The sequence below is a fragment of the Saccopteryx bilineata genome, chromosome 1 (genome assembly GCF_036850765.1).
Source record: "Saccopteryx bilineata isolate mSacBil1 chromosome 1, mSacBil1_pri_phased_curated, whole genome shotgun sequence".
Classification (NCBI taxonomy): domain Eukaryota; kingdom Metazoa; phylum Chordata; class Mammalia; order Chiroptera; family Emballonuridae; genus Saccopteryx; species Saccopteryx bilineata.
The window spans coordinates 298958195-299246552 of record NC_089490.1 but is presented as its reverse complement, the minus strand read 5'-3'; the positions used below and the strand labels follow the sequence as shown (position 1 = coordinate 299246552).

At 39.2% G+C, this 288358-nt stretch overlaps 1 protein-coding gene and 1 non-coding gene across 2 annotated transcripts; one reads left to right on the top strand and one right to left on the bottom strand.

Annotated features, from left to right (window-relative positions):
• Positions 1–96242: 96242 nt before the first annotated feature.
• Positions 96243–263973, bottom strand: SPEF2 (sperm flagellar 2). The gene is given in 38 exon segments (XM_066244327.1): positions 96243–96329; positions 99676–99678; positions 102706–102825; positions 102985–103169; positions 103172–103208; positions 109108–109287; positions 114949–115041; positions 120884–121066; positions 122093–122199; positions 133525–133742; positions 138490–138628; positions 140698–140826; positions 143004–143151; positions 149153–149333; positions 152725–152876; positions 156598–156735; positions 158529–158667; positions 158751–158878; positions 163054–163202; positions 166355–166444; positions 169800–169964; positions 172774–172931; positions 173963–174071; positions 186852–187108; positions 189454–189557; positions 191437–191498; positions 192844–192919; positions 194797–194951; positions 196845–197064; positions 223995–224163; positions 227433–227620; positions 232681–232869; positions 238170–238356; positions 243132–243196; positions 245074–245214; positions 250230–250482; positions 256612–256714; positions 263909–263973. Coding segments are annotated over 38 exon segments (5265 nt in total). The 5' UTR covers positions 263967–263973.
• Positions 200091–200166, top strand: TRNAP-GGG (transfer RNA proline (anticodon GGG)). Its single transcript has one exon. It is a non-coding gene; the product is annotated as a tRNA-Pro (tRNA).
• Positions 263974–288358: the final 24385 nt, after the last annotated feature.

The following is a 288358-nucleotide window of genomic DNA, read 5'->3' as shown; positions in this document are numbered from 1 at the left end:
CCAGGCGATATTTAGAGTGTTGTTTATTCCATCTGGGGACAAAGAGGAAAGGAACGGTTTAGGGATAGGGGAAAGAACAGGAGAGAGCAGGCAGGGCTGCCAGGAAACAGGAGACTGGTGAGAGAAGATGTGGGTGGGGAGAGTGAGGCTGTCTCAATCGGTGTGATCCATGGTGTGCACAGGGGGCTTTGAGTTAGGGCTTGAATCACCATGGGAACAGCATCCTGGAGCATAATTTTTTTTTTTTTGTATTTTTCTGAAGTTGGAAATGGGGAGGCAGACAGACTCCCGCATGCGCCCGACCAGGATCCACCTGGCATGCCCACCAGGGGGTGATGCTCTGCCCATCTGGGGCATTGCTCTGTTGCAACCAGAGCCATTCTAGCACCTGAGTCAGAGGCCATAGAGCCATCCTCAGCACCTGGGCCAACTTTGTTCCAATGGAGCCTTGGCTGTGGGAGGGGAAGAGAGAGACAGAGAGGAAGGAGAGGGGGAGGGGTGGAGAAGCAGATGGGCGCTTCTCCTGTGTGCCCTGGCTAGGATCGAACCCAGGACTCCTGCATGCCAGGCTGATGCTCTACTACTGAGCCAACCGGTCAGGGCCCTGGAGCATAATTGAAGTGTACAACCGGGGATAGTGTCATGGGTGGGCAGGTGGTCCTGAAGAGGTCTGGTGAGACTTCTGTCTGCTTGTTTATGAGGTCCATCTCAATAAGGGGTGTCTCCCACTACCTATAGGCTGATTTCCCCCCAGAGCTTTCAGAAGATAGAGCAGGGCAAAAGGAATTCCATATACATTGCAGTATTCATTGAAGAATGTCTGTAGGAGATGATTCTGCACCAATATAAATGGCAGTTAACCACAGAGCAAGGGTTAATTGGAGACAAGAGATCTTGGAATATATTAGCCATAACAGGAGACTGGCCTGGGTTACTTGAATCAAGTACACAGGATTCAAGTAACCCAGGCCAGTCTCCCTTGCTCTGCAGTTAACTGCAATCCTTTGTGATTGATAAGCTCTGGAACTCTGACTTTTCTTGTGTCCTTGTTCTGTGGTAAGGTACCAAAGAATTGCAAAAACTAATATTAACATTTTAGGAGGAAGAGTCAGGTTTCTTGCCCCCTCCTTTCTGTGGAGAATGAAAGGAGAAGAATGTGGGAGTTTCTTGGCTTACAAGGACATACCATGTACTGAGATAAGAAACCTCCTTTTTACTAAGAAGCTTAAAAAGCATTTTATAATTTAGGCCAAGCATACAGAGAGATTTTTGTAAATATGATTTTTATACTTGTGTGTGATTTACACCAGCTTGGGATGGCCGATAGCATTGTACTGTAAATGCAAAAGGTTTTTGTACTAGGTTTTGAATAAAAAGAGGAAGGAGACTTGGACATCCTCCCATCCCCATACCTGTGAGGAAGAAGGTAAACAGCTAGCCAGGTGCAGGAGAGGGAGGAAAGATCTAAGTGGTGCTTTCCTCTCTCCCTTTCTTTCTCTTTAATGGGTGATTTACAAACACTTATCCTCTGACATCATGTAAGCCCCCTCCCATCCTGAAAACGTGTGATTGATGTATATACCTCTAGACAAAGGGATGGCAGATAGACACTAAAAGATTGAGGGATATCTTTTGATATGTAAAATGACATCCTTTGCTATTGTGTTACCTTATAAGTTTTAATATGTAGGAATATTTTTTATAAATCCTATAGACAGATTTATAAGCTTGTTTGACTATTGTATCTTGCTCTTCTCTCCTTCCTTTTCCTGCCAGCCTGGATATGATCAAGTGTATATAACCAGCCTCAGAGCTATATTCGACACTGCACAATTTGGGTCAGCTATACTCTGTGTTTGTCATATGCAGCCGGCTTAATTAATAAAACTCCTCAAAAAATTCATTTGGACTTGGTGTCTCTACATAAACCTGGCAGAACACTACTTTACAACAGTTCTTGAAAAGAAACAGTAGATGTGCAGAGTTGGAGATGAAACAGATGGGAAAAAAGGCTTGTGTAACTTTCTGGTTTTATCTGCTGAGCTATGGCTTTTGGAACTCAATAAATATGCAGTGGTGCTATTTCTCAGGGCTGATTCTGCCTAGGAGTTTAGCCCTCTGCCCAGTTATTTGAATCTGATATGTCTTTTGCCTCGTGAGGCCAAACCATAAAGAAATTCATAGCAAATGTCAACATGAGGAGTGTGGAGGGGGGAACAATGTTTACAGACTTTTACAAGCCATATGTTTATGGAGAAGGAATCGTTAAATAACTTGTTTGCAATCCTGGAGCCTGTGGCAGAATCCGGGATGACCACAGCCATCCCACTCCCCAGCAGACCGTTGCCCGGCTGTGACAGGTGTTTCACAGCAGCCCTGATAGGGAGTGGGGTGTGTGGAAGGAACTGGGACAACTTCTCTTATGTAGACCCTCAGGCTGCAACTCAGGAGAGTGTCAGTTCCTTGCCAGCCCTTCGTTCCCCCACAGATTCCAGAGAGGGCCTCCTTCGTGTTGCCTCCCTTCTGGAGTTCTCCCACAGGAAGGGGGAGCAGGGATCCTAGAGCTTCTCACACTTAGTCGTTCCATTGAGTTGTGCATTCCTCTCCTCTAGGTGCAGGAGCCTGCTGTGTATGGCAAGGCAGGTGAACCCTTTAGTTCCTGATGTTCCCCGCCAGGGAAATAAGTATTACTCATACAGTAGAAGATATTCATGAACAGTCTTCCATTTGCTTTTTTTAAATTTAGTTTTTATTACATTTAATTTATTGTGTTTACATGGATTCAAGTGTCCCACCAAATATAATTCACTGCCACCCCGTTGTCCCCCTTTATATTCCCTTTACCCTCCTCACCCTGAGCACCCTCCCCCCTTCCCTCTAGGATTTGCTGAACTGCTGCTATCTATATCTCTGTGTTATGTATATATAGTTTCACTAATCCCTTAACCTTCTCTGATCCCATCCCCTTATCCTCCTTCCCTCTGACAGCTGTCCCTCTGGTCCCTGTGACCCCACCTCTGCCTCTATTCCATTCCTCAGTGTATTTTGTTCATTAGATTCCACATATATGTGAGATCATATGATATTTTTCTTTCTCTGCCTGGCTTATTTCACTTAGCATAATAATCTCCAGGTACATCCATGTTGTTGCAAAAGGTTAGATTACCTTCTTATTCACAGCCGCATAGTATTCCATTGTGTATATGTACCACTGCTTTTTAATCCACTCGTCCACTGATAGACATTTGGACTGTTTCCAGATCTTGGCTATTGTGAACAATGCTGTAATAAACATGGGGATGCATATCTTCTTTTGAGTCAGTGATTTGGTATTCTTAGGATATATTCCTAAAAGTGGGATAGCTGGGTCAAAAGGCAGTTCCATTTTTAATTTTTTGAGGAAACCCCATACAGTTCTCCACAGTGGCTGCACAAGTCTGCATTCCCACCAGCAGTGCAGGAGGGTTTCCTTTTCTCCACACTCTCGCCAGCACTTACTGTGTGTTGTTTTGTTAATAAGTGTCATTCTGCAGTCCATCCTTCTTTGCTACTGCTAATCTTTGTCCTCTCTCCTTTTTTGTTTTTGTTTTCACAGCTTAATCTTTTTATTGTGATCTTGTTGGAGCTTTTACTTGTGATTTTGTTTTGTTTTGTTCCTTGTATCTGGTTGGATAACCCTCTTTAGTATTTCTTGAAGTGGGGGTGTTCTAGTGATAAATTCCCTCATCTTCTCTATATTTGTGAATGATTTTATTTCCCCTTCGTATTTGAAGGATAACTGTGATGAATACAGTATTCTTGGCTGGAAGTTTCTCTCTTTCAATACTTTAAATATTGGGGTCCACTCTCTTCTGGCTTGTAGAGTTTTTGCTGAGAAATCTGATGATAGCCTAATGGGCCTTCCTTTATATGTTGTATTCTTCTTTTCCCTGGCTGCCTTGAGGCTTTTTTCTTTGTCATTGATTTGCAATAATTTCATTACATGTGCTTTGGAATAGGTCTGTTTGGGTTAAAGTAACTTGGTGTTCTGTTTACTTCTTGGATTCGAGGCTCTAATTCCATAGGCTTGGGAACTTCTCATAGATTTGTTGTTTGAATATGTTTTCTATTCCTTTTTCTCTCTCTTCTCCTTCTGACATACCCATTATTCTTATATTGCTCTTTCTGATGGAATCAGATAATTCTTATAGGGCTTTTTAATTTTTTTTAAATTTGTGAGTCTCTCTCCTTTTCTCTCTGTAGTATCTCTAGTTTCCTGTCTACTATGTCACTAATTCTCTTCTCTATCTGGCCTGTTTTGTAGCTAAGCTTGTAACCTCATTTTCTAGTTCATTTATTGAGTTTTTTTATTTGTTTGGTTCCTATTTATTATACTTCTTTGTATTGAGTTTTTCATGTGTGTTTGGTTCCTTTTTATAGTACTTCCTTGGAAAAGTACTTTATTTGTTCATTTTTTGAGCTCACTAAATTGCCTTTTAGCACTTTCTTATATTTCATTGAGTATGTTTAGAACTTCAATTTTGAATTCTTTGTCATTTAACTCCAATATTTCCAAGTAATTGAATTTTTTTCTAGAGATTTTTCATCATCTATCTGAGTTACAGCTCTTGTCTTTTGTATCCATGATATTTGATTTATTTTTCCTTAATGACATTTGAGAGTGGTATTGTTAATAACACTAATAAGAGATAATTAAAAAAATAAAATAAAAATGGAAAAAATACAGCGAAAAAATGAAAATTCTATAATGATAAGTGGAACAAAAACATATGGAGAACAAGGAGCAGGAACTGAGGCAAAATAAAAAATGAGAGAAAAAATGAAATAAAAAACAAGCAAAATGCCACAAAGAAATGTATTAGTCCAAAATATAATAATTTGATGATTAATGATATTTGAATGAGAGCAAAAGAAAAAAAAAATGAAAAGAAAAAAGAGAAAGGAGAAGTATCAGAAAGAGAGAAAACAGAAAAAAAAGAAAAAAAACCCAATACAACAGAAGAAAAGTAAAGTTTTCAGAGATAAACCCTCATAAAAACAGGAATGAAAAATGTAACAACTATGGATAATGAAGTTCAAAAGGAAAAAAGAAAAAGAATAGAAGAAAAATAACAAAATATGTTTAAAAAATATAATTTTTTCCTGGTTTTGAGAGGTAAATTTTTTCTTTTTTTCAACAGGTGGTGCTGTACTACAAGTTTTGCCTCTGTGGGGCTCTTGGGCAGAGGTCTGCTGGTGTGTTGCTGTGGTAATGAGGGAGGCTGGGCCTCAGTCCTGTTGGTAGGTGGAACTTGTTAGGGCTTTGCAATTTTATTGCTCTAGCAATGGCAGTCTTAGTTCTACAGGTGCCTCTCTCCAGGTCCCTCACACTGGAGCTAGCAGCCGGTAGATTTAGCTGTGGGGTCCACTTCAGCCACTGTTTGCACAGCAAGAGGAGCTATGCGCAGCCAGTTCGTTCCTCCTCTACTGCTCAAAGTACAGTTCTGGGCAAGGCAGTGGCAATGAGATTATCAGTGAGAGCAAGCAGGCAGGGTGCAGATCGCAGATCAAGTGCCTTTCTGCTACACACAGGCAAAATTCTGTGGGCTGCAGGCAGATCTAGCATGCCTCAGCACCTGCGGGTCTGATCTCTATGAGTTTCTCGCATGTGCTCTGTTTGGTAGCCCGGGGTAGGCTAGTGTGTGTCCAGCTCCCACAACTCCAGCAATGCACACAGACGCTGGCACTGGCCCATGGATATGCCAGGCATAGGCAGTCTTAGGCAAAAAACTTTGGCCCATGTGTGCACCCAGTGCTGGTGATCGTTGAGCCAGCAATGCCCAAAGACACTCGCAGCAGCCCACGCAGGTGCCCAGTGCTTATAGTCATGGGCTAAGCTCTCTGGCCTGTGGGTGTGCCCAGCACTGATGATGCTAGGTGGAGCTGCTTGCACAGTGCGAGTGATTGTGGAGCCGGGAATGCACAAAGAGGCTTGCACCGGCCCACAGGGGCACCCTGTGCTGATAATTTCAGGTGGAGCCCACCACCCTTGTGCGTGCCCAGCTTCCACGAGAGAAGCTTCTCTTCTCAGGCAGAGCGGTGTGTTCTTTCTTTTGTTTGAGCACCTACCCTAACTCAGCTCCTTTTCCTCTATCTCAGTCTCGCCACTTCACCTGGCTCCAAACAAAAGTACCCCTTCCTCCGATCAGTAAGGAAAGTAAAATACCCTGTCCTCTGTCTTATTTCCTTCTGAGTGGATTATATCTTCAGCCACCTTTTCACCCAGTCATGCCTTTGTCTGGTGTGTGTATATTTCAGGTGCTCCTGAGATTTTTTTTCTCTGTGTTTAGTTGTTGAATTTGTTGAAATTTCAAGGGGAGAGATCAGGATTTTTACTCATATCACCATTTCTCTGATGTCCTTGATAGGTTTTAAATGCAAACCTGGATTGAAGTTTAGTGTTTATTTAACAAAGATGACTATGGCTTTGGGTAGTTAGAATTGGTTCTGAAGATAAAATGTTGCTTGACGGCTCTATCTTATTGAGTTAAGAGTAGTTGAGGGGAGGAGGATCTCATGATTAATGTCACCAATACAAGTAGAAACATAGTGGTGATGTTCATGCCTAGTATAAGGAATGAATTGTGTTGAATATACTAAAGTGGCTGGGCTGGTCAGGGCAATGTGGAGCATTGGAGCTCAATGTCTACAAAGAGATTAGTTTATGTAATACCCAGAGGCGCTTGGAATTTTTGTCCTTGAACATAGACAAAGGAGGTCCTTAGTAGGGGAATTAATAAGTTTAATTAATGCGACAGAAGTATTATTTGAATGAGATTCAAAAGAACAGAGTAGATTGAGGAAGGCCTTACCCTAGTTGTGATGTGTTAAAACTTTGTACAGTCCTAATGAGTTAGCAATTATATCACCTTACACAAAATAGCTAATCAGGAAATCTTTGATGAATGAGTTGATTGCTGAATGAATGAATTGAGAGCCCATGATGATTCTTTACCTGTAATCAGTTAAACATAGATTTTTGGAACTGAGGTGTATATAAATATTTAAATATTCAGTATTATGACATTATTCTGTAAAAATCACTAAGATGTGAAAATATAAATTTTATGTCTGATGAATCGTTTTTTAGAACGTATGAAGATCTGTGAATATTTGAATCAATCTTTCTTTCTGTTCTGAACAGCATGTTAAAAGCTGTTAATTTATGTAAAATATAATTACAGTTATTACTTAATTAGAGCTTTTGAAGCATATAGGGTAGATTATATTTCAACAGCCTAAAATTTTTTTAAAAAGAGATTTCCTTTTGGGAAATTTGGATAAATTATTTGGATATCAATTTACAAATTTATTTTAAATCCAAATATATCACAAATGTATTATTTCTATTAACTTTTTAAAAAATATGCTAACAAGGCAGAACTCTACATTTTAACATTATAAAACTTACATTTGAAATTTTTTTTCATTGATTTCAGAGAAAGAGTAAAGGGTGAGAGAGATTAAAACATTGGTTTGTGGTTTCACTCATTTATGCATTCACTAGTTGACTCTTGTATGTGCTCTGACATAAATTGAACCTGCAACCTTGGCATGTGGAAATGATGCTCTACCGAAAGAACTACCTGACCAGGGCAAAACTTTACATTTTAAAAATTTACATTTTTTGGTCATTATTAGGTATATGTACATTTTATAAGGTAGGATTTTAATCACGCACAGTATTATTTATGCTCAATGCTTATAGATTTCTTAGGTCATCATAACTAATTTTCACATAATAATGAACATTATATTAGACACAATACATGTGTTAAAATAATTTTTTTAATTATTAAATTTTTAAATTCATTTTTAGAAAGGAGAGAGAGAAAGAAGGGGAAAGGAGTAGGAAGCATCCACTCCCATATGTGTCTTGACTGGGAAAGCCCAGGGTTTTGGAACAATCAACTTAGTATTTCAGGTTGACGTTTTATCTACTGTGCCACCAAAGGTCAGGCATAGAACTATTAAAAACTTTTAGAGTTATCAATATTTCTTATCAATACTTATTCAATATGACATCCCAAAACCTATGGGACAGAGTGAAAGCAGTCCTAAGAGGGAAGTTAATAGCATTAGAGGCATACCTCAAGAGGCAAGAAAAACCTCAAATAAACAATTTAACCCTACACTTTAAAGAAGTAGGGGAAGTACACCAAACAAAACCCAGAGAAAGTAGAAGGAAGAAAATAATAAAAATCACAGTGGAAATAAATGACATAGAGACTAAAAAAAAAGAATATAGAATATTAATGAAATCAAGAGCTGGTTCTTTGAAAAGGTAAACAAGACTGACAAACCTTTTACCAGATTCATTAAGAAAAAAGGAGAGGAACCAAAGAAATAAAATTAGAAATGAAAGAGAAGTAACAACTAACATCACAAATTCAAATGATTATTGAAAATACTAAGAAGAACTACATGCCAACAAATTGACAACCTGGGTGAAATGGATATATTCCTAGAAGCTTACAATCTTCTAAAACTGAATCTGGAAGAATCAGAAAACCTGAACAGACTGATTACAACCAATGAAATTGAAGCAGTAATTTGAAAATTCTCATCAAACAAAAGTCCTGGACCATATGGCTTTACAGGCAAATTTTAGTAAACATTCAAAGAAGAAGTAACACCTGTTTTCAATCTATTCCAAAAAATTCAAGAGGAGGAAAGACTTCCAACCTCATTTTAAGAGGCCAGCATTATTTTTATTTTAAAACCAAAGACACTACACAGAAAGAAAACTACAGACCAATATTTCTGATGAACATAGATGCTAAAATTCTCAAGTTAGCAAACTAGATCTAGCAGTACTTTAGCAAGATCATACACAATGATTAAGTGGGATTTATTCTGGGGATGCAAGGCTGGTATAATACAAATCAATAAATACAGTATATCACATAAACAAAGTGAAGGGTAAATATCACATGATCATCTCAATAGATGCAGAAAAAGCATTCCAGTATCCATTTATGATAAAAAACTCTCAACAAAGTAAGAATAGAAGGAACATACCTCAACATAATAAAGGCCATATATGACAAACTGACAGCTAACATAATACTCAATGGACAAAAGCCAAAACCAATTCCCTTAAGATCAGGAACAAGGAAGGGGTGACCCCTTTCACCATCCTAATTCAACATAGTACAGGCAACCCTAACCACAGCAATCAGACAAGAAGTCTAAATAAAAGCCATCCACATTGGCAAAGAAGAAGTAAAAATGTCATCATTTGCTGACGACATGATAGAGTACATAGAAAACCCTAAAGACTGCACCAAAAAAACTATTAGACCTAATAAATGAATTCAGCAAAGGAGTGGTATACAAATTTAATATTGAAAAACTAGTAGTATTTTTATATATCAATAATGAAGTATCAGAGAGAGAAATTAAGATAATATCCCCAGTTAGTTATTAAAAAAATACTAAGAATAAATTTAATCAAGGCGGTAGAGGTCTTATACTTGGAAAATTATAGGATATTGAAAAAAGAAATTGAAGATACAAACAAGTGAAAAAGTACTGCATTAATGGATTGGAATAATTAACATCATTTAAATGTCTATACTATCCAAAACTATAGATTCAACACAATTTGTTGGGGACTGCAAGCTAATGGTCTTGGTGGTTTTGACTTTTGGGGGACAGAAGTGTGGAGGACTGGCAGCAAGCTGACAGTCTGCCCAACCCCCACCTCTCTTGCTTGGTTAAGTTGCTAAAGGCTAAGCTTTTCTCCACACTTCCATGTTAGCTGTAATGCTCGATTGTTTCCACTCATCCTATCCCCCATGTTCCTTGGAGAGACTGGAGGCTGTTTTCTTTTTATTCTTTGTTTTGTGAAGTTAAGATGTTATATATGGTGGGGATTTTCTACACTTGGGAGACTTCTTGGGTTGCCTTGGAAATGTGATCAGAGATATCACTGATTTGCAAATGACTCCCTCTTCCCTATAATAAAGCAGAGTTGGGGATAGAGACACTCTCTCGGTCTTGCAGTCAGCTTGCAGAGGCCTCCCGATCCCATCTTATTTCTCTTTAATTTTATTTTCTTCATTCTGTATCGTTTTCCCTCAGTCCAGGAATTACTAGCTGTGCTGATTCACGGCAACAATTTCTATTAAAATGCCAGTGACATATGTCACATATCTAGAACAAATATTCCAAAAATTTATATGGAACCAAAAAGAGAACCCAAATAGTCTCAACAATCTTGAGAAGAAAGAGCAAAATGGGAAGTATCATACTACCTGATATCAAGCTATACTACAAGGTCATTGTAATCAAAATAACCTGTTACTGGCATAAGAACAGGCATATAGATCAATGGAACAGAACAGAGAACCCAGAAACAAACCCATGTCTTTACAGTCAGTTAATATTTGACAAAAAGGGCAAGAGTATACAATGGAGTAAATATAATCTCTTTAATAAATGATGTTGGGAAAATTGGACAGATGTACACCCCCCAAAAAGAAACTAAGCCACCAATTTACACCATACACAAGAATACACTTAAAATGGAAAAACAATTTACATGTAAATCATGAAACCATAAAAATTCTAGAAAACAGAGGCAGTAGAATTTCAGACATCTCGCATAGCAATATATATCTATATCTATATCTATATCTATATCTATATCTATATCTATATATATATATATCTCTGCAGGCAAGTGAAACAAATAATAAACAAATGGAACTATATCAAACTAAAAAGCTTTTGCACAGCAAAAGAAACTATAAAATGGAAAGTTGACCCACTGTATGGGAGAACATATTTGCTGATACACTTGACAAGGAGTTAATAACCAAAATCTGTAAAGAACTTCTAAAACTCAACACTAGGAAGACAAACATTCCAATTAAGAAATGGGCAAAGGACATGAATAGACACTTTTCCAAAGGTGACATGCAGATGGCCAATAAGCATATGAAAAAATGTTCAGTGTCACTAGTTATCGGGTAGATGCAAATGAAAACCACAATGAGATATCACCTCACACCAGTCAGAATGGTTATCAACAAACATCAAAGGCTGGTTAGGATGTGGTGAAAAGGGAACCCTTGTGCAATGCTGGTGGGAATGTAGACTCAAGCAGCCACTGTGGAAAACAGTATGGAGTTTCCTCAAAAAATTAAAAATAGGTCTGCCTTTTGACTCAGCTATCCCACTTCTAGAAATATATCCTAAGAATCCAGAAACACTAATTCAAAAGAAGATATGTACCTCAAGTTTATTGCAGCATTATTTACAATAACCAAGATCTGGAAACAGCCCAAGTATTTATGAGTAGGTGAGTGGATAAAAAAATCTGTGTTATATTTACATAATGTAATGTAGCCATATAAAAGGAAATCTTACCTTTTGCAACAGTATAGATGGGCCTGGAGATTATTAAGCTAAATGAAATAAGCCAGGTAGAAAAAGACAAATACCGTAAGATCTCACTTACATGTTGAATCTAATGAACACAGTAAACTGATGAACAAAATGAAAACAGAGGCATGGACGCAGGGAACAATGAACAGAAGAAAGGGGCAAGCGGACTGGATAATAGAAGGTGAAGGGATTAGCCGAAAAACATGTATAAATAACACATAGGTACAAAGGATGGCAATAGCCAAAGGGGCAGGGGTGGTTGAGGTAGGGGAAAGAGGACAAAGGGGGGAGAAAGAGACTGTATGGGGCAGAGGGTGTAGGATGAAGTTTGTAGATGTTGTTATATTGAGTTGTACATGTAAAACCTATACGATTTGGTGAACCGTGTCATCCCAATAAATTAAAAAATATTTCATTCATTCATTGAATGCCTGCTGAGTATATAAAAAAACCAAGTACTGTCCTAGGTGATGGTTACATATAAAATTTGTACCTATTAGGAACACAGTTTAGGAAAGAAGTGACTATATTTTCACATTAGTAAAAATATAGTATGATTAATACTACAGAAGATAATTGAAAAATATCATTAGTGATTAATTTTTCTTGGGATTGTGGTAGTGAAGAGTTGGAGAAGATATTCCCCTAAGATATGATATTTGAATTTTACTTTGACAAATGAGTAAGAATTTATCAGGTTGTAAAAACAATAATAGGCAGAAAGCATATAATGAGTAAAGACACAGAGGTATAAAAATTTGAGTAAGTGATTTAAACATACAGCATGGGCAGATGAATTTATGTGGTCGTTTTCAATTTACAGTGGTACCTTGAGATACGAGTTTAATTCATTCTGTAACCTAGCTAATAAGTCAGTCAACTCATATAATCAAACAAATTTCTCCCATTTAAAATAACTGAAATAGCCTGACCTGTGGTGGCGCAGTGGATAAAGTGTCAACCTGGAAACGCTGAGGTTGCTGGTTCAAAACCCTGGGCTTGCCTGGTCAAGGCACGTATGGGAGTTGATGCTTTCTGCTCCTCCCCCCTTCTCTCTCTCTCTCTCTCTCTCTCTCTCTCTCTCCTCCCTCTCTATAATAAATAAATAAAATCTTTAAAAAAAAATAAAATAACTGAAATAGATTTAATCTATTCCAGCCCTGTGAAACATCCCCAAACCATCCTAAATTATGAAAAAAGACATGTTTTTAATTAAGAAACACACATGTATACTTTACCAATGCATAACAAAATATATGAAATAAAAGAAAAAAGCGTTATTTAGTACTGTATTCTTACCTTGGAGACAAAGTTCTTGTAACCTCTTGCCATGCCAAGTCAATAATGCATAAACATATCACGATGTTGTAGTGATCTTTCCAAAACTCTCAAAGGGTTGAATTTGTATTCTCAGTCACCTCAAAGCAGCGGCAGAACAAGTGTTTTGTGTAAAACTTTTTAAAGTTGGAAATGACCTGCTGATTCATAGGTTGCAAGATTGAAGTCATGTTGAGTGGGAGGTAGAGGACTTTCACGAATTTGAACTAGAGAATGTCATATTCAAGACCAGGTAGGTGGGCTGGAGCATTTGCAAGGATTAGTAATGCTTTCATTGGGAGTTTATTTTCTTGAAGATATTTCTTCATTGTAGGACCAAAGATAAGATTTACCCATTCAATAAAAAACTGCTGCATAACCCATGCCCCAGCATTGGCATGCCACATAACCTGCAGTTTTTCTTTAAGAATCTTGTGGGTCTTAAAGGCTCAAGAATTTTTGGAATGATACACTAGCAGTGGCTTTACTTTACAGTCATCACTAGCATTTGCACACAATGCAAGGGTCAGACGGTCCTTCATGAGTTTATGGCCTGGCAGCTTCTTCTCCTCTGCAGTGATGAAAGTTCTCCTGGGCACTTTTTTCCAAAACAATCCTGTTTTGTCACAGTTGAACACTTGTTGGGGATGTAGCCTTCCTTTGTGGTAAGCTGATAAGTGCAGCAAAACGTGCAATGTACTCCTCAGCTGCCTTAATGTCCGCACTTGCAGCTTCACCATGCTTCACCACTGAGTGGATGCCAGATCTCTTCTTGAAATTTTCAAACCAGCCATGACTTGCCTTAAACGTATCTTCTGCTGCCTCTTTTGAGGTTGATGGTTCTTTCTTCTTCAAGTTGCCGTAAATAATATGTGCCTTTTCGCATATTACAGTCCCATCACTGTATCTCCTGCCAGCTCTTTCTTTTTCACCCACACCAACAGAAGCTTCTCCATTTCTTTATGGATATTTATCCTTAATTGGGACAGAATTGTAGTTCCTTTCACTGGATTTGTGCTTTTGATGTCATCCTTTTGTTTAAGGGTGATACAAATTGTAGATGTATTGCGGTCATACAGCCTTTCAAGTTCAATCACTCGTACACCACACTCATGTTTTTCTATTATTTTTTGCTTTACTTCTATCAACATCATTCTCTTCTTCTCACCACTGTTCTTTACACTCACTTTTTTACACTCACCATCATAGCACACAAAAAAAGTTAGTAAAAAATGCAAAAATGATGCAAGAACAAGAACAGCACATGAAATTTGACAGGTAACACGTGAGAAAGAACAAGATGCTGGTGTTTTGTTGCCGATACTGGACCCGTGTGCCAGTGTGCCAACTAGCAGCAGCTTCCCGAATCACGACTCATATCTCGGAAGTTAGCTCGGCTCTCAAACAAAAATACAGACCAAGTCGCAGCTTGTATCTTAAAAATTAGTATGTTGGTCTGCTCGTATCTCAAGGTACCACTGTATATCATATGCAGTAATATGCACTAAAAATGATCAATAAAGGAATTGATATCCCTATGAAACTTTTATGGAAGCACCAATAGAAGCAGTGGGAACCTGACGGCCTAAAGAAACACTAATTTTGTACTTACTATCTATCAGGCAGTTTTAAGTATTTTACACAGTACTATGAGGTGTAGGTACTATTATTATTGTTGCTTAGTGATGGTGCGAGTCATAGAAGCCAAGGTCACATAGTAAATAAGTGGCAGAATTTGGAGTTTAAGCCTGATGGCTACCTCCAGGTCCAAGTTCTCATCTATTATACTAAGTTAATAATAGAGAAACTGTATATTTAAAGTAAATGTAATCAGAACATTGAGAAATATATCAGAATATCACAAAGAATTTAGTAAGAAAATTAGTAATAGGCCTGACCTGTAGTGGCGCAGTGGATAAAGCGTCGACTTGGAAATGCTGAGGTTGCTGGTTCGAAACCCTGGGCTTGCCTGGTTAAGGCACATATGGGAGTTGATGCTTCCAGCTCCTCTCCCCTTCTCTCTCTCTGTCTCTCCTCTCTCTCCCTCTCTGTCTCTCTCCTCTCTAAAAATGAATAAATAAAATAAAATAAAATAAAAAATTAAAAAAAAAGAAAATTAGTAATAGTATATAGAAATTTATGGATTTTTTTTGTATTTTTCTGAAATGAGAATTAGAGAGGCAGAGAGACAGACTCCTGCATGTGACTGACCAGGATCCACGCAGCAAGCCCACTAGGGGGCAATGCTCTGCCCATCTGGGGCATTACTCTAGTGTAATCAGAGTCATTCTAACACCTGAGGTGGAGTACATGGAACCATCCTCAGTTCCTGGGCCAACTTTGCTCCAATGGAGCCTTGGCTGTGTGGAAGGGGAAGAGAGAGAGAGAAAGGAAAGAGGGAGTGGTGGAGAAGCAGATGGGTGCTTCTCCTGTGTGCCCTGGCCAGGAATCAAACCGAGGACTTCCACAGCTGGGCTGATGCGCTACCACTGAGCCAACTGGCCAAGGCTTGAAATTTATGAATTTTTAAAGTAGATTTTTATTGTTTTTATAAAAAAGGAGTTGAACACTGTTTAACCTAAAGATACCTTTTGTCTTTGACTCACTGCAGAAGTTTCTCCCAACTTTACCCTTATTTTATTACAGTCAACTTTGAAGATAACATATGAGGTAAGAAGATTTAAAACTTGTACCAGTAGTTTTGCAAGTGCAGTAATCTCTATATGCCTTCCAAACTCTGTAAACAACTGTCTATTACAGTTGTCTATTGCATCTAAATGGAAAACTTCCCATTCCATTTAGATGAGGTATAATATACTTAAATAATGGCATGAGATGGTATTTACAAAAGTACATTTAAATTTTTCTTCCAAATTTTACTTCATATTTTTGGTTGCTTTATCATAATAAAAGATACATAGTATGCCTTTTACCATTTTAACTATATATGCCTTATTGTGCAACAGAATCTTCCCCAGACACTCCCAGTATACTCTTCTACAGGGTTGTATGAACCATAAAGGCAGGAGCTATATTTTTGTTGTTGTTTTGCTTTTTTGTTCTTATCATATACCCAGAATATAGGAAGAACACAGTAGATATTTCAATTAATAAAGAGTGAATGAATATATCAGAAGAACTGTTCCTTGAATGTTTTAACTTAAAGTGCAATCTTCTCCAGGATCCTTTCATTTAGGAGGTAATTTGATTGCATTTTCATGGAATTTTTCAGTTTTATTTAATGTTTGGTGAATTTTATGCTAGGAAATAGCATAGTGCATTATGTTCAAAACTATTATTACATATATGGATATATGTATATACACATACATAATCATATGTTATCTTAAAAATTGTTAAATCTTCATTTTGTTACTTATTTTCTTTTTGATTAGTTGTGAGAGTGTTTTTAAAAATTTATTCCAAATAATCCTTGTCATGCTTGTCTTTTTATTCACTAAATTTGATGCCTTATTTATTTTTTTCTTCTCAGTGTTTTCCTTAGATTTGTATTTGTTTTTTTTCTTGATTTCTGATGTTGATAATGCTTAATTGGTTTATATTTACTTGCATTAATATTGAAATTAGCTTAACTCTGTGACTTTGTTGTTAAGTATAGCTTTGGCCTTATCTCATAAATTGACATAGTAATGATTTGTTTTTGTTATATTTTAGTCTGTATTTGTGTATGATTTTCTCTGTAATTGTATATGATTTATCTATTTTGCATAATCTTTAGAATTGTGTCTTTAAAACTGTAAGTAATTGTTCAGTTTCCTATTAATGTTATGTTTTTTTAATAGTACTCTGAAAATTAAGCCTATTTATGATTTTTTGTTAATGTTTTATAAACAAAACATTTTTATTTTAAAAGTGTAAATTTGGATATATACTTAAAAAGTCAATTCTATTTTTCTTTTACTTTTAAATAATATTTTTTATTTAAGAATAAATAACGTGTCTGACCAGGCAGTGGCACTATGCTATAATTTATGTTCTGTTTATTTACTCTTACTCTAAACAAAATAAAACTTGCTTTGAGAACAATGGGTATAGAAAAAAATAAGAAAATAAGATTTTTATATAATGATTCTAAAACATTTTCTGTGATGGCTGTTTGTATTTTTATGTTGAAAGGCATATTAATGTTTTTGAATGCCCTGCTGACTTACTTAATAAATAAATGACAGACATATACATTACTAGCATATTATTTACTGAACATTAGAACTAGAGAATTGGCAAGTCCTGGTGAAGTCCCTTGTTATAGTTACTTAGCCACTGTTGATAGTAGGACATAGGTGCGAAATGATTTTACCTGTTCCTCACCCTATAGGTGCCCTAGTTTGCAGGAGACAGCCTAAATCACCTGTGCCCCAAGCCCAAGGCATACGGTAACACTGCCATCAATCCTTTTGATTATCTCTGAATTTTCTAAAATTTTTAATGAAATAGAACTAAACTAGTAGTGTTAGTATCTCTTTGGCCCCTTGAGTGTGGCTCTTCCACAAACTACCACATGCAGATGCTACCTCAACAAGTAATGTACCTACCTATATAGTTTAAGTTTAAAAAATTTGGCTCTCGAAAGAAATTTCAATTGTTGTACTATTGATATTTGGCTCTGTTGACTAATGAGTTTGCCAACCACTGCAGATCAACTGGACTTAACAGATATCTCAGAACCTTTTATCCCAAAGCAGCAGAATATACATTCTTTTCAAGTTCTCATGATACATTTTTTTAGTATAGACCACATGTTAGGACACAAAATGAGTCTCAGTAGATTTAAGAAGATTGAAATCATATCAAGCATCTTTTCTGATCATAATGGCATGAAACTAGAAATCAACTACAAAAAACTGAAAAACATTGAAACACTTGGAGGGTAAATAGCATGTTATTAAATAATGAATGGGTTAACAATAAGATCAAGGAAGAAATAAAAAAAATCCTTGAAACAAATGAAAATGAACATACAACAACTCAAAATCTATGAGACACCACAAAAGCAGTCCTGAGAAGGAAGTTCATAGCACTACAGGCATACCTTAAGAACAAGAAGCTCAAATAAACAACTTAACCCTGCAATTAAAAGAACTAGAAAAAGAAGAACAAGTAAAGTCCAGAGGAAGTAGAAGGAAGGAAATAATAAAGATCATAGTGGAAATAAATGACATAGAAGCTAAAAAAAATATATAGAAGATCAACAAAACCAAGAGCTGGTTCTTTGAAAGGGTGAATAAGATTGATGAACCTTCAACCAGACTCACCAAGAAAAAAAGAGAGAAAACTCAAATAAATAAAATTAGAAATGAAAGTGGAGAAGTAACAACTGACCCTGCAGAAATACAAAGGATTTTAAGAAACTACTATGAAGATCTGTATGCCAAAAAACTGGACAATGTAGGTGAAATGGATAAATTCCTTGAAACATATAATCTTCCAAAAATCAATCTGAAAAAATCAGAAAATCCAGAAAATCTAAACAGACCAATTACAACAAATGAAATTTAAACAGTTATCAAAAAACTCCCAAAAAACAAAAGTCCTGGGCCAGATGGCTTCACAGGCGAATTTTACCAACTATTCAAAGAACTAACACCTATTCTTCTCAAACTATTTCAAAAAATTTAAGGAGCAAAGACTTCCAAACTCCTTTTATGAAGCAAGCATAACCTTCATTCCAAAACCAGGTAAAGACACTACAAAGAAAGAAAACTATAGGCCAATATTCCTGATAAACCTAGATGCCAAAATTCTCAACAAAATATTAGCAAACTGAATTCAGCAATACATGAAAAAAAAATCATACATCATGATCAAGTGGGATTTCTTCTGGGGAGGCAAGGCTGGTACAGTATTTGCAAATCAATCAATATGATTCATCACATAAAAGGATGGATAAAAATCACATGATAATATCAATAGATGCAGAAAAAGCATTTGATAAAATCCAGCACCCATTTATGATCAAAACTCTCAGCAAAGTGGGAATACAGGGAACATACCCCAACATAATAAAGGCCATCTATAATAAACCCACAACCAACATCATACTCAATGGGAAAATATTAAAAGCAATCCTCTTAAGATCAGAAACAAGGCAGGGATTCCCCCTTTCACCATTCTTATTCAACATCATTCTGGTAGTCCTAGCGAAAACAGTCAGACAAGAAGGAGAAATAAAAGGCACCCAAGTAGGAAAACAAGAAGTAAAACTATCATTATTTGCTGATGACATGATACTGTACATAGAAAACCCTAAGTCTCAGTCAAAAAACTACTAGACCTAATAAACGAATTCGGTAAGATGGCAGGATATAAAATTAATATTCAGAAATTAGTGGCATTTTTATACACCAACAATAAACTGTCTAAAAAAGAAATTAAGAAAACAGTCCCCTTCACTATTGCAACAACAACAAAATACCTCAGAGTAAATTTAACCAAAGAGGTTAAAACCTTGTACTCAGAAAATAAGACATTGATAAAAGAAATCAAGGAAGATACAAAGAAGTGGAAACATATACTGATATACTGTGTTCATGGGTAGGAAGAATAAACATCATTAAAATGTCTATATTACCCAAAGCAATCTATAAATTCAATGCAATTCCTATTAAAATACCAATGGCATACTTCAAAGACATACAACAAATATTTTAAAAATTTATATGGAACTTGAAAAGAACACAACCTCAGCAATCTTGAAAATGAAGAATAATGTGGATGGTATCACAGTTCCTGATATCAAGTTATACCACAAGGCCATTGTACTCAAAACAACTTGGTAGTGGCATAAGAACAGGCATATAGATCAATGGAACAGAACAGAGAACCCAGAAATAAACCCACACCTTTATGGACAACTGATATTTGATAAAGGAGATAAGAGCATACAATGGAATAAAGACAACTTCTTTAACAAATGGTGTTGGGAAAACTGGTCAGGTACATGCAAAAAAATGAAACTACAGTAGATCACCAACTTATACCATACACAAAAATAAACTCAAAATGGATAAAAGACTTATATGTAAGTCATGAAACCATAAACATCTTGAAAGAAAATATAGGCAGTAAACTCTCTGCTATTTCTCGTAACAATATTTTTGCTGATTTACCTTCATGGGCTAGTGAAATAAAGGACAGGATGAACAAATAGGACTATATCAAACTAAAAAGCTTTTGCACAGCAAAAGACACCATGAACAAAATAAAAAGCCCACACAATGGGAGGACATATTCACCAATACATCTAAGAAGGGTTTAATAAGCAATATTTATAAAGAACTTATAAATCTCAACACCAGGAAGGTCAACAATCAAATTAAAAAATGGGCAAAAGCACTGAACAGACACTTCTCCAAAGAGGACATACAGATGGCCAATAGGCATATGAAAAAATGTCCAACATCAGTAATCATTAGAGAAAATTCAAATTAAAACCACAATGAGATACCACCTCACACCTGTCAGAATGATGCTCATTAACAAATCAACATACAATAAATGCTGGCAAGGGTATGGAGAAAAGGGAGCCCTTCTGCACTGCTGGTGGGAATGCAGACTGCTGCAGCCACTGTGGAGAACTGTATGGGGTTTCCTCAAAAAATTAAAAGTGGAACTATCTTTTGACCCAGCTATCCCACTTTTAGGAATATATCCACAGAATACCAAATCACTGATTCAAAAGAAGATGTGCACCCCCATGATTATTGCAGCATTGTTTACAATAGCCATGATCTGGAAACAGCCCAGTGTCCATCAGTTGATCAGTGGATTAAAAAGCAGTGGTATATATACACAATGGAATACTATGCAGTCATGAAAAAGAAGGAATTCTTACCTTCTGCGATGGCATGGATGGACCTGGAGATTACTATGCTAAGTAAATAAGCCAGTCAGAGAAGAACAGATATCACATGATCTCACTTATATGTGGAATCTAATGAACGAAGTGCACTGAGGAACGAAATAGAGGCAGGGGAGAGATCACAGGGACCAGAGGGACAGCTGTTAGAGGGAAGGGGGGATGAGGGGATGGGATCAGAGAAGGTAAAGGTATTTGTGAAATTATATATACATAATACAGAGATATAGATAGCAAGTCGGCAAATTCTAGAGGGAAGGGGGGAGGGTGAGGGGATAAGGATAAGGGGGGGTTGGGGGGACATGGGGTGGGTTGTGAGGGAGTTGTATTCAGTGGGACACTTGAATTTATGTAAACACAATAAATTAAAATTAATAAAAATAGATTGGAGTTACTTTTAGATTCTGGATTTGTTGTCTTTCTTAAGGGTTCATAAATATGTTTACACAATGATGTCATATTTTACCATCAGGACTCTGATTGTGTATTGAACTCAATATGCTGTTTATGGTGCAGTTGAAAATGAAGCAGTTTTTGGTTCAAGGAAGATATTCTGTAACCTAAGAGTGGAAGACCTTTCTGAGCCGAAAATAGACACAATTTAAAAATGAAAGTCTAAACTTAAATTTAACTTTAAAAAACATGCACATGGGTGAAGCTAGGTCAGGACACTTGAAACTAATTTTAGCAATGGACCCTGATACAACTAAAAACTAAATCTAGCACTGGACCCCATACAACGAAAAAGGAAATCTAATGTGTAAAAGCCTTAACCATTGCCTGGGCAAGAATGTAGTCTACTTTAAAGTAGAAAAGAATCTTTGCCTAACTTTTTACCAAACTTATTGGAAATCTCATCATTTCAGTTTCGAGAACCTAACCACAGCGGTCGATGTGAATATCACTGTGAAACAAACTTGAGCAGTCACAAACCCTGAGGGGAAAGAGCCACTCACGAGTTAACTCGTGCTAACACTTGCATTACCGATTTCATGTTTTGAAACTCTTGGTAATATAGGTTTATTGTATTTGGGACTTCTCAATGTGTTCAAAATTTACTGTAATTACAATAGATGTAATAAGAACAAGATACAAAAAGTTTCTACATGAGCAGTTAGGGAATGGATATCTGCCGGTTCAAATGAGTGCAGCTCAGAACCTAACACGTCTTCTGGTGCTTCTAAAAGGGTTCCTTATATTGATTCACCCTTTAGGCTTTCAGGGCAACTGAAAGACCACTTTTTAGAAAACAGAGTCACTGGCATAAAAGGAAATTCAATTAGAACGTGCAAAGTGTATGTTCCAAAAAAAAAGGTACAGTAAAACCAGATATATTTGAAAACATATTGCATACCATTACACGTAGCTGATTGCTATATAGTTTACCACAAAAAATATAGTATGTATAAAATATATATAGCACATATGGACAAAGTTTCATTTAAATTCATTATGTATAAATAAAGTATACTGAAGTTGATTTACATTGTTTCACTTTCATACTCAAGAAAAATTAGCCAGTGACATGAGAAAACTTCTGCATAAGATTGCCGGTCAACAGTGTGATAAAGTATTGCCAAGCGCTACTTTTCCCAAAAGGCAGGCCACCATGTAACACTAGCACGTATTCCTATAATATAGTAATTTAGGATTCTTGTGCATTCTGTGTAAAGAATGCAATGAAACAGTTTGACCTATATTGTGACTTATAAACCTCTGCATACTGTGGGTATTGAGAAAGTGCTAGTACGTACAGAATGCTTTGAAGAAATTTTAAGCTTTCTCTCTTTATTAATGGCTGACATGACATTGATGATCTCTTTCTTATGGTACTAACATGGATGCATGTCTCACCTGCAAAGTGCCCTGCAGAAAGCTGAACATACACCAATGAGGAAAGATGTGTATGTGCTGAACGTGTAAAATGGCACTCGAATCAAGAACAGAATGGTTTGGTATATGCAGGGAACTGGACCTTTGGATTTACACATATAAAACGTGAAAGAAAAAAATGTGATGAATATTTACAATGCATCTATTGCTAATCATTCTAAGCATCATTAAAAGCAGATGTATGTACAGCATAAAAGTTATGAGTGACATTGGGTTTTAGGCAAAATATATTTGATTTTCCACCCAGTTAATATGTGCTACAATCCAAGTGTCCTGCATGGTATTCTGAGACTTCTGAATGTGAATGACAGAGCATGAGCTATGAGTTCACGTTAATATTAGTATATCTTCCAGAAGATAGTATATTTACAGTTTGACATTAGAGGTAGAATTAGAAACAGTTTAGAAAAACGTCGTATTTCAGTGTTAAAATACATCTGGTATCCTCATTAAGATAGGTAGATAGGTATTCTAATTTAGTTGTAGTCATCTGGAATTTGGTCCAGGTAAACATGACAGGTCACATATTGGTTGTTTGACAATGGTCGTTTGATTCTGCAGATACTTTCTTCGAAGTTCTGTGTGAAATGTAGGATAAATCTTTAGTTTTAACTTATGACACAAGAGTAACGTTTCCTGTAGATGTTCAGTTAAGTTAGACTTGCTGTTACTGTTCACTATAAGATTGGAGTTACTTTTAGATTCTGGGTTAACTTGTCTTTCTTAAGGGTTCATAAATTTGTTTACACAATGATTTCATATTTTAGCATCAGGAATATGATTGTGTATTGATCTCAATATGGTGTTTAAGGTTCAGTTCAAACATGAAGCAGTTTTTAGTTCAAGGAAGACGTTCTGTAACCTAAGCATGGAAGACCTTCCTGAGCTGCAAATAGACACAATTTAAAAATGAAAGCCTGAAGTTAACTTTAAAACAAACCCAAATATACACCTGAGCGAAATTAGCTCAGAAAAGTTGAAATTAATTTTTTTTTGTTATTTTTCTGAAGCTGGAAACGGGGAGAGACAGTCAGACAGACTCCCATATGCGCCCGACCGGGATCCACCCGGCAAGCCCACCAGGGGCGACGCTCTACCCACCAGGGGGCGATGCTCTGCCCCTCCGGGGCGTCGCTCTGTTGCGACCAGAGCCACTCTAGCGCCTGGGGCAGAGGCCAAGGAGCCATCCCCAGTGCCCGGGCCATCTTTGCTCCAATGGAGCCTTGGCTGCGGGAGGGGAAGAGAGAGACAGAGAGGAAGGAGGGGGGGGGGGTGGAGAAGCAAATGGGTGCTTCTCCTGTGTGCCCTGGCTGGGAATCGAACCCGGGTCCCCCGCACGCCAGGCCGACGTTCTACTGCTGAGCCAACCGGCCAGGGCCAAGTTGAAATTAATTTTAGCAATGGACCCTGATACACTGAAAATCTAAGAGTAGCATTGGACCCCGATACAATGAAAAAGTAAATCTAACGTGTAAAAGCCTTAACCCTTGCTGGGCAAGAATGTAGTCCACTTTAAAGTAGAAACGGATCTTTGAACAAGTTTTTATCAAATTTACAGAACAGTAATTGGAAATCTCACCATTTCAGTTTCAAGAACCTAACCACAGCAGTCGATGTGAATATCACTGTGAAACAAAACTGAGCAGTAACAACCTCTAAGGGGAAATAGACGCTCACGAGTTAACTCGTGTTTTCAGGCCCAAATGTTGTTGACTGCTCAAGAGTCAATTCCTATTTTTAGGTCCAAATTTTGTTGACCACTCATAAGGTAACTTGTGTTTTCAGGCCCAAACGTTGTTGATCACCCATGAGTTTACTCATGTTTTCAGGCCCAAACATTGTTGACCATTCATGAATATACTCGTGTTTCCGCTTGCATTACCTATTTCACATTTTGAAATTCTTGGTAATATAGGTTTATTGTATTTGGGACTCCTCAAGACCTTAAAAATTTATTGTAATTATAATAGTCAAAATAAGATACAAAAAATTTACACAAAAAGTAGCTAGGGAATGGATATCTGCCAGTTCAAATGAGTGCAGCTCAGAACCTGACACTTCTGGTGCTTCTAAAAGAGCTCCTTACAGTGATTCACCTTTTAGGCATTCAAGGCAACTAAAAGACCACTTTTTAGAGAACAGAGTCACTGGTATAAAAGGAAATTCAACTAGAACATGCAAAGTGTGTGTTTCAAAAGGAAAGCACAGCAAAACTAGATATATTTTCAAAACATGTTGTGTACCATTACACGGAGGTGATTGCTATACAGTATATACCACACCAAAAAAAATTACTGCAAAATATAGTATGTATAAAATGTAATGTGTAGCAGATATGTACTAAGGTTCTTATCAGATTTAGGGTTGCTATTAAGATTAGTTGTTAGGGTTGTATTTAGGGTTCTTGTTAAGTTTAGGGCTGTTGTAAGCATAAGATATATGCTTACAAGATAAATACAACCCTAATTAGGGTTGTATTTAGGGTTAGAATTGTTAATGTTAAGGTATGGGTTATTCGGATTGTTGTTAGTCTTCGAGTTTGTTTTGTTTTTTAACAGAGACAGAGAGAGAGAGTCAGAGAGAGTGATAGATAGGGACAGACAGACAGGAACAGAGAGAGATGAGAAGCATCAATCATTAGTTTTTCATTGCGACCCCTTAGATGTTCATTGATTGCTTTCTCATATGTGCCTTGGCCATGGGCCTTCAGCAGAGTGAGTAACCCCTTGCCCAAGCCAGTGACTTTGGGTCCAAGCTGGTGAGCTTTGCTCAAACCAGATGAGTCCGCACTCAAGCTGGTGACCTCAGGGTCTCGAACCTGGTTCCTCTGCATCCTAGTCTGGCACTCTATCCGCTGTGCCACCACCTGGTCAGGCTCAAGTTATTATTAGCATTAGTTTTAGGGTTGTTGTGAGGGTTAAGGTTGTTAGGGTTAGGGTTTTAGTTAGCATTAGTTTAAGTCTTGTAAGGGTTAGGGTTAGAGTTTGGGTTGTAATTAATGTTGGGGTTGTTAGCATTAAAATTAGATTTTTTTGATAGGGTTGTTTGGGTTTTTGTTAGGGTTAGTGTGTTTCTTAGGGTTGGGGTTGTTAGCGTTAGGGTTGTTAGGGTTAGGGTTGTTGCTAGTCTTAGTGTTGATAGCGTTAGTGTTAGGGTTGTTGGTAGGTTTAGAATTGTTATGAATAGAGTTAGATTTGTTGTTAGGGTTCTTGTTAGTGTTAGTATTGTTGATGGATTAGTGTAAGGGTTGTCATGAAGGTTAGGGTTGTTTTTAGGGTTAGGGTTCTTGTTAGGGTTGTTAGGGTTCAGGTTGTTTTCGGGTTAGATTTCTTGTTAGTGTTAGGGTTAGGATTGTTGTTAGTGTTAGGGTTATGGTTCTTGTTAGGTTTAGTACTGTTGTTAAAATTAGTGTTAGGATTCTTTTTAGGGATCTTGTTAGGTTTAGGTTTGTTAGTATTAGCGTTAGGGCTTTTGTTAAGGTTGTTAGCACTAGGGTTATGGTTGTTAGGATTGTTGATTGGCTTAGGGTTCTTGTATGTATAGGGTTGTTTTTAGGATTAGTGGTGTGTTGTTGCTAGGGTTCTTGTTAGGGTTAAGTTTGTTGTTAAGTTAGGTTTGTGGTTGTGGTTAGAGTTAGGGTTGTTGTTAGGGTTACCATTAAGGTTAGGGTTGTTTTTAAGATTAGGTTTGTGTGTGTGTGTGTGTGTGTCCCATGCCACTTCTTCTTTAGCTCTTATCACTATTTCAAATTATCTTTTTTATTTGAATCCTTTTTTAAAAATATAACCATAATTTTTTTTTTTAAATCCAGTTGCTTTTTATTTTTTAATAAATGTACGGGGTGACATTGGTTAACAAAATTATATAGGTTTCAAGTGTAAAATTTTATATCATATGTGCACTGCATTGTGTGTTTTCCACCCAAAGTCAATTTAGTTGCATTTTAAAAATTAAAAAAAATTGATCATAAATATGTTATTCCATATATACTTATATATTCCCAAGTTAAATATGTTGATATAATTATAACAATATTAAAATAGAAGAGCCATTAAGTTCTTTGATTACTAATCAGAAAAATAATTTCTTAAGTCAATCTTGAATTTCCTTACTCTTCCACACTACTTTATTTTGTCATGAGTTGCTCAATTCTCACACAATAGGTAGATAGCTTTGAAAGAGTAAATTTCAGGGAAAACTTTAGAATGCTTTGTTTTATATATATTATTTTACCTTTTATCTCAACACAGAAGCAATATGTGTGTTGAATTTCTATAAAACTGTGACTGAAAGTTATATAATATAATTTGTGTTTCCCCTCTGTCTTTATTAATCCTCAAATTAGAAGAGGTAATCAAACCTCTATAGATTTGGTCATTTTACACATCTTTTTTTTCCTTTTTAAGCCTTTAAGAGATCAGGCCATTTTTTTAATAAATAAATTTTTATTTTAATGGGGTGACATCAATAAATCAGGGTACATATATTCAAAGAAAACATTTCCAGGTTATCTTGTCATTTAGTTCTGTTGCATACCCATCACCCAAAGAGAGATCGTCCTCCGTCACCCTCTATCCAGTTTTCTTTGTACCCCTCCCCCTCCCCTTCCCCCTCTCCCCCCTTCCCTCCCCCACCCCCCGTAACCACCACACTCTTGTCCATGTCTCTTAGTCTCGCTTTTATGTCCCAACAATGTATGGACTCCTGCAGTTCTTGTTTTTTTCTGATTCGCTTATTTCACTCCGAATAATGTTATCAAGGTTCTACCATTCTGCTGTAAGTGATCCGATGTCATCGTTTCTTCTAGCTGAATAGTATACCATGGTGTATATGTGCCCCACCTTCTTTATCCAGTCTTCTATTTTTTTTAAAGTGATTAAAAACCTTTAAGCAAACTCTTGGCCAATACAGCAAGAATCCATAAAAGAGTAGTGTCCTAAACATGTTCACCAAGTCCAAATTGGCCCCATCACCATGCCAAATCCCTGAAAAATGCAACCCAACCACAGTTCAGTCTGTTAGGAGCTGTCACAGGGAGCAGGAAAAGTCCACACAGGAAAAGTCCGCATGGCACTGGAATTGTTGTCACCATTCTATACTTTGCAGCTCATGTCCAAGTCCCAATGTCTGCTGCTTCTAGCTGGTGATGATTCAGGTAGACTGGAAAAGCCATTTGTAGCATGCGTGGATATGGAGCTTCTGTTCTCCTCTTCCTGGAGAGTTGAGACCAGGTTGCTTTTCCCTGGAGCTCTGTGACTATGGCATGGTAAAGAGAACCTTGGGCTACACTAAGCTGGGTGGCAAAGGTAAATTCATAATACAAGTTGGCAAAAGGGGGAAAGAGAGCTTTAAATTAGGAGTACGTCCCAGCCTGAAATATGAGTGGGATGTTGAGAAAGGAGGGATAAAGGAAACACTATATATTAAGCAAAGCAGCAGAAAATAGGACTATCAACACCCACAACAGAGATCTTTGAGGGAAGAATAAAAAACCTGACTATTCAGGCAAGACATAGTTAAGTGGCCCTTGTGCAAATGAGATCAGTTTACCTGCTCCTTGGAAGAAATACCCTAGGCTCATCCACAGTGTCATAGATGGGGCCGATGGCCCTGTGCACCTTCAGCCTTCAGTGGCAAACCCCAGCTTTCTGGGCAAGGTTAGGTCATAGGTGGCTGGAGCAGGGCTGGAAGAGACTGAACCCTCCCTTAGAGGAGCGAGGGAGAAGCCTACCTTCCAGTGTCCCTATTTCCTCACAGCAGAGGCATGTAAGCCTGGCAGGCTTTAGCTCAATGACCTTCCTTTCCACTATTGAAGCAGGACCCAGATGGCATCCTATGAGACCCCTTTGGGGCGTTGGAGCCTTTAAGGGTGTATCCTAAAAGCTGGTAGTTCCCCTGATCTCTATTGGGCTTTTTCTGCCTCAAGGTATCTTAAAAGCCATGCTCAGAAGATCTCACTGAGAGGTTTGAGGATCCCCATCTGCCTATATAAATCTTTTCCATATATCTGGAGCTATTTGGAAAAAGACAAAACAGTGTTATTAGCTGGATCAAATAAAGAAGGTAGTAGTTTGCAGGCAAAAAAGATTTGGTGTCTCCTGTTCATCAGCCTTCAAAAGAAATGTAAATTTTTTTTTTTAAGTAAAAAGCATGATATGGTAGACCCGTAGGAGTCATTGGCCTGGTGTGCAGGATTCCTGGGTTCGATTCCTGGCCAGAGCACACAGGAGAAGTGCCCATCTACTTCTCCACCCCTCCCCCTTTCCCTCCTCTCCATCTCTCACTTCCCCTCCCGCAGCCAAGGCTCCACTGGAGCAAAGCCACCCCGGGCACTAAGGATGGCCCCATGGCCTCCGCCCCAGTCGCTAGAATGGCTCTGGTTGTAACAGAGCAACACCCCAGATGGGCAGAGCATTCCCCCCTGGTAAGCATGCCAGGTGGATCCTGGTCAGGCGCATGTGGGAGTCTGTCTGACTTCCTCCCCATATCCATCCTCAGAAAAATACCAAAAAAAAAAAAAAAAAAAAAAAAAAAAAAAAAAAAAAGGGCATTCCCTTGTGTTAAAGCTCCAGGGAGCATGGAGTGAGCTTGAGTATGTCCTATGAAACATGGAGCTCTATGTTGACATATAAGTCTTTGAAGAAGGAGGAACTGCTGAAATAGTTCATCAGCATTTCTCCCTAAGACAGCAGTCTTTATAGTGGAAACACCATAAGTAAATATTTGCTGTCTGTCTATAGATTAAAGGGGGAATATGGCAAATGCTGAAAAGCCATGCTCTTTGTGCCCCTCCCCTCCCCAACCCCCTCCCTCTCCTTCCCCCACTCTGTACCCCCAACACTGTTGTCCATGTCTCTGAGTCTTTATGTCCCACCTATGTATGGAATCATATATTTCTTAGTTTTTTCTGATTTACTTCTTTTGCTCAGTATAATGTTATCAAGGCCCATCCATGTTGTTGTAAAAGATCCTATGTCATCATTTCTTATGGCTGAGTAGTATTCCATAGTATATATATACACCAAAGCTTTTTAATCCACTCGTTCTCTGATGGACACTTGGGCTGTTTCCAGATCTTTGCTATTGTGAACAATGCTGCCATAAACATGGGGGTGCATTTCTTCTTTTCAAACAGTGCTATGGTGTTTTTGGGGTATATTCCTAACAGTGGTATAGCTGGGTCAAAAGGCAGTTCGATTTTTAATTTCTTGAGGAATCTTCATACTGTTTTCTACAGAGGCTGCACCAGTCTGCATTCCCACCAGCAGTGCAGGAGGGTTCCCTTTTCTCCACATCCTTGCCAGCACTTATTCTGTGTTGTTTTATTGATGAGCGCCATTCTGACTGGTGTGAGGTGATATCTCATTGTGGTTTTAATTTGCATTTCTCTAATCATTAGTGATGTTGAACATTTTTTCATATGCCTATTGGCCATCTGTGTGTCCTCTTTAGAGAAGTGTCTATTCATTTCTTTTGCCCATTTTTGGATTGGATTGTTTGTCTTCCTGGTATTAAGTTTTACAAGTTCTTTATAAATTTTGGTTATTAACCCCTTATCAGATGCAATGTCAAATATATTCTCCCATTGTGTAGTTTGTCTTTTTATTCTGTTCTTATTGTCTTTAGCTGTGCAGAAGCTTTTTAGTTTGATAAAGTCCCATTTGTTTATCCTGTCTTTTATTTCACTTGCCTGTGGAGACAAATCAGCAAATATATTGCTGTGAGAGATGTCAGAGAGCTTACTGCCTATGTTTTCTTCTAAGATGCTTATGGTTTCATGGCTTACATTTAAGTCTTTTATCCGTTTTGAGTTTATTTTTGTGAGTGGTGTAAGTTGGTGGTCTAGTTTCATTTTTTGCAGGTAGCTGTCCAATTTTCCCAACACCATTTGTTGAAGAGGCTGTCTTTACTCCATTGTATTTCCTTACCTCCTTTGTCAAATATCAGTTGTCCATAGAACTGTGGGTTTATTTCTGGGTTCTCTGTTCTGTTCCATTGATCTATGTGCCTGTTCTTATGCCAGTACCAGGCTGTTTTGAGTACAATGGCCTTATAATATAACTTGATATCCGGAAGTGTGATACCTCCTGCTTTATTCTTCCTTTTCAAGATTGCTGAGGCTATTCGTGTTCTCGTTTGGTTCCATATAAAATTTTGGAATATGTGTTCTATATCTTTGAAGTAAGTCATCGTATTTTAATCGATATTGCATTGAATTTATAAATTGCTTTGGGTAATATAGACATTTTAATGATGTTTACTCTTCCTAACCATGAGCACGGTATATGCCTCCACTTATTCGTATCTTCCCTGATTTCTTTTATCAATGTTTTATAATTTTCCAAGTACAAGTCTTTAATCTCCTTGGTTACATTTATTCCTAGGTACTTTATTTTTTTGGTTGCAATGGTAAAGGGGATTGCTTCCTTGATTTCTCTTTCTGACAGTTCATTATTAGTGTATAAAAATGCCTCTGATTTCTGAGTATTGATTTTATATCCTGCCACCTTGCCGAATTCATTTATCAGGTCTAGTAGTTTTTTGACTGAGACTTTAGGGTTTTCTATATACAATATCATATCATCTGCAAATAATGATAGTTTTACTTCTTCTTTTCCAATTCGGATGCCTTTTATGTATTTTTCTTGTGTGATTGCTGTGGCTAGGACTTCCAGAACTATGTTGAATAAGAGTGGTGAAAGGGGGCACCCCTGCCTTGTTCCTGATTTTAAGGTGATTGCTTTTAATTTTTGCCCATTGAGTATGATGTTGGCTGTGGGTTTTTCATAGATGGCTTTTATCATGTTGAGGTATGTTCCCTGTATTCCCACTTTGCTGAGAGTTTTGATCATGAATGGGTGCTGGACTTTATCAAATGCTTTTTCTGCATCTATTGAAATTATCATGTGGTTTTTCTCCTTTCTTTTGTTTATGTGATGAATCACATTGATTGATTTGCGAATATTGTACCAGCCTTGCCTCCCAAGAATAAATCCCACTTGATCGTGGTGTATGACTTTTTTCATATATTGCTGGATCCGGTTTGCTAATATTTTGTTGAGGATTTTTGCATATAAGTTCATCAGGGATATTGGCCTATAATTTTCTTTTTTTGTGTTGTCTTTGCCTGGTTTTGGAATCAGAATTATGCTCGCCTCATAAAAGGAGTTTGGAAGTCTTCCTTGCTCTTGGATTTTCTGAAATAGCTTGAGAAGGATAGGAGTTAGTTCTTCTTTGAATATTTGGTAGAATTCACTTGTGAAGCCGTCAGGCCCAGGACTTTTCTTTTTTGGGAGGTTTTTGATAGCTGTTTCAATCTCATTTGTTGTAATTGGTCTGTTTAGGTTTTCTGATTCTTCCAGATTGATTTTTGGAAGATTATATGATTCAAGGAATTTGTCCATTTCATCTAGTTTGTCTGGTTTTTTGGCGTACAGTTCTTCATAGTATTTTCTTACAATATTTTGTATTTCTGTTGTGTCAGTTGTTATTTCTCCACTCTCGTTTCTAATTTTATTTATTTGAGTCCTCTCTTTTTTCTTCTTGGTGAGTCTCGTTAAAGGTTCATCGATCTTGTTTACCTTTTCAAAGAACCAGCTCCTGGTTTCATTGATCCTCTGTATTGTTTCTTTAGCCTCTGTGTCATTTATTTCTGCTCTGATCTTTATTATTTTCTTCCTTCTACTAGCTCTGGGCTTTATTTGCTGTTCTTCTTCTAGTTCTTTTAGATGCAGGGTTAAGTTGTTTATTTGAGCTATTTCTAGCTTCTTGAGGTATGCCTGTAATGCTATAAACTTCCCTCTCAGGACTGCTTTTGCTGTGTCCCATAAATTTTGAGTTGATGTATGCTCATTATTGTTTGTTTCTAGGAATTTTAAAATTTCTTCTTTGATCTCAATGTTAACCCATTCGTTATTTAATAATGTGCTATTTAGTTTCCAAGTGTTTAAATGTTTTTCAATTTTTCTATTGTGGTTGATTTCTAGTTTAATGCCATTGTGATCATAGAAAGTGCTCGATATGATTTCAATCTTCTTAAATTTGTTGAGACTGCTTTTGTGCCCTAACATGTGGTCTATTCTAGAGAATGTACCATGAGCACTTGAAAAGAATGTATATTCTGCTGTTTTAGGGTGAAAGGTTCTGAAGATATCTATTAAATTGAGTTGATCTAATATGTCCTTTAAGTCTGCTGTTTCTTTGTTGATTTTCTTTCTTGAAGATCTATCTAATGATGTTAATGGGGTATTGAAATCCCCTACTATTATAGTATTGCTGTTGACCTTGCCCTTTAAGTCCATCAAAGTCTGCTTTATATATTTAGGTGCTCCTATATTAGGTGCGTAGATATTTATAATGGTTATATCCTCCTTTTGGATTTCTCCCTTTATCATTATGTAGTGACCTTATTTATCTCTAACTATGGTCTTGGTTTTAAAGTCCATTTTGTCTGATATAAGTATTGCTACCCCAGCTTTTTTTAAAATTTACATTTGCGTGAAATATTTTTTTCCATTTTTTTATCTTCAGTCTGTGTGCATCTTTTGTTTTAAAGTGTGTCTCTTGTAGACAGCATATGTATGGGTCCTGTTTTCTTATCCACGCAGCTACCCTATGTCTCTTGATCAGATTATTTAATCCATTAACATTTAAGGTTATTACTGATATGTAATTGTTTATTGCCATTTTTTTTCTTTGAAACTGTATTCCTCTTTTGCTATATTCTTTTTTTCCTTTGATCTGTTTACAACAGGTCCCTTAGCATTTCTTGCAGCCTTGGTTTGGTTGCAGTGAATTCCTTGAGTTTTTTTTTGTCTGTAAAGCTTTTTATTTCTCTTTCAATTTTAAATGATAGCCTTGCTGGATAAAGTAATCTTGGTTGTAGGTTCTTGTTCTGCATTACTTTGAATATTTCTTGCCATTCCCTTCTGGCCTCAAGTGTTTCTGTTGAGAAGTCAGAAGTCATCTTTATGGGGGCTCCTCTGTAGGTGATAGTCTTTTTTTCTCTAACAGCTTTTAATATTTTTTCTTTATCATTTAGCTTTGGTATTTTAATTATGATGTGTCTTGGTGTTGGTTTCTTTGGGTTTCTCCTTAATGGAGTTCTCTGTGCTTCCTGAACATGTGTAATGTTTTCCTGCCTTAATTGGGGGAAGTTTTCCGCTATAATATGTTTGAACAAAGTCTCTATCCCTTGTTCTTTCTCTTCTTCTTCAGGAACCCCTATGATGCAGATGTTATTTCTCTTCATGTTGTCACAGAGCTCTCTTAGAGTTTCCTCAGACTTTTTGAGTCTCTTTTCTTTTTTCTGCTCTGCTTCCGTGCCTTTATTTATTGTGTCCTCTAACTCACTGATTCGATTCTTTGCTTCATCCATCCTGCTTTTAATTCCTTCCATTGTATTCTTTATTTCAGATATTGTATTTGTCATTTCTGACTGATTCTTTTTTATTATTTCAATGTCCTTCTTTATATTTGTTATCTCTTTATTTAGGTTTTCATAATGGCCATCTATGGTTGTTCTGATATCTTTGAGCATCCTAACAATCGTTATTTTAAACTCTGCATCTTGTAATTTGGTTATATCTGATTCACTTAGGTCCTTTTCTGGGGATTTCTCTTGGTTTATTTGTGTTGTATTTCTCTGCCTCCGCATTTTCTCTTCACAGGAGTGGCTGTGATCACGTGCTCGGGTGCACAAGCGTTGGTGGCCTTGGCATTTGCCCCGCCCCTGTGTGTGACATTATGCTCGGTCCTGAGGGCACTGGCAAGCACCTTTGCTCAGCTGCGGGTCTCCGCCTGTTTCGGGGCTTTTGCCCGCCCTTGCAGGAGGAGCCCACTCGAGGAATGGCTGCTAGCCTTGGCTTTACCGCGGGGCAGGACTGTGTTCTCAAGCTCAGCTCAGTAGCGGAACTCCGCCTTTTCTGGGCTTTTGGCTCCACCCTCATGGGAGGAGCCGGCTACCAAGTCAGACCGCAAGCCTGGGTTGCACGGACGGGGCAAGGCTGTGCCCCTCTGCCCTTGCTCTGGGGCTGGTCTCCACCCTTTCCGGGGTTTCTGCCCTTTTCCCGCAGGCTGGATTACAGGCTGCTGGCAGCTGAGCTTGACCGCTTTTGCTCGCCCCCTTCTCCCCACCCGGGCAAGATTGAGTTCACACCTGAGCCGAGTGGTGGCCAGCTGGTTTCTGCCCCTGCCAGCAGAACTGTGCTTTTGTCTCCCGCTGCCGCCCCCACCCTCCGGCACGCCCTCAGCCACGTGGGTGGGGGCGTTGCTGCTTGGACCCTAAGACTCACTACTGTAGACCCAAAAGCTTTCTCCTTCTTTGTGATTCTGCTCTGAATGCCGTGGGGGAGCTTGTTTGGCTGCTCTCCTGCTTCCCTTTGCTGGTATTTCTGTTTCCTGGGGAAATATTCACTTCAGCTTTGGGGAGTGACTCGTCCCAGGATTTAGGGTGGTTATCTCCCAAATTGCTTCTTTCTGTGCCTCCTAGATTAGACTCTCTTCCTGTTACTCTGGTCCTCTCCTCTCTCCCCCCATCCCCAGGAGCCCTGGGTGGGTGGTTATGAGAGAGATGTTCTGTGCAGTCCCTTTAAGAAGGATCTGGGGTCTGAGAAATCAGACTCTCAAAATCAGTATCCCGACTTGTTTCCACCTAAATACTGTCCTTACGCCTCTTCTGGGCTCTGGGGCTGCAGGCTGGGGCTTTGTTCCTGGGGCTCAGGACCCTTCCACCTCTGCTAAACTCACTTTCTGCCACGCGAGTTTCTCCCTGCTGCCGTTCGCTCCGGGGAGCTGGGCAGCCCTCTCCACGTTTCCCTGTTTCCGCTTTTCCTACCAGTCTCTGTGTGGCTTCTTCAGCGTTTCTTGGTTGAAGAGTCCTCTTAGTTTAGTCCAAAGTTGGTTTTTCCAGATGATAGTTCATAAAATTAATTTGTAATCCACTTTGGTTCTGGGAGGTAGATGTTGGTACGTCTGCCTACTCCAGCGCCATCTTGTCTCTTATAACCATAAATTTTAATGGGGTGACATTGATAAATCAGAGTACATATGTTCAGAGAAAACATCTCTAGGTTACTTTGACATTTGATTATGCTGCATTCCCATCACCCAAAGTCCAATTGTCTTCCATCACCTTCTAACTGGTTTTCTTTGTGCCGCTCCCTCTCCTCCCCCCACCCAGTAATCCCCACACTCTTGTCCATGTCTCTGAGTCTCATTTTTATGTCCCACCTATGTATGGAATCATATAGTTCTTAGTTTTTTATGATTTACTTATTTTGCTCAGTATGTTATCAAGGTCTATCCATGTTGTTCTAAATGATCTGATGTCATCATTTCTTATGGCTGAGTAGTATTCCATAGTATATATGTACCAAAGCTTTTTAATCCACTTGTCCACTGACGGACACTTGGGCTGTTTCCAGATCTTCGCTATTGTGAACAATGCTGTCATAAACATGGGGGTGCATTTCTTCTTTTCAAACAGTGCTATGGTGTTCTTGGGGTATATTCCTAAAAGTGGTATAACTGGATCAAAAGGCAGTTCGATTTTTAATTTCTTGAGGAATCTCCATACTGGTTTCCACAGAGGCTGCACCAGTCTGCATTCCCACCAGCAGTGCAGAGGGTTCCCTTTTCTGAACATTCTTACCAGCACTTATTCTTTGTTATTTTGTTGATGAGCACCATTCTAACAGGTGTGAGGTGATATCTTATTGTGGTTTTAATTTGCATTTCTCTAATGATTAGTGATGTTGAGCATTTTTTCATATGCCTATTGGCCATCTGTGTGTCCTCTTTGGAGAAGTGTCTATTCATTTCTTTCACCCATTTTTTTTTGAATTTTTCTGAAGCTGGAAACGAGGAGACAGACAGACTCCCACATGCGCCCGACCGGGATCCACCTGGCATGCCCACCAGGTGGCAATGCTCTGCCCATCTGGGGCATCGCTCTGTCCATTCTAGCGCCAGAAGCAGAGGCCATGGAGCCATCCTCAGCGCCCGGGCCAACTTTGCTCCAATGGAGCCTTGGCTGTGGGGGAGGGGGAGAGGAAGGAGAGAGGGAGGCGTGGAGAAGCAGATGGGCGTTTCTCCTGTGTGCCCGGGAATCAAACCCGGGACTCCTGCACCCCAGGCCGATGCTCTACCACTGAGCCAACCGGCCAGAGCCTCTTTCAGCCATTTTTTGATTGAATTGTCTTCCTGGTATTAAGTTTTACAAGTTCTTTATAAATTTTGGTTATTAACCCCTTATCGGACGTATTGTCAAATATATTCTCCCATTGTGTAGTTTGTCTTTTTATTCTGTTCTTATTGTCTTTAGCTGTGCAGAAGCTTTTTACTTTGATATAGTCCCATTTGTTTATCCTGTCTTTTACTTCACTTGCCCGTGGAGATAAATCAGCAAATACATTGCTGCAAGAGATGTCAGAGAGCTTACTGCCTATGTTTTCTTCTAAGATGCTTATGGTTTTATGGCTTACATTTAACTCTTTTATCCGTTTTAAATTTATTTTTGTGAATGGTGTAAGTTGGTGGTCTAGTTTCTTTTTTTTGCAGGTAGCTGCCAATTTTTCAACACCATTTGTTGAAGAGGCTGTCTTTACTCCAATGTATGCTCTTACCTCCTTTGTCAAATATCAGTTGTCCATAAAAGTGTGGGTTTATTTCTGGCTTCTCTGTTCTGTTTCATTGATCTATATGCCTGTTCTTATGCCAGTACCAGGCTGTTTTGTGTACAATGGCCTTGTAGTATAACTTGATATTTGGAAGTGTGATACCTCACACTCTATTCTTCCTTTTCAAGATTGCTGAGGCTATTCGTGTTCTCTTTTGGTTCCTATAAAATTTTGGAATATGTTTTTTATATCTTTGAAGTAAGTTATTGGTATTTTAATCGATATTGCTTTGAATTTATAAATTGCTTTGGGTAATATAGACATTTTAATGATGTTTATTCTTCCTAACCATGAGCATGGTATATGCTTCCACTTGTTTGTATCTTCCCTGATTTCTTTTATCAATGTTTTATAATTTTCCAAGTACAAGTCTTTAATCTCCCTCGTTAAATTTATTCCTAGGTACTTTATTTTTTTGGTTGCAATGGTAAAGGGGATTGCTTCCTTAATTTCTCTTTTGGACAGTTCATTGTTAGTGTATAAAAATGCCTCTGATTTCTGAGTATTAATTTTATATCCTGTCACCTTGCTGAGTTCATTTATCAGGTCTAGTAGTTTTTTGACTGAAACTTTAGGGTTTTCTATATACAATATCATATCATCTGCAAATAATGATATTTTTACTTCTTCTTTTCCAATTTGGATGCGTTTTATTTCTTTTTCTTGTCTGATTGCTGTGGCTAAGACTACCAGAACTATGTTGAATAAGAGTGGTGAAAGGGGGCACCCCTGCCTTGTTGCTGATCTTAAGGGGATTGCTTTTAATTTTTGCCCATTGAGTATGATGTTGGCTGTGGGTTTGTCATAGATGGCCTTTATCATGTTGAGGTATGTTCCCTGTGTTCCCACTTTACTGAGAGTTTTGATCATGAATGGGTGCTGGATTTTATCAAATGCTTTTTCTGCATCTATTGAAATTATCATGTGGTTTTTCTCCTTTCTTTTGTTTATGTGATGAACCACATTGATTTGCAAATATTGTACCAGCCTTGCCTCCCAAGAATAAATCCCACTTGATTATGGTGTATGATTTTTTTCATATATTGCTGGATCTGGTTTGCTAATATTTTGTTGAGGATTTTAGCATCTAAATTTATCAGGGATATTGGCCTATAATTTTCTTTTTTTGTGTTGTCTTTGCCTGGATTTGGAATCAGAATTATACTCGCCTCATAAAAGGAGCTTGGATGTCTTCCTCTTGAATTTTTTGAAATAGCTTGAGAAGGATAGGAGTTAGTTCTTCTTTGAATATTTGATAGAACTTACTTGTGAAGCCATCAAGCCCCAGACTTTTCTTTTTTGGGAGTTTTTTGATAACTGTTTCAATCTCATTTGTTGTAATCAGTCTGCTTAGGTTTTCTCATTTTTCCAGATTGATTTTTGGAAGGTTATATGTTTCAAGGAATTTGTCCATTTCATCTAGGTTGTCTAGTTTTTTGACATACAGTTCTTCATAGTATTTTCTTACAATATTTTGTATTTCTGTTGTGTCAGTTGTTATTTCTCCACTCTCATTTCTAATTTTATTTATTTGAGTCCTCTCTCTTTTTCTTGGTGAGTCTGGTTAAAAGTTCATTGATCTTGTTTACCTTTTCAGAGAACAAGCTCCTGGTTTCATTGATCCTCTGTATTGTTTCTTTAGCCTCTATGTTGTTTATTTCTGCTCTGATCTTTATTATTTCCTTCCTTCTACTAGCTCTGGGATTTACTTGCTGTTCTTTTTCTAGTTCTTTTAGATGCAGGCTCAAGTTGTTTATTTGAGCTTTTTCTAGCTTCTTTTTTTTAATAAATAAATTTTTATTAAATTTAATGGAGTGACATCGATAAATCAGTGTACATATATTCAAAGAAAACATGTCCAGGTTATCTTGTCATTCAATTCTGTTGCATACCTGTCACCCAAAATCAGATTGTCCTCCGTCACTTTCTATCTAGTTTTCTTTGTGCCCCTCCCCCTTTCCTTCTCCCTTTTTCCCTTCCCCCACCCCTTGTAACCACCACACTCTTGTCCATGTCTATTAGTCTCATTTTTATGTCCCACCAATTTATGGAATCCTGCAGTTCTTGTTTTTTTTTTATTTACTTATTTCACTCCATATAATGTTATCAAGATCCCACCATTTTGTTGTAAGTGATCCGATGCCATGATTTCTTATTGACGAAGAGTATACCATGATGTATATGTGCCACATCTTCTTTATACAGTCTTTTATTTTTTTACGGTGATTAAAGCCTTTAAGCAAACTCTTGGCCAATACAGCAAGAATCCATAAAAGAGTAGTGTTCTTAACATGTTCACCAAGTCCAAGTTGGCCCCAAAACCATGCCAAATCCCTGAAAAATGCAACCCAACCCCAGTTTAGTCTGTTAGGAGCTGTCACAGGGAGCAGGAGTCCAGGAAAAGTCCACATCCAGGAAAAGTTTGCATGGCACTGGAATTGTTGTCACAATTCTATACTTTGCAACTCATGTCCAAGTACCAGTGACTTCTGCTTCTATCTGGTAATGATTCAGGTATACTGGAAAAGCCATCTGCAGCATGCGTGGAGATGGAGCTTCTGTTCTCCTCTGCCTGGAGAGATGAGACCAGGTTGCTTTTTCCTGGAGCTCTGTGACTGTGGCTTGGTAAAGAGAACCTTGGGCTACACTAAGCTGGGTGGCAAAGGTAGATTCATAATAGAAGTTGGCAAAAGGAGGAAAGAGAGCTCTAAATTAGGAGTAGGTCCCAGCCTGAAATATGAGTGGAGCATTGAGGTAGGAGGAATAAAGGAAACACTATATATTAAGCAAAGCAGCAGAAAATAGGACTATCAACACCCACAACAGAGATCTTTGAGGGAAGAATAAAAAACCTGACTATTCAGGCAAGACATAGTTAAGTGGCCCTTGTGCAAATGAGATCAGTTTACCTGCTTCTTGGAAAAATACCCTAGGCTTGTCCACAGTGTTGTAGATGGGTCCGACGGCCCTGTGCACCTTCAGCCTTCAGTGGCAAACCCCAGCTTTCTGGGCAAGGTTAGGTCATAGGTGGCTGGAGCAGGGCTAGAAGAGACTGAACCCTCCCTTAGAGGAGCGAAGGGAAGCCTACCTTATAGTGTCCCTGTTTCCTCACAGCAAAGGCATGTAAGTCTGGCAGGCTTTAGCTCAATGACCTTCCTTCCTACTATTGAAGCAGTACCCAAATGGCATCTTATGAGACCGCTTTGGGGTGTTAGAGCCTTTAAGGGCATGTCCTAAATGCTGGTAGTTCCCCTGATCTCTATTGGGCTTTTTCTGCCTCTTGGTATCTTAAAAGCCATGCTCAGAAGATCTTGCTGAGGGATTTGAGGATCCCCATTCGCCTATATAATCTTTTCCATATATCTGGAGTTATTTGGAAAAAGACAAAACAGTGTTATTAGCTGGATCAAATAAAGAAGGTAGTAGTTTGCAGGAAGAAAAGATTTGGCGTCTCCTCTTCATACGCATTCAAAAGAAATTTAACATTTTTTTAAGTAAAAAGCAGGATATGGTCAGACCGTAAGAGTTTCAGGATATGACTCCTCCCTTTTAAATTTTTTTAAATTGACCTTAAAATATTTGCTGGGTACACTTTAATATACTTTGACTTAAAGATTGTAAGAAAAACACATAATTTGAAAGGTTTGACAAAATGCAGTAAATGCTTTTGCTCCACATGCATTGTCAGTTTAACCAGTTTAGGAAATCCAATAATAGAACAATGCATACAGACATTGAGCTATAACATGCTTAGTAGCCTCTCCTGTTCTAACAGGTTACTATAAATCCATAATATGTATCCACTGTAACGTGGACATAGGACTGTTTGCCAAATGAAGGTATATGAGTAACATCCATTTGCCAAAGTTGTCTTGGTAGGGGTCCTTGAGGGTTAACTCCAAATGAAGGGGCAGATTGTAGTATGGGACCCCTTGGACAGGATTTCCCAATCTGCTGTGCTTCCTCCCGAGAAAGTTGAAACTGTTTACACAGGGCTGCAGCGTTTTGGTGATGAATAGTATGAGACTGAATTGCTCAATCTGTCATGGTTGCTCCAAATAATTTTCCTTTGGGTAGCTTGATCAACAAGGGCATTCATAGGCCCTGGCTGGTTGGCTCAGTGGTAGAGCATCGGCCTGGCATGCAGGAGTCCCAGGTTCAATTCCTGGCCAGTGCACACAGGAGAAGTGCCCATCTGCTTCTCTACCCCTCCTCCCCTCCTTCCTCTCTGTCTCTCTCTCCTCCCCTCCCGCAGCCAAGGCTCTATTGGAGCAAAGTTGGCCCAGGCACTGAGGATGGCTCTGTGGCCTCTGCCTCAGGTGCCAGAATGGCTCTGGTTGCAACAGAGCAACAACCCAGATGGGCAGAACATCCCCCCAGGTAGGCGCATGTGGGAGTCCGTCTGACTGCGTCCTTGTTTCCAACCCCAGAAAAATACAAAAAAAAAAAAAGGAAAAAAAAAAAAAGGGCATTCCCTTGTGCTAAAGCTCCAGGGAGCATGGAGTGAGCTCGAGTATATCCTATGAAACATGGAGCTCTATGTTGACATATAAGTCTTTGAAGAAGGAGGAACTGCTGAAATAGTTCTTCAGCATTTCTCCCTAAGACAGCAGTCTTTATAGTGGAAACACCATAAGTACATATTTGCTGTCTGTATATAGTTTAAAGGAAGAATATGGCAAGTGCTGAAAAGCCATGATAATGGCATATAATTCTAGACTTTGAGCTGATTTTAAGTTGAGAGTTTCAGTATAAAGTTGTCCATTGATTTGCAAGAGAGATTTGCCATTTAGTGGAAGTTTCCCAGAGCCATTGTTGTTGATCCTTTAAAAAAAGGAACAATAATAATTTTGAGGCTCAAAACCTATAAGCTGTAAGGGTTGCCTATGCCCCTTGATAATCCAGGAGGCAACAAGATCAAAATATGGATGTGTATTCCATGGGCGATTAGATGGTTCAATGTGCCCAAGCTGTAGCTGCTCTTGTACCAATTGAGCAGCTGCCCTAAGTTTCTCCTGAGAGAGGGGCCATTGGTTTACCCATACAGGATTATCTGATTTCCAAGTAATTGGGACTGCACAATGCATTATTGAGGTATCAGGAGCTACCAAGGCCCCTATGCTAAATTTTGATATCCCAATCCACACCTTCTGGTATTGGGTGCCACTTCTATGGGGGTGAGAATTCCTCGCTGTTCTTTCCCTAGTCCTTTGGTGGGCAAAATTCCCCGATCTTTTTTTAGCTTCTTGAGGTATGCCTGTAATGCTATGAACTTCCCTATCAGGACTGCTTTTGCTGTGTCCCATAAATTTTGAGTTGACGTATACTTGTTATCCTTTGTTTCTAGAAATTTTTTAACTTCTTCTTCGATCTCATTGTTAACCCATTCGTTACTTAATAACATGCTATTTAGCTTCCAAGTGTTTGAGTATTTTTCAGTTTTTCTGTTGTGGTTGATTTCTAGTTTCATACCATTGTGATCAGAGAAAGTGCTTGATATGATTTCAATCTTCTTAAATTTGTTGAGACTACTTTTGTGTCCTAACATGTGGTCTAAAAAGAATGTATATTCTGCTGCTTTAGGGTGAAAGGTTCTGAAGATATCTATTAAATCAAGTTGTTCTAGTATGTCCTTTAAGTCTGCTGTTTCTTTGTTGATTTTCTTTCTTGAGGATCTATCTAGTGATGTTAGTGGGGTATTGAAATCCCCTACTACTATAGTATTGCTGTTGATTTCGCTCCTTAAATCCATCAAAGTCTGCTTTATATATTTAGGTGCTCGTATATTAGATGTGTAGATATTTATAACATTTATATATCTTCCTGTTGGATTGCTCCCTTTATCATTATGTAGTGACCTTCTTTATCTCTTACTGTAGTCTTTGTTTTAAAGTCCATTTTGTCTGATATAAGTATTGCTACCCCAGCTTTTTTTTCATTTGCATTTGTGTGAAATATTTTTTTCCATCCTTTTATCTTCAGTCTATTTGCATCTTTTGTTTTAAGGTGTGTCTCTTGTAGAAAGCATATATATGGGTCCTGTTTTCTTATCCACCCAGCTACCCTCTGTCTTTTGATCGGATCATTTAATCCATTTACATTTAAGGTTATTATTGATATATAATTGTTTATTGCCATTTTATTCTGTAAAACTGTATTCCTCTTTTGCTGTATTCTTTTTCTCCTTTGATCTGTTTACAACAGGCCCCTTAGCATTTCTTGCAGCGTTGGTTTGGTTGTAATGAATTCCTTGAGTTTTTTTTTTTTTCGTCTGGAATGCTTTTTATTTCTCCTTCAATTTTAAACTATAGCCTTGCTGGATAAAGTAGTCTTGGTTGTAGGCTCTTGTTCTGCATTACTTTGAATATTTCTTGCCATTCCCTTCTGGCCCCAAGTGTTTCTTTTGAGAAGTCGGAAGTCATCCTTATGGGGGCTCCTTTGTAGGTGATAGTCTTTTTTTCTCTAGCAGCTTTTAATATTTTCTCTTTATTACTTAGCTTTGGTATTTTAATTATGATGTGTCTTGGTGTAGATTTCTTTGGGTTTCTCTTTAGTGGAGTTCTCTGTGCTTCTTGAACTTGTGAGATGTTTTCCTGCCTTAATTTAGGGAAGTTTTCAGCTATGATATGTTTGAACAAAGTCTCTATCCCTTGTTCTTTCTCTTCTTCTTCAGGAACCCCTATGATGTGAATGTTGTCACATCATGTCTCTTCATGTTGTCACAGAGCTCTCTTAGAGTTTCCTCAGACTTTTTGAGTCTCTTTTCTTTTTTCTGCTCTGCTTCCATGCTTTCAGTTATCTTGTCCTCTAACTCGGTGATTTGATTCTCAGTTTCATCCATCCTGCTTTTAATTCCTTCCATTGTGTTCTTCATTTCTGATACTGTTTTGTCATTTCTGACTGATTCTTTTTTATTATTTCAATGTCCTTTTTTATATTTGCTATTTCTTTATTTAGGTGTTCGTAATGACCATCTATTGTTGTTCTAAGATCTTTGAGCATCCTAACAATCGTTATTTTAAACTCTGCATCTGGTAATTTGGTTATATCTGACTCATTCAGGCCCTTTTCTGGGGATTTCTCTTAATTTATTTGTGTTGCATTTCTCTGCCTTTTCATTTTGTCTGTGTAAAAGAATGTTTTGGCCACTGGATTCCAATGGGTGTGGACTCTGTGTTCCCTAGATGTGGTCTGTCTGCAAGCCCACCACCCCCTCTGTTGTTGCTGCCTAGGGCGTTCGGGTATGGGTGTTGCTGGTGCCTGCCCACTGGGGCTGTTGCTGTGGTTTCCCAAGATTAGGATTTTTATTAGCATTAGGATTAGAGTTGTTGTTAGGATTATAGTTGTATTTGAGGGTTATTGTTAGGGTTAGGGTTGTTGTTAGGTGTTTTTTTGTTTGTTTGTTTGTGTTCTAGTTAAGAAAAAGGTTGTTTCTAGTTTTAGGGTTGTTAACGTTAGAGTTAGGGTTGATGTTAGGGCTGTTGTACATTTTGAATTGTTATTATTAGGGTTAGATTAATTAGGGTTCTTGTTAGGGTTAGAATTATTGTTAGGGTTCTTGTTAGAGACAGGGTTGTTGTGCAGGTTAGGGTTAGTGTTATTGTTAGGGTTGTTGTTAGTGTTAAGGTTCTTGTTAGATTTATGGTTGTTATTAAGATTAGCGTTAGGATTGCTTTTAGGGTTCATTTTAAGATTAGGATTGTTAGGATTAGTGTTAGGGTTGTTTTGAGTGTTAGGGTTAGGGCTGTTGTTAGGGTTAGGGTTGTTGTAAGTATAAGGATTAGGGTTGTTTTTAGGGTTAGAATTGTTAATGTTAAAGTAGGGGTTGTTAGTATTTGGGTTGTTAGCATTAGTTTTAGGGCTGTTGTGAGGGTTAAGGTTGTTGTTAGGGTTAGGTTTGTTCTTAGGGTTAGGGTTCTTGTTAGCATTAGTTTAAGTCTTGTAGTAAGGGTTAGGATTAGGGTAAGGGTTGTAGTTAATATTGTGGTTGTTGTTAGTATTAAGGTTAGTGTTGTTAGGATTGTTATACTTTTTGTTAGGGTCAGGGTAGTTGTTTTGATTAGTGTTAGGGTTGTTTTTAGGGCTAATTTTGTTAGCGCTAAAATTAGGTTACCTGTTAGTGTTAGTGTTATTTTTAGGTTTAATGTTGTTGATAGGATTGTTGTTAGCGTTAGGGTTGTTTTTAGAGTTAGGGTTAGTGTTTGGGATATATTTCTTGTAGGTTTAGCGCTGTTGTTAAAATTAGTGTTAGGGTTACTGTTAGTGTTACCGTTAGAGTTACAGTTGTTAGCATTAGGGTTAGAGTTATTATGGTTGTTCTTAGGGTTATAGTTGTATTTAAGTTTAAGGTCACTGTTAGGATTAGGGTTGTTTTTAAAAGCTTTTCTTGGTTAGGGTTCTTGTTAGGGAAAGGTTTGTTGTTAAGATTAGTGTTAGGGTTTTTGTTAGGGTTAAGGTTGTTTTTTGTGGTATGGTTAGGCTTCTTGTTAGTGTTAGGGTTATGGTGGATTTTAGGTTTAGGGTTGTTGTTAGCATTATAGTTGTTAGTGTTAGTGTAGTTAGGGTTAGGTTTGTTTTTCGGATTTTTTTGTTTTTTTTTTGTTAGGGTTAGGGTTGTTATGTTTGGTGTTAGGGTAGTTTTGAGGGTTAGGTTTACGGTTAGGGATAGGGTTATTAGTGTAAGGATTAGTATTGTTGTTATGGTTGTTATGTTGTTAGCTTAGGATTGTTGTTATGATTAGTGTTAGATTTATTTTTAGGGTTCTTGTTAGGGTTAAGGTTGTTGTAGGATTAGTGATAGAGGTTTTAGCATTAAGGTTAAAGTTGAAGGCTGTTTTTAGCATTAGGGTTATGGTTGTTGGTATTAAGTTTGTTAGGCTTTTTTTAGGGTTAGGGTTTTTGTTAGTGTAAGGGTTTTGGTTGTTAGGGTTTCAGAGGATTGTTAGCATTAGGGTTAATGTTTTTTGGGTTAGAGTTATGTGTGTTGTTAGGTTTAGGGTTTGTGTTAGGGTTCTTATTAGGATTAGGGTTTTTTGGATTAGTGTTAGGGTTCTTGTTAGGATTAGGGTTAGTGTATTTTTTAGGTTTGGGGTTGTTGTTAGCAATAGGGGTAGGGTTGTTGTTTAAGTTAGGGTTTGGGTTATGGTTCTTGTAGGTTAAATGCTGTTTTTACAATAAGTGTTAGGGTTCTGTTTGGTAATTTTTTTAGGGTTAGGTTTATTACCAGTACTAGTGTTAGGATTATTGTTAGGGCTACTGTTAGGATTAGGGTTGTTGTTAGGATTTGGATTGTTAAAGTTAGGGTTGTTGTTGTTGTTAGCATAAGGGTTAGTGCTGTTTTTAGTGTTGTTGTTGTTAGGTTTAGAATTGTTATGATTAGTGTCAGATTTGTTGTTAGGGTTCTTGTTAGGGTTAGGATTGTTGTTAGATTCAGTGTTAAGGTATTTAGCTTTAAGGTTAGAGTTGTTAGGATTAAAGTTGTTGTTAGCCTTAGAGTAATGGGTTTTTTTTGTTATGGTTGTTGTTAGTGTTAGGTTTGATGTTAGGCTTTTTTTAGGGTTAGGGTTCTTGTTAGAGTTAGGGTTGTTAGTATAACGTTTTGGGTTGTAGTTAGGGTTTCAGTTCTCAGGTTTAGGGTTTTTATTAGTGTTCAGTTTAGGGTTGTTTGGGTTAGGGTTATGTTTCTTGTTAGGTTTAGGGTTGTTGCTAGGGCTCATTATAAGGTTAGGGTTGTTTGGATTAGTGTTAGGGTTTTTGTTAGGGTTAGGCAGGGGTCTTAAACTCGCGGCCCACGGGCCGCATGCGGCCCGCTGAACAATTTTGTGCGGCCTGCAGAATAATCCACAAAGTTCAAAATATTTTGGATAAAATTAAGTAAGCCTAGGGGATTAGTCTGCAGGCCACACAAAATTGTTCGGCAGGCCGCATGCGGCCCGTGGGCCGCGAGTTTGAGACCCCTGGGTTAGGGTTATGTTACTGTTGATGTTAAGTCTGGTGTTATAATTAGGGTAAGGATTGTTGTTAAGTTTAGGGTTGCTAGGGTTGTTAGAGATGGTGTTAGGGTTGTTGATAAAGTTGTTTGCTTTAGCATGTTGTTACAATTAGTGTTAGAGTTTTTCTTAGGTTCTTTTTAGGGTTAGAATTCTTGTTAGGATTAGTGTTTGGATTATTGTTAAGATTATGGTTGTTGTTATGGCTAATGTTAAGGTTGTTCTCAGGTTTAAGGTTGTTTTTCACACTAGGATTAGGTTTGTTGTTAGGGTTAGGATTATAGTTCTTGTTAGGATTAGGGTTATGTTTTTTGTTTTGATTAGTGTTGTTTAGGGATAGGGTTGTTAGATTTTTTTTTTTTTTGGTTTGGGATTTTTGTTAGGGATAGGGTGGTTCTTAGGTTTAGTGTTAGTTTTGTTGTTAGGGTTAATGTTTACATTAGCGCTAGGGTTAGTGTTGTTAGGGTTAGAGTTATGGTTTTTTATTTTTAAATTTTTTTTTGTATTTTTTCTGAAGCTGGAAATGGGGATAGACAGTCAGACAGACTCCCGCATGCACCTGACCGGGATCCACCCGGCACACCCACCAGAGGGCGACGCTCTGCCTACCAGGGGGCGATGCTCTGCCCCTCTGGGGCGTCGCTCTGTGGCGACCAGAGCCACTCTAGCACCTGGGGCAGAGGCCAAGGAGCCATCCCCAGAGCCCGGGCCATCTTTGCTCCAATGGAGCCTCACTGTGGGAGGGGAAGAGAGAGACAGAGAGGAAGGAGAGGGGGAGGGGTGGAGAAGCAGATGGGCGCCTCTCCTGTGTGCCCTGGTCTGGAATCGAACCCGGGACTTCTGCACGCCAGGCCGATGCTCTACCACTGAGCCAACCAGCCAGGGCGAGTTATGGTTGTTTTTAAGATTAGGGATGTTGATAGGTTGTTGTTAGTGTTAGAGTTGTTGTCAGTGTCAGGGTTGTTGTAAGGTTTTTGTGGTTTAGATATTTTATTAGAGTTGGGTTGTTAGCTCTGGTTTTAGGGTGGTTGTGAGGGATAGGGTTAGGGTTAGGGTTAGGATTAGGGTTGTAAGCATTAGGGTAGTGGTTGTTGTTAGGGTTGTTAGTGTGGTTTTTTAAAGTTAGGGTTGTTAGGTTTAATGTTAGGCTTGTTTTAGGGTTAAGGTTGTTGTTAGCACTAGGGTTTAGGCTTATTGTCAGGTTTAGGGTTATGGTTGTTTTAGGGTTATTTTGTTGATTGGGTTTTTGTTAGCATTAGTGTTATTGTTAGGGTTTGGGTTGTTAGGATTAGGGTTCTTATTAGAGTGTTTTTTGTTTGTTTTTTATTAGAGTTAGGGTTGTTATGTTTGTTTTTATGGTTGTTAGGTTTAGAATTGTTAAGATTAGTGTTTGATTTTTTGTTAGGGTTCTTGTTAGGTTGAGGATTTTTTAAAGATTCTTGTTAGGTTTTTGGTTGTTTTGATTCGTGTTAGGGTCTTTGTGTTAGGGTTAGCTTTACTGTGTTTCTTAGGTTTGGGGTTGTTAGCATTAAGTTTGGTTGTTGTTAGAGTTATTGTTAGGGTTAGGATTGTTATTTGGGTTAAGATTATAGTTATGGTTCTAGTAGGGTTAGTGCTATTGTTAAAATTAGTGTTAGGGTTTTTTGTAGGGATCTTGTTAGGATTAGGGCTGTTGTTAGTTTTAGGGTTAGGGTTTTTGTTAATTTTGTTCTTAGGATTATAATTGTTAGGATAAGTGTCATTTTTAAGGTTAGAGTTGTTAGGTTTTTTTTTGTGTTAGGGTTCTTCTTAGAGATAGGGTTGTTGTTTAAGTTAGTGTTAGAGTTGTGAGTGTTAGGGTTAGGGTTTGCATTGTTTTTAGGGTTAGGGTTGTTGTTAGGTTTAGGGAGGTTGTTACCATTATGGTTTTCATTAGGTTTGTTGTTAGAATTTTGGGGGGGTTTATGGTTCCTGTTAGAGATAGGGTTAGGGTGGTTGTAAGGGTTAAGGTTAGCATTAAAGTTGTTGTTAGTGTTAGGGTTGTTGGTAGGGTTAGGATTTTTTTAGGTTTAGGGTTAATATGATTTATATTAGAGTTGTTAGGGTTAAGGTGGTTGTTAGCTCTAGGGTTAGGGTTGTTTTTATGGTTAAGATTATAGTTGTTAGGATTAAGGTTATGTTTTTTTTAGGGTCAGGGTTGCTGTTTAGGGTTAGGGTTGTTCGGGTTTTTTTGTTTTGTTTTGGGTCTCTTTTTAAGGTTAGGGTTGTTGTTAGGATTAGTGTTAGGGTTGTTTTTAGGGTTAAGGTTATTAGAGCTTGGGTTAGGTTTATTATTAGGGTAATGGTTATGGTTGTTTTAGGGTTAGAATTGTGATAGGGTTGTTAGTTTTGGGTTTGTTGTTATGGTTAAAATTGTTAGGGTTAAGATTGGTGTAAGGTATTTTTTGGTTAATATTTATTTTTAGTGTTAGGGTTGTTAAATTTAGTGTTAAGGTGGTTGTGAAGATTAGGGTTTGGTTGTTTTAATGGTGAAAGTTGTTTGTAGTTTAAGTGTTAGGATTATTAGTTTTGTTTTCAGTGGTAGGGCTGTATTTAGAATTAGTATTAGGGTTGTTGTGAGGGATAGAATTATTGTTATGGTTCTTCTTATGGTTAAATTTGTTGTTAGCCTTAGTGTTAAGGTTGTTGTTAGGGTTAGGGTTTTTCTTAGGTCTAGAGATGTTGTTATGCATAATATTAGGTTTGCTGTTAGGGTTAAGGTTGTTGTTAGCCCTGGAGTTAGGGTTGTTGTAAGGATTAGGATTTTGGTTGTTTTTAGGGGTTTTGGTATAGATAGGGTTGTTGTTAGGATTACTGTTAAGTTTGATTTGAGGGTTAGGGTTAGTGTTTGGGTTGTTGTTAGGATTAGTGCTAGGGTTGTTGTGAGGTTTAGGGTTGCTTTTAGGATTCTTGTTAGGGTTAGAGTTGCTGTTAGAATTAGTGTTAGGTTATTGTTAGTGTTAGGGTTGTTAGGATTAGTTTTAAGGTTGTTGTGAGGGTTAAGTTTGTTGTTAGGGTTAGGGTTGTAAGGATTAATATTACTGTTGTTATGGTTCTTGTTATAGTTAGGGGTGTTGTTAGGATTAGTGTTAAGCTTGTTGCTAGGGTTAAGTTTGTTATCACTGGGGTTAGACTTATTGTCAGGGTTAAAGTTATGGTTGTTTTTAGGGTTATGTTTGTTGATAGGGTTGTTGTTAGCATTAGGGTTGTTGATAGGATTAGTGTTCTTATTAGGATTAGGGTTCTTAAAGTGTTTTTGGTTTAAGTTTGCTATTAGAGTCAGGGTTGTTATGTTTGTTATGATTGTTGTTAGGTTTAGAATTATTAAGATTAGTGTTAGATTTGTTGTTAGGTTTCTTGATAGGTTGAGGATAGTTTTAGGGTTCTTATTAGGTTTTTGGTTGTTTCGATTATTGTTAGGGTCTTTATTAGAGTTTGGGTTAGGTTTACTGGGTTTCTTAGGTTTGGGGTTGTTGTTAGAGTTATTGTTAGGGTTAGAGTTGTTGTTTGGGTTAAGGTTACTGTTATGGTTATTGTAGTTCCAGTGCCGTTGTTAAAATTAGTGTTAGGGTTCTTTGTAGGGATCTTGTTAGGGTTAGGGTTATTGTTAGCATTAGGGTTAGGGATTTTGTTAATGTTCTTCTTAGGATTATACTTGTTAGGGTAAGAGTTATTTTTAAGGTTAGGGTTGTTGTTAGGAGTTTTTTGTGTTAGGGTTCTTCTTAGGGATAGGGTTGTTTAAATTAGTGTTAGGGTTGTGAGCATTAGGTTTAGGGGTAGCATTGTTTTTAGAGTTAGGCATGTTGTTAGGACTGTTGTTAGGTTTAAGAATGTTAGCATTATGGTTGTTGTTAGTATTAGGTTAAGGGTTGTTTCAGTTAAGGTTAAAGTTGTGGTTCTTGTAGGTATAGCATTATAGTTAAAATTAGTGTTAGGGTTCTTTTTGGAATATTGTTAGGGTTAATGTTGTTAGTATTTGTGTTAGGGTTGTTGTGAGAGTTAGAGTTAGGGTTATGGTTATAAGAATGTTTGGGTTTTTTTAAGGGTTCTTCATAGGGTTAGGGTTGTTAGGATTAATCTTATTGTTGTGAGGTTAGGGATATTTTTAGGGTTAGGGTTCTTGTTAGGTTTTAGGATGTTAGGATTAGTGTTAGGGTTGTTGTGAGTGTTAGGATTCTGGTTGGGGCTGTTAGGCTTATCGTTGTTGTAATCATTAGTGTAGGGGTTGTTGTTAGGGCTGTTGTTAGTGTTAGGTTTGTTAGGATCAGTGTTAGGTTTAGTTGAGAGGGTTATAGTTGTCTTTAGGGTTGTTTTTGTGGTTAGGGTGTTTGATAGGGTTAGAGGTGATGTTAGCATTTTTGTTAGCGTTGTTAAATTTAGGGTTATTATTAATCTTGGTGTTAATGTTAAGGGTAGGGTTGTTGTCAGAGTTTTTAGGATTTTGGTAGTTCTTAGTGTTAGGATTGTTGTTAGTGTTAAGTTTAATATTGTTGTTAGGGTTAGCGTTCGGGTTATGATTCTTGTTAGGTTTAGTTTAGTTGTTAAAATGAGTGTTATTTTTTTTTTAGGGATCCTGTTAGGTTTAGGATTGTTTTTAGAAATAGTGTTGTGTTTTTGTTAGGTTTAGGTTGTTGTTAGCACTAGTGTAAGTGTTGTTAAGGTTGTTGATAAGGTTAGGGATCTTGTTAGGTATAGTAGTTTTTTTTTAGGATTAGTGTTTGTGTTGTTAGGGTTCTTGTTAGGGTTAGGGTTGTTTGGATTAGGGTTATGGTTGTGGGTAGGGTTAGGGTTCTTGTTAGGGTAAGGCTGGTTTTTAGAAGTTTTTTCCTTTTTTTAAGAAGTTTGTTGTTAGGATTATGGTTAGAGTCATTGTGAAGGTTAAGGTGAGCTTTAAGTGTTAGTTTTAGGGTTGTTAGAGTTGTTGTTAGGGTTAGGTTTTGTCTAAGGTTTAGGGTTATCATTAATGTTAGTTTTGTTGTTAGATGTAAGTTTTTGTTAGCACTAGGGTTAGGGTTGTTAGGGTTAGGATTATAGTTGTTAGGGTTAGGGTTATCTTTCTGTTAATGTCAGGGTTGTGGTTTAGGGTTAGGGTGTTTGGATTTTTTTATAGTTCGAGTCTTTTGTTAGGGTTAGGGATGTTGTTAGGATTAATGTTGTTGTTTTTATGGTTCTTGTTAGGGTTAGGGTTGTTGTTAGGATTAGTTTTAGGGCTATTATGATGGTTTGGGTTAGAGTTTGGTTTGTTAGGCTTTAGGTGGTTGTTAGGTTGGGATTAGTGTCATGGTTGTTGTTATGGTTCTTATTTAGGTTAGAGTTTGTATTAAGATTAGTGTTGTGATTGTTGTTAGGGTTAAGGTTGTTAGTGCTAGGGTTTAAATTATTTTTAGTGTTATGGTTATGGTTCTTTATAGGGTTAGAGTTGTTGATAGCATTGTTAGTGTTAGGATTGTTAGTGTTAGGGTTGTTTTAGGTTTTTTTTTAGGTCTTTGTAGGTTTAGGTTTGTAGTTAGGGTTAGGGTTGTTGTTAGGGTAGTTGTGAGGGTTAGTGTTACGATTAGGGTTGTTGTTAGGATTAGGATTGTTGTAGTGTAATGGTTAGTGTTGTTAGGGTTTTTGTAATGCTTTTTAGAATTGTTTGTATGAGTAGTGTTAGATTTGTGTTAGGGTTCTTGTTAGGATTAGAGTTGTTAGGATTAGTGTTAGGGTTGTGGTGAGGGTTAATATTGGGATTGTTGTTAGTGTAAGGGCTACAGTTAGGGTTATTGTTAGCGTTAATGTGTTTGTTAGGTTTAGGGTTGTTAGGAATAGTGTTAGGGTGGTTTTTAGAGTTTATGTTAGGGTTATGTTTGTTGTTAGGATTAGTGTGAGTGTTAGGGTTGGTTTTAGGTCTGTTGTTTAGGTTAGGGTATTGTAAGTGTTAGCGTAGGGTTTGTTGTTAGGTTTGTTGTCAGTGTTAAGGTTGTCGTTAGGTATAGTGTTAGGGTTGTTGTGAGAATTAGGGCTGTTTTTAGTAAGGTAAACTTTTTTTACAATGAAAAGGAGCACTAAAATAAATTGAAGGAAACAATATCATAAATAAAATAAACATTTTATTCATTGCAACAATAATACACTATAATATGATAAATGCATAATAAAAACATTTATAATACTTTATATTGTAATTATGCTTGCATGCCTATTAATTTTTAATAATAATTGTAAGAAAAAAGTAGTCATTTAGATACAAATACACCACATCACATGCAATGGATTGACTCTACATTGATCAAATGTGGATATTTACAGATTAGTCTTCCAGTATCAAAAAGGAGGACATGTAGGAGGACGCTTTTTAAGGGAAGACAGAACTTACAAAGGACTGTCTTCCCTAAAGGATGATGATTGGTTACTTTATCATTAGATGAATAACCTGACCTGGATTTAGACCATAAAGCTCCACTTTCTGGATTCACAGGGGCTCTCTTTTGGAAACAAAAGCTACTGGACCATGATTTTAAGGTCCCGAAGACACCAATGCTGCATGGACAGTGAGTCATGAGCTTCTGTTTGATTTTTTATAATTGGGTATAATCAGTCCTCTGGGCATGTTAAAATGGCTAAATTAACAAAGATAAACAACACCCCCCAGATTATAAAGCAGAATCTTTGAAAGCTAGGCGAATTAGTTTGTCTCTTTATTACAGTTATATGACAATCTCGGAAAATGAGAAAGGAGGTGGGGCATTTGTACCAGTCTCTGGGAAACCCTCCTCAGGGTTTGGGCAGATCCAGTGAGAAAGATGGATGAAGTACCCTGTTTATAATGTCACAGTCTAGACTATACATACACTCAAGGGATATTTCAGAACAAGAAGCCAGCTGAATGGGATATAATTTTTCTTTCCCTCTGCTGAGGCCTTTTCTTCCCTCCCTTTCTCCCTCCTTCCCTTCCTCTCTCTTTATTTTTTTCATATTTCCTTCATTCCTTCCTTCCATCCTTCCTTCCATCCTTCCTTCCTTCCTTCTTCCTTCTTCTCTCTCTCTTTCTTTCTTCTTTCTTTTGTTCTTTATTTCAAATAAAGAGCAACAATTTGGTGCATCAGATAATAATTTGTATCCTTGTTTCTAATCTCGTTTTGAAATTTTGGTTAGAAAATTGGAAGCCCCATCCACAAAACTTGGTATGTTTGTGTATTGAACAGAATACTACTTCAAGAAAGCTATAGTTACAAATTTTCATGAACTAAATTAGTGTTCAAGGAGAAGTCACAAATTATATCTATCACCAACACAGATCTCATGAATTGCTCAAAGATTGTCATTCTACAGGTGAGTAATTGGGTCATGTTTCTTTAAATTCTCTTGTTTATCATTTAAGTGGACTATCATTTTGATTGTATCTCTTTCCTTTAGTTGTGAAGATGTAAAGAACAAAGCCTTGTCACAATATTTTGGTACAGCATGTGCTAGTTTGCTCAGGGGATTTCCTCTGGTGTGCTTGCTCTCTTTGGGTGGGGCAGAAGATGCCAAAGGACCTCAGAGAGAAGCCTACATACATTACGAGGAACTCAAAGAAATGAGAAGGCTCACTTGTTCTCCTAGAGATGATGGGGAACAGTGGTGTCTTCTTTACTTTCTTCACCCAGGTCTTGTTAGCCCTCGGGAAACTTAGAAAAGCTGAGGAAGGACAGGCTCGCTCCACCTGTCCTTTACATGAAAGATATTTACTACATAGCTTTGTCATTATTGTCCATGAGGGACGTGGAGAGATGAGAAAGGCAGACTAGGAAGGGCACTCACTCAGGATGCCTGATTCTCCAGAGGTGAACCCAGGATTCGTGCACTGGACTGTGGGCAAAGCAAGTCCTTTGATGTGTTTAAAGTTTACTTGAAACACGACTCTTCTCTCCCCTTCTTTCTTCCTTCTTCCATACTGTGTCTTCCCTCAGCTCCATGAGCTGCTATGATGTGCTGAATCATTAAACAGGAAAGGTATCTGACTGCTTCTCCTGTCCGAGCAGAGCACAGGGACCCAGAAAGAATCCCGGGATCAACCACTCATGTCTCTCTCTCCGATTTTAATGATCGTTCACGTCACTTGTTAAATGCACAAAGCACATCAAGATTTTATTTTTATACTGTAATAAGTGATGTGCCCTTTGTATGTAACCAGTAGAGGCCTAAAGAGCTCAGATAAAGGACCCTGCAGCTAGATTGAAGATTCCAGAATGTTCCAGTTGGGACTCTTAAGAGTGTGTGCTCTTAATTTGATTGTTCGTTGACTTGGTGAAAGTCCACCCCAGGAAGTCCCATATTATTCTCTTTTTTCCAATCAGTTAAAAATGAAAATATCTCTGGACAAATTCATCTGAGCATCTGAAGTTACTACTAATCTTCACCATCTGGACTCTTCTTTTAGAAACTTTATTTCTATCTTTGACAGAAATTATAAAGTTAGTGAGACAGGTACTGATGCATTATCTCTTTCAACACCTTTGGGAAACAGACTAGTTTCAAGAACTAAAGTATTTGTCTGGGTCAGTTTTTAGATGAAGCTTATAAAAGAAGCCCTAAACATCTAGTAATTTGTCTTAAGTGAGAAATATTTAAAAGTCACTCACCTTGAGATTGAATATTGAAGGACAATAAAGTGAAACAACACTACATACTAGTAATAATAAACAGTATCTTTCTATAAGAACATCTTGTGCAAAATTTGATGTTTGAATAATACTCAAAAAGTTCCAAAACACATTCTGTGAAATCTGTATTAGTTGTCCTTCCTCCTATGGTCACTTACCTTCTTTAATTAACAGTTAAATTTTATCCATAACATAGAAAATAATCCTGGTTCCTGTCCTCTGTTGGAGAAAAGGAATCTAGGCCAGTTCAGGAGAATGACTGAGGACCCCCCCAAGAGCTATGGGAAAAATACACCCAAGGATGTCAAGTGGGTAAGGCTGGCTGCAAGGGAGCCTACCCTTGGTCTAGTCCTAAAACAGTTTTCTGTAGCAATTTATCAGTGTTGCTGAGTCAGTCCCTGGGGCTGTCAGGGGGAGTCCCAGCATGGTGAAGTTTCATTTCCAGGAGCATGATATTTTCCTTGTTGTGGCTCTTTTTTCATTTCCCTTTCCTCCTTACCTCACATCTTCTGCCCCATGCCTTGCTGTCATTTGTGTTCTTTTCTGGGCAGAGTTTGAAATGTCATAGCTGTTTTGCCTCTACAAGACTTTAGTCTTGGTCTTCAGATGTAACAAAAATGGAATCTTTACGTGCCAACTCTTCCTTCTCTGCTGAAGACATCTCTGCCAGAAATGGAGGATTTTAATGTCACAACATGCCCAAATATTTTAAAAAGATTTTACACATTTTTTTAGAAAGAAGAGAGAGAGAAGGGAGAGAAGCAGGAAGCATCAACGCCTATATATGCCTTGACTGGGCAAGCCCAGGGTTTCGAACCAGTGACCTCAGTGTTCCAGGTTGATGCTTTATCCACTGTGCCACCACAGGTCAAGCACACATGCCCAAATATTAATAAAAATATAAACAAGAGTGTCCATGCCTGAGGAAAGTGACATGCACTTTCTGGCAATTGCTGAGATCCCAGTGGAGCCACGGAGCATGTGTGGGTCTGTCTGTAACTCACAGCCTCTCCCAAAGGAGAGGCTTCCCAGTAGGCAGTTCATAGTAGGGTCCTGCTCATAACCCTAACTTAAGGCATAGCCTCCCACAGAGAAGAATCTGGATTGAGTGACACTATCCTGTGTTGGCCTAGCGCCCTGCACAGACTTCCCTGCCTTAGGACAAGCACCTATCCTCTCACAAACCACTTTCTCAGAGACTGCAGGGCTGATTACTATACTTGCATTTAAACCCGGATAAGTGGGGAAATTAGTAAGAGCTCTCATATACTCTATATCATATGCTTCCCTTGCTCTCTTAGAACCCAGCATCTCTGTGTAAATCGAGTCTCCAAGAACAGCATTAGTATCTCATAATTTCCCAACCTAAATATGCAAAGGCAACATTAAAAGTGACGCTGTGTGATAGTGCTCAGGTAACCGTCACAGAGAAGCAATACGTGTTCCTAAAATAGAAGAAGTAGGGGGTCTGTTTGTTGCCAGACCACATGACTCTGGGCTAAGTAAGACACTTGCAGAAACTCATCAAGAAAATGGGAAAATAGTACTTATTTTTGCTTACCTACATGTAAACCATTTATTTATCTCAAAAGACTTTGGATTTTACTATAGGATTTTTCATTGTTTTAAGTATTAGTTGGGTTATGCTGCTGAAACAAGGAGATCCAGAAATATAATGGCTCTAACAAAGGTGTAAATTTACTGCTTTCTCATAGAAGATGGTTCATGGCATAGGCAGTTCCAAGAGTTCATTCAATTAGGAATGAAGCTTAGTCTTTTATTTCATAGGACATTGTTCTTGTCTACACATTTCAAGTTAGCTTGTCAGCACATTGCAGTCCTTGGGAAGTAGATATAAACAATGAGGATAAATCAGTATGCTTTTTAAGGACATGATCTGAAGGTTGCATATATAACTTCTGCTGTTTGCTATTAGCCAGAAAGTAGTCATGATGACTACTTTAGTTGCAAGGGAGAAAGAAAAATGTAGTCTGAAAGGAATAACTATGGACTCAAATAAAACTGGAGGTTCTATTAGTAAAAGGTAGAAGAGGCAGAATCTATTTTGGGGAGAAAAAGTAGCCTCTGCAAGAGTTGTATACTCAGTTGTTATGCAAATGTATGTCCATGAAGAACATAGCAAGCAGTGGTTATCTCCACCTGTAGGAGGAGAAGGTAGACATTTGATCTTGGGATTAAAAGATGTGAAATGACCTATCAGGTGAGTGGACCTAGATCTGGGCAGGGTGAGCTTGCACTTGGCCACCAGGAAAGACTTTTAATATCAGGGTCACTTTCTATAACCTCAGATCTGTGATCCCAAAAGGCTTTAAAGAGAATTCAAACTCTAAAGCCAGGATTCTAATCAAAGTACTCTATGAATCTCCTGAAACTCTAAGCAATGTACAGGGCTAAAAAGGTCTCTTTTGTTTATTAGACTCTCAAAAAGAATTGTGACCCAAAATACAAATTCCAATATATTGACCTGGGGGGACACCATGCTAAAGCAATTGAGTTGTCATCATGGGGACCGTGGACTATGAAAACCCAGGCAGCTGTGCCTGAGACTCTTGGCTTGCATTTCTGTGTCCTGAGCTGCTGCCGATCTTAGCCAGTTCTGCGACCTCAGTCTTGGCAGTCTTGGTATGTTCAACAGTGCAACTCGAGCATTGAGTATTTGTGCTGGTCTCTATCTTCCTGACTCAGGAGCAGATGAGAGAAGCTGTCCTTTCTTACTCTATCTCCAGTGACTGGAGGGAGGTGGGCCTTCCACCTGGGGTGGGGTGGGATTTATCATCACCTTCTTTCTGAGCACTGCCTGTGCCTTTTCCAAAGCAGCTCCCTTCCTTTCTACAACAGCATAGTCTAATCCCTATCTATGTCCAAAATGTGCTTTCTAATCTAACTCTTTTTCCACTGCTTGAAGCAGAAAGAACGGGATTTCTGCTAAATGAAGAATAACGAGGCCCTGGCCGGTTGGCTCAGTGGTAGAGCGTCAGCCTGGCGTGCAGGAGTCCTGGGTTCGATTCCTGGCCAGGGCACACAGGAGAAGTGCCCATCTGCTTCTCCACTCCTCCCCCTCTCCTTCCTCTCTGTCTCTCTCTTTCCCTCCCACAGCCAAGGCTCCATTGGAGTAAAAGTTGGCCTGGGCGCTGAGGATGTCTCTGTGGCCTCTGCTTCAGGCACTAGAATGGCTCTGGATGCAACAGAGCAGCGCCCCAGATGGGCAGAGCATCGCCTCCTGGTGGGCATGCCTGGTGAATCCCGGTCAGGTGCATGCGGGAGTCTGTCTGACTACCTCCCCGTTTCCAGCTTCGGAAAAATACAAAAACAAAACAAAACAAAAACAAAAAGGAATAATGAAGGCGGCCGGGTGGGCAGGGAACGTCAGACTGTACCAGTGCGCATCTTGTGCTTGTTTATTCACTGAGAGGACTTTGGGTTTTCCCGGTTCATTTCGGGAAGCTGGATTTTTGTCTGTACTGATCATTTCACCATGTCCCCACAAAGAAAATCTTATTTTAAGTAAAATCTCAGGTCACTCTGGGTAATGTTTTGTGCCCGAGTTTGCAGAGGGCTCTTCCTGAAGCTTTTAGAGGCCACCAGAGAATGCACAAAGAAAGAGGAGGAGGCTGAGCCAGGGTGCTGTGGGTCTCCTCTAGAGTGGTGATGTTCGGAAATACCAATCACAGTCCCTCCCTGCTCCTGCCTATGTGTCTCACTTCCCCTTTTGCTTTTCTCATTCCTTTCTTCTCATAGAAGAGCCAGGCATTCTGAACTCTTGACTCAGGCTAGAAAGACGCCAAATGGAAACACTGAAAAAATGTGTCTCTTCCAACTGTGAAGTGCAAAAGTCTGAGCCTTAGAGCCAATGAAGAGAAGAATGGCATGAACAGCATCACAAGATAAAGGCTTCTTACCTACTCTGTCCCCTAAAATATCACAATGTCCACCCTCAGCCCAGAAAAGGATTCCTATCAGGGGAGGAGAGAATGGAGAGAAGGGATGGGAACAGAGGGCATGTTCCCAAGGCCAAGAGGTAGAAACTGGGAGATGGAGCCCACAGCTGCAAACCGTCCGACACCCCTAGGATCTCCCATCGAGATGAACCAGAGCCTCATCTCTCCACCTTGAGGACCCTACACACCAACATGGCCCAGAGCTCAGCCAGCCATGCTTCTCAGGGGCCCCATGAGGATTTTACTTCAATACAGCCCTCAATCTCCCCTCTGACTGCCCAACAGGGACAATGTGCTAGTATACTCTGACTTTTCCCTCAAAGAAATTTTGGGTAATTGCTGAATCTAGAGAAGAAAAGTACAGCCTTGGACATTTAGATGGGATTGGAAAGGAGAAGAAAATCCCTCATGAACTTCAAGTGCCCATGAGTGGATAAAAAGCTGTAGTACATTTATACAATGGAATATTACTCAGCCATAAAAAAGAAGAAAATCTTACCTTTTGTGACAGCATAAATGGAAATGATGATTATGGTAAGTGAAATAAGTCATTCAGAGAAATACAAATACCATATGATCTCACTGGTATGTGGAATTTAATGAGCACAATAAAATGATGAACAGAATAGAACACAGATACATGGAATAGACGGACAGCTGTCTGGAGGCGGGTAAGGGGACTGGATAAAAAAAGGTGAAGAAATTAGCCAAAAACATATAGAGGTAACACACAGACACAGACAACATGGTGGCAACAACCAAAGGGAAAGGAGGTTGGGGCTAAGGGGAAGTGGGCAAGGGGGTGGGGAATGGGGAATGGAAAGAGACTTTCTTGGGGCAGAGGATGTACAATGCAGTGGGCAGTTGGTTGATATTCAGTGGTACCCTTGGAACCTGTATGGTTTTGTGAAGCAATATCATCCCAATAAATTCAATTAATAAATAAAATAAAATTATGAAGCAAATATCAATATAATCAATGTTAAAAATAATCCTTGGGCTTGAGTCAGGTGTGAGGAAGTAATTTGGGCTGAGTGGCCATCGTTCCTAAACTTCATTAGGAAATCTAAATAAAGAAAGTCTGTCTCTTCATATTAATCAATGGTGTCTGTTTCCTTTAAACACACTGGCTGATGGGTAAGGCACACTGACCACCAGGGCACAGTGCTCTGACCAGTGGAATTGTTTATTTGCCAAAGATAAATTGTATTGGTCTGCAAACTTGTTTTTTGCCATGTATGCTTGTTATTGTAATTACCCAAGTTAGCTAAATACTACATAAATTGATGAACTATCTATACAAGATAAAATATATTATTTCTATGAAGATTTCTGTGTGAATTATTTGAAAAAAAAGTTGATTTATTGCATTGAAATATGGCAATCAAATTAGGTGTGTGACAATTGTTAATGATTGGTAAGAAAGAAATTGTATGCATCTAAAGACATTTTTCACTCAATTTGACCACTATCATTAGTTTATTGGTTCATTTAATTACTTATTTTCTTTCAAAGCTGTTTTCTTGTTTTAAATTAAATTCATTGGATTACAAGTTTCAAGTGTACAACTCAATAAAACATCATTTGCACATCACATCATGTGCCCATCACCCCAACCAATGTCTCTTTCCATCTTATTTTCCCCTCTTTTCCCCACTTCCACCTTGCCCCTCTCCCCTTTTCCTCTGGCTATCACCACGCTGTTTTCTATGTCTATGTGTTTTTGTTTTTGTGTGTGTGTGTGTTCTTAATCCTTTAACCTTCTTTTGTTCAGTCTCCCAACCCCCCTCCCTTCTGAGTGTTGTCAGTCTGTTCCACATACTCATTCATCCCTCTATTTTGTTTATCAGCTTATTTTGTCCATGAGATTCTACATATAAGTGAGATAATATGATATTTGATTTTCTCTGTCTGATTTATTTCACTTAGCATAATAATCTCCAAGTCCATCATGCTGTCGCAAACAGTAAAATTTCTTTTCTTTTTCTTTCCTTCTCTTTTCTTTCTTTTTCCCTTCCCTTCCCTTCCCTTCCCTTCCCTTCCCTTCCCTTCCCTTCCCTTCCCTTCCCTTCCCTTTCCTTTCCTTCTTCCTTCCTGTCGGGAGCCGGAGCCGATCAACAACTACTGGCTGACAAGGTCACAGCAGAAGAAGATCCACAACTGCTGGCTGACAAGGTCACAGCAGAAGAAGATCAAAAACTGCTGATTGACAAAGTCACAGCAGAGAAGACCAATGGCTGCTGGTTGACAAAGTCACCGCAGTGAAGACCAATGGCTGCTGGTTGACAAAGTCACCACAGAGAAAAGGCACAATGATACTTCCCCCTTTGACCTTTTGAATTAATCTGGCCTTATATCCCCCCTTTTCTGGGTGTGTGCTATCATTTATGGCACAAGGATAATAGTACCGTGCTTTCCCTGTAGATTCGTAGTAATTTCTTTGGAAATGAGACAGAGGGTGTGAGTTCCACAGAAAAGCCTGTAAGCCCCTTTGCCTGGGCTCATAGACATAAGAGGCTGGCTATGATATCCCTCGAAAAGGGTTAAGTTTGTAGGAGAATTTCTTCTTATTAATCATGTTAGAAAAAATAGATTGTGACTTATGAATAGGTAGGAAACAGTAACTATACACAGAAGCACCTTTCAGCCTTTACTTAATTCATCACTTTACCTCCCTAGCCTTTTCATGTGGTAGAGCAGAGAAACTTTCCTTTCTTCTTGCATACCTGACCTGCAGGTGGTGGAACACTCTGAGAAGAATAAAGTTAGAACTTAACTAGTGTATGAATATAGTAAATAAATAAAATTTGACTAGACAATGGAATCTTAGGTAAGGTAGAGTTATTAATTAGTACTGACCTTTTAGAAGTTTGTACCAATATTGTTATTGCTATTCAAGTTATTGTATAACTGTACTTTGAATGACTTACCACCTGATTTATAGCTTATAGAAATGAATTAACTGTTACCTAGAAATACGTAACCATAGTGAAACAAAAACAATGATTAATCAATGTATTCTGAATACCATGTGATTGTAACTTAGTGTGTGTGTATAAAAGTAAAGTTAGACCAGCCATTGGCAGAGATGCCTGGCAGTAAATGCTAATGAGAGAATCAAGAGAAAAAAAAGAATTCGGCTCTCTCACTCGATTCGTGCGACGCCGTATCTTCCTGTGGGACTCCTGGATTCCCCCCAGGGCTAGACCCCGGCACCTTCCTTCCTTCCTTCCTTCCTTCCTTCCTTCCTTCCTTCCTTCCTTCCTTCCTTCCTTCCTTCCTTCCTCCCTCCCTCCCTCCCTCCCTCCCTCCCTCCCTCCCTCCCTCCCTTTCTTTCTTTCTTTCTTTCTTTCTTTCTTTCTTTCTTTCTTTCTTTCTTTCTTTCTTTCTTTCTTTCTTTCTTTCTTCTTCCTCTCTTTCTTTTATGGCAGAGTAGTGCATTGTGTAAATGTATCACACTTTATTGTCTACTCATCTACTGACAGACACTTGGGCTGTTTCCCGATCTTGGCTATTGTAAATAGCACTGCCATGACCATAAGGGAGCATATAGTCTTTCAAATTAGTTTTTCAGATTTCTTAGGATATATTTCTAGCAGGGGGGATTTGCCAGGTCAAAAGGTAGTTCTATTTTTTAATTTTTGAGGAAACTCCAAACTTTTCTTCAGTGGCTGCACCAGTCTGCATTCTCTTCAACAGTGCACGATGTTCCCTTTTCTCCACATCCTCATCAGCACTTGTTGTTTGTTGATGTATTATTGATAATCATTCTAATAGGTTTGAGGTGATATCTCACTGTGGTTTTCATTTGCATCTCTCTGATGATTTGTGATATTGATCATCTTTCGCATATGTCTATTGGCCACCTGTAAGTCTTCTTTGGAGAAGTGTCTGTTCAGGTCCTCTGCCCATTTTTCAATTGGATTGTTTGTCTTCCTGGTGTTGAGTTGTATAAGTTCTTTTACTATTTTGGAAATTAACCCCTTATTAGATTCTTCATTGGCAAATATGTTGTCCTGTTCAGTGGGTTCCTTTTTTATTTTGTTGATGGTTTCTTTTGCTGTGCATAACTTTTTAGTTTGATGTAATCCATTTGTTTATTTTTTCCCTTGCTCAAGGAGATATGACAGAAAAATATTGCTATGAAAGATGTCTGAGATTTTATTGTCTATGTTTTCTTCTAGGATTTTCATGGTTTTGTGAGCTACATTTAAGTCTTTTATCCATTTTGAGTTTATTATTATGTATGGCATAAGTTGGTGATCCAGTTTCATTTTTTTTTGCATGTATTTGTCCAATTTTCCCAACACTATTAATTGAAAAGACTGTCTTTACTATATTGTATGCTTTTACTTCCTTCATCAAATATTAATTGAACATAAGGACATGGGGTTATTTCTGGGCTTTCTGTCCTGTTCCATTGATCTATATGCCTGTTTTCATGCTAGTACCAGGCTGTTTTGAGTACAATGGTAATATAATATGATATCAGGTAGTGTGATACCTCCAACTTTGTTCTTCTTTCTCAAGGTTACTGAGGCTATTGGGAGTCTTTTTTGTTTCCATATATATTTTTGGAATATTTTTTATAGATCTTTGAAATATGCCATTGGTATTTTAATAAGAATTTTATTGAATCTATAGATTGTTTTGGGTAATATGGATATTTTAATGATGTTAATTCTTCCAATTCATGAACATAGTGTATGCTTCCACTTATTTGTATTTTTACTTAATTTCTTCAGTACACTATAACTTTCTGAATATAGCCTTTTACCTCATTGGTTAAATTTATTCTGGGGTACCTTATTTATTTATTTTTTGTTGTAATAGTAAATGAGATTGCTTTTTAAATTTCTCTTTCTGGCCTGACCAGGTGGTGGCGCAGTGGATAGAGCGTTAGATTGGGATGCAGAAGACCCAGGTTCAAGACCCCGAGGTTGCCAGTTTGAGCGCGGGCTCATATGGCTTGAGCAAAAAGCTCGCCAGCTTGGACCCAAGGTTGCTGGCTCGAGCAAGGGGTTACTCGGTCTGCTGAAGGCCCGCAGTCAAAGGCACATATGAGAAAGCAATCAATGAACAACTAAGGTGTCGCAATGCACAATGAAAAACTAATGATTGATGCTTCTCATCTCTCCGTTCCTGTCTGTCTGTCCCTGTCTATCCCTCACTCTGACTCTCTGTCTCTGTAAAAAAAACAAAAACAAAAACAAAATTTCTCTTTCTAATAGTTCATTATTGGTGTGTAAGAATGCCACTGAATTCTGAATATTAACCCTGTATCTTGCTACTTTGCCAAATTCATTTATTAGATCTAGTCACTTTTTGGTGGAGTCTTTAAGGTTTTCTATGTACAATATCATGTCTTCTGTGGATAATGACAGTTTTACTTCTTACTTTCTAATTTAGATGTCTTTTATTTCTTCTTCCTATATGATTGCTGTGGCAAGGACTTTCAGTACTATGTTGAATAAGAGGCGTGAAAGTGGACATCCCTGTTTTGCTCTTGATCTCAGGGGAAATGCTTTAGTTTTGGCTCATTGAGTATAGTGTTGGCTGTGGGTTTGTCATATATGGCCTTTCTTAAGTTGAGGGATGATCACTCTATTCCCACTTTGCTGAGAGTTTTTATCATAAATAGATGCTGGATTTTATCAAATGGCTTTTCTGCATCTATTGATAAGATCATGTGATTTTTATCCTTCATTTTATTTATATGACGTATAATGTTTATTGGTTTGAGAATATTGTACCAACCTTGCATCCCTGGAATAAATCCCACTTGATCATGCTGTATAATCTTTTTAATGTATTGCCAAATCCTGTTTTTTAACATTTTGTTGAGAATTTTAGCATCTATGTTCATCAGGGATATTGGCCTATAATTTTCTTTCTTGTAGTGTCTTTATTTGCTATTGGAATTAGGATAATGCTGGCCTTGTAAAATAAACTTGGGAGTTTTCCTTCCTCTTAAATTGTTTTGGAATAGTTTGAGAAGGATAAGTATTAGTTTTTCTTTGAGTGTTTGGTAGAATTTGCCTGTGAAGCTATCTGGCCCAGGATTTTAATTTGCTGAGAGTTTTTGATAACTGTTTCATCCAGGTTTTGTCTAATTTGTTGGCATATAGTTGCTCATACTATTTTCTTACAATTCTTTGTATTTCTGTGGTGTCAGTTATTACTTCTCTTTCATTTCTGATTTTATTTAATTGGGTCTTCTTTTTTTCTTGATGAATCTGGTTAGAAGTTCATCAATCTTCATTATCTTTTCAAAGAGCCAGTTCTTTATTTCATTGATCTTTTTTATTTTTTAGTCTCTATGTCATTTATTTCCTCTCTGATCTTTATTATTTCCTTCCTTCTACTTACTCTGGGCTTTGTTTGTTGTTCTTTCTCTAGTTCTTTTAGGTGCAGGGTTAGATTGTTTATTTGAGATTTTTCTTTTTTCTTGAGGTAAGCCTGCAATGTTGTGAACTTCCTTCTGAGGGCTGTTTTCACTGTGTCTCATAGATTTTGGGTTGCTGTGTGTTCATTTTCATTTGTATCCAGGTAACTTTTTATTTCTTCTTTGATCTCATTGGTAACCCATTCACTGTTTAATTATATGCTATTTAACCTTTATGTGTTTGAATGCTTTTCAGTTTTTTTCATTCTAGTTGATGCCTAGTTTCATACCATTGTGTTCAGAGAAGATGCTTGATAATGATTTTAATCTTCTTATATTTATTAAGACTTATTTTGTGTACTAATCTGTGGCCTATCTTTGAGAATGTTCCATGTGCACTTAAGAAGAATGTATATTCTGCTGCTTTGGGATGAAATGTTCTGTAAATATCAATTAAATCTATTTAATCCAATGTGCCAGTTAAGGTTGTTGTTACCTTGTTGATTTTTTTGTCTGGGAAGATCTGTCCATTGATGTCAATGGTGTTAAAATCCATTACTATGACTGTACTCCCTTAATGTTCACCAAGATATTGTTTCTATTATATATTTGGGTGCTCTTATGTTTGGTGCATATATGTTTTCAAAGGTTATATCCTTTTGTTGGATCAACCCCTTTAGTATTATGTAGTGACCTTCTTTGTCTCTTGTTACGGCCTTTGTTTTGAAGTATATTTTGTCTGATATAAGTATTGTTACCCTAGAATTTTTTGTTGTTGTTTTATTTGCATGGAATATTTTTTTTCATCCCTCCACTTTCAATCTGTGTGTATCTTTTTTTGTGAGGTGGGTCTCTTGCAGACAACATATATATGGGTCATGTTTTCTTATCTATTCAGCTACACTATATCTTTTGATTAGAACATTTAACTCATTTACATTTAAGATTATTCCTGATCCTGATAGGTACTTATTTATTGCCATTTTATTTTTATACCTATGGTCCTCTCTTTATTTCTTCTTTTTTTTTTTTTTCGTATTTTTCTGAAGCTAGAAATGGGGAGAGACAGACAGACTCCCGCATGCGCCCGACCGGGATCCACCCGGGATCCACCTGGCACGCCCACCAGGGGGCGACGCTCTGCCCCTCCGGGGCGTCGCTCTGTTGCAACCAGAGCCACTCTAGCGCCTGGGGCAGAGGCCAAGGAGCCATCCCCAGCGCCCGGGCCATCTTTGCTCCAGTGGAGCCTCGGCTGCGGGAGGGGAAGAGAGAGACAGAGAGGAAGGAGAGGGGGAGGGGTGGAGAAGCAAATGGGCGCTTCTCCTGTGTGCCCTGGCCGGGAATCGAACCCGGGACTTCTGCACACCAGGCCGACGCTCTACCACTGAGCCAACCGGCCAGGGCCTTCTTCTTTTTCTTAAAGAAGGTCCTTTAACATTTCTTGCAATACTGGTTTGGTGGTAATAAACTCTTTAAGCTTTTTATTTTTGTCTGGGAAGCTCTTTATTTCTCCTTCAATTTTAAATAATAATCTTGCTGGATAAAACAGTGTTGGTTGTAGGTCTTGGCTTTTTATCACTTTGAATATTTTATGCCAGTTCCTCTGGCCTTAAGTGTTTTAGTTGAGAAATCAACTGACAACCTTATGGAATTTCCCTTGTATGTCACTGTCTCTTCCTTGCTGCTTAAAGAATCTTTGTCTTTAATCTTTGCCACTTAATGATGATGTGTCTTGGTGTGGGCCTCTTGAACAGTTGCATTTAGTTACAATCAAGAGACTTAATGATTAATGCAAGTAAAAAGCTTTGTTTCAGAAGCTAGGGACATGAATGGGCCTACGTGACTTTATGAGACTGCAAGCAATCTACCTTTGTGACCCAAGTCCAGGAGACCACAAACAAAATAGCATCTAAGCCCTGGTGCTCCATAGGCAAAATGTCCGCTGACAAGGGTGCAGATAAAGAATTACTGGTCAGCACATGAAGAAATGCTGGAAAACTCTCTGGACTGCAAGTTTTATCTAATTAACTTCTCCCTAAATTGCAAAACCCCTTACATACCCTTTTCTTCCTCTTATGAAAAAGGTTGGCTTGAAATAAGATAGGAAGACAATTTTTTTGGATACAGAACCCCTGTCTTCTCAGACTTCCGGCCATCTGAATAAAGCGCACATAAAGATTCCATCCTTGTTGCTGCTTATTTGGCTGAGTAGTGACAGGCAGCATGAACACCGATATTTCCCATTTCAATTAGAGTTTTTCCAGTTCAATTCCTCATAAATGCTCACTGAATAAAGACGCCTTGACAGTTGTTTCGTGCAGTGGTTTAGGCTCACTTTTTTTTTGCTTAGGTTAGTAAACATCAGGAATTGCTAGTCATGGGTTTTCAGAAGAACCTTTCATATGTGGAGACTGTTACTAATATATATATGTAAATCTCAAATCCTTTATGTTTTATTGTTGCAACAACTTCCAACCCTTTAGCTAGCCGAAGGGTTCTTTGAAGTCTGTCCATCTGTCCCAGTTTTTCTGCCCCTGCTTAGTTAGAATCACAGAATGGGATTTGGGTGTCAGCCAATGTCCGTCTGCCTCGACTCTCTTGAAATCCCTGACGTATTTGCTAAAACTTGGAAGATGCTTCTGCACCTTCCACGAGGACAAATGCATGCGTTGATGTCATTTCAATAAAACTAATAAGAAACAGACAATTTCCCAGACTTCTTATGGGTATGGTGGTTGCTTATTTAAATTTTAAATAAGTTGACTTCAAGTTTAGAAAGAAGATTGAATTAATTTACCAACCAGACTCAATATGCCCTCTTCTTCTGATTTCAATTCCCAAATGAAAACAGGCCACATTCTTTTTTTTTTTTTTTATCTTGGTTTATTTTTTTATTTTTTTTATTTTATTAAATTTAATGCAGTGACATTGATAAATCAGGGTACATATGTTGAGAGAAAATATCTCTAGATTATTTTGACATTTGATTGTGCTGCATACCCCTCCCCCAAAGTCAAATTGTCCTCCGTCATCTTCTATCTGGTTTTCTTTGTGCCCCTCCCCTCCCCTAACCCCTCTCTTCTTCTTCACCCCCTCCCCCCTCCCCCAACCTCCCACCCCTGTTGCCATCACATTCTTGTTCATGTCTCTGAGTCTCATTTTTATGTCCCTTCTATGTATGGATTCATCTTAGTTTTTTTTTTTTCTGATTTACCTATTTCACTCCGTATAATGTTGTCAAGGTCCATCCATGTTATTGTAAATGATCCGATGTCATCATTTCTTATGGCTGAGTAGTATTCCATAGTATATATGTACCAAAGCTTTTTAATCCACTCGTCCTCTGCCGGACACTTGGGCTGTTTCCAGATCTTCGCTATTGTGAACAATGCTGCCACAAACATGCGGGTGCATTTCTCCTTTTCGAGCCGTTCTATGGTGTCCTTGGGGTATATTCCTAAAAGTGGGATAGCTGGGTCAAAAGGCAGTTCGATTTTCAGATTTTTGAGGAATCTCCATACTGTTTTCCACAGTGGCTGCACCAGTCTGCATTCCCACCAGCAGTGCAGGAGGGTTCCCTTTTCTCCACATCCTCGCCAGCACTTATTCTGTGTTGTTTTGTTGATAAGCGCCATTCTGACTGGTGTGAGGTGATATCTCATTGTGGTTTTAATTTGCATTTCTCTAATGATTAGTGATGTTGAGCATTTTTTTCATATGCCTATTGGCCATCTGTATGTCCTCTTTGGAGAAGTGTCTATTCATCTCTTTTGCCCATTTTTGGATTGGGTTGTTTGTCTTCCTGGTGTTGAGTTTTACAAGTTCTTTATAAATTTTGGTTATTAACCCCTTATCAGACGTATTGTCAAATATATTCTCCCATTGTGTAGTTTGTCTTTTTATTCTGTTCTTGTTGTCTTTAGCTGTGCAAAAGCTTTTTAGTTTGATATAGTCCCATTTGTTTATCCTGTCTTTTATTTCACTTCCCCATGGAGATAAATCAGCAAATATATTGCTCTGAGAGATGTCGGAGAGCTTACTGCCTATGTTTTCTTCTAAGATGCTTATGGTTTCACGGCCTATATTTAAGTCTTTTATCCACTTTGAGTTTATTTTTGTGAGTGGTGTAAGCTGGTGATCTAGTTTCATTTTTTTGCAGGTAGCTGTCCAATTTTCCCAACACCATTTGTTAAAGAGGCTGTCTTTACTCCATTGTATTTCCTTACCTCCTTTGTCAAATATCAGTTGTCCATAGAACTGTGGGTTTATTTCTGGGTTCTCTGTTCTGTTCCATTGATCTATATGCCTGTTCTTATGCCAGTACCAGGCTGTTTTGAGTACAACGGCCTTGTAGTATAACTTGATATCAGGAAGTGTAATACCTCCCACTTTATTCTTCTTTTTTAAGATTGCTGAGGCTATTCGTGTCCTCTTTTGGTTCCATATAAATTTTTGGAATATGTGTTCTATATCTTTGAAGTATGTCATTGGTATTTTAATTGGTATTGCATTGAATTTATAGATTGCTTTGGGTAATATAGACATTTTAATGATGTTTATTCTTCCTAACCATGAGCACGGTATATGTTTCCACTTGTTTGTATCTTCCTTGATTTCTTTTATCAATGCTTTGTAATTTTCCGAGTACAAGTCTTTAGTATCCTTGGTTAAGTTTACTCCTAGGTACTTTATTTTTTTGGTTGTAATTGTGAAGGGGATTGTTTCCTTAATTTCTCTTTCTGACTGTTCATTGTTGGTGTATAAAAATGCTTCTGATTTCTGAGTATTGATTTTATATCCTGCCACTTTGCTGAATTTATTTATCAGGTCCAGTATTTTTTGACTGAGACTTTAGGGTTTTCTATATACAATATCATATCATCTGCAAATAATGATAGTTTTACTTCTTCTTTTCCAACTGGAATGCCTTTTATTTCTTCTTCTTGTCTGATTGCTGTGGCTAGGACTTCCAGGACTATGTTAAATAAGAGTGGTGAAAGGGGGCACCCCTGCCTTGTTCCTGATCTTAAGGGTATTGCTTTTAATTTTTGCCCATTGAGTATGATGTTGGCTGTGGGTTTCTCATAGATGGCTTTTATCATGTTGAGGTATGTTCCCTGTATTCCCACTTTGCTGAGAGTTTTGATCATGAATGGGTGCTGGATTTTATCAAATGCTTTTTCTGCATCTGTTGAAATTATCATATGGTTTTTCTCCTTCTTTTTGTTTATGTGATGAATCACATTGATTGATTTACGAATATTGTACCAGCCTTGCCTCCCCAGAATAAATCCCACTTGATCATGGTGTATGATTTTTTCCATATATTGCTGGATCCGGTTTGCTAATATTTTGTTGAGGATTTTAGCATCTATATTCATCAGAGATATTGGCCTATAATTTTCTTTCTTTGTGTTGTCTTTGCCTGGTTTTGGAATAAGAATTATGCTCACCTCATAAAAGGAGCTTGGAAGTCTTCCTTCCTCTTGAATTTTTTGAAATAGTTTGAGAAGGATAGGAGTTAGTTCTTCTTTGAATATTTGGTAGAATTCCGTTGTGAAGCCATCGGGCCCCGGACTTTTCTTTGTTGGGAGTTTTTTGATAACTGTTTCGATCTCATTTGGTGTAATCAGTCTGTTTAGGTTTTCTGATTCTTCCAGATTGATTTTTGGAAGATTGTATGTTTCAAGGAATTTGTCCATTTCATCTAGGTTGTCTAGTTTTTTGGCATACAGTTCTTCATAGTATTTTCTTACAATATTTTGTATTTCTGTTGTGTCAGTTGTTATTTCTCCACTCTCATTTCTAATTTTATTTATTTGAGTCCTCTCTCTCTTTTTCTTGGTGAGTCTACTTAAAGGTTCATCAATCTTGTTTACCTTTTCAAAGAACCAGCTCCTAGTTTCATTGATCCTCTGTATTGTTTCTTTAGCCTCTATGTCATTTATTTCTGCTCTGATCTTTATTATTTCCTTCCTTCTACTACATTTGGGCTTTACTTGCTGTTCTTTTTCTAATTCTTTTAGATGCAGGGTTAAGTTGTTTATTTGAGCTTTTTCTAGCTTCTGAAAGTGTGCCTGTAGTGCTATGAATTTCCCTCTCAGCACTGCTTTCGCTGTGTCCCATAAATTTTGAGTTGTTGTATGCTCATTGTCATTCGTTTCTAGGAATTTTTTTATTTCTTCTTTGATCTCATTCTTAATCCATTCATTATTTAGCACCCTGCTATTTAGTTTCCATGTGTTTGAGAATTTTTGAGCTTTTCTGCTGTGATTCATTTCTAGTTTCATGCCGTTGTGATCGGAGAAGGTGCTTGATATGATTTCAGTCTTCTTAAATTTGTTGAGAGCACTTTTGTGCCCTAACATGTGGTCTATCCTAGAGAATGTACCATGAGCGCTTGAAAAGAATGTATATTCTGCTGCTTTAGGGTGAAAGGATCTCAAGATATCTATTAAATCGAGTTGATCTATTGTTTCCAATAAGTCTGCTGTTTCTTTGTTAATTTTCTTTCTTGAGGATCTATCTAGTGATGTTAGTGGGGTATTGAAATCCCCTACTATTATAGTATTGCTGTTGATATCGCCCTTTAAATCCATCAAAGTCTGTTTTATATATTTGGGTGCTCCTTTATTAGGTGCATAGATATTTATAATAGTTATATCTTCCTGTTGGATTACTCCCTTTATCATTATGTAGTGGCCTTCTTTATCTCTTACTATATCCTTTGTTTTAAAGTCCAATTTGTCTGATATAAGTATTGCTACCCCAGCTTTTTTTTCATTTCCGTTTGCATGAAATGTTTTTTTCCATCCTTTTACCTTCAATCTATGTGTGTCTTTTGTTCTAAGGTGTGTCTCTTGTAGACAGCATATGTATGGGTCCTGTTTTCTTATCCACACAGCTACCCTATGTCTTTTGATTGGATCATTTAATCCATTTACATTTAAGGTTATTATTGATATGTAGTTGTTTATTGCCATTTTCTTCTTTAAAGGTGTATTCCTTTTTTTGCTATATTCTTTTCCAACTTTGATCTGTTTACAACAGGCCCCTTAACATTTCTTGCAGCATTGGTTTGGTTGTAATGAATTCCTTGAGTTGTTTTTTGTCTGGGAAGCTTTTTATTTCTCCTTCGATTTTAAACGATAGCCTTGCTGGATAAAGTAGTCTTGGTTGTAGGTTCTTGTTCTGCATTACTTTGAATATTTCTTGCCATTCCCTTCTGGCCTCAAGTGTTTCTGTTGAGAAGTCGGATGTCATCCTTATGGGGGCTCCTTTGTAGGTGATAACTTTTTTTTCTCTTGCAGCTTTTAATATTTTCTCTTTATCGCTTAGCTTTGGTATTTTAATTATGATGTGTCTTGGTGTAGGTTTCTTTGGGTTTCTCTTTAATGGAGTTCTCTGTACTTCTTGGACTTGTAAGAATTTCTCTTGCATTAATTTAGGGAAGTTTTCAGTTATGATATGATTGAACAAAGTCTCTATCCCTTGTTCTTTTTCTTCTTCTTCAGGAACCCCTATGATGCGGATGTTATTTCTCTTCATGTTGTCACAGAGCTCTCTAAGTGTTTCCTCTGACTTTTTGAGTCTCTTTTCTCTTTTCTTCTCTGCTTTCATGCCTTCATTCCAGTTGTCCTCCAACTCGCTGATTCGATCCTCTGCTGTATCCATCCTGTTTTTAATTCCTTCCATTGTGGTCTTCATTTCTGATATTGTATTTGTCATCTCTGACTGATTCTTTTTTAATATTTCAATATCCTTTTTTATACTTGCTATTTCTTTATTTAGGTTTTCAAACTGCCCCTCCATTGTTGTTCTAAGATCCCTAAGCATCCTTACAATCATTATTTTGAACTCCGCATCTGGAAGTTTGATTATTTCCATATCACTCAGCTCATCTCTCAAGGGTGTCTCTTGTGGTTTCATTTGGGTTGCACTCCTTTGTCTTCTCATAATGGTGTTTTATTTGTAGAGTTGATTGAGTCTAGGCTTGGTGTTTTCTGCCTCCTGTTTTCAGTTGTGTTATTTCTAGGTCTTCTTGGATTGGTATCAGCTATTATTTGTAATCCACTTTCGGATTTGGGCAGCTTTGAAGTCTTGAATTGTTTGTTTTCTTAACAGGTGATAGATAGTCTTGTTAACTGATCTCAGCAGGGGGCTTCCTTGAAACTGTAACCAGGAATGCAGGTTTATTGTGGCTTCCTCTTTGCTCCTTGGTTTTTGAGAGCTGTTCTTGCAGTTCAGTGTTGGTTTTTCATGCTGATTTTTTCCTAAATTGATTTGTATTCCAGTTTGGTGTTGAGAGCTGGGCGTCTGTGTGTCCGCCTACTCCGCTGCCATCTTCAAAAGCCCAGGCCACATTCTTTTTTTTTTTTTTCATGTTTTTATTTATTCATTTTTAGAGAGGAGAGAGAGAGACCGAGAGAGAGGAGAGAAAGACAGAGAGAGAGAAGGGGGGAGGAGCCGGAAACATCAACTCCCATATGTGCCTTGACCAGGCAAGCCCAGGGTTTCGAACCAGCGACCTCAGCATTTCCAGGTCGATGCTTTATCCACTGCGCCACCACAGGTCAGGCCCAGGCCACATTCTTAAGCATGTTTTTCTGCCCGATCCTTTTCCCTCTTCAGTCTCTTCCTTCGTTTTATTGCAAATGAGACACAATTGGCTCAGTTCTGGTTGGCTGTCACTCCTCTCATCTTTGTTATCCTGCTGTGAGTGACGATGTCAAAGAAGCGATATCTCAACCATTGCAGACAGCATCTTGATGTTTCCTGATGACTTACCAGCTTGCTTGCTGAACAACAAAAATAAAGGTGTTCAGGTAGGAAACTCAAGAGATTAGGTTTTCCTGTTTACATAGTTTAGACAATAGTTCTATCTTGACACATTGGCTTTTATTTTTATGATGCACCAGAAGTTGATTTTGTCTTAGCCACTTTGAAGTAGGAGTGTGCTCCGAGGCTGACTTCAAACAAGTAGGATTACATCTTGTTTCCAGGCAATAGAAGCACAGTAAAAATAATCGTGAGCCAAGTTTGAGTGGAAATTAAAAAGATTCTGCACCTTCCTCTTCTGCTTGGTGTCTGAAGTTCAGTTTATTCTAAAGTCCTTTCTTTCTATAAACCTGCTACTTTTTCAGCAGTTAGCCAACATGTGGTCTAAGTCAGCACATCGTGCCAGAACCGTGTTATCAATTTTTGCTTACAGGTGCAAATTGTTCTTGAACAAATTGTGGGAACAAAGATCTTTGTTTAATTTGACACTCTACTTGTGGTTTAAAGGTGTTAAAAACATTTTTCCCAATAGAGAACACCCAAAAATATATGTAATTAGCACTTAGGCAATTATTTAATAAAAATGAATAGAGGGATTTAATTTTTTTTGTCTGGGTAATTATGGAAACTGCAGATACTAGACCCTCTAGAAGCTTAATCTTGTGTCATTTTGAGGTGTATTTTCATGTGTCTTAAATAGAGAGTATTTTATGTACAGAAGTGTTCAGGATCAAAAATGTGATATTCAGGTAATATCTTGTGTGATATGCCCTGGCCTCACCTGCAAAAACAGCTTTTTAATTCAAAGATTCATTCAGATATGAGTCGTCATTCTAATAAGATGAATTAAACTGGTCACTTAAGAGGAGGTGAGAGTTGACTAAAGGAGCAGTTTGGTTCTTCATAATAGTTCTTAATAAATCAACAAGAACATTCAAAGAGAAGAAACGGGAATATAGAAAAAGATGTCTCCATCTGAAGAGAATAGGACTTCGTAGTAGCATTTTCTGCCTGATTGAAGAAGTAATTCCATAATGATTTTAATTCATGTTCCCTCTCAATAAGTGTTTCAGAGGAGCCTTATATAATTGGAAATAGGTCAGCCAGTGTTGGTAAATGATTTGCAATTGTGCGACACACTCTTTCCAAAGTAGGTCAGGTCCTGCTGAGCATGCTTCTTCTCGAGTAAGTGGGAGTTGAGTGTTCACAATAAAAATCTATGTAACATGGCCTTGGCCAATTAGCTCAGCAGTAGAGTTGGCTTGGCATGTGGATGTCCTGGGTTCAACTCCTGATCAGGGCACACAGGAGAAGCAACCATCTGCTTCTCCACCCTTCTCCCTCTTCCTTCTCTCTCTCTCTATCTCTCTCTTCCTCTCCTGAAGTAATGGCTTGGTTGGAGCAAGTTGGTACTGAATGCTAAGGATGGCTCCATGGCCTTGCCTTAGGTATTAAAATAGATTGGTTGTTGAGCAATGGAACAATGGCCCCAGATGGGCAGAGCATCACCCCATAGGAGGCTTGCCAGGTGGATTCAGTTGGAGTACATGTGGGAGTCTGTCTCTCTGCCTCCCTGATTCTCACTTAAGAAAATAAAATCTATATACGATTTGAAAATAAAAGAAAAAAAGGTAGGTTTTCAGTGCCCTCCTTGTAAAGTGATAAAATATGAATTGCAATTCATTCAGTGGAATTGGGTAGAATGACAACCACAATATAAGTAAAAATCACCATTAAAGCAAAATATCATCACCGTGGCACCAAATACGTACTTCAGAATTCTGGTAAATTAGGCAACTTAGAAGAATGCTTAAATAGGTACTATCATTAATAAAACACTTCCTAGATCAACATGTACTAATACAAATAAAGAAACAAAAAATCCTGAGAGGATATGAATAAGAAAAGAACTTTTTTACAAGTCCTTACAAGTGCTTTAGAATGCCACCATTTATGTATGAATTTGACATTGTTCTTATTTAATGCAATTCACCAAATCAAGATGACATTAATTATAAGGTTCATTCCAGTTTCAGAGATGCTAACTTGTGTTGGAAAAAAAGTCCATAATATGAAATATGGCCTTTGAACAGGATGTATTTTTTTCACTGTAGTTCCTATAAAAGCGTATCTTTAATATTTGTAAGTAATAGCAGTATACTGCTTAGAGAATACGATATTGCTTATTCTTGTCCTAAACTCAGAAAGGATTTCCTATTAAATCATACAAGTTGTATGTATTATGCTATAAAGTTATGAGAGAGGCACTCAAATAGCAACACACATGACTATGTGCACTGTCTTATATCTCATAATGGTGTCCCTCCTAATCCATGGATCACCCTACACCTCTGCAATGTTGTTGGGCTGCATTTCCAGGAACCAACAGCAAGCCCTGAATTTTTAGTTGACATTACCTTAAGGTGCTGAGGAGGAGGCAAAATGAGACATTATCTCTCTCGTGCCTTCATCCCGAGAGGCTGATGCCTTGTGGAGAAAGGGTGGGCCTGAACACTTATTGCCCAGTGGCCGTTCAGTATTTGTCTGGAAGGGGAAGTTATGACAGATTGGAGGCCTAGTTGCCTTGGTGATGTCCTCCACCATCTTATTCATGCAGAGTTGGGGACAGCTCGTCTACTTGTCAGAGGGCATTTGGCTCCCACAGATGGAGGTGAGATGAATGCAGCATTGTTTGCCCAGGAAAACTAAGTGTTTCACCTGGTTGGCATCTGAAGCCCTTAGAACAGCAGCTTTGGCAGACTTGCCTTAACAAACCATAAGTAAACAGTATACTGCCTCCAACACTATGGTGGGGAACGTTCATAAAAGTGACAAGAAAATGAGGCAAGGAAGGCTGTCTTTGTCCAATTTCATAGCTAGAACTTGCTTTCTGGAAGAAAACTGCTCAGAAAAGAAAAAGCAGGTAACAGATGTTTTAAATATCTGGATGTCTAGCTGTCTCATACTTTTCTAGTTCCCCCCCCAAAAAAAAATAAATATTTTATTTTATTTAGACATAACTGAATGTTTCATATTATGTATTTGTTTAGGTCTAATAGCTTTGCCATTGAAGTCAAACTAAACTCTGTATTTTAAAAGGAGAAAGAGCTAGAAATCTATATTCTGCTCCATTACTGAAATAGTTAAAGCATTGCCTTGGACTATAGAACCAGGACTGTGGCTTGGAAACAATCTTCGATATTATCTGAAAATCTTTTTTAAAAATGCAAGTGCGGCTGTATTTTTTCTAGCTGTTCTGCTGTATATGTATTTTAAGTGTCTGTCTGTCCTCAGATGTGGGTAAGTGGTGAGGAGGAAAAAATAATGTTTCTTAACTCTGTGGATAAAAAGACTTCAAATTAGGTGCGTCTCACATACTTTGATAATCTGCCCCACATTCTGCACCATGATGTGGGATAAATACTGCTAATTTGATGTTTATTTCTTTGGAGGAAAACAAGCTTTGAAGGGACCACTGTTAAAGATAGGTGGCAATTTCTGAACTATATAAAGAGAAATTGATCTGACTTCTCAATGAAGACCTCAGGGGGCTTTAATCACAGTTATGGTGCCTACCCTTACCAGCAATTGATTTGGGGAATCCCAAATCCTGTCCTCCCTGGCTATTATTGAGAAATCAATTTTCACTCTCATATTTTTCCCTGCTGACAGCAACCAAACTAGGAGGTACCATGTAGGCACCAATGAGCTAAGCATGGATTCTCACACATTCATACCCAAGTTATCGTAAGGAAGTTAAGAGAGGAAGACCATGCACAAACCTACTTACACACATCCATTCAATTTTATGTGAATATGATGCAATCATGCATGCTGTTTTAACACAGTTTTTCTCTCATTTTCGTATTTGTTGCCCTTTTAACCCACAACCACCTCCCCAAATCTTGCTTTACTCACTCAACAATACGTTGTGGAAATGTCCCTAAATCAACTAGTTACCTCTGCAGTCTCTCTCTCCCTTTCTCTTTCTCTCTCTCTGTATCTTCCTTCCTTTTTCATCTTTTTAAAAAACTTTCTCTTTTTTTAAATGACTATGTAGTGTCCCATGACCTGCACATGTCACAAGTATAATAACTCAATCCTTTCCTATAAGTGGGGTTTTATTTTCTACCTGTTTCTACTGATCTTCAAGAAAGGGATTGCTGGCTTGAAGCCTTCAAATGGTTTTAACTTTAACAAATGTAAGATTGCTTTCCAAAAAACATGTATTAATTCACATTTCTCCCAAGATGTATTTGAGTAAATGTAATATTCTAAATGCTTGTTATTCAGTGTGTGGTCTATGAACCAGCAGCCTAGGCGTTATCTGGGAACGTCCTGGAAACGCAGGACCTTAGCTGGACTCGGGCCGCAAGATTACTAAATCAGCATCTGCATTTTAATAAGATCCCTGGGTGATTTACCCCCACTCTACTATCTGAAAATCAGTGTTTTGCATCATTTACAATCTGTGTTGAATGAGGCGGGGGTATATTTGTCAAATATCTTCCCTGGAAAGAGAATTAGGAAATTAGTAATAGCAGTTGACTAAGGTGGAAAGAAGGTAAGATTGAGATAGAAATTTGCTATTTACCATATATTTGTGGAACCTTTGTACATGGATGTGCATATATTATTTGTTTAAAAAATAAAAGAGCAACTTCTTGCAAGTAGAATGATTACTTCCCATCCTCACATCTCCAGGCAGACGGCAGCCATGTGGCTCCAAGTACTTGTCGTGGCAGTGTACTGAGGGTGGGGGAGCCTGGTGGGACAGAACAGGATATGAAAATGTGATGATGTCAATGGGGGTTAGCTGGCAAGGGAATATTTGACAGGGCAAATGTCAAATGACAGTGTGAGTCAGTGTCACAGGGCCCCTTCCAACTTTTTCTGCAACATCCTCATAGTGTGAAAAGTGGTCACTATCCCAACGTTAAATGTGCAATAACATACTCTTTCACAACACTAGAAAGTTGCATTGGAAATGTCACCACTGATTGAACTTCTTGAAATACAAGAGTTCTCAGGCTTCTTGTGACTCAGAGAGCTGGTGAGCAGGTTTAGAATGTCAGTTTCAGTGGCTGTGGTAGATCTGCCAACAGCAGGACTGGGGAGGTCTGAAGGAGCAGTCGGCAGCTCTGACGTTAGAAACAGCCTCCCCACCATGCTGTTGGTTTTTGTCCTCCCAGGACAAGAATCCCCCTCCACCTCAATGAGCCATTGTATATGCAACTTCTTCTTAGGGACCATTCTATGTAGGTTACATTGAAAATAGATGGAAATTCTAAGCAGACTCTGAAACTCAAAACATATGAATCTTTTAAATCTAGTTTATTCAGGTGTTGTCACTTTGTGGGTCTAAATGGCTTTCTATTAAGAGCAATAATTCAAACTTCTCTGGCTCTTGAACCCACTCACACCCTCAAGACCACCAGTCTCCTGAAAAATGTTGCCCAAGTATTTGGGGGAATCTGGGAGGTGGGATGGTCCTTTTATGTGTTCACAAGCCAGTGAGGCTGGCCACCAAGGAGTCTGCCATTTCTTACCTGTCACCGGCTTTCCCTGCTTCCTTTGAGCATCACCATTCCTGCCAGATTTTTTTTTCTCGTGCTGAGTATCTTTTTTTTCTCCTAGTGGTCATCTGTCTCCAGTGGGGCCTGGGGCACTGCATCCTGGTGTGTGAGTGGGATTAGGGTATCGGAGTTGCATGGTGTTCTTCTGGGTGGGAGGGAAAAACTGTCTTCTTTTGGTGTCAATTTCTTTTAGGGGAACCCCGCCACAGGGCTTAGGTGAAACAACTCTATTAGCACTTACTTGCCATCCCGAGGCCACAGGCATGCAAGGGTTTGACCAGAAGACATATCCTGGTAACAGAACAATGCTGTGGCCATGATGTGGTTGCTCTAGCTACTTCTATGCTCAAGGTGCATTTTATCTCAGGATTTTATCTTCTGCTTATGGGCTTCTGTGTCCCAGATAAAGTCCACCCTATACCCACAGCAGAGACTCCCGGTTCATGAGAAATAGTGGTTTATTTCAGACTTCTCCAGGCTCTCATGCCTACATAAGAGGGTTCCATGGCTAACCAGGTACCATGTACTCAACTCTGGAGGAACTTGGGGGCAGGACCGGCCAGTGGTGCATCCTTGGCTCCACAGCAAGGCCAGTTCTACGGGGTTTCAGCCACTTCTTCCCTCTCCAGTGTGGAATGGAGATCAGTTTTGTCCTCCGTGGGAAAGAGCGACCCTCATGGCCTCCTGGGGAGCTTGAGAGAGAGGGGCTTGTTCTCCTTTCTCGGGTTCCCAGGTGCTGTGAGCATGTCTGGGTGCCAAGTGGGTGCCAGGACGGGCGGGGAGCCAGAGGGTGGGAGGAGACCCAGGAAAATACTTTTACCTAAAGCGTCCTGAGAATCAGGAAAGAGGTTTTCAAAGACCCGTTTTATTTTCCTAAAGAGGAAGGGGGTGTGACAGTGACAGTGAAGGGGACCGGGTGATGGGGTGGGCATGGGAAATACTTCTTCTGACCATGCTCTTCTGTCTCTGGGAGTTTCTGTGAGAGAAAGAGAATGTCTTAAGAAGCAGGCCTGCAGCCACTTTGAAAGTAGATCCACCAGCTGTGGTTTCAGAATAACAGTTTGATCACAGTCGTATGTGAGTTTTTAGTAAACTCACCACCTGGGTGGCTTTGCCTTGTTCCTAGTCATAGGGGGAGGGGTGGCTACAGGAAACTGTGCTGGCTTTTCCATTTCAATTTGGCCTTGCAGATACAATTGAAAGCTAGATACAAGTGTACTGCTACTCCACCTCTTTATGCAAAGAAATGTGTGGGCAAAGGCATCAATAGGTTGTGCAATGTGTTGTGTGCTCGCTCTTGGACCGGCCCTAGTTTACCACTTGCGGCTTCCATTAAGGCTCAGCCTCGCCCTGTGCATATGCGCATCTTTCTCTTCTGTCCTTCTGTGTCCAGCATGGCTGGAAGATGCAGGGGATGAGAAAATGGGCTGCAGAGAGGGTTGTCCCTCTGATCTTGCTCCTGCTTGCACCCCTAACCCCCTGGGCAGTCAAAGGTCTGGCAGCCTCGGAACTGCCGAGCAACAGCTAGAACCCTGGGTGCTGGCTACCTTCCTTTTTAAGATTGTTCTACGGCAGGGGTCCCCTAACTATGGCCCACGGGTTGCATGCGGCCCCCTGAGGCCATTTATCTGGCCCCCACCGCACTTCCGGAAGGGGCACCTCTTTCATTGGTGGTCAGCGGATGCATCCTGTGCTCCTGGAGTACTGTATGTGGTGGTGCTGCAAAGTGTGGCATTGCTCACATACAGTACTACTTCTGGTGATGTGGGATGCACACATCATGGCTCCAGAAGTGCGTCATATCATCTGTTACAGCTAGCAGTGACAAATATGGAACCGGACATTGACCATATCATTAGCCAAAGGCAGGCCCATAGTTCCCATTGAAATACTGGTCAGTTTGTTGATTTAAACTTACTTGTTCTTTATTTTAAATATTGTATTTGTTCCCATTTTGTTTTTTTACTTTAAAATAAGATATGTGCAGTGTGCATAGGGATTTGTTCATAGTTTTTTTTATAGTCTGGCCCTCCAACAGCCTGAGGGACAGTGAACTGGCCCCTGTGTAAAAAGTTTGGGGACCCTTGTTCTACAGTTTCAGCCACCGGTTTGAGTGTCCAGATATGCTGGGAGGGCCCACGTCAGGCTGCTGTACACTGGTGGGAGGCTCGTGCGCTGCAGAAATGCAACCGGCTGAGAGGAGGCTGGGGCTGAGCTCTGTGGGTGGCCTGACCAGTCTGGATGCAGGGACATCTCCCAGTGGGTGGTTTGTGCAGAGTCACAGGAAGGTGCTGTATGAGCTCGTGCTGGCCCTGGGCTCATGGCTGTAACTGTGAAGCCCTGGCTTTGGCAGCCTATTCTTGCTGCCATGACCGGCCCTTTTGCCTTGTTTGTGGAGTGATCCCCTTTCAAAAACCGGATAGTAAAAAAGTGGGCCACACACAAGGCATATGAATATGATCATTTGACTGCCACAAAGTTGGCCCACAGAGGATTTAAAAGTATTTGAATTAGTTGTCAGTCTGTGGTAGGCAGTTAGACAAATGTGAGCAGAGCAAGGGCTATAGACCATGCAGAGAAGGCCACCAGGGCAGAAAGTCCCAGGTGCATAGCTATGGACAAAGCTGAGAAAACAAGGACCTTGCCCCCAGGGGAACCTTTTTTCCACTAGCCTATTGCTGGTCATGCAGTTTACACCATTAATGGAGGACTGAACCAGAGGGCCAGAGCATAGCTTTTACAGTTAATCCCTTGGGATAACATCTAGGCTCAGTTGCATTTCAGCTCCAGGCCCAGAAAAGCAGCAGAACCAGACAAGTGACTCCACAGTTCATCTCAGGACCAGCTGCATTGTCTAATGACCCCCTATAAGACTTTCTAATGCTAAGGTACATGCTCAGCAGCAAAATGATTACTTCCATATGAAACTAATCTAATAGAAATAAAATAGTTTAAACCAACAGTGGAGAATGAATGACAGAGGGAACCCAAGAGTTAAAATTTTAGCTTCAGTAATAGTAACTTTAAGTTATAATCAATAGCTTACATTCAGGGGCTCTCAATAGGTGTGGGCCTCTTCTAAAGCCCTAGGAGTAGGAAGTAGCCTAAATGTTTGAATTTGTAATTTTATATTCTTTCCCTTGAAACAAACTGTATAAAAGAGCTAGACCCAGAGATATTAAGATGGCAGTGAAGTAGGCAGATGCACAGACTCCCAGTTCACACCACCAAACTGGATTACAAATTAATTTAGGAACAATCAGCATGAAAAACAAATTTTGGATGAAAAGAACAGGTCTCAAAAACTAAGGAGCAAATAAGAAGCCACACTGAGCCTGGTAGGGAGTGCTGAGGTGTGATGGGTCTTCCCTGCTTCCAGGAATGCAGGGGTGAGACTGAGAGCCCAGAAGGGCTCTCATTACAAGGAGAAGAGCAGATAATATCGCTCACAGCCACTTGCCTGGGAACCTGGGAACGAGAGGAGCTGAGAGGGCTGGCTTGTCTTTCAAAAGGACAGTGGAGAGAAAGAGACAGATGGTGAGGGGCAGAGTAATGCATGGGATGACCTGAGAAGCTGACTCATCCAGTGCAGAGGCAGCCATAGCTGGGGGAGGGGTTTAACCCTCAACAAAGCACAAGCCTAAAGTGGTTCTGGGTGACCCACCTCCAGAAAGCTCTCCAGCTCCAATCAGAAAAACAAGACACAGCTGAAAACAGGAAGTGGGGAGGAGGGGCAGTAACTCAGGTCTCCATGGAGATCTGAGATACACCTCCCCATACTGAAACAAAGAAAGCACTCCTCCCCAGAGAAGCTGGCAGATCAGGCCTTCAGAGTCTCAGGTTACACCATCTGTATTCCTGGATACAGCTCCAAATAATCCCCCTGCTGAGATCAGTAAACAAGACTACCACTGAGTTAAAAAAACTGAGATGAAAACAAACAAATTAAGACTTCAAAGAGGCTCTACTAGATAAGGAGATCACAACTGGAATAAGCCTACAAGTCATAGAGAATAATGGGTAGGCAGAGAAGCATAACTCATATGCTTCAACAAGATAAATCCTCTGATAAAGTCTTGGACAAATTGGAAGTAATCAAATGACCAGATGAAGAGTATAAAATAATAATTTTTAGGATGCTTAAAGATCTCAAAGCTACAATGGATAGACTTAATGAACACTTCAGTAAAGAAATTGAAAGCATCAAAAAGGACATGGAAATCTTAAAGAAGAATCAGAAAGAAATGACAAACACAGTATCAGAAATGAAGACTACACTGGAAGGAATTAAAAGCAGGCTGGATGAAGCAGAGGATCAAATCAGTGACTTAGAGGACAAGATAAGTGAAAGCACAGAAGTGGAGCAGCAAAAAGAAAAGAGACTGAAAAAATCTGAGGAAACTCTAAGAGAGCTCTGTGACAACCTAAAGAGAAACAACACTCGCATCATAGGGGTTCCTGAAGAAGAAAAGAAAGAACAAGGGTTAGAGACCTTGTTCAATGAAATCATAGCTGAAAACTTCCCTAAATTGATGCAGGAAAAAGTCACACAAGTTCAAGAAGCACAGAGAATTCCATTAAAGAGAACCCCCCCAAATCTACACCAAGACACATCATAATTAAAATACCAAAGCTAAGAGATAAAGAGAAAATATTAAAAGCTGCTAGAGGAAAAAAAAGGCTATCACCTACAAAGAAGTCCCCATAAGGATGACATCTGACTTCTCAATAGAAACACTTGAGACCAGAAGGGAATGGCAAGACATATTCAAAGTAATGCAGAACAAGAGCCTACAACCAAGACTTCTTTATCCAGCAAGGCTATTATTTAAAATTGAAGGAGAAATAAAAAGCTTCCCAGACCAAAAAAAAAACAAAAAAAACAAACAACAAAAAACAACTCAAGGAATTCATTACAACCAAACCAATGCTGCAAGAAATGTTAAGGGGCCTGTTGTAAACAGAACAAAGGGGGTAAAGAATATAGTAAAAGAGGAATATAACTTTTTTTTTCCCGCCTGAAGCTGGAAATGGGGAGAGACAGTCAGACAGACTCCCACATGCACCCGACCGGGATCCACCCGGCACGCCCACCGGGGGCGACGCTCTGCCCACCAGGGGCGATGCTCTGCCCCTCCAGGGGGTCGCTCTGTCGTGACCAGAGCCACTCTAGCGCCTGGGGCAGAGGCCAAGGAGCCATCCCCAGCGCCTGGGCCATCCTTGCTCCAATGGAGCCTCGCTGCAGGAGGGGAAGAGAGAGACAGAGAGGAAGGAGAGGGGGAGGGGTGGAGAAGCAGATGGGCGCTTCTCCTGTGTGCATGCCCTGGCCGGGAATCGAACCCAGGACTTCTGCACGCCAGGCCGACGCTCTACCACTGAGCCAACCGGCCAGGGCCAAGAGGAATATAACTTTAAAGAATAAAATGGCAATAAACAACTACATATCAATAATAACCTTAAATGTAAATGGATTAAATGCTCCAATCAAAAAGCATAGGATAGCTGAATGGATAAGAAAACAGGACCCATGCATACACTGTCTATGGGAGATGCACCTCAAAACAAAAGATACATATAGACTAAAGGTAAAAGGATGGAAAAAATATTTCATGCAAATGTAAATGAAAAAAAAGCTGAGGTAGTAATACTTATATCTGACAAAATAGACTTTAAAACAAAGACTATAAGTAAGGGATAAAGAAAGTCACTACATAATGATAAAGGGAGCAATCTAACAGGAAGAGATAACCATTATAAATATATATGCACCTAATATAGGAGCACCTAAATACAGTGTGTCCATAAAGTCATGGTGCACTTTTGACCAGTCACAGGAGAGCAACAAAAGATGATAGAAATGTGAAATCTGCACTAAATAAAAGGAAAACCCTCCCAGTTTCTGTAGGATGATGTGGCAGCATGTGCACTTGCACATTTGATGACATAACGCCGTGTATACAGCGGAGCAGCCCATGGCCATGCCAGTCGAGATGTGGATGGTACAGAGGAAAGTTCAGTGTGTTCTGTGGCTCGCTAAATTCGAATCTGTGACCAAAGTGCAACGTGAATATTGGCGTGTTTATAATGAAGTGCCACCACATAAGAATAACATTAATCAGTGGGATAAACAGTTGAAGGAAACTGGCAGTTTGGTGGAGAAACCCGTTCTGGTAGGCCATCAGTCAGTAAGGAGTCTGTAGAGGCTATACGAGATAGCTACCTAAGGAGCCCTAAAAAAATCTGTGCATGAGCCCACATCAAACTGCCATTCACAAAAATAAACTCAAAATGAATAAAAGACTTAAATGTAAGTCATGAAACCATAAGCATCTTAGAAGAAAACATAGGCAGTAAGCTCATCGACATCTCTTGCAGCAATATATTTGCTGATTTATCTCCACGAGCAAGTGAAATAAAAGACAGGATAAACAAATGGGACTCTATCAAACTAAAAAGCTTTTGTACAGCTAAAGACAGTATGAACAGAATAAAAAGACAAACCACACAATGGGAGAATATATTTGACAATACATCTGATAAGAGGCTAATAACCAAAATTTATAAAGAACTTGAAAAACTCAAAACCAGGAAGACAAACAGTCCAATCCAAAAATGGGCAAAAAAAACAGACACTTCTCCAAAGAGGACATACAGAAGGCCAATAGGCAGATGAAAAAATATTCAGCATCACTAATCATTAGAGAAATGCAAATTAAAACCACAGTGAGATACCACCTCACACCTGTCAAAATGGTGCTTATTAACAAAACAACACACAATAGGTGCTGGCGAGGATGTGGAGAAAGGGGAATCCTCCTGCATTGTTGGTGGGAATGCAGACTAGTGCAGCCACTGTGGAAAACAGTATGGAGATTCCTCAAAAAATTAAAAATCAAACTGCCTTTTGACTCAGCCATCCCACTTTTCAGAATATATCCCAAGAACACCATATCACCGATTGTAAAAAAGAAATGCACCCCCATGTTTATGGCAGCATTGTTCACAATAGCGAAGATCTGGAAACAGCCCAAGTGTCCATCAGTGGACAAGTGTATTAAAAATCAGTGGTACTTATACACAATGGAATACTATAAGGCCATGAAAAAGAAGGAAATATACCTTTTGCAACAACATAGATGAACCTGGAAACTATTATGTTAAGTGAAATAAGCCAGGCAGAGAAAGAAAAATATCATATGACCTCACTCATTTGAGGAACCCAAGGAACAATGAGAACTGAGGAACAAAATTCAGACAGAGGAGGGGTCAAAGGGACCAGAGGAAAAGAGGACAGATGGAAAGGGGATGATAGGATGTGATAAACCTGTAGGGAAGGGGGGAGGGAGCTGTAGAGAGAGGGGCAAGGGAGATGTTGAGGGGAATACGGGGGAGGGGGATGCAATCGGGGCAACACTAGAATCTATGTAAACACATTTAAATAAATAAAAAGTGCTAGACCCCCCTCACACACAAAAAGTTATAATCAATAGGCTTAATGATTAAGGTAAGTAAAAATCTTTGTTCCAGATGGTGGAACACATGGATGGGCCTGCATGACTTCACAAGGGCTGCAAACAACTACTTTTGTGCCTCAGGCTCAGGAGATCTGCAAGCAACCAAGATGGTATCTAAGCCCCGATGCCCCAAGAACCAAGGTCTGCTGACAAAGACAGAGATACAGAATTACTGGTTGGCAGATCAAGAAACACAAGAAATATTTCTGGACTGCAACTTTTATCTAACTAACTTTTCCCTAAATCCCAAACCTCTTACCTACCCCCCTTTCCCCCTTATATAAAAGGCTGGCTTGAGATGTTAAGGTGGTTTTTTGGGGAAAGGGGTCTATGATCCTCATCTTCTCAGATTGCTAACCATCTGAATAAAGCGCCCATAAAAATTCAATATTTGTCTCTACTTATTTGCCTGAGTGACTACACGCAGCATTTACACTGATATTTCCAGTTTCAAATATTTTCAATTTGGCTTTGGCCAAAATTGGCCAGTGGCTTAGTGGATATGTTGGCGTGGCATATGCATGTCCTGGGTTCGATCTCTGGTCAGTGCACACAGAAGAAGCGACCATCCACTTCACTCCCCCTCCCTTCCCTCCTTCTCTCCCTCTTCCCTTCCCACAACCAGTGGCTCTATTGGTTTGAGCATGGTCCCAGGTGCTGCGGATAGCTTGCTTGATTCGAGCATCAACCCGAAGTAGGGGGTTGCCGGGTGGATCTCACTTGAGGCTCATGTGAGAGTCTGTCTCTCTATCTCCCCTCCTATCACTTAAACAAAACAAAACAAAACACGTATTTCCAATTCAAGAAATTTTGCAAAAGGACCAAGATTTCTGGTTTTTTATGGTACTGCCATTGCCAGGTGACAGTTGGAAGCAGCCGATTAGTGTGTGACAGCCTCGCTGTGCCCTGTGGCTTCAAACCTGAGGGTGAAGGTTAATTGCTCTTTATCATCATAGTTGTGATGTTTACTTAAGTAGAATTGTGATAAAGTGGAAAACTATCCTGTGATCTCTTTTAAATTAAAGATAGACTGAGAAGCTATTAAAAAATATATCTGACCTGCTAAGTATTTTTTAAATGCCTGCCAGTTCCCTCCCATGTTTGTTGGCAGCCTGAACTCTCTGTCAGATCATCTTGTGACCATGCAGTCAGGCAAACTGGAGGCATTCAGTTTGTGGACAATAAAGGGGCCTCATGCTGAACCTGACAAAGTCAGGGGAGGCCTGCATGGTGGCCTTGCAGACTCAGAGACCCAAAGTCACCACACAGGATGGTCTGGAATTAAAACTGTCTAACTAAAAGCAGGTCATGGTAGGTAGTCAAGTCCTAGGGACAAAGGTCAATGCTTACCTTCATTGAGCCTGTCTGCTGTCTTTTGCATCTACAATAACATACCTGATTACATGCTTTGAAATGTAGGGTCATCTTCTTTTCCTGCCCCTCAGGGTGCAGCCACCCCACCAGAGCAGGAACCATAAACCCCTCATTGTTATTACTATCATGTTGTTAACTATCTTATACCTGCCTATGTAAAATAAGTTTCAGTATGTAATTTTTACTTTCTCTCCAATCCCAAAGATTCCCCTCACTTTGCTTGCTCCTGCCTCCCTAACCAATCACCAGTGGATTTCATGTAACCCTCTTCTGTCTTCCCCTTTGATTCTGATATATAAATGAGTGGCAAAACCACCATTTTCTCCATCCATTGATACTTTGCTTCCTGGCAATTGTCGACAGTTTGGCTCAAATAAACTTACAAGTATTCTTACAGGTTTGGACATTTCTTACGTTAAGTCAATGCACGTGAGCCTTCATTTGGCTATTGAATTAAGCTTCTGGGCTGACAAAAGAATCTTGATTTTTCACGACCCTTCTGCAGTACAGAGCTTACCTTGGCAAGTGTATTCTGGGGGGCTTATCTGTCCCAAATGTCCTCAGTAGAAAGTGTTCACAAGGACAAAGGGTTTAGATCCTTCCTGCTGAACTGGGAGGCTACAGGGTGAGTGGACCACATGCACCCAGGTCAGAGGTCAAACAGAGGGATACTGTGATTAGACATGGAGATCCAAATGGGGGATGGGAAGAACAGAGAAATTAGGCACACAGGTAAGGCAAGCCAGATGGGCACAAAAAGTCAGGTCTGTATATTAGTGGAGTCAGCTTCAATTAGCCAAGGCCCCTGACAGCAAGGTTCAGGGGCATTGAAGAGACCTATCTATAGCTGAAAGGAGCAATTGGGACTTCATGCATGTGGTTGTACCTTGTGATGCCTCTACCTGGCCCACTGGTGACAGAGAAGCTGCCCAGGGGAAGGGTTAAAAGCATAGACTCTGAAGACAGATGCCTTCCCTCCTGGGTAGGAATCTTAGCCTCTGACTAGCTGTTTGAGGCTGGAGAGCTCCTCAACCCCGTCTCGCCCTAGCTCCTTTTGCTACATAATGAGATAGTAATATACCTACCTTATAAGGTTGCCTATAGATGAGAATTAAATGAGGTAATTCTTAGAAAGCGCTTAGAACCACCTGCTGGCTGCCTCTCTCGTCTCCCTCAGGAAAATGTAATATTTCTAACCATGGTTATCAGCTTGGAGAAAGTTGCCCTCTGAAAGAAATAACAGCAGCATATTTTTACAAATGGCACCTTAGCATTTTAAAGAAATTTCCCAAACAATCCTACTGGCACAAAGGGTACATTTTACAGAGGGTAGCTAAATTCAGAACGGAACTGTAAATGTCTCCGACAGCGTGAGAAAGCTAAATGATGCCTCCCAATCCAGGGCACTTTTCCTGGAGGCCCTAATGCAAGCAGAATGGTGGCAAAGGCTTTCCTTGATTTATGGGGACTTGACGATGAAACGGGCACAGACCGTGAGGCTGGTGGAAGGAGAGAAAGCCCTCGCGCTTCAAAGCACACCGCGAAGTTTGCCGTAGGCAAGAAGGATGTTGTGGTTTCAGCCTGGTTTGTGGGGGCACAGCAAGGTGAGGCTGTTCAGACAGTGCTCAGGGCCTCTGTCTCCCTGCGGTTAGCGCTCTGTGAGCAAAGACACAACAGCGTTTGCTTGGAGCTCAAGTGCTCAAGGTGCTGCTTTGAGCGGCCCTTCTGGGGCTTTGAACTGCAGCCACAAGACTCTGTTGGCATCTCTTCCCAGATTTGTTTTGATACAAGCTTGAAAACAAAATTTGACTCTGTCCTTATGCTGAGAATCTGAGAGTGAATGTGCTTATAGATTTGTTTATCCTTAGTTCAGCAGGATCTTTGGTGATGTCTCTGGTAACAGAGGGTGCCCAGGCTAAATCCGAGTCAGAGACTATGACAGGGAAACTTTTGGAGGCCGCAGGAGCTATTCCAATAGGCAACACAAATTTGTGATTCAGACAAATATGCCAGTAAAGTAGGAGAGACAGATGAAGTTGCATAAGGTGTAGGGCAGAGTCAAGGCACCCTTTGTCTAGATAGGAAATACTTAGGGAGGGGAGAGGCCTAGAAGAAGCCCAGATGGTGGGGGCCACTGGGCTGACCTATTCAGGGTTAGACCAGGCTCCAGGTCCTAAAGGAGCTGCTTATAATAGAATTCTTGGTTGTTTAGCTTCCATGAGTCAGTCAGCCTCTAGCAGATGTACCCTGATGTCACTCATCTCCCTTCTCCAGAGCTGCAGCAGGACATTCAGAGAGAAGGACTGGACCCTCCTACACACACACACACACACACACACACACACACACACACACACACACAATCTTAAAATATCATATTAAATCATTTCTCTCTATAGATCTAGCATGAGGGATGTATAAGATTACAGGAATAACTTTACCATAGAGTGTCTCACCACCTCCTAGAATTTCTATTAAAAGGAGACATTACTCTTCATTCATTAATTCATTAATTAATTCATTCCATAATTTTTGAATATTTAATAAGTACCAAGAGCTGTGTTGAATGGTGCTATGTGAACTTGAGTGTGAGAAGAAGATAAACACAGATAGAGTTAGATCGTAAATAACATTCTAAGAGATGTGTAATTTACTTGATAGCAAGGGGTCAGAGGGAAGATTTTAAGCAAAAGTGTGATGTGCTTAAGCGTTGCAGGAAGATTATTTGGGAGTAGCGTAGGGGCTGGGTTGGGGTAGAAAACAGAGGATTTGGAAGAAGGTGCATAAAGTCGGGGCTGATTAAGGACTATTGCAAGTGTCCAGGAGAAGAAAATGGGGGCTTCTGAAATAAGGTGGACACTGGGAACTGAAAAGAGAGGAGAGATGAGAGAGACATTTATAAGAAGAACTCAGTTAAGACTTGGGTGTGAAGGGGCAGAGAGAATGAGGAGGCAGGGACTCCGCTGAGGGTGTGAGTGTGGGAGACCAGGAGAGCCACAGGCAATGCCATGTACACAGAATGGGGAGCTAAGAGAGGCTCTTCCCCAAGAACCACAGAGATAGCGGGTAGTCAAGTCATCCACCAAATGCCCCATCCAACGTCTGCATCCCTCCTGCTCCTGTGTAATTTTCCCTTAGGGAGCCGCAGGCTGGCCTGGGCAGGTGTCATTAAGTGGCTGGAAGATAGTATTAGGCTCTACAGGTAGCAATTCTAGTGCAGGGCATTACGGGGTGCTCCAACAGTGGGCTAAGCCTGGTTGAAGTGCTCTAGAGAAAAGTGAGATCCACACACAATGGAAACCAGCTGAAGGGGCTTTTTGGGGAGGTGGGATAAGGGCAGCAGAGCTGAGAATCTGATTCAGTAGAGATGGAACTGCAGTAGGAGCAGGACAAAAGGGTCAAGTTCTGGGTTCCTGTCATGGCTGCCAACTTCCTTGCCACATGGCATCCCACCTCTGTCAGAATACGTCCGGCTACAGGGAGCTCATAGCTCTATGTGGCATGGTCCGCTGAATTCAGCCATGCTGCGACATTCACACTAGTGTGGGCTCATCCTTGGGGACTACAGAAAAGATTTTTCATCTGGACATCTTTTCAATAGTTGGGATGCCTCTCTATTCCTTTAAGTTGAAAGCTTCTGAAACTTGGAAGCCTCAGGCTAAGGGATTTTGAGTTTCCTCACTTTTGAATGTATCTATCAGCTCATCTGCGTATATGAGGTGTGCGTAGATTCAAGTGTAGCCACAGAAGCGAACACAGGCTTGCAGCAGAGGTCTGACCACCGTGGATCGGGGAAAATCAGCACTTCCCTTATCACCATGAATGCTTGAAGACATCGGATTCTTGGGGCCACGCCACAGCCAGTTTTAGATTCAATTTACTTGGAACGACAACCTTTTGTTTTCTTTTTAAATACTGCTAATCTGTACTACTCCATCCTGTGCTTGTGTAATTGGTTATTTGTTCTGAAGTTCAGCAAATAGGGTAAGAGGAAGGCTTTCGGGGTTCATAGTGGGTTCCTAGTCTGTGTTTGTTATTTACCAACTGTGTGACTTTGGCCAAGTTACACAATCTCTCTCAATGTTATTTTCATGATATGCAAATGATAGCCTGAAGTGTAACTAACACATAGAGTGGTGAGACAGTGCCTGCAATGGCTCAGCACTCTGCCTGACTCATAGTAAACCCTCAATATTACTTGCCTTTATTTGGTTACTTGTTATTAAAATCTTAACCTTGTTATTGGGTCTTCTTTCTCTTATTAAACATAATTTAATTTAACTCTCTTCTAACATTGTGTCAACCATAATTATAATTTGCATGGATTCTATATTTTTCTTTGAATTTCTTTGATGTTTTTTATGTCACAGAGGTGAATAAGACAGACACAGTCAGTCTCTCCTACAGCTAAGAGCCCACTGAGAAGAAGAGAGAATGAATTATTCATGTGACGAGTCTTCTCTGTTTGCTCAAGTCACTCCACCAATACTCCATTCCAATGCAGATTCATGTGTCTTTGCAATTCAGTCTGTATTCTTTTTACCTTGTTCCTTAGGATATACAAAGATATCATAAGTGATCCTGTAAAATGCCACATAACCAGAAGAGAGCAACTAGGATAAGACTTGAGATCCACATCACAAAAGCTGGAAGACATGGTATTATTTGGTGGGCCAGGGGAGCCGGAGAGGGAGAGGGAGACAGAGAGAGGATACAAATCATGGAAGATGCTGAAGAGGGTGACAAATTGGTGGGTGAGTTTGATGAGGATGGAGAGAAGGCAGCCATAGTTGGCATACATTTCCAATGAGGCCATTGTTATGCCAGCAGGAACTGATCTAGAAGTAGGTACTTCAAGCATTCCATGCTGACACCTCCTGGACCTGGGCTTTAGGGGAAATGGTGACTCCTTTGCAAGTTTCTCCCAGGAAATAATCTAAAGCATCAATCTTCATTTAAGATGAAGAAATGTATCTTTGAAAGCAATGGACAGTGCGAGTCAGGCGTGATGGAGGTGGAGACCTACTTAGGAGAAGAAAGAGAAGAGAAAGAAAATTCAAAGAGGATTTTCATTTCTTTGTAAAAAGCTATTACTGTTACAGCTTTCATTAAAGTGAAGTGGCTAATAAAAACTTTAGGTTAACAAAGGACATCTGTACTCCTCCGTCCTCTCTTCTAGAATAACTAGAATTATCTGGCAATAACTAGGATTGAATGTCAATCAGCTAAATTGAAAATTTGAAATCTCTGGTAGAGTTTCCTCACCATCTCCCACAGATGCTTCTGGGTCACCAATCTTCATCTCAAAGACAAGAGTTTTAGTAACAAAGCCTTGGGTAAATCTTAGCCCATAAGAAGCAAATTTAAGAAATGTGTCACTTCCTAGAAATAGAATATAATTCCCCTTACAATAGAAATTGTCTTTGGATTATCTACTGTTTCAGTGCACAATTTAAGTGATATTTCCAAACATTTTGCATAAATGTAATATCAACACCATTGAAAGCTGGCTATTATTTTAGTCTCAGGTTCTGGGCATAAAATTAAAGAAAGTATCACAAAATCCCTGACTTCATGGAACTTACAGTCTAGTGGAGTGAGTGGCTGACAAACACCAGAGTCAGTATATAGTTTGTGAGGTGTTGATAAGTACAATGGAGAATGACTGAAGTCAGGGCGAGCTATATGGTGGTGGTGTGTTATTTCTACTTTGTATTATGTGTTGATTGAAGACCTTACTGACATAATGTCATTTGGACAGAGACTTGAAGAAAGTCAGAGGGTAAGCCCAGATATTAAGTAGAAAAATTTTCCAGGCAGAGAGGAAAGACAGTGCAAAGGCCCCGAGTCAGGAGTGTGCATGGTGTGTTTCCAGAATCAACAAGGTGGATTTGCCCCTTAGCAGACCGGGTAAGGGGAAGAAGAGCCAGAGATGAGATCAGAGAGGTGGCAAGGGGTAAGATCAAGGTGAGGGCTTGGGCTAGACTCTGCATGAGATGGGATGCCAATAGAGGACTGGAGCAGGAGGGTGACATGACCTGACTTACAAAGGTCTCCTGTTAGCTGTGGACATTTTTTTTTGCAATAACTATGACCTATCCATGTGGTAATCAAGTGGACAGTGAAAGAAAAGTTTGCAGGATAGATGGGATTAGAAATTTCAGTGTTAGCTTCTAGATCACCCATAAATCATGGAAACGAATGAATCATCCAGGGATTGATTGTGCATAGAAGAGGCCCTCCAACATTTAGGAGATCCAGCAACGTTTATAAGGGGAGGATCCAGCAAGTGAACCCTGGAAGGAGTAATCAGTGTGGAGCCCCAGAGAGTGTTTCATAGGAGCCGAGCCACTGAGAATATGTTACCACTCACCTAAAAAATACTTTCTTGTGATAAACATCATTGAATTTGGTTTGCTAATTTAAACAACTAAAAAGATACAATTGTACATCTATCAATATAGGAAACAGCATATTCTACCACGAAAGGACTGTGAATGACTATACCAGCAGTTGATAATGTCGCATTCTCCTTAGCCAGTGGGATGAACCTTGGAATTTTACTGCACGTGGAACAAGGGCAACAAAAAGTCCACAGCAAAACTGCCCTGGTGTGGAGTTCTGGGGGACTTTTCACTGCATCTCCCTCACCCAGATGCCTCTCATAGGCATTGCTCATGTATTGATTCTTGAATATCTTATTCTGGTACCCTCATAACCTGTTGGGGGCCATTACACTTACAACAATAACACATATGACAAACACCATGTTTACATTTGATGTTGGAAGATTCATTATCAAATTATAAAAGTCACACTCTTCTGTTTTCACTTCTCCTATGTAAGTCTTGACGGAGATCTCTCTTCATCACTTCCTTGTACGTGTTCACTCCTTTGGAGAATCATTTTAATATCCTAAGAGAAGAGATTCAAAGAGAAGCTGCAAACATTTATAAATGACCAGATTAATGATTATCAAATTATGGCACTGATGAAACAGTAAGTAGGCTTTGATTTTTTTCTTGTGACAAAATTGTTCTCTATTTAGTTTGAATCTTGCCCTGCAACTTACAGGTCATACCCTTGAAAAAATATCAGAGATCCTGGAGCCTGCTTTTCCTCATCTAATGATGGAATTTTCATATTAGATTAAATAACATTTATAAAAGTAGCTGCACAGTTTAGTACAAAGTAGGTAAGCCATAAGATTATTACTTTATTAACAAATAAAAAGCAGTATTCACCTTCTATTAAAGGAAGGTTCTAATGCTGAATTAATCATGTCTATAACTTTGTGGTATTTTAGAACAGCAGATTATTGGGATGGGGGGCATTGTCACATTTCATCATGTATTTTTAAGATCAAGGATAGAAGGATCTGGTTTTTATCCACTTCAAAAACCCAGCTTGCTTACACTTTAAATCACAGATATTTTTTAAGGTAAACTTAGAACACTATCACAATGTCGAAGGAGTATAAAACCACATGGAAAATGGAAAATTACGTTTATGTGGCTTCCAGTTGGCCCCCACCTACCCTGACACACACACAAATTTAGGGAAGTGCATTAAGAATATGTTTCTCCAGAGCTGGGTTGCAAAGGTTTTAATTTGAATGTGGCCGCTGCACTCACGAGGACATGAATTTGTTCGGCCCAGTGACACACATTGCTTATACCAGTCACTCCCAGGAATCATAATGAATCACTTTCTTGAAGAAACTTTTCTTTGAAAACACAAACCTTCTACAGCCAAAGGCCAATAATCTTGAGTGAATTCAGTGAGAAGGAATGGTTGTTCACTACAGTGATCATACCCACCACAACCCTGAATGGCAGGTCTTCTTTGACTAGTACATTTACTATACCTAATAACTGACTATTGACTGTCAACTTGAGGATTAAGGAGTGAACTGATCTGTGATTATCTGACACTCCGTGGCATGGGGAGAATTATAAACTCCAGATATTTAAACCAATCTTGGCTAAGTTTATAGCTGAAATCACAGGCCATAATTTTCAGGAGCAGTTAACTGAAAAAAGCTTGGTTGAGAGAGTCTAGACATGTTTGATTGGGTGCTCTAGAAACCAAAGCACTGCAGCAGCCATCATATTTTGTTAGAAAGACAAGGCAGAAGATTGGAGCATAGTTGAAAGTCAGATACCTTGAAGACAAAATAGGATGAAAGTCCTTTCAGATCACACTTATATTTATAGGTGTTTTGTCTTTGTCTAATTGGATCTTCACAGAAAGTCTCCTGTGACATTCTGATTTTAACACTGAAAGATTTATTGTTACCTCCTATTGAACGGAAACCTTAATTTTAAAGTTTTATATGCTCAATTTAAAGGTTTGCTGAAAGAAATTTATATGTAGTTGGCATGTGTTTACCATAAAAACTACACTAGGTTGGTGCAGAAAATTGTGTTTCTGTGCATTTGTGAATGTGTACTGCTCACAAAAATCAGTGGATATTTCAAAATAAATATGAAGTGATAAAAAAACGAAGGATTTGATATTTTTTTATTAAACAAGAACATCAGAAAAGCAAACAAGTCAAAGAAAGTTGTTTAATTATGCACATGAGATGCAAACCCAACTTTTATTTCATTGGTGCAAATACACTATACAAAAGGCTGGACGTACTGGAGTATCTGCATGTTCCCTGGTCCCCTAATTGTATTTGTCATAGGAAATTAATTGACTTTTCTCACTATTAACTAAGTGCCAGTATTCTCATTGATCTGGCCACATTTAAGTGGAGCATTTCCTTAACAATTTAGGAACACTATTTGAAAATAACCTTTTTGTGTAAGATACAAGAAAACAGGGGTTAAATAAGTGACTTTGATTGAATAACTGTAAAATCCAACATAAAATCAGAATTTTCCACATCAGTATTTTCCATGTGGGTTTTTCTGGGATGTCAGTCTGAACCTTCTGTTCCCCACGGCACTGCACTGGTGACAGCCTCTTTTTCTCTCCAAGAGCAGATGCTGAGATCAAGAAATGTCATGCCACGTACAATGTTACAGAGCTCAAGAATATTTCCCACGCACTGCAATTACCAACATACCACTCCTGATAATAGTAATAATAGTACTAGTTAATATTTATTGAATGATTTGTGTCTGCCAAGCACTTTTATATGTATTAAGTAATTTAATCCATACAAGAACCCTATGAGGGGCCCTGGCCAGTTGGTTTAGTGGTAGAGTGTCGGCCTGGCGTACAGGAGTCCTGGGTTCGATTACCGGCCAGGGCACACAGGAGAAGCACCCATCTGCTTCTCCACCCCTCCCCCCCCTCCTTCCTCTCTGTCTCTCTCTTCCCCTCCTGCAGCCAAGGCTCCATTGGAGCAAAGATGGCCCGGGCGCTGGGGATGGCTCCTTGGCCTCTGCCCCAGGTGCTAGAGTGGCTCTGGTCGCAACAGAGCAACCCCCCAGAGGGGCAGAGCATCGCCCCCTGGTGGGCGTGCTGGGTGTATCCCCATCAGGCGCATGCGGGAGTCTGCCTGACTGCCTCCTCGTTTCCAAATTCAGGAAAAAAAAACAAATAAAAAAAACAAATAAAAAGAACCCTATGAGATATGTATGGTAAGTAACCCTATTTTACAGATGGGGAGTCCAAGGCACCATGAGGTCACTTGTTGAAGATCACACAATCTGTAGGTGTGAACCCTAAATACTAATTGGGTTCAATCAGTGTTGTCCCCAGCCCACTCTCTTAACCACAGAGCCAGGCCCCCCCTTCCCGCCCACCCAGCAGGAGCAAAAGTAAAACATATAAAAATAAATATGCATACTTGACTTTTTCAAATACTTATTTTTAAAATGTTGCTGCTTCCAAACATGCACCTTGTAAACAGATCTGGTAGCCACCAGGACTGTTAGGCAACAACCTTCATTTCCCACTGTTTATAACAGCAAACAACATTTTAACCTGAAAAACCACATTCTAGCTTTTGCTCTACTTATCTTGAGATCTTCAAATAACATCACTGTGGTTAAAGTTCATTTTAAAATGCAATCTATTTATTTGTACATGGCTATCTGGAACAAAAATGATGACAAGACTAGTGCCCGACTCTTCAGAGATTTTTCTTTTCCTTTTTTTCCTTTTCCCCCTTTTCTTTCTTACCCCCCCCCTCTTTCTTGCTTTCCTTTTCTGCTTAGTGAAAATGAGAATAGAACATGGTACTGGAAAGGGAACTTCTTTCATTTTAGAATAACAGAATTAAAATTAAGTCTTTACAGATCACAGGCTCGCCTCCCCTTGATTTGCAATCATGAGTGAGTCCTGATTAAGGTGGTCCACAGCCCTCTCATTAGCATCCTTAGTGGAGCAACAAGGAGGAGAAGTGAAGGTCAAGGAGAATGAAGAAGCTGACTCAGCAGAAGCACTCTGGCAACAAAGGAGTGAGACTGAAGGGACTGACTGACAGGCAGACAGACAACTCTCTCTGTGTTCTTAGAGTGTCAGGCCATCCTGGGACTGTGAAACTCAGTCACTGGGGCCAGACACCAAGGGGTCCTGTACACCAGGGAAGACTGGGGAACATGCAGAGGTAGTCTAGGGGTTCAATATGTCAAAGTGCTTCTGGAATACAGTGGGTACTGGCCCAAATGTTAGCTATCCTGCCACCCTGGAGACAGTGCTGTGCAGAAAAGACCTGTGCTGTCCAAAATGCCAGTAGGACTTCAGCTGAGGTGCGCTGCAAAGTGATGAAACTCCTTACCAGATAAGGTGAGTGCACAAATTTCAAAGTCCACGAGGACCTCAGCTTCCCCAGCGTCAAAACACTGCCTCAGGAGGCTGGCTCTCGGAGCAGTCATTGAGGGCTGTGTTCCTTTCTCAAGAAAGGGATGAAAAGAGCCTTCTCTGCAAGCGAATCATATTTAGTCATTCTGGCAGAATCTGGATGATCCCAAATTGCCCTGGCATTGTAGGGAGTTTTTTCTCCTACTCATGGTATCGCTTTATGCTCCTACTTATTTTTGGAAATATAAGATGAATCCTATTACCCATAATTCCAAGGGATTTTGAAAGTAATTTTACTGGTTCAAAATAAAAGGGCTCTTCCCTGGAACATGGGACAGAACACACAGGATGAAATACAGTCTAAAATGATGGGTTTCTGGAACCCATTGCACACAGAATGGTGTTTGACAAGAGGGAAGAGGAGGGCATATTCCACAGCTGGTGACTCCCTCATCCCATCCCACGAGTGACACTGACCCACCTGCCTCTCACCAACCCTTTGTCTAGTTCTGATGTGCTGTGTCCCCACTTGTTCTGGGGCCGTACTGATCTATGCCTTCCTCATCTGAAGTGGGAAAGAAAGCTGATTTTATTAATGGAAATGTGAAACACAAGATGATGAAAAGAGATATACAATATACTAGTTTCAGTGCAAACAGCAAATGTTTGTAGAATGTATGAATACAACAGCTTGGGATAACTGCCAACCATGTTTCCAAATATTTCAGATCTATCTAAATAAAGGGAAATAATAATTGCTAAAAGGGTCCTATCAAACATAGAGGCATAATGATATGATATGGTTAAGAGACCAAGAAACACTTAAGGGTGAAGAAATTAATACCTTCTCACACCCCAGTTCAGAAGCCGATCTATTCTCCATTGCTTTTTAAGTCAAATCCAGATTTCACTGGGTGACCTCTGGGCTCACCACAATCTGGCCTGATCTTACAGTTCTGATGGGATCACTGAGCCTTCCACAGATCGCTGTTTGGCTGGTCAGGTCCTGATCCTCCCCTGTGTCCATGGTCCGCACCTTTGCCCCCTCCTTACCTCCCACCCAGCATGCTGCCTCCTCTGCACCCAGCACCAAAAGCCAGCTAGATATCCTCTCCTTTCCCTCTGCTTTCCAGAACCCTGGCCATCCTTAAAGGCTCAGCTTCCAGCACACACATACAAAGAAGCCCCATGTTCTGAATTCTATAATTGTGGACTTGCATGGTTTACCATAAATCATTCTCCTGTAACTCCTGCATAAAAAATTCTCTTGCAGACATGAGTGGATTGCTTTCTTGGGAGCAGCAATTGTGTTTGCACTCATTCTGTCCCCCATGGATCCTTGTATTACTGGCATCAGTAGTAAGTGTTGACCAGTAATCAGAACCGCCATCGTTTCTGCAGCATTTGCTATGTGTCAGATACTGTGGCAAGTGCTCCAGACCACAATCTCATTTAATCCTCACCACAACCCTTTAAATAGGAGTGGCTCTTATCCCTATTTAATATACAAGAAAGCCAGGATCAAGAAGTTAAAGTAATGTATCCAGGGAGTGATGAAGCTGAGATTCAGCCCTGTGACTTTCTGCTTCTAGAGTCCGTGTGCTTACATGCTATAATCACACTTTACTATTAGAAAGCCCTAAGGTCTGTTAGCTTATTAGAGACCAGTTCCAATTATTACTAGTAAACGTAATAAAAAAAGACCACCAATTTTGAACAAATAAATCTAGATACAAAGATATTTAAGTCTAGAAAGTCTAATTTTGAGGCATAGGTAGTTCTCACTGAAAAGTCAAGAGAAATGCATCTTATACCACCTGGATTTCATCAGTGTAAAAAAGTGCTTTTATCTTAAACTCAGAAAACACTTTTTAGTCCAATAAACAACTAGCAGGAGCCAAATTAGGGAACTTTATGCTGTTGAGCCGGCATGTGAGAGGGTACAGGGACTTGCCACGTTCTGAAAGGAGTCACCTCTGCCTTCCTCAGCCCTTGCTGGTGGAGACCTGGGACGGGCCACAGTTGGGCACATTTGGCACCTGGGATTGCAACTTCCTTGGTTGCTGTGTGAGCTCTGAGCTGCAGCTCTTTTTTTCATCCATCCTTCCTTCTGCTGGGTTAGTCAGTTAGTCAGTCTGTACGGGTTTTGTCCTCAGTTTTCTCATCTTGAACAGTTTCCCTGGTGGAACTGGCACCTAGCCTTTCTTAGGTACTGTGACTATATGTACCACATAGACCATTGTGTATGTACCATGAACGTGCCGGCCCCTGGCTGGGGATCTTGGTCTCCTCCACCTGCATCCCTAGTGCTGACTGCTGTCTCCATTGCGCCTGGCCTTCCTGCCCTTGGGCACTGAAGGCTGGTGTCCTCGCCTGATGCTATAACCAGCTGAGCTTCCCTGGACCCCGTTCTGGCTGAGTACAACCTCTTCCCACCCTCTGCTAGTCTACATTTGCAAATACCACCCCCACCCCATGCCCTGAACCTGAGTTCAGCCCAATGCGGATGCCTTTGGGAAGTACTCAGGGCTATTTTATAGTTTGGGTAGCTTGAAATCAGGTCCTAAATAAATGGATGCTTCAAAAGAACAGTAACTTCCATTGGCTCCAGATCCTTGGAATTCAGGTCCTGAAATACTTTTACAAATTTCTTTTTAAAAGATAAACAATGGAATTAATGATTTTACCATTCTGCAAATGTTAAAAAATGGTATTTTACTTAATAAAGAAATTTCATGAAAATTTTTACTCTCTAACTGCAGCAACTTTTCTCATGTACAGGTTTGCCCCCTCCCCACGTCTGACGAACCTCTGAGAAAACGTCCTCTGTCTGCACGTGGCTGGCAAACTGGCTGGCGTCCTGCACTTTGTTTTCTCCTTGGAACACTCTGAGCAACGTTTCCAGAGAAATCTTTTCAGTGTTGGCGTTTTCAGGAATTTCTTCTTCCTTTTCCCTCCTTTACTCGCTTAGAAAGTTCTCCTTGGTTTCAGGAATTCCTGAATCGGACTCATCATGTCAGTGAAGGAGTAGGTCTGCCTGGATAAAGGATGGGACCACGAAGTCAGACGCAGGTCTTTTCGTCATGGAGACATCTGAAAAGCACCAATTCTGCCACACACTTTTTATGCCCTGGCATGACAGTGCCTGCCACCAGCTAGCTACACACAGTCTAGAAGAAATGATGTTCGCTAAACTGGAAGTCACAGAACCCTCGACAAGTCCTGCTGTAGTCTGGGAGAGCCCCTGGTGTGAGATGTGTCTTAGTCATGCTCTACGTGTTTTGACTCATTGCCAAGCGTGTCAGATTCTTCAGGAAATGGGCACTGGAATGAATGCCTCCATATTTGTGTTGATTTATAACAAAATTTGCCTCTAGAAATTGACTACAGATGAGAAGTCACAGCAAGTTCATTTCTCAAGTTTGCTAGATTATAAGTAAAATAAATATTTGTTTGGATGCTGGAAGTTAAACCTGACTAAACAGTCAGAAGGCAAAAGAGAAAACAAACTGAATATAGAAAGTCAGGTTGTGATTCTTATACTGCTCTTTGGAACTTGGCTGGGAGTCATGAACTCAGGCACTGACGTTCTGAGGATGGTAAAGAGTACATTGCTTCTGCTCTGACTTATGTATCAAAAACCTGAAAAATATTCTTACTCTTTGACTCAATAGTTATAGATTGAAAAATTTATTCTAAAAAAATAATAGTCATGTGCACAAAGACTTTTGTATATGATGGTCATTCAGTGTTCTTTACAGCAAAAATAAAACCTATGGTTCAAAAAAATGAAGAAATGATGATATAAATTATAATATTTTTTCCATAGCAGAAGACTATACGGCCCTGAAAATTTTGGTTTAGAAATTGAATACCTAGTGACATGAGAACAGAGTTAGAATAAGTACAAAAAGAAAACAGAACACAAAAGAATGAATATACTAAGATTTTAATTTTCTTATATTTCTCTACTTATTAGTGAAAACAGAAACAGATACAACAAAGAGTTAACAGTGGTTACCTCCAAGCAGTGAAACAGGTAGTTTTATTATTTTTTACTTTGTTTTGTACTTTCCAAATCTTGACAGATTTGTAGTTATTGAATTTACTATAATAAATGTGTGTGTGGTTCTGGTGATGCTGTCACCGACATTTAGGGATCTGCTACAGGAAAATGGGCATTAACAGGATGTCGACTGGCCTGATGTCAGAGAACACCTGGGTTTTGATTCTTTGCCTCAAGAAAGGAAAAGTACTAATCTAGGATTAAAAATAAGAGAAGGGTGCCAATATCTTCAAATTCAATTCAGGAGAAGCATTAAGTGCATAGACCATGCATGTTCTTTCTAAATACTTACATAAATCCCATGAATACAAGGATTAGGATGTAGGATAGAATTTAACCTGTTGTAGTCCTTAGTCCTATCTATAGGGGTTTGTAGCAGCTGTAGGCAGTGTCATGAAGACATGTTGCATTTTTTCTAGCTTTGAGTGGGTAGGATCTCTACATCCTTTGGTAAATTGGGAATTAAATCTAGTTGAGAGAGAGAGAAAGAGATCATCTTCCAGGTGAAAGATTTTGGAATTAAGTCTGTCTGTCTGTCTACCCATCCATCCATCTTTTTCTCCATTTTAAACAACTGAAATGCTGCATGGCAGAAATGTGAAATGACCTCTGTCTGCACCTAGGAAACTCGGTGAACTTCACACTGGCTGCCCATCAGTAGTTTCCCAGGACAATACAACACTTAGAGAGCGACCAGCTGTCCAGAGGCCGGCCATAATCATCATGGGATTAATATATTTTTCATTTTAGCTAAAAGGTCCCTATTTCAATATTTGAAATCTTAACAAAGTATCCTTAACTTACTCATGTCAGAGGATGCAATTTAAATGTTTGCCATTTTGCTGTCGAAGGGGTTGGGACAGAGTAGAATTAGTGGTTTGGAGGGAGGGGAAGGAAGGGAGCGAGGTGGAGATGGAGACCAAAGCAGCCAGCTCAGCATCCCGGCAGGACCACGAGGCACGGCAAGGGAGATTTCTCCAACAGATGTCTGGGAAAGACCCCGATTTTGAATGTAGGTGTGTGATCAAAACCACGGATGCCAGATTCGAGGGGAGCCAGTGCTTCTGAATAAGCAATTATTGGTGGCATCAAAATTCTGTGTGAGCCCCATTATCATCAGATCGCGACACTAGCAAACATGACATCACATTTGGCTAACTCTCAGAGGCAGCCCTGAGCACGCCCAGCACACATGCCTGACCACGCCTCTGTATTCCATCTGTTCAGACCCCCATCACAGGGGCAGCACATGTCACTAATGGAACTAATGTAGGCTAAGTGTCAAAGAGCAAACCAGAATACAATTTGTGTGTTTTGAACCCCAGGGCCTCAAACACTCTGCTAAGTGACTTGAATAAGACTTTCAAAATGTGGGAGATTCAAGCTCACAATTTTCTAAATTGCCACATCCTAACCCCACACTACATAGATCAGAATGAACCAATTTCCAGAATGTCAATTTATTTAAACTTTCACTGAGAATACTGCCTACTCATCAATGCTTTGCTTTTGAACGTCTTTTAAATTACCCAAGAAGAAGTGGATTTGAACAAAAGGTCTGCGCCACATCTGAAAGAACAGCTTGAGTCTCAGAAACGGAGTCAGAAAAAATGAAATATTGGGGAGATTTCTAGTTGTTTACGTGGAAAGCAAAAGCAGAGCTCTGATTCAGTGAACACGGGTCAGTGAACTCATTCAGTGAACACGGATCTGCTGGAGGTGTTATTTCCAAGCAGGCTCGTTATGGCTTCCTGGGATGAGGTTGCCCAGGAAACTAGAACACAGCTCTGGAAAGGGCACAGAAACAGAGAAGCATGATAGAAACAGGATGGCAGCACAAGCAAGAATGAGGGAGGTGGGTGGATTCTGTACGTCGAAGCTCCTAGGACACGCTCCAAGCCAGGAACAGGCCTGCCATGTGGAGTGAAACACGTGTGTTCCACACCTCTGGCCCCTCACAGGTTCCCTCTGGTGTCCGATACTTGTGGGCCAGTTCTGGTGCAGTGTTCTCGGGCTTTTGAAGAGCTCTTGAGAGAAGCATGGCAGGAGAGCAGCTTCCCAGAGGGGGGCAGCAGCTGACCTTGAATGAGTGATTCAGGGATGGAAGGGAGTCAGTGCTCTGCAGGAGCTGGGCTGGCTGCTACCCACCAACAGTCCTAGCAAAGGTTCCCTTCTCCCCTGGCCTTTCTGGCTCATTGCAGTTCCTACACCTGTTTGTGCCTCTGCCTGGAATGCCTATTCTCCTCTGCTTTACCAGAGTGGATTCCATTCGTTCCCCTCTCTCTTCCTCCCTTCTGTCCTGCCATGGCTACAAATAATTGGACACTTGCTACGTGGCAGCCACTTCGGAGTAACATCTTGTCCCAGACTCAAGGTACAAATGACTGAGCAGTAGGAGTTGATAGATAAGCAAAGCCCTTCCTGAATAGCTAGCTCCCCTTCTCGCCTCTTTTGTTCCCCTGTGGTCTGGTCTCAGGGCGGCAGCCTAAGAAATCCCACACACTGGGTCAGGTGGCCACACTCCAGGAACTTATCCTCTGATCACTTGGCAGAACCAAGGCCTGCCACGCCCTCTGAGCGCTCTCCCCCTCACTTTCCTTTCTGACTGCTCATCCAGCTCACTGCTCTCCAGCTACAATGGCTGACGCTCTGTTCCGTGGAACAGACCAGGCGTGGCCCCGGTGTAGGACTTCCGTTGTCTTCACTTGAAATGCTGCCCCTCAGAGATCCACAATGCTCCCTCACCTTATCCAGGCCTCTGTGTGTCTCATCACAGACAGACCATCTGTGACCACCCTCCCTAGCAATGCCACCCTACCCCGACTCCTGTATTTACTCCTGTGGTCTCTTTTTCCCTATAACATGTTAGCATTTGGCGTAGTTGATATTTTACCCATTTTATCTCCAGGTCAAGGGTTGTCCCCAGCTCAGAGGTGCTGGATAGATACCTGTTGAGTGACTGCATTTGAGCATGCGATGGTGTTTCAGGCAGCCCAGCTGGGAGGGTGCTCAGTGTTGCTTGTGGGGTCAGTGGGAGCTTCATGGATGGTCTGGCAGCTGAAACCAGCCTTGGACACTGGGGGCTGGGGGGGAGGGGGCTTGGAGCCTTCCAGATGAGATGAGGGTGCTCCAGATGGAAGAAATAGCAAGAGCAAAGATAGGGAAGTGGGAAAGAAGGCGTAAACCTCGCTTCTGACTGGTAAGGCCTCATGTTAATATGTCCTTTGTTCTATATTCCCTCCTTGTTTGGGACATCATTGATCCATTCTCTCCTGCATGAATAAGGGAAATTAGATGGAGTCCCTTCAGGGAAGCAAATTTGTTTTTTTCTATGCAGAGAGTGATTTACAAAGCTAACTAATTAAGCTAACTAATTGATCAATTCATTCAATGAAAGATTTACTGAGCTCTGTCCCAGTAATTCAGGTTCAGGGTTGCCGCAGGTTTGGGAACACAGAACAAGACAGATGGCCCTTCCCTGAGCACAAGGCGCTTACTTCCCAGAAAGGAAGCTGACCTGAAGAAAGAGTTACCTATGAGGATTGATATAAAGGGAGAAGCACAGAATGCTTTGAGGACGCAAAGCTGGCGTGTCCAACACCATCGCAGGTCAGAGAAGGTCTGGTGGGGGGTAGACATTGAATTGAGACCTCATGGCAAGCAATGTGTGGTCCTGTCAGAGTTAGGGTAGGGAGGCCAGTTTCCAGGCAGATGCAGACTCATCCTGGAAAAGAAGCAGCCACAGCTCCAGGGAGGAGGGGACATATCTAACTCCTTACTTATCTGGGAAAATCTAAACTGGGCTCCCTGCTGTCTAAGAAGACGGCATTCTCAGGTGGAAATGAGCACGCCTTTCTGAACTTATCGCTGTGTACATGTTGAAACGATGTCTGTGGTACATCGGGTTCAAGAGCCTTGAGTGGTCAGCTTACTCAGCCTCTGTCTGGCCCTACTATGGCCCTGATGGTGGGGAAGGTCGGCCGGCTCATCGGCTTAAGGACGCAATGTAGGGTTGTGTCTAAGAGCCTATTTCTTTCCAGATGTGAAAGCTGGTCCAGGAGCTTCCTATCCCTCCCCCCACAAGGAGCCCAGCATGTTCTATTTCGACAAACACGTGCGAAAGGAGAGTGTGGCTGAGACTTCTGAGGAGCTCAGACTGGGCGGCACCCCTGTCCTGTCTGAATCCACCAAGGAAGGACAGAGAAAAGTAATCTATCATGAAAGTCACAGCTCTGTCCCCAAAAGATCAGGCCAAGACTCAACTGTCATGCCAGTTGGCATCCAACAAGTAAACTAATTAGCACCCTGTTCTGGGCTTTTCCACCTAAAGAACCCAGGGAATGCCAACCCTTTAGAGATCTAAGGGGAATGTGAGGCTTTATTAAATATCCAGCTTCCTTGTCCTTACATGCAGGTGACACAAAGTGCCTGTGGGTTTCAGGTGCCTGGGCTTTGCCATGGAACACGATTAGTGTCACGTATATGTGGGATGTGTCTAGGGACTGAGTTTGTTGTACATTAAAGTGTGACAAATAGATTGGTTTGATACCCAGTTCTTTCTCATTTATCAGGATTAGCACTTCTTGCAAAACAACGGCTATCCCTTACAAAGAAAACTTGGATTCCACCAAGAAACTTTGGGCAAACTTTGATTTTGCTATAAAAGTATTTTTTTGGACAATGTGTCCCCTGTTCTTGATTCAATTGAATAAAGCTTTGTTGAAGACCTAGCATATTAAAGCTTTGTGTTAGGTACCCAGGAAAATACAGAAATGAAAAGAACCCAGTCTCTGTTGTTAGAAGTTTAGGATCTCCTGGCATCGCCCTCCAGACCCCAGGGCTGGGCCATTTTTGGAACTCGATTACCTCTTTGGTAGTCTGAGTAGCAGGTTTGATTGGTTGGAAGATGTGAGTCCTGGTGGCCACACTGAGGGCCCTGTAGACCCCTTCCACAGGGTCTGGGTGGCAAGCAAAATAAAGCAGCATCTGTGTGTAGTCAAGCAAGGGCGGGTCTTTCTTATGGTCAGCAAGCAGCCTGAAGAAAAACTATCACAAAAAAAGAATTTCAACCAAACATCAAAGGCATGGACTCCAGTATTAGTAGACAGATAACGAGGAAGCACTCTCTCCTCAGTGGCTTTAAAATGAGGTGGCTTTCTGAACAATGGTATTAGCATCTTTAGGAAAGAATTTGCTAATAAAGAGGTGGGGACTACATGACATGTAGGGAAAGTGAACCACAGGAGCAAGGACCCCTCTGTCTGTCCTTAGCACCATCCTGACAAACTGGCCCTGACTCCTGAAGAGGAGGCTTCTGATGCACCTCTCTTTGCAGGAAGTAAGGAGGGGAAGGGAACAGTGCAGGACGCTAGCTATTACAACCTTTAAACTGGCCCACCTTGCTCTGAACTTCAATGTGACTTCCTCCAGTGTGGGCTCCCCTCCAGGGAGAGAGGCTGTTGACTGCTGGGTATCAGTTTGGTTGGCAAGTCTCGCTCTCATTTCAGGGGCTGAACTGAGGGTCAGCTCTACGCACAGTCTCTGGTGCATTTGGCTGCAGGAGGAACTAGTAGTTGGGAACCTAATAACCTCTGGTCGAGGCCTGAAAAGTCGAGGCCAAAGCCTGGGACACACAGGCCCCCACCTGAGACCTGTGTGGTTTTTTCTGGCAAGATGGCTAGCTCTTCTCAAACATGTGCATACAGCGACCCAGAGAATCTTTTGAAAATGCATATTCTAAGTAAACAGATGGTGCCGGAGCAACCTAAGGCTCTCTGTGTTTGGGCAGCTCCTAGGAGATTCCACTGCTGCTGGTCCTGCCCACACTTGGAGAAGGAAAGGCCTTGATCCAGGTCCCCTGTTATTTTCCATTACCAACAGTCTATACAACCATGAGCAAATCTAATCAGACATACATGAAATTGGAAAAAGAAGTTTCTGTTATTTGACAAAAAAAAATTGAATAAAAATAAGTTATAGGAAAATGCATAAAATATGTTATGCTAGCAAAGCAGAAAAGAATCCAAGAGGTCAATGGGATCTGCACGTTCATTCGTTGTTCAGCCACCCTTCCATCAAACGTTCTCGGAGTGTCTGTGGGAAGGCAAGCACAGAGAGGGGCGGGCACCCTCAGACACTGAGGCATCCTTATTTTTTTCAGGGCTCATCCAGGACCATGTGTTTTCTTCATCTCCTCACTTGCCTTTGAGTTTCTTCAGGGGAACCCAGCAGAACTAGGAGCAGAGGGGGGGAGGTACCGACACTCATAGATGGGAGACCATAGCATTGACCTTGGCTGCTTATCTCCCATTTCGTTCACAGGAATCACTGGTTATCACTGGTTTTCACTGGTTTTTAGAAGCATTTCTACTGAATTGCTCTGATAAGTGTGATGCAGGTACAACACAGCATTATTTCTGTTAGCAAAGAAGTAGAATACAATATATTGAAGGGAGGTGTGCAAAAATAAAGTATGTTGGCCTGTGGACACTTTCCATAACTGCATAGGCATATTAAGCCAATGACTTGAACATAGGTTTCCTATGTTCTTAAGATCACTGAAAATATTGTAGTCAGCAGAATTCTAGGACGGCCTCAAAAGACCCCCCCCCCCCCAGTACATGTCCTGTATCCTTCCCTCTCCTCCAGTGTGGGCAGAACCTGTAAATGAGACAGGAAAGTCTTCCCATGAGCAGGCTCCCGTATGTGGCAAAGGTAAAGGGGTTGGCAAAGGTAAAGGGATTCTGTGATACAATTACAGTTCTTAATCAGTTAATTCTGAGTTAATCCAATGGGAGCCTGATGCTGGGCCTGACTTAATCAGGTGAGCCCTTTAAATGAAAGGACCCAGGACTTAGGGGAGATTCAAAGCCAGAGAGATGCAGTTCCACTGGCTTTGAAGAGACAGACTGTCAGGTTGTGGAGGGAGCCACATGACAGGTGACACCAGGTAGCCTCTCAAAGCTGAACATCTCCACCCTACAATGCACAGATCTGAATTCTGCCAACAACCCATCTTGGAAGCTGGTCTTGGAACTAATCTTGAAATTAGCTTCCAATGAGGTTGTAACCCCACTGATTTCTTTATTTCAGCCTTGTGAGACCCTGAGCAAAGGACCCAGCGAAGCCATGCCTGGACTTCTGATTTACAATAACTGTGAGATAATAATTACACACTGCCGACTACTTATTGACCAACTGTGATATGCTAGGCATGCACTAGTCTAGATGCTGAAGATGCGTTCACTGGAAAGGGAGAAAGACGTCTGCTCTTGAGGCACTCATTTTCTACATGGGGAAGACAGAAAATAAAGAACAAATAAAATAAATCAAGGTAATTAGATGATGAGTATGGAAACACAAAGAAAAAAAATCCCACAAGGTTGAAATCAAGAAATCAATGGGGTTACAATCACATCTAAGGCTAATATCAAGATTGGTTCCAAGACCAGCTTCCAAAGTAGGTTGTTGGCAGAATTCAGGTCAGAAAAAGGGGAACTGAGACTGAAGGGGGGATAGGTGGCAAACATGCGAAGGTGAAATTTGAACAGAGTTTTGGGGGGAGCAGGGATTCAAGACACCCCGGGTAAGAGCGTGACAGGCAGAGGGAAGCAATGAGAATAGTGTCAGAGGTGGGTGTCTGCCTTACACTTGGACCAGCAGGGAGGAGACCAGTGCAGCCGAGACAACAGTAGGCAGGGACAGAAGAGCAGGAGACAGGGAGAGAGAGGAAGAGTCAGGAGGTGCAGGGTCAGGCTGACTGGTAAGGACGTCAGCTTTTTGTAGGAGTGACAGGCAGAGCTGTTGGAGTAGCAGCAGCCAGGATCTGCCACTGATTGGAGGCCAGAAAAGGGAGAAACAGAAAAACATTACGAGCTTTTGCAGTCATCCAGGGAGAGTTGACTGTGGCTTGTTTCAGTGACAAGCAGCAGTTGGAAGAAGTGGTCTTATCCTGGATATAATAAGAAGTGGTTTTATTCTGTCTACCAGGATTTCCAGGATTGGAGGAGGGTTGGATAAAAAGGAGAACTCAGGATGACTGCAATGGTTTTGGCTTAAGTGACGGGAAGAGCTGGCCCTGATTGAGAAGGAGAGAGCTTCAGGTGAGGATGGGAACGGCGGTGTGGCGGGGATGGGCAATCCGGCACCTAATTCTGGACATGGCGAGTGTGAGATGTCTACTAGACATTCAAGAGAAGTCAAACAGGCAATTGCATCTGAAAGTCTATCGTTTGAAAGATTTGAGATAGAAATAGACGTTTGAGATTTGTTAGAAAATGGCTAGTACTACAACCACGAGTGTGGCTTCCATAAATATTAAAAGAGTAACAGAAGAATTTCACATGGATGGAAGCTGTGGAGAAGAGATTGAGACAACACCTGTGGATTTGAATATAGCAAAATTCAGTTGACTTTTCTCAGGCTATCCTGAAGGACTTTTGAAATACTGGAATAGTTGCTGTGGGTGTTGACTATGTGGAAATATGTGTGGGAAGCTAGGACACAGCCTGTTGAAACACATCAGTCACTGTGTGTTGTCACTGTCAGGGTACAAGGATGTGACTGCAACACAGACATGTCCCAGGGATCCTTTTCTGGATGTCGCTGGCCTTTCATCCAGTGCCTGGACTCTGAGGTCATCCAAGCCCAGCACAGTGGTCATGGCCCATCTCTAGGAGTCACTGCTGGGTGTGGCCCGAGGCAGGTCCCAGATCATGGAAAGCATAGATGACAAAGCAGGGGAGTGGAAAGGACCTAAGATTGTAGCCCATGCCTTCTCCTTGAGAGGATGCAGGGGCCTGGAATGGAAAGGACCTGCCCAGAGCCCCACAGTGAGTCATGGCAGAACAGAGAACAGAGTCCACGGAGCCTGACCCTCAGAACACCCTCTTCATGGGGCCCTCCCCCCTCCCTCAATTTAGTCTTTTCTATTCTCATTACAGCTGACAAGGTATACTCATCTTGCTTTATGTTTTCCCTTTGCACCATTTTTATTAGTGTGTTAACCATTAACCATTCTTTTGTCACATACAGTCAGCACAGTTGGTGTCTGTTCAGCTAACACATGTAGAGTCACTCCCTCATTCTTCACAACAACCCCATCACGAAGGGGTTGAAATGGCACAGAGCTTAGGTCACTCCATCAGGACCTTGGAGCTTGTCAGCACAGGGATCTGTACTTTTAATCCCAGTTTAAGAGCACTGAGAGTTATGCAATGCTGAGCATCCAGAGGGAGCTGGAAAACACTGCCCCTTTCTCTTCTTCTGTCTTCTGGGCATCACACATACACACACAAGGGCGCACACACATGGGTGTGCACGCATTCACACACACATACACACATGGGCACGGGCACACACACACACATCTATCAGCCACCCTTTGCCCCATTAGAGCACTTTTTTCTCAGGCTTCACAGTCCTGCCTCTGTTCCCAACTTGTCCCTTTTCTCCCTGTCACTTTTCAGCCGTTTGGGCAGCAGCAGGTGGGGGCCACTCCCTTCCTTGGAACCCAAAGGCTTGCCTGCTTCGCTGCCTCACATCCCAGGGGCTGACCTGCTCTGTCTGCCTTCCAGATTTAGAGGTTAGAAGAGCAGCGCCTGCCCTTCGACATTTCTAAAAATTTCTGTCTGAAAAAGAAGGAGCTATTCAGCCTGCCGATTTCTTCCCAAATAATGAAGAATCTGTTTATGTGGTTGCAGACTTGTCCACAAAATCACAGAGAGATGGACTCCCAAAGCTGTACAGGAGAATCAACCTCAGTCCCCAGTTTCACATCGTAAAAAACCAACAATAGCAAAACGAAAAGTTGCCCTAAAACTGCCAGCCTCGTGGCTTGGGCACTTATGGTAACTCTCTGGCCCCTTCTCCTCCCTGCTCGCCAGACAGTGTCCGGCATAGGTGCTCAAAAATGTGCAACCCGTTCAGGGAAATAGCTCTCTTTGAGATTATGATTGGAACCATGCTCAACTTTGTACTGTAATTTTGGATTAATGGTTGGCTGGAAATCAAACAGTTGATTAAAATAGTTTGCTTTGTTGTCTAAATATACCACTCAATTCTTACTGAGTTTGGCTGTGTTATGCATATACTTGAAACATTTACACTGACATAGTTTTCATATTTGAAGGTATTGCTTTCTATTGTGGCCTCAGGAATAGAAGGCAATAATATTAATACTACCATTATAATCAACATTATTACCACTGTCATTACAATGTTATTATCATCAATAATTACTATGGATAATAACAGTTTTGATATTAAAAACCCAATGAAGCATGGGCTGTTTGCAAAACCTTCGTATGTTGTACATGTCAAAATAAAAAATAAATAAAAAAATATATGGTTAAGATGACAATTTTTACCCTAACCTTTTAGAATTGAAAGGACACTTAGGGACAATTGTGACCAGTAACAGCTTACTTGGCAGATGAGAAAAGTGAAATTAGAGAGGCTGTGGAAATTGTCCACAATCAGTTAGAGAGTTAATTGAACGGCAGGATTTTGTCTAAGAGTCCGGCCCTGCCTCCTTCCCGGGGGCTCCTTGTGCTGCCGCTTAGTGACTGTTAAGTCTGCTTTTTGGGGAAACGGAAAACAAACTGGAATGTGGCAGTGGTCTGAAAAACAAATTTCACAAGTGGAAGAAACAACAATGAAATTGATTAGTGTCATAGTACGAAACATTTTAAAGCTCACAGTAATTACCTGTAGAAGATGCTCCTGCCTGTTGAATGGCAGGGGTTCAAGAAGATTTCCCCAAATTTTTATATCTTCATCCCCTGTAAACCACAGACCAGCCTATACAAAAAGTAAGAACAAAACTTATTAATGCATTATGCTGAGATGTGATTGTCCCTGTAACAGCCACAGACAAACCCAGCATGTGCAGGTGTCTAACGTAGGCTGAAGAAACCATGGGGTAGAGGAGAAAGTAGTAGAATTAATATTTACATGTATTTCGATCTGATTCCTTTTTAATTTTAATTTTTAAAAATTTGATAATGTATATAATGTATCAGTGCAACAGGACATATGTATATTTTATAAATGAAAATCCATGTACTAGAGATGCTAGCTATATTTGAACTTGCAACATATAACAATGAAGCTTGGAGGTCACTGCCCTAGATTTTGCTCGCAGAGCAATATTTTGGAGGGTCGACGCTCATGACAGTAGCTCACATTTCACACATCCTGTCTATGTTGCTGTCTGTTCTCAGAGCCAAGGGAGGTATTGGCACACACTGTTGGTGTTGGAAAATGTTTGTTGAATGAATAAATGACTGACTCAAGAGCTCACAGTCCTACTTTTTTACTGACATCCCTCTTTGTCAGCCTGTATCTAACAGCAATGACCAAATCCCTCGATTCCCATTTGGCAATGCCTCTCCCATCTCTCCCTTTCTTCTGTCCCCATGGCTGCCACACTGGTACAGAACCTCAATATTCCACCAAAGAACAGTCCAGTAACCTCGAAGCTGGTTTTGTTTCCAGTCTCCCTCCTACCTGAGGTGACTTCCTGTCTACCCATGGAAACGTAAACATCTTTTTAGACCTGGCTCAGATCAGATCACATCTCCACCAGAGGGCCCTCCTTGATCTCTCCTATGAACTTCAATTGGACTTGTTTATATCACAAATTTGGTATTTAGTCCATTCCTTTGGGTGTTACCATTCATGCCTGCTGTTGAAAATCAAGTACTAAATTGGTTCAAAGAATATGTCTTGCCAAGTTTAATTTTTACACACGGTAAGCACTGTACATACATAAGATTTTGTTTCCAGGTCTCACTCCCTTAGCATTTTCGAGTGATAACTTGCTCTCAGCACTGCCTACGGCCAAGGGACATGGGCTTGCTTAAACTGAGTCCAGCCTATGGTCTATGACTTCTTTCCGTCTAAAAATCACCTATGCTTGGAAATAAGGCTTAAATGACATAGGGTAGCTGGCAAGGGGATGCAGCCCCCAGCAGTGAGGAGCGGGTTTTCTTTTCACCTGGAAGAATGGAGTAGGGTGGTGGGACATGCTGGCTCTGTGGAAGCTCACGAGAGAGAAGGCAGAGAAGCAGCGTCAGGTCCAGCACGGGCCTGAGCTCTGAATGCGAGCACTGCTCAGGAGGAGGCCCTCGCCCAGGGACTAACCTGGAGGGGAAGTGCCATTCTCTGGGGAACAGAGAGATCAGGAACACTGGTAGGATTTCTGCTTTAGGACATGATGGAGTAACCAAGTTCAGAATTACCCTCTCGCCTTTACCAGAAAAGTGGACAACATCCATGATACATGTGTTTTCAGACATTAGACAACAGACGACACAGGACAGGAGCTGCCAACAGGAAGAAGGCAGAAAGACCCCCCTCTACTGTCCCAGCCTGGGGGCAGTCTGCAGTCTGCAGTGCCAGGAGGGGCACCCGGCAGAGCCTGACAGTCGTGCTGAGTTCACAGGACAGATCATGGAGCTTGAAGGAAACCAAGACGGGTAGAATTTTCAGGACATGACACTAGAGAGGGACTAATATAGATAGACAGATAGACAGACAGACAGATAGGTAGGTAGAAGGGCCTCGAGATCTGCAGAGGGATCTCCTCACATCTCAGTGGAGAGCAAAGGGGTGTGTGTGTGTGTGTGTGTGTGTGTGTAAGTGAGAAATATCAGGAGTTGGAGAAAGATCCACAGTAAAGAAGCAAGGGAAGAAGCAGTTCATGTGGGAGGACCTCCTGGTCTGTAGGGCACTGAGCAGATGTTGCTTTCATAGTTGGGTCAGATGGAGCTTACACCAAAGGCTGCTCTGGACTCACTCTCTAATCTTTCTTCTCTTTTAAACTGTTAGAACTAATAAAGGAAATCAACTAGGTGATGAGATACAAAATCAGTTGTATTTCTGTAGATCAACAATAGACAACCTGAAAATTAAGAAAACATTTACATTTATAATAGCTTAAAAAGGAATAAAATATTTAGGAATTAACCAAGGAAGTGAAAGACCTGTATAGTGAAAACTACAAAACATTGCTAAAGAAATTAAAATTGACTTAAATAAATGGGAAGATATTGTGTTTATGGAATGGAAGGCAATATTGTTAAGATGCAAATACTACCCAAAGTGACCTACAGATTCAGTGCAATTTCTATCAAAATTCTAATGACATTTTTTGCAGAGAAAAATATAATCCTAAAATTCATATGAAATTTTGAGACCCCAAATAATCCTTAAAAAGATGAACAAAGCTGAAGGACTCACACTTCCTGATTACAAAACTTACTGCAAAGTTATAGTTGCTGGCATAGAGACGGACATATAGATTAATAAAATACAACAGAGAGCCCAGAAATAAATCCTCGCACATAGAGGTCGAATGGTTTTGACATATCCTTACAAATCTTAATCAACCTTGAGATGGTGAAACAGATGCCAAGTAACATCACTGCACGTCTGACGACATATAAAGTATATAAACCTGGGCACCCAACAATATAAATTCACAACATCCATCATCCAATATAAACTTACTAAGAATAGGAAAAAGCTAGAAAATGTGACCCATAGCCAGGAGTAACAAAATCAATAGAAATGAACACAGAAGTGACACAGATGATAGAAAGAACAACAAGGTTATATTCACTTTGCTATCATAAATATATTTTATTTGTTCAAGGACATGGAGGAAAAACACACACATAATGAAAAAAAGAAGATACGGAATAAATGCTTAAAACCCACCTGAACTTCTAGGGATAAACAGTATAGCACCTGCAGTGGAAAATACACTGCATCATGTTACCAGCAGATTCAACTCTGCAGAGGAAATAATCAGTAAATTTGAAGACACAGAAATAGAAATGAGTACAAAAGAAAGCACAGGGAAAAAAGGCTAGACACAAATTAGCTAAGCATCAGTGACCTGTGGGACAATAAATGTTGACTGGTTTTGAAAAGGCAGAAGGTGCAGAAAAAATATTTGGAAAAATTATCCTAAAGAATTTCCAAATTAAATAAAAACTAAAACCCAAAGAGTCAGAAAATTCAATGAACCCCAAGCAGAAAAAAACTACACCAAGGGACACAATGATCATACTGCTGGAAGCCTATAATAAAGAGGAAATTGTAGAAGAAGCCAGAGGGGAAATAAGGAAACAGAGATAAGACCCCTGACCTTCCCCTGTGACTCAGCCAACTCACAGTTCCCCTTCCAGTGGTCTCGACGCACAGCACTCTCCCTGGATTCGTAAAACCAATGGCCCATTTATTGTAGTTTTCTAAATGTTTATATTATTTCATAAACTAGAAAACTGCTTCAAAATGTATCACACACGGAAGGGCCACATTAGATAGAAAAAATAACCTGACTGGAAAACAACTTACGTTTTTTTGACAAGTCACCCCTGAAAATTTTCACAATAGGAAATGTGAAATGTGAAAGGTGTGAAGCGTTTAAATTGATAAAGCAGGTCCTGTCCTCCACGTCCTGCCTCACTGGAGCGTGAGGTGATTTCTCCTTAAAATATGGAAGTGTGCTTTGTACTCTCTTGCTAACAAAAAGTTTATTTGTTTGGTTGTTTTTTGTTTTGTCCTTTTTACTTTTCCCTTGAAAATAAGCATTTCACTGTTTGGGTCCTAGGACATCTGACTCATTAAGCCTACAACACCATGTGTCTCATTCATAAGATGAGTCGAGAGTTGAACATCAAAGAAGTCTACGTGAGTGTGACTAAACATCCACACATGACAGAGGCAAGCATATGACAGGTGCAGAGGGGCAGGCAGCAAGTGCAAGGGGTTTTTAGTCTCCCATTGCTTAGATGAGGCGCACAGCCCAGCTGACTTCGCACACCTTCCCTCCCACTCCCTCTCAGCAGCTGGAGAAATCAGCCCACACTCCTGTGTGGCTGTTGTGGTGAACTTGCAATTAGTCAGAAGAAAAGAAAAAAGACAAGTAAGAAACAGAGTAGAGAGCCTTCCTCTCCCAGAAAACTTTATCTCAGTGATACAGTTATACTATTTTACTGTTCTAATGAGGCATTTTCAATAAATCTTACAAAATTTTGCCCTAGAAGCTGTTTTGACTTTTCTCATTAAAAATCCTCCTCCCTCCCTTCCTTCCTTCCTTCCTTCCTTCCTTCCTTCCTTCCTTCCTTCCTTCCTTCCTTCCTTCCTTCCTTCCTTCCTTCCTTCCTTCCTTCCTTCCTTCTCCCTTTCTCTCTCTCTCTCTCTTTCTTTTTTTCTGAGCTTGTGTGTTGGAAATCTGTAAAAGTCATGATGAGGGATGGTCAAATGGGCCTCTCCAAATGGCCTTCCTTGTCGTGGGCTCGAGGAGCAGAAATTGAAGAGGCAAGAGAAGAGGCCAGAGCTCAGAAACCAACTGCTCCCCAGTCACAGGTGGTGTCCAAGTGTTTCTGAGTTTCTATTAAACGTAGCAGCCTGCCTTCTCTAAGAAATTCACACTTTCGGTAAAGGAGCTTTCTGGTTTTGGCTCAGCCCTCTGGTAAAAATTGCTAACACTCTTTGTTCCTTTCATGTTTGTGAGAGTGCCTAAATTGATATCCTGTGTTAATCTGTACATAGTGTATATAGTGAAAGCTGGTAATTGCACAGTGCCCACTTTTTAAAGCCTTAAGCCAACAATAAAAATAGAGTAAGTTGTGCTTTGTTGTTTCTGTTTGTAAAAAAAATCATCTTTACAAGTTTTAAGTTCAGGATGGTAATAGAATTCATAAATTGCTCTATTGGGAGAGGAATCTGAGCCTAATCAGCTAAGCACTTTTTCTGATCAGCTTTGAAGGAATCTTCTCCACATGTAAGTGCCACTTCCTCTGGCTCAGCTGTGCAAGCATGAGACCCTCAGGGCTGGCTATGAGCACACCATCCATCAATTATGGAAGAAAAGAGAAGCAGGAAAATATCCTTCCGTGGTGGCTCACATATGTGATACAGTTATCTAGAGTGTATCACCTTGTTTCAAAATTAACACCTCCCAAACATGTCCATCTTTTGTGTCTACCAGCAATGTGAACCAGTGAGCAGCAGTATGGATTCTCTAAGTAGACAAAAGATATGCAATGCAGTCTCTTCTTGTTATGGGATTTCACTCTAACTCCTTCCTTACTCTAACTTCTCAAACATGATTTGACTTTTTTTTATTATTATTAAGTGAGCATGGGAAGACAGAGAGACAGAGTCCCACATGCTCCCTGACTGGGATCGACCCGGCAACCTTGTCTGGGACTGATGCTCTGCCCATCTGGAGCCATTGCTCTATTACTAGGCAATCGAGCTCTTCTTAGGGCCTGAGATGAGGCCATGGAGCCATCAGTACCCAGGGCCAACTCGCTTCAACTGAGCCATGGCTACAGGAGGAGAAGATGGAGTGGGGGGGGGGGGAGAAGATGGTCGCTTTTCCTGTGTGCCCTGACAGGGAATCAAACCCAGACTTCCACACACTGGGCCAATGCTCTACTGCTGAGCCACCCGGCCAGGGCCTTGAGTTGGCTTTTCTTATCTTTACTTCCTACTAGTCATTTCCTCAGTCCTCTGCAGTCTGGATTCTGTTCTCTACCAAAATTGTTCTGGTAAAGGTCACCAGTTACATTCTACTCCTTAGGTCAAAAGTAATCTGGTATTAGTGCCAGATGTTGATAGCAACCTGCGTATACTGCTCGAAAGTGACAGCGCCCAGCTGCTCGGCATCCACAGCCTTGAACCTCTGTGGCGTCTCCAGGAGCTCCTCCTCCAGGGGGATGGGCCAAGGCAGTGAGGCCACCAGCAAGAATTTCCGCCAGTCCACAAACTCCGAGTTTACTACTAATAAAGATGTTAGCTCCTGCAACTAGAAAAAAGACAGGAAATGCCCTTGGAATGTGTGCACAATTCTAGCATGAAGCTCTATTGGCTCATGTTTCTTAGTGAGAGATTCAGATGAAGGAAGTAGGATTTCAGAAGGGTGAACAAAGTGACTTCCGTTCTCTTAAGCTCTACCTACCACTCTATACCAGGCAGTACCTAGAAAGTATTTCACCTTTTGCTTCTTTGACATTTACATTTCTGCTTACACAATGAATGTATACGTCTGTTTCCAGTTGCCTTTATATCTTTTCAACAGAGCAGGGACAAAAGTGACAGCAGTGGGCGTGCAAGGGCTCCACAGCCCGTAGAGAAATATTCTTTAACCACTTTGTCTTCTGATATATTCTTAAGACACAAACTATGATGAGGAGCAAGAACTGCCCAAATCAGGGGTCCCCAAACTTTTTACACAGGGGGCCAGTTCACTGTCCCTCAGACCGTTGGAGGGCCGGACTATAAAAAAAACTATGAACAAATCCCTATGCACACTGCACATATTTTATTTTAAAGTAAAAAAACAAAACAGGAACAAATACAATATTTAAAATAAAGAACAAGTAAATTTAAATCAACAAACTGACCAGTATTTCAATGGGAACTATGCTCCTCTCACTGACCACCAATGAAGGAGGTGCCCCTTCCGGAAGTGCGGTGGGGGCCGGATAAATGGCCTCAGGGGGCCGCATGCGGCCCACGGGCCGTAGTTTGGGACCCCTGGCCCAAATCATCTACTTTTACTAGTTAGGATCATTTCATCAGGGAGCCATAGATACAAACTTACCAGCTGAGCCTCCGGGCCCTTGTGACATTTCACTGACTGTTAGTATCCTCACTCATTCTTCAAAAACTGAGCATGTGTCTCAAAGTCCATTCATTCAATCATTCTATTTTTATTGGTTGCCTACTAAATGTCAGATATTGTGCATGTACTGGTTATTTTAAAACTACTGACTTACTCATCAAATAAAAATTCTCAAATCTTTGAAACCCAAACAAAATTGATGCTTACTTCAGGCTCAGTGAACTGCATCCAAATACTAGGCAAGTTGTTTGTTACAAGGTTCGGGGTCACCAAGTCAAGAAGAATGTCAATAAATGCTTTATTTTCTATTATTCCTATAATGCAATGAAATATATTTTTTCAGTTAGGTAACGGGGAATCACTTTGTTAATATTACTTAAAATGATAACCCTTAAAGAAACAGAAGACATTTTGAAAGCATAAAAATAATAATCAATTTTCTTATTATTTTTTCTCAGCTAAGTCAAAATATCATTTTTGGCTAAGTAATAAATCATTACAGATTGGGTACAATATTGAGACGTCACTTTGTTCGAAGTCTTTTCTGATCGTTTACTCAGAATTGGCTGAATTAAAACAAATATTCTAAGTTTTCCTATTATACAGTAGCTCACAAAAGTAAAATATTTCGGTAAATATGGGATAAAGGTGTTTCAAAAGCATGCAAATCGCCATAGTGATCAAAGTAACAGTTATCCTCATTTATGCTTTGGAGCAGAATCTATTTGTTTTTATAACTGTAGGAAGATTTGAATTGTCAAATTATTGGGGTAGAAGTGCTAATTTTTTTTTTTTTTTGTATTTTTCTGAAGCTGGAAATGGGGGGAGACAGTCAGATAGACTCCCGCATGCTCCCGACTGGGATCCACCCGGCACGCCCACCAGGGGCCACGCTCTGCCCACCAGGGGGCTATGCTCTGCCGCGACCAGAGCCACTCTAGCGCCTGGGGCAGAGGCCAAGGAGCCATCCCCAGCGCCCGGGCCATCTTTGCTCCAATGGAGCCTTGGCTGCGGGAGGGGAAGAGAGAGACAGAGAGGGGGGGGGGGGGAGGTGGAGAAGCAAATGGGCGCTTCTCCTATGTGCCCTGGCCAGGAATCGAACCCGGGTCCCCCGCATGCCAGGCCGATGCTCTACCGCTGAGCCAACTGGCCAGGGCTGGAAGTGTTATTTTAATCATATAATTAGCTCACTATGCTAAAGTATTTTATAAACGATTACTACCCTTTTAAATACTCTTCTCTTATATACTAACCTACTTGACCTTGTCCACAGAGATGTCTGCTTAGACTGTTCCTCATTTCAAATTGCATGCACATGCATTTAAAAAGAAAGAGTGAAGCAAAATAAATGAATCTGCTGATAAAGTGTCTCACTCCGACAGCAGAGGTACCTTCTAGAGTCTGGAGAGATACCTACATGTATCAAGTGTCTTTCAGGTCCAGAGGGGATGGCTATGCTTCTTCGTTTGGAAATAAAAAAAGTGAAAAGCATAGACGCAGCATCTCAAATTATTTTTTACATTTATCTCTTTAGCATTTATAAAATTCCAAAAATAACTTTATCATTTCCCCTTACTTTCAGGAATGTGCAACAATCCTTTTAAAATTTCAGTAGTTAAAACCAAATATACAATTTTGAGATTTGGAAGGGAACTTTCTGGGTAGCAAGAGCAGAATCTTTCTTCCTTTGATATGATTGGCCATTTCGCAATTTGTGCAGAAATAAATCCTTTATCCTTTTTGATCAAATCTGGGTATTTAATTCTGTAGAGATAGGCCTACTTTCCAAGGTAGCAGAATTTTCAGTAAAATAATCTTTACATGATACCCTATCGGTTTTCAGATAAGTTAAAAATAAATCATTCATGTTCCTCAACATGAAACCATAAATAAACTCTTTTGAAACCATAAAGAGGCTCAAAGTATTTAAAAATTCTGGTAGATGTGTAAAATATTTCCACTGCCTCTAATGGCCATGGTGCAAGCAAAGTATTATAAGACAATACTTTTAGCTACATAGGAATTGTTTACCTGGGAACATTCGTGTGAAATGTAAAAACTATTTTAATATTGACCTGTTACTTGAATGACTAAGGCATATAATGACATGACTTTTACATATAAATCTCAGAAATATGATATCAAAATAACACTATTGCTTAACCATGTACACTTCCACCAAAAGAATATAAAAGCACGTGAATGTAGAAGAATTAGAAAGTTACTGGAAAACCAATTTTTGGATTTTTGCTTTGTATGTCTAGATCAGGGGTAGTCAACCTTTTTATACCTACCACCCATTTTTGTATCTCTGTTAGTAGTAAAATTTTCTAACCGCCCACTGGTTCCACAGTAATGGTGATTTATAAAGTAGGGAAGTAACTTTACTTTATAAAATTTAAAAAAGCAGAGTTACAGCAAGTTAAAGCATATAATAATAATTACTTACCAAGTACTTTATGTCGGATTTTTGCTAAGTTTGGCAGAATAAATCTTTATAAAACAACTTACTATAGTTAAATTTATCTTTTTATTTATACTTTGGTTGCTCTGCTACCGCCCACCATGAAAGCTGGAACACCCATTAGTGGGTGGTAGGGACCAGGTTGACTACCACTGCTCTAGACAATACCAAATGCCTTTTGTATTTAATGAGAAGACCAGTGATGGTTTTACTTTCAAATTTCAGCCTTTTGAAAATAATTTTTTTTCTGCTATGATCAAGGGTGAAGTCACCATTTGTCACATTACTAAGCACTTTCACAATGCTTTCTGAGTTTGATGAGCAATCTGAATTAGATCTTGTGTCACCTGTTGAAGATGGTGTACTTGCATTCCATAAATGGAAAGCCTTCCTGGGGTCAAATTTATTAATATCTGGAAAATTCAACTGAATGACCAGGAGATCCGACCTGCCACCAGCCTTGACCTTGGCATGCACTGGTGTCCTGGTGCACTGCATCTGACTAAAGCCACGCTCTGCCTTAACTGAGCTTGCGGGGAGGGTCGGCACTAGGTCCACTAGGGTCAAGATATTTGGATATTTGAGTGAGCAAACCAAATTCACAAAATCCCAGGTCAATCTGTGGATGTTCTGAAATCTAGGAGGGAAAGTGAAAAACAAAAAGACTGAGACTCCCAAGTTTTACCCAAATATTTATAAACATCAGCTAGTTTCCTGATGCTTACCTAGCATAAATCTCTGATTCCAACATGCTCCACTCAGTGACCACTTCATCAATTTGCACATTGGCAGCTGCCAATACTGGTCCATAATGTGCAACCAGGATAGACACCTCTTTTTCTCCAAACTCTGCCATCAATACACAAATGCAAAGCCACATAGGTAAGAAACACTCGTACAATCAAAGAACTTCATGTTCAGAGCCAATGCAAATAGGTCACCTTGATTTATCTTTGCGGGCCACAACCTGAAGCTGCCAATCACGGCTGCCTTCACCACATCTTGGTTAGCATCTCTGAAACAGCCTCGCAGCCTCCTGATAAGACATGTTAAAACCATGTTTCTCACGTCAGAAATGCTTCCCTTTCCTTTGAGGTGGTGACCATGAAAGTGTGTGACTGAATCCACCCTATGCTCTTTTGGCCCTGATCTGGGGAGAAACGAAATTCCCCACATAAACCATGAAATGAAAAGCACCTGGCAAATTACTTCCCAAGTCCCTCAGATCTTCCCTGACTCCCATCTTGTTTAACACATTCTGAGCATTTCCAGGGTGGACTCTACAGAAGCAAATATATCCGCAATCAAAGAACTTCTGTCTTGATTGACATTGGACAGGATGCCAAACACGTTAGTGACATCCACCAGGAAATGCACAAACTTGACAATACCTGCCTGAAGAAGGGCTCCCGGAGTTTTTTGGCTCTCTGATAACTGGTGTCACGTCTGCCTTCACCTGTCTGTAATGCGGGTTGGGAATAAAACAGTGGTCTATCTTCTCGAGATTTTTGTTTCCAATTGCTCAATACAAAATGCTTTCTGTTATCCTGAGAAACGAAAATAGTGTGGTATTTCAAAATTACTTGCTGAATGCAGCTGCTGGACAATTTCAGGATATCCCTTGAGAAAGTTCCAGAGGGCTGTCTGTAATCCCTGAAGCCACCTCCTGCCTCTGACCTGGGAAGGCATCGCAGGGCGAAGGTGAAGCCCTCGGAAAGCAGTTTGAGGACGCTTATGAAGAGCTGAACTGTGGTAGAAGCCATGAATTCTGTGAAAGAGGTCTCTGACATCACTGTACAGGGAAATGCTCTGGAACACCATCTTGTAAGACAGTTCAAGATGATGTGCAAATCAATATACAGTCAGCACGCATGGCTGGATTTCTCTGAAAAGGAAGCCCACCCCACTGACTTTTCCCTCTGAGCCAGGGGCACCATCGCTACCAAAACCAACCAGTTTCTTCACCCAGTCTTGGTCCGACAGCCTAAGTTGAAGATTTCTTTCTAGAGTTTTCTCAATGGCGATTTTGATGACCAGAGGATCCTTCTTTTCTGTGCCTCTACCCCAAGTTGGCAACGCACTTTGCCTATGTGTGCAAACCGCATGTATACAAGTTCAGTCTCCTCGGTCGAACTGGCTGAGCTGCCGTCAATGTTGACAGAGAAAAACTTAGTTTCCTCTAGTTTCTCTCTTAGATTTCTGTGTTCTACTTCAGCAATAAAATATGTAAATGTTTCCGCTGATTCGCTAGTTCTAAATATGGGGCCAATATCAACACCCTTCATTTCATCCAACTTGCACATCCAGAGACAATCTTTGAGGGAATGCTCTGTCTTGGCGAAAGCATAGCACAAACTTAATAAGTTTTCGACTCTCCCCAGGGTTTCTCTGCTCATGGTCTGTGCCATTAGCTCCACGGAGGCCCTGGTCACCAGGGAGCCACTGGCTGCTTCCACTAATGAAGCCTTGGCGTGAGCCTCACTGACATGGTGAGCACTGAGAACTTCAGCCCTGAAGTTGTCAGAGCCATAGAAGAGACTCACTTGGTTTCCCCTCGACTTCACTCCATGCTTGCGACAGAGGCCACAGAACATGAGATACAGTATTTCGTTATATACAAGCCACGAGTATTTTTTCAGCCAGATTTTCAAAAACTGATTGTTCTTCTTTGGAAGGTAAGGGTCAAGCGTCCATGTTTTTTCTGCTTTTCAGTGACTCGACTCATGTGGTCTGGAGGATCCCTGCCTTTAAAATAGTTCTACGTTGTTATTTTAAGTATTCACCAATGTCTACCTTCAGTTGTGCTTAAGGCCTGCCCCCACACACACATTTGCTCATTATTTCTGAAAAAATCATAGTGAGTGCTCACGACTTACCAGACACTCAGGTTAGTGTTTGTATAAGTACGGACAATAGACTATCCTTACTTTATAGTTTAAAAAAATAATAAACTAATTACTATTATCACCATTTTGTATGTAAAAGAAGTAGGGCACAGGGACGTTAATTGATTTAATGTCACAGTGCTGCTAAGTGGTGGAGCTGGAGTTCACCAGCAGGCAGTCCTAATCCACAACCCCCCATGTTTACCAGCTTCACTATTATGGGTTTCTCATGAGGACGAAGGGAACAATTAAAATGCTTCCTACTGACACAAAGACTCGGTGCGTCTTTCCATTTCACTGCTTAGAGTCCCGGCTTTGACTCCTCAACTATGTTTCAAAGGCTTGGGACCGAAACATACTTGCTCTTGTGTGTCTGCAGTGTCTAGTGAGTGCTAACATGTGGCAGGTATTTAAGAACAGAAATCTCCTTTCCTAATTGGTTTTCTTGATCTCATATCTCTTAATGTCTTTTAATTGAAAACCTTGGACATCAGTTAATCTGCCTCTGCCCTTCTTACACCTACCCTAGTTGCATCTAACTTCTATTTTGCCTTTTAATCAGTCTATTTGCAGTTGTTGTTAAAACAGGACTCTTCAAATCTTAAATATTGCTGTTTTCATGTCAGATGGGTCTTCTTCCTTATAGTTGCTGCCTACTGCCCTTGGTTTCCTCCCTGCCTACGGGGTTTCTTTCCTCCCACACCAGGCCTTCAGCCTGGGGCCTGCTCTGCACACATGAATGTTGGTGAAGACATGAATGAATGAATGAATGAATGTATGTATGAATGAATGAAAAAGAAATTTCTTGTTGTTAAAGGAAAGGACTTGAACTTTCACTAATGATTTAATTAGCTTTAATGTTTTAAGGGTTTTTTGGACATATTTTCCACATGGTGCTATCTTGAATTCTGAGCATATCTAGTCATTTGCCCAATATAAAGCCCCTGGTTTCATCAGACTATGTTCCATCCTGAAGAAACACCTGGACCTCCACCCACAGTTTTACCAGGCCCAAAGATTACGGGCTGCATTTCTGTGATCTGAGTCAGATCTAGCAGAAGGAGTTCACCCTCTGAGGGAAGCATAAGGCACGTGGGGACCCATGCTCCTTTTTGCTATAATCCCTAGATTGTGCCACCTGGTGAGATATTTGTTAATAACATCTATTTTTCTTTTATCATATCTGTTCTAAGATCTAATCTTTATTCATTGATTTGTGTACATGTCAGACAAATATAACCACTTTTCAAATCAAAATACCTGTATGGGGTTTACTTACCCTACAAATAGATACTATTATATTTTTGTGATTTTTTCAGAGACATGGAGCCTAGAAAAGCCCACAGAACTCTCTGGTTACACTTACAGGCCACAAAGCAGATGCCCCACTGCAGCCTCTGGATTAGCTGAGGCTCTGTAGACAGAGTAGCCTCCACTGCCGTCTCAGTATCCTCCACCCTCAAATCCATTCTCCACGTCCTTTGGTTCTAAACGCCTTTGATAAGTCTCTCTTGCGTGCCCTCTGTAAGCCACTTGAGACTTCACGCCCTGACCACAACCTCTTTGTGGTCCTCACCACATGCCTCTTGCCCCAGCTGGTCTGTTTGCTGTTCCCAAAATATGTCATGCCATCTCAAATCTCAATGTCTACCCCATTTCCCCTGTGCCTGGAATACCCTGCCCCTGCTTCTCTTCCTGGAAGCTTCTGTCCGAAAGTCTCTTACAAGCTAAGCCCTACAGTGACCCACACAGGCCACTACAACCACTTCCTCCTGCAAATTCCTGTAAAAGCCGTGTAGCTGAATGAGCAAGCTTTGCCCCTCCAGTCTGGAGTTTCAAGTTTGTGCCCCCTAAGCCTGAGACCAGTCCCTGATACAGAGGGTCTCTGAGAAGGGTGTGCAGAAGGACTCCTGGTCCATTTTTAGAACAGTTACAGGCCTTGAACAACTAAATGCTGCCTCTCTTGAAGGAGGGCAGGTACCGAACTTGTTGGACTCTGTTCTCCCTGGATAGCTTCTCAGCAGAAGCCAAATAGCTATGAACTGCACCTCTACAGACATTAGGGAGAGTACTGACAGGCTTACAAAAAAACCTCCTTATGTGGGGACAGAGGAGCACTGCTAAAGTGTTCTCTTTTTTACTGACTCCAAATTGCTTCCAGTGGAGAAGGGCTATCTTCCTGATGTGCCTGGCACTTGCTGTTTGGAGACAAGATGCACCTATACGGAGCTCACCGTGGTACAAAAAAATGCATTCTTTTTTGTTTGGGATGCTGTGGTCCCCGGCGAGCCACATACCTCATGGTTTAATTCTACTGTATGATGCTGTTTTTTTCTGGAAGTGTTCTGGGGCAATGCTGCAGGTGGTATTAATAATTAAGGTATATGCATCTTCAAGATATGGAGCTAATGTTTTGGTAAATAAGAATAGTTTACACCAATATTGTATAGTGCTATATATTTTCTAATAATATATTACTATATTTATGTCATTAAATGATAATGGTTTATATTACACTTAAATTGTATGTTCTCTGTACCACACACTTTCTAAGCACTTTATATATATACTAATTACTTTAATACTCATAACAACCCCATTAGTTACCCCATTTTGCAGATGAGGAAAAAGAAAGGTTAAAGAACTTGTCTAAGATCATACCACGGTCATTTGACAAGAGCTGTATTTGAAAAGAGCTGACTGGGCCCTGGTAAGTAGCACAGTAGAAAGAGCATCAGCCTAGCGTGTAGACTTCCTGGGTTTGATCTCTGGGCTGGACACACACAAGAAGTGACCATCTGCTTCTCTTCCCTTCCTTCTCTCCTTTCTCTCTCTCTTTCCCTTTTGCAGTGAGTGCCTCAACTGGTTCAAGCATTGTCCCTGGGCACTGAGGATAGCTCAGTTAATTTGAGTATCAGACCCAAATGGAGATTGCTTAGTGGATCCCAGTCAGGGCACATGCAGGAGTCTGTCTCTCTATTCCCCCTCCTCACTTAAAAAAAAGGTTAAGACAAAAGAAAAGCACTGTCTGACTCTTCTTACCCGTGGATGAGTCTTCTTACCTATCCAGCCATGGGTAAGAAGTGAATTAACATGGAAAGCACATATAAGGTCTGGGACCATGCCAATGTCGGCTATTATTATAATTCATAAACTACTAAGTCCCCTCTCTGCTGGGAGTATGCTTGTGGAAATGGCTCCTGAGATGGTCAATGGAACAAATGTCCTGCTGATTCAGTGGCTATTTCTACTAAGATGCTCTTAAGATCCCAAACTATGACTCTTCACTAGGTAACAAGAAAAATGCTAGCATGACAGGTTTTTTTCATTGTACTTTGCATGACCTTGTATGATTATCACACATAAGGTCATTTTTTCCAGCAAATTTGTCAATCATATCAAGAAATAATATTTTCTGTTTAATTACCATCTTTATCAAAGGACACTTAGAATCACAAGCAGCAGAATTTGACCACAAAAGGAATGCTGACAATAAGAATTACAGAATATGATGTGTTTTCAATTTTACATTATCTTTAGTGAGAACTATTTTGATGAAGATTTAATTATCAGGCAGATTAGCTAATACTCAGCAGAAAACTCCTGAAGCTTTAGTTCTTGCCATTTATGTCCTGATAGTAGCTACCAATCACAAGTACTTAAAGTATCCAGTCACTTGTTTTAATCAAAGATTATCTATTCCCTTCTATAATTTTATTTATGCAGAATAATAAAAGTTATAAAGTGTAACAATGACATTAAAACTACTTGCAAATTTGCTTTAAAATCTCACTGTGGAGCCTGACCAGCTGGTGGTACACTAGATAGAGCCTTTCCTGGGACCCTGAGGACTCAGGTTCAAAACCCCAAGGTTGCCATCTTGAGTGTAGGATCATAGACATGACCCCATGGTCCCTGGCTTGACCCCATGGTCACTGGCTTGAAGCCCAAGGTCGCTGGCTTAGGCCCAAGGTTGTTGGCTTGATCAAGAGGTCACTGGTTTGGCTGGAGCCCTTCGGTCAAGGTATGTATGAGAAGCAATCAATGAACAACTGCAACTATGAGTTGATATTTCTCATCTCCCTTCCTATCTCTCTCTCTCACTAAAAAAATAAAACAAACAAAAAAAACTTCACTGTGGACCTAGTAACATGATTGTTATGTGCAAATACAAATGGTTTTTTTTCCCCTAGAAAAATAATCCATCCGTTCATTTTATTTTAATATATTTTAGTGAGCTTAAAGTTTTCATTTCAAATACCATAGCTTGTATTGGCAAATATGAAATTGGATAAAAAATGCTCATCTATTTTTAGCTTAGAAACAAGAATTTTCAAATTCAAGCAGGAAGTTTTGTAGGATCACACACTGAGAAATATACCAAGTGCTACCAATGCTCACCATAGTTTCAAAAACTGTTATTACTTCAACTGAGATTGTTTTTTGATATTGTAGAGTTCTAGGGTAAAGATAATGAAAGGTATTAAAAAAGATTGTTTTCCAATTCTTGGGAAAAATATGACAAAAGACTTCATTAAAAAGATAGAAAGGTGTGTATCCTTTAAGGAAGTAAACAACAATCACAAAAATGTGGAAGGAAGGTGAAAGTCAGAGGATGCTTTCAGGGGCCAGGTGAGATGGGAAGTAGGAGTTAATGGCAATTATTGGACTTGCTTGGGGATTGGTAATGTCAATACTTTCAGCCTGACTTCGAAGTTGACACGAGAGAACTTCTAATTCTGTGATTCTGGGATGCAGAAAAAAACTACTGTTTTCGCCTTCCCTTTATAACATTAGCAAAAATAATAACAGTGACTCTTACTTCTATTGATAGACTACATACATGCTGTGCTAATTACTTTACGTGTAGTTGAGAAGCAACATATGCAATAGGTATTTTTTTTTCAAATGATATAATCAAGTTAATAATAAAGAAAAGGGTTTAAACTGCTTGCCCATAGACCAATGTTTTTCACCTTAATGATTATGGACTCTATAATCTTCATATAACATCAGGGTGGGTAACTCTTTTGTGGACCAGCACAAAATGGACCATAACTCATTTTGAACCATCAAGATCCCCAAGTCCCACAGTATTACATAGCCTTGTGTTCTGCATTAATTACAACCAATCTTCTTAAATCCATGTTTAGTCCCCAGGTTGGGTGGGTGGAAGTGGTTCCCCAGACAGAGGAGGCCTCCCCATCTGTTTACCCGCAGTTACCGCAGGTTGGGGAGGAGAAGCAGAGCAGGGCTCTGGCCTTTATCAGAATGTCCGAACTCATGCTTCATAGCTACACGTTCCCTAGTGGCTGTTCCCCAACTTTCAATATCCTCTGTGTGCTTCCCATTAAATCTCTCTTTACTTCCTGCAGTTCCTCCCTCCAAAGTGTTGTTCCACACAATTTTCCCTGACCACCTTACTGCACACTGATTCTCCTTTGCTTTGCATTCTTGAGTACTTTTATAACCATGTTCTTGTTCCAGAAAGAGCCTAAATACACATTTAGATGTTCTCATTTTTCTGTCTTTTCAAATTTTACTGAGGCAAGTGGTTTTCCTTTTACATCTACTTTGTTAAAAATATAACTATCTCCCTCCTTCTCTCCCTCCATGCTTCCCTGTCTTCTTCTCCCTTCCTTCCTCTTTCTACCATACTTTGAAAGCTGTTGTATTCTACCATAGTCTGAAAAGAAGATTAATGTATCAGTTGACATCTTTTAGTCCCAGGGGTCTCTAGAGTTAATCTTTTAAGACATACACATGTCAAGTTATAGCTGCTATTTGTTATTTATTTTTAAACTTTTAGTTGAAAGATAAACTCTGCTTTTGAGGTTGGATCCAAGAACACATTGTGATTATCATCAGGACTACTAAGGTCTCTTCTGAGAGAGATTAAGGGTGGTTGATAATTTTCAAAATCCACATCCACAAACTCATTATCCCAACACAAAGCTTAAGCTAGAAGTGCGCACAAAAGCCATCTCTCAGTTGCCCCATGGAGTACAGCTCAATCTACTCACATGCCTGCCAGGCGTATGAGAGGCAGGAGAAGAGAATTACCAGGAATGAAGATCGCCACACTGCCAAAGCATTAGTCACCATCTTTTACCCTGTCCATTTAATTCAGATCTATGTTGTATGAAGCAAATATGAGCTAAACTAGAATCAAGTTAAGGCTCATTTTAGGGCTATGTAATCCCAGAGAGCTGATTTTATTTGTGGGCAAGTGATGGCCATTCTGGTTAATCCTGAGATTTTTGCTCTTTCATCATGTTTATTTTTCTTACCACTAGGTTCTACGTCACAAAGACCGTCCAGCAGCTCGATGGTCAGGGAGCCACTTTCTTCCTTCTCCACAGGTGGAGGGCGCAACGGAGGAGGCGGGTCTGGAAAGATTTTTATGTCACCATTAATGAAGAAGTCTTCTTGGTCTAAGTTAAGTTCATTCTGAATTTCTGTGAATGTCTCAATGTGATAGCAAGCTACCTCAGTGAATTTTTCCACGCTGAAAGTGGAGAAAGGAAGAGATGGTTATCCCTGTTAAAGATACTATTAGATTAACACTGATGCTTGTGAGATAGACACATAAAGTTAACACATTATACAGCTAAGTTAGTAAATAGATAAGTAAATGTATTTTAGAATCAAAATACATGCCTGCTATAGAGCTAACAGCCCTACAGTTTATACAAAGCTAAACAAGAAGAGACTTCATTAAATATGGTTATAATTGTATTGAACATATTTTACTACATAAGCAAGATTATGTCAAGATATATATATATATTTCATTCTAAATATGAACCAGAATGTGGTTATATGCCAGGGGGAAAACCTGTAATGTATGACTATTAGAATAACACATTTGTTTGGAATCGGGATAAATGATAAAGTGAGTCAAATTTAAATAAGCATATATAAATTTAAGTATAAGCCACAGTAGTTAAGAACCACTGTGGTGCAGTGAACAGAACCCTGGACACTGAGCTCTCATTCCAGGATGCTCTCCAGCCACGGATCCAACACTCCCTAGCCATAGGTTTTTGGGAATGTTACTTGAATTCTCTGAATATCCTATCTCTGCAATGGATTCAACCACACACAAATCCGTATCTTATGATTATTAAAATGAAATCACATGGGACATGGATTTAAGCTGTCTGGGAATTATAGTTATGGTCCTAATTAAAAGCCAGAGAAGTTTTATAGATAAGTACAATATCCCTGTATTATTGCAAGAATCTTGTTTACAGCCTGCAACAAAGATTGAATATAGCCGGAAAATGCATATTTAATCGCTCTTACTATTTTAAGAACACCAAAATATTCATATACTGAAAATATTTAAAAATAGTACCAGTTGTATTCTTTCAAAAGACACTTCTGACTTCAACTCTAGCATGCTGTTTATGAGTGCTCATAGAGTAGGCATTATCTGATTGGTTTGTGCTTGATGGTGTTTGTGTAATGGGGGCAGAGAAGAAGGGCACTGGCTATCTGAGTTTACAACTGGTGAGTGGGGAGGGATTCCAAACGTAGACTGAGAGCAAGCCATGATCAGTATATCAAAATAAGTGTGCCATCTGGTGAAAATTACCCAGATTAAAACATAAGTATGAAATTTATGGAACTTAGTCATAGAGAACAGTTTATGAATTTGACCCCAAAGGCAAGGAAAGAAGAGGCAAAAATAAATGAATCAGGGTATATCAAAACTGAAAAGCTTCTGCACAGCAAAAGAAACTGACAACAAAACAAAAATGGAATGGGAGAAGATATTTGCAAACAACAGCTCTGACAAGGGGTTAATATCCAAAATATACAAAGAACTCATACAACTCAACACCAAACAAATGAACAATCTAATTTAAAAAAAGGGCAGAGGACCTGAAGAGACACTTCTCCCAAAAAGACATACAAATAGCCAACATCTATAGTAGAAGGTGCTCAACTTCACTAACTATTAGAAAAATGCAAATCAAAACTACAAAGAATCAAAACTACAAAGAGATACCACCTCACACCTGTTAGAGTAGCTGTTATCAACAAGACAAATAATAACTGTTGGAGAGGCTGTGGAGAAAAAGGAACCCTCATTCACTGCTAGTAGGAATGGAAACTGGTATAGCCATTATGGAAAACAGTATGAAGGTTCCTCAAGAAATTAAGAACAGAGTTACCATACAACACAAAATCCCCTCTTCTGAGTATCTAACCAGAAAACTCTAAAATATTTATTTCCAAAGATATATGCACCCCTTTGTTCATTACAGCATTGTTCACAGTGGCCAAGACATGGAGACAACCAAAGTGTCCTTCAATGGAGGATTGGATAAAGAAGATGTGGAATACTACTCAGCCATAAGAAAAGATGAAATACTATCATTTGCAACAATACGGATGGGCCTTGAGAATATCATGCTAAGCAAAATAAGTTAGTCAAAGAAAGCAAATAAAAAAAGTCAGAGAAAACAATATGATTTTGCTAATATGTGGGATATAAAACTGAAACTCATAGACACAGATGACATATGGTGGTCAGCAGAGGGAAGGATGGGGGTGAGTGGGGGGTAAAGGGGCCCCAATACACGATGATGAAAGATGATTTGACTGGTTGGTGGGCGCACAGTGCAGTAGACAGAAACGTATGCTTTAAACCTATATGATCCTAGTAACCAATGTCTCCCTAATACATTTAAAAAGAACATAAAATAAAATAAGGGGGAAAAAAGAATGGGAGGGAAAAATGTCAGGAAAACAAAAAGTGGGATTTGAAGCTCAAAAGGATCTTATAGCTCTGGGTTTTTTTTAATCTCTGAAGAATTTTTGTAATAACCAAAACAGAAAGTATAGTTAAACAGTCTTAGCAGTCAACTTATTGTGGCCGCATTCAGAGGTCAGAGATCTTCATACATCTAATAAAACTCCAAAGCATTTACACTGATGCCCATGTAGACTTGAGAGCTGTGACTCCTAAGGATGAAGAAGATGTTTTCATTTCTAAGTGACAGGCAGAGAACAGGACTGAGCATCATTACTCTGTGATGAGTAACAGAGCTGGGTATTTAATACTAAAATAATTTTAAGCATTACTGCGGTCAAGTTACTAGGCTAAAAAGTGTGTGTGTGTGTGTGTGTGTAACCATAAAGCAACAGATATAAACAACTGGGACAAAGGTTTTACAACAGGACTTTCATTATGAGAAAAGGATTGGAGAAAACAAACCAACACAATCGTCTCTTAGGTGGCAAAGGTTGCTTCTGTGAGTACTTGCCGTCTGTATCCTATGTCTACTATGTCTATAGCATCTACTAGCTTTTCTTTCTTTTCCTATGCCCTTCTTTTCCAAATGAGAAGAGGAGATTTAGACAGACTCCTTAATGCATCCCGACTGGGATCTACCCAACAACCCTGTCTGGGGTGAATGCTCTGCCCATCTGGGATCATGCTTTCAACCGAGCAATTTTTAGCACCTGAGGCAGAGTGCTAAAAGTCATCCTCATCACCTAGGGATGATGCGCTGGATATAATCGAGCCATGGCTGCGGGAGGAGAAGAGAGAGGGAGGGGGAGGGGTGGAAAAGCAGATGGTTGCTTCTCCTGTGTGCCCTGACTGGGAATCGAACCCAGGACATTCACATGCAGGGGCCAACACTTTAGCACTGAGCCAACGCTCTACCACTGAGCCAATCGACCGCGACCTGCATCTTCTAGATTTTCAATCAACGTTTACTGTAAACTGTAGTGTATCAGAATCTAGATCTAGTGGAAACCTGTGAAATACCCAGTTGGAATGTCTCCTTTTATAAGTGAAGCGGGACCTGAAGCAATTACGCACACTGCTAAGTCCTGGGCAATGGGGGAGCCCAGGTCTCCTGCACAATCAGGACTCCTGAGTATCACTTGAGGGCTGTTTCCACCCTGCTGAGATACTTCTTTACTGCTTTTTTTTTTTTTTCTTTTTTCTGAAGCTGGAAACAGGGAGAGACAGTCAGACAGACTCCCGCATGCGCCCGACCAGGATCCACCCGGCACGCCCACCAGGGGCGGTGCTCTGCCCCCCAGGGGGCGATGCTCTGCCCATCCTGGGCGTCGCCATATTGCGACCAGAGCCACTCTAGCGCCTGAGGCAGAGGCCACAGAGCCATGCCCAGCGCCCGGGCCATCTTTGCTCCAATGGAGCCTTGGCTGCGGGAGGGGAAGAGAGAGACAGAGAGGAAAGCGCGGCGGAGGGGTGGAGAAGCAAATGGGTGCTTCTCCTAGGTGCCCTGGCCGGGAATCGAACCCGGGTCCTCCGCACGCTAGGCCGACGCTCTACCACTGAGCCAACCGGCCAGGGCTCTTTACTGCTTTTAAGGGAGAAATAAAAGAATGATACTCACTGGCTCTTAGGAACAGTGAGAGTCTGGAAAACCTTTGGAACCCATCAGAAAAATCGAACAGGTTATTACATATTACCCTTCGTGAGAATCGGCATGGCTGATGAAACATGTCATGACTTCTCAACCTTCCATTAGTTGTCACTGGCTAATAATTTCCAGCATTACAGAGATATGAAACATTGCCTTACTTCTGAAAAACATTTTTTTTTTCATTTTTCTGAAGCTGGAAACGGGGAGGCAGTCAGACAGACTCCCGCATGCGCCCGACCGGGATCCACCCGGCATGCCCACCAGGGGGCGATGCTTTGCCCATCTGGGGTGTCTCTCTGTTGCGTCCAGAGCCATTCCAGTGCCTGAGGCAGAGGCCACAGAGCCATCCCCAGCGCCCGGGCCATCTTTGCTCCAATGGAGCCTCGCTGCGGGAGGGGAAGAGAGAGACAGAGAGGAAGGAGAGGGGGAGGGGTGGAGAAGCAGATGGGCGCTTCTCCTGTGTGCGTGCCCTGGCCGGGAATCGAACCTGGGACTCCTGCATGCCAGGCCGACGCTCTACTGCTGAGCCAACCAGCCAGGGCCTGAAAAACATTTAACAATTACCTATAACCTTACCTAGTAGACTAAGGTCCTCATCGAGGAGCATGAAAACCAAGCTCTTAGATAATGTGCAAGATTAGATATTGCCATCTATCCCTTTGAAACATGAGTCACCATTTGTGAAAATCAATACAAAGACTGGTACATGTAATTTCTTAAAAGGTCAACATTTCTATCTGTAAATGTAATTTGCATTTTATACACCTTAAAATTTTTTTGTCAGTTTTGGTCTTCAGGAATTACCAAAGTGTATTTTTAAAAAGTCACGCAGCACTTTACCTGGCCATTTCATGTAAGTACCTCTCCCCAAGCCACTTTTCCATGAGTTTATATACATCGACCACCTTTGTTACTAAATCTTCAAGGTGAGCCAACGCTTTTGTCTTTATCAGTTCAAGTCGGAACTGTGTGGCTACTTCTATTTAAAAAGAGAAATAAGGATTTTTAAAAATGTATTCTTATGTACATGCATTTTCTGATGAACTGAAATTCAATATTAAATCAATCATGCTTCAATTTCTGAAGCTTTAGGTACACATTAAATCTATAAACAGAGATAAGTAATACCCGTTCACCTCATTGAGAAGCCCGTGTAATGTACGGTTGAGTCATTTGACAGTTTAGTAGTTAAACCAAAACTGTAGTTGAGTCTTAACATTTATTCTACTTTATAGTAATGTATTCTTTGATAAGTTAGAACAGAAAAGCAAAAATAGATAACTTCCTAATTTCAGAAGGGGGAAAGGTACAAAGTCTCTTGAGTGCCCTACTTCAGAACTTTGGGAAGCCGATTCCATTGTCTCTCTCAGCACGGGGAAAACCAAGGCCAAGGCCATGTGCGCCAGGGCCCATTACTGTCCCTGGTCTACACTATGGTCTGTGGATTTTACGTCTAAAATATCTTCCCAATCTTTTGTCTTTGCTTTTTCCATTACCATTGGTCTAGTCTGGGCATGGAAGATGTCACCTACACTAACACAATTGCCTCATTTCTGCTTTCTCTAAGTTCTTTTGCCCACCCCAAATCCATATCTACCTCCACACTCTCCAGAGAGATCTGTCTCACCTGCACATGTGATCACAGTTGCTCTCGTGCTCAGAATTCTTCTCTAGTTCCAAATTTCCATAAGAGAAAATGCAACCCTTTCTTGGCAAGGCTTGTGTGACCCTCTATGGTGTGGCCTCCCTATGTCCCTGGTCACTCCTTCCCAGAATTTGCTGAGAGTCCGAGCTACTCACAGCTGGTCATCTATTTCTCCCCTCCCACCACCTCCCTGATTTGCTCCTTGGCAAACTTCCTCACATTCTACCAGTTAGGCTCAAGCGTTAATTCACCTGCTGGGAAGTCTTACTTGACAGCTTCCCCCAGTGCTCTCTTTGTCCCTTAAGCCAACCTCTAATATCACAATATATTACAAAGGACTGTTGCATTTCTCTTCCTCCAGACTAGGTTTTATTTGTGTTAGTTTTGTGTTTGTGTATATACAAATGTGCTTCCAGCAACTACTGCAGGGCTGGCACATAGTGGAAACCCAGTAAACATTTACTGTGTATATGAAGAAATTTAGCCACAGCAGGGATCACATATCAATGAACTGAAGATGAAGCGGACTTACAGAAGAAGTGGGGACAGGCAGTGGGGGAGGAGGCGTGTCCTGCCTTTCCTGACCCCACAGATCTTCCTGTGTTCAACTTACTTCAGATTGTACTCTTGGGATTATGAAAGCAGGTGGTAGAGGGGCAAGGGGAGGGGAGAAGAAGAGAGAAGAAACATAAAGCATCCATAATAGTTAATGGTCATTGAGTAGTTAATGTGTCCCAGCTGACTCAATGATGTAATTTTATGATTTTGTCATTTAATATATTGACCGTGGTTCCTTTCCTATTGGGAAACTTTCACTTATTTTTCCGATCTTTTCCTGTTCCACTTTGCAATGCATTCCACAAGGGACAGCTTGAGAAGTGAGGAGGAGACTGTCCTGCCGAGTCATTACTGTCTATAGCGGAGGAGGCCCCTAAACATTATTGATCAGTGACTGGCTCTTCTATGGGCTCTGCTTCCAAGAACTCACTTTCAGGGCCTGTTCACCTTTGGATAGAGTTTATTCTTCTAATAGATGCCTAAATTACTCTTATTATAATACAAACTCTTATTATAATACAAAGCTACCTACCAATCTGTAAAATCACACCAACTCTAAAATATTCTTTGCATTTCTATTCTTTGAGATTATAATTACTGCAAGTTCTCTCCTAACCCTTTCCCAAAGTCTCTTTGTTTCCTTTTGAGATCCTAGCAGCCAATTAATTATACAACCATCAAATCTAGTCTTTCTATGGCCACATAAAAACAACCAACTGAATGCTGTACTTCTCAATCAGTTTGCTTTGTGTCCTCATGGACACAGTTTGAGCTGGCGGTGGGCTGTTTGCCTAGTGGTCTATTTTCTACTGAAACGGGTCATCTTAGTTTTTTCCAGTTTCTACCTTCAAATTGCAGGGCGGCAAGATGTTCTTCCTTTATTTTGAGTTTCAGATCATTTTTCTTTTTTATTTCAGCAAGCTCCTCTGCTGTCAATGTTACAAGAGCGGTTTCTGATGCACGTGGTGATTTACCTGGAAGGTCAACAAAACCTGCCAAGTGAGCTTACAACAGACAGGTGTACACACATGGTACTTGGACAGAACAAGTGCAAAGTAAAATGTGTAGCAATATACACCCTTAGTGACTTCCAAATACGAGTGACTAGTGAAGTCTTTCCCTGAGAACTCTCCATGTGGCATCTGCGCTGGACACAGACCAAAACACCCCCTTTGTGTAGCATCATAAGAAAACCAGGTTGTGCAGTAAGTGCTGACATGTTGCCGACTCCAAAGAGGGTGCAATTCAGAGTTTGGGGATAGAAGTTAGCAAAATCCAACACATGATGAATATACCATTAGCTGCTTGCAGGAGGACCACTCTGTAGAGGTTACTTTTCTAGCCAAGGGTTTCCCAGATCCTCATCAAGAAAAGAGCAGAGGAAAACCTCAAGAAGGTATGGCTGAAAAGTAGCTGTTGGTCAAAAATCTGCCATTTACTTATTTATCTTATAACTAGGGCTTAACTACAAATGCTTCAGTGGTTACATAAGAAAATTGGAAAACAAGAATGTGTCATTATTTGAGAATGTGACAGTGTGATTCTCAGTTGCAGGCCCAGTTCACATAATTAATTCTACTTGGTTGCATAAATTGTTCTTTAAGGTCCTACCTCAAGGGGTTTCAATCTGTTAAAGCAGGCATAAGTGTAAACAAGAAATTGTAATAATATGCATTAATTGCAACAGTGGTTACATGTATAACAATGGTAGTCAACCTGGTCCCTACCACTCACTAGTGGGTGTTCCAGCTTTCATGGTGGGCAGTAGCAGAGCACCCAAAGTATAAATAAAAAGGCAGATTTAACTCTAGTAAGTTGTTTTATAAAGATTTATTCTGCCAAACTTAGTGAAAATCTGACATAAAGTACTTGGTAAGTAATTATTATTATATGCTTTAACTTGCTGTAACTTTGCTTTATAAATTTTATAAAGTAAAGTTACTTCCCTACTTTATAAATCACCATTACTGTGGAACCAGTGGGCGGTTAGAAAATTTTACTACTAACAGAGATACAAAAGTGGGCGGTAGGTATAAAAAGATTGACTACTCCTGATGTATCAGTTACAAATAAAAGAGTTTCATTTCCTGGATTCCTGTTTTATCATCTGTGAAATTAAGAGATTGGATTCAACTAGAGATCCCATTAAAGTAAATTGAATACATAGCATCAAATGTTGAGTATATTTTTTATTCTTATTGTCTGAGATGGAATGAAGGGGCGTGTCCTTTATCACGGTGCTACTTTTCTGTTTGCTTCAAGTGCCCCCACTCTCCCTCACCACCCCCATTCTCAGAGCTGTGTTGTAACTTTTACCCATGACTGCTTAAATGGCCTCCATTTGGGAAGTGTTTCCCTGACCCCTCAGCTGGTGTGAAGTGGCCTTGCTCTCAAGAAACTCGCCCTGCTCTCCCAAAGAACAATGGCAGGTGGAATGTTCTGTGCTGCTAGACTACAGTTCTAGCAGGGCCAGACCATATTTTTGTCTTTCTAAAATTCACCATTGTGTTCACAGAGCCCATCAGAGTGTGTTTCACATAGCAGATGCCTAACACATTAGAAGCAATTGGTGAGTGGAGTGACCTGTGTTCATAAACTTCCATCTTTTCCTCTCCTGCTCCAAGTCACTGCACAATCGTATAAGTGGAAGCACTCAGAGGGGAAGGTGATGTTGGTGGCCAAGGGCATGCTCACGGTTACCTGGAGGTCTCTCCCCACCCATGTCTAATCTGCAGGAGGCCTGAGGAAAGACCTGCTTGAATAAAATCTGGGGCCTGAATTAAACCTTAAACTTTATATTTATACATAATTAGCTTTGAACTTTCTCTTGTTTACCGTAGCCAGTGTCAGCCCCTTTGCGCACATGTTTCAGATAACACAACGTCATCTTGGAGTTCTTTTAACATATTCAAAACTGCCTTTGAGGTTAATTCTACCCTGGATATACTTGGCTGTATGGATAAACAAGTTATGCAGGACTGGTATGCAATATGATTTTCCAAATAACACAGTTCACAGAAGCCTGGGTCTCATGGGCAACCTAACGAGCAGCATTTAGGGGCTTGCAGGCTAGAGTGCTTGGTTAGATGCTGCTTTTCTACTGAGGTGAGGTGTGAGCCTCCATGGTTCTGGATGTTAAAACCATGAATACCTTTCTCTTTCTTGTCTGCCTTTTGTTTCTGGGGTGGCTCCTTTTTGGCTTTTTTATTAGCGTTTGTCGGAAGAAATTTTTCTTTTGTTTCTGCTGGCTGGTTTTCTTTTTCTTCTTCCTGGAGCCTCTGATGAATTTCAGCAGCCACCTGGTTGTTCAAGAGCAATGTTTCAGTTAGGGCAACATTTACACAATGTGATCATCATTTGGATTTAGTCCTCATGAGGTTCAACCAAAACCACTGCGAATAACCATGCTGTGTGCTCAGTCTGCACAGAACACACGCTTCAAGGCTTAAACGGACACCGGGCCCTGATCTGAAATGTGGCTTCCCTAGGCCACCTGTGTGGAGGCTGCTTACTGTCCCCAGCCCTGCCTGCAATGAATGCCTCCTTCTGGTTTCTCACTGTCACCTCCAGACCGGGACAGCTCCCCCGTTATGTAAAAATTCCTTTCTTTTTAATCTCAGACTCAATGGATTTAACTGCCCCTGTCCTTCCAAGTTTCTGGGATCTCTTGGTCTTCAACCAGGGGCATTCCCCTATCGCAGTGTTTCTCAATACTCAACGCCCCCTTTGGAATTTGTAAAACAGCTTCTCCTAATCACATTCCCCTCCATAAAGCTTTAATACTGCTGAAGAGACAGTGTCTGTCTCGGTATTTTAGGTATGACTGTACTTTCTGTGTAAAATGGGTAAGAATTTTAATGCTCCCCAACCAGCTTTGGAGAATGCATGCCCTGTACTAACTGGGCTTGTGGACACTTAGTCCTGGCTCCATTTCTCCTCTAACACTAGACCATAGCCCAGGAAGGTGCAGTGCTCTGAAGGAGGACTTGTGCTGCAGGCTAACTCATTTGTCGCTTCTTAGCTTCCTCCACTGGGGGGACTTTCAGCTTCTCTCCATCTTGTCAACCCCCTCCTTTCAGTCTCACACTATTCTGGTTTGCAAAATTAGCTGTGTGGCCATCCCATAACAGCTGATGAGTGTGTGTAGGGGTGTTGCCAGGATCCCCCTCACCCTCCTCTGGGCTGGCTCTGTGCTCCAGCAGAAGAGAGGCCTGGCCTTGGGGCTTGTGTAGCTGGGCTGGGCCTACAGTTAGAAAGACTGGACCTTTTGAAATAAGTCCGCCTGCCCCTGGAGCGAGGAAGGGCGACTCTGGTGTAACCCTGAGCCATGAGAGCTGAGACAGAATTCCAAAAGGAAAAAAGAAAAAGTGCACACACCCTGGAGGCAGGATTCACTAATGGTTCGACCCTGAAATATTAATAAGGCAACTGGTGAGGAGATGACAGACCACGAGGGTTTATTTAGTGAAGTTTTTACTTTGTTCAAGCCTGACATTATTTCTGGAGAGAATCATATGAGGGGTTGGAGGAGAAAGAGGAAGTGGGTAGAGGAGAACAGGAAGATCAATGAGGTAAAATCTCTATTGTCAAAGCCATGCTTAGTCCTGGGGGCCAGATAGACCAGCCTGCTCCTGCCCTCTCCACATTCCTGCCTGGGGGTCAGATAGACCAGCCTGCTCCTGCCCTCTCCACGTTCCTGCCTGGGGGTCAGATAGACCAGCCTGCTCCTGCTCTCTCTACATTCCTGCTGCACTTCATACCCCATAGCCTGGCATAGAACTGCCCCCAAATGTTTCTGTGAGCGTTAAGCGTCACCTCATCCTCCAAACGGACTTTAAGGCTTCTGAGAGCTGGGCCAGTTCTTCTTCGTATTCTTCATAGAGCACCCTGCAGTGCTCATAAAGGATGCCAAGAAAATGCTTGTTAATTGATGGAACTTTTAAATAATCATATTCCACAGAATACACCCACAGCTTCTTCAATATCAGCAGAAACTTGGTGAAATACAGAAAAGTTTCAAAGAGCAAGCCAGTGTTATGTTGTTTTCTTAATCAGATACTCTTGATAAAAATGGATTTCATGATATATACTGTACTTCCAAATTCTCAGTAAAGCTGAAAGCAGGCTTGTTAACATTCCCCCTCATAAATTGCAAGCAATTTGTTTTTGAATCTGTTCTTGCAGAGCATGAGGTAAGCTAGCAATTTCCTTTAAAATTGGATTTGCCTCCCCTGTAAACAACCTTGTGTTGGTGATGATGATGATGATGATGATGACAATTATCACCATATTCATTTTCTGCCCACTTCCTTCAAAGACCTTTGGGTCTTTCTCCAAAAAAAAATTAGCATAATTCACAATACATCCAGCAATTTAGCTTAGAAAGTTGAAGAAACCCTAGAAATAACGCCTTGGCATTTGTGGGCATTAACTATGATTTGTTTCTTTGAAATCATTACCTACTTGCTAATTAGAAGAAAGTTTTGTTAAAAATTAGCATAGCATCCTAAGTGGCTAGCTCCTGGTAACTGGTGTGGGCGCAAGCCTGTGTGAAAGTGCTCTGTTTCAGAAACCCTAATCTCACTGGCATTGTCTTCCCTGTACGATTTTACTGAGTCACTTCTGTCTCATTTGGAACTCAACATTTCCTTAAGGTCCTGTGAAATCACAGTCATAAATGCCTCTTAGAAACATAAAAACAGGATTCAAGTATAATTATGAGTACTATCAATTACTAAACAATTCATTCTCCTGTTCTTTTTATGTTTTTTTTTTTTTTTAAAGTTCCACCAGGAAAAAAGTACAATTTGGAATAAATATTTTAACACAATGATCTATTATATTTACAAGTTTTAAAACACTTTCCATATATGTTATTTTATTAAATCTTTCCACTATCCAAGAAGGAAAAAGTAGGTAGAATGTCTTCCACATTATACATTGAAGGAACTGAAAGCTCAGAGTTTCCAAAAATCACATAGCTTAATCAGGGGGGTGAGCCAGTGCCCCTCGTGTTGTCGGATGCTCTCTTTCTAACAATGTTTCAGCAATTTGAACTATCTACATGTCATATTTTTTTTTGCATTTTTCTGAAGTTGGAAATGGGGAGGCAGTCAGACAGACTCCCGCATGCGCCCGACCGGGATCCACCCGGCTTGCCCGCCAGGGGGCAATGCTCTGCCCATCTGGGGCATTGCTCTGCCGCAATCAGAACCATTCTAGTGTCTGAGACAGAGGCTACAGAGTCACCCTCAGCGCCCGGGCAAACTTTTGCTCCAATGGAGCCTTGGCTGCAGGAGGGGAAGAAAGAGACAGAGAGGGAGGAGAGGGGGAGGGGTGGAGAAGCAGATGGGAGCTCCTCCTGTGTGCCCTGGCCGGGAATCAAACCCGGGACTCCTGCATGCCAGGTCGACACTCTGCCACTGAGCTAACCGGCCAGGGCCTACATGTCATATTTTAAAATGTCATTGCCCCCAGGTAATTTTAATGGGACCCACAAGACTTGTAAACTATGCTTATGTAATTGAATTAACAATAAAAATAATAATTCATTTTTTCTCTAGAACTGCTAGATCTGGTTTCCCACTCCGGTGCTTGGTAGCTTTTGTGGCCCTTGAGGTGATCATCACTGTCATGGTTACTGTCTTTCAGTGTGGCAGCAGCTACAGCCCAAGACTGTGTTTAGGGCTTACTATCATGTTAGATGTGGATATTATGATAGGTTTAAAACTTAGTTAGTATTCAAAGAAATAACTAACTAAATAAAAATTACAAACAATAATCTAGATAATAAGAGCCAAATAAATGCGAGAAACAATAACTGTTATAAGAATTAGAAGAGCATATGATCATAGGAGGCTAGGGCATCAGGAGACAAGCAACCAATGGTCAGGAATCAAGGTAGGAACTAGTTCTATAGACTTTTTTTTTTTATGGGGAGAGAGAGAGAGAGAGAGAGAGAGAGAGAGAGTGTCAGAGAGAGGGATAGACAGGGACGGAGAAATGAGAAGCATCAATCATTAGTTTTTTGTTGCACATTGCGACACAGTTGTTCATTGATTGCCTTCTCATACATGCCTTGACCACAAGCCTTCAGCAGACCGAGTAACCCCTTGCTCGATCCAGTGACCTTGGGTCCAAGCTGGTGAACTTTAGCTCAAGCCAGATGAACCCGTGCTTATGGCAACCTCGGGGTCTCGAACCTGGGTCCTCGGCATCCCAGTCTGATGCTTTATCCACTGCGCCACCACCTGGTCAGGCTAGTTCTATAGACTTAATGAAAGTATAGGGTTTATGTTGGTAGGAGGAAGGAGGAGTAGAATTTAGGAGAGAAAAATGGCATTAGCCAAGGAGTTGAAATAGTTAATGGCTATTGAGTATATAAGAAGCAATATCTAGTAGTTTATGACAGGGTTTGAATGGAAAAATAATCCCAAAGAAAATAATAAGGACTAAAAATAAAATTAAGGAGAAAAAAACGAAAATAAAATGAATCAATGGAGTTGGGAGTTAGTTCTTTGAAAAGGCTGACATAAGCGATAAGGTCTGGGTAAGCTGACCACAGAAGGGGGATGCACAAAGCTAGATCCATCAAGTAGAGGACATACAGAGTCCCATTAACCCAAGCATAAGAGGGTATTTTAAAGAACTTCCCACCAATACATTTAAAAATGTAGAAATAAAAAAATTTCTAACAAAATAAAACTCACCAAAACCAACCAAGGTTTTTTGGTTTGTTTTTCCAAGAAGAAACAGAGAATAGACATTACACAGTATCTATAAAAATAAATGAATCCCTGGGTGGAGGGAGAGACAGAAAATTCTTCCTACCTGTAAGCCTAAGTGGCTTCTTGGTAAATGCTATCAAACATTTCAAGAAGAAATAATTCCAATGTCCACAAAATCTCCCAAAGCTATATCCCAATCCAACTTACAAGGCTAGCATTACCTGGATGCTGAAAGCTGGCAAGTTAGACATACAAAAAATTCAAAAATCCTAAACAAATGATTAGGAAGACAAATTCAGCAATATATGGGAAGGATGATGCTTAGTTGCAATGTTGGACTTATTCCAGGAATGTGATGTAAGTTTAACATTAGAAAATTGATCAATATATTTCATATTAACATAAAATGCATAAAAAATTATGTGGTAATTTTTATAGATGCAGAAAAAAGCATTTGGTAATACAATTTATTAAAAAAAACAAACCTCATAGTCAGCTAGAAATGTAAAGGAATTCTCATAATCTGATAAATACTATCTGAAAAAATATTGACAGCCAACATTTTCAAGTGTCTGTAGAAAAGACTTGTCACAGAACGAGGATGGAGATCTCATTGGTGGACCCAGTGGGGAGGATGAGGGAACAACAGTCATCGGAGTTAAACTCCACGTGTGCCTTCTGTAGGGGGTGGGGTGTTGCCTAGATTTAAGTTACCTGCATGCTCGTCCTTACTCCTTTCATTTGATGCAGGGCCATGGCAGGCAGGGGACCATCACCCCTTACCTCCCAGGGAAGGCGGACAGAACATGAACCCTGAGGCCTTACCTCCCAGGGAAGGCGGACAGAACATGAACCCTGAGGTCATACAGACCCTGCTTCAAATCTCATCTCTGCCCCTTCCCTGATGAGTGACCTTGGGCAAGTTTCTTAACCTTTCTGGACCTTAATTTTTCAATGTAAAGTGAATAATAATATTTATCCTGTAGGTGACTTATGTAAAATGCTGAGCAGAGCTTATAAACTAGGGGCCTAAAGGGCAGATGTATATTTTTCTTGGCTCTGTAAATTTTTTAAAAATTGATTTCATTTCTAGTGGGTTAAAGTCAGTAAGTTTCACAAAAAAATATAAATTTTTGGCTTTTCTCATTAAGTTAAAAATCTGGTCATATTGGGCTTCATCCTTAAGTGGTGAAGTTGGTTAGGGCCAAGTAGCCCCTGCCTCTTCAGACAAGGGTGTGGTCTCTACTTGGCAATCATCCTATCCCTCCCAATTGCCTTGCACTTGAGCCGCCTCATTGACAGTCCCTGATTGGCCCGTTGGGCCCCTGCACTGAGAATCCTGCTCATCCACGTAGAAAATAACCAAAATGTTGGTTGATTCCTTTCTTGATCTCATAGTATTTACTGTTTTAATTGTTTCACTTCATAGTATTTTCAGAAACAAGCAGAGATATATAAATGGGTACAATGCTTGTAAACACTGTGTACATTTTTTATTCATAGCCTATTACCAACATTGGTATTTAATGAACGGGTATTACCGAAAGGAAGTATGAGAACAAGCAGAGCTTACCATGTGAGATATTGCTAAAGAAGCCTGCTGCCAGGTGTCCATTATGAGCTTCTCATCTGTCTCGAAGTTCAACTCTACTTTTTCGAGCGAGTGATCGACCTTGCCCTTCAGTATGCTTTTCGATTTGACTTTGGGCACAGCTGAATCCGGAACAATGGATATTCGGGAAACTAGAGAAATTCTTTGGAAAACAAACAAAAGAGAAATATAAAGATTTGATTTAACAGAGTTCTATTTTTTAATGACCATATTACTTTGTGAATTTTCTTGTCTTGCTTTAAATCTAAATTTTCAAAGTTTTCCTGGTAGGACTCTTTAAATAAAGACTACAAAAGACTATTCATATTTTGTGGTCTAGAACATCTTAAAAACAGGAAAAAAACCCTAGAAACAAACATAATTTTCAGGTTTATTCTTAGTAATTATGAGTAAAGAGGGATTAAAAGATGGCAGTTATGAAGAAATGCAATTTTGAAATTTTTCCAGGGCATAAACTTCCAACAAGGGGGTAAATCATCTATGAATAAGCAAATCACGTAGAACTGGACATAATTTCTTTAAGATGCTAGCATCTGGCTTCCTGAAGTGGGCAGTTAGAAAGTGGGGAGTGATGACGTGAGCTCTGCAAAGGGGTGCACATTGGGGCAGTAACATCTTGGTGGCGAGCAGGGGAGAACTCCTGCAACCTCCCTGCTCCCGAATATGGACCAAGCCCATCTCTTTTTTTTGAAAAGTGATGTGGACACTCAAGAGTTACACTCTCCCTCCCCTTCTGTTAACAATATTGCTGCTCCTTAGAAAGTTCAAAGCTGCCCTGGGAATGTTCCATCCCCTGAGGATCCTAGGATCTCATTGGCTAGCAGGAGCAGTAGAGAGCCACAGGGCAGAATGCTCATTGTGGCTCATTGTGACTGGGGTCCACCTTGGTCACAGAAACTGAGAAGAGCATTCAGCTTGGGCAGGGAGTGCAGAGAGAGGAGCTCTAAGCGTGCCTTTGCTGAAGTTTGTGGACAGACAGGAGTGATAACGAGAACATACATTTGTTCTCTGCTGGGGAACAGAGGGGTGATCAAAAGGATGACTTTGAACCCCAGCAAACAATTGGCCTTGTTTTGAAGTATCACAGAGGTTTTTTTGAACTTGGCTTTTTGATTCTTGGGGTGCTGGGAATCCTGACAGTGTATCATCACTATGAAGGCAATGTGCTGAGGAGCTACTTACTACTTGGAGTGCTGCCACCCACAGGACAATCTGCATTTCAATAGATGAATAATGTCAAACCTCAGTCCAAGACACATGAGATTCACATGTTTCATAAGTTAAGGCAAAGGTTGTGTGATCATCTCTAGATTTTTAACCCACTACAACGTGTATTTTCCAACACCTTGCTTTGGAGATCAGAGTGGTGGCTTATCGTTTAGAAAAGAGTTTCAGTTTAGAATTCATTTACTGGGAAAACTGATTTAGCTAGCTCTGCCACTATCAGTAGATATGAACTGGGACATGTCACTTGACTTTCTGAGGCTCCGTTCCTCCTGAAATAATACACATATAATAATACCATTATTATTGTTACTAATTATTAGTTATTAGGTTGTTAAAGGAATAAAGTAGACAGGCTCTGTGAAAATGTTTAACACTGTCCTTGTTTTCTATATATGTTAAAGGGACTGGTTGATTGGTAGGTGAGTAGATACATTGAGAGGCCCTTAGACTCATAGCAGTGATTTGAGGTCGAGACTGGTGCTGAGTTGTTTTGTAGAAAATGAGCACTGGCTGTTCTTTTGCCTGTTTCATTCTAACCAACATTAATAGCGTGCCCATTATGCCTGACTTGCTATTTTGTGCTAAGAACAGAATGCACTGCTTCTGTGGACACTGAAACTTGGTCTCCTTTGATGGCTCTGATGGTCCATATTGCCTTTGGAACTTTTTATTGTTTTTAATTTCAAAGTTCTCTTTCAGCAGCTTGCTGAGTTAAAACATTTCTTCTGTATTTGTATCCTGTGTTTTCTTGCTTCCAGATGGGCCTGACAGGGACATGATGGGAACTAGAGGGAAGAGGTCTAGAGAGAAGGAATCGGCTAAGATCAATGTATAACCCCACTGCGTTCAGGTTATTTCAAATCCTTTTTGGAATAAGGGGGAGTAAAACAAAGTGAGAATATGCAATGCAATTAAAATAGTGCACATAAGTAAGAACAGTTTAATTTTCATATTATACAATAACAATAATAGTCTTAATGAGAATTACTGGGACTAGGTCTCAAGTCTTCTGATTCTCAAACAGGGTACAAAGTGCTATGAGGATTTTGTTTCTTGTAATCGTCACAACAACCCTACTTTGCTTAAGAAAACCAAAGCTCAAGATAGTTGCAGTGACATTCCAAAATGAGCTAAATTATCTCATATTACTTACATATAGCTGGTAAATAAAAGACCCAGGATTGAAACCAGATCTGACTTCAAAACATATTCACTACCCCACATTCAGTCTGAGCAACTCCTGTTACCCATATTGACTGAGCAAGCTTATAAAACAACGCACATGCACTACTTTTAATCGACAACACATAGCTCATCTCCTTGGATATAAAATTTAGTGTTTGGAGTCTATTTATTATTTTAAATATCTAACTTATTTTTTTCCTCTTTCTTGCTCCTCATGATCTGCTTATTGGTCACAAGGAAATATTACTTTATTCCCTAATTCTATCTTATTGCTTTATTAGAATTAATTCATATAATTTTTAAGGATTTTGAGTTTTCTCTTTTATACCTTATTTTAATTCTTACTGTTTGCTCTTCTAACGTTTTATAGTTGGGAACCACATTGTGTGACTTAGCACCACTGCCACTCTGTTTCTCAAAGACATTTTTTTGTCTGTTCATAGCTTCTTATGGTTCGGCATCGTGTACCCACTTATTAGTGCTATAAAAATTAATTATAAAACTTTTATATTGCACAGGAGTGCTTAGCTGAAAATATAATTTGTGTTCCACCCGTATCACTAAGTTAAGGGTCTTGTGGGCCGGAATCTGATGTTAGACTATTAATAACTTATAAGTCTCACAAAGTCACAATCACAGATGACTGAGTCTTTACTACTTTGCCACTTTCTTACCTGTAAAAGAAGACTCATAACACCTTTAATTTTCATTTATATGACACACACACACACACACACACACACACACATACAGCTGAGGCCTTTCAGAAAGCGGTAGAGGTTCACAATCCCTTACTGGAAACCACTGGGGTCAAAAGTGTTTCAGGATTCAGAATGCGCACAAAGTGTACATTCCCTAGAATCTCTAGCAGAGTCTATGAAAGTGTCCCATGACAAAAATCACTATACCTCTGCAGCAAAGATGAGTAAATATTCACTATAAGTGAGATAAATAATGCATAAATAATCTTATGTCAAAGTTAGAAACAAATTTTCAGTTTTTAGTTTTTTGGGACTGGATGTACAGATACAAGAGTGTAGTTTTTAAGAGTAGTATTTAATTTCAAATCTCAAAGATTTATGTTCAGACCAATTACAGTGTGACCTGCTGGTCTGTCTTACCTAAATTGGTTTTCCGGAATGGCTTTATCGTCTAGCTGGACCAGAGGGATGTGAGTAAATTTATTATTGTCATCCATTAGGATTTTGCATTCCATTGTCCTGTAATAATCCTGAAGGAGCCTCTTTGTATCTTGAAAACGGTTCAGTTCTGCCTTAATAGCAAATATAATGTTAATTCTCAGGGGAAAAAAAACAACAAGCTGAGCTGTGTGTATTTTCTGTATAAGGTTGAAGTCAATTTTCTGGAAATTAGAAAGAGAATTGGCTACAAGTATACATGTCAAATTTCATAAAAATTAAAGAAAACTGGTGACTTTGCATTCTCTGTATGATGTATGATTCCACTACGCAAGATAACATTTCTATGCCTCTTGATATTGTGACAAAAAATTGTATAATGTCTGAAGAAGTGTATATTATTCATTATTTTGACATTAAGAATTCTTCCTGTGTCCTGTATTCCATCAACAAAAACATTAACAAACATTTGAGTGTCTGCTGTCATAGGTCACGTTAGTTGGTTTGATAGGTACCAAAAATATTATACAAATAAATACAAAACACAAATGCAAGTGCAAATACAAAAAACAGAAATACAGAATAAGACTGAGTTTTGGTTCTCTAGTTATGAAGACATGAGAAACAGTAAGTAAAGTGATGATGGATAGTTAGTTGTCTTTTCACAGTTTCCATCCTTGCTCAATATGTAGGGTGAGGAGATCTCTCCTCTGGCTCGAAGTCGAAACGAACCGAACCCTCTGCTGGCTTTGCCACGAGGTGCCTCGAGGGACATGGAGAAGCACAGAGGAGCTGGTGACAAAGCGAGCGCCAGTTATCCACAAGTGACTCTCACAGCCAGGTCATTTTCCTTTGTAGTAATACACAAATGTAGACCCAGAAGTTTTCCCACCTCTTCCCAGCCTGGGTGTGGGACCAGTTGGCACATGTGCGCTTCTCCTTGGCTGTGTAAACGCGCTCTACAGACTTTGCTTTAGTTAATGGGGCTACTTAAACAGGTACTTGAGGGCTTAACAATGGACGCTCTTATGCTGATGTACTCCATATAGCTAATTACTCATACAAAGTATCTTTCCTGAAAGGAACAAAACTGATCTAGTGCTCAAAGCCCTTAGCTGAACCTAACCCAAGGATATTTATGAAGGGATCTCTATATTTATCAAGCAATTCATGTTGTCAATTATTTCATAAAAAAATCAAGAAATTGTCTTGTACTGGCATATTCAGTTTGGGGCAAATAAATGTCTGCTTTGCACTGATGTCTACAACGAAAGACAAGAACAGTTTCAATTAGTTTGTTTTGATCCTGAAAAGCTATGGCAAACTGCTTCTGAAAAGCTGTTCTCTGAATTACCAAACTTTTTCAGCTAAAAGAATGAAACAGGAAGAAGTTCATTTGCTTTATTTGAATCTGTGTTAAACAATGAAATTAGCATTCATATATTGTTTTAAATTATAGAACATACTTTAAGTACTCTTAGAGTTTAAGTTAAATATATATTTAAGTAACTCTTCAAATAAGCATTTTTAAATGATTAAGAAAACCAAACATTTTTCTCTCTCCTTGACAAGAAACCAAATTGGGTTTTAAAATGCCTACATATGGACTAATTTCACAGTTTGGCAGTAAGTGTTTGTACCTGTCATGCCTAGACTTGCTAAAACAGTAGAGAGAAAATGAGTCTTGTAAACTACACTTATGAGAACCTACACAATACTATCCTGACAGTGAGTAGCACACAAAGGTAAACCCAATTTGAACAAAATACATATTGACAAATAACCTTGGGGAACTGAAGAAATGTGTTGCAGGGTCACAAAAATTATTAATAATTAAACTATAGCATTATATACATATTATTTGGTAAATAAATTTAGAAACCAGGAAATTATTTCCTCTTTAACTTAGAAAGAGGAAATCTTTAATTATGATTAAGTTTAGTAGATTCTATTTTATACAATTGATGTTTGAGACAGTGCTGATATCTATGCCTTAGCCTAATTTATTTCATGGGGCAGAATTTGATATATCTATAACTATGAATAAGATGTCATTTTATATCCAGGATTCTCATATAAGCAGAATTGAGCAAGACTCTTCTCATATTTATGATAACTAGTAAATAATGCTTTCTTATTATCTCTGTCATAAAATCTTAGTGAAAGGAATCTTAGAAATCATCTAGGATAGATCCTCTAAAATTTATTTTGTAGAAAATGTGTCCTATAGGGTTTCTTCTCTTCCCCATAGTGTGTTTTAATTGAGAATTCAGTTTCTCTGAAGAAGAGCCTTCCATCTAGGTATCGCTGAGATGTGAGAGTTATACCATTTCTAAGTATTGCTCAGATTAATGAGAATGATTCACAAAAATTCTCTATACCCTTTACTTGCACTAGTGGATTTCAGTTATTTCTGCTGCAAGCTTTGGACACACACATTCAATCTCGGCTTGCCCAAACTGGTGACCTGAAATGCTACCCAGACTGGCTGTAGCTGCTTGGGGGTATCGCTTTAATCCTCAACACAATCCATGCCTTGCGGCGCCCATGAGGATCCCAGAATTAGTCATTGGTGAGACTGTTCCTGCCTCTCGGGTCTCTGCTAACTTTTCAGGCTTCTTGTGGTCCATCCTGCCATGGTAGCAGGATGCTCCCTTGAATGCTAAAGTACTAGAATTTATGGTTGTTGGTTGAACATGCATTTATTTACTTTCTACAATATGCTAGTTCTGTAATTGCCAGCTAAATATACTCATTTTCTGCAGTGGCTCTTTATGTAAGTTAATGAGCTAAAGACCAGAAATGTCCTCTTTTCCATTCTCTGTCCTTACTGCTATTCTTTTAGGGGGAAAAAATATTCATGCAGATATGGCTTGACCGAGACAGCTTTTCCATTTTCCTCAGCTTGGCTAAATTTCAGACAGACTTCTTTCTAACTCTGGGCTCTAGACCGCCCTTATTCTTAGATAATTTACTTTAGAAAACTTGTCATTGTAAATCCTTTCTCTGTCCATTTAAGATACCTTATTATAAGTTTCTTCCTAGTTTTAGAACCCAGACTGTCCTTCTCTAGGGCCTGGGAACCATCTCTGAAATGTAAGCATCCAGGAAGAGAGCCCCTAGCTGTCAGTGCTTTTGGGAGGGTGACTTTCTCCAAGTTGCTAATGTGTCATGAAGAGAGGAGAAAGTTTACTGTCCCTTTAGGCAAGGTTGGTGAGAAAACACAGGTGGCCTATTACCTGCCCCCACCCGCCAGGTCTTAAAAACTCTCTGAGTGTGGCACAGCAGGACAGCCATATTTGGTCTGTGTTCTCTCCCTGATTGTTGACAGCAGTCTGGGAATAACATCAATGTCTGTCTCCTTGTCCAGGGCGACTTTCTATTTAACAGGCTGCAAATACAAGTTAACCAGGTTCTGATATATGGTTTGTTTTCCCAATCCAGATATAACCTCTTCTTTCTTTGGAATCAAATTTCTGTTGAGTCTGATCTAGCTCACATCTTGGGGCAGGGCTGCTTTTCTGGGCTTCGGCTGGCCACTTTGTGTCCTCTGAGAAAGGGGACTGGGGTAATGGCCACCAGAGACACCACTCTGCTGTCCCCTCCACAGCTCTAGGTTGCCTGGAAGCAGAGCCTGGTGAGTTGTTGCTTGAGATGTTCCCAATTCTGGTGCTTGTTTGGCTGGGGCCAAAATAGTTTATTTCAGCTAACTTCTTTGCTTTGGAGCTCAGGGCAGGCAGAGTGCTGTGAGTAACATGAGCCCTGAACAGACGTTTCATATTCCCCAAGGATTTGTTACAGGAGGACCGTGGCTGCGGAGGGGAAAGTCTGGGTCATCGTGACCGGCGCTCTTACCTGCATCAGGGAGAAGAATTGGTTCATCATGATTCCCATCGTGTCCTGCAACCAGCTCCTGTTAATGATATCCAGACGCTCCTGCTCCGCCTCCTCCTTCCGGGCATCGCAGATGTCCCACAGGCGGTCTCGTAAATCCTCAACAGAAAGAGACACTGCTGTTACGCCTTAGGGTCACGGCTCACATTACCTCCCTGTAATACAACTAAAATCCTTTGCCTGTCTTTAAAATGTCCTTAAAGGAAATTGAGACCTAATCACTTCATTCAACAAATATTTATTTTGCTTCTACTCTGTCTGAAAGACACCAAATAATATGCCATGTTGGCCACAAACCCAATGCAGGTCACTTTATCCAAGGTGGTGACGTTTTCTGTGTTCTAACCTTTCCCTGACAACACCACTGATGTCTTATAGGGAGAAATATAACAGTCTCAGGGTTTTTTTTATCCACTTTTTTCAAGATCATGTAAGTATTAAAAATGTAAAAATAGAATAGAGCAATTGAGTTAATCAGAATGACCTATGACACAATAAAGACTGAATGTGATATAAGCACCCATCCTAAACCTAAAGAGTTCAGACACAGGGCCCGAAGGAAATGCAGATTTATTTTTTAAACTTCACTGGTTTCTCTAGACTCCTGCTGAGGACATGCTCCTAAAAATAATTATATATAACAGTAATATGATTGACTTGGCCAAACTTATTGAACTTTCCCAAAAGAGATTGTATGTTATTTTCTGGAATCTATCTTAAATATACAAAAATGTTTCTTGTTTTGGGCAGCTAAAAAATTAAAATAAATTTAAGAGTATTAAAATAAATCAATTTTATAATCTTGGAATGGAAATGTAATTTTTAAACCCATCACAAAGAAAAGAAAGAAAAATTTTTTATATTTACCGACACAAACATTAAAGGACTCTTGCCTATTAAAATTCATCACAAGTTAATATAAAGGCAAGCAACTTTCTAGTTCCTGGACAAGATGCTGCTTGATTTATGAATCACTTAAAAAAGCCAATTAATTCTTCGTAGAAAATAATAATAGAAGGCAAACATCAAACTGGGAACATATTTGTACCATATGAGCAACAGATGGTTTATATCCTCACTATATAAAGAGATCTGAGATATCAATAAGAAAAAGTATACATTGGAACAGGAAAATTGAAAGAAATCATAAACAGGCTTTAGGAGAAAGAGAAATATTCAATAAATGACCAACACGAATAATTGCAAAAACAAAAATGCAAATTATGGAAGATATCTATATGTTTTACCCGTTAAATTGGCAAAGATTAACAAAAAAGATAGAACCAAATAATTGATGCATTCTCATAATCTGTTACTTGGAGTAAAATTTGCAGGTTTTTAAGGTGTTTAAAACTTATATAATTTTATTAATCAATGTCACTCCAACAAGTTTAATTTAAAACTAAACAATAAAAAAATTAAAAAGTAAGCATAATTTTAGATTCAGCAATTTCACTTTTTCAGAAATTTGCTCATGAAAATAATAATAATTCCACTGTATAATTCTCTATAATAAAAGCTGGTTCTCAGCAGGTATTTGTAAATGAAACCTCTCTGGCCCATGCGCTCTCTGCTTAAGTCCCACCTGCCTCTTTACTGTTCTTCAAACACACCAAGTACCCTCCCACTCAGTGCCGTTCTTTGCCTTCGTATTCCCCGTGACTGATGTACTCTTGCCCCAAATGTCTGCATGGCTTAGTCACTTCTGTACTGAGTTTGCTCATATGTCACCTCAGCGGGCCTTTCTACAACCACTCTTGAAAGTAAGTGTTCAGGCCATTTCCTTTCTCATTTTCACACCTCAGGGAAACAAAAAGGGAGTGGATCAGGGCCTTGCAGTACAGGACGCAAGAGTGCAGAGACCTGATCAGGCAGCACGCAGACTCCCTTACATTTACTCTCTGGTGTCCTTCCGCCTTTGTTTCCTCGTCATCCCACAGGTCCTCCGGAAGAGAGTTGAAATCAGCCTGCCATTGAGATACAAAATCTTGCTTGTGATCTGGACGCCTTAGAAAATGCTGGAAACTTGTTCTGTAAGGTATTCAGAGAATGAGCTGGAGCTTATGTGTCATTCCTGTAAACTGCAAAATTTGAACTCTGGAAGCTTCACTTACCCAATCTCATATAAGTAAGCAAGCACAATATGCTGGTCCTCTCTCAGGTGTCTGAGTACTGTTTTGATGGAGTTGATGTAGGAATTTTCTATTAGTTCCCAGTAAGGTACTAAAAATGAGGGTATTTCCTATTAAATGGTAAAGCATAAAAATCATAATTTCAAAGTGAAAATTCTTGTGAATAATTGAGTCAAAAAGAGCAATACTAAGTTAGAAGATTGAGGTGTAACAGATCTTTAAAACATGTTCTGTGAAACTTCTTGCTCCTTTTTTCTTCCCTTCATCCAGCTAATTCTTGAGAATATCTGTCTCATAAAGCCAGAAACAATGGTTGTCTTTCTCACCACTTTACAGTTTTCCCTATAATTCCACAGTGTCTGGGGGATATAGGAGGTGCTCAAATATATAATATTTACTGATTGAATGAATGAATTGAATTGTCAGAGATGTCAACATCTTTACCTAAGTTGGGAAATTGTCTTGTATGGGGAATACCTAGTGTTCACATCAGAATGATGGTGACTTATTTCTCTGAATTTATCTGAAAGATTTTATCTTTGCTCTGTGTACCATGAAAGTGGGAAAGTCTCTTTAATGTTATTTTCACTAATGCAAATGAACAATAAAAAATAAACAATCAAAATGAAATAAAAATTGAAGATACTTCTTATATTCAATATAAATTTGCTGTATTACATATTCCTTTATCAGCTGTACATTTACTTACTCAGGGAATCACACATGGAGAACTTAGAGGTCATCTGGGCTATTTTTTTCCATTCAGAAAGGCCAAACACTGGAAACACTAGAGACAGACTCTGCAGTCTCTCTGTGGACCTCACTGATGCATTAAGCACAACATTCTAAGGCAACCCCTACAGTGTCCTACAACCCATATCAATGGAAAATTCTTCCTTGTGTTGGGCAGAAATTTGTCTTCCTGTAGTTTTCACTTATTTGCCCTAGCTGTGCCTGTTGGAGAAGGACAGACTACATTCACACAGTCTTTCCTAGGACAGCCTGTTAAATATGTAAAGATATTAGTGATGAGAAGTAGGCTGGGATGCAGAATAAAGCTTGTTGTTCTGGGATTCCCAGCATCCAGTACAGCACACAACAGGTGCTCAGTAAATGTTAATGTGGAAGTAAATCAAATCACTGAAACACAGTTTTATCATCAGTTAAATTTTTAGAAGACTGGATGGCTCCATCTAGTTTTAAAAGCCTAAGGTTCTATGTCCAACCATACTGCAAGTGTTCATTCATATAAATTAAACATTTACATTTGTTTCATGCTCTTCTGATATTATTTTAACATGTTTCTAACCTAGTTCCCTTCTCTGGGTTCTAGTTTCTCATGATCTCTCTTCAAGGATGCGGTATCCACAATGGTGCTAAAGACTGTTTTAAATAAGCCCACTACTAACCCTTCTCCTGGTTGACTTCAGTCCAAGAATGAACATTCTCTGCATGAAGAGTTACCAACCTAAGAAAGGACCTAATTGAACTAACATTCTGCTCACTGCTCTCAGTGATCCATAGGAATTTTATGAGAAATTGTCAAATACTGTTTTGAACTCAAGATATACGATGTCTATGGTAGTTTCCTGACCCACCTATCTGACCTTGCTATTGAGGAAACAGAATGAGCCAGTTCAGCAGGTATTACCTTAGCAAGCCTGTGTGGGTTCTGGGTGATTGTTTTTATATTTTATAAGTGCTTAGAAGTCATGCATTTAATAATTATCTCTTGAATTTTGTCAGGGATTACTATACAGATTATTGGTCTGTATGCTACTAAATCTCATCTGCCTTTCACTAAATAGTCATCTAGTCTTCCAGAATCTCCTGTATCCTCTGTGATTTGAGTTATTGAAATGTCTAGGTTCTTCTAGTCTCTGGGATGTAAATTTTCTGGGTGTGAGGATTTGAACTTATACTATATGACTAGATGTTCAGCTCTGTCTTTTCCAATTAAATAGTACACTCATCATTGGAGAAGACTGAGCATAATAGGAAATCGGTAGGCAAAGCAGACATTCCCTACTCTCATTTGGTCTGCCTCCGTGGTTCTCTCTGCACCTTCCCCTGTGGCTGGCAAAGGAAGAGGAACCAAAGCTCTCCTTGAACTTGGCTGCTGACTCTGCCTGAGAGAGCCAGGAATGGGAGCGATTTCTTTCTCTTTCCTTCCCTCCTCCAGCATCCCACAAACTTATGAAATAAGGTAGATCCAGCAGGCCTGGAATGAGTGTTACCATATAAAGTATAAGATGTCCAGTTAAACTCATCAATTATCTGTAACTCAAATTTAACTGGGCACCTGTCTTTCCTCTTCCTCGGTAGGTAAGCTCTGCAACTTGTGTGAGAAATTTAGAGTGGAAAAAGGGCTTGAATGAATCAAGTAGCCTGCTTCCTTTTACAGGCTCTCGGCTACTTCTGGTTGTAGAAAAAGGTGTTTTCCACATGGTTTTGCTTAGGTAACTAGAGCTCTGTGCTCCACATCTTTGCATTATCCTTCTAGACAAACTTCCTATTCTTCATTCTTTACCCTGCTCAGTGCCTTGGCCAAATAACTTATGAGAACTACTTCTGGCAACACTCTTGCCCTCTGCCTCCAGAGCAGGACGAATAAGAAGAGACCAGGATGAATATAAGGTCTGGCTATACATATTTCCCTGCCCCTTTCTGCAGGGTCACTGGGCTGGATGCAACCCCTCTGCTGAAGGTGACAGACAGCTCCTGTCAGATGGCCCGCTCCATGCATGGTCCTCACCTTCTCATGCTAATGGGCCACAATGGCTCCCAGGTATTCCTCTTCTGGGGATAATAATCTAATTCTTGTACCTTTCCTTACTTATTGGGTGCATATATGTAAGTAGTCCTTTCTTTCCCAGCTCTCCTTAATTTATCATGTTTTCTGCCAGAATCCTGACTGCTAGAAGGTGTAGGTGGCAGCTGGTGCCACATCTCAGTGTTGACGTCATTTTTCTACTTCTGTTCCCATTTCCCTCTTGTCCTCTAGGTTTTAATCCTTTCAAGGGCTTCAAGGTTTGAAGTGAAAGACTAGATTTCAATATTTTTGTCCCTATTGTCCACCCCTGCCAAATAATGTCATTTAAATTTTATCTCCTTCCCTACCACCACTTCTGTATCCTGCACCTGTGACAGTTCTTTTTCTAATATATTTATTTTTGAAAGTAGTTTCTGTGTGGCTTAGTGATATCAGTTATACACATCCATAATTATATCATTTCATGTTCTTATCTTTACATATTTTCTGCTGTAATTTCTCCTTTGATGTAAATTAATTAATTATAGAGTTTATGATGTAACTGGATAGATATTTTCCTAGGAAACCTCAATAACAACAGCAACACCACAATCCCTGCAATTCATGACAGGGTCTCGAATGCCTGGCACAGATAGTCAGCTAAAGGAAACACTGTTCTGTATGATTTTCCTAAGCTGATTTATCTAATAAGGCAACCAGATGTGCCCAGATGGCAACTGGGCTCTGCAGTTGTCAGAGAATGAAGAACTAAATGGAGCTTCTAGGACTCATAAGGGACATCTCTTTTTTTTTTTTAATTTTTTTTTTAATTTTTATTTATTCATTTTAGAGAGGAGAGAAAGAGGGGGAGAGAGAGAGAGAGGAAAGAGAGATGGGGGGGAGGAGCTGGAAGCATCAACTCCCATATGTGCCTTGACCAGGCAAGCCCAGGGTTTCGAACCAGCAACCTCGGCATTTCCAGGTCGACGGTTTACCCACTGCGCCACCACAGGTCAGGCGGACATCTCTTCTCCTTACACTAGTACACCCATTTAAAGTTCTCAGGCCAGATAACTACCTGCTCTTTTATTAGTTTAATTAGCTTTGAAACATTACTTCTATTTCTGAAAGACAGAGGTTAAGCTTCACTTGAGAGCATTATGATGTGGGCATGAGAACATCGAAGGAGGGCTATAATTTGCTGGATATGTGTTCTGAGGAAGTAATTTTCCCAGGAAACTGCATTCTGCTTGTCCTTGGGGAGAAAACTGGTCCTCAGTTTTCAGGACCCATTTGTTCCCCTGATTTTAGCACTCAACAGCTGTCCAAAGCATGATTCAGAAACTTGAGGGAGTGAAGAAAGGAGGAGATGTGGGTCAATGAGTAGTCCCCAAGATCATCTTAGCTTTTTGATGAGCTATTTGATATATATCAAGCTACAAAAACCATCTGGATGCTGCAAATAATGGTGTAGATCTTACTATGAACAGGAAAGGGAATAGATTCTACTAGCTTGGATCTAAACCGCCATACCTCGGGAATTGGTTCAGTCACATAGACCCACTCTTCTGATCCGGGCTTAGGTGATGTTGGCACTGTTGCATTAGGTGATGTGACTGTGGATTCAACAGGTGATTTCTTTGCTGGTACTTTTCCTCCTGATGATTTTCCTTTAGGAGAACCTTAAACATGCATATTCAATCATTCTATTACAAGCAGATGAATGGGACCAGATTCTGGCAGACAAATAAATCTATGATTGCCATGGACTTCAGGCAACTCATTAGTCACTTTTTAACCAACTTTGGGCAGTGTGACTTAATCAAAAATAAAAAAATCTCATTCTCTACTGCCCCCAAATTAACCAATAATACCAATAATGCTTTTTTTTTTTAAAGCAATTCAACTTCTCTCATTCATTTGGCTATGAAAAGCATCTTGACATTTTACTTTCATCTCTGATTTTGATTCCACAATAAACATATGATTCTTACAAGGTTTAGAGTATCTAGAGTATTTATTTCATTCATTCATGTCTTTTATTTATTACTGCAAAAATTGGCAAATTAAATTCTTCCTCCTGAATGAGAAAGGGCAGCTATAGCAGGAGTGCTGCTTGGTGTTCCTGGAAGCCCAGGGGAGGAGCAGGGAGGAAGGTTATAGACATTAGCCAGAGCTGGTGAGGGGTGAGGGGTGAGAGGGAGGAGAAAAGGGAGTATTGTAGCTCCTGAGTATTTCCATTTCACTGCTTAAGACACTGGGTTTCTGAGTGGAAAACTCTATTTCTTGTTACAGTTAGGGAGTATAAATAAGGGTAATTATTATGCCATAAGCCTGGTTGAATTAAGGCATTAAAGAGAGAGAAGGAAAGGAGAGGGGAGGGCACAGGAAGGAAGAGGAAGGAAGAGAGAGAGAGAGGAGGAAGAGGAGAAGAAAAAGGAGGAGGAAGAGAAGGGGAAGAGGCCTGATTTTCAGTTCAGTATCTAGAGGGGAATCTAGGCCAGTTAAGTGGCAGCCTAATGAGCTATTGTGACTAACCAAAGTACCTTAATTCAGAAAGAACCAATATTTCCTTAAAGGATCAAGGCTGTCAGAGTTTAGAAATTCATTCTGTTTCAATTCTATTTCAGATTAGTTGAGATTTTAGATGCAGTTATAGATGTTTGTAGAATTGGGAGAACATTATTTCCCAAAATATATTTATTTAATTAGTATTGACTAGTAATGCTTTTTGGGAAGTAAATAGATCTACTTTATAATAGTTAAAAATATATGGATTATATGTGGAAGGAAAATTTACGATTTTATCTTGTGGGAGGTTTAGTGACATTTACAAAGATTAACTATTATCCATAGGTCTAAAGTTATACCTTGATATTTTTTAATTTAGAAAAACTTAAAAATATTTTTGTTTAGTCAATAACCAAAATGTTCATCTATTTTTTTTTCTGTTGATGATTTTTCATCCTTTAACCTGACTAGTGAAATAAAAGTGATAGTGCTGTGATCACTTTAAGATAAATTTCTCTAAGAATAATTTCTGAGAAAGAATTTATAAATGTAAAACTGGAATGAGTTTCTTTTTCTTCCTTACCTATTTTAAATATTATGACACACAACAAAATTTTAGTAAAATAATAGTAAAATTTTTGCAAACCCTTGGAATTACTTAAATTGAGCTAACAACATTACTCTAGTGTATATATTTTACAGGTTGAACTTGTATTTGCTCATTATTTGTTTGGAGTTGGTGTACTTTCACCTAAGGATGATCTTAGACCATGTACACTATTATGTCTAGCTTGATGACTTAGTACCTAGTATGCATAGGTATATTTAATTCCTATTTCTGTTGATTCTATGATGATTCTTCATTTTGATTTTATTGATCACAATGAGAAAGCAGGGATGAATTATGTAAATGTGAAAATTATGCACATATTAATATAGACAGGTGAGAAGTGAACATAAATTATAGCCCTTAACCTTTTAGCTAAAATTTTTTATCTCAGTGTTAATGCAGCAAATGGCATTAGTTATTTAAACCCTTGACATCTTATGATGAGGGAAGGGTTAGATTCTCTTTGAGATTCATGGTTATGTATCTTCAAATGCCAAAGATAAAGATAATTTTTTTAGTACATCATTTTGTGAACGTTGCACACTCTTCGGATGCAACTTCAGTGGCAATTTGCAAGGAAAGTTAAACAAAGGTACACTCTTCAGGACAACCCATTTGAAAGTAGCTTGGGAAATGTCAACTGTGTGAATCCATATCTACCTTTCAATCTCCGATCAATTGATTGCAATAGAGGTTTCAACATAATCTAACAAATATGTTTTTAGAGGCTAAGATTTTCTTCTACCAACTGTCCAGTACTTTAAAAATGTAACCCTCTTATATCACAGAAGCAGTTAAAATAAAATAGAAAAAAATGAAATTAGGGTCAGGAAAACACAAAGTAAAAGGTCAAAACCAGGAGAAGAAATAAAGGGCAGATGCTGAGACCTTTGTTCTTGCACAGATACTAAACCTGAGCCACTAATTTAGTTCTTAACTTTTAGAAAGAAAAATAAGGGAAAGGAAATGCTATCATTTAGCTAATTATCTAACTACTTAGAGGAAGAAATATTTTTCTGTCCCTTGATTTTAAATGAAATTTCTCACCTGAGATTTCATATAAAGACCACTGACTGATGTAGTGGGCATACTATCCCTTCAGAAAATATAATACCCAATTATTGTTGGTATAATGTAAGTTTCACCTCCATGCTACGTTATGCTGCGATGGCAGTTGAGGATTTTACACCAAACTCCTGATCAGTGAAAGTAGTACCATGGGGACCCAAGAAATATGGTTCAGTATGTAGTTTTCTGATGGCATAGCTCAGTTCATGGTTAGCACCTGTAATATCTGTGATGAATGGATATTCTGCATATTAGACATTCTCTAATTTATTCCTTAAAGCAGTGATTTTCAACCTTTTTATTTCATGGCACAAACACACACTAATTACTAAGGTCAGTGCCCCTGACTAAATACAACCATTTTTATCTCATGGCACAAATAAATTAGTTACTAAAGAAGAGGAGGTCAGGGCCCCTTTTTCTTTAGTAATTAGTTTATGAGTGCGTGAGAAACAAAGGTTGAAAATCACTGCCTTAAAGCATCGCTTTTCTCAGCAGGACCTTTGCTAAGATCCAGGCTGCTATATTCTTTGGCAGGGGCTTATGGTTTACAAGTGCTTTAGAGAAGTGTTCAGTGTATACAACTATACAAATCTAGCTTCTCACTGAGACAGAAAATGCAGAGTTATATTTAATCCCATCTACCTTTATCTGCTGGACCTTTTCCTTTGGATGAAGTGTCAGCTTTCTTCCCTTTTCCTTCCTGAGGAGATTCTTGCTTACCCTTTGAGGGTTCTAAACAAAATTCAACACAGAAGTATCACTGATGGTTTTCTTCAACAGTCCGAGCTATTATGATTTGTAAGCAATCAAACATTATTTCTCACAGATTAACAGATTTGCAAACCGCAGAAAATGGCTCAGGCCTTTACTGTGAGTTAGAATTCATCTGATGACAGGCTATGGACTGGAACTTCTCTAATGACAGTCTTATTAGTACTATTCTATTCTGTCACAAAGAAGTTGTGTTAAGTTTAATATCAACATTTCATAGTCGATTTGGTTGTAAATTCTTCAATGCAACAGAGCTGCACAGTTTTAAACGTGAGTCAGATTCATTTGAAGCATATGACTCTATTTAGATTTATTTCAACTTAATAATCCTTATATAAAACAACTGGATCTGTAATAAGAATGATGTCAAAACACCTTGGTTGCCTCGTGACTTCTTCTATATTTCCATTTGCATTGACTGATACTTGCAATGCAAAGAGTAGGTTGATTATATTTATCTTGGAAACCCTGGAATCTACATAGTTCAGAAATACAAGGGGAAAATGAGAAGCTAATGATGTGGAGGTCAATAATATGTCCCAATAAATAAATCATTTCCTTAGAAAAATTTACCACGTCATGCATTAGTTACTAAACAAATGTAATCCTTTTTCTTCCTTTCTCCTGAGTGTATATATATATATATATATATATATATATATTTTTTTTTTTTTTTTTTTTTTTTTCTTCAGTAGAAGACTGACTATATGGGGTAATTTAAATGCCTGAGATAAAGAGACCCCCATCTGAATTTATTCTTTGTATTTAGAAATGATAATGATAACAGTGTGTGAGTGCACAGCACATAGCACTTACATTTAAACATCTCAGGCCCAACAACCAAGATTCCATAGTAGTAATACCAATGCAAGGCATAGGGAAGAATTTTAACCTTAAAACTTTGTTAATTTTTATAAAAAGACATTTAAACATCAAATAGTTGACCACCAAACTCACAAATAAATATATAAATAATATCCTAATATTTGAATTCATTCTTTTTAAGAAATAAGCTTAATAATTAATAATAATAATAATCTACATAAACTTCTAGTTTCTTTAATAATAATACTCTAGGTAACCAACTATTTAACTAGCTTTACTTAAGCTCAAGACAACAGAGAGGAGAAGGTAAAAACAGTTACCTAAGACATTGGCCTTACACAGTGTTGAGGGCAATTCTAATTTCTGTTGGAGGCAGCATGCACTCTGCCCACTTATTCTTTTTTTTTTTAATCAGTTCTAAAATATATTCTGAAATTGTTTAAAATATTCTTAAATAACAGTAATGGTAGTACTGTTAATTTTATCACATGGAGGATTTTAGTTTTAAAATAAATTCTGACCTTTGATAGTATAGTGGCTTTGATGATAAATTCTTGAATAGATTTCAACTGTGAAGTTCTCAAATCTAATCCCAAGTGCATTTGTAACAGATGTAAATGCAGAACCATATTTGACGTAGAACCATATTTGGACAAAAATCACTTAGTACTCAGTGTACTGTGCCTCCTTCCTTACCCCATTTCTACCCTGACTTATTTTTTTAATGTAATTACTCTCTTCTTTTCCTCTCAACTTCTAAAGGAGACTGTAATTGGGTTTTTGAGTTGGACATGTTCTGAAATGTTCTGTTTTGAAAAATGTGTAAATTTTTATATAAAAATAAATAAACCCGCTGGAAATATCCCTCCTGAAATTTCTTAACCAAGCTGCCTTGAGCTGTAAGGGCAGCTAGGCTCATTCTGTGGCCCCATCAATGCCCAAAAGCACTGAGCTCCCCTTCCAACAGGCATTGTTGTAGGAAGGCAGTAATTAGGCCTCTGGGGATGAACCCTTCTGTGCATGTTTAAAGATCAGCCAGGAGCCATGTCCTTGTTAGAAAAAACAGACAGATACAACCATTCTTTGGAGCAACAGTTGCTTTATTATTCCTCCAGTGCACAGAATTCAAGAATACAATTTTCATTTGCAAGAAAACTTCATAAACTCAGGGTGAACTGTGTTATAAGCAGGAACACTGGAGACCGGTTTGAGGGCATGGCTAGGGTAGAGATTCCCTGCGCCTAGCTGAGCAGCCCAGGGGGAAACTTGGAGGGGAAGCTGAAGCCACGGGATGAAGGCCTTCTGTATTGGAAGATGGCGGGCTCCCCTGAGCCGCCTGGGACACTGTCCTCCCAGTTCTACGAGGCATTTTAAAGATTTCCACTTTTTGTCCCGATCCCTCAATTGTTTTTTTAAATTTCTAGTGAGGTGGTGAGAAAGGGTGTAGGTATAAATCATGGCTTCGTGTTTTGTTGTTTATATGATAAGAAACATTTTTAGATTTTGTGTATTTTCCCTTTAGTTAAGCCCCATTTTGTTGGAATGCAATGGTTTTAATAAAAAACAATCATCTGTTACTGAAGTCTTCACATTTATTTGTTTAATATAAATAAATTTAATTTGAAAATATTCAGACTCATCTCAAATCTCCATGGATTGAAAAGATGATGGGGTTTAGAAATACAATAATGATACACGATGAAGAAAACACCTAGATAGACTTGGTTAATGGTACAACTGGTCACCTGTAAGCTGAAACCGGAAATTACAGCCGCATTCGTTTCACATATACAGCACTGAATTGATGATGATTTTCTACCAATATAGTGCACTTTACTTTGGTCATTATTTGAATTTTCTATCACATAAATCAATGGTCCTTAGTGGTTAAGAATACAGAAAAAATTCAAGCTACAGAATACTCTCTACACATGTCCTTTATCCATATATTTTCTATATTATAAATACATAGTTTACCGAGATGTCAGGTACTTATTTCTACTCTTCTATAATTACATAGTGCTGAAGAATAAGTTTCATGTAAATTCTAGTCTCTAGTGTGTTGATTTGTTCCCTTACTTTGTGGACATTTGCTTATGCTAATTCTCATTTTTGTAAGATGTTCTCACTGTACCTTAAACCCTGCCATTCAGCACACAGTCATCTGTCCTTTCGATCTGCTCTAAGCTCTTTCTGATTGTTCTCTGTGCCCCCTTTCTTTTCATCTGTGGACCTATTCTAATCAGTAGGTCTGGGTGTGAGGATTTCATGGTCTCCCCCATGCAGTAAAGTACCTGGGCTTTTGTGACAACCACGCTCTTAGCCGCTGAAGGCTTTTCCACTTCATTCTGAGTGAATAGCTTGGTTTCATATGATTAAAATTGCTCAAAGTCTGAAGCTAGATTAATGGACTAGTATTATAATTTGTAATTCTTTTCTAAGTGAAAATAAGAAACCCGCAAATAGGATTATAAATTATTCTGTCAGTCACCTGATGGTTGTTTTTCTTTTTCAGTAGATCTTGAATGCTTAGGCCGAGAATGGGTTTCCTGCTCTTTCTCTGGTTCAGGAGGAGGAGGGGGAGGAGGGGGAGGGGGCTCAGCCAGGGGGACATCTTCTTTTTTTTCAAATTCCTTTTCTTCTAATTTCTTTTTACCTTAAAAAGGATAAGAGTGGACATTTATTAGCAACTCCAGACACCTACTAATTCACTTGAACTACATTAAACCACCTAAATTAATGTGAATTGCCCATACTGATTGATTTAAGGCTAAATTCATGTTTTAGGGTTCTCCCTTACATTATCCAGTCCTTAAGGGATTCAGCCTCTTGGCTTGGTAATGAACACCGTTCCCATTGCTTCTGATGGTGGTGGTGGTGGGGATGACAGCGGGAATGGGAATGGGATGGTGTGTTGTGTGTGTGTGTGCACGCGTGTGTGGCTTGTTGAGGGGGCACCAAATGAAAAACAGCAATCTAAAAATAGCTAATGGAGACAAATAAAAGAAGGTTTATTTCAAAATTTCCAATGGAAAAAGAGGTAAAAAATAAAAGGCATAAAGAGATAGTGAAAAGCAATGGGATGGTGGGATGGGAGTGAAAGGGGGGGAGCCGCAGGATCATACATAGATACAAAGTGCTTAGAGTACTACATAGTGCTCAATTGTTTTAGCAAGTCATTCATTCACGTAACAACCATTTATTGAACCTGAATTGTGCCTTGAAAGAAAGGAAGGGTGGTAACAATACCATAAAAACCATCACTACCACCATCATTACTACTGCTACCATTACTGCTACTATAAGTACGACCACCGCTGCTGCCACTGCTCCTGCTCCTGCTGCCACTACAAACACCAGCAGGCACAGCTCTCGTTTCTGAAGGCAACAGTGAACAAGAGAGCAAAACCCCCGCCTGGGGAAGCCTGCACCGCTGTGGCGAGAGGTGGCCACGAAAGCGGTGATAAGTTCATCTGCATGAGAGGCTGGAAGGGGAGCGCTAAGGAGAAGATGAGCAGAGCAGAGCACAGGGGACCAGCGGCGCTGCGGGCGGCTGTTGACGTTTGAACCCGAGTGCTGAGCAGAGCAGGCCACCGAGAGAGCGGCCTGGAGCCCAGGCTTGGCAAGGGCGTGGGCGACGTCTGCGGCCTCAGAAGGAGGTGTGCTGCCCGCTGAGGGCGCAGTCAGCTGGGCCTTGTGTGGCAGAGCGTGGTGGTTTGTGTTTTTCCAGGCCCCTGTTACGGTGACAGCCCTTTGGCTTTCCTGACTCAAGGTCACCCTTTCTAGCACCCTGTCCCTGCCCTCCCTGGCCATCAGCGCTCTATGCTGGGAATGGCCACCGCTTTACTGATTGGCCAATGGCAACGACTCCCCTCACTCCTGGGTGCCTGTTTCTTTGCATACGCGCCCCTCTGCCCTTAGATTATGCTTCTCAATTTAGCAAGCAAGGAGCCTTCATTCCAGGTGTTTGTTCAACATGGAAATTAAACTTTTTCTGATTGTAAAGTAATATATAATGATTGTATTTTAAAAAGCCAAACAATTTAGACAAAGGAGAAAGGGAAATGGCCTGTTCAGGCTCTTTGGCCTTCTTCCTTGCCCTTCAAGTAATGTATACGCTGCCAGACTCTTCCCTGTGCATATTTAGTACACAGACATATTTAAAAAGACAGAAATGAGACTCTTTCATATGAAACCTGTCTTTTCCTAATTATTATGGTCATTTTTTTTCACATCAGAATATATATAAAAGCACTACATCCTTTTATTTTTTTTAACAGTGTACTAAGTAAATGTTTAGTATATCAACAATAAAATATTTGTTAAATTAATTAACTGATTGAACTGTAAATCTGAAATACGTGGCTGTTCAGTCTGTTCATGTAATCAGTAATTAGAATGTGAAATCTTTAGGAAATGTTGAAGTGAGTCTCATTGATGAGAAAAACAAATCAATTCTAACCTGGAGATGTTTGAGGTTACCACTTGGAACCAGTCTGGTTTTGTCACACAACCAGGATTCTGAGATGGTTGTGGGTGGTTTGTCCCTCCTCTCAGCCTAATGTTTGATGGCCAAATGACATGGGGAGCCTCTTAAATAATGTATGGATTGGTTTTCATATTGTCAGAAAGCTGACATTGAGATACAGGAGCATGTCTTTCTAAGTGTGAGGTCCAGGTCCCTTGGTGATAATGGTTTATATGAGGTACTATTTTGGCATCAGTTAACTGGTACATTATGGTAGTCAGGTCACACATCTAGTGGCCGGAGACAGCTTGCTCTGAAGGCAGTTTTAGAATCCTGGGGATATTAACTTTGACCATTTTCTATTATACCAAGAAACTGCAGTTGCCAATATAATTAGGGAAAACTGATACAAGGGAACATTTCTCAAATTATTCCCAAGGGAAGAATTACAATGTAAATCTGGCATTGGCAAACAGAGGAGTTTCGCATTTCTTTCAGTAACAAATTCCAATAATACTACGAAATGTGGATGGGCATTATTATTGGTTAGATAAAGGATGAAGGAGATTAGGATGGCTGGATTTGGGCAATATATATTCTAGAAGCAGGCATGTAAATGAGTTGTTAATAATCAATAAATTTATACCAACGCAAGAAGATTGGTGAAAATAAACTGCTTGTATCTACATCCAAAAGAGAGAAGTTTCTCACTGTTTCTTTGTAGGGGTATGGTTAACAGATCCACATCTTTACCCTTCTCTAGAACATCCTTAATTGTAACTCTGCTATTTTTATTTTCATATAAAAACAATGCTTTCAGTAAGAGGATCTCTTTTGATTAGATTAAAATATAATAAAACAAGGAGAACATATTTTATTTAAAAACATTTGTGGCAAAAACCTAAAATCAGAGGTAGAAGACATTTGCAGATAGTATAATCCCCCAAAAAGAGAATGTTGTGGTCATAAGCTCAAAACTATAAAGAAATATAATTACCTTTATTCTCCTTTTTTACTATTTCATCCATAAACATTTCTTTTATTTTTTGGTATAAGGACTCTTTATCTACTTCAGCATTGATTTTTATCAGAATATTTTCTGGTTCTGTGAACCATTGTTCCAATAAAGGCCAGTTGTCCAAGAAACCTGTAATTCTACAAAATCAAAATATTATATAAATACTACAAACTGATGGAAATTATTTGGGTAACAGTAAGCGTGACTGACCTGATGTACATAATGAAAAAACAAGCCGCTCATATAGTTAAATCTAAAAGCCCAACGTTATGAATTCTATAGGCGATGGAAGAACAATCATTTTAAAGAAGAAATTATTTAATGCCATCAAGCCATATTTTTGAGGTATATGAAAGATGAAAAGATTTGAAAATGGAATCATTTCAGGAAAGCTTCAGTAGCGATTCCGTTTTCTAAGTGAAATTCTCAGGAAACACCCTGCACACTCGTGGTAGAGTCACTGAACACACTTTTGATGGTAGCGTCAGCCTGAGCCACCTAAGTCACCTACTCTTTTCTCTAGAGATAGAAATTGATGAGATCTTTGAGTAAGTGTGGACGGTTCAGTCCTATTTGCTTCATTCAGATATATCCTTGAAACTTTCCTGTCCTCCCTGAGAGTTGACAGGCTGAATGTCGCTCAAATTATTTGTCCTTGGCTCACTGTATATTTTTGGATTTCTCAGAGTTTCATAAAATTGTCTTAATTTTCTTTCCCAATGAACAAATTGTATACAACCCCAAAAATAGTTTCTTTCTATCTTTTTATATTTTTTAATAAAGTTTAACTTCATTTTAGCAAAACAGAAGTAGTTTTAGGACCACAGTCTGTAGTTGGATGCCTAGCTCTTTGAAATTTCACAGTCTTCATTGGCATTTGCTGAATAGGGGCTGAATTAGGATTCCATACAATAAACTTGTAAGTTCATGTAACCACAGAGGGAAGTGTTGCCTGATCTCATTCTTTCCTCCCAGGTTATGATGACTAGTGCTCTGACTACGAAAGCAAGCACGTAAATACTTCATTTATCATCAAAGCTACTTAGTTTTATTTGTAAAAGATTGAATGTTAGGAAATAGGTCTTTTTCCTAGGTCTGATGAGCCTAAAGTGACTAACCGTCAGTCTGTTCGAAAGACAAGAAGCAGGACACTGAATTTTAAACTAACCTATGATGTATTTGGTCTCTTAAATTCTGGTCATCATCCATATCTTGGCTTTTAGCAGCAACATGTTGATTGATATCTTCTTCAGAAATTGCAGTTGAAAATGCTTCAGCTATGATATGAAAATTACTTAATTAGATTAGTTGCCAAACCAAAGTTCCAGTAGCACCGCTAAAATGTACTGATGCAAAAAAGTCATATAGATTGGGTTCTGCCTTTGGTCCAAAATTACTTAAAATGTTTAATAAGATTTTGAGGCCCTGGCCAGTTCACTCAGTGGATAGAGCACTGGCCTGGCATATGGACATCCTGGGTTCAATTCCCAGTCAGGACATGCAAGAAAAGTGACCATTTGCTTCTCACCCCCCACCCCCATTCCTCTCTCTCTTCTCTCCTTCTTCCCTTCCCACAGCCAGTGGTTTAATTGGTTCAAGCATGGGCCCAGGGCACTGAGAATAGTTCAGTTGGTTGAAGTGTCAGCTGCAGGTGCTAAAAATAGCTCAGTTGATTTGAGCATCAGCCCCAGACAGGGGTTGCCAGTTGGATCCCAATCGGGGCACATGTGGGAGTCTATCTCATTATTTCCTCAGCTCTCACTTAAAAAAAATTAATTATTTAAAAATAAATAAAAATAATTTTGAAAGAGTGCAGTTTTGGGATGAGAATTTAATTTTTCTTGGAAATTGGAGAAAATGTGAAATATGACATTGAAGAGGAGTTGTGGTTTAAATGGAGAGGGTCCCTGGATTAACCATGAAGAGATGAGAATGAAAAATGATGGGTCATCGTGAATAACAAAGTAGTAAACAATTAGAAAATTACCACTGTGATGTGAACATTAAAATGAAATAACAGGGTGGACATAAAGTAAAATATGCATAAAGTTATTTATCAATATTACATTACAATAAAATAAAGTAATTTATCTTTCTTTCTCGACTGTATGATATTTCTCTGTAGAATAAATATAAAGGAAAAGACCACAAGAGACCAAGAACAATAACAAAAACAATCGCAACGGCTCTGATTGAGTCTTATTCAGGATTAATAGTACAAAATCCAGAATATTCATGAATTTAAAATAAATGAAAAATGAGAAAGAGGGAAACATTCTTGAACTAGATTAAAAAAAAACAGAATTATTCAGTCAATGCAAGAGAACATGGAAGAGTGAATTAATTACATAATAGTGTTCAAAAAACTGAAGTACCCTCACAGGATACAGAAATCAATTGTTTTTTGTCTATATTAATAGCAGAAAAGGGAAATGAGTTTAGAATACAGAATAATGTTTTTAGGTTATTTATAAAACCCAAAGATTACTGACATCAGTAATGTGTAATTGAAGAAAATTGCAGGAGCTTTTCTCAGGAGATGCCGTCATGCACCATCTCCTGGTCACTTTCTCATATCTGTCAAGGATTTCAGCGCATGAATAAGCAGTCCTCTCTCCCCAGCCCCACTCTGGCATTAGGCCCTTGCCTTTCTACTTCTGTCACTCACTACCATGGCCACATCCTGGATTTTGTACTACTACAATGTAGTATTTGGAATCATCTTTTAGAAAGTGTGGTCACCTTGAATGGCTCCATCTCTGCAATCTTAATGATTTCTACTCCTATTATCTGTCCAACACTCCCATATAGCCATTGAGTCTCTCCAATATCAGCCAGTCCTTAAACAATCTTTTCCTCCAAACTACCAGCATTATCCTGACTTCACTTATCTTCTTGCAAACCAGAATTACATAGGTGAACCCTTCAACTCCTCTCCCTTGTTTAATAACTTCAATTTCTGTGTCTTTCGGCTACACCAGCCCTGGACGATATTGATCTCTTTTTCCAAGACTTACACTAATACAGGTAAACATCTTTGAAAAAAAACCACAAAAACCTGGAGCTTGCAACCTCACTAATTCCCTGGCTTAAAAATCACCTGAGCTCTTTTCTCAACTAAATACAGAAAAGAATTCTAAAGAAGCCAAGACTCTTAAACAAATGTAAAATGACTTAACTCTTCACTTAATGAGGGAACCAGTAAGACGTTAATGAATGAAAAGCTAGTTACTTAGTATAGAGCAATGTAGTATTTGGAATCATCTTTTAGAAAGTGTGGAAATAAATTGTACGTTGATTGAAAAATTTATTTGCATGTCTGTGAACAAGACTGATTTGAATTACTATCAATTTCCTACAACTTGTAGAGTTACAGAAGAGCCAATAAAAGACACAGACCCCTATGGAATCAGATATTCCAAAGGGTTCATTAGATAAAACTCAGCCTTCTGTTGAAAGGATATCCAATGTTCTTGAATGCATTTTAATGTCTTCCACAATTTTCTGATATATATGTATTTGCTACATGCATGTTATCATGTGTCAGATTCTGTCCTACATGTTTAACTTTTTATCTCATTTGATACCTGTGATATTAATATATAATAAATATATATTTGGTCTTTGGATCCTGACACAGAGTTTAGAAATCCTTGTAGTATCTTGAGTGGTAAGAGTGAGAAGAGCATTTTGGAAGGAGTTGTTGTTGAGAATTTATTTAATCTCATCTAAGTCATTCTAATGTGACTCATTCTGCTCCAATTCTGAAACCATATTTTCCTTTCATAAGCATATAAATCTTAACTGTTCTCAAGTATATTCAAGCCAAGAAAAATATAAAAGGTACTTGAGTTCATGAGATTTCTTCTGGGGAACAAGTAGGGGCTTCAATAGCAAGCTACTGTACCTTTGACTCAATTTCTGTTTATCTTTTTTTGCTTGTTTATTAAATATTAGTTTTGGGTGTACAGCTAAGTGGTTAGACAATCATATACTTTACTTAGTGTCCCCCTGATATTTCCAGTACCCACTTGGCACCATCCATAATTATTACAATATTATTGACTATATTCCCTATGCTGTACTTTAAAACCCCATGACTATTATGTAAGTACCAGTTTGTGCTTCTTAGTCCCTTCACCTCTTTCACCCAGTGCCCCAATGCCTTTTCCCTCTGGTAACCATGAGTCGGTTCTCTGTACCTATGAGTCTGCTTCAGTTTTATTTACTTTGTTCTTTAGAGTCTACAAATAAGTAAAATCATATGGTATTTTTTCTCCCTCTGACTGACATATTTCACTGAGTATAATACTCTCTAAGTCCATCCATGCTGTCACAAATAGTAAGATTTCATTCTTTTTAATGGCTGAATAGCATTCCATTGTATATGTTACCACAGCTTTCTTATCCACTCATCTATTGATGGACATTTGGGTTGCTTCCGTAGCTTGGCTATTGTAAATAATGTTGCAATGAACATAAGGGTGCATATATTCTTTTGAATTGGTGTTTTGGATTTCTTTGGATAAATCCTCAGAAGTGGAATCACTGGGTCATAAGTCAGGTCCATTTTTGATCTTTGAAGAAACTCCATAACTGTCTGCCACAGCAGCCGCACTAGTCTGCATCCCCACCAATGGTGTAGGAGGATGCCCTTTTCTCCACATCCTTGACAACGCTTGTCATTTGTGGAGTTATTCAAAATCATTCTGACAGGTATGAGGCGATATAGTGGTTTTAATTTTCATTTCTCTGACTATAAGTGATGTTGAACATCTTTTCTTTTTTTTTTTTTTTATTAATTTTAATGGGGTAACATTGATCAATCAGGGTACACAGTTTTAGAGAAAACATCTCCAGGTTATTTTGACATTTGATTATGTTGCATACCCATCACCCAAAGTTAAATTGTTTACCGTCACCTTCTGTCTGGTTCTCCTTGTGCCCCTCCTCTCCCTCCCCTCCCTCCCCCACCCCATAACCATCACACTCTTGTCCATGTCTCTGAGTCTCGTTTTTATGTCCCACCTATGTATGGAATCATATAGTTCTTAGTTTTTTCTGATTTACTTATTTCATTCAGTATAATGTTATCAAGATCCATCCATTTTGTAGTAAATGTTCCGAAGTCATCATTTCTTTTTCTTTTTTTTCTTTTTTAAATAATTTTATTTTTTTAATGGGGTGACATCAATAAATCAGGATACATATATTCAAAGATAACAAGACCAGGGTATCTTGTCATTCAATTATGATGCATACCCGTCACCCAAAGTCAGATTGTCCTCTGTCACCTTCTATCTTGTTTTCTTTGTGCCCCTCCCCCTCCCCCTTTCCCTCTCCCATTCCCCCCTCCCCCCCGTAACCACCACACTCTTATCAATGTGTCTTAGTTTCACTTTTATGTCCCACCTACGTATGGAATGATGCAGTTCCTGGTTTTTTCTGATTTACTTATTTCGCTTTGTATCATGTTATCTAGATCCCACCATTTTGCTGTAAATGTTCCGATGTCATCATTTCTTATGGCTGAGTAGTATTCCATAGTGTATATGTGCCACATCTTCTTTATCCAGTCATCTATTGACGGGCTTTTTGGATGTTTCCATGTCCTGGCCACTGTGAACAATGCTGCAATAAACATGGGGCTGCATGTGTCTTTACGTATCAATGTTTCTGAGTTTTGGGGGTATATACCCAGTAGAGGGATTGTTGGGTCATAAGGTAGTTCTATTTTCAGTTTTTTGAGGAACCACCATACTTTCTTCTATAATGGTTGTACTACTTTACATTCCCACCAACAGTGTATGAGGGTTCCTTTTTCTCCACAGCCTCTCCAACATTTGCTATTACCTGTCTTGCTAATAATAGCTAATCGAACAGGTGTGAGGTGGTATCTCATTGCTGTTTTGATTTGCATTTCTCTAATAGCTAATGAAGATGAGCATCTTTTCATATATCTGTTGGCCATTTGTATTTCTTCCTGGGAGAAGTGTCTGTTCATATCCTCTTCCCATTTTTTTATGGGATTGTTTGTTTGTTTGTTGTTGAGTTTTATGAGTTCTTTGTATATTTTGGATATTAGGCCCTTATCTGAGCTGTTGTTTGAAAATATCATTTCCCATTTAGTTGGCTTTCTGTTTATTTTGTTATCAGTTTCTCTTGCTGAGCAAAAACTTCTTAGTCTGATGTAGTCCCATTCATTAATTTTTGCCTTCACTTCTCTTGCCATTGGAGTCAAATTCATAAAATGCTCTTTAAAACCCAGGTCCATGAGTTGAGTACCTATGTCTTCTTCTATGTACTTAATTGTTTCAGGTCTTATGTTTAGATCTTTGATCCATTTTGAGTTAATTTTTGTACAGGGGGAGAGACTGTAGTCCAGTTTCATTCTTTTGCATGTGGCTTTCCAGTTTTCCCAGCACCATTTATTGAAGAGGCTTTCTTTTCTCCATTGTGTGTTGTTGGCCCCTTTATCAAAAATTATTTGACTATATATATGTGGTTTTATTTCTGGACTTTCTATTCTGTTCCATTGGTCTGAGTGTCTATTTTTCTGCCAATACCATGCTGTTTTGATTGTCGTGGCCCTATAATATAGTTTGAAGTCAGGTATTGTAATGCCCCCAGCTTCATTCTTTTTCTTTAGGATTGCTTTGGCTATTCGGGGTTTTTTATAGTTCCATATAAATCTGATGATTTTTTGCAATATTTCTTTAAAAAACGTCATTGGAAGTTTGATGGGAATTGCATTGAATTTGTATATTGCTTTGGGTAATATAGCCATCTTGATTATATTTATTCTTCCTAGCCAAGAACAAGGTATATTCTTCCATCTCATTATATCTTTTTCAATTTCCCTTAACAATGGTTTATAGTTTTCATTATATAAGTCCTTTACATTCTTTGTTATGTTTATTCCTAAGTATTTTATTTTTTTTGTTGCAATCGTGAAGGGGATTATTTTTTTGAGTTCCTTCTCAGTTGTTTCATTGTTGGCATATAGAAAGGCTATTGACTTCTGAATGTTAATTTTGTATCCTGCGACCTTACTGTATTGGCTTATTGTTTCTAGTAGTCTTTTTGTGGATTCTTTGGGGTTTTCGATGTATAGGATCATATCATCTGCAAAAAGTGATACCTTTACTTCTTCTTTTCCGATATGGATGCCTTTTATTTCTTTGTCTTGTCTGATTGCTGTGGCGAGAACCTCTAGTACCACATTAAATAAGAGTGGAGAGAGTGGACAACCCTGTCTTGTTCCTGATTTAAGGGGGAAAGCCTTCAGTTTAGTGCCATTTAATATGATGTTAGCTGATGGTTTATCATATATGGCCTTTATCATGTTGAGATATTTTCCTTCTATACCCATTTTGTTGAGAGTCTTAAACATAAAATTGTGTTGTATTTTTTCGAAAGCCTTTTCTGCATCTATTGATAGGATCATGTGGTTTTTGTTCTTTGTTTTGTTGATATGGTGTATTACGTTAACCGTTTTACGTATGTTGAACCATCCTTGAGATTCTGGGATGAATCCCACTTGATCATGATGTATTATTTTTTTAATATGTTGTTGTATTCGATTTGCTAGTATTTTGTTTAGTATTTTAGCATCTGTATTCATTAGAGATATTGGTCTGTAGTTTTCTTTTTTTGTGCCATCCTTGCCTGGTTTTGGTATGAGGGTTATGTTGGCCTCATAAAATGTGTTTGGAAGTATTGCTTCTTCTTCAATTTTTTGAAAGACTTTGAGTAGAATAGGAACCAAGTCTTCTTTGAATGTTTGATAAAATTCGCTGGTATAGCCGTCAGGGCCTGGACTTTTATTTTTGGGGAGGTTTTTAATGTTTTTTTCTATTTCTTCTCTACTGATAGGTCTGTTTAGGCTTTCTGCTTCTTCTTGACTCAGTCTAGGAAGGTTGTATTGTTCTAGGAATTTATCCATTTCTTCTAGGTTGTTGAATTTAGTGGCATAAAGTTTTTCATAGTATTCTACAATAATTCTTTGTATATCTACGGTGTCCGTGGTGATTTCTCCTCTTTCATTTTGGATTTTGTTTATATGAGTTCTTTCTCTTTTTTCCTTGGTAAGTCTTGCCAAGGGTTTGTCAATTTTGTTGATCTTTTCAAAGAACCAGCTCCTTGTTCTATTAATTTTTTCTATAGTTTTTCTGTTCTCTAATTCATTTATTTCTGCTCTGATTTTATTATCTCCTTTCTTCGGCTGGTTTTGGGTTGTCTTTGTTCTTCTTTTTCTAGTTCCTTAAGGTGAGAAGTTAAGTGGTTCACTTGGGCTCTCTCTTATTTGTTCATATATGCCTGAAGCGATATGAACTTCCCTCTTATCACTGCTTTTGCTGCATCCCATAGATTCTGATATGTCGTATTGTCATTTTCATTAGTCTGTATATATCTTTTGATCTCTGCACTTATTTCTTCTTTGACCCATTCATTTTTTAAAAGTATGTTGTTTAGTTTCCACATTTTTGTGGGATTTTTTTCCTCTTTTTTGCAGTTGAATTCTAGTTTCAAGGCTTTATGATCAGAAAATATGCTTGGTACAACTTCAATTTTTCTGAATTTGCTGATGTTGTTTTTGTGGCCCAACATATGGTCAATTCTTGAGAATGATCCATGTACACTGGAGAAAAATGTATACTCAGTCACTTTGGGATGAAATGTCCTGTAGATGTCTATCATATCCAGGTGCTCTAGTGTTTTGTTTAAGGCCACTATGTCTTTGTTGATTCTCTGTTTGGATGACCGATCTAGAGCCGTCAGTGGTGTATTGAGGTCTCCAAGTATGATTGTATTTTTGTCAGTTTTTGTTTTAAGATCAATAAGTAGCTGTCTTATATATTTTGGTGCTCCTTGGTTTGGTGCATATATATTAAGAATTGTTATGTCTTCTTGATTCAGTGTCCCCTTAGACATTATGAAATAGCCATTTTTATCTCTGAGTACTTTTCCTGTCTTGTAGTCAGCATTATCCGATATGAGTATTGCTACACCTGCTTTTTTTTGGATGTTATTTGCTTGGAGTATTGTTTTCCAGCCTTTCACTTTGAATTTCTTTTTATCCTTGTTACTTAGATGAGTTTCCTGTAGGCAGCATATGGTTGGATTTTCTTTTTTAATCCATTCTGCTACTCTGTGCCTTTTTATTGGTGAGTTTAATCCATTTACATTTAGTGTAATTATTGATACTTGTGAGTTCCCTATTGCCATTTTATATCTTGCTTTCTGTTAGTTTTGTGTCTTGTTTGATCCTTCTCTTTCGTTTTTCTATCTTTTGTTTTTATTTGGTTGTATTCCATACATCTTTCCTCTGTTGCTATCTTTTTTTATCTCATGTGCTTCTGTGGTAGTTTTTTCAATGGTGGTTACTTTTGAGTAATGAAAAGGGTCCCTACCCTGTTCATTGTAGCAAACTATTTTGTGAGTACTTTTGCACTCCATCGTCCTTTGCTACTGTTAATCTCCATCTTCTCCCCCCTCTTTCTTTTTGTTGTTGTCACAGTTTAAATTTGGTTTTATTGTGTTCTTCTTGGAGCTTTTACTTGTGGCTCTGTTTTTTTTTTGTTCTTTGTATCTGATTGGAGAACCCCCTTTAGTAATTCCTGGAGTGGGGGTTTTCTGATGATAAATTCCCTCATCTTTTCTGTATCTGTGAATGTTTTTATTTCTCCTTCATATTTGAAGGATAGCTTTGATGGGTATAGTATTCGTGGCTGAAAGTTTCTCTCTTTCAGGAGAGAATATTGGGGTCCACTCTCTTCTAGCTTGTAGAGTTTCTGCTGAGAAATCTGATGATAATCTAATGGGCCTTCCTTTATATGTTGTATTCTTCTTTTCCCTGGCTGCCTTGAGAATTTTTTCTTTGCTGTTGGTTTGTGTCAATTTCATTATGATATGCCTTGGAGTAGGTTTGTTGGGGTTACGAAAACTCAGTGTTCTGTTTGCTTCTTGAATTTGAGGCTTTAGTTCTTTCCACAGGCTTGGGAAGTTCTCATCTATTATTTGTTTGAGTATGTTCTCCATTCCATTTTCTCTCTCTTCTCCCTCTGATATACCTATTATTCTTATGTTATTCTTTTTGATGGAGTCAGATAATTCTTGTAGGGCTATCTCATTTTTTTTAATTTTTGAGTCTCTTTCTTCTTCTCTCTGTTGTGCCTCAAGTTGCTTGTCTTCTATTTCACTAATCCTCTCTTCTATCTGACCTGTTCTATTAGCTAAGCTTGTTACTTCGTTTTTCAGCTCGTGAATTGAGTTTTTCATCTCTGTTTGATTTGTCTTTATAGTTTCAATTTCTTTGGACATATATTCTTTGTGTTCATTGAGTTGTTTTCTGAGCTCCCTAAATTGCCTTTCTGTGTTTTCTTGTATATCTCGGAGGATTTTTAGTATTTCTATCTTGAATTCTCTGTCATTTAGCTCCAAGGTTTCCAATATATTAAATTTTTTCTCCATAGATTTTCCCTCATCTAGCTGTGTTACCTCTCTTTCTTTTGTATCCATGATATTCGATTTTCTCTTCCTTAATGGCATCTGAGGGTGGTTTTGTTGATAGTATTAATGAGATTTAATAAAGAATAAAAAGTTAAAAAATAAAAAATCAAAAAGAGTTGTTTTTTTTAAAAAAAAATTAATAATGAAATAAAGAAAAATAAAATAATAATTTTTAAAAAAAGGAAAATTTTCCCCCCCTCCTTTTTTCCTCTCCTCTCCCTTTTTTCTTGAGAAAATCTTGTGGTGAACTGTGAATTATAACAAACAATGCCTGTGATGGAGGTCCTGAATTGGGGAAAACTAATAAAGGGGCAAAAAAAAAAAAAAAAGAAAAGAAAAGGAAAAAAAAAAAGGGGGGGGGGCGGTATGGACCCACAAAAAGCAAATAAGGAAAAAATTTGGGTCAAGAATAAAATGATTTGCTTTTAGGTGTGGTGTTGTCTAAGAGTTATGATGAGAGGAATAAGAGAACAGAAAAATGGGGGGACAAATTAAAAAAATACTATTGTATTTAGTGGAACAAGAACTAGATAAAATGGAGGGGCAGGCATGGGAGCACTGCTAGTGAGTTAAAAAGGTGAAATAAAAAACCCCCAAAATGCCACAAACATAAGTTTGAGTCCCAGATAAGATAATTTGTTTGTTATTGAGGTTTGAATGAGAGGAGATGTAAAGGAGAAAGGAAGAAACTAATATAGAGGGAGAAAAGAAAGAGAGAGAGAGAGAAAAAGAGGGAACCACTAAAAGAAGATAAAAGGAGAGAGAGAGAGAGAGTTAAGGGTTTTGGAGTGCAACCCTCATAGAGAGAAAGGAAGAGGAGAAAAAAGATAATGGGAGATGTAACACTTATGGGTAGTGTAGTTCAAGGAGAGGAGAGAGTAAGACCGGCAGAGAGTTAATCGTCCAAATTGGAGGAGGAAAAAAAGTATCAAGAATGAAGATAAGAGAAACAAACGAACAAATATAATAAAATGGGATAGGTTATAAAGTCTGCAGATTATTCTTGATTTTGAGAGGTTATCTTCTCTTTTTTTCTTTTCTCTCCCTCTTCCTTGTCGGTGACTCTGTACCCCAGGTTCTGCCCCTTTGGCACGCTCAGGTAGAGGTTTGCAGTTGATAAGTCTCTATGGCAATGTCATGTATTGTGCTTTAGTCTCGTTGGGAGTCAAGGCTCATTAGCTTTCATAGGCTCCAACAGTGAGAGAGTCCGTGTTCCTGGAGCCTTTCTCCTAGTCTTTCCTTCCTCAATTAGTAGCCTGATAATCCAGCTATGGGGTTGTTGCTGCCTCTGACTGGATAGTAAGAGGCTCAAAGAGCTGGCAACTCCCCACTCTATTTCCACTCAGCACAGGGCTCTGGGTAAGGCTCAGTCAGTCAGAGCTGCTAGCATAATCAGGCAGGGTTTCCGCCCACTCAAAGACCTCTGGTTCTGCCACTCTGTCCGGTAACACAGGCGGGCGCCCACTTCCGAGGTGCTTGGAGGAAACTCTCATTCACTATCTGCGTGCGCAGACCAAGATATCCGGCCAGCAGTCTCACGCTCTGAGTGAAACCCCCAACCGAATGGAAATTTGCAGCGCTGGAATTCGCTCTCGCTCCGTCCCCGTGCGCGGCTTTTGCAAGGCGCTGGGGCGGCCTGAGATTCCGCTTTTGCCCACACAAAGGCCCCTGACTCTGCCCCTCTGTGCGATAACACGGGCGCGCCCTGCCGAGGCACTCGGAGGAATCGCTCACTACCTATCTGCGCGCGCACACCAGGATATGAGGCCGGCCGCGTTTCCCTGAGTGAAACCCTCACCAGCACGGAAAATTTCCACCGTTGGAATTAGTTCTCGCTCCCTCCCGTGCGCGTCTTTCCCAGGGCGCTGGTTTGCCCAGAGATTCTGCTTTCGGCCCACAGAAAGGCCTCTGACCCTGCCTCTCTGTGGGGCAACATGGACACCCACTTCTGGGGCTTAGGAAGAGATCTCTCGCCCACTAACTGCGCACCAACCAGGAGAACGGGTAAATGGCTGCCCCGCTTGTCTTTCTTTGTTTGGGTTTGGCGCTAGTGTTAGCTTGTATTGCCCGGCTTGCCACAGGAACAGTTTTTCCTCCGCTAGGATCTCCGTGCCACAGCCTGGTTCGGCCTTTTGTGCGCGGCCTGGATGTATTCACCCCCTTTGCCCGCCTCAGTTTCTATATTCACAGTTACCAGAGAAAGCCGCCCTGTTTAGGTTAGTGAGGAAGGCGGAGCATTTCTTACTCCCTATTTCCTTCAGGATTTGGTTATATATTTAGCCAATTTTTCACTCGACCATACCTTCGGGTGTATTGTGAAGCATCTGGAGGCTCCAAGTATAGGTTTTTCTGTTTCTGGTTGAAGATCTTGTTGAGTTTTGGGGGAGATTTATCGGTATCGCTTCCTACTCCGCCATTACTCTGACGTCATCTCCCTGAACATCTTTCATATGTCTATTGGCCATTGGTAAGTCCTCTTTGGAGAAGTGTCTATTCAGGTCCTTTGTCTATTTTTAATTGAATTGCTTGGGTTTTTTATATTTTTTATAATTATTTTTTTATTTTGGTGTGGTGTTGAGTTTTAGAAGTTATTTATAAATTTTGGATATTTACCTCTTATCACTTGTGTCTGTGAATATGTTCTCTCATTTAGTAGAATGGGAACATCTTTTGTTATTCATAATAAGCCCCTTTTAGCCTTATCTGATTTGTGCTAATGAGGTGACTCTTAGAGTTTAGGGTTTGGTTGCTACAGTAATCAACGAGGTGATTAGAGGGCTGGAACTTTTAGCCCACCCTGTGATCTCTTAGGCAGAAGAGGGCGCTAGGGACTGAGCTAATCACCAATGCCCAATGACTTAATCGACATGCTACATAATTGAACCTCCATAAAAACTCTGAAGAAGGACTTTAAGAGCTTCTGGGTTGGCAAATGTTTCCACATGTTGGGAGGATGGTGCCCGCCTAGCTTCACAGGGACTCTCCCCGACCCTGCCCTATGTACCTCTTCATCTGGCTGTTCGTCTTATCCTTTATAATATTCATTAAAATAAATCAATAATAGTAAATAAAGTATTTTCCCGAGTCCCCTGAGCCATTTATCAAACTTGAGGAAGGGTCAAGAAAATCCTCACATTTGTAGTCAAGTCAGACAGAAATGCTGGTAACCAGAGCATCCACTACTGCCGCTTAACATCTGTAATGAGGGCAATTTTGTGGGACTGAGTCTGCACTAACTCCAGGTAGGTAGTGCCAGAAAAGAATTCAATTTTAGGATACTCAGCATCTAAAGAAATTTAAACAATAAGAAAGCCTGACCTGTGGTGGTGCAGTGGATAAAGCGTCAGCCTGGAAACGCTGAGGTTGCTGGTTCAAAACCCTGGGCTTGCCTGGTCAAGGCACATATGGGAGTTGATGCTTCCTGCTCCTCCCCCCTTCCCTCTCTCTCTTTCTCTCTCTCCCCTCTCTATAATGAATAAATAAAATCTTAAAAAAATAAAATAAAGAAAGAAGAAAAAAGAAAAGAAAGAAAGTGTCCAACTTACCCATGGTATCACTCATGCGATCCAATGAGGAAATATCTGAAATAGCTAATAACATGACAAAATCAAAAGCAGCAGGGGGGAGAGGTACTTCTTTGGCAGTGGTAGGATCGACAGCCAGTGTGGATATCTGTGCTTTCTTTGCCTCCAGCTCTAAGAGGTCTCTGTTGCAGCCTGTGAGAGCTTCCTCCAGAAGCTTTGCTTGGTTTAATGTCATTGGAAAGCCATCGAGCACCCAGCCTTGATCCACAGGTATCTGACTAAATCGAATACGGACAAACCATGAACATTTTGGTAGACACAGTACTTTGGAAATAATAATGCAATGAATCTTGCCTTTTTCTTTCAATTCCATGACAATGTCCTCCTGTATAAATTTTAATTCTTTACAGCTAAATTTAGGTTAACTAATCATTCACTTGTTTACAATCCTTCTGTGGGTGCCTGATGCCCTCCATGTCGATTCCAGAGGCCATGACATGGAATTTAAAACTAATTGGACACAACTAACTTACCTATTGCATCTTCATGTTCACAATTGTGAACCACCTACTTCAAACAAGCTGATCTCCTCAGTGTTATGTGAGTATGAATTAGTATGAACTGCATTTTCTAGCTTGTGTTCATAGGCAGCTTCTCCTTTGAACTTATTTCGTCATCTACACACAGTGGAATTACACACCTCACACAGTGGTTATAAAAATGAACTGAAATGATGCATTTTAAAACCAGCACAGAGGTTAGCACATAGTGGATACTCACTGTACCCACCTGGGAAATTCTTCCTACCCGATCCCAAACCAGCGCGAGACATCACGACTGACTGAACTCCGGCTCTCACTCGCTTCCCCATACAACTGGTAATTATTATATTTTGACTTAGAAAAAAATGCAAGTGAGTCTTATTTATCTCAATTAAATTATAAGGTGGGGAAGGACCTTCACTGCAGCATCCTCTACAGAGAATGGGTGCTCCAAGAATTATTTTAGTTCTTTAAATTGGAAATCAATGTGAAAAGGGCATAAACTTCAACTTTGCCCTGCTAAACCTCTACATTAGGCAAAGTTGAGATGTGGCGTTTGGATTAAAAGTTATGAACTTGTTTCTTTCTCTGTTAGAACTACAAAGAGCGGGAAAAGACCGCATTTTTGCTTTTCTAACTTGTCCAGGGCTTGGTAAAGCCCTCTGCACAGCATGGGTTTGCCGATTCATTGGTTTAAGACGGAGAAGTTTCTTGAGCCCCGTATCCAGGTCTGGGTGACCTCTCCTCCATGCACAGTCTCAGGAGCTGCTTCAGCGGGAGGAGGAGGTCAGGGTGAGGACACATGGAGCAAGAACACCTGTGCTTTGGCTCTGGCTACATAACTAACCGGATAAGTGACTGGACTGCCTCACTGGACTACCAGGTGCCTCTCTTTCCTCATTGAAGAAGATGGGTTTGGACTAGAAGAAAGGATTTCAACAGCAGCCTCTGCAGGTGCCTCGGGGCAAGGGGGTTGTGGGATGGCGGTGGAGTTCTGATGGTGGTGCAGGACACACCGGCTCCACTGAAGCCAAAGCTAAGATCTGCTTCATAGCTGATTGTTTTTCATATGCAATTATTTTTAACCAAGGATTCTCATAGATACAACATATTTCATGCCAGTTCTGAGAAATGTTACTAGTAGAATGAGACCACTTCCAGCTCTGGGAGGGGTGGAGGGAGCATCCTTGTGACCGGTTTCTTCGGTGACGCACTCAAGGAGCAATTGTTCCAAGATGCATCACACCTGAGAGGCAGCTTCAGTCTCCAATGAGGCCTCAGGAACACACGAAAGGGAGTCCACCCCAGAGGAAGAGCACAGCTTCCCGACAGCCTCCTTCTCTTGCCCGTCGATCTGTCTCCCACACAGTTAGCAACCCGAACTCTCTTTCTTCGCCCAACCAAGCTCTCCAAGCTCTTTCACAGCAGCTTTTTGATTTTTTATTTCATCCTGCTATGCCTCCCTCATCTCTTTATAATACAGATCAACTGAGCTTTTATGGCTTCTTTAACTTGGCCTTTTTCTGTATTATGAAAAAGGGTTGAGAAGAGTCCTTCATCCTTTGAAAGGAGGAAGATTACAGAATTATAGCCTACTTTGACTTTTCTTCATCCCCTATCACATGTCACCTCTGTGCAAAGCACATAATTATTTCTCGCCCGTGCAACTCGTCCTCACTGCCTTCCAACCCATCGCTGCCCAGTCTTTGGGTCCCTGGGTTCACCCCCTCCCTCTGAAACACAAAATAAGGAAGGATATTGTCTTGTGAGCCCACAGTTAGGGTCTCTCCCCTCCATAATCTGTCCCTAGGCTTTTCCAAGTAGTATGTGATTTCTCCTTGGATATCCCACACAAAATAAAAACAGATCTGAATTAACATCTGGGCAAATAAAGTCATAGTTGGTAAAGAGGGAAATGAAATAGAGGCTTGTGAATCACAAAAAAAAATCTTGATCTTGCTGTCTGGTTTATGTCATAAGGAGTATTCATTTGACATTAAGAATAATAATATCTCTACATTATTTTTATACATCTCTATATGACAAGGAATATATTAAATAGATTCAAAAAGAATACATACTTAATAGCGTTTACCATGATGCTAACTAGCAGCGTGTCGGGAACACTCAGCCCCTTCTTCAGCAACTTCTCTGCTTTTGCACCAAGCTCAGCACGCGCAGTGAGCTGTGAAAATAAACAATGGATGGCAGAGTCCAGCTAATTTAAAGTTCAGATTCCAAATATTTGGAGAAAAAAAACATTACATGGTCATATTCTCCGGGAAGACACCGATTGTTTGTGACAGTAATAGTGTCAGCCAGCATTTAAGAAAAATGTGCATGCAGATTCTGAGGTTCCTTTTCTGTGGCTCCCTCCCTTCCAAGACCTTTTTCATTTTCAGCTTCTCAAACTTTATCCTTGAATACTTCAAATAAAACAGAATGAGGCTTTCTGCTTGAGTTCCAGCACCTGGCGTCATGCAGATGGGGCATGGCTCTTGTCCAGCGAAGCTCTCTTTATTCAGTGGTCAAATTCCATACATTTTCTGCCTGCTTTTTGCTGCTTGCTTGTTTGTTGCTTTGCCTTTTCCCCACCTGCTGTTGGCCCTCAAATAATAAGCTTCTCTATTTTGCCTAGCCTTAGAATGTTATCTGTAGAAGGCTAGTCCAACAAAGCTACAGGAACTTCTCTAGTGTCTATTCTTAATTCAGCTCCCAGAGTGAGCATTTTATAAGTCAAGTGATAAAACATCTCTACTTAAAACCCTGCAAAGACTCCCCCTTTTACTTCAAATGTCCTAGTCGCTGCCTGTGTGACCCTGGCTGACCGGGCTCTTCTCCCTTCCCGTGTGTCTCTCTAACCTCATCCCTTACTCCTCTTCCACCTTGATGCCATGTGCCTTTCTGCCTCACAGTTGTCATCCAGCTGTTCTTGCTGCCTGAAATGCTTCCCCAGACCCAGTGGGCTGACTCCATCTTTGTTCAATCTGCTTAAATCGCACCTTATCAAGGGGCTTACCCCATTAAGACAGCAGCCTTACTTTTTCGTGTGGTCCATGTCCCAGATCCTCTTACTCTACTCAACTCCACTTATTCTTTATAGATATCTAATATATCATAGAATTCATTTCTTTATGTGTTTGTGGCTTATTATCTGTCTTCCTCTATTAAAATGTAAACTTGATATGGTCCTGGAACTCGGTGTTTTTAGTTCAATGATACATCCCAAATCATCACAACAGTGTTTGAAACAAATTAGGCTCTTTGAACTGAATATGGAATTTGGGGAAATTGAAACTCATTAAATGTAAATACAAAAATATACTTGACATTCCTGATAATTTATATTTCAAATACATACAGTAAAAATGATAAGGCCTTGTATCACTTTCTCTAAACTCATTTCCCTCCCTCCATATTGGTCGTCATGCTTACAGTTTGGTATATATCCTTCCAAAACTTTTTCTTTTCTTATACAGTTTCAAAATCTAAAATATTTTAAAATTGTTTTCTATGAATTAAATTCATAAAAAGATAATGAAATGTAACAAAAATAAATGAAATTCCACTCGATTAATCTGGTCATTCTATTCAATGACAAAAGTGTTTCCATATATGGTAAAGCAATACAATATATGAAAATATTATTTCCATTAAAACAATAGTGAGTGAGTTGTAAATATTTTTTCAAGAGATTAATAAAATATTCTGTAGAGTCACAGATTAATGCTGGGAAAATTCTTTAAAGGTAAAGAGAGTCTGTAAGAAAATAAAAGTCATAAATTAAGTGGTAAAGAAAAACACATAAATATACATTTGTCATAAGTCTAAAATTAAAAAATGTGTTTACTTTCTTACTTGGCAAAACTGAATATCATTAACCACTGCTTTAGATATGAAAAATAACAAGTGAACTCAGGTTTAGCTAATATTTCACAGTCAGATTTACTTCAAACCAAAGAAGAGCACATTGTTACTTCATTCCACTTGAAAACACACTAGAAAGCAAGGAATCGTGACACATTTCAATGTACTAGTAACCAAAAGTAAATTATAATACTTACTTTAGAGAAACTATCAATTGATTTGACTTCTTCAGGTTTTGTTGATTTATTGGTGTCAGTACCTACCAACAGGAAAAGTGGTGAGAATTTACTCCAGTATTTACAACTAACAACCATGGTAGTTCTTGACCACCCATGGTTTTGGACAGGTGTGTCATTGGATCCAGCGATGCCTGAGATACTCAGAAGAAGGAAGTAATAGAATCACCACCGTGTGGTTGTTAACCTTATTCCACAATGTGACGATCCCAGCCACTGTGTGGCGTGGTGTTTTCCACGTCCTTCTAATGGGGCTCAGTCATAACAGCACCATAAGACACACTTTAAGTATTGTTGAGGTTTTCTTTGCAGAAAACAAGCCAGGCTTCTTAAGCAATATTAAAAGGTTAATTATTTACATGTTCATTTTCCTGGATCATCTAGTTAAAAGTAACAAGTCTAAAAGCAGAAAACTCTAGAAGCTAGACAGATTTTTGGTTATACTCTATTAAATACAAAGTTTTCAGAGTCCATTTATAATTATTACACTTTTGCAATAAGATAGATTATACAGTTCTTAGATTACAAATGAACTAAAATATCTGGAAAAAAATAACTAAAATAAGGGACAAATTATCTCCTTTTAAAAGAAGAAAACTGAACTGTTCTAATGGAGTTGCATGCTTAAAGGGAGTTATACATTGTCCAATGGTGATGGCTATGATGATGATGACACAGGACGACCTGAACTTTATTCTAGACTAGGAATAAACTATTGACTATGGCAAAGCCTTCGCTAGCACACATAGAAAGTATATTTAAGACTTAAAATAGTTTTCTATCAATGGTTCTATAAAGGATCTAAAAGACTGAGGCTCAGATCTCCAGAGAGGTAACTTTTCATTATGTTTGGGAAGCCTTCTTCTATTTGCCTTGTCCAAGTTTAGGAATAAACTGATGTTATGTAAGCAAGCACTGTTCAAGTGGGCTGATGGTACAAGTCCCTGTGGCCTCCCTCAGCTCTGTGAACAGAGCAGTAGCACTCAGAGGGAGCCTCCACAGCACTCAGGCACCCAGACCTGCACCAGTGAAAGGAAACAATAAAATCCTGTCTCTCTGCAAAGCCAGGAAGAAGGACGATGAAATGTACTGGTGGGTTTTATAACCATAACGAACTTGAGCAACTACTTGAAAGAGTGTGAAAAGATCCCTCATTATTTTTCTCTCTTATCCCCATTTGTAGACAAAAGTTAGGGACTTCTGTGTTTATCTTGCTCTGTCTGTCAAACGACAATGCCGACAACGATGTGAACCTCTCCTGTCTCTCCTTTCTTTCCTGGGAAGCATGTCTGTGCTCACACACGTGTCCTTACTCTGCTTGTCTTTCTAATGTAAATGATGGATGACTTGTTTTGCTATCTTACTTACTAAGTATACTTTTATCTTCTGTTTCTGGAAATGCTTCATCTGAAACTTCATCAGCTATAACTTTATTTTGCGGATCCTTTGGAGAGAAAACACACACACAAGGACAGATATTAATACTGCTATGGTTTAACAGCATTCTTAATTTTATTTCTATAAGTAAGATTAGAAAAAAAATATTATTCTATCTAAAATAATAAAATAGAATAATAGTAAGAGGGACTGAATAATTTCCAGAAAGAAAGAAAATTTGATGATAATTGTACTTAGGGAAACACACAGTAACTTGTGGTAGAATCTCTCTTTCAATTGGTCTTCAATTACTAAGTCAAATAAAACAACTGCCACTTTTTTTTTTTTTTTGCACTTTTCTGAAGCTGGAAACAGGGAGAGACAGTCAGACAGACTCCCGCATGCGCCCGACCGGGATCCACCCGGCACGCCCACCAGGGGGCGACGCTCTGCCCACCAGGGGGCGATGCTCTGCCCATCCTCGGCGTCGCCATGTTGCGACCAGAGCCACTCTAGCGCCTGGGGCAGAGGCCACAGAGCCATCCCCAGCGCCCGGGCCATCTTTGCTCCAATGGAGCCTTGGCTGCGGGAGGGGAAGAGAGAGACAGAGAGGAAAGCGCGGCGGAGGGGTGGAGAAGCAAATGGGCGCTTCTCCTATGTGCCCTGGCCGGGAATCGAACCCGGGTCCTCCGCACGCTAGGCCGACGCTCTACCGCTGAGCCAACCGGCCAGGGCAACAACTGCCACTTTTAAAATACAATGGAAGCTGAGAAAAAGGTAGAGTTTATGAAAAACCATCTTAGAATGAACAATCCTAAGGGTGTCAGTCATAGCCAGCCATAAGGGAAGGAAAGAAAAGACATGTGCATTATCTAGCACTTGGAAGGTTAGAATACTAAGAGTACCACAACACGGAAGACAGATCAGCCCACAGTGAAGAAAACGTCTAGTTATTTTAACAACTTATAGTTAAATGATACTTATTTTGCAGTTCATGTAAATGATCTGGATTAAATTTTCTGCTGATTTATTCAGTTGCTGAGACAGCATAAGGTAGAGGAAAGAGTCATAAATTTAGAACTTGGGATTCCAATCATAGCCTGGATATTAACAAGCCTTCTGATCCCAATCAAACCAATTCATGCTTAGGGCTTCGACTGTTTTCCTATTAAAATGAGGATACTAGACCACATTCTCCTATTTCCTGCACCAGAATCTTCAAGAAATAATGGAACAAAATGCAATACTGATGAGAATGTGATGCTAATAAACCATACAGAGACCTCCCTTCTACCCCCCACCCCACACCTCCCGAAATTGAGATCTATAAGTTTAGATCAGAAGCCTGCCAATGATGGCCCATGGACCAAATCTGGAGGGTTGAGTTTTTTTATATGGTCCCCGGGAATATAAAACTTCATGAGACACCATCATGAGCCTGAGGACTAAGCCTGTTGTCCCCTCCCCATCTTCTGTTCCCTGTTTAGCTCTAGCACTGACCTTGGGTTCCAGCTACATGCTGGGGACTCTGCTGTTGGCCCCTGCCAGGCTGTCAGTGGCAGGATTTCACTCCGGGAGCTGGTGACTTGGTGAACACCTCCACAATACTCATACCCTACTTCTCTCTAACCCCTTGGAATCCAGCCCCTGCACCTCCCCATCAGTGGCTCTGTCTTGAAGAGACTGTTTCTAGTTGAAGGCGACTGAGCACAAAGCCAGCTCACCACAGGGAAACCGGAGGTAGTGGTGGGGATTTTCTCTCATGTTATATTAAGTACCCCGTAATACTCTTGATTTTGCTTCTAGGCCAATAAAACCTGAAATATTTCCTCTTGGGAACTTTACAGAAAAGTTTATCAATCTTTGGTCTAGAAGATCTCTCAGATTCCATGGAGCTTCGAATCTCATTCATGTACGAGGTGCAGGGAAGGTAGCTAAAATCACACTTGCCTGGCTTTTGTTCCTGTCTGGACCCGGGAGAGCATTCTCTTCTGCTGTATTCTGAATGCGCGGGGCCTCGCTGTCTGTTTCATGGTCATGAAACACCTGGATAGCTTCTTGAAGAAGAGTGTCAATAGAAAGTATCCGAATAGAAAAGTCTAAAGTACAAAAGGCAGTTTTACCGACTTCTTTTCATTTAGGAAATTGACACCATTGTTTTTCTGTGTTGACTTTACCCTCACATACTTTCTATAGGACCCCCTCCAACTGATTTCTGGATCAAGCTGCTTTTATTAGCTCTAGCACTGGCCTTGGGTTCCAGCTATTATTATTAATTATTATTATTATTGTGTTAAAACCAAAACATAAACCCAACCATTTTAACCATTTAAAAAGACAGACTTCAGTGGTATTTAGGTTATTCACAATGTTGTCCAGACATCACCACTATCTTGTTCCAGAAAATTTCCATCATCCCAAAAGAAAACCCTGTACCCATTAAGCAATCAATCACTTCCTATCACCTTATCCCTGTTCCTTGCAAAAGCTAATTTGTTTTGTGTCTTATGGATTTGCCTATTCTGGATATTTCATATCAGTGGCATCATGTAATATGTATCCTTTTGTGTCTGATTTTTTTTTTTACGTAGTATCATGTTCTCAAGGTTCATTCATGTTGTAGCATATATCAGTATTCACTCCTTTTTATGGAAAAATAATACTCCATTGTATGGATATGCCATATTTTGTTATCCACTCATCAGCTGATAGACACTTGGATTAATTCCACCTTTTAGCTATTTTTAATAGTGCTGCTTTAAATATTCCAACATGATGTTTTTTTTTTCTTTTTTGAACACCTGTTTTTTATCTTTATGGGTATATAGCAGTAGTGAAATTGCTGAGGTCATACAGTAATTATTTGTTTAACTTGTTGAGAAACCACCAGACTGCTTTCCACAATGGCAATACCATTTTACATTCCCACCAGCAATGTGTTCCAATATCCTTACATCCTCACAGACACTTGTCATGTTACAGTAAAAAACAACAACACTTATTCTAGTGGATGTGAAGTAGTATTTCATTGTGGTTTTGTCAAGTGGCTTTTTAACATCTCAATAATGACCTACCCTTATTTGCCTTGAGATGGTGTAAGACAGGCCTCACTGCAAACTTTGAGCTATCCAGTGAAAACAATAGTAATATTATAATAGTGAATAAAAACTAATTGAACAAATGGAAAACTATGATTTTGCTTCTAACTGAAAGAGCTTCTATAGAAAAAGCCAAAGGCTTATTAAAGACGGTATGAAAACTCAACCAATATGAAGAATTAAAATATTTACAATTTTAGGCCCTGGCCAGCAGCTTAGTGGATAGAGCATCAGACTGGCGTATGGATATCCTATGTTTGATTCCTTGTCAGGGTACACAAGAGAAGTGACCATCTGCTTCTCCCCACTTCCCTTTCCCCTTTCTCTCCTTCTTCCCCTTCTAGAGCCAGGGGCTTGATTGCTTGGAGCATGGCCTCAGGCACTGAGGATAGCTCCGTTGGAGCTAGAATCAGCCTCAGGTACTAAAAATATCTCAGCCCTGGAGCATTGGCCTTAATTGGGGTTGCCAAGTAGATCCTGGTCAGGTGTATGTAGGAGTCTGCCTCAGTATCTCCCCTTCTCTCACTTAAAAAAAAATACAATTTTAAGTAGATTTTTCTTGTATTGGTAACAAATTATTAATATCTATGCCTTCTATTGGTAAAATACATAAAATCTATGAGGAAAAGTTTAAGACTTGTTATTTTTATTTATGCTATATACCATCATTATATAGCATTTCCATATAACCTGGTTTGCCTGGGACAATCACAGTTTATGATTCTATACTTTTAAGTGTCTTCCTTGGAAACAAATTATTTGATCATTCTATTATAAAATCTTGATGACAGATTTTCTTATTGTATCAGCAGATCCTTATATGTTTTCTACAGACAACTAGAGTCAATGATACTAGAATCCAAGAAAAACAAATATAAATTAAAGGAATTTTACCTTTTTGTAGAGACTTCAGAATAGTAGTTTTTCCACTAAATGTTTTCCCTAGTAAGCACCCTTTAATAGCAAATGAAGGTAATTCAGGCACTGTTGATTCAACTTGAGGGGGAAGAGATTTTTCAACTAGTCTCTGAATTACATGGCCCAATATGCAATTGTTAGAGGGTGGTACATTAGGAACCATTTCTTCTGGTAAGGCCCACTCTCCAACCATGTTCTGCAAAAATAACAATGAAACACACAAAATCAAAATAGTCTTAAATGTGGAATTTAGGTTTATGAAATTTGACTGCCCTAGCTTGTTGGCTCAGCAGTAGAGAGTCAGCCAGGCATGTGGAAGTCCTGTGTTCAATTTCCAGTCAGGGCACACAGAAGTGACCATCTGCTTCTTCTCCCCTCCCTCCACTCTTCCCCTCCCACAGCCATGGCTCGAATGAGCAAGTTGTCCCTGGGCACTGAAGATGGCTCCATGACTTCGCTTCAGGTACTAAAATAGCTTGGTTGCCAAGCAGCAACCCCAGATTGGCAGAACTCCCTGAATGGGAGTTAATGTGTGGATCTCAGTAGGGTCACATGTAGTCGTCTATCTCTCTGCCTACCTGCCTCTCACTTGCTTTAAAAATTTTTTTTGACTACTGAAAGTAAATACAAATGATAGCCAACAAAAGCTAATCACTACTTTAAATAATTATATTGTGTAAATGAATAATACTTTCATATTAGAGAGCAGAAAAATGAGCTCCCCACAGAAAAGTAAAACAAAAAACCCAATTCTAAAATCTGTAACAGTTTATCAAAGAAGACATATTGATTTAACTGAGACAAATTGTAGTCCAGGTTGAGCATTAAGATACTTAAATTGATACTATCATCAAATAAGATAAAATACAGTAATAGTTTATCTGCTATCTTATGCAAGTACAACACTTATTTTAAAGTACGAAAGATATAAGAAAACTTTCATGCCCAATGTAGTGTTCATGTTTGACTTCCATTTTTTTTTCAGTTTGTTTGCTGAAATGTTCAAACAATTAAAGGAAAAGAAAAAATAAAAAACTGCAGACAGACCACACTCTCTGAGCTCTGTGTACTAAAACTAGAAATTGATTTTTTTTTAAAGTAATATTTTTTTTAATTTATTCATTTTAGAGAGGAGAGGGAGAGAGAGAGAGGAGAGACAGAGAGAGAGAAGGGGGGAGGAGCTGGAAGCATCAACTCCCATACGTGCCTTGACCAGGCAAGCCCAGGGTTTCGAACCGGCGACCTCAGCATTTCCAGGTCGACGCTTTATCCACTGCGCCACCACAGGTCAGGGCAGAAATTGATTTTTGAAAAATATGAATAATATATATATCAAAAAACTGAAAGCATTCATTTTGAATAATTCTTGATGTAGATAAGTTAAAGGTAAAAATGTCCAAAAATAACATTAAACAATAGACTTATTAAAAATATGAATAGGAACAAACTATATGTACTTAGAGGTAAAGTCATAGTTCCTTAGCATAAAATACCTTGACTTAAAATTAAGAAAGAAGGGAAATAAATTAGGCATTAAAATAGGAAAATAAAGAAAATAAAGATATATAAAGAGAAAGGGTTTCATAAAAATGGAAATTGATAAATTAGAGAGCAAACTATTGACACTTTTTATTAATATATTTCTAGAACTTGTCCATGGTAATACTAATAATGAAATTGCTACTAGTTCTGAACAAAGGTGAGGATTAGTAAGTATCAATTTTGTAATATCAGAAGAAAAAAAATGATTTTAAGGAGTCTTAAAAATCTTTAAGAAATGTTATGTAAAACTCTACTATAATAAATTTGAGATTATTACAGTATGGTAAAAACCATATTTTAAGAAAGTACAAATGATTACACTTAATTTAAGTGGAACATTTAAAAAGATGAAAGCCATGAAAGAAATGGAAAAGTTGTCAAAGAACTCTATCCGTAAGAAACTTGAAGATCATGATGGTTTACAGAAAAATTTTTATTCCTTAATTAAACAAAAATGTTAATTGTGGTTGAGTCTTCTGGAGAATGGAAGGAAACAGAAAGCTTTCTAGATCACCTGGCAAAACTAACATCATGTAATCAAAATAACTGACAAAAACAACATCCAAAAAGAAAACTACAAGCCAACTTCTCTTGGAAAATACTTTACAAGAATCATGCCTATGATATTAACAAAATAAGCATTATTTTAAGAGACAGTAAGGAAACTATTGAATAATTGACATTCACTACATATTATGTGCCATATAACGTTGTTTTCATGAATTATCTCACATAGTTCTCACACAACCCTTACAAAAATAGTATATCTTTCCAATTTTGCAGAAGAATCACCTGAGCATTACAGAAACTTAATTCCTTGTCTGTGTTCACAACAAATAGCAATGGCAAAGCCTAGATTCCAGAACACGCACGTGCTCATAACCTCTCGACTATGTTGAAGCTGTCTCACCAAGATGAATCAGAGTTATTTCATAAATACCTGGAAGGAGAAATACTAGAAAACTTACTGTTATTTCACATTAATAGGCTAAGTTGTTTTAAAAATTGTATGATCATTTTGACCAAGAAGCATCTGATGGAATTCCAAATGTATTTCTAATGAGAAAAAAATACAAATAAAATGAAAACAAGACAAAGCAAATCTCTTAATATGCAATGACTGAAGGATGAGTTTATTACCACTCTCAGGACCTGTATGCAGTGAACAAAAATGAATGATACTTTTTTCCATTCAAAACAGAAATAAGGAAAAGATGCTCATCATTAGCATTAACAGTCACACTGTTCTGGAAGCTCTCACCAGGATAAATAAGGAAAAGACAAAAGTTGCAATGTTCCTAGAGAAGTGGAGACTGCTGTACGCTGAATTCCTCATGCAAGAGGTAGCTGTTGTGACTGGACTGCAACAGCTCAGAGGAGGTGGCAGTAGTAACAATTCCTCTTGTTATGGTGGTTCTGATCATTCTCCTTAGAAGTATAACCTTGAGCCCAGTTCGAAAACCCAACTACTTATTCACTGAACGACCCAACATATTTTGAGTAATTTTTTCCTGCTTATTCAGCAGAAATCAAACTATTTGCTTGCAATTAAAAACTAATTAAAAAATTAGAATTGACAAGAAATATATAAAGAACCTATATACCTTAGAAAGTCTTAAAGTCATATGGAGTATAAGAAAAATGACTTGAATAAAGAGCAAATTAAAAAATTATAAACTAGCCCTGGCCGGTTGGCTCAGTGGTAGAGCGTCGGCCTGGGGTGCAGGAGTCCTAGGTTTGATTCCTGGCCAGGGCACACAGGATCTGCGCCCATCTGCTTCTCCACCCCTCCCCCTCTCCTTCATCTCTGTCTCTCTCTTCCCCTCCCTCAGCCAAGGGTCCATTGGAGCAAAGTTGGCCCAGGCGCTGAGGATGGCTCTGTGGCCTCTGCCTCAGGCGCTGGAATGGCTCTGGTTGCAACAGAGCGACACCCCAGATGGGCAGAGCATCATCCCCTGGTGGGCGTGCCGGGTGGATCTTGGTCGGGCGCATGCAGGAGTCTGTCTGCCTGCCTCCCGTTTCCAACTTCAGAAAAATACAAAAAAAAAAGAAGGGGAAAAAATATATAAACCATTTAATTCTTCCCCAAATCACTCTGATAATGTAATGTAAATAAAAATGCTAGTGTCATTCTGTTTTCCTATAAGGTTACATGACAAATGATTCTTAAATTAAACAGAGAAAAAAATATAATAAATACAAATATTTATTTAAAAACAAGAAAAGTAATAAGGGAATGTTGCTTTTGTAGATATTAAAATGCTCAAAAATATAGTAATGAAAAAATTGAGTGGCATAAACAAAATATCACTTCACAAAAATATAAATTCTAGAAACAGATCTAAGTATATATAAGAATTTAGTACCTAACAGGATTTATATTTCACATTAGCAGAGAAAGAATGATCAACTTATAACTGGTATTGGAATAACTGGCCATATATTTGAAAAAATATGTTAGCTTTATAATTTTCATAAAAATAGATTAAAAAAGAAAGAAAGATATAACCAAGAAATTATAAAAGCACCAAAATCTGGGTATTTATGTGTTCTCGGACTGTCTTTTTAAGCTTGAAAACTGCAAAGGAAAGGTTGATAAATTTGATCATATAAAAATTAAATATCCAGGACATTGTCAAGCACACACGTAACTTCAACATCAAGAACAAAAGAAAAGTGTCTGTAAGACACGTCTGACGAAGATTCTTAGTATATAAAAGCTCTAAGTATAATATGAAAAAGAAAAATATCCCAACAGAAAAAAAGGCAAGTCCCCAAATTAGAATTAAATGGCCAATGAATTTTTGAAGAAATGTTCAAATTCAGACTAATAAAGATATCTAAATAGAACAATGATGCATCATAGTAAATAAAATAATTTTGCCTAACACAGAAAGAAATATTAGTAATACTTCTCGTTCAATACTGGTGGAAGAGTAAGTTAACACATTGATTTATTGTAATTTTAGTGTCCAAAGTTGCTATAATATCACTGCCATAATGATAAAAATAATTAAGGTATACAAAACAAATAAGACAGCATATAACATATACAAATTGCTGATTGAAAAACTAGGTAAGATGGTATTTTTCTGAAGTCACACGAAGACCTTCAAAACTTACTTTCAATGCATTTAAACAAATTTAGTAACATGATTAGTGACAATTTTGTTATGTAGATATTTCATCCACAATATTTCAGAAACAGTAGCAATACATTTCATTTCTGCAATATTTTAAAATTATATACTTGTACATATTAGTGCACATAATCTATCCAACTATTCAGACTTCAAAAAACCCTGTTGTATTATTTCAATAGTGCTGAAAATTATAAATTCTGACATATATCAGCTTATCAGATTTTTAAAAAATCATGTCTTCCCCAAATCTTATTAAAAATGGTCAGTTCTATTAGCACCTCTTCTATTATATCACTTGCTCCCAGTTATCTTAATTGAGTCATTTTATTCCGAATAATTGGGATAGCAGGAGCAATATCGACTGAGGGAAGAAAACGAGCCCCCAGCAATACATGTACCCATGAAAACCGAAGAGGGATAAAAACAAAGGACAGAGTATTTCACATTTCTTTAAGAAACATCAGTCAACTTCTACTCGTCTGAATTTCTTGCATAGCCTTGTCAGGTCTTTTTTAAAGAAAGATAGCATATGTTTTTATATTGACTATACATCAAGAAATATATATCTATATTTATAGTATATTTAGATGTATATACATATGCCATTTATAAATAACGCATGCCTATGTTCTTGCATTTTCTCTTATCAGTATTCTTTTCATATTCATCCACTATTTGACAAAAAAAAATGTTTGCTCAGAATAAAACTTGTCAAATTAGTAAATGCTATACTATAGATGGCTTGCCTGGTTTGGTGCCAGAATTTCTGATATGACCACACAAGAGATAAGAAAGTACTTTTGAAGCAAATAATCCAACAGATAGGAAAAAAATATATTCATAATAGGTTTTTCTTTAAAATTGGTGGAATTTATTAGTATATAAATATAATTACATTTGACTGTCACTAATATACAAACCACCCTTTATTTGTAAAATTTTGTTTTAGCTTAATGCCTTTGGTCTTTCTAAATATTCTGTATGTAATATAATAATAATAATAATATACAGTGTTCAAAATTAACTAAATGCTGAAAATATTTGATTATAGATTGCATTATGATTATTTACTTCTGTTTTCATTCATTGGAGTCATTTATACTTCTAATTACACTAGTGATAATTATTGAATGTAAGGTGACCAATCAGAAAATAACCAAATAAAACAACAGAAATCAGAGAAATCTGTTACTATAAAATAAAATAGGTCATAAGGCCAAGGCCAAGTTTAAGTGAAAAGTTTCCAATGTCTAATGATTTTGTGTCTTGCAATGATTTAGCCCATTCTAAAGGAAACAGTCTGGGTCTCAGATGACGTGTGTTCTGCTACTTATTTGCATTGTACTCTAGTCAATTCCCTCATCTTTGCATGGTAATAATATCTGTCTCTTGAGGTTGTGAAGATTGAAAGAAATGCTTGTTCCATGTAGCCTATGTGTGACCGCTCACTTGAAATGCTCAATTAAGAAGTTCTTAAGCTGCTGCTGGAGGCACATGATAGTGCCACACAGGAGGGGTGACAGCATCCACAATTCTGCCCAGTGGGAGAACCATGCTCAGCTTGCACCCCGATCAGAAAGGCATGCTTCCTCACAAAGAGGGCAGAATAAAGCCCTCTTCCATCACTGAATTAGTTGTAGAATGTGGCCAAACACAATGGGATAGAATGTTGACCATGAAGAGAGCTGAACTAGGGAAAGAACTGAGGTTTGACTTGTGGAGAAAGGCAGATCAAGGATTTGGTGGGACATATTTTTCAGAACCAGTATAAAAATACAATTGAAGACCAAGAATAAAGGGTAAGTCAAGGCAAACATTTCAGGTTGAAACAAGAACATGATGAGTGAAAAGGAGGTCAAAACTGGAAAAATAGATAAATTCAGACCAGAATAAAAATTGCTAGTTTAACTACAATTAGTTAAAGAGATTTTCTAGTCATCCCCCCTCCTTTTTTATTTTATTTTTTATTTTTTATTCAGTGAGAGGAGGGGAGACAGACAGACTCACATATGTGCCCCAACCAGGATCCACCTGGCAAGCCTACTAGAGGGTGATGCTCTGCCCATCTGGGGTTTTGCTCTGTTACTCAGCAACCGAGATCTTAGCACCTGAGGCAGAGGCCATGGAGCCATCCTCAGCACCCGGAGCCAACTTGCTCCAATCAAGCCATGGCTGCAGGAGGGGGAAGGAGAGGAAGAGAGAGCTGGAGAAGTGAGAGGGGGAAGCATGGAGAAGCAGATGGGTGCTTCTCCTGTGTGTCCTGACTGGGACTTGAACCTGGGACATCCACATGCCAGACCACTGCTCTACCACTGAGCAAACCGACCAGGGCAAGATTTTCTAGTTTGTTAATGAAAAAGAATCAGAAAATTTTACTAGATTCCTATTTTACTTACTTTTATATATTATAATTATATACAAGAGAAAAGTTACATAAAATATATAATTCATATTAATATATAATTCTATTACTCCATAGATACCTATTAGTTTAAGAACTTTGATGCTTAGAGCGGGCAACACCAGGTAAGTATCACCCGGTATAAACGATTGCTTTAGTAAGACACTTTTGATGTGTGGAGATGCTCCTTGGTATTAACACTAATTAATGTCAACTGACATGCATATATAATGAATAATTTAGATCTCTTTATTTTTATTGTACCTGTATAAAGACCATCAGTATGTATTTTTGAGAAGGTAAATGAGCAAGACTCAAGATCTACCAACACCTCTTGTCTACTTACACACAAAGATCATAAATTAAAACAGAATAAACAGCTTCTGCCCTTGGTTAAAAGTCACAACACTTACTAGTACTATGTTTATTAATTGACCTATATGGACCTTTCTAGAAACTAAGTTCTGAATTCCTGGGACCATGGTATTCCTTAATTCTTTGGGTTTTCAGATTACATGGACCTAACAATCAGCTTTCCAGCGTGGATCCAATACCCTCATGTGGTTCTCTGTATCACATTGTAGGTACTTCAAGGTTACCTAGACTTCTGATTCTGGTTATCTCTAGTTTGTCATATCCTTTCATTTCTTGTGACCTGATAAGTCATTGTCCTTGGTCCCCTTGTTAGTACCATGGCTAAAAGTATCATGAGCATTTACAGAAAGCACCTGCTTGAGAACAACGTGTTTAAATGTGCATGCTTCCAGGGCACACCTAAGATCTTTCATGTGGTCAGCTCACTAGGTTCCCTCCTTGACTGCAAAATTGTCCAGGAGACTGGATGCTGCTGGTGGAGCTGCATGGTTTTCTCAACACATTTTATTTACTTCTCTGAACATGATCACCCTTAAAACAAAGCAAGTATACCTCATTCTCTTCTAAATTCCAAGTTGGGATCATCTATCCTTGTAAAGAAAGGGCAGACTTTGTTCACTTGGATGAACTCGCGTTAACAGAATATGGGTCTTGGGAAACATTCAACAGTCCACAAAATGTGAGTTCCATTAGCACAATATTCAACAAACATTGGGTTATGCCAATGATATCTAGCAGTGACTTTGTGTTTTTTGTAGAGTGATAGTACTAGTCAGAAAGTACATATAATCGGCGTTGTCTTCATAGATGGCTAGACCTGACAAACATCTCCATGGCCTGAAGTGCCTCAGATATCCCCAGTCTGGTAGGCTCTAAGTGTCTCACAATTCAATTACTGATGCATTCAGAAACACAGGACACTGCCTTTTTTCCTAAGAGAGAGAAAGAACTCTCTAGAAGTTACAACACTTAGACTGTTTTTGACTCCTGCTAGTTTACTTGGGGGTTTTCTTGAAATGCCATCTTTTTACCTAAAGATAATAAAATCCAACAACTGACAGATTATCTTCATACAGTGGCCAAAAACTTAGCGCAGATGCTTCTAATAAACTGACTTCAAGAAACACCACAGGTGGTAACTTCACAAAACGAGGCTATGTTCCTTTCGGAGCACAATACCTGTTGCATCACAGCTCCACCCCACCAGGGTGATCAAGCTGCAGCCATTCTGCTTCTCCTGTGGTTAATATTTCACACCACTCTGCAGAAAGGGAGGGAAAGAAGACAGTCTGCAATGCCTGAAATACAACTAAGGCTTGTAGTTGCAGCTTCAAGGGTGGTTGTAGCCATTACCAATCCTCAAATTCCAGGGGACATTCTATTTATGTTCATCATGACGAACTTTTCTTCAGCTACTGGAGGCTTCCTCTCAGGTCAACCAGTTCACCAGATTTCTCCATTTCCTATTGTTCTGAATCCCCGTGAACACTCCTCAACCTTCTTAGTCTCTCTTTAAGTCTTTAAACATAATTACCACTTGTACCGTGTCTTCTAAGACAGTGGCTTTCAAACATTTTTGACCAGGATTCTCCACAAGAAATACATTTTACATTGTTATTTATGTGCAAGTATATGTAAAACAGAAAACACTAGTTTTATAAAATACCTTATTCTTACTACTGGTGAAGTCTTTCACTTTCTATTGTATAACATTGCATCATATTTATTATGTTGTGTTTCCATTAAAAAAAATAAATAATGGTTGTGATCTATAAATTAATCTAGTCTCAATTCACTGTTTGTAAAACAAAAAATAAACGTTATTTATGTGACAAGACACCAGGAACCCTCAGTCCTGATTCCGTGTCTCTAAGTACCATCTAGGATTCACCTCAGACGTCTGCAAACAGGAAGAGCAAACCCTTAACTTGATGCTAACAGTGACTCAACCCAGAGACTTACTGAGTAGGCATTTATCAAAGTATATATTTAAACTAACATGATTCTAGGTGCAATTTCTCATAATTGGTAATAATTTAAAGATTCAGTTTACTCACCTTTGTAGACATTATTTGTGTGATTGCTTTTAGATCTTAGTTATGAGTTGCTTATTTTATAGTAGCTTAGAAAATACATTTTTTGTATAATTACCATTTTACTGTGTTTTAATTTTTTTATAATGTAAATCACTAAAAACTCATCGAGGGCTCTGGCCGGTTGGCTCAGTGGTAGAATGTCAGCCCAGCGTGTGGTAGTCCCAGGTTCGATTACTGGCCAGGGCACATAGGTCTTTCTTCCCCTCCCACAGTCAAGGCTCCATCGGAGCAAAGTTGGCCCAGGCACTGAGGATGGCTCCATGGTCTCTGCCTCAGGCGCTAAAAAATGGCTCTGGTTGCAATGGAGCAATGGCCCGGATGGGCAGAGCATTTTCCCCTAGTGGGCATGCTGGGTGGATCCAGGTCAGGCACATGCGGGAGTCTGTCTGCCTCCTCGCTTCTCACTTCAGAAAAATACAAAACAACAACAACAACAACAAACAAACAAAAAACTCATCAAGTAAAACTAAGTGTGATTATTCAAAGTGAAATAAAACTTTAAGCTTATTAAAAAACACACCAACTAATAGTTAATTTGTATACATAGTAAAAGTTTTAGTGAATAGGACATAAGGTAATTTGTTAACTCATGCTCAAACACCTTGGGCAGAAAATGATTAATAAGGCACAACCCAATAGCCCATGTATAATATTCCAATTCATTAGACAACTATGTATTTCCTTTAAAGTTTTTTAGATATACCCAGTACTGGTATCTTTAGCAGTTACCAGAAAATTCTAATGAGGCAGGTGACTCTTAGACATCCAAAACATACTTCCTGAGCTTAATTTGGTTTACATGCTTGAAATTAAATAAAGTCATGCTTGAAATAAAAAAATACAAAGATAGAGTATAAAAATAAACTCACAGTTCACAGCATTAGGTCAGTTTTCAATTCATACTTTTAAACCAACTTATGTCTACTCATACTGACAACTCAGCTGAAACTCATCCCTCCCAATGTCTCCCCATAATGTGCTTGTCCACATTCAGCATCATGTCCTGGAATGGTCTCTCTCTTATTCCCACTCAACAGGGAGCAGAATGAGGGAAGGCTTTCTATCTTAATCAGATTCATATTACCAAGACCTAGCACAGGGCTGGCACAGAGTGGGCCCTCCATACGTATTGACTGCATTAATTAATCAGTCAACAGTATAGGTGTGGTACATGTGAACTAAATAATGAGTAACTACATGGATACTAAATGTCAGCAGTTTTGATTAAGTACAAGATGACTTAGGTTCCCAAATAAGACAGACAGACACAACCCAGCTCCCAATTTAGAAACAAGATCAGAAAGTGCTGTTATCACAGATAGACGTTAGCAAGAATCCACACACCATGCATGACATGAGCTAGTTCTAGAAGTTTTTCTAGAAGTAATGGTCTGTAGTATGATTTCGAGAGAACTTCTACATTAAGTCAAAGCATCCTTTTTATGGCAAAAAAAAAAAAATCATCTCAGTCAAAATGTAATAAATCGTAAACAATCCATACGTTTGGGACTTTATAAGAAGCTCTGCCAGAGACTTAACAGTGTCCTGGAATGGGCAGAAGCAGCCTGGGCGAATGGCACGTAAAGGATGCTCTATAGAAAGCTGTTTGTGAGCTGATTAATTTCACGTGTCTACCTGGATATTTGCCTTGGGTCTCTTAAACTAGGTTGGCACAGCCGTATACCACCGCATGGCGGGCGGATGATAAAAATAAAGGGCAGATCTTGCAGCTTGGTCTGTGGCCATTGCCTAGGGTCTCCTCATTTTGCTTCCAAGCCTTTAATCTGTGACCCGTTCTGTTCCAGTTCTGCCTAGCTTCCAACCTGCCGGCTTCATTTCCATTTTCCAGTCTGCTTCTCATTCAACCTCAGTTTTGATCCTTGGCCTACCCAAAGGACTTGCCTTGGGCCCACTTCTGCCTCTTCCTGTTTCTGGTTCCCTCAGGTAAACTATCTAGACAATCTTGGTTCCAGTTCTAAGAATTCAACTTCTGGCACCAGCAATCCTGGCTGACCTTCTGTTTGGATTTGACGTGTCTCCTACCAGGAATAATCAGATGTTGCAGAAACACACTTATTGCTATGGCAACATGGAAAGTCCAGTGGCTATATTCCAATAACTGTGCTTGGGAATCTGGCACTCAGAGAAAAGCCATACTCTACAATGAAGAACCAGGGTAAAACTCTGTAGCTTTCAGAGCCTCTGTTCCTTGCTTGTCCTTCCCAGTCTTTATCTCCTCCAACAGCCTCCAAACCCCAAGGGAACGTGGAGGAACTGCCTGAATTTGTAATTCATATTTTAAAATTCTTGATAACCACCCATGATTCTCAGGAGAAGCAGAAAGGGTGGTTGGATGCCTTGCCTGATGGGAAGTTCAGCTCATGTAACCTGGCAGCTCGGTGTGGTTCCTTGACCACTGTGTGAGACCTGCTTGATGGCCAGGTTTCAGCGGAAGAGTGATACTTCCCTGTACTGCCCTTAACAAGGAGGAAGAAAGGAGAAGTCAGCTAGCTGATGGGCAGCTACATTCTGACTTCTCATCTCAGAGTTGTCAGGGAGTGGGCTCTGTGTTAGCTACCTGGCCACACCTTCTTGCCAGTCTGGCCATTAGATTCCAGAGGACCCGAGGGCATAGGAATGTACGCCTCTCACTGACGCTGGCAGGGTAGGTGCACCGCCAGAGAGAAGGTATGCCTCCACGCGTCTCTGTGCTCGAGTGCTCAGTCTGGGCCACCTGTCTATTGACAGGAAGTGCAAACGTATTCCAAGGTAAACAGAGAAAGGCAGCGGTTATCTCTTCCTACTATCCTGATGTGCAGACTGTTCTGACTAGAAGCAAAATTGTTAGCAGCCTATGCCTGTCTATCAGTTAATCCTATGGTAAATTCTGGCTCATTTAGAAATCTAAAGACCTGGTCCTAATTCCAATAAATGGCCTTCACTCAGAAATCTGATCACTTTTGTCCCAGCAGTGGCAGCCTTACCCCAATCTGCTCTGATCTACTATAATGGAAACATACATGTTTAACTCTAGCCTATCACAAAAGAGGACCCACGCAACAGAGTCCATCTAACTTGTGCTTATTTTGGAGGGAAATTCAAATTGACCATGGTCAACTCCCCAGCATGTGATTGAAGTTCACTGTCAAAGAGAGGCTTACACTTCAGAGACCCTGGGATCTCACTATGTGCCCCAACAACTTTAGCTTTAACAAGTTCAGATTCAGAAAGCTCAGCACTGTGAGAAGTGGGAGGCTTCTTTTTCCAAAACTTTGAGCTACCGATTACTTACGTATCAGGCAGGCAGAATAATCAGGCTGATCGTTTGTCTTGCAGGTTTGATTACCAGGAGCAACTGAAACTAAGCCCCTTTTAGAGAGCCTCTGTCCTGACAACTTATAGTTCAGTGCTGCTGCAATTCAGTGACAAATGAGATGAAAAAAAAAAAATAGGGAGGCATTTCTGCTTAGCACTCTGATTCCAGACAGGTTCAAAGTGACTCAGTGGAGAAGTATCTTGTTCACCCCAAAACGACAGGTTCATACTCCTGGTTTCATTCTCTGCCTTGGCAAACCACCATAGCCCTTCCAGGGAATTGAATGTAGCACACTGGGAATTATAGCAGCTGTGCAGCTAGTCCAATGCTTGTTACAGCACAGTTGCCTGGGTCTAAAACAAATTAAGACTCTTAAGGCTACTGCATTTCTCCTGATCCCCATACCCTCGAGACAGCATCACACTGAACATTGTATCAGATCTCTCCCTGTGAAAGGAGACAATTCTGGAGGTGGTAACCCTTCTTATAGAAACAATAAACTTCATTCCTTAGTTGCTCAAACAATGCTCTACTCATCAGGGAAGTGGTGGTCTCCCTTTAGATCACTTCTATACCAATTTCTATAGTTTTTCTGCTCAAAAACTTTCCCAGAAGCTTCTACCTCTTAATTTACCTATCTGCTACCATTGCTCAGCCAGGGACAGTCAGAGGGACACACTTGGTTGAAATTTCTCTGATGTCACGAGTCATGTAGACACCATGACTTGGTCTCCCTATATTGTCATTGCAAAATTCACATGAAATATTTCCACACAGAATACCTTCTCTCATAGTAATGACCACTGTTACTCCATTTTCTTGGTTTTACTGTTAAGGCTCATCCCTAAAAGAGGTATAAACCACACCCAAAAAAGCTTAGAGGTGGCACTGACCAATGTATCCAAGATGACTATAGGTCCAGTGTACCACAGTGTATTGTTGACAGGCCCTGGGAATGGAAGTGGGAGGGTCTTCCAGGTGGAAAAGTTCCTGGTTTTCAGCCCAACATGTCTGCCCCACACCAAAATCCAAACACTTTCTGGATCCATTCAAGTTTCTTGAAATGTCTTGGGTTCCATGACCGAAGTTCCCCTTAGTCCCTCTACTCCATAATCGTAAGTCCACTACCAAATCCACTAGAGCTTTCTGAAATCCTTGGCCAGCAAGAGCTGGAAGATAGCCTTGTTTCTTGGCAACCACAGGCCTAGAGCAACTATGGCTCCCTTTGAAAATTAAAATATTAATATTCTCTTTTGCAAGTTAATATCACTATGTTTGATAAGCATGAATGAGTACTCTAGGCATACTGATAACCTCACTAAGGTACAGCCACACAATGAGGTCTGCTCTGAAAAAGCCAGATAGTCTTACCATTCCAAGAGGAATTTAGGGAGTTGGAGGAAAAACTCTAAGCAAATAGGAGAAATTACAACTATCAAGTGCATAACATAACTAAACTAGAACCATAGTGGGAATATTGCTTTCAGAACTAATCTTCTCTCATAGCTCTTATTTTCGAGGCTGATCAGATTCTTGTTGCTTATCTTGGGAAGCATTTGTATATTAGCAGGTGCCTCTGGTGTCTTAATCCAAAGAAGTGATAATGTGTGGCATTAGGTACAATGGCAAATAATTTTTAAAGTAGAAGGTCAGACAGATTACCTCAGTTTCCATCATGTAAGCAATTGCTTACTCTACTTAAAATTTAAGTTATACTTCTCCTGCATATATCAAAATAAACATATCTTCATAGTAAAAAAAAAAATAAGGCATTTAAATTAAGACTTTGTTCTCAGCAGGAAACAAAAGACAATAAAACAGCCATTTCATTGGAATTTAAGGGGTCTTACACTTGACTAGTAAGCTTGTACTTTGAAGTATTTTAGAAGTGTCCCGAGTAAACATGTATGTAATGGACTATATTGTGTCCCTCCACGATTCATATATTGAGGCTCTATATGGTATCATATATATGGTACTTAGAGGTGGGGACTTTGCAAGGTAATTAGGTGATAAGGTTTTGAGGGTAGGGGTCCCATGATGGAAGGACTGTCCTTTAAAGAGGAAAAGAGAACAGAGTTCTCTCTCTGCTTGGTGTGAGGACACAATGAGAAGGTGGCCAACCACAAGTCTAGAAGAGAGTCCTCACGAGGAAAGTGAGTCTGTTGGCATCCTGATCTTGGACTTCCCAGAAGTATGAGAAATAAATTCCTATTGTCCACGCCACCCAGTCTTCAGTGTTTTCTTATGGCAAACTGCTTAGACTAATGCAATAAATACCTTTTAAATAAAAATTTTAAAGGTGGTCTATTCACATTCCCTTAACACTCACCTGCTACTAAAAATCTATCACCACTTGGATCAGTTATTCAGTGATATCATTTGAGTGACACAGGCTTCACACTGAATTCTGCCTATAAGAAAACTTGCTTAAATAATAAACTATGAAGATTGAGTCATTCACTGGGAGGCCAGGGAGCAAGGCAAGAGTTGAGCTGGAGTGTTCATGCTAAGAAGTTGAGTCTAATGTCACCAGATCAACACCAAAGGCTAGAGTTGAGAGTTAGAACAAGATAGTGTCTGGAGCCTTTCAGTCAAACAAATCTATAGGAAGACCACCCCATGGTCTATTTAGTCCCATATTCTTATTCTCTAGTGGGTAAAAACCAGACCATATGTCATTGTATAGACATATTTGGAGATGGGTGTGTATACGTCTGCTGTCATAATAGGAGCATGAATGTTAAACCACAATATGTACAAATGCTTCTTAAAGTCTCGTTAGTGGAATGTCATAAGCCAACAGTGCTACTGATAAAAATGTGCAGTACAACATACAGCAAGCTCAAGTAATCATGAACTTAAACAGTAATTTTCCATTACAAACAAAAAAATAACTTAGCTGACTTAAAACAACATGGCTAATGTGCCGGACAAAAACCAGCTTTCTTCCAAATGGTGGGAATTCCAACTAAAACTTCTTTGTCGGCATGCAGAGGAGAGCTCTGCAAATTGCCAAGTGTGCTGGGGCAAAGGCTTCCTGAGAAGGACTTGCATTTGGAGGAGTTTGGGATTTCCCAGGAGGAGTCCATTGCACAATTGTAAACCATTGGCTGCAGGGCGAGGGCTGTGCCACCAATGAGCTGAGTAGCTAGGCTCCTGGCTGGGCCACCTGCCCACAGCCTCTGGGTTTTCAAGGCTCTTCCCTCTCTATTAAATAACTCATTGTCATCCTGTGGCAGTTGTCCGGGAATCCCAGTAGGGTCCAGCTGTTCCAGGATGCTCTTCCTTCTCCTTCCCACAAATGATAAATGAATGATATTTCTGGCCATACCACTCCTGCACTAGAGCTCTCTCAGTAGTCACTCTATCAATGGAGTGTGATGATTTAGGAAATAATGTTAAGAAATACAAGACAAAGTTTTGGCAGCTACATGATGATGTGTAAATGAGCAAAATTTTGTTTAATGCCAGTTTTCACATATAACATTTAAAGTATTTAAACACAATAGTTGGAATGACGTCAGAGTAATGGCGGGGTAGGAAGTGATACCAATAAATCTCCCCCAAAACTCAACAAGATCTTCAACCAGAAACAGAAAAACCTATACTTGGAGCCTCCAGATGCTTTGCAATACACCCGAAGGTATGGTCGAGTGAAAAATTGGCTAAATATATAACCAAACCCCGAAGGAAAAAGGGAGTAAGAAATGCTCCGCCTTCCTCACTAACCTAAACAGGGCGGCTTTCTCTGGTAACTGTGAACATAGAAACTGAGGCGGGCAAAGGGAGTGAATAGATCCAGGCCGCGGCACAAACGGCCGAACCAGGCTGTGGCACGAAGATCCAAGCCGAGGAAAAACTGATCCTGTGGCAACCCGGGCAATACAAGCTAACACTCGCACCAAACCCAAACAAAGAAAGACAAGCGGGGCAGCCATTTTACCCGATCTCCTGGTAGGCGCACGTGCAGTTAGTGGGCGAGAGATTTCTTACTAAGCCCCGGGAGTGGGTGCCCGTGTTACCCCACAGAGAGGCAAAGGCAGAGGCCTTTCTGTGGGCCAAAAGCAGAATCTCTGGGCAGCGCCAGCGCCCTGGGAAAGCTGCGCACGAGAGGGAGCGAGAACTAATTCCAACGGTGGAAATTTTCCGTGCTGGTGGGGGTTGCACTCAGAGGGAAACGCGGCCGGCCTCATATCCTGGTCTGCGCGTGCAGATAGTGAGCGAGAGATTCCTCCGAGTGCCTCGGCAGTGCGCGCCCGTGTTATCGCACAGAGGGGCAGAGTCAGGGGCCTTTGTGTGGGCCAAAGCGGAATCTCGGGCCCGCCCCAGCGCCTTGCAAAAGCCGCGCACGGGGACGGAGCGAGAGCCAATTCCAACGCTGCAACTTTTCCATGCGGTTGGGGGTTTCACTCAGAGCGTGAGACTGCTGGCAGGATATCCTGGTCTGCGCGCGCAGATAGTGAGCAAGAGTTTCCTCCAAGCACCCCGGAAGTGGGCGCCCGCCTGTGTTACAGGACAGAGTGGCAGAGCCAGAGGTCTTTGAGTGGGCGGAAACCCCGCCTGATTATGCTAGCAGCTCTGACTGACTGAGCCTTACCCAGAGCCCTGTGCTGAGTGGAAATAGAGTGGGGAGTTGCCAGTTCTTTGAGCCTCTTACTATCCAGGCAGAGGCAGCAGCAACCCCATAGTTGGATTATCAGGCTACTAACTGAGGAAGGAAAGACTAGGAGAAAGGCTCCAGGAACACGGACTCTCTCACTGTCGGAGCCTATAAATGCTAATGAGCTTCGACTGCCAACGAGACTAAAGCACAATACATGACATTGCCATAGAGACTTATCAACTGCAAACCCCTACATGAGCGTGCCAAAAGGGCAGAACCCGGGGTACAGAGTCACCAACCAGGAAGAGGGAGAGAAAAGAAAAAGAAGATAACCTCTCAAAATCAAGAATAATCTGCAGACTTTATAACCTATCCCATTTTATTATATTTGTTCGTTTGTTTCTCTTATCTTCATTCTTGATATTTTTTTCCCCCTCCAATTTGGCCGAATAACTCTCTGCCGGTCTTACTCTCTCCTCTCCTTGAACTACACTACCCATAAGTGTTACATCTCCCATTATCTTTTCTCTTCTCTTCCTTTCTCTCTATGAGGGTTGCACTCCAAAACCCTTAACTCTCTCTCTCTCTCTCTCTCTCCTCTTTTTTCTTCTTTTAGTGGTTTCCTCTTTTTTTCTCTCTCTCTCTTTCTTTTCTCCCTCTATATTAGTTTCTCCCTTTCTCCTTTACATCTCCTCTCATTCAAACCTCAATAACAAACAAATTATCTTATCTGGGACTCAAACTTATGTTTGTGGCATTTTGGGGAGTTTTTACTTCACCTTTTTAACTCACTAGCAGTGCTCCCATCCCTGGCTCTCCATTTTATCTAGTTCTTGTTCCACTAAATACAATAGTAATTTTTTAATTTGTCCCCCCATTTTTCTGTTTTCCTCTTATTCCTCTCATCATAACTCTTAGACAACTAACAACTAAAAGCAAATCATTTTATTCTTGACCCAAATTTTTTCCTTATTTGTTTTTTGTGGGTCCATACCCCCTTCTTTTTTCTTTCTTTTTTTTTCTTTTTTTGCCCCTTTATTACTTTTCCCCAATTCAGGCCCTCCATTACAGGCATTGTTTGTTATAATTCACAGTTCATCACAAGATTTTCTCAAGAAAGAAGGGAGAAGAGAGGAGAGGAAAAAAGGAGGGGGGGAATAATTTCCTTTTTTAAAAATTTTTATTTTATTTTATTTTTCTTTATTTCGTTATTAATTTTTTTTAAAAAAAACAACTCTTCGATTTTTAATTTTTTTAACTTTTTATTCTTTATTAAATCTCATTAATACTATCAACAAAACCACCCTCAGATTCCATTAAGGAAGAGAAAATCGAATATCATGGATACAAAAGAAAGAGAGGTAACACAGCTAGATGAGGAAAAATCTATGGAGAAAAATTTAATATATTGGAAACCTTGGAGCTAAATGACAGAGAATTCAAGATAGAAAACCTAAAAATCCTCCGAGATATACAAGAAAACACAGAAAGGCAATTTAGGGAGCTCAGAAAACAACTCAATAAACACAAAGAATATATGTCCAAGGAAATTGAAACTATAAAAACAAATCAAACAGAGATAAAAAACTCAATTCATGATCTGAAAAACAAAGTAACAAGCTTAGCTAATAGAACAGGTCAGATAGAAGAGAGGATTAGTGAAATAGAAGATAAGCAACTTGAGGCACAACAGAGAGAAGAAGAAAGAGACTCAAAAATTAAAAAAAATGAGATAGCCCTACAAGAATTATCTGACTCCATCAAAAAGAATAACATAAGAATAATAGGTATATCAGAGGGAGAAGAGAGAGAAAATGGAATGGAGAACATACTCAAACAAATAATAGATGAGAACTTCCCAAGCCTGTGGAAAGAACTAAAGCTTCAAGTTCAAGAAGCAAACAGAACTCCGAGTTTTCTTAACCCCAACAACCCTACTCCAAGGCATATCATAATGAAATTGACACAAACCAACAGCAAAGAAAAAATTCTCAAGGCAGCCAGGGAAAAGAAGAATACAACATATAAAGGAAGGCCCATTAGATTATCATCAGATTTCTCAGCAGAAACTCTACAAGCTAGAAGAGAGTGGACCACAATATTTAAAGTCCTGAAAGAGAGAAACTTTCAGCCACGAATACTATACCCATCAAAGCTATCCTTCAAATATGAAGGAGAAATAAAAACATTCACAGATACAGAAAAGATGAGGGAATTTATCATCAGAAAACCCCCTCTCCAGGAATTACTAAAGGGGGTTCTCCAATCAGATACAAAGAACAAAAAAAAAACAGAGCCACAAGTAAAAGCTCCAAGAAGAACACAATAAAACCAAATTTATACTGTGACAACAACAAAAAGAAAGGGGGGGGAGAAGATGGAGATTAACAGTAGCAAAGGACGATGGAGTGCAAAAGTACTCACAAAATAGTTTGCTACAATGAACAGGGTAGGGACCCTTTTCATTACTCAAAGGTAACCACCATTGAAAAAACCACCACAGAAGCACATGAGATAAAAGAGATAGCAACAGAGGAAAGATGTATGGAATACAACCAAATAAAAACAAAAGATAGAAAAACGAAAGAGAAAGATCAAACAAGACACAAAACTAACAGAAAGCAAGATATAAAATGGCAATAGGTTACTCACAAGTGTCAGTAATTACACTAAATGTAAACGGATTAAACTCACCAATAAAAAGGCACAGAGTTGCAGAATGGATTAAAAAAGAAAATCCAACTGTATGCTGCCTACAGGAAACTCATCTAAGTAACAAGGATAAAAACAAATTCAAAGTGAAAGGCTGGAAAACAATACTCCAAGCAAATAACATCCAAAAAAAAGCAGGTGTAGCAATACTCATATCGGATAATGCTGACTACAAGACAGGAAAAGTACTCAGAGACAAAAATGGCCATTTCATAATGGCTAAGGGGACACTGAATCAAGAAGACATAACAATTCTTAATATATATGCACCAAACCAAGGAGCACCAAAATATATAAGACAGCTACTTATTGATCTTAAAACAAAAACTGACAAAAACACAATCATACTTGGAGACCTCAATACACCGCTGATGGCTCTAGATCGGTCATCCAAACAGAGAATCAACAAAGACATAGTGGCCTTAAACAAAACACTAGAGCACCTGGATATGATAGACATCTACAGGACATTTCATCCCAAAGTGACTGAGTATACATTTTTCTCCAGTGTACATGGATCATTCTCAAGAATTGACCATATGTTGGGCCACAAAAACAACATCAGCAAATTCAGAAAAATCAAAGTTCTATCAAGCATATTTTCTGATCATAAAGCCTTGAAACTAGAATTCAACTGCAAAAAAGAGGAAAAAAATCCCACAAAAATGTGGAAACTAAACAACATACTTTTAAAAAATGAATGGGTCAAAGAAGAAATAAGTGCAGAGATCAAAAGATATATACAGACTAATGAAAATGACAATACGACATATCAGAATCTATGGGATGCAGCAAAAGCAGTGATAAGAGGGAAGTTCATATCGCTTCAGGCATATATGAATAAACAAGAGAGAGCCCAAGTGAACCACTTAACTTCCCACCTTAAGGAACTAGAAAAAGAAGTACAAAGAAAACCCAAAACCAGCCGAAGAAAGGAGATAATAAAAATCAGAGCAGAAATAAATGAATTAGAGAACAGAAAAACTATAGAAAAAATTAATAGAACAAGGAGCTGGTTCTTTGAAAAGATCAAAAAAATTGACAAACCCTTGGCAAGACTTACCAAGGAAAAAAGAGAAAGAACTCATATAAACAAAATTCAAAATGAAAGAGGAGAAATCACCACGGACACCGTAGATATACAAAGAATTATTGTAGAATACTATGAAAAACTTTATGCCTCTAAATTCAACAACCTAGAAGAAATGGATAAATTCCTAGAACAATACAACCTTCCTAGACTGAGTCAAGAAGAAGCAGAAAGCCTAAACAGACCTATTAGTAGAGAAGAAATAGAAAAAACCATTAAAAACCTCCCCCAAAATAAAAGTCCAGGCCCTGACGGCTATACCAGCGAATTTTATTAAACATTCAAAGATGACTTGGTTCCTATTCTACTCAAAGTCTTTCAAAAAATTGAAGAAGAAGCAATACTTCCAAACACATTTTATGAGGCCAACATAACCCTCATACCAAAACCTGGCAAGGATGGCACAAAAAAAGAAAACTACAGACCAATATCTCTAATGAATACAGATGCTAAAATACTAAACAAAATACTAGCAAATCGAATACAACAACATATTAAAAAAATAATACATCATGATCAAGTGGGATTCATCCCAGAATCTCAAGGATGGTTCAACATACGTAAAACGGTTAACATAATACACCATATCAACAAAACAAAGAACAAAACCCACATGATCTTATCAATAGATGCAGAAAAGGCTTTTGATAAAATACAACACAATTTTATGTTTAAGACTCTCAACAAAATGGGTATAGAAGGAAAATATCTCAACATGATAAAGGCCATATATGATAAACCATCAGCTAACATCATATTAAATGGCACTAAACTGAAGTCTTTACCCCTTAAATCAGGAACAAGACAGGGTTGTCCACTCTCTCCACTCTTATTTAATGTGGTACTAGAGGTTCTAGCCAGAGCAATCAGACAAGACAAAGAAATAAAAGGCATCCATATTGGAAAAGAAGAAGTAAAGGTATCACTTTTTGCAGATGATATGATCCTATACATCGAAAACCCCGAAGAATCCACAAAAAGACTACTAGAAACAATAAGCCAATACAGTAAGGTCGCAGGATACAAAATTAACATACAGAAGTCAATAGCCTTTCTATATGCCAACAATGAAACAACTGAGAAGGAACTCAAAAGAATAATCCCCTTCACGATTGCAACAAAAAAAATAAAATACTTAGGAATAAACATAACAAAGAATGTAAAGGACTTATATAATGAACACTATAAACCATTGTTAAGGGAAATCGAAAAAGATATAATGAGATGGAAGAATATACCTTGTTCTTGGTTAGGAAGAATAAATATAATCAAAATGGCTATATTACCCAAAGCAATATACAAATTTAATGCAATTCCCATCAAACTTCCAATGACGTTTTTTAAAGAAATAGAGCAAAAAATCATAAGATTTATATGGAACCATAAAAAACCCCGAATAGCCAAAGCAATCCTAAAGAAAAAGAATGAAGCTGGGGGCATTACAATACCTGACTTCAAACTCTATTATAGGGCCACGACAATCAAAACAGCATGGTATTGGCAGAAAAATAGACACTCAGACCAATGGAACAGAATAGAAAGTCCAGAAATAAAACCACATATATATAGTCAAATAATTTTTGATAAAGGGGCCAAGAACACACAATGGAGAAAAGAAAGCCTCTTCAATAAATGGTGCTGGGAAAACTGGAAGCCACATGCAAAAGAATGAAACTGGACTACAGTCTCTCCCCCTGTACAAAAAGTAACTCAAAATGGATCAAAGATCTAAACATAAGACCTGAAACAATTAAGTACATAGAAGAAGACATAGGTACTCAACTCATGGACCTGGGTTTTAAAGAGCATTTTATGAATTTGACTCCAATGGCAAGAGAAGTGAAGGCAAAAATTAATGAATGGGACTACATCAGACTAAGAAGTTTTTGCTCAGCAAGAGAAACTGATAACAAAATAAACAGAAAGCCAACTAAATGGGAAATGATATTTTCAAACAACAGCTCAGATAAGGGCCTAATATCCAAAATATACAAAGAACTCATAAAACTCAACAACAAACAAACAAACAATCCAATAAAAAAATGGGAAGAGGATATGAACAGACACTTCTCCCAGGAAGAAATACAAATGGCCAACAGATATATGAAAAGATGCTCATCTTCTTTAGCTATTAGAGAAATGCAAATCAAAACTGCAATGAGATACCACCTCACACCTGTTCGATTAGCTATTATTAGCAAGACAGGTAATAGCAAATGTTGGAGAGGCTGTGGAGAAAAAGGAACCCTCATACACTGTTGGTGGGAATGTAAAGTAGTACAACCATTATGGAAGAAAGTATGGTGGTTCCTCAAAAAACTGAAAATAGAACTACCTTATGACCCAGCAATCCCTCTACTGGGTATATACCCCAAAAACTCAGAAACATTGATATGTAAAGACACATGCAGCCCCATGTTTATTGCAGCATTGTTCACAGTGGCCAGGACATGGAAACAACCAAAAAGCCCGTCAATAGACGACTGGATAAAGAAGATGTGGCACATATACACTATGGAATACTACTCAGCCATAAGAAATGATGACATCGGAACATTTATAGCAAAATGGTGGGATCTTGATAACATGATACGAAGCGAAATAAGTAAATCAGAAAAAACCAGGAACTGCATTATTCCATACGTAGGTGGGACATAAAAGTGAAACTAAGAGACATTGATAAGAGTGTGGTGGTTACGGGGGAGAGGGGGGAATGGGAGAGGGAAAGGGGGAGGGGGAGGGGCACAAAGAAAACAAGATAGAAGGTGACAGAGGACAATCTGACTTTGGGTGATGGGTATGCAACATAATTGAACGACAAGATAACCTGGACTTGTTATCTTTGAATACATGTATCCTAATTTATTGATGTCACCCCATTAAAAAAAAAAAAAGAAAAAGAAAAAAAAATAAACACAATAGTTGACTCTGTAAAAGTGTGGGCTCAATACCAGGAGGTGTTAGTTATTTAAAGATGGCATTTATGGGCATAGATAAAGTATACCAAGAATGTAAACCTTTAGAAGACTAATTTTTTTTTGTTGGTATTTTTCTATTTTTCTGAAGTGAGAAGCAGGAGGCAGACAGACAGACTCCTACATGCGCCTGACCGGGATCCATCTGGCATGCCCACCAGGGGGCAATGCTCTGCCCATCTGGGGTGTTGCCCCACTGCAACCAGAGCCATTCTAGTGCCTGAGGCAGAGGCCATGACAGTGCCCAGGCCAGCTTTGCTTCAATGAAGTGTTGGCTGAATGAGGGGAAGATAGAGAAAGAGAGAAAGGAGAGCAGAAGGGTGGAGAAGCAGATAGGTGCTTCTCCTATGTGCCCTGACTGGTAATTGAACCCGGGACTTTCACACACTGGGCCGACGCTCTATTGCTGAGCCAACTGGCCAGGGCGAAGTTTAGTTTTTAAGTTACCCATTTACTTGAGGATTTAAAAGGCCGAGCTAATTTAGCAATAATAAATATAAACAACTGTTTCCTTTAGCTAAACCAGGATGCTGTCTCTCTGTGTCTTGTGAAAGACTATTTAAGCCAAATAATATATTTTACAAGTTGAAACATTTACTTTTTTACTTGTATGCAGTAACATTTAACAAGATCTTGAAAAGAGACAAAGAAGCTCTAACAATAGGGAATGATTAGTAAGACAGTTTACAGTGTGTGCATCCTAACACCTGCATGTGTATGTTTCCCATCATGCAGTTGAAAGCAGCAGAGCATGGAAATACAAATCAGAAATCCAGATGTAATTTTCATTTCCGACCCTCCCCCCAAAACCAGTCAAGGCTATCAACAAGATAAACGACACTGCAAGGCATTCACATACTCCAAATTAAAGTTTACAATTTCCTGCAAAAGTAACGTACCAGCTGCTTCAGGATGTGGGTAAGACAAGCATGTTCCTGTGGTAACCATTTCCCAAACAGGAAAAAAGGTTAAAAAGACAAATCTTTGCTAAGGTGCAGGACTACAAGGTCTCCTAATTTATGAGAACAATAAGAAAAGAGTATCTAGAGCTGATTAAGAAATAAATTAGAAAGCAATATTCCATGAATCAGTAAAACCTGCCAAATCAAATGACTTAATTTACCGTGGAAAGAAATAGCTTTACATTGTCAAAGCATTTTATTTTGTAGCATTATACTTTAGGTTGACACCCTACCTTTGGTATATTCTATAGCCAAATAAAATATAATAAATATGCATATAGCAATATATCTCATAAGGTTGTGCTCAACCCTTAATAACTAATGGTTCTTTTAGTGATACAAATACAGTTTCATCCAATTAAAACATGGTGTACATATAGTTTCTCATAATCTCATTTTCTTTGTCTCTTTCCATAAGATTATCTTCTTTCGATATTTACATATTAGTATTACTTTACACTCTGCCCATCTGCTTCTTCACCCTTCCCCTTCTTGTCATTCATTTTCTTTATTCATGTATCCTTTCAAGAATTATTTATTGGGTATTTGCCGAATGCAACAAATGAATGAGTCAAATTCTTCTCTTTGTTCATGTTGCACTTACTGTCCTTCTGGAACTCACTCAATATTCCTAATAAAAAGTCTCATTCTTCTTCCCATTGCTGCTGATCTACCCAGAACGTCTGTCCAATAGCTATTCATTTTACATTTTTCCTCCTAAAAGTGAGTTGAAGTGGGGTGCGGAGAGCAGGGTGGAGTGGAAAGAAACTGACATGCATATTTGCATCCAACATGCAGGGCATTTGGCTAAATGAACAAGAAAGTAAATAGGTACATTATTACTGCCATTTCATAAGTTGGGAAATGGAGCATTTCAGCACTGAAAGACTGGCTGCCCGCGGTCTCACGGTGAGCACACAGCAGTGCCAATGATGGGCCCTTAGTCTGTCTAACCCTAAAGAGTTTCAGCAGCAATTCTAAGAAGCATGATTGGCACCCTATATATATATATATAATATATATATATAATATATATATATATTTTAATCTGAATAAAATTTTGATTGAATCTATGCTACTCCTAAAGTTTAGAATGTCTCTTTCATTTGCCTCTGAAAACAATATATTACTTAGATAGATTTTTAAAGAAATAGCTTTTAACAAAGGTTTTTGAAGCAAAGGTAGATAGCTCATACAATAAAAAATGCTGATGAATAAAAACATTTTTACAATTCTTAAATCTATCTACCTGGACAAGGTATTATGTTTGATTTCTTTTTTTCATACCACTCTTAATATTACTTTCAGTAACAGGTAATAGATTATAAATAGTTAGCCATTTAAAAATTAGGTCTATAAATTACAAAGTAGGCCCTGGCAGGTTGGTTCAGCAGTAGAGCATTGGCCTTGTGTATGCAAGTCCAGAGTTTGATTCCCAGTCTGGGCACATAGGAGAAGTGCCCATCTGCTTCTCCACCATACCCCTTCTCTCTCTCTTCCCTTCCTGCAGACATGGCTTGAATGGTTTGAGCAAGTTGGCCCTGGGCACTGAGGATGGCTCCGTGGCCTTGCCTCAGGTACTGAAATACCTTGGTTGCTGAGCAATGGAGCAGGTGCCCCAGATGGGCAAAGCATCTTCATGTACGGGGCTTGCCAGGTGGATCCTTGTCAGGGCGCATGAGGGAGCCTGTCTCTCTGCCTCCCTGCTTCCCTGCCTCTCACTTAATAAAAAAATAAATAAAAATAATAATAAATAAATAAAAAGTAAACCAAGGAAAAAATGCAAACATAGAATACCTACTTTTATTAATAGGTACAAAATAAAATAATATCACAGACTAATGTTAAAGAAACACCATTTATTACTGTATGTTGCATTTTCTCTAGTTATTCCATATTAGTTTGTACCTTATAGTCTTCATAATCATTGTTATCTAGCAAGTCCCTTTTCTCCAATTCTATTAGTTGTTCTGCAAAAGGTTTAGCTGGTAGATTCTTAATAGACGCTTGGTCATAAATGGGCTTTCCATGAAAAAACAGTTCCTTCCAATCACGCATCAATTTCTGTGGAATCATGCTATAGTAAAAAAAAGTATAGATGAATCAATGGTTAGTCAAATATACACCTTAAACCTTAGTCTATTATCTTATTTATTTTCCAGAGTCTGCTGTTTAAGACCATTTGCTATTATATTCTTTTATTATTATTATTATTTTAATCAAAGAAGGGGGAGAGTGAGGGGGAGAGAGAAGCATCAACTTGTCTTTCCACATAGTTGTCCACCCATTGGTTGTTTCTCATACATGTCTTGATCGGGATTAAACCCGTGACCTTGGGCTCAAGTCAGTGCCATTGGGTGCAAGCCAGAAACCTTGGAATTGAGCATGTGACCTCAGGATTGAGCGAGTGACCTTGAGATTGAGCCAGTGACCCTGGGCTCAAGCCTGTGACCTCAGCACTTGAGGTTGACAATCTAGGCACTGTCACCACCAGTCAGACAGCTGTTATATTCTTAATGGCTAATAAAGTGTCAGAAATTTAGTATAGTAGATTTGAATGAATGATGTTACTTAAAATCATTGGGGTTTTTTTGGGGGGGGGTTTCTGAAGTGAAAAGCAGGGGGTGGCAGACAGACAGACTCCTGCATGTGCCTGACCAGGATCCACCTGGCATACCCACCAAGGGCAATGCTCGGCTCCTCTGGGGCGTTGATCTGCTGTAACTGGAGCCATTCTAGCTCCTAAGGGGGAGGCCATGGAGCCATCCTCAGTGCCCAGGCCAACTTTGCTCCAATGGAGCCTTGGCTGTGGGGAAGAGAGAGATAGAGAGAAAGATGAGGTGGAAGGGTGGAGAAGCAGATGGGTGCTTCTCCTGTGTGCCCTGGCCAGGAATCAAACCCAGGACTTCCACATGCCAGGCTGATGCACTACCTCTGAACCAGCCAGCCAGGGCCTAACACCACTGGTTTTTAAAATTTTCTAATTGACTATGCACTAACAGAACACTATATTCAAAAATAATTAGCACTATCATAATCCTGAAGTATTTTTTTTTATTCCCAGCTGTCTTATTAAATGGCTAAGCAACATTAGGAAATCATTTCAATGTTCTAGCAATAATGTCCTCCTAGGCAAAATGAACAGATGAAATACCAAGGTCCCATTAAGAAACCAGTTAGTTTACATATTATCATGTAATTTGTCACAGAAAATCTAATGTACAGTTGTCTTAGTGTCACTAAACATTTGGTGACTTTTAAAATTATTTTTCAGTAATGATTTCTATTTAAATCTGGGGAATGACTAGAGGAGGTAGTCAGAGTAACGGGAAGACAGTTCCAAGACAAATAAAGCATGCAGAGGATGGATGCCGATGGTGGCCACACAACAATGTGAATGTGCCTAGTGCCCCTGAACTGTACATGTGAAAATAGTAAAATGGTAAATTTTATGTTTTTCCACAATAAAAAGTAGTGTTTAAATTAAGGTACAACTTAAAACATAATCATATTTTTCATTATTAAAATATTAATAGCTGCTAAAGATTACTTATGGGAGATATGGAAGTTTAGCTCAGGCATAGAAATATCAGAGTTGGCATGGCCAACAAGTAAATAATTAACAACTTATATTTGCCCGAGCTTATTAATCTTGCAGTTACTAAATAAATAGCCTTCTATCTGAATAAGAATAATTTTGTTAAGAAGCAGTCTTTTTTTTTTTTTTTTCATTTTTCTGAAGCTGGAAACAGGGAGAGACAGTCAGACAGACTCCCTCCCGCATGCGCCCGACCAGGATCCACCCAGCACGCCCACCAGGGGCGACGCTCTGCCCACCAGGGGGCGATGCTCTGCCCATCCTGGGCGTCGCCATGTTGCGACCAGAGCCACTCTAGCGCCTGGGGCAAAGGCCACAGAGCCATCCCCAGCGCCCGGGCCATCTTTGCTCCAATGGAGCCTTGGCTGCGGGAGGGGAAGAAAGAGACAGAGAGGGAAAGCGCGGCGGAGGGGTGGAGAAGCAAATGGGTGCTTCTCCTGTGTGCCCTGGCCGGGAATTGAACCCTGGTCCTCCGCACGCTAGGCCGATGCTCTACCGCTGAGCCAACCGGCCAGGGCAAGAAGCAGTCTTAACAAAAGTCAGTTCATGTAAATAGCCTGACACCAAAAATATGCTTCATGCTTTAAAATATATACTGCTCACAAAGATTAGGGGATATTTTATCTCTTCATATTCATTTTGAAATATCTCCTAATTTTTGTGAGCAGTATATATACTGATGGTATGTAGCTTAGTGCAGAACATAGAGAAACTAAAATGAGTTTATCTTGACTGTCAATAATGTAGACTATAAAAATCTTAACATATAGGGTGGGTAAAGTAGGTTTACAGCTGTAATACAAATAATAAATAATGAGAGAAGAATAAACTCTGTGTTTCATGTGCTCACAACTGAAAAACTACTGTACAAGTGCAATTACTGTATGCAAATACAATTAAAAGACACTTAAATTTTCAAAGTAAAGTCCCCTTAAAAGTTCTATGATATCAATACTTCTGGAACTTTAAACTTTATGTACTTTTAATTAAAATTAAATGGCTTAATGTAGCCAATACATTCTTTATATTGCTTTTTAATGAAGCAGGACCTACAGAGTAGTAAGAGACAGACTAGTATACACCTCTGTGAAATATAAAAATAATCAGACTAATACATATGGGAAGTCCTGGACTTACTAATAAGTTGTGCTCTGCAAGTTGGTTTTTAAGTCATTTATTCTACATAGAAATAATACTTATGGTATTTCCATTTTTGCTTTGGCCGCCAGGACGCTCAGATAAAATTTGTAGCCCAGATGCAGTAACTGGAAAATCTGCTGCTGCCTGTATAAGAGTGTTTCAATTTACCCCTTGTTTTTAACTTCCTACTTTAATTTAGATTTTCCTTTGTTCTTATTTTGGTGTGTTCTTAACTTTTTTTTTCTTTGTTGACTATTTCCTCTGACATAGCATTGTTAGTAAAACAGTTTATAAGCAATTCCAGTGTCCTAGGGGTTCCAAGTGTTTCAATAAATTATCATAATTGTCTTGGTAAATTATAGAGAATTTATTCCCAAAATTTAACTGTAAGAGACGTAGAAATATAAATACAAGTGCAATAATGATAGTCAGTGGGTGAATTAAGTCAGTGTTGAGGTACCCTGGACCCCACTTTTCAGTCTTCCTTCCTGGAGACATTTTGTCTCTCTCATCAGTCTACTGTCTACTTCACAATCTTATCCTTTTTCATTCTCTGTGTTGTCCTTATTGTATTAATTGTAAAAAAAACAAAACGAAACAACACTTACTTATTTGTCAGCATTCTATAGTTTGCCACTTTAGTGGACAAATCAATTATTTGATCCAAAATTTCTGCACATGTTAAATAATGCTTCTTGTAACGCTCTTGTGCTCTTTCCACAGCAATCTGTTCATGAATTTCCCTCTCTCTGATGGCTTGTTCTTCAAAATCAATCTTGGCTTGTTTTGCCAAAGCCTAAGATGGCAGAAACACTTTTAAGTCACGATAACTGTGCAGTGATTTGATAACAACAACAAAAATTCACAATAGAATAAAATTTCCTTTCCTACCAGGAAATAAATAAATAAATAAATAAATAAATAAATAAATAAAAGAGCACTTTCTTCTTAACACATGAAGTACTGTGTTTCATGGCAAAGACAATATCGATAATATTCTCCTCAAAGCTTAACTTATCAGCAAAACATAGTGCAGAGAAGAGTGGTCTGACCAGGGAAAGCCCAATGTGGATTAACGACAGAATGGATCTTAAGTGTTTTAAAAGAAGTCCTGATTTCATGGGTTTCAAATAGTTATGAAATAAAGCAGCAGAACTTACTTTCTCTAAAACAAAGAGACTTTTAGCAGAATTTATTTTTTCTAAAAGACTCCCTACCCCTGGCCTTGAGGCTGGTTTCCCAGGCTGTGGCCTTGGGCTAGTTCTGTGAGATTATAGGTATTCCCAGAATGTTTCTCCCTGAATTAATCCTATAAATAAGCATTGTAAGAAAACTTGTTTCACCACTTTGTTTTCCTGCTAGGCTTCCCCTCCTCCCTATCCCTCAATCAGCGTGTGATTTTGTCTTTAAAAGCTAACTTCAAACTGTGTTCAGGGGCCGCATGATTTGACTGACTTAGGTCTCTGTGGGGTCACCAGCTTTGAATAAAAGACTCCTTTAAATTTGAACTTTGGTGTGTAGAACATCTGTATACTCTCGCTGGTTTTGCTACAACAGTTAGAGTTGGGGATCACAGAGAAATAGGGATCACACCTACTCTGCCCAGTGCCTGTCAGTAGGCACTGATTTATACTTAGAAATTATTTTGGCAATTTCCTGATTCTACTGATCTGAAAATGTCACACATTGGCCAACAAATGTTAATTGTGCTTAGACAGCAAAAAATCTCGTGCTGTCACAGCCTAGAAAAATTGATAAAATTCACTCATAGAGACATCTATTTCTTCAAAAAGTAATGAAATACTACAGCAGTTTGTAACTGCTTTTTGCTTGGTTTGCACTATTAATTGGTTTAGAAAACCCTTTCTTCACACAAGTGCAAAGGTCAAACTCAGCATGACCAACTGTTGCTTTTCAAACAGCTATACCAGCTCCTGGAGAAATTCTGTCCCGTGCTCCAGAAACAAGACTTGTCTCCTGTGACTGAACCCAGGGAGGGTAAGAGGGAGGTAATCTTGGGCCTTGGTGGGTCTGTGATGGAATTCGGGCCCCAGTTGGTGGACAGAAGTCAACTACTAGCTGAGAGAGCTTGGGCAAATCAGAGCCTCCCTACGCCTCCGTCCCCTCAGTGCAAAGGGAGGATGGTAGTCAGACTTGCTACAAACAGGGAAACCAAAAAACCATCTCGTCACAGCAAATATTGCTCATCATGATAATGTTCACAAATGCCTAAATGGGTGACAATAACAGATATTGTCCATTGAATCAAATGGAAGGTTCATTTGTTTTGTTATTGTAGTCTTGTTCGTTTGTTTCATTGTTGGGAAAGGGGTAGGGCTGGGTGGCCTCTACGGTCAATCCTGTCCATTTGGCAGGCTGGGGAACTGCACCAGAATTTGTTATTGTTGTGTTGTTTTGTAGGCCCTGATTCATAGGAAAGTATTCAATCTAAATGCAGAGCTTTCTGGCCTGCTTCATGAGGTGTGAAGAGTTCAGGAGGAGGAGTCTGAGAGAGCAGGGTTAAAGGAGACTTAGTGGAGAGAGTGGCAGTAGAATGGGTCGTGAGCTTGGTTTACTGCGGAGTGGAGTGCCGGTGAAGCACACCCACATACTTAGGATGCGATTGAGACAAAACCCTGCAGGGGGCAGGGATGTACCCAGCAGGCACAGCGCGGTGGCCTTCACCTGGTGCTGCCTCACATCTCCATGCCTCCCTCTCTCCCGCCTCCCATATCTGACTTACTTCTTTCTTGCTATCTCTGCCCACAGCAGGGGGCTGCAGACCTAACAACGGAAAGAGAGAAAGGGAAGGAAGCCTTCGGGAGGCAGGGAGGCAACCCTGTCAGGGGCTACGAGCTCAGACTTGGAGGCGGATGGACCTGGCTTGCTCCCAGCTGTGCCGAGAAGCTAGGTGACTGAGCTTTCTAAGCTTCCTTTTCCTTGTGTGTAAAGTGCAGGTAAGGATAGTGTCCCCTTAAAATGGCCATTGCGAGAGTCATAAACGCATATAATGAAGGTAGCACAATGCTTGACTCAAAGTAAGGGCTCAGAAACTGTTTAATGCTAATATGTTTGATTATTGTTAAAACAATAGTAGGCACAGGAATTTGAAATCAGAAACTACCTTAATAGACTCCCAGCTGTCTGAAAGAAAGAGATTAGCAGACAGAATCTAAAAACAAAACAAAGCAAAACAGAACAGACAAAAGCTCCTCAATAATGGTGGGAAACACTGGCTCTTTCTTGCTCTCATTGTGCCAGACAGTGGCCAAGGCCCTGGGGAAACAGCAAACACAGAAGCAAACATGGTCCCTGTCCTCATGGGGCTTCCACCCAGTGGGAGATACAGTTACAAAGTCACACAAATGGATGTATAATTACACATCCATTAGCAACTATGGTAAGTGTTGCTAGGGGAAGATTGTAGGGCGTGAGGGTGTCTAACAGGGGCCTGGCCTAGATGAGCAGCACCATGTGCACGGCGCTCTGGAAGATGGTTGCTAACTGGGGAAAGGCACATGGGAAGAGGGGAGAGGATTACAAAGAGGCTTGGTCAAGAATCTGAGAGCAGATCAGTGTGGTCAGAGTCCAGGGGACGGAGGGGGACAGGATGTGGTGGGAAGGAAGCCATGGATGGGTGTTCTTCAGTATGATGGCAGTGGTCAAATGTGAATCAACAGGTACCTGTGACTGCGGCATGGACAGTGGTTTGCAGGGGACGGGAACAGGGCAGGCTGTCTGCACCAGCTCTCTCTGATGTTCCCCTTTCTTCATTTCTAACAAGTAATCAGAAGTCTTTTTTTGACTCCTGCTTTAGGGAATTTCTGCAGGATATAGAAAAGGTGGAACTGTTGGAGGCAAATAAATCTGGATTACTCAAAGGGAGAGGACAGAGGGAAAGGTTTTGAGAACAACGAGAAGGAAAAAGAGATGTGTACCCCAATTGCCGGCAGCCCCTGGGGAGTAGCACACCTCAGAGGGAGCATGTGAGGGGCCATGAGGCTGAAGCAGCCGCCTCAAAGACCTGAGCCACTGGCGAACACATGTGGGTGGGCCTCACTGAGGTCACAATGGCAACAGGCTGGGCTGGTCCCTGATGACTTGGCCCTGTGACCTGGCCACCGTGCATCTCTGTGTGCAGGGCGTGTTGCTGGAGCCCAGCTGAGGTTGATTTAAAGGACATAAGTAAAGTCACACTCTTGCACACCCCAACTGTGGTTGCCAATGCATAGCCACTAAAAATGGTTGGAGACCACTGCAGCAGGGGGAGACCAGGGTGGCAGTGTAGACATGGAGGAAAATGAATGAACTGAAGACACGTTCATTTAGTGCACAAATCACTAGGACTCAGTGATGTTCTGGCTGTGGAGGGGTGAGGGTTAAACAGACTTCAAGCAGGCCCTGAGGCTTTGGACTTGCACACCCGGATAAACGGCAATGCTATCTGTTGAGAGGTGGAACTGTGAAAAGGACCAGTTTAGTGATAAGGGACATAAACTTGCCTTTACCGCGTTGAATTTGAGATGTATCTGAGATATATGAAGAGAGACATCAGAAAGCCATTGATGCACAGGTAAGAGGGCAGAGAAATAAATGCACAAGTCACGTGTCCACTGCGGTTCTTGCACCCCACGGACGTGGAAGGGATTGTCTGAGGGAATGACCCAGAGGACAGAATGCAGCCACCAGGGACTGAGCTTTAAGAGCCCGACAGTCAATGTGTCACTGTTCCTGGAGAACGTGCTTGCGGAAAGCTGAGGACAAGTGGCCGAAGATGCAGGAGGAAGACCAGGCGTTCTCCACAGCAGTACTCAACAGCAAGTGACCGTCCTCTAGTCACACTAATAGCAGGAAATACATTAACAGCTAGTGACCATCACCAAGAAACTTGAAACTTTTTCAGAAAAGGGGACTTCTTGGATTCTCCCACCATAAACATTAATGAACTACAAGAATAAGAACAATGAAAAAATAACCTTAAAAACTTCCTTCTTCACAAAATTGAAGCAGTAGAATGATAATTTGGTAGGGACTAAAATATATTTTGTTAATTTAGTGAGTGATTCTGGAAAGAAAAAATAACAATGTTCCCTTGACAAATTCAATATGTGTTTATCTCAGTCCTGTTTATGCACTGGCCACTGTTGATGGAGGAGGTAAACTCACACTGTGAAATCAGCTGTCGCAGAAGGAGGGGCTTCAGAGAGGCATGTCCTCAGATTTAGGACAAAATCATGTGAGAGGGACAGATGCAGTTTTTTCAGCCGCTTCGGAACCTCACAGTCCTGGTCTCTGAGGCTGCAGCAGGCCCGAGTGTCCCGACCCTCGGGAGTCAGTTAAAGACAGGTACTGCTTCTCATCACAGTGAGACCAGTCCTGCTACAGACGCTTTGCTACCCTGCACCTAATCAGCTGGGCTCATGATGCAAATGTATTCCTCAAATAGGCACTTAGAAAGATTACGTAGCTAAACACATAATTTCCAATGTAAGCAAATGGCACCAATCTGTTCAACCTTACTCTGGTCAGAATGAAAAAGGAAAGAAACAATTATCCAGACAATTCAGCCCTTGAAAAAGACACAGAGCAGTGTTCATGCAAACATCAGGACTAGGGGGTGAGTGCTACATATTTGCAGAACTGAGACTAAAGGGAAAGAATACAGGATGTAGATGCTATTTGCTCTGTCAATGTAGTTATACAAACTCAATATGGGGAGATAGTATAGAGAGATCATATATAAAAAATTAACTCTCACTCTGTGATTGGCAACTATACATATATACGTCTTTACCCTGACTTGGTAGAAGGAATCAAAAGTAATGTTGGAAAGGTTTTTAAGGGAGAATTGTTTACCGCTTCTCGATCAAGAGCATCCTGGAAATCTTTTAGTCGTCTTTCCTCATATTGTTTTTCTCTGAAAATTCTGTTTTGCCATAAAACTTCCTTCTCATGTCGAACGTTCATGAGCTGCACGGCGATCCTGCGCTCCTGCTGGGACTGCCGCATGAGCCGGGTGATCAGCTGCTCCTCCCGGTAAGCCTCCTGTGGACACGGGGGCGCACATTACTGCCATGGCTGTGGCCGGTGTCCAGCCAGCTAAGAAGCTGTCGGCAAATAGTGTGTGAAAAGCATGGCATTCACCTGCACCAATTCCCGCCATTTGATTTAAATTTGAACGTGGCAAAAATCAAGCCATAAAAACAAACAAACAAAACTTCCAACAAAGTGGAAGTTCTTCTAGATACTTTGGGTATCTAGAAGAAGCACTATGGTTTTGTAACTCCCACTTACTTTAAAAAAATTCCCGCCTTCTTTAAAATTCTATGAAAATAAGTTAGGTGATTATTTTCAAGATTTTATAAACAACGGCTATAATTCCCAATTTCTGAGTATGTTTACAGAAATGTAGAATTGTGCTATATGTGCCCCTAACATACATGCTATGTAGTTGTAAACACAAATGCAGACACTCTCTGGCTGAAAATGGCAGATCTGATTTAGTTCCCAGCGGGGACACTGCAATTATCTGTGCAAGGTAAAGCACGACTCGGCTAGAATGGAAAGACTGGAGATGAGGCTGAGGGGAAGTGATTTACTGCTGATATTAGAAAATTTTAATGGTTGCAATCTGAGAGAGAAACCAGGTGCATTCTCGTGGCTCTCTTTAAGACAATTAAAGAGGAAACCAGGAAGTAAACAGTGTAAAAAGCATTAAACTGGGAATCAGAGGGCCTGGCCATTGCAGCCTCAGTTTTACCATTAATTTAATTGTCTGTGTGTCCTAGGGCAAGTAACTTGGATTATCAGGGCCTCTTTCTGGACAGGTAAAATGAGCAGTTCAGGTAGAAGGTAACCTCCAAGGCCCCTTCAAGCTCTTTCACTTGTCTAAAGAGAGACATCATGTTGATGGAGGGGGTAATTAAAATTCTCAAGGGGGAACATTTAAAAGAATACCTAAGAACTGGAGTCATCCATTTAACACTGAATAATCCAACTACTTAGGTGGGCTCAGTGGTAGAGTGATGGCCTGGCGTGTGGATGTCCTGGGTTTGATTCCCGGCCAGGGCACACAGGCGAAGCGACCATCTGCTTCTCTACCCCTACCCCTCTCCTTTCTATCTCTCTCTTCTCCTCCCATGGGTATGGTTCCACTGGAGTAAGTTGGCCCTGGGTGCTGAGGATGGCTCCATGGCCTCCATCTCAGGTGCTAAACTGGTTCTGGCTACAATGGAGCGATGCCCCAGATGGGCAGAGCATCGCCCCCTAGTGGGCATGCCAGGTGGATCCCAGTCGGGTACATGCGGGCCTGTCTGTCTGCCTCCCCACTTCTTCTCACTTAAGAAAAATACGCACACACACAAAAGATGTTAAAAAAAAAGAAAATCTGACATTCTAATGACACTGTTCATATCATCTCTCCCACTATGAGATTATGAGAGTAACACTGTATATATTAGAATCAAGATGCAAAAAGCAACAGCTCATGGTAAATGCCAAAACTTGAACCTGGGAATTATATAGAATGTAGATTAAGAAAAAGTTCAATTAAAGTAAACACAAATTGTTTTTCTGTTACTAACATGTATCAGATAAAAACTAAAATCAGGAACGGCTTTGAAACATATGTCTCATCTAGTTATAAAATTCTGGAAGCTTTAGCGTTAACCATTTGTTTCTTTTTGTGATCCAATAGTGGTGGTGAGCCTAAATGCAAAAATGGCCATAAATTCTTTAGTTTTCTTCATCGACAGCTTTGCAATGTTATCCTGCAGATATTCCCATTGAAAAGTAAAATCTATTTCTCCACTACTTATATATGGGGTTTGGAGTGGCCATTGACTTGAACTGACCAATGGGATACTGGCAAATCAAAAACATCAAAAACATGTGGTCTGACTTTCTTGATTCTCTTGTGAAGCCTGCCATTGTTGCCACAGTTTCTGGTCTGCGAGGAAATACATCTGCCACGTAGAGAGAGGCACCATCTTCCCAGCTGGTCCTGAGACAGCTACCATAAGTCAGCCAGCCCAGGCCAACCCACCAGCTCACCAAAGACAGCTGAGCGAGGCCATCTGACACCAGCAAACGGACAGCACAGCTGAACCCAGCCCAGCTTGCCCACCACATATTGTGGTGGCTTGGGAGACATAAGGCACAGTCGCAACCCTTTTTTTTTTTTTTTTTTTTTATAAACTATGACACTGACTTATTATTCCAAATGAATTCTATACTTAATATAGAATATGTTTTATATTTGGCTGGATGAGGCAATTTGGTTGACAAGATGAGATATTATTGTAACTGAATTGGCCAGATATATTTTGATTATTGTTTGGATAACAACATATCACAATTAAAAAGGAAAAAATAAAATTGTTGAATGGCTGGGTAAATGCCATGTCTATGAAACTTCATTATGAGGTTTAATCAAGTGTATTAAGACCCAAAAGTTGAGCACAAAAGATTTATTTACTTATTTTTTTGTTTTATTAGGCAAGTAGTTCATGCTTTAGAAAGGCTTTTTTTCTCCCAAAATTTCATTAAAATGTGAAATACATTTTTTTTCATAGAAATATATGTTATGGTTAGGTGTCCTCAGCCTATAGATATCTATTTAACCCATAACATAGAAAAAGAATTCCATATTGGAAATCAATAAAACATAATAGAAGTCATGTTTCTTTTAAATTATATTTAACCATATCTGGGGAAGATTTAGGTAGGTATACAATCCGAGATATCTTTGGTTTGACTGCCAGACCCTCTTCCTCTCCCGTGAGCTAGAGCTAGGAGCTTACTCTGGTCCATGCCATTGCTTAATTCTCCAAAGATGCCGGAGCAGCCCTTGTGGAGGAATGGGGCACTGCAGCAAAGACCTAAAACCTGAATATTCAAGGATCTTTTAGTTAAGAAGTCAGGAAGGGGACTGGTGTTTAAATGCCAATTCCAAATAAACAAATCAAAAATGATTTTGGAAAGGTGGAGATAGTAGAGATGGAGTGAATCTCAAGAACCAGCCATGATGCCAGCCAGATGACCACAGAATGAGTTGGGATCAAATCAAGTTCACAGTCTGAGTATCTCTACTTAAATGCCTATGAAGTGCTTGAATCTCAACAAGTCCTAAACTAAACACACTGACTCCCTCTTCAGACCTGGTCCTCCCCATCTTAGTGGATGACTCTATAAAGTTATGACTCTGTGATCTAAAATGTTAGAGCCATCCTAAATTATTCTTCTCGTATAATTCTTAATATCCAAGTTTGAAAGAATTGGCTATTTTGCCTGCCATGTTTCTTCTTAAATCATCCCCTACTAGGCATCCCCAAACTACGGCCCGTGGGCCATATGCAGCCCCCTGAGGCCATTTATCTGGCCCCCTGCTGCACTTCCGAAAGGGGCACCTCTTTCATTGGTGGTCAGTGAGAGGAGCACTGTATGTGGTGGCCCTCCAACGGTCTGAGGGACAATGAACTGCCCCCCTGTGTAAAAAGTTTGGGGACCCCTGCATCCATTCTATACCTATTGAAATTGTCCCTACCTTGGGCAACATCAACCCCTCTTCACTATACGCTCCCCACAACCCTTCTCTTAAACATATACTTCAAAGAAGCCAAAGTGATCTTTTTCACCTAAAATTTCATCATTTCATTCACATCATTACATTTCTTTACAAATCTCTAGGTGAGATATCGACTTGAGCATCAGTCTCTGGCTCTCTCATAAAATCCCAAATAAAACGAAAGAACATAAACTCCCGGGGGAAACTGCAACAAATTGGAAACTAGAATTAAATCCACTCATGTACAGTCAACTAATGTTTAACAACGGTGCTAAAGCTATACAATGGGGAAATCACAGTCTTTTAACAAATGGTGCTAGGGAAAATAGACATCCACATGCAGAAGAATGAAAATGTAGCCTTATCTCACACCATATACAAACATCAACTCAAAAGAGATTCAAGTCTTACTAATAAGACCTGAAACTATAAAACTACTAAGGGAAAATAGGGGGGGGGAATTCTTAACATTAGCCTGGAATGATTTATTGGATATGATCCCAAAAGCAGAGGAAACAAAAGGAATGATAGGCAAGTAGAATTGCATTTAATTTAAAAGCTTTTGCATAGCAAAAGAGACAATCAAAAGAGTGGAGAGCAAACTTGTGGATTGGAAGAAAACATTTGCAAATTATAAATTTGGTTAATATTCAAAATATGTAAGAAACTCAAATAACTCAGTAACAAAAAGAAAAACCAAAGAACCCAATTAAAAGATAAGTAAAGGACCTGAGTAGACATTTCTTGAAATAATACAAACAAATGGCCAACAGGTATATAAAAAGGCATTCAACATCACTATTCATCAGGGAAATGAAAATCAAAACCATAATAAGACATCATCTCACACCTGTTAGAATGGCTACTATCAAGAGGAAAAAAAAATATAATAAATGTTGATAAGAATGTGGAGAAAAGAAAACCCTTATAAACTGTTGGTGAGATTATAAACTGGTAAAGCCAATGTGGAAAACAGTGTAGTGCATCCTCGAAATATTTAAAATAAAACTACCATATGACTCAGCAATCCCACTTCTGGGTATATATCCAGAGGTAATTAAATCAGTATCTCAAAGAGACAATCTGCACCTTCTGTGTTCACTGCATTATTCACAATATCCACAATACGGAATCTAAGTGTTGTTAATGGAGGAAGAGATAATGTACTATATATACACACAATAGAATATTACTTAGCATTAAAAAAAGAAAAATTCTGCCATTTGTGACAACATGGATGTACCTGAAGGACATTATGCTAAGTGCAATAAGCCAGATACAGAAAGACAAATGTTGCATGACTTCACTTACATACAGAATCTAAAAAAGTTGAACTTATAAAACTAGATCTTGAGGGTTCTCACCAAACACAGAAAAACTGTAACTTTGTGAGGTGATGGGCATGTTAATTAGTTTGATTATGCTAACCATACATATAGTTGACAAAAGTTTTTAGATTCCTTTTTGTCAGTATTTTTATTATGGTAAAATAAACATTATATAAAATTTACTACTTTATCCATTTTTAAGTGTAAAATTCAGTGATATTAAGAACTCACAATGTTGTACAACCAGCAGCAGCTTGTAGATTCTTGCGTAAATGTTTTATGTAGGTTTTCTTTTCTAAGTATATTTGCTGTTATCATGTGAGGATGTTCCATTGACATTTGAGTCAAAGTGGCAGATGATACATACATAAGATACACATTATATGCAAATAAAAGACTGCATTTTGTAAAATTTCCAACACTATCATTTACCCAGCATCTAGATATCTCACCTCCTGCGCTTCGTGGGCTATTAACTGGTCCATTAACAGTCTCCGCCGTCTTTTCTCCCTTTGCTCTCGTGCAAAAGCATCTTCTTTGAGGCGCTTTTGGATTTTTTTAATGTATTCATCATCCGAGTACGTGCTTAACAAATCGGCAGTTGTCCGGCCTGGGGTATCTAAAGAAGTCTTGGATGCACTGAGGACAATAGTTTTTATTTTAGATTCAAAAAATAATGTGATCACAGGCCACTACTTGTGACCGTGGAGGAAGAACTTAGGAGAACACAACTTATTAATAGAAGTATTAAGGTGAATTTTAGAACTTCGGCGTGGCACTCCTAGCTTGTTGATAGATTCCATTTGCCTCCCCCCTTTTCTGGACTCTAGCGCTAGGAAGTCCTTAGTACGGCCTCCTCTCTGGGTTCATCAACTCCGTGTTCATTCACTTCTCCTGATCTTCACTCTACCCAGACATTCTAGATTTCTTGCCCTGTTCTTGCTGGCTCTAGGCCTCTGGCTTCCCTTGTTCTTAGGCAACAGTAGCACAATATTGATAACCCAAGTGTCAGGGAAGGTATACCTCTACAAGAGCCAGACAGGGGTACTAATAATGTCAGGACACAGAGCACTCCCATGGATGGTTCCGTCTGCTACCGCTCTCTCTCTCTCACCTACGCACGTGCAAGCTGCTCTGTGAACTCCCAATGACTATCGGACTGCTGAAGGCAGTGACCCGGCTCTTTCTGCAAGCTTGGCATTTGCAAGGTGACTTGCTCAGTATGTCACACTCACAAGCACAAGTCTGACCTGGCTTCTCACCCCAGGCCTTGAGACTCAAGGCAAAAAGACCTACGTCGGGGCGTTTGTCCTACCTCATGTCCAAAATTAAAGGGTCGTGAAGAGCCTGGTAGTCTCACCAACACAAAACAAACACGCTCAATTTAGTGAGACAGATGATGGCTTACAAGAGAGTGTATAGAGTCATTCAAAAGTTATCATTAAAAGTAAAAAATACATTTTTATGTCTGTGAGAATCAAATAATCAGTTCTCATCCACACACCTCTTAAAAAATAAACAATGCAATACAATGGTGCAAGATATATCATAATACAACTTGCCAAGAAATAATAAATTTTAATATTATAAATAATTGTTAAGTTAATAATTATTTAATGATAAGTTATTAATGTGTTTGTTTAAAAATATAATGTAATTTTATTCAAAAGACAAAGGCACATAATTGTGTGTCTAAGAAACTCTCATGTAGAGTAAAGTATTGATAGTCTTGTAAAAACCTAGTTAATCCATGTTTAATGAGGTGGTAACTGCATGTTTATTGTACAGATGACATTATATTATAATGCATTATTTCTAGGTTTGCTGCTCCCAGCTGAACTCTGAGCTCATAAAAAATATCCTGTTTTCCTCCTTCCTGTACTTATCCCTCAGCACTGGACATGTAGTTGATGTCTGATAAATTTCAAAAGACTTGCTAAGAAGCACTAGACAAGTGTAATATAATTTTTAAATTCACACACTAAAATTCTGGTAATTTTGTCAGCAGGGGCTCAACTTTCAGTTGTATTCAGTCACTGCATCATTAAGCAAAGTTGAGTAGCTGTCAAAAGTCTCAATAATTTAGAAGACAAAGTTTATCCCTATTTATATTCATTAAGATTTAGTACACAATAAAGTATTTATAAAAATTATGTGGCATAACTTTTTTAGATCATCAAAACTTTTATTATATTTTTTCATAAATGTGCTGTTTAAAAGATTTTGCCCTGGGTGGAGCATGCACTAAAAGCTTTTTCGACACTGTACTTATGCTGCCAATAATATATCTGACATATTTCTCCTCCTTTACTCATCATCAGTCTGTCCATTTGTCCACCCATCCATCTGCTGTCTTATTACAGTAAAGCTGAACAAAGCTACATGATACTCTTTTGAATGAATATTCATTTTACTAGATGATGTGATTTTATTGAGCAATAATTACATTTTTTCTATATCTGTTTGTTTGCCAGGCCTCCATGAGTGAGTTAATATGTGCATGAACTATTAGTGATAGGAACCTTGGCCAAATTTGTAAATAAAAATACAAAAAGCAGTTGCTAGGACAAGTCTAAGGGAACTGTATAAATCCAGATGTCTGACTGCAGCAGCCAGCAACCTCAGCTATAAAGACAAATAGCAGATAGCATTCGTTCTTTGTTTTATAAAACAAAGAACTCATCCATGTAGGGGGAAAGTAGCAATGGGAACTCATGTGTGGCTCACATAGTGACATTATTTTATTTTCCACAAAAGAATAAAGATGTACTGTGAGGTTACATCCCTGACGAACTGTTTCTGGAGTTGGCTCTAAAAGAGGCAGGTGCAGAAGTTGTCCCTTAGGGTCACCCTGGGAGAGGATTTAGTGCTTTCTGGCACCAGGTAGTGCCTAGTTTCCCAACAAGCCCAAAACATGCTTAGTTCTAAGCTGAGAATTCAGGATGTTCAAAACAGTGACTATTAAGGAGCTTGAGTACAGCCATGTTGTACCACAGCCTTTGTTTTCTTTAGAAGTGTGCTCTAGCCCAGGGCTTCCCAACAGTTTTCATTTTGGGGCCATCAGAGAAAATGCTCTTTGTGTGGCACACTGGAAGGGACTTTCAGTCTCTGATGAGGCTGGTCATAGCAAGAGGTGACTGGTCCAGGGACTCCTGCTGCCCAAGCACTATCCTGCTATCTTGAGAAGTAAGGGTGTCATATGTCATGGTCCCTCAGCGGAAAATCTCTAGCATGGTCAAGAGGAGGTATCTACAGAGAAAGGGTTTGTGTTGGACACTGCTATTTTCTCCCCTTTTCCTTCCAAATAGAATCCAAATTTTATTTAGAAAAACAATATACCTAGCTAAACACTACATTTCCCAGCCTCCCATTCTGCTAGGTCTGGCCATGTGACTGAGATCTCGCCAATATGATGTAAGCAGAAATATTATACTGGGAAGGCTCTTAAAAGGAGCTATTTAAGATTGGAGATAGCTACTTTTGCCTGTCTTCCTTCCTGATTTCTGGAACTTGGGCCAAATGGACAGAGCTCCAGCAGCCATGGGTAGTGGGAGGAGAGTGACATTGAGGATGACAGCCATATCAGGGGACAGTGGAGCAAAAGTGGAGCAAAAGGAAAGAGGAACCTCAGTGCTTGAAGCCCTTGGAGCTACAACACACACCTTGGACTGCTTACATTCTGACTTCTACTCCACGAGAAAGAAGGAAACATCCAACTCATTTAACCCACTTTTGTTTTTGTGGTTTCTAGGGCTAACTGGTAGAGGGACCTAGGTTCAGAGTTAACAGGCAATAGGGAGCAGGGTGAATGTCGGGGGCTGAATCACACTGGGATGATCTTTTTAAAGACATTTAGTAACTGACATGGCAAGGACACTAATCATCAAAACAGATGCTGGCACTGGATTGGCAGCTGCTGCTGTGCTTGTGGTTTTCTCTGCTAGCTACATTATGTGCACTCCCTGAAAGGGGCCAGCCCTGGGGCTACGGAGAAGACCATTCACTGTAAAATAACAAAATACTTCAATATTTTAAGATGGTCATTCTGGTGGGTATCATCTGTTTATTACTCCAGAGTGTGTGGCTGGTGAGGTAGTGAAAGAGCTAGAAGAAACTCAGTGGTTTCATGGGCCAAGGTCAGGTGGACGTAGTGGGGTTCAGGTGGCAGCTGCCCAGGTGAGTGGGCTGGGAGGTGCTTTCTTATGGAGTCAGGGGAAGCACCGAAAACTGGGAGTGGGAGTCAGGACAGGGTCTCAGGAGGTTCTGCGGAGGGTGGGAGGAAAGGTACTGAATGCATTTTTTTCATTTGACTTTATTTTCCTGCCATACCTGACTTCCTCACCATTTCTTCTTTTAGCTTTTTCTTAGTTCTCATTTGACTCTAAATCCTTCCCTCAGAAATATTAATATGGAACTGAAGTATATAATTTGCATCTTTCTTCTCTGAAAAGATTTATTACATATTCTATAAATTGTAAATGAATAAAGCTTGGTAGTTTCCATGGAAAAATGAAAGAAAGAAAAAACAACTCAAGTTGCTCCAACATATGTAGTCTAATTAATTATTTTCTGTTAGTCATGACCCCCTAATAGGAGATCTTTATCTTTGGGCAAATAGAGCCCATTAACCAGGCACTTTATGCAGTAGATTCACCAAACTGGTCAACAAACTAACTCAACAACTCTTTATTGAATCCTTGCGCTAAATGCTGGGATGCAGCGTGAGAAACAACTAGAGTCTAGTAAAGGTTTTACTGTGACAAATTTGAACTTGAAATAATTGTAGTGACTGTTTGAAATAATGTGTGTGAACTTAGAAGAGTAAGCAGAGCATAGAAGAATAATTTAACTTTCCATCATAATAGCCACTTTCCCTCTTGAACTTTACAAAAGTTACGATGAACAATTAATCTGAACTTAAGTCATCTATTTTCTGTCAAATACTCTCTTAATGAAAATTCTGAAAAGTGAAAAGATCTTTGGAACACATTCCAGGTAAATTATATTCAAAACTTACAGGTAAGAAAGAAAATAACTCATGGTCCTGGCCAGTTAGCTCAGTCAGTTAAGAACATTGTCCCGAAACAACAAGGTTGAGGGTTTGATCCCCGGTCAGGGAACACATGGGAAGCAACCAAAAAATGCATGACTGAGTGGAAAAAAAATGTTTCCCTTTCCCCCCCAAATCTTCCTTCCTCTCTCTGTCCCTCTAAAAAATCAATAAAAATTAAGCCCTGGCCAATAGCTCAGCTGGTTGAAGTATCGTCCTGGAGCGTGGAGGTTGCCGTGTTTGATCCCTGGTCATGGCACATACAGGAGCAGCTTGATGTTCCTGTCCCTCTCTCTCCCACTCTTGCAAAAGAAAATAATAGTAATAATAATAATGATGATAATAGTAATAATTTACATCCCACCTTTCTTTTGCCTGAAAATCCTTTTTTAGTAATGCTTCAAACTTCTTAATCTCGTTGGCCACATCCTTTAAAAAAAATTTATAATCAGTTTTTTGCCTCTAAAAATAATTTTAAAATATTCATTTATCATATTTATTTAAATTTATAAAGTACATGCACTGCTAATTCAAGCTGGTTAGGAAAGATATGAAAAACTGCGCTCCAGCATAGTTTCATAATCCTGGTTTGTGACTTCTACTCTAGGCTAAATATACCTAAAATGATACAAAAATTGCCTAATCTGAATCATTCAGTTCACAATTTTATTTATAACAGTACAGAAAGGGCATTTAATAAGAATAAAGATCACCAAAGAATTAAGACATAATTTTTTAAGCTTTAAAAATTTTTCATTAAAGTATAGTTGGCATTTTCAATTGCAATCATTTTAAATTAGAATAAGCATTTTTTATATAAGTATTTTTTTAAAAATTAGTGTCTCAGGTATTTTGAACATTTCTTATGTAACCTTATTTACACTGTTTATTTGCTCTCTAAAAAATTAATTTTAGGCCCTGGCTGGTTGGCTCTGTGGTAGAGCATCTGCCCAGCATGTAGAAGTCCTGGGTTCTATTTCCATTCAGGGCACATAGAAGTGACCACCTGCTTTTCCAACCCTTTCCTTTTCCTTTCTCTCTATTTCTCTCTTCTCCTTTAACAGCCATGGCTTGATTGAAGCAAGCTGGCCCTGGGTGCTGAGGATGGCTCTATTACCTAGTTTCGAGTGCTAAAATAGCTCGGTTGCTGAGTAACAGAACAATGTTCCCAGATGGGCAAATTATCACTCCATAGTGGGCTTGCCAGTTTGATCCCAGTAGGGGTGCATGTGGGAGTCTGTTTCTCTGCCTTCCTGCTTCTCACTTAATTTAAAAAAATTAATTTTAGTCTACTGCACTTATTAATAAAATTTAATCAACTCTAGGAAATTTAAGAATCATGTACTTTTTTAAAATGGAGTCAAAAAATCCTCTGTGGGTAATGATTTTTAGAATTCAAGCACAGGACTTTTTAATATTAAAAAATAATTGTAAATTAATATAAAACCCAATATTATTTTTAATATTAAAAAATAATTGAAAATTAATATAAAACTGGCATTATGAATTGGGTAAATCATGTCAGCTTTCTGAGTTTCAGTTTTCTTATCTAAAAAATGGACAAAATAATACCTGACCTAGAGAGTTATTTATGAATTAAAGATAATGTGAAGTGCCCGATCCATTGCCTGACATATGGCAGATGCTCCATAAGTGGGAGCTATTAATCTTTCTCTAAGGTCATGGGAGAGAATGCCACAGACATGATTGTAGAGGTATGTAAGGTAGACAGAACCTGTATCAAAGTGCAGTATTGCTCCCCTGTGAAATACAATCAGATTGCATCTTTTGGAATGATTGACAGTTCATATGATCTAGCAAAATATCACTTGTGTAAGTAACTTAAATTAAAATATACTGGTAACAAGCAAATCACTTACCATTTCTAGGATTCATAGAAAAATAGGGCAGCATGGTGAGGAGAAATTGAGTAAAAACATACAGTAGGAAAGGCACACACATGGTCTGTGTACCTCAACTAGGTACACAGGGTCATTATGACAGCAATCATTCTAGCCTAGTTTGTTAGTGACCACAGAATCCTCAACCTTGGAGGCCAGACAGGTACTGTCATTTAATAGGAATTTGTCTTCCTTGGCTTAAAGCTACATTCTGTTTCTGCACAAATAACAGTATAAAGTGGATTGACTAGGAATATAGTAGAAGAGTTTTAATGAGAAGGGACAATGCCAGAGATCATTTGAAAAGAAAGTAAGTAGTTTTGGGAAGTCTCTCCGTATGTTTTAGGGAAAGATCATTTTTTTATTAAGATAAAGTCAATACCCTCATAAAGGACTATCACTCACCTCTGCCTCTTTTTTCTTCTTCATCATTTTTTGGGCCTCAAGTGCTTTCAGAGTGCGATCTGGTGCAGGCTTAGGAATCTGTATGATAGCCGCTTGGATTTTGGCCATTATTTCATTTTGCCGCCTTCTGCTCAAGCGTTGCTGAATGTCCCATATACATTACTTTAGTGATCAGTTCATCAGCATAACAGGCAATGTTACATACTCACGGGTACACATATACACACTGAAATTTCAGAACTCATCAATTAACTAACGAACTAGGTGTTACACCTGTATAATGGTACAAAGCAGGTGTCAATATGACAGCTTGAAAAGTATATTAAAACATAGTTTGGGAGCCCCCAAATTATGCCAGTCAAATGTGTGTGTTTTCACTCTGGGTACTGACACTAAAAGGAATATAAAGGTGTCCCAAATACAAAGAAGAGTAGGATTTTTCCCAGTCTCACCCTCATGACCTGCCCAATAATGGGAATTGAAAATTCTGTCTCTGAAGTGGACTGTAGAGGAAATTCGATCTTGGAGATGGTCTCTAGGAGGTCTCCTAGGAACCCATTAGAAATGACAAGCTTCCCAGAAACTCAGTCACTATGAAATGATGAGTTCAGAGACTACATAAAATATTGAACTAACACTAAATTACGTGATATCAGTATTGAATCATATCTTCTCCATGTAGGCATAATTATTTTAAGAAATATATAAGCAGAAACACATAAATGAAAAGATGGTAAAAATAAAAATATTTTACAAATCATTTAAAAGACAATATGTGAAACTAATTATGACTTCACTGCTAAAGCATTATATTAGAACTAATAAGATCACTAGTACCTACTTCCAATGATGAAAAATGTCAATTCACCATTCAAATGTCAGAAATTATAATTCAAAAATTTTCCCATCATTTTCTAAAATGTGACTTTTCATTTAACTGCAATATGTTTATCTTTTTTTTCTTAAGAAAATCGAGAAGAGATAGACTCCTCCTTTCATGCTGTTTGCATCTTATTATTTTTAACATAATAATTTCCGAATATCTAGTGGTATCATACTTTGTTTTCCCCAACTTTCTGCAGTAGACTTGGCACACTGAAGCTGGGCAGGCTGTTGCATATAGAGTCCCAGCACCCTGTCTCAACTGAAACACTACTTTAAGAGTGCCTTGTCTTAGTACCATGAAATGCCCAGGGAGGTCCAAGCCTTCATCCACTCTGTGGCAAGTAATGTGATCATATCTCCCAGAGTGTGTCTCTTATCTTTCCCTCCTTCCTCACAAGGAGTTGACTACATTCAGGATATGTCGATTTCTTATCATTCTAAACACTAGAATTTATAAAAAATGATTTACAGTGCAATGAGAACTATAAATCTTTTGCCTGTAGTTTACACATTCCATACACACAGCCACCTGAAATCCTCTGAGAAGTCTTTAGTGATTTCACACACCATTGTCTTCTCGTGTCCTTAGGGGCACAGGAGATCATTAAAGACTTCCAGAGAAATATGAGGCATAACAGGGAATTAGTCAAAGCCAAGAAGATGTTGAGAGATGTTTAAGGGCGCTAGAGAGGGAAACAAGCCACACTGACAGGAAGAGAGAAGGAGGGCAGGAGAGGGAGACCAAAGGAGTTACTCAAAAGAGGGAAAAGAGAGAGGGAAATGTCTACTCTGACTTCCTCAGTGGAGACAATGGTCATAGCCTTCACTGAGGTAGCCAGTAGCACCGCCACCTCGTCACTAATGCATCTGAGTCGTAGATTTTTACTGGACAACTTAAAAAAAGATCAGGTTGTTCTGCCATTCCATAGAATGGCAGTTCTTGTTTCTTAGCCAACAGTGGAGGTGACAGTCAGCAGTAGTGGGGATGGCGAAAGGGGAAAGGTGAAAGAAAGCGAGGTGAGAGCAGGGAAGAGCATGAGTCATGCATCAGCCACATGCACCTTGCGCCACATTAATGCTTATGCAATGTGTACTTAGGCATAAATTACAAACAGTATACTATGCACTAATGAGTTTCTGTTAAAATTGTTGTATAAAACCTTTTCGATATTAAAACATCTTTGTTCTTCCTTGTGCTTTTGAATTTTTTCAAGTTTCTCAAATTGCATGCGGACAAGATCTTCTTGCATGTGTACATATTTTTCTTGAAACCTGTGTGTAACCCGCATCAGATTGAAATCAGTTTGACGTGGTATCAGGTTTGTAAGTCTCTAAATGAAGAAAGTATTTCAAAAGATGCCATTATTAGAAATTAGTATTGTTATAAGCACACATAAAATTTGTCTTCAAAATTTCTATAAAATATCATACTATTGTTGGCTGTTAAAATAATTTTAAGCCCCATACTAATAACTCATGTCCTTAACTAATATAAGAATACAAAAACATAATTTGAATTCCTTCTTACAAAATAATCCTATATAAACTTTTATAGTAAGTTTTTGTCCTCAGTTAAATTTCAATAAATAGTATTTAGATTATTGGAAATATATTTTCACAAAAATAATTTTATAAAACCAATTTCAACACATAGATAAATAAGAAGCCAGATTCTCCCTTTTATTGGAGCCACTTCCTAGTAACAAGTAAGAAAACATTAAAACTTCCAGGCCACTGAAGAATGCAATATGCCAAGAAAATAAATTCTTAAATGTGATTATAAAGTGAGACACAGAAATATGGACATTGTACTTAACTTTTATATTCAAAAGTAATCTCCTTAGAAGTTAAGTGAGAAGACTCACTTAAAAAAATGGTGCCATTGCTTAAATCATTTTTGGTCCTTCTAACACTGTCTCAGTAGAAACTCGCACTTAACTCAGAAAAAATGTAAGGACCTCTGAGCTGACTTTAAGCCCTTTCACATCTTCCAACTCTTCTCTGTGAAAAAATGGCCTGGCTTCCATCTTCACAGGGACAACAAAAATGTAAAGTCCTTGAACATCCTACCTCTCCAACATGTATCTATATCTTCAACTTAATTCTTATTTTTCCCACGACCCAGGAAATACCCATTGATATATCAGATAACCTAATGTTAAGTGTGTGGCTTCTGGAGTCAGATTGTTGAGGTTTGAGTTTCAACTAATGGCGTCATAAAGTTGGGCAAGTTACCTAACCTCTCTATCTCAGTTCTATCATCTGTGAAGTGGGAATAGAAAAAAAACAAAAAAAACCTATCTCATAGCACTGATGTAAAAAATGTCAAGCGAGATGATATATATCATCAAAACATATATATAAAGTACCTGGAACAGGGCTTGGCACCTTTCTATGTATGTTTAATGAATTTTAATATTATTATGCAACAAATATCTTCCTCTATCCAGCATTAAAGAATGTCATCTCTCCTCCATCCAAACCGTGGACTTATTCCTCCTCTTTTCTTCCCAGAGGATCTCCTCCTACTTCATCCTCACACCAGGCATCTCCTGCCACTGACCCTTTCATTCAACCAGCAGGTTGTCCCAGTATCTACAGCCAGAAAATGAACAGACTCACATTTCCCTTGAGCTTTTCTCCTGCACCACTGTTTTTACATCCTCTCCTCTTTCACCTTGAACTTTTTTTAAAAGAATAGTCTATGCTCCCTTCTTTCTCATCTCCAATTTACTCCTTAGCTCACTGCAATCTAAACCCCCCTACTGAAACATTTTTATCCCCCTAAAATATAAGCAGCTCTAAGAAGATTAGGGTTCATTGTGCAAGTGCCTGGCTTAAAGCAGGAGCCCAACCAATATTTGTTCAATAGATGATTGGCAGGCTCTGGTACACCAACATTAAACCCAACGGTCTTCTGTTTGGCCTCGTCTACACAGCTCTTTAGCACTTGTTACTGTCTTCTATTTTATACCTTACAAAGAATTGTCTTGTGTATTATCTTCTTGAAGTTACAAAAAAGGCCTAACTCTGAGGCAGATAGAAATGATCATCATTGTTTTCACAGTTGGGATGATTAAAACTGTTCTAAAGACTGGCCCAAAGTTAATCAACTTGCAAGTGAACAGGGTAGATGCAATACTAAATTATTGAGCTTTAAGCCCAATCTAATTTTCAGCTCTCCTGAGTTTATTCTGCAGCCAAGCTCGTAAGGCTGTCCATTAAGAACAGACAAATTGGAAAGTAGAACTGTCCCTCATATCTATTATTACCTTGTTGTTTCAGAATTAAATTTAAAATTTTTATCATTTCCATTTCTATTTAGGGCATTCCATCAGTGCAGTACTTCCCAGTATCCTAGGAACCTGGAAAAGTTAGTGCACCTCACTGAGCTTTAGGAGCTAGCAAAGGAACAGGAGAGTATTCAACTAGGAAATTATATCAATTCATCAAAACATATTTAATAAGCATCTGCATTGTTCAAAGCATGGTATTAGAAATATTCCTTGAATCTGAGGAACTAAAAATATATCTTGTGAGGGCGTAAGACCAATAAATACGAGAAGTTAGCAGTGACATCAGGAATAGGAGAGAATGAGAATTACCTGTGCCCGGGCACTAGGAAGGTTGCATAGAAGCAGATGAAGAAAAGTTTGGAGGACAAGAAGAGATAAGAAGGATGAGCTTAGTGGAGAGAGAGGAGAGGGCAGGAATATTCTATTGCCATTCCAGGACAGGCTGCCAACCAATGTAGAAGAAAGACCTTATGCTGAGGATTATGAAGAAATAAAGTTAGCAACACAGGTCAAGAACATTTAGTAAAAGCTGTCAAATGCCAGTCTAAATTGGGGAATAGGAAATGCATAAAATAGAAGGTCTCTAAGCAAAAGATGAATGTAGTGAAAGTGGAATTCAGGAAAGATTCATCTGGTACAAAGCCTGAAGCTCAGGAGAAGTTAGTAGGTTCATAAGGAGATCTGAGCAGATATGATAGGGGGATCATTGGAAAGGCAGGAGCAGGCATAAAAGCATGAGGGATTAGGAACAAACGGAATTTGATAAGCTATTGGAAATGTGGATAGCACGGAGGGAGACATCAAAAATAGATAAGTGCATCGAAACTGTTAACATAAAACAAACCCAAATATGGCCAATAACACACATAAGGAACACATGTACTCAAAGGGGCCTCTTTGAGAATGCAACATCACTGTTGTTTCTCTTTACCAAGTTTCACACCGTGATATGCCCACACTTCCTTCTGTACTTACATCTCGAAAAGCCTCGCTTTTCATGCTTTGAAGTTTCCTACTGGTTGCGGGCTGCATCGTTTGCATTTCCATTCCAGTCAGTCCACTCTTCTTCTTTTTCTGAAGTTCAATATACAATTGATACAGAAGTTTTGTGGCTGCCCCAGGCTTTTCCATGATAATGTTGTTAGCCACCTTCTGATCGAACTGCACACCCAAAAGGCGAAGTGTTGGCTCCAAGCGTGAAAAATTATTAATTTTGGCACTCGAAACCCTAGGCATTAAAATAGTTTACCTAGTTAGACATTGACATTGCATTGAAAAGAAGTAAGTATTGGAGATACTATTATGACCCAATAGTCTGAATATTCTCATGTTCTTTTAAGTACATTTATTCTTCTCTAAAACAACTCAATCAAGTGAACATGTTGAGCTTTTTTATTGTCCTGAATTTCTGCATTTCTTTCTCTTGAATGGCTAAATTAGAACTCATTAATGTTTTTCATTTTCCTGCTAAAATAGAGGCTAAAATTTCTACAAGAATTTATTCAAACCAGATTATTAGATTCCTTCTTCTGAATGGAAAAACCTAACTATGGTTTTGAAAAATACTTTACTCAGAGGTCAAAACTAAAAATTAAATGTCCATTGCTTTAAATAATATTATTACTAGTTAGATAAATTACTAGGCTATGAAAATAGCCCTAATAGTGCACTGAAAACTCTAACAATGATCCTCTTGGGCACTGCCAAAAGTATATATTTAACTAAGAAACATTAGCTATTCAATCAAATCACTTTACAGTTTATATTACTACTTTAAGAGTCAGTAAACTTTTTCTAATTATAAGATATATTTTTGAATCACCTATTATCAAATTAGGCTCACATTTTAGAAGAAACTCATTATTTCATTCATTTAATTAACTTATTCTCTCAACTAACTCCTATTATATACCAAGGATCGATTTATATTTATTAGAGTTATTATGTAAATAATATGTAAATAAATTTACAAATGCACTAAGTTTTTACAAAGATGAATAACACATAGTGCCTGCCCTAGATGAGTAAACGGATAGTGATAAGTTGAGGTAGTGTTGTAATACAAGTTTCAAATGCCCTAGAGCTGTTAATGAGCTTGTGAACCCTGTGATAGAAATAAAGCAAAAAATGTTGGAAGCATTTTCAATTCTTGTGCCTCTATATGATCCACCTGGATATAAATATCAATTTTAACCACTGGCCTAGTTTCTCTTTAGCTCCCAAATGTTTGGTGACTTTCCTGAATAGAAAAGAAATATACTGAATATAATTGAATATAAGTTAAAGTCCTACCCCCAACCCAAATGATACCTTACAACAGAGGGAGTTGACATGTATTTGGCAGAATTTCTAATATTATTAGAATTACTCACTCAATAATTTCATATTGGACTATAAAATTATTTGGGGTAGATACTATTATCTTCAACAATTGCAATTAAATCTTTATAAGTGTATAGAGATCACTTAACATTTAAACTTTATATACTGCTTCTAATATACTGTTGCTCAAGAGCTTGTTCTCAAGTAGTTCAAGTAGTGGTTTTAAACCTTTTATTATTATTAATTATTATTATTATTTTTATCACACATGCCATTGAAAATCTGATGAGACCTGGAAAGAAAACACATATCCACACAAAATGTGCATAGCATTTTTGAGTGCTTGTGAATCTCCTGAAACCTAGCCAAACTGCAAGTTAACAACCTCTCTCTGAAAGGAGATGGGGCTGGGGAAATACGGAAATGAACTCTAACTATGAATAAGAAGCCAGTCGCATGGGAAGGCCAATGTCAACAACAAGAGTGACACAGAACTTGAATTTCTTTTCTGCTTATGTGCTGTAACTTCCTGTCATATTTCCTCTGTCTACTATAACTCAACAGAAATTTTAGGATATCACACTACATCAACCAAACTTTGAATATAATATTTCAGATTAATAAAAGAGAAACAGATCTTAGAAGGGATGAGAAGAGAAAATGAATGCTACCAAGAAATCTTGTCAACAATAAGAGCAAACATTGTTTTTTAGGTCTTTCTTCTCAGGTCCAGTTTTGCAGTTTGTTCCCCAACAAATGACTTTACAGTGTGAGGTGACAAACACTTGCCTAAAATGATTGGGAGAAAACAGACCATATTTTAAAGGGTATGACCAGGAAAGAGAATTGTCAGATCAATGACTTGTGGTCCCTCCTTATACAGGTGCTTTATACCCCTTTTTAGCTTCTATGGTGGTTAACCTTTCAAATCCTCTCTGAGGAGTCCTGTATGTCTCATCCACTGCACATATTTGGAAGGAGATGGCTTGACACCCACTTGTCAGAGCTTTGACCTGGCTCGTAACTTTGGCTGCAGAGGTTAGGAGCAACATAACTTGGGTGGGAGAATCAAAAAGTAACCACTACTCATTTCTAAATTTCAACAAAACACAGCCTATTACCCAATAAAAGTGTAGGACATTCCTCTCCTACTACGTGTATCGCCTGACCCCCTGAGTGCAATGTCAGCCTGCTAGTGGTATGGCTCAGTCACACATCAAGCTTCAAAATGCCTTTTAAGGAGTGGTCAAAGTATTCAGGTATCACAGTACATTTTCCTAGAAGTTTTTAACATATACTCCAAATTTCCAACTAATCAAAATTTTGGGAATATCACTGGTATGTACATTGCTGGAAGTCCATTCCTGTTATAGAATATGCTCGATTAGTATAACGTGATGATCAACAGTTGTTTTTGAACAGAGAGAACCCCCTGGGGCATCTCTGCTCTGGGGACAGATGATGTAAGTGCTGACTCTATGGAATAAGAAATGTATTCTGGGAAAAGTCCTCCCTCTCCCTACTTGAAATTCTAATTTGCCAAGGGACTACCTGTCTTCTCTCCTCCGTGCCACCTGGTGAGCGAATACACCTTACAGAGTGGGTAGAAGCTGCCCTCCCAGGGAATAGCTAGGCTTCTTCACATTTTGTTCTCTGAACTAAGCTGCTCATTTCCCACCCTTTGAGATGAACTAAAAATATTCAGAAACAGAGAAGTCTTTTGGAGTTAGATAAGTTATTTTTAAAATTCAGTAATTTCCAAGGTAAATAACTTAGTTATGAGCAACATATACTTTATTGTTTATATTTTAGGCTAAAGAAACTAAAAATATTAGACTAAAACTCACCAAGTCATGAGCTCTAGCATTATACAGCTGCCTAAAAACAGAGGTTTTAACAAAGAAGGACACTTTCCCCACCAACTACACTATTTTAAAAAGTGGGTTCCAAGAACTACAGATGGATAGCATTTGGCTGTCAGGAGAAGCAGGTCCCCTACCCCATCTGCAGGATTGCGATGACTCTCAGGGGATAGAGTCAGTCTTTGCCATGGGCAAAGCAAGGCTGTTATACATGATGGGCTCACACCCACCCAAAGTTGGGCAAGGGCGTGAAAGTGACCCTCTGCTCAGTTTTCCCAGCCCTATCCCTGGCAAGAGGTTGCTTCAACCATCCTTTTTATTTGTGCAAAGAGCTCTCTGTTCACTAACACTTGTGCCTTTATAGTTGTTTCCATTCAAATCAGGTCTCTTTTTCCATTTCACATAAAGGCCCTCAATGGTCCTGGTAACAAGAGACAATTCAGTGCACCTGAAATATGTGTGTGTGGTATGGTCAGTATGACCCTTTAAGTTTCCTAAGGCTAAACAGGTGCACTTTCGGCACTATTCATTTATTCAATAGAGAAACATTACAGTGTGTCTGGTATGGGCTAGGGGCAACGTTGGGAGCAATGTTCAGCAAATCTGCAAACTAGTTGAGGAGTAAGCATTCATGTATTCATTCATGAGCCACTGTTTGGGTACCTTCACGTGGCAGGCATGTAAATAAATAATTACAACTTAATGTGAAAAGGAAAGTGTTGTTCAAAGTGTTATTAGAATAAACAAAAAGGAAACTAAATCTGCTAGGAATTTCAAAGAAAAGTTTAGAAAAGGGGTGCATTTTAAGTTGGTCCTAAGAATGAATAAAAGTTTCTTGTGTTGAAAGTGAAGGAAGGCTATTAATATGCAAAGGTAGAAAGCATAACAAAAATATATGGCATGTTTGTGGAGCAGGGCAGCTTGGGTTAGGGCTCCAGGGTGGCGGAAAATGTGGCTGAAAAGGTGGATGAGGGTCATGCTGGATGAGCACCTTGTAAGACATGCCTGGAGAAAGCAAAACTGGGTAATCTAAAGGTTCTTGAACTGATGGGAATATCATACCTAAGGGATGTGGATGTAGAGTTTTATCTTCATACTGAGAAGTTCAGTAAAGGTTTCTATATGTTGGATTTACTGGATCTATAGCTATTCATTAATTCAAAAAATGTTGACTGAAAGCCAAATATATCTGTAATAGCCCTAGAGTTGCAAATAAAAACAACTTAATACCTCTAACTTCAAGGTGTCCAAATGCTCAATGTGCAATGTGAAAGAGGTCCAAGTAAAGGAAGTAACAACCAAGACATCAGTGTTGGAATAAGTCAATGTGTAAGGTAAATTGATAATCTTCATACAAGGGTAATAAACAACAAAAAATGACTGGAAATCTGCTTATACACATGTCATCACAAATCAGTCTGTGCATATGAAATCTCCTGAGAGAGCCAATAGGAGAAAAGGGGGGTGTGGACATCGATCTGCCTATTCTAGGAAATTTACACCTTAAAGCCTGCTCCTGGATTCGATGGGTGGGAAGGCAGTGCAGGGGGAAACAGGTGGCATAGGGCTGGGAGCTCCAGCAAAGCAGGCAGTCGGGGCCAAACTGTGAAGGAACAGGAGCAAGAGATGAGAGATATGGGGTGTAGGGTATGGATTAGAATGTGACTCAGTACCATAGAAACTTAAGAAATTGTCTGGGATGAAATATGTATTTCCAATCCATGATGTGTCCTGTATTTTACTATTATTACCTGTACAACTAGCAAAATCTGGATTGTGAAAGAATCATTCATTTCTTGAATGAGAATATCAGAATACTTTGCCCCGACATATTGCAACGCAGGTTCTATTCAATGGAGGCCTCATGTTCCAGGCAGCCAAAAGCTAAAGAATCTTTGAGTGGGAAATATCAGGATAAAACATTATGGGTTCAGAGTGGGACTTCAGGAATGGCAGAATAAGTACTTGTAAAAACCACTTCTCTATAAAGGCAGTAAGAAAACTGACAAAAATTACAAAAATCAACTTTTTCATAAGTCTAGGCTTGTAATAATCCAAGGAGCACAGAGAATTTGAGGGCAGTGACAATATTCTGTATAACACTATAATGGTGGCTTCATATTATTATACATTTGTCCAAAAACACACTAGGATGGCTATGATAAAAAAGATAGACAATAAACAATTGTTGACAAGGATGTGGAGAAATTCCAAGCTTCTTCACGCATTTCTAGTGTGAATGTAAATGGTACTTTAAAAAACAGTTTGGATGTTTCTCAAAATATAATCTTAGACCATATACCCAGCAGTTTCACTCCTAAGTTATATACCCAAGAGAAATGAAAACATTTCCATGTAAAAACACAATGTCTATAGCAACATTAGTCATAGTAGCCAAAAATAACTCATGCCCATCAATTGATGAATTCATAAACAAAATGTGGTATATCCAATCATAATTATTCAGCAAATGAATAGAAATGAAGCAGTACTTATGCATGCTACAACATAGATGAACCTTGAAACATCCTAAGTGGAAGAAGACAGTCACAAAATTCCACATCTTGTTTGAGTCATTCAATACAAAATATGTAGAACAGGCAAATTCATAGAGACAGGAAATAGATGAGTATGTACCAGAGACCGGTTGTTTAGATAGTGGTGATGGTTGTAATTATTCTAAATATGTAAATATACTTAAAACCACAGAATTGCAGGCTTTAAATGGTGAATTATGATACCATACATGAATTACCTCAATATAGCTGCTAAAACCAAAAAATACAATGGATTTCTTTTTTATTATTAGTTAAGTTCTAGTTTATATTTTGAACACAAAGAAAAATACTAAATGGCCAGAACACTATTTACTGTTTCACTTCTTCTTTTAAAAGAAAGCAGAACCACGTAAAAAAAAAAACCCAAGAACTAATCTGGCCTAAGATTGCAAGAATATAGCAGATATTAAAATAGGTCTTGCTGCCACCTGGAACACTGAAGTATGTATTCATGAGGAAGTGACAATTTCCATACTAAAGGAATTGTTGGCCGACTGAAGCTCTTAAAACATCTTTAGATTGATGATTCTTAAAAGTTAATAATGGAGGCTAAAACCATTGCAATGCCAAACGAATTGACCATTTCTTCTTATAGTAAGAAATAATCTCACTAACCTGCTTTCTGAAAATTCTGAAAAATCATCCTGAAGGTCAAATTTATGTAGAATTTCTCCAATTAGGTAGCCACTGGCAAATACCTTTGCAAATGACGTGGGACCTGAATTTTTAAATGTAGAGATTAAAAAGTAAATACATCACACACATAGAGATTATACACTTTAATTATGTATTCATAGAGTAAAAATCCATAATTTAATTTGAACTCAAAATTCCATAAAATACTTCTGGAAATATATTTTAATAACCAAATAGAAATATTGAAGTTTAAGAGTAGGCATCTACTAAAAGTTCCTGCATATATCATCAATACTTGATAACATATGAAATTTTGAAAGAAAAGACAACTTTTGATCAAATTAAAAAAAACTAATGAAATTTATGACCATATAGTCAACAACAAACTTCCAATATATTTTGTAAAATTATGCTGTAATACCACCGTTATCAATACAACCTAGGGATGATAGTAGCGTAATATTTTGGCCAAGTGAGGCACAACCTAACTTTTTTAAACAATAGTTAAGACTTAATTTTAACCTTTTCACAATGGAAATTTTACAAAACTCATCTTCATCTTTTGAAATAGAGCCTACTGAGCATGGTCAAACTTTCCCTTGGCAGTTTGGAAGGTAACTCTGGTCCAGCTGTTCTGTGCACCAATGAAGATAGCCCGGAGTGAACAGGCTTTGGAGCCAGAGGCAGCTATGCTGAATTCTTGGCCCTGCCCCCTGGTAGCTATGTACTTCCTGAGTTTCTATCCCTGGAACATACAGAACATTTCTATACCTATCTTGGAGAGCTATTTTAAAGATTAGAGGTAATGTAGGAGAATCAGTACCATGACTGCCACATATGAGACACCCAACGGTAAGTGCAGAAAAAAAGAAAATTAAGTATTTAATAAAATTTGCTTTCTTTAAAAATATCTTTAGGGCCCTGGCCGGTTGGCTCAGCGGTAGAGCGTTGGCCTGGCGTGCGGGGGACCCGGGTTTGATTCCCGGCCAGGGTACATAGGAGAAGTGCCCATTTGCTTCTCCCCCCCTCCGCCCCCTTCCTCTCTGTCTCTCTTTTCCCCTCCTGCAGCCAAGGCTCCATTGGAGCAAAGATGGCCTGGGCACTGGGGATGGCTCCTTGGCCTCTGCCCCAGGCGCTAGACTGGCTCTGGTCGCGGCAGAGCAACGCCCCGGAGTGGCAGAGCATCGCCCCCTGGTGGGCGTGCCGGGTGGATCCCGGTGGGGCGCATGCGGGAGTCTCTCCCCGTTTCCAGCTTCAGAAAAATACAAAAAAAAAAAAATGTCTTTAGTTTGTGGTCACTTTTTTTTTTTTTGTGGTCACTTCTTTTATGAAGCAAAAAATATACGGTTACAAGGTATTTGAGGATGATATATAAACTTGATACATAAATTGTGTTATTATAGGACAAAGCCATCATCTCAAATGATTTCAAAATCCCACAGAAATCTTTAACATGTCTTTTAAACAATAGCAGTCAACATATTCTATATGTATCATGGCAGTATCACAAACTCATTGGTACCAGGTTACCCTCTGATATCTATCAGACTGATAATAAGGTGGCTAACGGAACACGAAGAAATGCTTGGTTTATAGACCTGATGCTTAGTGTGTGATGCAGCAGGGAGAAGTGAATTGTTCCCCAGAGGTCCCTGCACGGAGACCCCACTCAGAAGACTACATTATCATAGGAATAAGACTCTTATACATCTGACACCAGCCCACAATGCTGCCCAAAGTTTTCGTAATTTTTGTTTCCAACTCATTTTGTACTCTTAATAACACCCCAATACTTTAGGTTGAATCAGCACAGTAATAAAGGAGTTAAAATGATGTCAAGTATTCCCAGTGATTCCATTTACTCAGGGTGGCCTCCCGAACTGCCTAGCCTTAGAACCTATTAAATATCTTCTGGCCTCCTATAATAGTAGTTGTTTTGAAGCAACTGAAATCTGAATGGCTACTTCCACCTCCAAAGGGCAGAGGCGTGCCACCTCTTCCTCTGAGTCACTGCTGCTTTCTCCTTTCTGCCAAGACCTGCCCTTGCTGGCCCGCAATGCTGGCGCCTGGGCTCAGCTGCCACCACTGTCCTCACCGTGCCATCTGGGCTGCTCTGGATGTGCCTTGCTTTTCTTCTGTCTGCTGCTTCCTTTTCTCGGCTTTTCTCCCTTCTCTCTTCCCTAGCCCATCCCCATTCTTCGCTCTGCTTTCTGAAGAGCCACTAGACAAAGCCATTGTCAGGCCATAGATTTCCTTCCTTTTTTAGATTTTATTTATTTATTTATTTATTTATTTATTTATTTATTTATTTATTTATTTTTGGAGAGAGGAGGGAGAGAGAGAGAGAGAGAAGGAGAGTGAGAAAGAGGGGGAGAAACAGGAAGCATCTACTCGTAGTAGTTGCTTCCTATATGTGCCTTGACTGGCCAAGCCCAGGGATTCGAACCAGTGACCTCAGCATTGTAGGTGGACGCTCTATCCACTGTGCCACCACAGGTCAGGCTGGATTGCTCTCAGTAGCCTGGAGACTATCTTTGCACTCAGGAGCTATGCTGTATTCAGGTGGTCTCATTCCTCCCCTCCACTCCTCCGGGTTTTGCTCTAGACCTGCTGTTCACATTGACTGAATGCCTAAAGTCTAGCTCATGAATAACTGGGGAATAACTGTATCTGACTCCATCACTCTCGATGTAGCAGGCAAACAGTCTAAAACAATCTGTTTGCTACAAAAAGGTCACTAGAAAAATAAAACCATTATCCACTACCTTTGAATTGGCATGTGGTATTAATAAGGCAATTTTAAAATGGATAAAACGGAGGCATGTATGGATATAAAGGTCAAAGAAGAATAAAAACATTATTTCACAATCAAGGAGTTTACTACAAATAATCAAGTTCAAATAGATCTATCTGAAGTTTTGTATGCATACTTCATTCAGATTTACTGTGTGCTACACAGACTGAAAAGAGAACAGTGAGTGAAAAACTATAGCAACCAATAAAAGCAACAAAGGGAAAACATGTAGTAAAACTAAAGGAGAAGAAAGAAGAATGCATGCGAGAAATTAGATAAGAAAACAAAAAGATATATATGCTAGGAATATATAAATTAAAAAGTATGAGAGAACAGATAAAATGTCAGAAAAAGAAATGGGAATGGAAGGAGAGAAAAAGTGAGGAAAAAAGGAAAAGAAAGGAAAGTTTATTTTCTCTCCTTTGGTTTATCACATTTTTCTTCCCACTAACTGTTCCTAAACATCATGGCTAGTTTCATGACAGCCCCCTCTATAAGTTAATTTGCACTGACAATTGAAATTTCTCACAAGAAGGAACAGCTGGGTTGACTGTAGGACAAGGAACAGTGAGGAGTGTGAGAAATAAATAAACCACGGGAGCCCAGGGAGGAGTGTCACGCTGAGCTTACAATGATTTACACCCAGGATGAGGTTGGTCAGCCACGACTCAACTGCGCGTCCAATCTTCCAAACCGCCTGACAGATCCCCACAATTAAAGTTTCTTTTGCTGAATCCCTGATGTGGGCCTTTGTGAAAGGTCTGCTTTTAGGCAGGGCCAATGGGGGAAATGGTCCATGTGCTTCTTCACCTACATGGCCTGAGCCAGCTGGAGAAAAAACAGGAAGACGATAAGCCTTCTATATTCCTAAATGGCAACGAGGACAGCTCTGGCTGGGGAAGAAGCCTCTAGGTGTGGCTCCTTGCCCTTAAAGAAGCCAGTGGACTTTGGGCAGCTATGAGAACCTTATCTGCTCACCTTTTCTAAGAGGGGGATGATGAGCTGTACCTCATCAGAGATGGTTTAAGAATTAAATGAGATATTGCATGTAAAGTCCTTAGTGTTACTCCTGGCATATGGTAAATGCTCAGTGATAATTTATTATTATTATTATTATTATTATTATTGCCTTCTAATTTAAGATAACAGGTTATATTAATTAGAAAATTCATAAGCTCAGTAATAGAGCCTCAATGACTATAGTACAGACATTCTTATTTAAAGGTAATTCAGTATTCAGAAAGCAAATATTATACCTGACACTGTCCTCAAATTCAAATACAAGCCCACACGTAGGCTGCATCATGCCCACCAGAAACATGTGCCAACACAGTTCATTTCTACCTCAAAATATTTCAGTGGGAGGAATAAAGACTAAACAGCATCGTAGCATCTTTGGTCAATTTTTGCCACCAAATGAATAAAGAGATTATTTGGATTTTGGAATTGCAGATAAGAGTCTATAGACCTATACATTCCATGCTCAGTGGCCTTCGCTCTTGTTTTAACAGAGGAGCAAAGATCTAGCCTGCACAATCAACCACATTAAAAAAGCCAAACAAATGTGCATTCACCCGAGAGAGGGAAAAGCAGCTGCTGAAGGCTGGGCCCGGGCCTGGCCCCATCAGGCCCTCACAGCCAGGCCTCGGCATCCTCCTGCTGAGCATAATTTCACAGCACACCAACACCACACAGGGCCGCTCTGCGACCCTGCTGGATCAGGACAAAAACAAAATCCCTCTGTAATCATGTTGTACTCAGACAAAAACAATATCGTACAAAACACAGAAATTACCAAACATCCACGAATCTGCTTGTTATGAGTGGTTGCTGGGTTTTTTTTTAATTGTGGCTTTGCTGTGCTTCATTGTACCTACTTCCTGGATAAGATTTATTAAAACACTCAATCATAGAGATAGTTGCTTGTGCATCTGTCAGTATCCAACTCAGAGCAAAACACCACTTCCTTGAACCCTCCTAAAAAACAAACAAACAAAAAAAAACCAATGCAAGACTAAATGCCTTAAATTCTTTCTACCACCCTCTTACTGAGATGCCCCACAGTTTTCTTGTTGGCAATAAGTCAATAAACCCAACTTTGTTCAACTACATGGTGGTCTCTGGGTAAAAGAGGTTGGCAGTTTCTCTTTCTCCCGTATAAGAATTGGATGGTCAACCTTCTCCTTTGAAGACTTTATTATAATTCTCAAGACTTACTATTTGAAACAAAATTTATATCTTACAATAACCATTTTCATGATTTAAAGTTTGGGTGCCATTATTTTCTTGACACTTCATAGCTTAAAATTTTTGACATTAGATTTTGTTATTAGATTTGCTGTCTCAATTTCAAGTCAAAGGAAGCCAAGTTTTAATGGAGGGAAATGCTGCCGAGCTAGCCAGAAAATATCCAAATCTGTTGTATTCCATGGGAAGCAATATATTTCCTAATGACCCTGAGGGATGACGCATGAGAAAAACTGTGTAGTTTAATGCTACCAGATAAAAAGAAGAATGAATTAAAAAGTCAGCAGGCTCAGAATCTACTGCTAACTTGCCACTACCTAGCTGTATAACCCTAAACCAGCGGTAGTCAACCTGGTCCCTACTGCCCACTAGTGGGCGATCCAGCTTTCATGGTCGGCGGTAGTGGAGCAACCAAAGTATAAATAAAAAGATAGATTTAAATATAGTAAGTTGTTTTATAAAGATTTATTCTGCCAAACTTAGCAAAAATCCAACATAAGGTACTTGGTAAGTAATTATTATTATATGCTTTAACTTGCTGTAACTCTGCTTTATAAATTTTATAAATTAAAGTTACTTCCCTACTTTATAAATCACCATTACTGTGGAACCGGTGGGCAGTTAGAAAATTTTACTACTAACAGAAATACAAAAGTGGGTGGTAGGTATAAAAAGGTTGACTACCCCTGCCCTAAACAAATCTCTAAATATATCTTACTTAATTACCTCATATGCCAAAGAACAAAAAAATGATGCCTAAGATTCTTTTTCAGATCTAAAGTTCTAGGACTCTTTGATATGGTAAGGTCATCAAAGGCCAATAAAGTTCACCACAATATATTATAAAATGTGTGCAAATAAATATTCAATAGAATATTTTAATATCTCTAGTTTAAAAATAAAATTTGATACTTTTGAAAAGGTCTTGATGTAAGACTAACAAAGCATAGGCCCTGCCCAAGAGGAGCCAAATAAAAGGTGCCCTTAAAATCTGGGACAAATAATTGAAAATATCACTTCCTAAAACAAAAACTACTAATATTTTCTACAAAAGAGCAAAATTAGCCACCTATGAAAACTTATACAAAAAATAAAAACAAAGAACATAGTCGGGGTGGGGAGGGATGTATTCGGTGGGACACTAGAATCTATGTAAACACAACAAATTAAAATCAATCAGAAAAAGAACAGTCTATCTCTTAAAAGTCAATTAATCTATTCAACATTTTTACATATTTTATAAATGACAGTCTTTGCTATAGATTTGCTATAATGGGAAAATACACAAATATTGTAATTTCAGAAACTTTCAAATCACTAACCTCTCTCAGTCCCTTTTGCTTGTCTATACAACTGAGATGTCTCTTAGGGTTTTTTGTTTTAGGATTAAATATGTAAAGGGCTTACTTAGCACAGGGTCTGGGGTTCAGTGCCTGCATGTTCAATAAGAGGTAACAAATGGGTAATACACAAAGGTGCATCTGGGAAAACAGACTGAAATGATTTGGGTTGAAAACCTCTTGCCTTGAGCAAATACCACACTGGCTGAAAAAATACCACACCTGCTGATGAAACCATGGAAAGAAGCTGAGATTGGAGTGCAGTGCTGAGCTGGAAGTTCTTGGCTATCACAGAAGTTACCAGCATCCAACATTGTCACCCCTCCCCGGGGGGGTTGTGAGATTTAGAGACTTGGGGTGGCAACTTCATGGTTGGGATAAAATCAGGTTAGAATAAAGGTAGCTTTTGGGCAAGAGTAAACAGTAGTCAGAAAGAGCTAATGTTCATAAATTTGGGACTAAAACGGCTATTTTTGCAAATGTTAACACATTCGGCATGAACTCACTTCACACACACCTCTCCGGATGGCAGTTAAGTATGGAAAGTACGACTGGGGTCTATTTGATTCTGGAGGACACAGTCTCCGGGAAGGTATTGTAACTGGTCCAGCAGCACAGACACCTAGGAGTGCGGTAACTGGCTCTCAGGCCTCATACTTCATTGGCTTGCCAGCACTGTAGGTTAGAAACTGCGGGGTTGGACCCCCCTGATGGCAGCATGGGGATGGGGGAGGCCGGCGGTGGCCGGGATGAGGGAAGAGGGGGCTGGACGGGTCCAGGGCGCTGCAGGACCCGCAGGCACCCGACCTGCCGCTCGGCTCGCGCCAGCCCCGCCACCTTCCATCAGCGCGCCGCGCTCGCCCCTGGCCCGCTCCCCCGGGGCTGTGTCACTCACTCACGGTCTGGGACACCTTCAACTCTTGGTTGAGCCACTGGCACAATATCTGCGACATGGTTCGGCCTGGGCGTCCCACGCACGGCAAGTAGAGAAACCAAGCCCACCGGCTCGCGTCCTCTTGTTGCCAAGGGCAACCCGTTGCTAAGGAAGCGTATCCAGGCCGGGGCTCAGTGAAAGGCTACAAGAGGAGGGGCGACAGAACCCAGGCACCGAGGACAGAAAATCGTGGCCTGCCCCCTTCTGGCGGGTATGACTGCAAGGCTGTGAAGGGTCAGAGGCATGGGCAGAAGGGAGACGCGGCACAGGGTCAGCTGGGTGGCCCGTAAGGGGGCCAAGAAGTTAACGAAGAGTGGGTGTGCAGAAGTGGTGAGACAGGAAAAGCTATGGACCGAGTAGGGGGGTTTTGGACTAGCAGAAAGATGGAGAGTCTTGATGGAAGGGGAATATTTTTTCTTCTTATTTCTCTTTTGAAGAAACCTGTTGAAGATCTTGCTCTAAGGGCCACCATTTGGTCATTGATTGTCAAATTGTCAGTATTAATTGCTATTATTGTATGGGCTACCCTGGCAAGGACACAATGTGTCCCTTAGTGCCAGACTAAGTATCAGCTGTGACACCCAGCATTCAACGGGCTTTTCATTGGTGGTGGCAGAACTAACCATTAGGATAATTCATCTCTCTCTATTGTTTTGAGAGATGAATATTTAATAAACTTTTTTCCTGGTCATATGTACTTTGACAAAGACTCTCACAGTGACCAAACCTGAGTCAGGCTGCTCTGCGCCCTATTCTCCCAGGGGCCCCACCAAAAGCTCAATTCTTGTTCCCCTTCATCAGTGCAGCAAGAGCCTTGCTGGGTCATATTGGGAAATGCTCCCGATCCTCGTATCTGATCAAACTCCTCATCCCCCACCCTTGATATCATATCTGCCTGGCCTGCCTTCAGCTCCCGTCAAGTCAGGTTAGCCAGAATCCCTCCTGTCCCTGATGCAATTATCTCTTAGTAATTTTTCATCCATTGACCCCAACCTTGGCTATAAATCCTCAATTTTCCTTATTGTTTTTGGAACTGAGCCTCAACTTTCCTCTGCTGTAAAACCCCAGTGCAGCAGTCCTTTGAATAAAGTATTTCATACTGTTTTTAATAACTGCAAAAATTTTTCCTTTAAATTTTCTCTAAATTTCTGAAAGTTTAGATGGAGTAATAGAAAAAAAATATATATATATATACACATTATGTATACATAAACTTATATGATAATCAATGATGTATATCACAAATATAAGGAATTTTCCCTCAAAAGGCCTACCTATATCAAATTAGGATTCTTTTCAACTGTAGGAACAATGACAGCAATGTCCTACTAGAACAAAGGTCTTTTAAAATTAATCTAGAGTTAATCTGTGTGTCCTGATGGGATAACAGTTTAGCACAATTTTCCTTTTGGCTCTACTTAACTGTTAAATCTCTTGTCCCATGGGTTCCCTCACACCCAGCACAGCAGGCATGGCTACATGGGAATTCTGAAGGAGATTTATAGCCAACAGAATTGGAACCTGATATATTTAACATGTCTAACCTCCTAGTTATCCAAATTTGGAAGATTATAAGAATCTAAAAAGCCTCATATCCTAGGGAATATGTCTAATAAAGTTTTATGCATAAGAAACATGTCATCCCTGAAAATGCTTCTGAGGAATGGGTAGATGCCTAGAAATGGCTTCCGAGGCACTCCTAGTACACTAAAATTAATGACTAGTAGTACTACATTTAGTAAGAGGTTTGGAGCTTTAGTTTCAGTCTGTAGAACCTGGGGAAAAGAACACATGTTTTCTAGATTGTTGCAAACATTGCTTTTGGGAAAGTGTGCAGATAATGGTGCGTCAGACTCCACAGTTGATGCAGTAGAGATGAATGCCTGAGCTCATAAACCACCTACAGGTGTGAGCTGGTATCTCCACATCAAAGCAAGGTTATTTCTGTGCCTGTCCATAGGAGCTGTTGGGTTGTTATTTGTTGTTTCTTTCCAAGCGTTATTTGTAGAGTTTGTCTTTGGAACTGAGATTCAGTCAACATAATCTGACAATGTGGTATTTTGGAAAATATTTTTATATACAAGATTTAGATAAATGAAAATATAAACACTTTACAAAAATAAAAGGCAAAGTTCTTCACCCTGGCTGGATAGCTTTGTTGGTTGGAGCGTCATCCTGAAGCACAGAGGTTGCCAGTTCGATTCCCTGTGTGGGCACTACAGGAGCAGATAAATGTTCTGGTCTCTCTGTCTCCTCCCCTTTCCCTTCCTCTCTTACTAAAATTGATCAATATATATATTTTAAAGTCAAACTTCTTTGTTTCATAAAAAAGATGATTTGGGGGGGGGGGGCAGAGGTTCTTAAAGCATTCAACTTGAAAATGACCTGACATTCAAATATGGATAAAAATTTTGAGCTATCACTTAAATACATGCATATTACTATGTGTTTTTTTCTTAAAATTGCAAATTTAGTAATTAGTCCAAGTTTAACATTAAATCTATTGCTTTCTCATTGAAATCAAGTTTTGGGTAAAGTTTCTAGCACTGACCATGTTGATGTTTTGTGTTAATAGAATATATGATTTGTTTGTTCACTCAAGTGGCATCAGCAGGGAGAGATGATTTTTAAAAATTGGACTGTTTCCCACTGTGCCAAAGATAGTGTCCTTATTATTTCTCTAAATAAAATTTTTAGAATATTTGGCTCCCGCATCCAATTGAAACTGCCACAGCAATTTTAAAACTAAATTAGAAAATGTGTTTTTAAAACATAACCTGTCACTTAATTATCACCCTTTAGTTCTCCTCTGTAATAAAAAGTGGGTTAAAAAAGAGTTATTTTGAGATCACAAGTTGTTTTGAAAACCACTCTGTATACTGAACTGGATTATACCTCATCTTTTAAAAAAAATAATAATTGTAACATTTTTTTCATAATTAGAATTTTATACTATCAGTAAGTCTAAGCTTTGGAACTAGACACGCCTGGGTCTGGATGTTTGCTTTTGATCTATCTTTGCTACTTTGAAAAATCTATGTAAACTCTCTGAGCCACAGTTTTCTTATCTGTAGAATAAGAACATCAATATTTATTTGACAGAGTTATAAGGGGTAAATGAGAAACTACACATGTTTATGCTTGACTGTAATGGACAAGTAAATGGTTTTTTTTGGTTTTTTGTTGTTCTTTTCTTATAGAGCTATGCAATTTTTTCATTGTATTACCAATTGGCTTAGTATTTTAGATTTCCTCATAATATTTTTAAAAGTTTTTGAGGCAATTATTTTACATAGCTGCTTTGATTTTATAGGTGACCAATTCAGTGTTTATATGTACGTAAATCATATACATAGACAAATTTTTAAAAAAATTTATTTGATCCTCCATGTATATCTTGCATGTATTTTTTCATCTCCCCTGTCATCACCTAAGACCATTCTCTCATTTCCCCCCTTCAGTATGTGTTCCGATGGCCTTGCTCACTTTACACTCATTAATTCAACAAATATTTCCCTAGTGTCCACAAAAACCACTCTTGCCAAGGCAATCCTTCCCCTCCAGTCATCCTGTGTGACCAGTCCAGTTCATATGCTTAAAGCCTTTCTCTATCCCTTAACTCAGACACTTTGATGAACTTCACTAGAGAAGAGTTTAACCAACAAGGAGCTTGACTTCTTTTTTGTGTGTGACAGAGACAGAAAGAAACAGAAAGAGGGACAGATCGGGACAGACAGATAAGAAGGGAAAGAGATGAGAAGCATCAATTCTTTGTTGAGGCACCTCAGTTGCTCATTGATTGCTTTCCTCATATATGCCTTGACCAGGGGGCTACAGCAGGCCGAGTGACCCCTTGCTCAAGCCAATGATCTTGGGCTCAAGTTGGTGAGTCCTGCTCAAAGCATGAGCCCATGCTCAAGCTGGTGACCTTGGGGTTTTGAACCTAGGTCCTCCGCATCCCAGTCCAGTGCTCTATCCACTGTGCCACTGCCTGGTTAGGCAAGGGGCTTGACTTCTTAATAGAATATGTAATTGCTTTATTGGGTCATGCCAGAATTCTTTATAAAGGAAACAGTGAAAAATAAATTGCAATAGAAGTGATCAGAGGGCATTTATTTAATGTAGAAAGAGTAGATGAGTAGGTTTTGTGGATTAACCTTTTTTTTTTTTTTTTTTTTTTTAAAAAACATTTTGGAGCCACTGTTCTGGTAGGTAAAAACCCCACTGAATCTTTTGTGTTATAGCTTCAACCCAACCTGAACTCTGAGCTACAAATTTCCTTTGCACAATTGCTCATGTTTCTTTACTAGGTCCCAATATTCCCACCTCTACATCCTTCTTCTGCCAAAATGTCAACTTCCTCTCTCAGCCTGCCTATCCTCTAGGGTCTTGCTCATCAGTCATCACCTTCACAAAACCACCTCACACCCTCCATCATTCCAAACCCTTCATCCTTTTGAATGTTAAGAATAAGTACTTTCCTTTTAAACTTCATCCCAACACCTAACTCTTACCAACTACCCACAGCTTGGCCAACAACTCAGTTTTGTAATCTTCTAAATTTCTCAACACTTTTTCGATGAGTATTGATCTAGGCTCTCAGAAGAAGAGACAATTTTGTCTCTTGTTATTTATGGCAAATAATAATAACACTGTGAAAGTGTCAAATTTTTAAAAATCTTTTACACTTAAACGGATATGACCTTTTCTATTATGTGTCTTATTTTCCAGGTCCAACATGATTTGTCTTATAAATGGATTATGTCTTTCTCAAGCAAATATTAAAATTTTCAGTCATAGAGAGCAATTGAATTTGAAACAAAATAGTCTTTGGCCAGGTAGCTCAGTTGATCAGAACATCAACCTGATGTGTTGAGGTTGCAGGTTCAATCCCCGGTCAGGGTGCATACAGAAACATTTAAAGATGGCATGAATAAGCAGAACAAGTCCAACAAGTCTCTCTCTCTGTCTCCATCTCTCTCTAAAAAGAAAAATATCAATTAAAAATAAAAAATAAAGCACACCCCTGGCACCATATGAGAAAATGTGAGTAATATGTTCTATAATTGAAAAAGAGAAACCAAAGTTCACTTATCAGAATTCTTGCTCGAATTTCTTATTTTCCCCTACTGAAATTTTTAAAGAAGCCAAACTACATTAGTATAACAAACTTAAGAGCCCTAAATTCATGTCTTACTTGTTCCTTCTCTAGCAAAAAATTAACATTACCAATAAATCTTCAGTTTTGCTGACTAATCAAATTATTCTTATAGCAATTTTACACTTGTGCCAATAAATCTACAATTTTATCTTTCCCACAGATTATGCTTTACAACAAATTGGATTTCTATGTATACCAAATTTTGCAACTAACTCCCCTGAAGTTACTCTCTAATATATATATATATATATATATATATATATATATATATTTATATTTATATTTTTCAGAGAATCATGGTTTTGTTGAGTTGACTAATTCCTAAACGTTGTTATCCTCTATTTTTCTACATTTGATGTGAATCTTTCTTTATTATGCCTCCAATGTTTCATATGTAGACAACGATCTATCTTGTATTTCTGAATACTTCTGGTAGATGGATCTTTTTTCATTTTCCTATTCCTCATACTTTATTAAAATAAAAAAGCAGTGGTTTCCTATTTCCCATTAAGAGTGCATGCCAAACTTTCTAAATACTCCATAATCTGATTCTATTCTACTCAGTGAATCTCTAATTTCACACATTCCATCATAATAACAATATACCAGGCTAATTTCTGACTCTATTCTTCATGACTAGTTGTACCAAAGTCTACTTTTTAATTCAAGTCCGATTTCTTTTCTAAAATTATCATTGACAGCCCTATTTGACAGCCTTTTTATCTCAACTTCAGAGGGGTAAGATGCACCAGTAGAACACATGGATAGCTTTTTATTTTTACATATCCAGAAACTAGAACAAATTTTCACATGCCCAAATCTAAAACTGTCAAAATGGAATTTGTGAACAAAGACAATAAACAGCTATACAAAATGTAACAAATATTTTAAGGATGTAATGAAAATAGGGTACAAAATGTGAACAGATCTGGAAACCCAGCAGTGCAATGGGAGCTATTAAAAATAAACTTAAACAAAGAGATAGAAGGTCTACATATGAAAACTCTTTTAATTAAAATGTAAAATTTATTGAGCAGACTTAACAGTAGCTTAGAGACTGCAGAAAAAAAATAAGTGAACTTGATGTAGGACACTAGAAACTATCCAAACGTAAAGAGTAAACTATCTGAAAAAATAAACAGAGTTCCAGTGACTTGTAGAACAATAGTGTGCAATTGAAGGTCTAAAAAAAATGAAAAAGATATTGGAGCAGAAAAATATCATTGAACACACAATGGCTAAGCATTTTTTCAATATGATAAACAAATATATACATATTTTTCAACCAAACTCAAATAAGAAAAACGCAAAGAAAACTGCACATAAGCTCATTGTCAAATTGTTATGTTGTCAAATTACATAAAGATTAAGATTAAGAGAATATCTTTTTTTTTTTTCATTTTTTCTGAAGCTGGAAACAGGGAGAGACAGTCAGACAGACTCCCGCATGCGCCCGACCGGGATCCACCCGGCACGCCCACCAGGGGGCGACGCTCTGCCCACCAGGGGGCGATGCTATGCCCATCCTGGGCGTCGCCATGTTGCGACCAGAGCCACTCTAGCGCCTGAGGCAGAGGCCACAGAGCCATCCCCAGCGCCCGGGCCATCTTTGCTCCAATGGAGCCTTGGCTGCGGGAGGGGAAGAGAGAGACAGAGAGGAAAGCACGGTGGAGGGGTGGAGAAGCAAATGGGCACTTCTCCTGTGTGCCCTGGCTGGGAATCGAACCTGGGTCCTCCGAAGAGAATATCTTAAAAGTACACAGAGAAAAAAAACACAGATTACATATTGGAGAAGAGAGCAAGAGTATAATGACAACTGGTGGCATAAGAAACAATGTAAACCAGAGGACATTAGAATATCTTTAGAGTATTGAAGAAAAATTCAATCTATAATTTCATATCCAGAAAAAAGGAATCCCTCAACAATAAGGACAAAATAAAGGCATTTTCAGGTAACAAAGGGTAAGAAAGTTCGATGCCAGCAGACCTACACCATGAGAATGCTAAAATAAACTCTTCAGGCTTACGGAAATGATACAAGACAGTAACTCATATCTACATAAAGGGAGAAAGAATACTTGAAATGGTTAACATATGAGTTAATATGAAAGAATTCTCTTGATTCCTCTGTTTTTAAAGGAAACTGATGAATGAATATCTGATAACAATATATTTTTTTGTTTATAACATATGTAGAAATAAAATATTCCCCAATAATAAGACAGTGAACAGGAGGAGAATAAATATAATTGTATTGTGGTAAAGTTTTAAAAATAGCCTAACAATATATGATATATGTTTTTGAATTTTTATAAAACTTTATTTGAGCCAAACTGATTACATGCAAGATCTCAAATGCTTCTATATAATATTAATTTAGAGTTATACTAATAAATTCTGGTTACATATTTAATCCCTAAAGCAACCCATTGAATTTTTTTTCAATAATATAGCATAAGATCTGGTAGAGGAAATAATGGAAAGCAAATACTGAAGCCAACACAATGCAGGAAAGGAGGAAAAAAATAACAAAAGAAAAAACAACACAAACAAAATATTCAATAAGTAGTAATAATGTAAACTTGAACTCAACTGCATCAATAATTCTATTGTATATAAATTAACAAAACACTACAACCAAAATGCATAGATTATCAAGTGGGATTTTTTAAAAAGTAAAACCCAACGATATATTGCTTAAAAGAAATACACTTTAAATTTTAAAAAAGGATGAATTAAAGTAAAATTATGGAAAAAACAAACATATGTAAACAAGAAATCTAAAGTAGCAATACTGATTTCTGACAAAATAGACTTCTAGATAGAAGTATTACTAAAGTTAGAGAGCAACACTAAGAACATATATAGTAATCTCATTTGTTATATACCTGAATAAGAGAGGCAAAAACTGACAGGGCTAAAGGAAAATTAAAACTACATACAATTAAAAGTATTAAAATTATAGTTAGAGATTTTAATTTTCTATAGTTAATAAAACAGGTAAAATGTTCATTAAGGATATAGAAAACTTGAAAAACAATGGACCGGAGGATGACGTCAGAGTAATGGCGGGGTAGGAAGCGATACCGATAAATCTCCCCCAAAACTCAACAAGATCTTCAACCAGAAACAGAAAAACCTATATTTGGAGCTTCCAGATTCTTCGCAATACACCCAAAGGTATGATTGAGTGAAAAATTGGCTAAATATATAACCAAACCCCGAAGGAAATAGGGAGTAAGAAATGCTCCGCCTTCCTCACTAACCTAAACAGGGCGGCTTTCTCTGGTAACTGTGAATATAGAAACTGAGGCGGGCAAAGGGGGTGAATAGATCCAGGCCGCCGCAGCAAAAACGGCCGAACCAGGCTGTGGCTCGGAGATCCAAGCCGAGGTAAATCTGATCCTGTGGCAACCCGGGCAATACAAGCTAACACTCGCGCCAAACCCAAACAAAGAAAGACAAGCGGAGCGGCCATTTTACCCGGTCTCCTGGTCGGTGCGCAGTTAGTGGAAGAGAGATTTCTTCCTAAGCCGCGGAAGTGGGTGCCCGTGTTGCCCCACGGAGAGGCAGGGTCAGAGGCCTTTCTGTGGGCTGAGGGCAGAGTCTCTGGGCAGCCCCAGCGCCCTGGGAAAGCCACACACGGGAGGGAGTGAGAACTAATCCCAACGGTGGAGATTTTCCGTGCTGGAGGCTGTTTCACTCAGAGGGAACCACGGCCGGCCTCATATCCTGGTGTGCGCGCGCAGATAAGGAGTGAGCGATTCCTCCGAGTGCCTTGGCAGTGCGCGACCGTGTTATCGCACAGAGGGGCAGAGTCAGGGGCCTTTGTGTGGGCCAAAGCGGAATCTCGGGCCGCCCCAGCGCCTTGCAAAAGCCGCGCACGGGGACAGAGCGAGACTCAATTCCAACGCTGCAACTTTTCCCTGCGGTTGGGGGTTTCACTCAGAGCGTGAGACTGCTGGCCGGATATCCTGGTTGCAGACAGTGAGTGAGAGTTTCCTCCAAGCGCCCCGGAAGTGGGCGCCGCTTGTGTTACGGGATAGAGTGGCAGAGCCAGAGGTCTTCGAGTGGGTGGAAAGCCCGCTTGATTATGCTAGCAGCTCTGACTGACTGAGCCTTACCCAGAGCCCTGTGCTGAGTGGAAATAGAGTGGGGAGTTGCCAGCAATTTGAGCCTCTTACTATCCAGGCAGAGGCAGCAGCAACCCCATACCTGGACTATCAGGCTACTAATTGAGGAAGGAAAGACTAGGAGAAAGGCTCCAGGAACACGGACTCTCTCACTGTCGGAACCTATAAATGCTAATGAGCCTCGACTCCCAACGAGAATAAAGCACAATACATGACATTGCCATAGAGACTAATCAACTGCAAACCTCTACCTGAGCGTGCCAAAGGGGCAGAACCCGGGGTACAGAGTCACCGACCAGGAAGAGGGAGAGAAAAGAAAAAGCAAGAAGATAACCTCTCAAAATCAAGAATAATCTGCAGACATTATAACCTATCCCATTTTATTATATTTGTTCGTTTGTTTCTCTTATCTTCATTCTTGAGACTTTTTTTTCCTCCTCCAATTTGGCCGATTAACTCTCTACCGGTCTTACTCTCTCCTCTCCTTGAACTACACTACCCATAAGTGTTACATCTCCCATTATCATTTCTCTTCTCTTCCTTTCTCTCTATGAGGGTTGCACTCCAAAACCCTTAACTCTCTCTCTCTCTCTCCTTTCTTTTTTCTTCTTTTAGTGGTTCCCTCTTTTTTTCTCTCTCTCTCTTTCTTTTCTCCCTCTATATTAGTTTCTTCCTTTCTCCTTTACATCTCCTCTCATTCAAACCTCAATAACAAACAAATTATCTTATCTGGGACTCAAACCTATGTTTGTGGTATTTTGGGGGTTTTTTACTTCACCTTTTTAACTCACTAGCAGTGCTCCCATCCCTGGCTCTCTATATTATCTAATTCTTGTTCCACTAAATACAATAGTAAGTTTTTAATTTGTCCCCCCATTTTTCCATTTTCCTCTTATTCCTCTCATCATAACTCTTAGAAAACCAACACCTAAAAGCAAATCATTTTATTCTTGACCCAATTTTTTCCTTATTTGCTTTTTGTGGGTCCATACGCTCTTTTTTTTTTCTTTTTTCTTTTTTTTTTTTTTCCTTTTTTTTTTTTTTTTCTCTTTCTCTCTTTTTTGCCCCTTTATTACTTTTCCCCAATTCAGGCCCTCCATCACAGGCATTGTTTGTTATAACTCACAGTCCACCACAAGATTTTCTCAAGAAAGAGGGGAGAGGAGAGGAGAGGAAAAAGAGAGGGGGGGAATAATTTCCTTTTTTTAAAATTTTTATTTTATTTTATTTTTCTTTATTTCATTATTAATTTTTTTAAAAAAAACAACTCTTTTCGATTTGTTATTTTTATTTTTTTTAACTTTTTATTCTTTATTAAATCTCATTAATACTATCAACAAAACCACCCTCAGATGCCATTAAGGAAGAGAAAATCGAATATCATGGATACAAAAGAAAGAGAGGTAACACAGCTAGATGAGGAAAAATCTATGGAGAAAAAATTTAATATATTGGAAACCTTGGAGCTAAATGACAGAGAATTCAAGATAGAAATCCTAAAAATCCTCCGAGATATACAAGAAAACACAGAAAGGCAATATAGGGAGCTCAGAAAACAACTCCATGAACACAAAGAATATATGTCCAAGGAAATTGAAACTATAAAAACAAATCAAACAGAGATGAAAAACTCAATTCACGAGCTGAAAAACGAAGTAACAAGCTTAGCTAATAGAACAGGTCAGATAGAAGAGAGGATTAGTGAAATAGAAGACAAGCAACTTGAGGCACAACGGAGAGAAGAAGAAAGAGACTCAAAAATTAAAAAAAATGAGATAGCCCTACAAGAATTATCTGACTCCATTAAAAAGAATAACATAAGAATAATAGGTATATCAGAGGGAGAAGAGAGAGAAAATGGAATGGAGAACATACTTAAACAAATAATTGATGAGAACTTCCCAAGCCTGTGGAAAGAACTAAAGCCTCAAGTTCAAGAAGCAAACAGAACTCCAAGTTTTCTTAACCCCAACAAACCTACTCCAAGGCATATCATAATGAAATTGACACAAACCAACAGCAAAGAAAAAATTCTCAAGGCAGCCAGGGAAAAGAAGAATACAACATATAAAGGAAGGCCCATTAGATTATCATCAGATTTCTCAGCAGAAACTCTACAAGCTAGAAGAGAGTGGACCCCAATATATAAAGTCCTGAAAGAGAGGAACTTTCAGCCACGAATACTATACCCATCAAAGCTATCCTTCAAATACGAAGGAGAAATAAAAACATTCACAGATACAGAAAAGATGAGGGAATTTATCATCAGAAAACCCCCACTCCAGGAATTACTAAAGGGGGTTCTCCAATCAGATACAAAGAACAAAAAAAAAACAGAGCCACAAGTAAAAGCTCCAAGAAGAACACAATAAAACCAAATTTAAACTGTGACAACAACAAAAAGAAAGAGGGGGAGAAGACGGAGATTAACAGTAGCAAAGGACGATGGAGTGCAAAAGTACTCACAAAATAGTTCGCTACAATGAACAGGGTAGGGACCCTTTTCATTACTCAAAGGTAACCACCATTGAAAAAACCACCAGAGAAGCACATGAGATAAAAAAGATAGCAACAGAGGAAAGATGTATGGAATACAACCAAATAAAAACAAAAGATAGAAAAACGAAAGAGAAGGATCAAACAAGACACAAAACTAACAGAAAGCAAGATATAAAATGGCAATAGGGAACTCACAAGTATCAATAATTATCCTAAATGTAAATGGATTAAACTCACCAATAAAAAGGCACAGAGTAGCAGAATGGATTAAAAAAGAAAATCCAACTGTATGCTGCCTACAGGAAACTCATCTAAGTAACAAGGATAAAAACAAATTCAAAGTGAAAGGCTGGAAAACAATACTCCAAGCAAATAACATCCAAAAAAAAGCAGGTGTAGCAATACTCATATCGGATAATGCTGACTACAAGACAGGAAAAGTACTCAGAGACAAAAATGGCCATTTCATAATGGCTAAGGGGACACTGAATCAAGAAGACATAACAATTCTTAATATATATGCACCAAACCAAGGAGCACCAAAATATATAAGACAGCTACTTATTGATCTTAAAACAAAAACTGACAAAAATACAGTCATACTTGGAGACCTCAATACACCGCTGACGGCTCTAGATCGGTCATCCAAACAGAGAATCAACAAAGACATAGTGGCCTTAAACAAAACACTAGAGCACCTGGATATGATAGACATCTACAGGACATTTCATCCCAAAGTGACTGAGTATACATTTTTCTCCAGTGTACATGGATCATTCTCAAGAATTGACCATATGTTGGGCCACAAAAACAATATCAGCAAATTCAGAAAAATTGAAGTTGTACCAAGCATATTTTCTGATCATAAAGCCTTGAAACTAAAATTCAACTGCAAAAAAGAGGAAAAAAATCCCACAAAAATGTGGAAACTAAACAACATACTTTTAAAAAATGAATGGGTCAAAGAAGAAATAAGTGCAGAGATCAAAAGATATATACAGACTAATGAAAATGACAATACGACATATCAGAATCTATGGGATGCAGCAAAAGCAGTGATAAGAGGGAAGTTCATATCGCTTCAGGCATATATGAACAAACAAGAGAGAGCCCAAGTGAACCACTTAACTTCCCACCTTAAGGAACTAGAAAAAGAAGAACAAAGACAACCCAAAAGCAGCCGAAGAAAGGAGATAATAAAAATCAGAGCAGAAATAAATGAATTAGAGAACAGAAAAACTATAGAAAAAATTAATAGAACAAGGAGCTGGTTCTTTGAAAAGATCAACAAAATTGACAAACCCTTGGCAAGACTTACCAAGGAAAAAAGAGAAAGAACTCATATAAACAAAATCCAAAATGAAAGAGGAGAAATCACCACGGACACCGTAGATATACAAAGAATTATTGTAGAATACTATGAAAAACTTTATGCCACTAAATTCAACAACCTAGAAGAAATGGATAAATTCCTAGAACAATACAACCTTCCTAGACTGAGTCAAGAAGAAGCAGAAAGCCTAAACAGACCTATCAGTAGAGAAGAAATAGAAAAAACCATTAAAAACCTCCCCAAAAATAAAAGTCCAGGCCCTGACGGCTATACCAGCGAATTTTATCAAATATTCAAAGAAGACTTGGTTCCTATTCTACTCAAAGTCTTCCAAAAAATTGAAGAAGAAGCAATACTTCCAAACACATTTTATGAGGCCAACATAACCCTCATCCCAAAACCAGGCAAGGATGGCACAAAGAAAGAAAACTACAGACCAATATCTCTAATGAATACAGATGCTAAAATACTAAACAAAATACTAGCAAATCGAATACAACAACATATTAAAAAAATAATACATCATGATCAAGTGGGATTCATCCCAGAATCTCAAGGATGGTTCAACGTACGTAAAACGGTTAATGTAATACACCATATCAACAAAACAAAGAACAAAAACCACATGATCTTATCAATAGACGCAGAAAAGGCTTTCGATAAAATACAACACAATTTTATGTTTAAGACTCTCAACAAAATGGGTATAGAAGGAAAATATCTCAACATGATAAAGGCCATATATGATAAACCATCAGCTAACATCATATTAAATGGCACTAAACTGAAGGCTTTCCCCCTTAAATCAGGAACAAGACAGGGTTGTCCACTCTCTCCACTCTTATTTAATGTGGTACTAGAGGTTCTAGCCAGAGCAATCAGACAAGACAAAGAAATAAAAGGCATCCATATCGGAAAAGAAGAAGTAAAGGTATCACTTTTTGCAGATGATATGATCCTATACATCGAAAACCCCAAAGAATCCACAAAAAGACTACTAGAAACAATAAGCCAATACAGTAAGGTCGCAGGATACAAAATTAACATACAGAAATCAATAGCCTTTCTATATGCCAACAATGAAACAACTGAGAAGGAACTCAAAAGAATAATCCCCTTCACGATTGCAACAAAAAAAATAAAATACTTAGGAATAAACATAACAAAGAATGTAAAGGACTTATATAATGAAAACTATAAACCATTGTTAAGGGAAATCGAAAAAGATATAATGAGATGGAAGAATATACCTTGTTCTTGGCTAGGAAGAATAAATATAATCAAGATGGCTATATTACCCAAAGCAATATACAAATTTAATGCAATTCCCATCAAAATTCCAATGACATTTTTTAAAGAAATAGAGCAAAAAATCATCAGATTTATATGGAACTATAAAAAACCCTGAATACCCAAAGCAATTCTAAAGAAAAAGAATGAAGCTGGGGGCATAACAATACCTGACTTCAAACTCTATTATAGGGCCACGACAATCAAAACAGCATGGTATTGGCAGAAAAATAGACACTCAGACCAATGGAACAGAATAGAAAGTCCAGAAATAAAACCACATATATATAGTCAAATAATTTTTGATAAAGGGGCCAAGAACACACAATGGAGAAAAGAAAGCCTCTTCAATAAATGGTGCTGGGAAAACTGGAAAGCCACATGCAAAAGAATGAAACTGGACTACAGTCTCTCCCCCTGTACAAAAATTAACTCAAAATGGATCAAAGATCTAAACATAAGACCTGAAACAATTAAGTACATAGAAGAAGACATAGGTACTCAACTCATGGACCTGGGTTTTAAAGAGCATTTTATGAATTTGACTCCAATGGCAAGAGAAGTGAAGGCAAAAATTAATGAATGGGACTACATCAGACTTAGAAGTTTTTGCTCAGCAAGGGAAACTGATAACAAAATAAACAGAAAGCCAACTAAATGGGAAGTGATATTTTCAAACAACAGCTCAGATAGGGGCCTAATATCCAAAATATACAAAGAACTCATAAAACTCAACAACAAACAAACAAACAATCCAATAAAAAAATGGGAAGAGGATATGAATAGACACTTCTCCCAGGAAGAAATACAAATGGCCAACAGATATATGAAAAGATGCTCATCTTCTTTAGCTATTAGAGAAATGCAAATCAAAACGGCAATGAGATACCACCTCACACCTGTTCGATTAGCTGTTATTAGCAAGTCAGGTAATAGCAAATGTTGGAGAGGCTGTGGAGAAAAAGGAACCCTCATCCACTGTTGGTGGGAATGTAAAGTAGTACAACCATTATGGAAGAAAGTATGGTGGTTCCTCAAAAAACTGCAAATAGAACTACCTTATGACCCAGCAATCCCTCTACTGGGTATATATCCCGAAAACTCAGAAACATTGATATGTAAAGACACATGCAGCCCCATGTTTATTGCAGCATTGTTCACAGTGGCCAGGACATGGAAACAACCAAAAAGCCCATCAATAGATGACTGGATAAAGAAGATGTGGCACATATACACTATGGAATACTACTCAGCCATAAGAAATGATGACATCGGAACATTTACAGCAAAATGGTGGGATCTTGATAACATGATACGAAGCGAAATAAGTAAATCAGAAAAAAACAGGAACTGTATTATTCCATACGTAGGTGGGACATAATAGTGAAACTAAGAGACATTGATAAGAATGTGGTGGTTACGGGGGGGAGGGGGGAATGGGAGAGGGATAGGGGGTGGGAGGGGCACAAAGAAAACAAGATAGAAGGTGACAGAGGACAATCTGACTTTGGGTGGTGGGTATGCAACATAATTGAACGACAAGATAACCTGGACTTGTTATCTTTGAATATATGTATCCTGATTTATTGATGTCACCCCATTAAAAAATAAAATTATAAAATAAAATAAAAAAAAAACAAACAAAAAAAAAACAAACAAACAACAAAAAAAAAAACAATGGACCAAATTAACACAATTGATATTTATAAAACAATCAACAATATATATTCGCTGTGTACTTAGGCAGAAAACAGAAGTCTGACGGTTTAACTACATGCTAATATTTTGAAGGTTAAAGATACTATAGAAGATTAGGTTGACTCTTTGATGACTTCAAAAATCACATGAAGACAAATTGTTTTATTTTTTTTCCTACCATGAACTGCATTATATCATATTCAGTTAAGCTCTCCTTAATTTTTTGAACTTTATTTATTGACATTTTCAGTTTTTCTATTTGTTCCTTTTCAAATGTTATAAAAAAATGAACATTTCATTATCTATTCATTGGATTAGAAAAGAGTTTACTGGATTATGTGATATTTTTATTTCAAAGAAAAGCATACTACTACCGTATTATATAAGGAATATGATATTAGAGGTAAAACAAAATATATATCTTGGGAGCATTTCAGCCATGTATCTACTCCATGAAATAAGATATACTATAATCACATTCTCTCTTGATCATTTATGTTTTCATTTTATTTTTGTTTTTTGTCTGTTCGTTTTTAATGGGTGGAGTAGAGAGAGCATCTTTAAATAGCTGGAGCAATAACTTAAAAGTGCATTTCTATGGAATGGTTTATAAAACCAGAATGATAACTCTCTTTTATTCAGCAAGAATGGAGTATGTACATTCCATGTTGGGTAGCAATTTCTAGACTCTTGAATTTGATCAGCTAATAATATTCTAAAAGCAAATTTGAAAGCCAGTGTAAGGCTGCAAATTTTTTTCTTTTTGTTTTTTTCAAGTAAGAACATAAAACAAGTACTCTATTTTCTCTGGATATCATTTCACATAGAAAAAAACAGTTCACACCAAAAGAAGTAGGAAGCACAAAATCTGAAAATGAAGAACAGTTTGTTAAACTGAAAAATTATTATGAAAAGCCCCCAGTATGTCATAATAGACTTGTACATGTCTTTATAGTTTTGACCTATTACTAAAATTGCTAAACTGTGTCTCAGAGCCTACATGAGATTACAAACTTTAATAGAATTTGAAGGTCATCTTCTACAGAACCTATGTAATACACACTCAAAATTTTCACCCTAGAATTCCACTAGATAGGAAAGAATTTCACTTGATAAGTCAAATTCCTAAGAGGAAAAAGTTTTCCTTTAGATTCGGTGAGGTCTGGCAAACCCCTGAATTCCTATAGAACTAATCCGGATGCTTTAAATCATGCTATCTTGAATTGTATCAGAAAGTCAAATATGAAGTACAGTCTATATTTGCTTTCGGTGCTAGCAATTTCCATATCGTATTTCTACATAGCTGAGCTAAGCATAGGATTAAATTATCAAATCCTCCAAAAGTTACAGAAAATGGACTGGATTAAGCTGTACCAAACAGAGACCTAAAGATTTAAATGAAGCATAAAGTTAACTTTGATTTCCTTACTTAGTCATCACGTACTGCATTTCACCAAGTTAATAACAGGTCTTCAAAGGTTTTATTTATCTTAAACCACTCAGATGTGACAAAGGCAACTTATGATGTGCATAATGAAAATGCATCTGTATTTGTTAAGAAACTGGATGTTTTTATACCTAATTAATTTTTTGAAAGTGGAACTCAATGTTCAAGTACTGTTAATTTGATATATCTACCAGATGGCTCCTTTTCATATTAAATTCCTGCTGGTCTCACCAAGGAATTCCTATTAAAGATGCTTAGTGCACCTCCAAAGACAGGGCAGGATTTTACCTGCTACCAAGAAATAATGATTATAATGTATGCTAAAATAGTGATGGTGTGATGCCCAATAATTATATTAAGTACTATTACTTGAAAGTACCTTTATTTTAATAGTCAAGGTAGAATTTTTATTCTGACAAAAGTTCATGAGGATAAGTCCGCAGGGTATGAATTTGAATAAATTGCAAGTCAAATAATGGAAATATTCTGTATCAGGAAATGATACCTAAAGGAAGGTTTATATTTACCTTTCCTTCCTAGCTACTGGCAACTTCCATGTTGTATTCTTTGATGCTGATAAATATATGTACATATATATACACATAATGCCTGCATGTATACAAAACAAAGCACAAAAAGTGGAACAGCGAATTATTGTGCGTATTTCTAGTAGAGATTGAAAATGCATGAGTATTTGGAGACAGAATTGTTTACAAGCAGAATGGGCAATAATGTTTTTTAATTTTTTTTTTTACAGAGACACAGAGAGAAAGAGTCAGAGAGAGGGATAGAAAGGGACAGACAGACAGGAACGAAGAGAGATGAGAAGCATCAATCATTAGTTTTTTGTTGCGACACCTTAGTTGTTCATTGATTGCTTTCTCATATGTCCTTGACTGTGGGGCTACAGCAGACCGGGTAACCCCTTGCTTGAGCCAGCGACCTTGGGTCCAAGCTGGTGAGCTTTGCTCAAACCAGATGAGCCCGTGCTCAAGCTGGCAACCTCGGGGTCTTGAACCCGGGTCCTCCGCATCCCAGTCTGATGTTCTATCCACTGTGCCACCGCCTGGTCAGGCTGAATGGACAATAATTATATGATAAATGTATATAAAATATAAACTTAATGCCCATCATTTAATCGCTTTTCTTTGAGTCTTTAAAAGTTTTTGGAAATCACAGCCCTCTACTAATATGAAGACGACTAGAGACTTGAGGTCAGATTTTTACCTTATTTTACTTACACAGTTGTGATCTGTTGATATCTTACAAAAGATCAGCAGAAACGGGAGGTGGTGACTTGTAGATGAGCTAAATATAGTGAAAGGGGTAGCTAGCCCAGAAATGGAAGGATGACTGATAAGAGGAAGGTGGGAGCGGACAAACTTTCATTCTACCCCAAAATTTACAGAAGATTGTCTAACCTTTAGCATGAAAGCTGGGGGCCAGATGTACTACATAAGGGAAAAATCAAAGAAATTCTGAATGAGACATAATACTGAGACTCTCAGAATTGATATCTGTTTTGAACTATCACGAATGACTCCATGGTGTGTAGGGTGGGAAGGGAGCCAAAACAATTTTTGATAAGGAACGGGCAGAAAAACTTAATGATGAATGATGTAAGACAGCTCTTTCTTCATTACAGCCACAAATCAAAGAGAGGAAGATGTGACAAAAGAGGTCAATGAAAAGAACCAGATGAAAAGCTGTTCTTTTTATTTATTTGTTTGTTTATTTATTTCACCCAATTGCAATAGGACAGTAACTCGGTGTTTTTCTTACATGCCTAACTCATTTATGAAAATAGCTAGTGAGGGAAAAGTCCAAAGATGGAAAATTTTAATATAAGTAATTTTTTTTTGGTAAAAAGGTCAGTCATCAACAACAACATCAACCACGGTAGGAAATGCCAAGTGAACTCCATTATACCACATGAATTCTTGCAACGCCTCTCTGTTCCTTAGGAATGCACCATCTGCCTGGGCCTTCTCCTCCAAACGCCAAAGTTCACCCATTGGCAACTTAGCTTCCAGAGATGATTGAGCTGGTTTCGTGTCTGGATTTGACTAAATGAAACTTCTGAGTCTGAAAAGAAGAAGAGGAAGTATAAAGTAAGGAAAAAGCGAAAGAAAAAGTTAAGAAGGAAGTAGAATGAAGAAGAGAGATCTCGGTGGTGCTAGCATCTGGGTTTATGTGACCTTGAAGCTTAGTATGGGGGCGAATGGGCTACCCTTTGTCAGCCGTAGATGTCAGATATTCCATGAAGATCACCAATTTGCTAACTAAAGATTAAAGAAAACTTCAGACTTTTTTTCTACTTGGATGGTACACTTTAGAATTATACTAGAATGACATTCCTATAAAACACTCTACTGTGTCTCTTTTGTTGAGTTAACTCCAATTTAATACTTTTATAGACATTGCACTATTTTCTTATAATTAACTTAAATTTCAGAAAAGTACTAAAGAGGATAATTTAATTTGGGACTGATTTACATACCAGCAATTTGAAGAACTAATACTGAAAAGGCTTTAGTTTCAAAGGGCTGTAAGTTTGAGCTTTAATATATGCAGTTCAATTTTGGTTAGCAATTAAATCATTAAGATAGAACTGCAGACATAAAACCTATAGGAAGGTATAGCAGAATTACTTGGTTGGTTATTAGAAACCCATTACAAATTGTTATTGTGTTAGTTAAAAAGACTTATGTCTGTGTTGTAAATCAGGAGAAACTGTGGGCAACAGAAATTGCATTGGTGTTAGGGAACACATATAAATAGAAATGCCCTAGCATATTTCTGTAGTAAGATACCGCCTCAGAAGTATGAGGACTTTAATAGCTATACTAAAAAAAGTTTGGGAAGTTACACTTCTCTTTGCAGCAAATATTTTCTTTGGAATAAAACCTAGGATGAGGAAGGTTTTTTCTGAATCTGAACCATTAGTGCTAGATTGGTGTTAAAGTTTGCTTTGAAGACTTTCTTTCAAGTGCCTAAATAACACGAGAACGTGAATTATATATCTCATCTGACAAACAGTGAAAGTTGTCCCTTACTTTATTTGTGCCAAGGCTTATTTATGATTTCATGTGACCAGTAAGTGTTCAGATATCTGACTGAGGTTCTTTTTGTAATAGGTATATAGAAGATAAGTACACCATGGGAAAAAAGAAAAATGAAAATACTTTTGAGCTCAGCACTAAGATAGGTGAGAAAACATTTTCCAGAGGCATTTGAAAACTATGTGAACACAAGTTTCCTGAGAAGTCAGATTTATTTATTTATTTATTTATGGCAGACATAGAGAGTCAGAGAGAGGGACAGACAGACAGGAAGGGAGAGAGATGAGAAACATCAATTCTTTGTTGTGGCTCCTTAGTTGTTCATTGATTGATTTCTCATATGTGCCTTGACCATAGGGCTACAGCAGACTGGGGGGCTATAGCAGACCTAGTGATCCCTTGCTCGAGCCAGAAACCTTGGGTCCAAGCTGGTGAGCTTTGCTCAAACCAGATAAGCCGGCACTCAAGCTGATGACCTTGGAGTCTCAAATCTGGGTCCTCCATATCCCAGTTCGACACTCTATCCACTGTGCCACCACCTGGTCAGGCAGGAAGTCAGAGGTATAGGCTGAATATGAGCATGCAAATTCTTGGATTAAAAAATATATATTTTTAAATCCCAAAGAATTTAGTAACTGCATTAAAACAAACTTGGCATCTAACCCTGAAGTTTTATATTTTCTCACCTGGGCATGGTCTCTAAGAACATTACCATCCTTATTATTATTCTACCTCTCTAGACCTCAGCTCCCTATCCGTAAGTTGAAAGCACTGGACTGCATGTCTTCTAAGCTCTTTTCCAATTCTGTCTTTTTATGACTTTCCTATATTTTATTGAGTTCAATATCAGATCTGAGAATGTTTTGGTCCCATGGGAATTGTTATGAAGAAGGAACATAATGGAGATAAACCAAGAGCTGATAGTCATAACTGCAGCAACGGATGCCCGAGGACCTCAAGAAGGGACAAAGAAAATGGAAACTGTAATGTCTCCTCACTTAACACAGATAAGGAAAAACATGGAGAACGATGTTATGCTTGAAAATAGAAAAATAAGATTGTAATTGACAATTTGTGTTTCAGTACCTCATGGAGGCTTGAACACCCTTAAAAGAAGATGCCAAGCCTCCAGCACCATCCTGGTGGTTGTAGCGTTGCCCAACATTACATCACCTGAGTCAAAATGTTTTTGAAGAAAACCATGTAAGGGTGGATAATTCTCCTCCATCTTCTTGTTTGTTGGGTAGGTCTGAAAAATAAACTAACAACAGACAAAAAAGCCCAACACAGGAAAAATGCTATACAAATTTATTTGACCTTAAAAGTTTCACATGGCACAGAAGACATTTATAGAAAACTGAGAAGACCACCAAAGACACAGGTAGGTTTGGAGGCTTTCCTACTAACATTTATTTTGTTTTTCCTTTTTTTTTTTTAAAAAATAAATTTTTATTAATGGTAATGGGATGACATTAATAAATCAGGGTACATATATTCAAAGAAAACATGTCTAGGTTATTTTGTCATCAAATTATGTTGCATACCCCTCGCCCAAAGTCAGATTGTCCTCCGCCACCCTCTATCTAGTTCTCTGTGCCCCTCCCCCTCCCCCTAACTCTCTCCCTCCCTCCCTCCCATGTCCTCCTTCCCCCCACCCCTGGTAACCACCACACTCTTGTCCATGTTTCTTAGTCTCATTTTTATGTTCCACCAATGTATGGAATCATGTAGTTCTTGTTTTTTTCTGATTTACTTATTTCACTCCTTATAATGTTATCAAGATCCCACCATTTTGCTGTAAATGATCTGATGTCATCATTTCTTATGGCTGAGTAGTATTCCACAGTGTATATGTGCCACATCTTCTTTATCCAGTCTTCTATTGAAGGGCTTTTTGGTTGTTTCCATGTCTTGGCCACTGTGAACAGTGCTGCAATGAACATGGGGCTACATGTGTCTTCACGTATCAATGTTTCTGAGGTTTTGGGGTATATACCCAGTAGAGGGATTGCTGGGTCATAAGGTAGTTCTATTTGCAGTTTTTTGAGGAACCACCATACTTTCCTCCATAATGGTTGTACTACTTTACAGTCCCACCAACAGTGAATGAGGGTTCCTTTTTCTCCACAGCCTCTCCAACATTTGCTATTACCCGTCTTGTTGATAATAGCTAATCTAACAGGGGTGAGGTGGTATCTCATTGTAGTTTTGATTTGCATTTCTCTAGTAACTAATGAAGCTGAGCATCTTTTCATATATCTGTTGGCCATTTGTATCTCTTCCTGGGAGAAGTGTCTGTTCATGTCCTCTTCCCATTTTTTTATGGGATTGTTTGTTTGTTTGTTGTTGAGTTTTATGAGTTCTTTGTATATTTTGGATATTAGGCCTTTATCTGAGCTGTTGTTGGAAAATATCATTTCCCATTTAGTTGGCTGTCTGTTTATTTTGATATCAGTTTCTCTTGCTGAGCAAAAACTTTTAATTCTGATGTAGTCCCATTCATTTATCTTTGCCTTCACTTCTCTTGCCATTGGAGTCAAGTTCATAAAATGTTCTTTAAAACCCAGGTCCATGATTTTAGTACCTATGTCTTCTTCTATGTACTTTATTGTTTCAGGTCTTATATTTAGGTCTTTGATCCATTTTGAATTAATTTTAGTACACGGGGACAGGCTGTAGTCGAGTTTCATTCTTTTGCATGTGGCTTTCCAGTTTTCCCAACACCATTTGTTGAAGAGGCTTTCTTTTCTCCATTGTATGTTGTTGGCCCCTTTATCAAAGATTATTTGACCATATATATGTGGTTTTATTTCTGGGCTTTCTATTCTGTTCCATTGGTCTGAGTGTCTATTTTTCTGCCAATACCATGCTGTTTTGATTATCGTGGCCCTATAATATAGTTTAAAGTCAGGTATTGTAATGCCCCCAGCTTCATTCTTTTTCCTTAGGATTGTTTTGGCTATTCGGGGTTTTTTATAGTTCCATATAAATCTGATGATTTTTTGTTCCATTTCTTTAAAAAATCTCATAGGGATTTTGATGGGAATTGCATTAAATTTGTATATTGCTTTGGGTAATATAGCCATTTTGATTATATTTATTCTTCCTATCCAAGAACAAGGAATATTTTTCCATCTCATTGTATCTTTTTCGATTTCCCTTAACAATGCTTTGTAATTTTCATTATATAAGTCCTTTACATTCTTTGTTATGTTTATTCCTAGGTATTTTATTTTTTTTGTTGCAATCGTGAAGGGGATTATTTTTTTGAGTTCGTTTTCTAATATTTCATTGTTGGCATATAGAAAGGCTATGGACTTTTGTATGTTAATTTTGTATCCTGCGACCTTACTGTATTGGCTTATTGTTTCTAATAATCTTTTTGTGGAGTCCTTCGGGTTTTCGATGTATAGGATCATATCATCAGCAAAAAGTGATAGCTTTACTTCTTCTTTTCCGATATGGATGCCTTTTATTTCTTTGTCTTGTCTGATTGCTCTGGCCAGAACTTCTAGCACCACGTTAAATAAGAGTGGAGAGAGTGGACAACCCTGTCTTGTTCCTGATTTAAGGTGGAAAGTCCTCAGTTTTATGCCGTTTAATAGGATGTTGGATGATGGTTTATCATATATGGCCTTTATCATGTTGAGATATTTTCCTTCTATACCCATTTTGTTGAGAGTCTTAAACATAAAATTGTGTTGTATTTTATCAAAAGCCTTTTCTGCATCTATTAATAAGATCATGTGGTTTTTGTTCTTTGTTTTGTTGATATGGTGTATTACGTT